This window comes from Camelus bactrianus, chromosome 15 (genome assembly GCF_048773025.1).
Source record: "Camelus bactrianus isolate YW-2024 breed Bactrian camel chromosome 15, ASM4877302v1, whole genome shotgun sequence".
In the NCBI taxonomy this organism is placed as follows: domain Eukaryota; kingdom Metazoa; phylum Chordata; class Mammalia; order Artiodactyla; family Camelidae; genus Camelus; species Camelus bactrianus.
Genome location: NC_133553.1, coordinates 14,881,194 through 15,159,924, shown reverse-complemented (window position 1 = coordinate 15,159,924; position 278,731 = coordinate 14,881,194). Strand labels below are relative to the sequence as shown.

Below are 278,731 nucleotides of genomic sequence, written 5' to 3'. Positions count from 1 at the left end.
CTGCAGTGACCGCTCTGCTCCTCTTGCTCACCTGCCAAGCACCTCCCTCCAATGCTGTCAGGTAACTACTGACGTCACAGCACACCCGACCTACCGGGACCCTGTGAGGGCTCTCCCTGGCCTCGAAGGTGCGCAGGAACTCCTCCTCGTTTCCTCACGATCAAACAAAGTGATGTTCCATCCCACAGACTCCAGCGCAGGGACAGCGGCCCCCGTCACACACACCACGACGGGGCCGTGCTCCTCTGAGCAGCGCTTCATGCTCACAACCCCTCTGGCTGCCTGACAACAGCTCAGCGATTCCCGAGTTTTAGGGCCCTGGCTCTGTACTACGGGACGTCAGGAATGAGCGAAAGGAGAGCGTTCTCACCATCAACATTTACACAGCTACTTCCTATCAGGGAATCTGTCCAGGTCTTCACCCCTCAGTAGATCAGACACTAGGTCCCACTCATTCCTACTTCCTGTCGGCAGCTCCCACACACACAACAGGGGCTCTCAAATGACCGCAAAGGTCTCACTGCTCCACGGGGACAGCAGCTCCAGGGACACCCACTTCCCAAAGCCTTCACCACCTCAGAAAGCAAATGAGGCAGACGGCCCACGGGTCAATCACTGCTGACCACTGACCAAGCCCGACCTCCTGCAGTACTGGGAAGGCACACACGTGGGAACTTGTTCGCTTCTTCCTTCAAAACGTAAACCAGAATGGAACCCAAGCTAGTCTTGGGAGTCAGACTCCAACCCTGTCTAAAATCTTAAGGGGGAGCAGTGGCAGTGCAACCTTAATAATCACACACCACAGCGAAAAACTGAAACACTGTTACAGAGCAGAAGTCAAGGAAAATGAGTCTCAGCATGTAATCTGTGCAGAAGAGAACTACTGAAGGACAATGAATCAGAAGGCAGGAAATCAGACTGGAAAGGGGGGATCACTCTTGCCTCCCAACCAGATCCCAGTGCAGGGGAACGAGGCCTCCAGTGCCCAGACCAGGTCGCCAGGAACCGGAGAGGCCACCCCCGAGAAGCGCGCAGGCACAGGTTCGGGATAGAGGAGAATTCACGGTGTAGATCTGGGAGTGCCTTCGTTTGGTGCAAAGCCAAGGGTCTGCTTTGTACTAACACAGGTTGTCAGCACTGAGGTCACAAAACCACTTTTTAAGTGTCATGATTAACAAAACACTCTTGAATATCCCCTATATTTAGTTTCTTGCCAATTATCCAAAATGGCCGAAAAAAAAAAATCCTAAATTCTTATGCTATTCCAGCTGCCCTTAGAACAAGCTCAGAGTCTGACCGCATCATCCAACCTCCAGTAAACCTGGCACCTGCCTCCCTGTCCCCCCCCCCCCCACGATGTGGTTCAGCAACATCTTCCCACAACACTCATTACTTCCTGTTTTCCAGAAATTTTGGAAACAAGATTGAGTTGTGAAACCAGACTTCAAAGAAACACCAGAAAGCCCAGATAAAAGAGCTAACTTCCAAAAGCTGAGTTCATGCAAGGTAACCCGCAAGTCACAAGACACCTTCCGCCACCATCCGCCCCTGCAGTGGCACTGTCACCCTGAGACAGCAACAGGGAAATCTACACTTTTCAGCCTTAATTCACAGCAAAACTAAAAAGTGCAGACAACACACGCCAGGCCACCTCCACATCTGGAGTCACTGTTCCTGCCCTTTCCCCAAACAACTGGAGGAAAGTCTCATCTTTTCTGACAGCAGTAACCTACCACCACCTGTGTGGGTGCGCGTGCTTCTTACCTCCAGAGTTAACTTTAAAACATCTCACGTTATCACAGAAGAAACCAAAAGTTACTCGCTAAAAATTCCCATGTGAATTGCTTTCCCAAAATATCAGTATTTAACTTCAGACACCTACTGCAACTCTTACTATAAACCCATGCAAATCAACAGATGCTAACGGTACACACGTTCTCGATGCCGATAAAACTCACCTCCTGGGACGCTTTTGCTTATTTTTGGTTCGGCTTTTTCGAGTTGGCTTAGGCAGGATTCTCCTCTGTAAGATAAAAAATTACCATGCAACCCAATTAAAAAAAAGAGGAAGACCTTAAGTTGGCAGACTAGGAACTGTCAAACTCCTTTAAAAGCTGAAAGACTTAGCAGCTGGGTAAATTCAAAGTTCATTAAAGCCAAACCACCCAGACCAAACAAGTTACTGAGAAATCCTCGGAAGTACGTCTTGGTTCCTCAGTAATTCACTCAGAATCCACGGCTTGCATTACAACGAACTGGAAAAAACCCGCTCTTTCACGACTGACTGACCTCCCAGGTATCACACACGTTCCATCTGGCCGCACCCACTGCAGGTACTACCGCGGAACACCATCCCTTCGACTCCTCATCAGCCGGACACTTAATTCCCACACGTCTGCTTGCACGACGGCCACGGAACTTTACGAAACCTGACCATTTCCCCCTTTTCCTACAAACTATTCCTTAGCGTCTCCTCCTCCTGAAACCGGCACCTGACCCAGCGGGGCAGTGCGCCCCCTCCTCCACCCGCCGAGAGCCCCCTGCCACCCAGAGCGGTCTCCCCGCGCGCGGGGAAGGGTCGTTCTCACCGCTCAGTCCCAACTCACGCGCTTTCAACGGAGCCCACAAGGCAGAGATACCTGAGCGATGAACACGACGTGCTTCCCGCTGAACTTCTTCTCCAACTCGCGCACCAGCCGGACCTGGATTTTCTGGAAGGATTTCAGTTGAGGGACCGGGACGAAGATTATGATAGCTTTCCGACCACCGCCAACTTCAATTTCCTGCGGAAAAGCGAGACCCACGCTCATCCTGGTCCACAGCGCTCCTCCTCCCGGCACGTGCGGCAGTGAGCGGCAGTGAGCCGCCGCTCCGCGCGGACACACGCGGGGGCCGGGGGCGCCGGGGAGCGCGCGGAGACAGGCCCCCCCTCCACGGGGGCCGGCTCACCTTGGCCGCCGTGATGTTCAGCTCCCGCAGCTGCGCCTTGAGGTCCGAGTTCATCTCCAGCTCCAGGAGGGCCTGCGGGAGGAGGCGGCGGCGGGTCAGCGCCGGCCGGGCCCGGCTCCCGAACCCGACCCGGACGCGGACCCGGAACCGGACCAGGATCTGGACCCCGGGCACCCCCACCCCCACCCCAGGACACGCGGAGGGACACGCCACCCGGCCGGCCTGCTCTCCTCACCTGGGAGATGCCGGACTCGAATTCGTCTGGCTTCTCGCCATTGGGCTTCACGATCTTCGCGCTGGAGCTGAACATGGCCTCGACCTGGAAGCACAGACGCCGCAGGCTGAGCGGCGCGACCCGGGCCCGCGGCCCCCGCCCACCCACCCGCCCTCCCGCCAGCGCAGCCCGGCCCGGCCCCGGCCCAGCCCTCCCCGCACAAGCCATCGGGGGCCGCTGGCCAGGTAATCGGGCGCATCCCCCATCGCGGACCCCAGACGGGCGGCCCTCACAGCCGGCAGACGGACACGGTAACGGCGGGAAACAAACCTTTGCGGGGCAGGCAGCACTGGCTGCCTCGGCCGACACTTGTGAAAAGGCCGAGGTCTCGCGAGAGCTCGTTAAATCCCGGCGGCAGAGGGGAAGAGGCGGGAATAGCGCAAGAGAAACCGGAAGAACCTCTGAGAAACGGTGGAAGCCTAGAGAGTCCCAGGAAGAGGCTCCGGGGGGCCGGTCCGTCGGTAACGCTGTCCCGTCCTGGGAGCTTCGTCTTCTGTGCCGTTGGCAGGAGTTCCTGTCAGGGCTCCTGGAGCTCCCGCAGGAGCCTGGTGGCCGGGCCGGGTTGTGGGCGGGAGACCTGGGCCCAAGAAAAGCAGTATGAGGCCCCCGGAAGATAGGACGTTTAAGAAAGTCTGACTTAACACGAGCAAGCTCACGCCCCCGCTGAAGCCGAGAAAAGGGATCAGGGACTCGGATTCCAGTTCAGCCTGTGGAGACCCAGCTGAGACAGATGGTCGTGAACGCTCGTCGGAAACCGAGTGCTTGACGAGCAGTGTGGCTTTCAGGCCCCGTAGCTCCCTTATCCATCGCTCGGTGCGGCCCACGACTCTGTGACGTCCGCCGACGCCTGTCGTGGGGCTCAGGCGCGGCCCCCAGAGGAGCCGCCCAAGTGGTGGGGACCCCGGCGCCCTCGCAGGGCTCGCGACCCCTCGGGAGGCCCGGAGAGGCGGGAACCGAGCTGGACGCTGGGCTTGGTGGAGGTGTGGTGAAAAGTTGGGGTGGGGGGACCAAGAATTCAACCAAGAAGCAGCTCCTGGGAAAGTGCGCGCCAGTCGGCTGACACTTGGAACGCGTGTAACAGGACTCCTGGCCTGGAGAGGAGCCGGGAGTATGGCTCAGACAACTCGCGTTGTGTGCCAGCGCTGCACCGGGTGCGAGTTACAAGTGAAGCCCTCTGGGTCCTTGCCCTCCGTGACGAACAATATGACTAAATGTTTAACGGCGAATTGTAGTAACACATAGCAGCAAAATGAGTAAGGGGCAAGGAGGATTCATGCTCTGAGAAGTCAGGGGATTCCTTGGAAGAGATGTGATTAACCTGAGATGTGGAAGAGTCATAGGCACTGATCACCAGGGAGAAGGGCTTCTCAGGCACAGGAAGCAACTCGTGCTGAGGCTTCAAGTTCCTCCTGTGTCAGATTTAACAGTGGTTATGGACATGAGCCAGGCACCTTGAAAAATGCTTAAATCGTTACCTAGGTGATCGCCAAGATTTCCAACCACCTTTACTAAGTTAAGATTGTGTTCATCTTAGATATTTAAAGCTGTATTTCCTTTTCTAATGATTTTTTTTTAAGGCAACTGACTCCTTGGAAAATTGAGTCAACTTGGAACTTACTCAAGAAAGAAAACGTAGCTGCGTGTATAAGCATCTCGGGGCAGTCGCTCTGAAGCCCGGATGGACCAGTTCCATTTCCTTACTCCACCTGCCTTTTCAGCGTGGCATCCGTGTCCGCCAGTCCGCTGAAGAGGCGGAACTCCAGAAGTCCACTCAGTGAAGTTCTTTGTGGCTTCCCGAGCTTTGTGGAAAGGTCTGGGGAGAAGGGACTTCCTCACCTTGTTCCCCATCTCAGGGGCAGAGCATTGTCTTTCATCAGTAAGTGTGATGGTAGCATCAGGGTTTTGTAGATGTTCTTTATCAAGTTGAGGAAGTTTCCCTCTATCCCTGTTTTCCTGAGAGTTTTTACCATAAATGGGATTATGTCAAGTGCAGTTTTTGCATCTGTTACTATAATCCTGTGAGTTTTTCTTGGCATGCCAATATAGTGGTCTGCATTCATTGATTGGCAAAGGACAATAGTTTTGCCCAAAAATCCTCTCTAACTTATGGGACAAACTCAGGTTTTACATATATATTTCTATGTTGTATCCTTATTTTTGTTACAGAAGACATAAAGGTAGAACTCCAAATTCTAAGACTTTGGATAAACATACATTCCTTTAATGCTAATCAAATTGAAACTGCCTAAAGTCACTTAGGAACGTTATAAAATATAATCAGAGTATTTAAAAATAAATAGAATTATTTTTTTAAATGATTGGGAAATGTGTCAGATATTATACTGTTAAACCATCTCCAGAATTTCTAATGGAGAATTTTCCACAGGTTTATATTATTTTTGGCTGTCTGAATCCTGCTAGAACCATTTCATGAAAGACAACAATATTTATACGTAAGTTATAACACAATGTAATTGCAGTACATTGGAATTTCAATCCCATGTTTTGTGCTCGCTTCAGCAGCACATATACTAAAACTGGAGTGATACAGAGAAGATTAGCGTGGCCTCTGCCCAAGGGTGACATGCAAATTCGTGAGGTGTTCCATATTATTTCTTAAATCCCATGTTTCACATCACAATTATACAAATCTTCAACTGTTTAACGAAGAAATCAAAAGGCTTCCCTGAAGTCAAACATGTCATGTACCAAATTCCCATCTACTCATTCTTCATTTGTCATATGGACAAGAAATTCGCCTACCCTATCAGAACAGAGGATGTCAAGGCTGTCAAGCCATCTGCCTCTGCAGCCACCCACAGTGGTGTCCCTGAGAGGACGCAGGATGGAGAAAACAGGATACTGGCCCTAGATAGTTAAGATGCCCATCACAGGAAAGATTTCATTAAGCCCAGGTTCTTGATTCCCATTAATAGAAAAGCACTAAATTCATTAATTTGAGATATCTGGTTTTCTTTAACAGTAATCTTCTGATGTTCTGACTACCTGATTTTTTTTGGCAAGAACTCCTGTATGTCCTGGCTCCTTCCTTACCTCTTCAGAACAGTCTCTCAGAGCGATCTGGGAGCCTGTCTTTCAGGGTTAAGTCCTCAGTATGTCCACCAAATAAAACATAAGTCTCAACTTTTAGGTTGGGCATTTTTTTTTCAATCAATCACTAAAACACAAAATTACATTCTTTAAATTTATGATAAAGTGATGAAGTTTCCAATTACCTGACCTGAAACAAATGGACTGCCAGATATTTCTCCAGCAAAGATGGGTTTATTTGGGATCAACAAAGAATCGCAGTTTGAGGTCTGCAACCCTGGCGAGCCACATGTGAGTCCCCACACGACAAGAGAGGGAGAATGCTTTCATAGAGGGGAGAGGAAGGAGGAAGGGTTCGAGTAAACAGAGCTCATGGCTTTGCACTGGTTGAGTCTCTCCCAGGAACCAGGAGGAGGCCTTCTTCTCCCTGCTGCACTCTGCTCTTGTCCCAGGCTGTGAGATCCCCCCTTCTGGTCCCCCTGCTCTGTTTAACTGACGTTTCTGTTCATTAATTGTTTACATGTCTCCCTTTTGACCGTGAACTTCCTTTGGAAGCATCACTGGCCAAGGCTCAGGTTTTCTCGTTTCAGCAGCTTCCTGTCCTTCAGTGTCAGGAAGGTCCTTTCCTGGGTGCGCTGTCTCACCTCTTTTAAAGTGCTGTTGATAGATATGCACTTATGCCACTTTGTTGTTTTCTTGCTTTTGTAGTTATTCCTAGTTCTTTTTTTCCCTTTTGCCTCTTCCCCTGAGGCCCTGGACAAACCTCCACCCTTGGTCCCTAGTGGGTGTTACAGAGGCTAGTACAAGAGAGTGGGGTCTTGAGCTTTGTAATCTACTTTGGGCTTTATGCCTTGAAGGACTTCTTACTTAGAGGGTATTGATTGATTCTGGGAAGAGGTTTTTGAGGCATCTATTTGAATTTTGATGGCAGGTGTGCTGTGAATTTTGCCAGCATCAGTTGGAGATTTTGCCCGTAAGAAGGGTGGTAACTAGTTCAACAGGGACACATGATCCTAGATTTTCTAGAAACAGCTCTAGAATCATCAGAGATGAAACAAGTAAAAGATGTTGAGGGGTCAGTTAATTCACCTGGCTGGTTACTTTGATAACTTAATGTCAAATCCTAGAATTATTTCCATCTTTGGGAGATGTAAGTTCTGGCATGATACTTCTCTCAGAAGTCTCTCCCAATAAATGGGTGGAGTTGGAGGAACGAAGTTGACAGGATGTGTGTCTCTCAAAGGGTCTAAACAAAAGGGGATAGGTCCAGAGACAGGAACCTCTTGAGGTTCATTAGAGACCCCCCCACCCCACCCCCACACAACTACCCGAACTGCTTCAGCACTCCTAGGAAGGGGCTGTTTATAGTAGTGAGGCTGAGCCCTGAGAGTGTGGGTCTGGTGTCCCTGGCGACTGGAAGAGACTCATCCTCCATCTGGAGCAGGGTTTCTCCAAGCTGCTCAAGAGGGAGGACTGGGAAGAGCCCCACGGTTCCTTGAAGCTCCACCAATGAGAACTGGGAGGATGTCAGAACGACTGGGGGCAGGTGAAGTGCTTGAATGTGTAACCGTTTCCTTCCGAATGATCTGGATCTTTGCAATAACAGCAGGAACGAGGAGGACTCATTTTGTTTAGGAGCCTCCACTTGCTGAGGTTGAAGGTTAAGGACACTGGCGGGCTTCCCTGGAGGTGACTCATCTCCAAGGTGCCAGAGAGCTGGTGTGCTGCATTAGCTAAATCTGAGTGGACATAGTTCCCCTTTCCATCCTGGTGCTTTTTACTAGGAGAGAAAGGTGCCACCGCAGCCCACTGATAAACACAGATAAAAGCTATCTGAGTGGGAATCGATATCTGAAGACCAGAATTTTTTGAAGAAACAATCTGAAGTTGATCCTAATAGTCATGAACAAATTGATCAGATTTTTGTGTGCAAGTCTGATTCTTGTTCCAATCAACAGACTTTGGAAAAGCCCCAGGAACCCGAGCCTGATCTTATAACAGGTTAGTGGGTTGGTCTAATTCTAGAGACCTTCTGGGATTTCCCATTTCGTGTTTCATCCAGTGCTGGGCCTGGCCTTCGCCGACGAGCATATGAACTAGCTGATGTGAGTCAGAGAAACCATGTTGATAAATTTGAATGACTGCATGAAACTCCTCAGCAAATCTGTGAAGGTCTTCAGTTACTTTGGGAAAATCTTTGACTGTGGCTCAAAGTCCAGCCAGGCCAGTGGGTGAGAGGGCTTGGACGTCAAAGTCACTCTTATCCCTCCAAATCACAGCGCCTAGTGTGACTAGTAAAGTGACGGAAGGAGACTTACCGACGAGTCCTTGGGTGTAAAATGAATTTACGGACCTGTCCATGCGGTCAAGAACGAATGGGCTGACTTTAACAGAAGGTTTTTTTCTCTCCCCTCCACTTACAGCCGGCAGGGTTTCTATCATTATTATCTATCAGCCGGCGTCAGAAGCGTGGGGGTGAAATAAATGCGCAAGCCTGTAATGAATGTGAAAATCTCATCATTTAGTTCAAGCAAGGTCACTGGCTACTTCTGGACGGTTTCAATTTCACTCTTCCTACATGACAATACGGCCTTTGGACATCAATGACCTGTCAGGTAGATGGAAGGTAACTGCTTAGATATTAACATTTAAAGTTATAGAGATATTTACACTGTTGATTTTTACTATAAACTGATAATTTGCTCGTCAATATATTCCGTCGAAAGTGACACCATCCCTCCCAGTTAATCTGCACGCACAGGACGAGGAGACCTGGGGTGGCACTGAGGACACACTGGGTCAGACCGCGCTAGGGAAGCACACACAGCCTCAGCTGACATTCACGGCCACCGTGCACAGCATCAATTCCTCCATTTTTCAAAGCTCACAACAGACTTGAAGCCACTCACCAGGTGTCTACAGCTAGAAACGGTGGCTCTGGAACATGAAGTGAACAGATGTGAGCTTCCCAGGTTAGGGGTAGGAGAGCAGGGCAGGACTGGATGCAGGAGGACCCAGCGCCCCAGGAGCTGGACCACACCACGCCTGAAGCAAGATCTCTGCTTCTGATCCAAATGAACATACAGCTGAGTGCACATGTGCTGGAACCAACTGTAAAACCGGGAGGTCTTGGAATTAACATCCATGTGAAATACAATGTTTGTTTTAAAGTGTTCCTAAAACAATAACGCAGCCAGTTATTTTACCAGCAAAATGGGTTTATTTGGGAATAGTAAAGAACTGTGACTCAGGACATGCAATTGATGGGGAACTACAGGCAAGTCCAGGGAATGAAAGAGAGGAACCTTCTTTTATAGAGGAGAGTGGGAACTGGGAGGGACTGCTCTACACTAGGAGCCCACTGGAGGAGATGGAGGGGGTTGAAGTGCACTGACTTCACTGGCTGGGCTGCAGCCCGGCAAGGAGCAATCAGTAACCTGCTTCCTCCTGGAGACGCAGGACAAGTCTCTTCCTGTTGGGTCTGCAATTGTTTTAAGTGAGGTTTCTGTTTATTAATGTTCACAAAAGATTAGTAGTGAAAATAGGAAACTACAGCATTTTTAGATGAACAAGAGGTTTTTTTTTCCTGGAAAGAGTATTTATCACTGACAGTGTCTAGCAATTTTTGGTTGGGTTTTATTACCATTTCTAAATCCTCTACAGGACAGGTGCCCAGGTGCGGACTGCAGCAGCGTGAGGCTCCCACCACGCAGACGTGTCTCACCTGCAGACGGGATGGTGCTAGTGGCACATCATGGGATCGGTTCCAGCTGTGTGTGTACCGTACTCAGCACAGGCTTCCTGGATGTCAGTTCTGATGGTGCAAAAAGTGATTCTGTGGCATCTGGACACCGCTGGGTGCTAGGAAACAAATACGTCATTTCTGAAGCAAGAGACGACTTCAGAGCAGTATCCATCCAAAACAGCACATTTTGGGAAATCCTAGCATGTTTGACAGAAATATGATATAGACTGGCAGGAACTTTTTTCAAAAAATATAATTTGTAGGAAAACTTAAGTTGGAGTTACAAGCACAGGTACTATTTGAATGTATTATTTTACACGTGTTCCTATATTGATTTATAATTTTTTGCTAGGTCAGCGGTTCTTAGGCTTTTTGGCCTCGGGACTCTGCACTTTTAAAAATGATTGAAGATCTTGAATAATTTTTATGTATTTGAGTTATGTCTCTTGCTGTTTACCATATAAAAAATAAAGCAGAAAATTAAAAAAATATACCTAGTAATTCATTAAAATGATAAACCCGTTTCAAGATATGTAAGTAATATATTTTTATTAAAAATAACTATTCTCCCCCCAAAAAAGTGATGAGTAGCATTTTCACATCAAATCTTCAAAATCCAGTGTAATTGGATTAGTCGTGTTTCACATGCTCTGTAGCCACACGTGGCCAGGTCTAGCTGAGCATCTGATGTATTGCTGGCTCTCAGTAATCTATGGAATTTTTGAGTGGACCCCGAGAAACAGCAGATGGTTCTGTTGTCCCTAATGGACAGATCACAATAGACAAGGGCACAGCTATTTCTACTTGAGGATGTTATACACCAGGCAGTAAGCCACCCACTGTGCTTAATTTATTATTTCATCTAATATCTCAATCTAAGAAAAGACTTTCTGTGGCAGGAATTTTCATTCCTATTTTTCAGCTGATGTAATCCAAACAGCTAAGGATCTATCTGAGGGCACACATCCCCTCTGGTAGGTATCTTCTGACTCTGGCCCAGTGCTCAGTACCTTATTGAGAATGGGCCAGTTTTTGCCCAGGGAAGGTAAAGTCACACACTTTAAGCCTGAGATTAAGATAGAAGAGATTTTCAAATATGTAATCAATGAAATGCCAGAAGAAACAGTTTTGTAACTGTAGAAAGCCACATGGATGATTTTCTGAACATGCTCAGAGGATTCCAACCTGTAAGTTGGTAGGGACTGTGAGTTCTCTGTGCTAAAGGACCACAGCCAGGCAATTTACATGGAAAAGCAAGTCCTAAGTAGGTCTGAGCTCAGGATCAGGCTAGCGGGAAGAGGCAGCCGTGAGGCAGCACTTTCCCACGGGCCCAGCCTCTCTCCTGCCCAAGGGAACACTGCGGTCGGCAGCTGCGCCTACCCTGTACCACTGTCTTCGGTTCACACCTGGCTGGATCTCCCACCTGGCTGGTGTCCCAGTTCTTCCAGAGCTTTGAAGTGAAGACTTCTGCTTTTGGCCCACTACCCTGATCAACTCCCACTTCAGCTCCCTAATTTGAAATCAGTTCTTCCAGGAACCACCTGTGTTCATAACTCAACCAGTACCACCGGGAGGACGTGGGCTAGTGATGCTGCTAAGGAAAGCAAGTGTAGAAAGAGAATTTCCAAGGCCTGGCCGGCACCACCTGGAGGCCACAGGACCTCCGAAGGCCATGTGACGGGGGAGTGAATGACCGTAAAAAGAGGGGCTGCAGTCACCCTTAGAGTGGTCACCAGCACATCTCTAGCTTTCACTATACACCTACAGGAGAAGAGAGGCAACCATCAATTATTAATTGATTTATAAAGACTACTTTTTTTCTTACAAAGCTACCTTGAAGTGCAATCAGGAATGAGGAATGGACAGCAGCCAATTTAAATTAGGAAAGTTGAGATTTTAAAAATTGATGTTCGAGTCCACAGGCAGGGCACCCTGACCACACCTTTGCTGTCCCTTCTTGCTGGAACATCCCACTTCCTTCTCTCTGCCTAACTCACCTGCATGAACTCTCCTTTTAACCTTCAAAACCTTCCCCAGGCACTAGTGTGTTCCCTGGCCCTCCAGGCTCCAGTCTCCCTATCCACTGCCTCGCACACACACCTCAAGCAGCTTGTTTTTCGTTGTCCTCCATTGGTTCACATGTCCATTTCAAGGATCCCTTGGTTTTCAGACTGTCTCACTCAATTTTGCATCCCCAGAGCCTGAGTAGCACACAGTAGGTGTTTGATGACGTTTGTTGAACTGAAGACTTAAAGGAAATTAAGAAAGATAGTTTAAAATTAATTTGAAAAGCAAGGCTTGTCATTGGAGAGGACTCTTAAAAGCAGCTGATTTGCTAACAAAGCAAAAGTCAAATATTGGGCAGAATTCTAAGGAATTACCTCTCCAATTAAATTTTCTCCTTGTGTCCCAGTGCGTTAAGTACCGGACAGCCCGCAGGCTACACACCCACGCGGGCGGAGTGGAGAAAAGGGCCCCCCGGCTGAGCGGAGCACCGAGGCAACGGCGACGCAGCGGTCGCACCCCTCCCCTTCCCTCCGGCGGGAGCAGAGCACAGGTGGCCAGGTGGCCAGGTGGCCCTTCCTCCCTCTCTTTCGCTGGTGACCCCAGCGTCCTTCCCGCCACCAAAGCAGTGAGTAAGCCTCCCCAGCTGCGTGGCTGGCAGTCCTGAGTGCACCCGCACCGCGGGGGCGCCCCAGAACCGCGGCGGCGCCCCAGAACCGCGGCGGCCGGCTTCTGGGCCGGGGATACCCCCACCAGCCCGCAGAGACCTCAGACGCTCAACCGAGCGAGGGCCGATCCCCCGAGCGGCTTTTGGGGGCGGGGCGGGGACAGGGCGGGGCCCCAGGCCCACCCAGCCCGCCCCGCCCCGGCCATCACTGGGTACTGCCCAGACCCCACCTCGCGCCCCTCGCCCGCCTCCGGCCTCCTTGGGCCCCGCCTCTGGCCTCCTTGGGTCCCGCCTCTGGCTTCCTTGGGTCCCGCCTCTGGCTTCCTTGGGTCCCGCCCGCTCCAGTCCCGCCAGCCCAGTGCCCACCTTCTCATTGAGGGACCGGAAGTTAATGACCGAGAAAGTCTCGCGGCTCTAGGCCCCGCCCCAGGCCCCGCCCCATGCGTCATCTTCCTGCGCCGCCGCCGGAAGTTTGGCTTGTGTGATGGCGGCGCGCGGCCGGTACCCGAGATGCTCGCCTGCGGCCGGGGGTGAGCGATGACCAGGCTACTGGAGGTGGCGCACAGAGTCGTTTTGGCCGCCGTGCGCTGCAGCGGCCGCGGCTGCCACGGGCTCGCCATGTTCTATGCCGTGAGGAGAGGCCGCAAGGCCGGGGTCTTCCTGAGCTGGTGAGTGAGCCGCGCCTCCCCGAAGGGGGTTGGGGGCGGCCGTGGGCGGCTTTCGCTGCGAGGAGGCGGCTGTCACACCCGCAGCGCGCGGCCCTCGGCCTGGGGCAGGGCGCGCGGGAGCCCCCGGCGTCTGCCCTCAGGTGCCGGCCGGAGGCCTTCACTCCGCCCCGTTTTTGTTTTTGTTGGGAGTATCAGAAACGCCCCTTGTTGTCGGGGGGTGGCCGGAGGCCTCTACTTAACCCTTCTTCCCCTCTGTTGTAATGGAAGAACTTCCAAACGGTTACACGTAGTGGAACTCAATGCCTGATCTGATCTTCCCTCCGTGTTTAAAAAGCGAAATTGTTGTGAGCTAATATTTGTGTCCCTGTAACAACCCTTCGAGGTAGGTGGGGTTATTCTCATTTTCGGGTGTAATTACCGGGAGCAGGAAGGTCACAGGGCTAATAAGTGACAGGTGTAAGATTCGAACCCAGGTGTTTTCATTCACGAACAGGACTCTTCCCGCCTTACAGTATCAAGGTTTATCGTCAGCACATGTGCGTGTATGTGAATGCACTTGTTTCTCCTGCGGCTGTGTTGCTGAGGAAGAGGCAGCTCAGAAGTGGACCTTTCTCTTGCAATGAAATGATTAAACCCCGAAATTGTAGTGTGCTTTTTAGTTTGAGGAAAGCCTTACGGTGCTGGTGTACCGTCTGGCTGGCACATAGCGAGACAAGAGTGAAGGGTTGGACAGGCAAGATAAAACTGCAGAGTAAGGCATGACGTGTTGCCCACAAGGAGCCGAGAGCCCCAGCTTTCTTCACTATATGCCCAACCTAAGAAAACCCCTTAAGAAACAGGATAAGTAACAGAGGGAGGAAGGGAGTAACATTTCGCTTTGTTCCAGGAACGAATGCAGAGCACAGGTGGACAGGTTTCCTGCGGCCAGATTTAAGAAATTCGCCACAGAAGAGGAAGCCTGGGCCTTTGTCAGAGACTCTGCGAGCCCGGATGGCTCAGAAGGTAGTCACGTCATTGTGACATTTTAACCTGTTCAGAGCCTTTCATACCCCAGGTATCACGTGGTCTCTGTAGCTACCCTCTGTGCAGACGGAGAAGGTATTCTGACTGTTCCCACTTTACATACTAGGGAACAGGCTGAAAGCCTAGTGTTTCCTGCTAGTAACAGTGTCAGAGACGGGCCGGGACTCAGGTCTCGTCTTCCTTTCAGTGTTCACACTGCACTTAATTCCATCTGTTAAAAACACTTATTCTTGTTACTGGATTAAATGGGCTCTAGTTCTAAAATGATGAATGTGGTTCTTTTCACACCGTGCTCCTGTGTGGTGTTTCCTTTTTACTTGGGACAGAGTCACACAATTGGAATTTCCTCTATTTTCACACGTTACAGAGTAAGTGTAGTTCACCGAAGTTTAAAGCCTGACATGACGGACATTAGGTAAGCAGAACTGAGGGCGACTGCTTAGAGCATGAAAGTCTACAAATATATTAGAGCCTGCCTTCATTACATTCACTCACAAACTTTTACTACAGTGGGTTAAGACTGACCAGAGGGCATTTTAAATCAGCTTTTTTAAAACAGTCTCTCGAGCCCGCCAAGATGCTCGGGCATTGAGCACTGCTCCTCTGGGGTGTCATAACAATTCTGGACGAAGTAGACTTCGGAGGTGGCGGGGAGGGCAGATCACACTAGGAATCCATCCTGAAAAACACGTTTCTGAAGCAGGGAGACCCTCACTCACTGTGCAGTGCTTCATCCTCCGTCTTCTTAAAGGGGGCTGTGATGTCACAGGTAAATTTTCTGCTTGGACGAGAAACCAGCTTGGGTTAGAAAGCAAGTTTGGACGTATGGCTCTTCCTTAGTTAGGTTCTCAGTACTTCCTTTTCACAGGTTTTCCTTTTAACCAGTTAGTAATTTATTCATACCTCAGTTCTTCCAGGGTATTTGCTTATTAACTACTCTCAATCCTAAGGCAGGGGAGTTCTTTATATCTGTGAATCCATCTTTCTTCAGAGCTGACAGAGACCTTCCCACCGGTGACTTACATGATGTATATAGGCTGAGACTTAACATTGCTCCTGTTTGAGAACCATCCCAAAGCGGCTGTGTTAGCCCCTTTCCCAGTTTTTCTCTTAATCTTACATTTATCCTTATTGGGGGATTACTGAGCTATTTGCTAGTTATTGTGGTTTATATAAGCTGGTTTAGGGTTAATTTACTCAAAGAAAAACCAAAGTTTTGTGAAGGAAAAATTGTGAAAACCGTAGTCTCCTTTTTCTTCAAAGTCTTACCTGTTCTTCAACAATGTCCAGTTCAATTTAACACTCTTATAGCAAATAAAACATTTATGTTAATATTAAAGTTCTACAAAATCATCCTTTGACATGCGCCTGTGCATTTGGGTTCGCTTCTGCAGCATACCCGGTGGAGTGTTCCCAAGGTCAGTGTGAGGAAACACAGCTACGGCCAAGCGGAAGTACCAGCCGTTGCTCTGTGGGTGGTGCCCTCACTCCAGCCTTGCTGGGTGACCTGACATTCCCAGGAGTGTGGGGTGAGGAGCCATGCCAGGCGGGGGTTGCAGCTTGTGCCAGTCTAGCAGGTGCTCAGTAAACGCCAGAGCCCCGTCTCCGTCCTCAGTTTGGGGCTTTAGAGCAAAAGCGATTCTGCAGTGTTGCGCTGAGGCTGTCGTCTTGGGGCACGGTTGCTGCTCCTCCTGTGTCCGTGTGTCCACGTGTCTGCCCCATAAAGTGACAGCACAGGAGAGGCTGTCTTGGATCACCCGGTGCAGGGCCGCCTTTCACAGCGGCTGGCAGGGGCTGAGTCAGTTGGCTGAACTCACAGCAGGTAAAAGGCAGAGCTCAGACAGAGGCTCTGCTTTGACTCCCGGCCTGACCGGTCTGTGTCAGCTGCAGTAATAATAGGAACGAGGGAATGAGAGTCTGCTGCCCCAGGTAACCTGCGGGGGATCAGCCCCCGTGGGGGTTAACCGCAAATGCACCCTGGCTGGGCTGCTGGAGAAAAGCTTCCAACCCAGCTCTTCCTGCAGGGCCCGGCCCTGATGCCTTTTGGTTTCCATTTCCCTTTCTCAGTGTGTCCCGTTATCTGTTCTCAACTTAGATGCAAAATTTTGGTCCTTGTTTTTTCTGGGGAAAGAGCCCCTCAGATTTTCAAACTGTCTGTGATCCTTGAAGAGTTCAGCACCCATGGTGTCTCTACTGTCTCCATTGAAACCAGAGTTCTTTTCCAGCATAAGCTTTGCTCTGGTCTTCACACGGTCCTCATCCATCTTTTCCCAGACGTCGGTGTCTGCGACGGTGGGGACTGTCTGAGTCCTTCCCTCTTTGGAGAGCCTCCTGTAGAGGATGTTTAGGCCTGACTTAGCGAATTGCTGGCTTCTCAGTTACTCTGTTGCGTTCATGGTTTCTGGCTTTTGAGTAGACCCTCTCTTTCACTCTCTTTCAGGGCAGAATAAACACGTTCAGGAATCTCAAGTGAAAGCAGACAAGCGACTCCGTGAGCCCTGGGATGAAGGTGAAGGTGAAAACACAGAGCCATGTGCAAAGCACGTGAAACAGGATGTGGAGCCGCTGCCTTCAGGTCACAGAGACACGTTTTCTTATATGGGTATGTTGTTTCCTTGGATTTTTAAAATTTTTAATATGATCTTACAAATATATTTTTACGTGTAAAAGCTTTTCTCACATTTTTAAGGAGGGGAACTTGCGGTGAAGTTTAACATTCTTACCTTGAAGGGTTATTTAAAAATCTGTGAGGTCACTGTCTTATGATTAATCAAATGGTACAGAATTAACGTCTTGGACATTCATAGAACTGTCATATAGGCTACAAATGAAAACCACTGTAATCTTTGTAAATAGCATTATTTCCTGTGCACAGAGGATTTCAGGTTACTGAGAAAATGCAAAAACGTCGGCTCTTCAAATAAGAAAGGCCCTGGACAGAGCTCCTTTGTCTCACTGGTCAGCAGCAGGCCTTAGCCTGTGACGTGCAGCCTTTGCAGAGCAGAAGCTGCGCTGCCTTGTCCCCAAAGCACGATGGGCGTGAAGTCTCTGCCTCTAACTCCCGGAGTTAGTCGTTTATATTTAGTGACTTAAGTACAGATGTCTTCGTTTTGTTTTTTACGTGTGTGCATAGAAAGTAGGAGTAGGTGGCATTTTTTATATAAGCTGCTACGTTACGAGGGTCCAAGTTTTCCCCGAAAGAAGCCATTTTATAGGGCAAATAACCAGACAGCTGTATCAGAACTTTAATTCGATTTTGCAGTTATGTGAAAAGCAAAACCGAGTGCCCTTGGTCTGATTATTTACCAATAGTAATTAAGGCAAACACTTGTGGGTGCCTGGGAGAGGAGCCCTCTCCAGGGGACCTGGAGTGTCAGAAGCACAGTGGCGCCTAACACAGGGCCGAGCATGTGCTGCTGCTGGGACGGAGTCGGGGACGGGGAAGGCCGTCGTGTTGACAGCATGGCATTCAGTTGAGGGAGGTTTCCTGGCCGGCACCCTGTTCTCATGGCCGCCAGCCCTGCTCTGGGCAGGAACCGCTCCTCCATCCTCTGACACCTCGCCGCCTCTCCCGTGCCTCTGCCTGTTCAGTCTGCCCTCCTCTGACACACACCTCACGGAGCACGGCCTCTGTGTGCGCCACCCCTCTGCCCTTGGACACCTGGCGACCCACGCCCACCCACACCCCCCTGTGGAGAGCGCTTTGCTGGTCAGCGGGGTCCGGTGGCCTGGTGTCCCCCCTCCCCCACCTCGCTCTCTGCAGCGCTGGTGCGCCAGTGAGGCTCTGTGTTTGGGGGGGAGCAGACGGGACCACAGTTCACGAGTGGCAGAAGGACCAAGAGAAAAAGTTAGGCTGACGTCTGCCAGAGGACGTGACCTTCTAGCAGGCTGGTCCTCATCAAGGCACTGTTTGTCTGTAGGGACAGCTCCGGAGTGACCGTGGCCTGCCCTCCCCGTGAGGAGAGGGGACAGCGGTGGTGTTCGCTGACCTCTGGAGCAGGGGATGTAAACAGCAGTGGGTTCCAGGCTTACAGAGTGATTGCCTTCACCTGTGACTTAACACAGACCTGAAATGGCAGTGGATTCCAAGCAAGAAGTGTCTGTTCCCATGTGAGGAACTGGTAACGTTTCCCTACACAGAGAACTGCCACAGTGCTGGGAACGCCCTCTGAGTTTAAGATGCCAGTTCAACCTTCGTAGATGGTGTAGGTGAATTGCAGCCCTCAGTGACGCTGACCCGCCCCCTCTGTTTCCCGCTCACAGGGGACTACGTTGTCGTCTACACTGACGGTTGCTGCTCTAGCAATGGGCGGAGGAGGGCTCGAGCAGGGATCGGTGTTTACTGGGGGCCAGGCCATCCTTTGTAAGTAAACCAAAAAGGCTGCGTTTTTTAAACTTCAAATGGAAAGGTATCATGTTGCAGAACTTGCAGAGGGTTAGGCGGGATCCGCTTATCGTTTGATTACTTGGTAGCAGTGACAGGTGGCAGGAGAGTGGTCCTGGCAAGGACGCACAAGGGGCAGGTCCCCAGACCCGGAGCCCCTCGCACGCCCACACCTCTTGAAGATGAGTGAGCTTAGAGGTGACCCTGGTCTTTGAAAACTTACAGAGGCAAAAGGTTATGCAAAGTGAGGCTATGGATACACCTGGTCCTGGGTGTGGAAGAGCTCCGGCAGTAACTGACAGCCCCCAGTTCCGTGTGGGAGCGGGATCTGACCCCCAGGGGGAGGCGCCCAGGCAGCCCCCGCGTGACGCCAGCACTCAGCACTGACACTGCTGTGTGTTTCTCTTGAGCCTCTGTGTCTGTGAAGTCCTTCCGCCTTCCTTGGGTGTCTCATTTAGCTTCGAAGCTGTGAAGGGTGATGAGCGTGTGTGGCGTGAGTGTCCACAGGTTTAGTGCGTTTCAGGTCCAGAAATTAAACTTAGCTTTTGCCTTCTGGTCCAGAGTTCTTCTGTGAGACCACACTACAGCACTCGTCAACAAAATGTTAGTTTTGCTGGTTTGATTTTTAAAGGCTGTGTTTTTGTATGATGTTCTCGTAATTCAAGTAAAAATATATACAAGCCTATTATCCTTTAAGAAGCTTAAGGAATTATTTTGAGAATCAGCTTTATAATTTTCTTTTCTTTTCTACTGTTTTGAAACCAGAAATGTAGGAATTAGACTTCCTGGGCGACAAACAAATCAAAGAGCCGAAATTCATGTAAGTCATCAGATGTGTTTTTCCACTTAAGGCGTCAGGTTTTCATTCTTTACCGTTGACTAGAACGCATCGATGGACTTCCTGTTCTCTATGTGTAAGGTCCTCAAGTCCAGAAGAAACTTCGTTTGGGGCCAGTAACCATTGTGAAAATAGGAATATTCTAGAAAAATTGTAAAACCTGTTTCACATAGACAGCTGAACGGGAGACTTGTACGTGGAGTCTTACTTCAATATTATCATTACGGTTAGCACAGAAAAAGGAATTTAAATTTTAAAGTCTGGAGTAATTTTGAACGTCAGTCAGGTGTAAAGGTTTCTATAGCGTGACCGTCGATCTGTTTCTTCCAGGCAGCCTGCAAAGCCATCCAGCAGGCAAAGGCTCAGAGCATCAGCAAGCTGGTCCTCTACACGGACAGCATGTTCACCATCAATGGTGAGCGCCCGCGTTTTGCCGCTTCTAGTGTTTTTCCAGTAGATACGAGGGAACAGGTGTTTTCCTACCCGAGAGCAGGGCCCAGATGGTGACGGGGGTGATGCTGGCTCGTCTGGTGTAAAGAAAGTGTGAGGACTCGGCTCCCAGTTCCCCTGCAGTACCGGCCAGGGGGCATGTCTTTGCTGGGTGCCGAATACATGGCGGTAAGGTCGACATGGCCCTGCTCTTGTTGCCCTTCAAATGTAAACATGTGTAACTTAAGCTGCAGGCCCCTCTGGGAAGTGCTGCGTGTGGGACCAGGGGGCGCGGGTGGGGAGCTGGGGCGGCAGAGGCGGTGTCTTCGCGGAGAACAGCAGGTTGAGCCCAGGTGAGAGTAAAGGGAGTGCAAAGCCCAGAAAGCTGTTTGGGACGCGAGTGGGCCAGTGGCCAGGCGGAGTCTTGGGGGGAGAGGCGGCCAGAGCGCTCCAGGTCAGTGACCGTGCACGTGCGCTTCTCCCAGGAATCACCAGCTGGGTTCCAGGCTGGAAGAGGAACGGGTGGAGGACGAGCACCGGGAAGGAGGTGATCAACAAGGAGGACTTCGTGGAGCTGGACAGACTGGCCCAGGACATGGACATTCGCTGGGTGAGTGTTTCCCGAAGTGGTCACGCCTTGTGGCCGTCACGACCTAGAAGATGAAGTAACTAGAGCTCCGTGGTTCCTGGAAGTGGTGGGATGGCTGCAGTTAAAAGAGCGGTTTGTGTGGAGTGGCTGTCGGGGCGTGTGTTGGAGCACCCCGTGACGCCGCCGCTTTGTCAGGTAGTGGTGGGGTGTGCTGAGCGCTCTGCTCTGGGCCCGAGGCCGAGGGGCAGTCTGTGCTGTTCGCGTCCTCGCCAGCCGCACCTCAGCCCTCGCAGTAGTGACCTGTGACAGTCAGTCTCTGGGTTTCTTTGGAAGAAGCCAGAATGTCAGTTTAAACTCATTTATCAAGTATGTTAGAAATATAGTCATGTTATTAGACCTTAGTAACATAACTTTTTTCCCCCAAAATGGAGGTATTTTTTGTATAATAGGTAACTTTTAGTAGATGACTTTTATTAACATTACCGGGGAATACAGAGCAAGTTACACCGCAACCATTTCTCAGCCATCCCTCCCTCCCAGCCCAGGACCTCTGTAATGGGTGGGTGACCTGGCATTTACCCTTGTCTTCCAGCAGCACGAGTGTAAACGGTGTTATATCACATAAGTACATCCCTTCTCCGTAACAGCACGAACATCTGCTCTGCCCGGAGAGCTTGCCGGGCCCCACCCCTCAGTGGGGAAAAGCAGTTTAAACAGTAAAATCCAGTTTGTGGAGATGGACTTTGTCCGCATGTCCGTTGTGTGAGTGCACTGGGGCCGTGGCTCGTGCTGTTGAGGACTGTGCCGAGGAAGTGGGCCCGTGAGGGGCTTCCACGCTGCCGCCTCCGAGTGGTGGCGGGTTTTTACAGTGAGGAAGTAGTCACGTGCTGCTTGTGAACAAAATTAGCAAAAATAAGAGGAAATGTTTTGTCTAACAGATGCACGTTCCTGGCCATTCGGGGTTTATAGGCAATGAAGAGGCCGACAGGTTGGCGAGAGAAGGTGCTAAGCAGCCTGGAGACTGAACAAGGTCGTTTCATTTTCGGGAAAACTCGAGCCAGCACTGTCTTGTCTCCTTCACTTACTGGCGTGAAAAATAAAACTGCAGGATGGACTGTTGCGATCAAGTCTGAAGTCTGGTGGCCACTCCCTGAGCTGCCCCACTGGAGCGGGGACTCCTGGTCTCCGTGGGTCCGTCCGCTCAGCCGCCGCCCTCAGATGGCCCGCACGTGGCCACGGGCTCCGCGGGCTCCGCGGGGCTCTTCCCCACAGGTGCCAGCTCCGCGAGGCCTCGTCCCTCGCGGCCGCGCGCACGCCAGCCCCGGTAGCTGCCGGCCCTCAAGGTGGGCTGTGTGCGCAGCGCGGAACCTCCAGGGTGCGCCCATCACTCCCAAAGCTTTTTCATGCTGCTTTGAAATCCCCCCGACCCCCGTCCCCAGACGGCCTCTGGTCTGCTTTCTGTCACTAGACTAACTTGCATTTTCTAGGATTTAAACAGTCCCGCAGCACGGACCCCGGGTCCGCCTCAGTCACTCGGGACGCCGTGCTGGCTCTGGCCCGTGCTGTGTGCGCGGTAGTCACTCCTGTCGCTCGCCGAGCGGCGTTCCGTCGTGTAGGCAGGCCGGCTTGTGTGGCCGTTCCCTGCTCGTGGACGTTTAGATGGTTTGCAGTTCTGGCTGCCGTACGCAAGCTGCTGTGAGCGTTTGTGTCCTGGTCTCTGTGGACGTTGGCTTTTATTTCCCTTGGGTGAACGCCGGGGAGTGGACTGGCTGGGTCGTGCGGCAGGCCTTACGTTGACGTGAGTAATCATGTGCAAAGAAGAGCTTTCATTAAAATATGCCTCAAATTTAGGATTCTTTGGTGATTTTGGGGAGCCACCAGTGGAAGGAAGGGCCTTGGACAGATACAAATATGATCGAGGGAGCAGGAAAAAGGGCTAGTGAGTCACTTCCCCCCGTTTTACAAAGCTCTGATCTTTAAACCCAGAGGTGCACAAGAACTCAGTGTGTGTTAAGGCCACTGAGCCACCGATGGGACAGAGGCCTTTTCACCTGAGACTCAAATCCATTAACCATAAAAGACAAAGACTAATTTAGTTAAGGCAGCTTTAATTAAAGTTATGAATTAAAAAAAAGACTTTAAAAAGCCACGAGCATAGACAAACAAGGAAAAGAATCTGGAACTCGTATCCCAAGGGCTAGTTTCTGTGGCACACGCAGAACTCCCGGAAGCTGAGGAGACGACTAGCAGAAGACTGGGTCAGCCATAGATCACTCACGGAGCTCGTGGCCCTCGGGCAACGAGAACGTTCGCTTGGGAGAGATGCAGGTTGAAGCTACACTGAGACATTTTTTCTTATTAATATGGTGACATTAGGTTTATTAGCAGAGATCCATCAGTCCCAGAGGGTGTGGCAAACAACAGACTTCTGTGCTGTTTGTGTTGAGCATAGAATGGTGCCACTCGGAGCAGTTGTGGCCTGTCTGTCAAACTGTAAATGCGTCTACTGTTGGTCCACCAGCTGCCCCTTTTTGGAATCTGTCCTGAAGATATATCTGCACACGGACAGATAAAAGACAGTTTGTGGTGTCAGAGAACTGGAAATGACACTGGGGACAGGCTAGGTGGCCATGGGAGAGCCATGGTAGCGTCAGCTGCAGCCTTGAGATGGGGGCAGAGCCCCCCAGCCCTGGCGTAGGGGTGGGGAGAGGACAGCGTGGTCAGGGCTGCCGTGGGCTGCGTCTGTCAGGGGAGGATGCGGACAGGAAGCATGGCAGGCCCGGCGTATCGCCAGGACCCAGTGAGATGGTCGCGGGGGGTGGGGATCCAGGCCAGGACGGGGTGAGATGGTCGGGGTTGGGGGTGGATCTCTGTGTGTCACCTTGACTTGAGCCATGTTGCAATACTCGTAATGCCATGTTCAAAAATCTTAGGTAAAATAATTTCAAGGTTTTTTTTCTTAAGTGAACAGTTTTTTGAGGCATAGTTGAGTCACAACATTGTATAAGTTGCAGGTGCACGACACGGTGACTCACAGGTTTAGAAGGTCGTGCTCCATTTGCAGTTACTACAAACACTGGCCATGCTCCCTGTGCTGTGCAGCGTGTCCTTGCGGCTCACTCATTTTACACACAGTGGTTCATACGTTTTAACCCCCCATCCTACCCCTCCGCCCTTCCCTCCCCACTGGTGCCACCAGTTTGTTCTCTGTGTCTGTGAGTCTGCTGCTTTTTTCTTACATTCACTGGTTTGTTGTAGTTTTTAGACTCCGTGTAGAAGTGACATCATACAGCATTTGTCTTTCTCGGTCTGACTTACCTCACTTAGCATTAACACCCTCCAAGTCCATCCATGCTGCTGCAGGTGGCAGTTTCATTCTTTTTTATGGCTGAGTGATACTCCATTGTGTGCATGTGTGTATCTGTGCACACCGCATTTTCCTCATCCAGTCCCCTGTTGATGGGGTGATGGACATTTAGGTTCCTTCCATGTCTTCGCTCTTGTGAGCAGTGCTGCTGTGAACACTGGGGCACACAGGAGTTCGGAGGCCCGTTTCCACAGAGAGCAGGTAAGGGGAACGGGTGTGCCGACCTGCCCCACCCCCCCGGTGGGAGCCCCGGGGTGCTTGCTCAGCTGAGGGTATTGAATCGCACCCTCTGTGCTCTGAGTGCACATCCGCTGTGGTCAGACACGGGCTTCTCCAGCAGCACGAGGTCCTCTGTCCCCAGGATTCGTGTGACAAGCAGAGTGCCCCTTGCAGGTATGTGACACGCTTTGTCCTAACACTTTAAAACCCAGAGGCCTATGTACCTGGGTTGTAGCTGTTACAGCTGACGATGTTAATGTCCCCGAATTCCTGTGCTGAAGCCCTAAGCCCCAGGGTGGCTGTGTTTGGAGATGGGAGTGTTTCTCCTGCTAAGAGTACTGGTTTTTTGTTTTGTTCTTGTGTGTTTATTAAAGTCTGATGGGCAAGTCCTGTGTTGAGATTGTTGAGTAGCAAAAGGATGAAATGGAAAAAGAGAAATTGGATTCAAAACAAAGAACAGAACGGTGGTCTGGTTCCTCTGCGTCACACCCTGGAGAAGCAGCCTTCTGTATGATGTTTTTAAAAGACTCTGGAAATCTTGGCTCTTTCGGTCACAGCCCCTTGGCCACCCCGTGATCGTGGCTCAGTGTGACGTGTCTTCATGAGGCTTTGCCCTCGGAAGGGCCTGTGCTCAGGGCTCGCCAGCAGTGGTGACTTTGCTGGGCCTCCCCGGGACGATGAGATCACGTCGTGAATGAGGTCACGAATTAGCTGGAGGCTGGGAGCGCGATAGTGTCCTCTTCCTTCTTCACCAGCCCCACCTTGGCATCTGTTCCCGAACCCACGCGGACTAGGGGTTTCTGCAGAGACGGGCCCAGCAGCTGCAATGTAATCAGCCCCGAGACCTGCCGGGGTGTCCTTGAGACCACAGGGATCCCCAGAGGGGCATCGCTGGGCCAGGTGTACGACGTGTGTCCGTGTGTCTGTGTTGCTTTTCAGGGAAGTTACGCGAGTTTACGTTCCTCCAGAACAGTGTTTGCAGGGAGCATCCTCTCTCGTGTTTGTTAAATGTCCCCTCCCCTCCCCTGGAAGTGCTACTCTCCCGCCCTGCCGGACTCCCCGCTCTCACGCACTACAGGAGAGGCTTCTGGTGGGGCTGGAAACCCTGTTTACTGTCGGCCATTTTCAGAGAAGGTGGCATCACACTGATCATTCAGGCTTCGTCAGGATGTTTCAGAAAGGAGCAGACGCGCCGCAGCGGGGTGCTGGCTGACAGTGCTGTGTTCTGACCTGAGTGTGCTAAGATGGCAGGTCTCAGGCATGCCGTCCCTCCCACACACACACTAAAAAACGTAATTGAGATGAAGGATGTGTTAGTTAACTGTGGTAGTCATTTTACAACATATACATACATCAAATCGCAGTGGCCCCAAAGTAGAAACCCATGCGTATAGTCAAGCGATCTTTGACAAAGGAGCAAAGACAACACAGTGAGAGCAGAGTGTCTTCAACAGATGGTGCTGAACACCTGGACCCAGACCTACACCCTGCACAAACGTGAACTCAAAACCGATTGCGGACATAAACGTAAGATGCAAAACTATAAAACTCCCAGAAGATAACAGGAGAAAACCGAGATGACCTCAGGGGTGGTGATGGCTTTTTAGACAGAATACCGGAGGCACGACCTATGAAAGAGTTAACTGATAAACAGGCTTCATTAAGATTTGATTAAAACTACAAAAGACAGAATGAGAAGATAAGCCACAGACCAGGAGAAAATACATGCAAAAAAAAAAAAAAAAAACCACATGATAAAGGACTATTAACCAAAACAGAGAAAGAACTCGTAAGACTCCACGATTAGAAAACACACAACACGATTAAAAATTGGCCAGGCATTCACAAACACCCCTCCAGAGAGGATGCGCGGGTGGCAGGTAAGCACGTGAGAAGGTGCGCCGTGTCGTGTGTCGTCAGGGAAATGCAGGTTCTCACAGAAGTAGGCGCATTCTTACCACACGGTCCGGCAGTTGTGTTCCCTGGTGTTGACCCAAGGGAGGTGGGAGCCTGTGTCCACACAGAAAGCTGCACATGGACATTTATGGTCGCTTTATTTATAATTGGTAACCCTTGGGAGGACCAAGGTGTCCTTCAGTAGGTGAATGAATAGACGAACTGGTACATCATACAATATAAATATTACTTGACACTAAATAAAGAAATGACCTGTCAAGTCATGAAGACAGTGGAGCCCAACATGCATAGGACTGAGTGAAAGGAGCCAGTCTGGAAGGGCTCCGTGCTGTGTGACTCCCACTCTGTGACATTCTGCAAAAGCGAAATGACAGAGACGGCAAAGGATCGTTGGTTTTGGGAGTGGAACAGGCAGAGCCCAGAGGACTTCTACAGCTGTGGAGATACTCTGTGATGTGTTAATGATGAACGCACGGCACCCATCTGTCCAAGCCCACGTGCGACACGGCACCGGAGCGCACCCTCAGGTGCACTGCGGACTTCGGCCGTTCGTGCTGGGTCAGTGCGGGGGCGTCGATCGTAACACGCGCCCCACTCTGGGGGGGGGGTGTAGATGCTGGGGGAGGCGTGGGGGCAGGTGGCAGTGTGTGTGTGTGACGGAGGGTTATGAGAAATCTCTGTACTTTCTTTGCTGGGAACCAAAACTGCTCTAATAAAAGTCTTTTAAAAAATTGTGCACTTTAAATACATACAATTTTACTTTTCAGTTATACCTCGGTAAAGCTGTCAGGGGAGGGGGCTGCAACAAAGGCAAGCAGTGCAGTAGGTGAATGGGGAAAGGGGGAAAGCAGCAGCATTCCCATGGCGTCTTCAAGATGGCCACACGTTTATTCCAGGTTAATCCTTTGATGCGATTATTAAGACTGATTATGTTTATGTGTAGAAAAGCCACTGCCCTTTGTGGCTCCGATGGCGCCCACTGCCTGGCTTCACTCTTGCTGGTTTTGAAAGGCTCCCATTCACTTCCTTGCGTTGTCCAGGCATCTGCTCACAGTGATCATTTTGTTTCTTCTTTCCTGCGCTTACGTCACTCGTCACAGTCTCGTGTCTGCTCGCCTCGCCTGGCACTTCCAGTTTCCCGTTCAGGTGGGAAGCAGCAGGGAGGGGCTGCCTCGGAGCAGAGCATTTTCAATCGCCGCCTCTCACCTGGTAAAGTGTGCCATGCTGTCCCACCCTTGTCTTTGCTTATCCCACCATCCAGAGACGCGGCTGAGTTTATTTCTATAGCTGATTAGATAGGATGCACATATGGTCACGACTCCTGGCCTCTGGCCCCTCCCTCACCTCCACCTTTCTCACCCCTTGGTCTCTGGCCTCCCGCGGTCCCCCCACGGGTCAGCCCCCCTGCTCCTTGTCTTTTCAAATGCTGCTGCTGCTCCCACAGTCCATTCTCACTCCTCCTCGTCCAGGAGGCCCCTTCCCCGTAACCTGGGCCCTGCAGCTAGATGGCTGCCCCCCTTCCCAGTCTGTGTGCCGAGGCACCCCAGCATGCTGCAGGAACTCACAGCGGTGCCCAGGGCAGCTCGCGGTGCGGAGGGGAGCACAGCCGGACTCCTGCCTCGGGCAGCTCACACTGGCCCTCAGACCTCACCCCCTGATGGCCCATCCTCTTTGGAAGGGGCTGTGGGTCCTGCTGTGGGGAGAAGTGTGCGCTGTCAGGACCGCTCTGTGCAGGGTCCAGCGGGCACACGGCCCAGCAGCCCCTGGGTGTGCTGACTAAGGAGCGAGGCGAAAGTTTCTCCGCATTCATGTGTGTTCTCTTCAGGTGGCCGAGCTGCGAGGGCATACGTACTCCTGAAGTTCAGACCTAAGCACCTCACACTGGAAGCGTCAGGCGTTTGTTCTTGCCGGGGGGGGGGGGGCAGGGGGAGGAAAGCATTTACTGAGAGACTAAGGGTGCAGTGAATGGAGAAAGTTCCAGAAGCTCCAGGCTCTCCTGGTGGTTTTCTTACTCATCCAGATAAACCGTTTCCTGCTTGTTTGTCTCTCCGGGTTTAAAAATAGAGTGAAAACAGCAAGCTGGAGTTACCGCGCTCACCAAAGACAGTGGCTTTCCTACGCATACAGACAATCTGTCTCCCTGTCTGGGGGAGAGGTTGCATCTGTGTGTGTGTAACAAGGTGCACCTGTACTTCTCGGGGATTTGGACGGGTCCTGTCACATCCCGGTGCCCCGCAGGCCCTGCCAGCATCTGCCTGGAGGCGGGTGAGGAGGCCGAGGGCCCTGGGTGGGGCCGTCCCAGCACCGCAGCTCGCTGGCTTGAAGATGCTTGTCTTCAGGTTTCAACGTCTCTGAAGTCTGAATGTCTCACAGTCTGGATGTATCTTCAGCTAAGGAGTGGGGCCCCTCAGGGCACGAGGGGCACCTGCACATTTACGGCTGGGGGAGCTCAGATGTGTTGAAATGCGCACCTCAATCCACAGCAGTGTCTTAGGTTTGGGGCGTTGAAGTCCCGCACAGCCCACCTTGACCCGAGTTTGGAGAAGCTTCAAGTGGAAAACAGGTATCACTGCTTCACATCCCCTGGCAGGGATCGTGGTGCTGAGGGGGCTGACGGAGCCCAGGCAGAGGCCAGGTGTCTGTGGGGGCACCGGGGGCCGGGCCCTCGGAACACGGGGAGGAGGTGGGAGACCTCGGCCGCGGTGACTCGGTCAGTGGCAAACAGCACTTCTTAGATACATTGGTCAGGGAATCAGCCCGGGTGCAGAGCTCGTGTGTCGGGATGCTGCTGTGGGCGAACCGTGCCCCCAGTTTGTGTGTTGAAGCACCGGCCCCCAGCACAGAATGGACTTACCTGCAGACAGGCTTTAATGAGGGGGTTGTGTTAAGTGAGGCTGTTTGGGTGGCCCTCGTCCACCCAGGACACCAGACGCACCTGCAGAGGGAAGGCCACTAGAGGACACAGCGACAAGGCTGTCTGTGTTACCAAGTCCCAGCCCCCACTACTCGCCGCCACAGGCCAGTGAGGCAACAGACGCGTTGTCGGGGCAAGGAATAACGACTTTACTCAGAAAGCCAGCAGACCGAGGAGCTGGTGGACTAGTGTCCCAAAGAACTGTCTTCCCCGAGTTAGAATTCAGGCTTCTTTTAGACTAAAAGGGAAGAGAGTGTGGCTGGTTGCTGCGAGCTTCTTGGTGTTGGAGTCCTTTGTTCTCTTCTCTTTTTTTAATGACAGGCAAATGTAGCAGTTGGAGGTTGTTTACCGGCTTTAGCGACATCAGTGTTGGTAAGTTCTGGGGGCCCTCTCCCGCTGGGCCCGCCTGGGCCCTGTGTTCTTGCGGCTCTATCTAGGCCAGGTCATGATGTTCCAACAGGACAAGTGTTAATCTCTGTGCTGCAGCTTTTCAATCTATATGAATGGAGAATTGTTGTCCCCTTAAATGTCCTTGAGAATGCGCCATCCTGTATCCTGCAGGTTACAGGCAATGTTCTCAGCTTGTGGCAAAAGCAACAGACACAAAGGTTAAAGTAAAAGAGACAGACCCAGTGTGGGGTCGGATTTGCTCTTCCCGGTTGTATCTGCAGGGCAGGGAGCGCGGCCTCAGGAAACCAGCCCTGCCACGCCCTGCTCTGGGAGCACTGGCTCCAGGGCTGAGGGGAGAAGGCTCCTTGTTCCGCTGTGGCAGCCGGAGCCGCTAGTGCAGGCACACAGACGAACGTTTGGAAGGTTTCGTTCCGAGATGGAAATGGTGACCACAGGTGATGTGATTAGGGGTAACTCCAGATGAGTCTTTCAAAGTTGTTGACTGAGTTACTGTTTCTAATTTTTCTCAACTAACTTGTATTATGTGTTTAATATAAACGTGTACAAACTAAACATTGAGGAAAAATCACCTGTCAGAATGGCTATCATCAAAAAGAACACAACAAATGCTGGAGAGGGTGTGGACAAAAGGGAACCTCATACGCTGTTGGTAGGAATGTAAATTGATGCAGCCACCATGGAAAATAGTTTGGAGGTTTCTCAAAGAATTAAAATTAGAACTGCCATATGTCCCAGCAGTTCCACCCCTGAGTATATATCCAAAAAAAAACCAAAAACAGTGATCTGAAAAGATACATGTGCCCCAATGTCCATAGCAGCATTATTTGCAATAGCCAGGATACGGAAGCCGCCTGCGTGTCCATGAAGAAGTTGTGCTGTATATACACAGCGGAGTACCACTTGGCCGTGAGAAAAATGCAGTTTCGGCATTTGCAGCAGCATGGATGGACTTGGAGAGCATCACGCTAAATGGAATAGGTGAGACAGAGAAGGGCGCGCGGGCTCTGCTCCCACCCAGTCGTTCCACCCGTGTCTTCCCCCCTCAGGGCATCGAGACCCCACCCTCCCAGGAGCTCAGCTCAGGCCAGAACCCTTGGACAGCCCTGAGCCCCAAGCCTGATCCATCTCCCGTCAGGTCCTGTTGGCCTTCCTGTGAGACAGATGCAGAATCTGGTCTTCCTCACCTCCCCACAGCAGGTCTCCGCCCCAGCCCCCAACCTCTGTGACCTGGAAGGGCACAGTAGCCTCCGACGTGCGCTCTTGCCTCCGTCCTGCCTCGCTCTCTCCTCCTGCGCCCCCTGCTCAGCCACTCCCACCCTTGGGGCCCCAGACCCTTGTCTCGGGCCAGCGCCGTGCCCTTCCCTCTGCCCAGCACGCTCTCCCTCCCCGCCTCTTTCCCACATCTGCTCGAAGGTCATTTTACATCGGGCCTTCCTGGCCACGCCTCGTAAAGGTCAGTCCTGCCCCCTTGCCCGCTCTCTGTCTCCCTCTCTGTCACTGTCTCACACACACGCGTGCACACACACATGCACCAGACGCTCACTGGTCTCCCCCTGTGCCCGTGCCATGTTCCCACTAGCCCTTGCCACCGCCTGACCCCCTGGCTGTTCTTCTCTGTTTCCCCTGTTAGAATTTAAACTGTGAAGGCAGGGATTATTTTTCCTCCCCTGTTTGCTCTCTGTTGGATACCCAGGGTCTGGAACAGCACCTGGCGTAGAGCAGAGGCCCGGTAAATAGTTGTTCAATGAACCTGAAGGGTCTGAGCAGAGCAGAAAACCCGGTGGAGGCTCTCAGCCACAAGTGGGAGATGCGAGGACGGGGACTGAGTGGGGGCGGGGGGCTGGGCCGGCTCTAAGAGGACTAGTTCTCCCCTGACTCCTTCAGGGATGACCTTGGACAGTTGGATCCAGCTGGTGGGTATTGACTGTTTAAGGGCCCAGATGTGCTGAGTCACTGCATACTTGACCAGTGGGAATCTGGCACCTGGGCAAAAGTTTACTTTTCATCAGAGTGAGATTTGCTTTATCTATTATTTATACATTCTTGTGGTTTTTTATTACTAAGAAGATTCCACTCCAGGGCTGACGTAACTGGTTTGGCTGTCTCATGTTTCTGCTTCCTGCCCCACGGATACAGGGGTTCAAATCAAAAACAAACAGATCAGCCTTGAAACTTCCCTGAGTGGATAAAACCACTTTGCTTATAAAAACAAAGCTGAACTTAGCTTATTTTGCAAGACCAGTTTGACCTGGGTCATTTCTTGCTTATGCTGTTGCAAATCACGAGTAAAACTCAAATGGTTTCCCCCAAATTGATACAAGGTAACCACTCACCAATTCCCTGTCCTTTGAGAAAAGTCTAACATGACCGCTCTCTGTGAAGACGCAACCGTCACTGCCGCTGACCTGCATCACCCACTTGGGAGCAGTACACCCGAGTCTGCATCCGCGGTTCGGTCTGAGTGGCCCCAGTGCACAAGCTGGCTTTTTGGTGTGTGCACAATACACTTTTACTAATTGCCATTTTGGTGAATCATTGATTTTACTTGTTATTTCTGAACTTTGACAGTGTTTTCCAAAGAATGTTCTGCAGAACACATATGGAATTAGTGCGTGCCTCCCCGAATGGGAAAAAGCTTCAACTTCTCTTGACAAGCCTCCTCACTTTTCAGAAGGGAGTTACTACAGGCAGCGTTTCCTCAAAGTGTTGACCTCAAAACTCTTCCCTAATCATCTCCCTCAACTCCTGCGACTCGGAACACGATTCGGGAAGTGCTTTATTGGAACACGTTTTGGGAACAGTATGATCCCAAAGGTGATACGTGAAGAATGGGGTAGGTGACCTCCCCCTGGAATAAACACTGGGTTTCTTTCCAGTCTGGAGGCACAAAGTTTGGGGTAATTCACTGAAATGCTGCAAATAAACCTGTATCTCCCCGTCAGGAGAAAAAGAGCCTACGGTCGTGTCGCTGTCTCCCACCTCACTTCAAAGATGTATTAAGACCAAGAGAAACATTTTCCTTTTAATTAGTTTGAACAAAATTTTGCTGACCGTGGCCTCTAGGCAGCTGTTTCTGAATATTGCTTCTTTGTTAAGAAACCCAGAAGCATGCTCACTTTTTCAGTTAAAAAAATTTACACACACACTGGCTTCCTTCTCCATTCAAAATGCCATAACTTGTAAAAATGACCATTGGAACTTTTCACATGTACACAAAAAACAGAATCGTTTCGGGAACGTCCAGCTCTCTGTCCCCTGCTTCTTTCTCTGACAGCTCTCCTTTTCCGTGCGACGTTAGCAAACCTGCCAGGTCTGCTTGCCTCGTGGGGTGGGGGGCGGTCCCCCTGACTTGTTCGGCGGGTCTCACTGTTAACTCTACATTTATTGGTGGATGGACCCTCATGTTTCACAGCAAACTTATTTTTAGCTCTTACTTTTAAGATGCTCCTGAAACAGTGCTCTCCACCCAGCTGTGCCTGTGTGGCTTCCAGCTGCCGTCACCTCCTCCTTTGCTCATTGCGCCCCATCTCCCTGAACATCTTCTGCATTTTCCAGAAAGCCCTCCAGGTTCTTCTATTTAAAAGACATTCACTCAGTTTTGGCCCTAACGGGGAAGGAGTTTAGACCCTGGTGCCCCGTGGAATTGGGTTTGCTGTGGCCTCACGTGGACAGGGTTGGCCGGGAGGGCCTGGGAGCCGGAGGAGGTGAGGACGCCGGAGGGCGCTGAGCTGACAGCCGTTTTGCCCGTCTTTCTTACTCTTTTATTATTTTATTGCAGCGCAGTCAGTCTGCCACGTTGGGTCAATTCCTGGTGTTCAGTGTCATGTTTCAGTCATACGTATACACACATATTCTTTCCATTATTCTCTCTTGATTAGAAACTCAAAGTAGGAGAGCGTGGCGGTTTCGTGTTTGTCGTCAGCGTCTGCTGTGCTGTCTGCCCAGCTTTCCCCTCTCCTGGAGCCACACTCTCTCCCAGCTGACTACGAGGTTCTGACAGGGCTGTGGGGCTCAGGGCTACCACCCCAGGGGCCACAACTGGGCCCTGGGCTCCCACAGAGCCCCGTGGCATGGCTCCATGGCTCTCTGAGCCACCTGGAAGCCTTCGTGAGACTTTCTGAGTCCAGACTCGTTCTGCTCACCGCATGAGAGGCCAATAAATCAGGAGGCGAAGTGTTGGGGAAGGAATAATGACTATTTGGAAAGCCGGCAGACCAAGAACATGGGGGACTAATGTCCTGAAGAACCATCTTCCCCAAGTCATAATTCAGGCTCTTCTTATACTAAAAACGGGAGGGGTGTGGTTGGTTGTTGCAAACTTATTAGTGTCGGAAACCTTTGTTCTTGCAGCCGTCCAGGAGGGTCAGGTCGTGGGGGCCCTGTAAACCTCCAGCAAGACAAATACCCTTCTCTGTTCTGCAACTTAATATGAATGGAAGTTCCTGAGAACGGTCGGTCCTGTAGATTTCAGGCTAAAGGCAACATTCTTTTACAAAAGGTGCAGAACCAGCCTGTCTCAGCGCGGGAAACAGAGCACAGGGTTCGAGTCTAAGGAACAGATCTAATTCAGAGTCAGGTTTTTCTCCTCTATTACAAGACCGGATGTCCAGACACTAAATCAAGAGCTCCTTTCCCCTGAATAACAAGCAGAGTTTCAGAGCTCCTGGTGGCTGTATTTTCTGACTTGTGCACAAAGCTCATTCCAGTGGATGAGAACTAAGCCAAAGCACAGAGAGAAGCGAGTTGGGCCGGAGAGAGAGACAGAGAGAGACAGAGCTTTTAGCTCCTCCGAGCCCCGGTCTGGACGTGCTGGGGTGAGGTGGGTGCTAACCCTCGCCAGTGGCATGAGCTGGTACTTTTCTGTTTTGCTTTATCTGCTTAAGCAGCTTGTTGCATTTCCGTCACCTGAAACCTACAGAGCAGAGCTGAGAGCTATGTTCTCTACGTCTGAAGCACAGTTGACACACAGTGTTGTGTAGTTTTGGTGCAGAGCACAGTGGTTCAGTGGTTTTGCTGATCACGCGCCATTGTAGGTTATGACAACATAGAGGGTGTGACCCTGTGCTGGGCAGTGCGTCCTTGTTGCTCACCTATTTTATGGAGAGCAGTTCGTGTCCGTTACAGAGGGCTGCGTCCTCACAGGGCCGCTAAGTGAGACGGCTTGGGGCACGTGCCAGGACGGTCCCTGCCGTCTCCCGTGCTGAGCGCTGCACGGGCAGCGTGAGGCCAGGGTGGGCTGAGCTGTCCGTGCCTGAGTGTGAGTCCTACCACAGCGCGCGACTCCCAGCAGTGAGCGTGTCCTTCACAAAACAAAGCCCAGTTCCTCGTAAGAATGTCCTGAAGAAGCAGTAAAAATTGTTAATTTTATTAAATCTTGACCCCTGAGTAGATGCCTTTTCAATAACCTCTGAGACGGAGCACGAGGTATGCAGACAGCATCTCTGCTGTTCGTCCAAGTGGACTGGTCGTTCTGAGGGAAAGCTCTTGCCTGATTGAACTGCAAGCCAAACTTGCCACCAAATAAACACTGGTTATTTCAAGCAGGCTGTTGGGCAGACATTCTCCCTCTCTCAAGAAAAGAACTGACAGTATTTATTGCCAATGATACGACTCAAGCTTTCAAAAGAAGATTCAAACCTTGTAAAACTTGTATCTGCCCCGTGGGTGCGACAGCTTTCCCATCCTAGACTTCCCTGATGAGGCCGATGGTGTCGTGCACTGGAACGTGTTAGCATTTAGAAGAGATGCACAGCTCAAGAAGTTAGTATTTTCAAAACGACTGGTAACTGCTGTTACAGAACCATGTGCAGACAATCTATTCAAAGTGCGAGAAGTATGGAATCACTGATACGGTTGTCGGATCCCACGCTGCAACTTTAAGGAACTACCACTTGTCCCATTTGGGTGTAGTGTCAAGGGTGAGTACCTCCAACTATCCAGAAAGCCATTAAAATGCTCCTCCCTTTTTCAGCGACGTATCTGTGTGTGGCTGGAGAGCCTTCATGTGATTCAACCGAAATAATGTATATTGAGAGACTGGATGCAGAAGCAGATAGGAGGGTCCCCTCCCTCTATTTAGCCAGACAATGAAGAGATTTGTAAAAATGTGAAAAATGCCGCTCTTCTCATTTTTTCATTTGTAAAATATGAGTATTTTTCATAAAAATGTTATTAACATGTAATGCTACCATTGTTATGTTTACATGAACTAGTACATAAATGCTTAACTTTTTTTCTCATTTTCAGTTGCTAACATGAATGTTAGTAGGCAGAACTCACGTAAGCAAGAGCCCCAGGGGGTCCCGCACACTTGCAGGTGAAGCAGGGGCTAAAAGCAGCGAGAGGGGGTTACGTTCAAGCAGAGCCGTGTTAGTCCTCGGGGAGGAGGAGCTGGAGGTCCACGACCGTCCACCTCCGTTTCATTAGCTCGTCCCTCTTGTCCTGCTCCAGACACCCGGGAGGGTCCGTGTTGGCAAGTACCTGTCTCGGGTCAGGCTCAGTGAGTGTCAGCCTATTCTTTGATCTCTGGTCTTCAAAACAACTAACTATGAACTTTGGGACCTAATTCTCCCGTTCTGGACAGCCTCTGGTTCCTGGAATCCGGGAAATATCCTTATGTGACCCAAGTGGAATTTTTCTTTCATTCTTATTAAGAGAGATCATGAATGGAAGAGCTCAGCTCATAACAAGCACTCAAGAAATGCCATTCACTATTATTGGGACATACTAATAGTTACTGTTCTCGGGGCTGAACTCTCCCTCGGGACTTTTTTATCCTTTATTTTTTTTGTGTGGGGGGAGGAGGTAATTAGGTTTATTTATTTTTATTTATCTACATTTAATGGAGGTGCTGGGGATTGAACCCAGGACCTTGTGTATGCTAAGCACATGCTCTACCACTGAGCTATGCTCTTCCCCCCATGCCTTTAAACCATTTCCAGCCTCTGGCTGGGCCCTGCAGCATTGAGTAAGGACAGTAAGGAGATGTATTAATGCGGGCACCCTCTGGGGCACAAGCCCTACGTAAGACCCTTGAATGGGGGTCTCTGAGTGTGACCAGTACTTAAATTACATGACGAAAGTGAAAAGGTTTTGCAGATGTAACTAAGGCTCCAAACCCCTCAACGTTGAGTTAATCAAGAGCTTATCTTTGGTGAGCCTGACCTCATCAGGTGAGATCTTCCCAGAAGAAGGAATTCAAAGAGATAAAGAAGCTGCTGGTTTGAGGGCTGGGGTTGTATGTAGCTCAGGGGTAGAGCAGATGCTTAGTGTGCACGAGGTCCTGGGTTCAATCCCCAGTGTCTCTGTTAAAGGGGGGCGGGGAAGCTACTGGTTTAAAGAAGGAAAAGGAATCTACGTCTATGTTGTGGGTCATTTGGCAGCTTCTGGACACTGAGTGGCTCCTGGTCAACGGCAGTTGGTAAATGGGTCTCAGACTCACAGCGCAACTTCTGCCAACAGCCACGTGAGCCTGGAAGAGGCCCCCTGCACAGAGAGCATGCAGCTCCAGCGACACCGCGACTGCAGCCTTGGGAGACCCTGGGCAGAGGCGGTCAGACTCCCCACCAAGTGCAGGTACGAGGAGCAGCCCGAGAGAAACAGAGAACAGAGAGGGCTCTCAGCACCTGCTCTAGGTCGTCGGCCACTGCGGTCGCATGAAAGGAGGACGAGGCTCCCTGTGCTTTGGACAAACCAGCCCCTGAGACAATGGCTAGATGTCCGTCTCAGGAAGGATTTTAATGACCCCGTGTGCTAGCATCTTCCCCTGTGTAGAAAAGCACGAAATCACTAACTTGAGTTATCTGCTTTCTGAATTAGCAGAAATCTTTTTACCAAGATGTATGCTTGGCTGCCCGGATTCTCTAGCCAACAATCATGTACACGCCAGGCTGTTGTCCTCAGTGAGGTCCCCAGACAGAGCTGAGAGTCGCAGCTCTCATGCTGTGTGTTTTTCTTTCCGTTGACATTAGGGTGATAAATTCTGGTCACAAAACATATTCTTGGGCTGCTGCCAGCTATTCGGGAGGAAGCAGCTCAAGTTCAAAAGACCCCCGTTCAAAGGAGGGATCCCGTGGGGCAGCGCTGAGCACGTGGAAGTCACGAGGGCGGTTCCCATCAGACTCTGCCTGCTTGGACCGAGGCTGGCGGCCAGCGCCGGGTTCCCTGACCATTCTTCAGGGCATCCCAATCACCTTGTTTTTCCCAAGTATGCTTTTTATGACATAAAATCGCTTTTTCTCCCTACTCCTGAATAGGAAAAAAAAAAAAAAGACATCTGCTTAAGATCCAGGCGGAGAAACAGTGATACAGGACTGTGCTGTGCAGCAGCAGCCTGGGGGCAACCGGAGGTGCCCTTCCAACTCCAAGATGCAGTGATTCCCCGACTGAGGGAGACCAGCACCGTTGCTTCCTGCGCTGTATTTCGCGGAGATGTCCGTGTGCTTCTGGGCTGACGTAACCTTGAGCGAGTGAGCTGAGCCTCCGGTGCCTCAGTTGTCTCCTCTGGATGGATGATCAGGAGTGCCTCCCTTACAGGGGGCGTGAGGGGTGGATGAGGCAGCTTGTGTCCCGCCTTCACAGCATGATGCAGCATGTAGAGCTGGCACCTGGCACTGTTTTCTAGGGAAAGACAAGAGGCATTAGACTTGGGGGAGGAGGGCGGCCGCTGTCACGCCGTGAAGACTACTCGGAGCGTTCTCGTCACATACCTTCTGTTTTCATTCAGCAAACTTTTTTTTAAATTTAATGTACCAGGTACTGGACATTGTTAGACTAGTAAGACACTCTCTGGCCCCAAGATACAAATAGGCATCAGCAATACAAGTGCATTCATGCTGCAGGCACCACAAATGGGGCTGGCGGTCCTGGGGATAAATCAGCACAAACAAGCGCCAGGAGCTGGGCTTAACGGGGAGGCCTCCTCGGCCGCTCAGGGAGGGTCGGAAAGGACCCCTCTAAGGGAGGGGTATTTAAGCTGAGGATGGAGGGACGCAGGACGGCAGCGCTTGGAGGAAGGATGAGATTAGGAAGGAAGGTGGGAAAACTGCTTGTCAAAGGCCTGGAGGGAAGGAGACCAGGGTGTTCGCAGAGCAGAGAGCAAGCCGGGGGCGGGGGCCCGTCCCGAGCCAGGACAGAGTTAGGAAGGGGGGTTAAACCAGAGAAGTGACATGACCCAGTTTCTGTTTTTATTTATTTATTATTTTTTAATTTTCATTTTTCCAATTTCATTCCTCTTTATTTTTTAAAAATAACTTTGTTGTGGTATAATTTCCGTACAGTAAACTACACGTCTGTCAGATGTACAACCTGACAGATTTTGATAGATGTATACACTCCTGAAACTACCGCCACAATCAAGACAGCTCACATGTCCATCCCTCCCCAAGGGGTGCAGATTTCCAACTCCCAATTTATCCCTTCCCACCTCCTTTACCCCCTGGTAACTGTAAATCTGTTCTCTCTGTCTGTGAGTCTGTTTCTGTTTTGTAAATAAGTTCATTTTTGTCTTTTTTTTTTTAGATTCCACATATGAGTCATATCATATGGTATTTTTCTTTCTCTGTCTGACTTACTTCACTTACTATGATGATCTCCAGGTCCATTCACATTGCTGCAGATAACATTCTTTTATTTTTTATGGCTGAATAGTATTCCATTGTTTAAATATACCACATCTTCTTTATCCAGTCATCTGTCAATGGACATTTAGGTTGTTTTCATGTATTGGCTATTGTAAATAGCGCTGCTGTGAACATTGGGGTGCGTGTATCTTTTCGAATTTTTTTCCCACATATATGCCGAGGAGGGAGATTGCTGGATCATATGGTAAGTTTATTTTTAGTGTTTTAAGGAGCCTCCATACTGTCCTCCATAGTGGCTTCAGCAATTTACATTCCCACCAACAATGTAGGAGGGTTCCTTTTTCTCCACACCCTCTCCAGCATTTATCGTTTGTGGACTTTTTAATGATGGCCATTCTGACTGGTGTGAGATGATACCTCATTGTAGTTTTGATTTGCATGGCTTCTGTTTTTAAATGCATGCTCTGCATAGAATGGATCGCAGTGAGCAAAGGTGGAAGCAGGCTGTCAGTCTCAGTAGTCAGCGCCACCAGGCAAGAAGAGGAGGAGTGGGGACAGAGAGAAGTGAGCGGACTTGTGATGTGTTCTGAAGGTCAAATCCACAGGGTTTGCTGGTAGCTTGGACTCGATGTTGAGGCTGAAGGAGAGGAAACAGGGAAAGCCTAGACTTCCAGATTAGGGCGCTTGGTGGTTGCTGCCGCTGTTCATGGAGTCGGCAAAAGCTGGGGACAAACACGTGTGTATGTTCTGGCCGCGTTAGTTTGGACGTACTTATTAGCTGTGTACGTGGCAATGCCAAGTTAGACACTCAAGCCGGGTTCTTGAGAGGTGCAGGCTGGGGTGTGGATGTGGGAGGCATCAGCATACCATGGACCACAGAAGGACACCTTGTGTGTGTGGATGGAACAGGACAAGGAGAGCCCTGGGACATCATAGTGTTGTGGTCACATTGGGCAGAGCAGGAAGAAGAACTGGGAGGGAGTGAGGGACCAGGGAGGGGGTGGCTGTGATGAAGTTGCTGGTAAGGACAGAAGTGCGGGCTTGGATCTGGCCACACGGGGAGTGGTGAGAACTGCAGCTTTACTGGTGCGGGGTAAGGAGAGCAGGAGGTGCAGAGTGCAGAAGGAAAACCGGAGCGATGTCCAAGGTGGGATCCTGAGGGATTAGCGGTTACCGTCAAGTGAAGGGCTGGAGAGGCGGGCTAACGAGGATGCAGGAGCGGTATCTGCAGTCCCTGGAGCGAGAGAACAGAGCTGCAGTACATGGGCGCTTTCCACACAGGACTCCTCGAGGTTCCAGTCCATCTGTGCTTTGGGTATGTGCTGACCTACAGCAGTCTGCCTTCAGTCCCAGAGGTTTTCTAGTTTCTTGATTCTATTAGAGACTGGGGTGAATGGCTGACATAACCTGATCTTTTCTGATGATTGCTTTGCAGAGATAAAAACCCAGACTTATTGACCAGCTGGATATTTTTCCCCCTTTTCAACTAAACTGATTAGAAATTCAAGGACTGGGAAGGGGAAGCTTGTTTTTATTCTAGGACATAATATTATATGAGGAAGGGAGACAGGATGAAAAGAGGGAAAAGGAGGCAATTTAAAGTTAAAGGGTAGGGGGCAGGGGTATAGCTCAGTGGTAGAGCACATGCTTTGCATGCACGACGTCCTGGCTTCAATCCTCAGTACCTCTATTAAAATAAAAATAAATTAAAAAAACCGAATGACCCCCACCCAAAATTTAGTAAAATAAAAAAACAAAACCAAAGGGTAGTATCACAGACTGTTGATACTGTAAATCCCGGAGGATGGTGAGGAGCACAGTATCCCACCCTGAGTGACGCCTGGGGTCCTCTGTCGTGACTTGATAGGGCTTCAAGCCACAGCTGTGTCCTATAGCGGTGGCATGCGCTTAACAAAAATCATTTTGGGGGGGGGCATTTGCTTTCTTTACTGTAAAACATAAATTGTTTAATCTCAACATAAATTGTGTCCCAAGATTGTTTCTGGATGTTCAGGGGGCTGTAGAGTCAACCGCCGGAGACATCTGCGGCGATTGACTATGGTGAATTTTCCCAAGCCCAGGCACCTGGGAAACAGTGCCGGCCAAGCATCCCCCACCTTGTGTACTGCAAAACGGCCCCTCCCCCGGATGACGCAGGCTGGGGACGGCCTGTTCACAGAGGGCCTTGACAGACACAGACTCCAAATTCCCCCTCTATTGACAGCAACGGGTGGACTGTTTGCCCCACTTTGGCTCAGCTCCGTGTTGTCACCAGGCCTGAGCCGAGTCCGCGGGCAGCCCTCGGGGACACGCGCCGTGCCCCGGAGCCCGCCCGCGGGCAGGGAAGCCCGCAGCGTCCCGGGGCCTCCGAGCGCCGACCCGCCGGCTTTCCCGGCCCTCCCCGCGGGCGCGCGGGTTAAGCCCCCACCACGGCGGGGGGCGTCTCCCAGGCCCCGGCACCGCCCCGGGTCGGCGGGGAAGGGAGGGGAGGGGAGGGGCTGGGGGTGGGGAGGGGAGGGGCCGGGGGTGGGGAGGGGGCGGGGCGGCCCTGGGGGCAGGTCCCGGGTTTCAGGCCCGGGGGTCAGAATCCCGCCAGTGCAGGTCCCAGCGCAGGTCCGGGAGCAGGTCGCGCGCAGCGTCCCCGGCCCGGCCATGGTGCAGGCCTGGTACATGGACGAGTCGGCCGACGACCCGAGGCTGCCCCACCGCGCGGAGCCAAACCGCCCGGTGGGTCTGGAGCAGCTGCGCCGGCTCGGCGTCCTTTACTGGAAGGTACGCGGGGCCCGGCGGTCGCGTGAGGGGAGGTGCCCCGGGCGGGCGGGAGACGCCTCCTCTCAGGTCCTCTGAGCTCCCGCGCACACCTCGTGGGACAGGCCGCGGCGTGCTGCGCATGCTCAGTGGCGGGGCCGGGTTGTTGGCCTCGAGGCGCGCTGCGCATGCTCAGTGGCGGGGCCGGGTTGGCCGCGGGGCTCGCTGCGCATGCTCAGTGGCGGGGCCAGGTTGTTGGCCTCGGGGCGCGCTGCGCATGCTCAGTGGCGGGGCCGGGTTGGCCGCGGGGCTCGCTGCGCATGCTCAGTGGCGGGGCCGGGTGGTTGTCCTCGGGGCGCGCTGCGCATGCTCGGTAGCGGTTGGCCGACTTCGCGTGAGGGCTTGGGAGGGTGTGAGGGGTCAGCACGTGGAGGGTCCGGGACAGGCGGGGCCCTGTCGGGACGGTGGGGTGGGCGTCGTGCGCGGCCGGGCTGAGTTGGCGCCTGGGGCGGGGCGGGGCGGGGCGGGAAGAGGGTCCGGGTCCCCCCGGCTGCGGTGGGCGCCCCTCGCGAGGCCCCGCGGAGCCCAGGGGGCCGCGCGGCCCCCAGAGCAGCGTCATGTCCATCTGAGAGTAAAGTTAAGTGTGCTCTACAGTAAACTCTGGTTTATCTTCAGTCCAGCAATCAGGAGGCTCACATTACTGCACTTCGGGGTCTCGTCCGTCTGAGCTCAAGAGCCAGAACGTATCCGAGGATGAGACAAGATGTTTCAAAAGGCGTCTTTTGCGTTGTTCCATGAGCGCAAACTCGGTTCTCCTCCCTGCGAGCTCTGCCCTGAGCATGAGGCAGAGGGCCGTCAAAGGGCGGCTTTGTTTCCTCTGTGCGTTTTTACTGAGTAGCAGCCGTGGTTGACCAGTGGCGACAGACGAGCGTCTTTGTGGCTCTGCTGTCAGGGACACGCTGGGGCGTAGGGAGCTGTGACACACCCGCAGTGTGAGGTGGATTGTTTTAGTGCAGTGTGTGTCACGTGGAGATGGGCTAATTTTGGGAGTCGTCTTTGTAGGAGTTAATGTATTGTTGACAAGTATTTTGAGGTGCTCTGGAGTTTGCTGCTCAGTAGTTGTAGAATATGCATTTCATTGCAAAATAAGGCAAAATAAGCCAAATTCTTTGCAAGGGTGGGGGACCATGAAGCATCCAGTATTTCTGAAGAGCAGCACATAATCCTGTTTGGTTTAGAATAGAGATTTTTTAAAAAACAGAAAATAGGGACAGAGAAAAGAAGCTGGGGCTAGTGATAGAAGGCCTCTTGTCTCCGCCTGATGAATGTGGGTTTTATTGGTAGGCTCTGAGGGCTTCAGACGTTTTGTCCCAGGGAAATGCTGTAGAGATCAGTTATACTTCCAGGGTGGATTGGCGGTGGAGGATCAGGACGTGGTGGTGGTGGTGGTGGTGGCTGCGGCGGCGGTGCCCTTGGACAGGCTTGAGGTGGTGAGAGCTTCTCCTGGGCCCCGGCAGTGGAACCAGAATTAGAAAACAGAATCCCCCAGGAAGGACTGTTGGAGGGAAGGGAGGTGGGAATTAAACAGAACTGCGTTTTTAAAGCTGTTATGGAGAATGAGAAAACCATTAAAAAGAAATAGGGGAAGGAGGGGCAGAAAGGTTGGTTTAGGACTGACAAAGGACTGGGTAGTAAATCTGGAATGTGATCATACTGGAGATGCAGAGAGAGAATGTTTCTGTGTGTCTGTATTCACGTGACCTCCTTTCTGTTGCTGTTTAAACTCTTTTAGCTGGATGCTGACAAATATGAGAATGACCCAGAACTAGAAAAGATCCGAAAAGAGAGAAACTATTCCTGGATGGACATAATAACCATATGCAAAGACAAGCTGCCAAATTATGAAGAGAAGGTAAGGGAGCTCTGGGTTACTTGGAAAGGGGAGTCGTTATATGTGTTACCAATAAACACAAGCTTTTATTTCTTTATTAATGTCTTCATGTGGGTTTTGTATCAGAGTAATGCTGGCCTCGGAGAATAAACTGAGAAATAGTCCCTCCGTTTCAGTTTGTTTGGCAGAGTTTGTGTAGGATGGTTTTATTTTTCCCTTAAGCGTTTGGCAGATCAGCCCTTGGAGCCGTGTCGGCCTGGAGCTCTGTTTGCTCCTGGAAGGTTTTTAGCTCTGAATTCAGTTTCCTTACTAGCTATGGGACTATCCAGATTAGCTGTGTGGTCTTGAATGAGCTAAGTAGTTTGTGTCTTTCAGGGCATTTGTACATTTCACCTGAGTTGTCAGATTTATTGGCATAAAGTTACTCAGAATATTCCCTTATTATCCTTAAAGTGTCTGTAGAATCTGTAGTGCTGCCCCCTTCATTCCTGATGTTGGTAATTTGTGTCCCCTCTCTCCTCTTCCTGAGTCTGGCTAGAGGTTTATCAGTTTTATTGATCTTCCCAAAGGACTTTTGGTTTTGTTGGTTTTCTGTTTTTCTGTTCTCTGCTTCCTTGTCTTTATTTTCCTTGTCTTTATTTGCCTTTTTCTACTCACTTTGGTTTTAATTTACTCTTCTTTTTCTAATTTCCTAACGTGGGTGCTGAGGTCATTAATGTGAAACCTTCCTTCCTTTTTAATGTAGGTGTTCAGTGCTGTAAATGTTCCCCTGAGTGCTACTTTAGTGGCATCACACAGATTTTGTTTGGTATTTTCATTTTCATTCAGTTTTATTTATTTATTTAGTTTTGTTTTCTTCTTCTGCTGCTGCTCCTCCTCCTCCTCCCCCTCCTCTCCCCCCTCCCCCCCCATGAAGATACTGAGGATTGAACCCAGGACCTCATGCATGCTAAGCATGAACCCTACCGCTGAGCTATACCCTCTTACCCTTCATTCAGTTTAGAACACCTTCAAGTTAATTTCCTTTTTGATTTCTTTGAACTATATGGTTTTCTTGATATGTGTTAGTTTCCAGTTATTTGGGGACTTTTCCAGAGATTTGTCTTTTATTGCTTTCTAATTTAGTTCCACTGCAGTGAGAGAATGTATTTGTAAATATGTTGAGACTTGTTTTATAGGCCAGAATGTAGTCCATCTTGGGGAATGCTCCATGTACGCTTGAGAAGAATGTGTTTTCGGGCTGTTGTCGGTTGAAGTATTCTTGAATGTCGATTATATCTGCTATTCAGTTCAGCTGTATCCTTACTGATTTTCTGCCTGCCGAACTTGTCATTTACTGATGGGTGGTGTTGAAACTCCAACTATAACAGTGGATTTGTCTATTTCTTTTCAAAGTTCTGTTAGGTTTTGCTTTATGTATTTTGAGGCCCTGTTGTTAGATGCATACATGTTCAAGATTGTCATATACTCTTGGAGAGTTGATTCCTTTGTCGTCATATAATATACACCTTCATCCATTATGCTTTCCCTTGTACTGAAGTTGGCTTTGTCTGAAAGTAATATAGCTCCTTAATCTTCCTTTTGATTCGTGTTAACATGGTGCATCTTTCTCCAGATCTTCACTTTTAACCTATTTATGTATTTATATTTAAAGTGGGTTTCCTGTAGATGGCATATAGTTGAGATGTTTTTTGTTTGTTTGTTTTCTATCTGTTCTGATGGTCTCTGTCTTTTAGTTGATGGATTTAGACCATTCACATTAAATTGATTATTGATATGGCTGGATTGTTATCGACCATATTTGTAACTTTTAATTTGTTACATTTTCCTTTATTGTTTAAAAAATCCTCCCCTCTTTTTCTGCCTTGTCTGGTTTTAATTGAGCATTTTATATGATTTTATTTTTTTGTTCTCTTAGCTTACCATTAAAAAATGTTTTTAGTTGTTGCTTTAGAGTTTGCAGGATACATTTACCATATAACTAAGTGTTCACAATCGCTCTATCCTTTATAACATTGCTGTCATTCATTTCACTTACTGATATGTCATAATCACCCAATACACTATTACTATTATTATTTTGAACAGTTATCTAATAGATCAGTTAAGAATTACAAAATGAAAAAATTTAAAAACTCTTATTTCTTTAATTTCCTTCCTTTATGTAGATTTGAGTTTTAGATCTATATCATTTTCCTTTCCATTTGAGAAATTCTTTCAACATTTCTTACTAGGGAGGTGTACTGGTGGTAAAGTCCCTGTTTTTGTCTGTCTGAGAAAGGCTTTATTTCTCCTTCACTTTTAAAGGATAATTTTACCAGGTATACAGTTCTAGGTGGGTTTTTCTTGCCTGCTTGCATGGTTTTGGAGACATCTGAGGTAATTCTTAGTTTTGTTCCTCTATAGGTTAGGTGCTTTTTTCTTTCTGGCTTCTTTCATGATTTTTGTTTTTTCTTTTGTTTTCTGCAATTTTAATATGACAAGCCTAGGAGTAGATTTTTTTGTATTTAGTATACTTAGTGTTTTCTGAGTTTCGTGGACCTGTGGTTTGATGTCTGTCATTAATTTTGGAATGTCCTTGGCCATTATTATTTCAAATGTTTTTTCTGTTCCTTTTCTCATCTTCTATTTTTGGTATTCCAATTATATGTATATGTATGTGTGTGTGTGTCTGTGTGTGTGTATATGTCTGTATGTGTGTGTGTATATATATATATATGTGTATATATATATATATATATACACATATATATATACATATATATGTGTGTGTTACACCTTTTGTAATTATTCCATGGTTCTTGGCCGTTTTCGTTTTTGGATGTTTTCTTGTTTTTTTTCTCTTTGCACTTTAGTTTGGGAATTTTCTTCTGACGTATCTTCAAGTTCACTGATTCTTTCCTCCACTGTGTCCAGTCTACTAATGAGCCCATCAGAAGCATTCTTCATTTCTGTAACAGTGTTTTTAATCTCTAGCATTTTTGTTTTGTTTTATTTTGATTCTTTATCAGAGTTTCTGTCTTTCTGCATACATTACCCAAATGTCCTTGCATGTTATCCGCTTTTCCCATTAGAGCCCTTAGCATTTTAATCACAGTTGTTTTAAATTCCTTTTCTGGTAATTCCAAAATGTTTGTCATATTCCAGTCTGGTTCTCATGATTGCTTTGTCTCTTCAGACTGTATTTTTCCTTAACTTTTAGCTGCCTTATCATTTTTGGTCAAAGCTCGAGTGCTGTCTTTTAAGAACTGAGGTAAACAGACTTCAGTGCAGTGGTCTGCGTTACCTGGGTGTGAGTCATGCTGTGCTCAGTGTTTGCTGTTGCTGTAGGTGCCAGAGGCTTTGAGCACCTTCATTTGTGAAATACTTTTTCTGGGTTCAGAATTCTAGGTTGGCAGTTTTGCTTTTAGTGCTTTAACAGTGCTGCTCCACGTCTCCTCGTGCGTGTTGTTTCTGATGAGAAACGTGCTGTCATTATTAGTTTTGCTCCTCTTACATACTGTGTCCTCTTTTCTCTTGCTGCTTTTGAGAGTTTCTCTTTATCCCTGGTTTTGAGCAATTTCATTAAGATGTACTTGGTGTAGTTTTCTTCACAGTTCTGTGTTGTTGAATGACCTGGGTGTGGGTGTATCGTTTTCAATTGATGAGGAAAATTTTCAGCCATTATCTCCTTAAGTATTTTTTCTGCCCCCTCCCTTTTGTGTATAATTAAGCAAAAATAGTTTAAATGTTCATTAGGCCATTTGAAATTGTCTCATAACGTCCTGATACTCTGTTCATTGTTTCCATTCTCTTTTCTCTGTGTGCTTTGTGTTGTATAGTATCTTGCTAGGTTTTTAAGTTCACTACCCTTTTCTTCTTCTTTTTTTTAAACTAATCTTTTCTTCTGCAACGTCTAATCTGCAATTCATCCCATCCAGTGCTTTCTTCATCTTAAACATTGTAGTTTTCATCTCCAGAAGCTCAGTTTGGGATCTTTTTGTTTTTTAATCTTCAGTGTCTTTATTTTACTTTTTGAGAATATTTAATATAATTATAATAATTGTCTTAAGGGTCCTTTTCTGTGTCAAGTCTGAGTGGTCTTGGTTGATTGACTTATCTTCTCATTAAAGGTCATGTTTTTGTGCTTCCTTGAATGTCTGGTGATCTTTGATTGGATGCCAGACGTTGTGTTTTTGTTCTCTTGGGTGCTGAATATTTTTTTATTGGTATAAATAGTCTTGAGTTTTGTTCTGGGAGGCACATAAGAAACAATTATTGGAAACAACTGGGTCCTTTTGGGTCTTTCTTTTAGATGTGTTATGTAGACCACACTGGCGCTCAGCCTACAGCTAACTGTGCCCCAGGACTGAGGAATGATTCCTCTGTGGACACCACACAAAACCTCATGAATAGTGAGGTTTTCCAGCCTGGCTGGGGGGACGGGCACTATTCCTGGACCTGTGTGAGTGCTGGGCACTGTTACCTCTAATCCTGAAGAATCTGAATGGTCCTTTCTCCAGCCTCAGGTGATTTTCCTGCACACAGGCCTGTACTGAGCAGGGCGATCAAGTGAACATGGAGTGGGAGGGCCTCTGCAGGTGTTTGGGATTTTCTCTGTGAAGCTCTCTGTCTTGCACACTAGCTCCCTTGGTCTCCTCAGGTTCTCCGCTCTGCTGTTCAGCTCGGGGCGCTTGCCTGGGCTTCCCCTCCCTGCAGCACGGCCCGGGAGCTCTCTCAGGGGCAGACTAGAGCAGGTGCAGGGTGTAGTCACCTGCTGGCTGTGTCATGGCTCACGTTCTTCCCTCTCCTGACGTCTGGTGTCTTGCGGATCATGATGTCGTGTCTTCTGTTTGTTGTGATAGTTGGAGGTGGGAGGGGACGTCGAGTTTCTGCTAACCCACCTTCTGTGGACGTGGAAGTCAGGACTTTTTGAAGTTCTTAGTTTTGTGGTGATTCCCAAGTGCTGATTAATAAAGACGCTCACTGACCTGTGGCAAGGTGAGAAACAGACGCAGAAAGGTTTTAGTAAGGCTGAATGTATTCAGGTAACAGGCCTTTGCTTTTGAGATGGTTGTCTTTGCCTTTTCAGCAGCAGGTGACTCCGTCGTGAAAGGACAGTGAGATGGACGCTGTCTCAGAATTTTGCTTTCTTGACGAAACTTGGCAGCTGCGTTGTCCTGACCCTTCCTTTCTCGTCCTGCTGAGCTCAGAGCTGTGAGGCTGCGGCCTCAGGTCACTCGGTTTTAGCCTCTTGAGTGATCGCTTCCTGTGGTCATGCTGGTAAAGCCAGCCCAGACCCAGGTCCTCCTGGCCCCAGGCTCTTCCTGCTGAACCCACCGTGAAGGCTCCCTTGACCCAGACGGTTCCTCCACTAGCTTGGCGTCTTCTGGGTGTGTTCTGAAAAGAACGTCTAAGTCAGTCAGACAGCACGGCCACGTTGAGCTGAGAGTGGAAGTCGTGCGGTAACACCGACGTCGTCTAAAGGTAGAGGTGCTGTCTGGGTCTCATCTCCTTAACTGTGTGGAACTTTCCTTGCCGATCAGAGCGCACGCATTATAATACCTTACAAAATGACGGCGTTTGCCACTGAGGGTTCTAACGAGTCACGAGATTCTCTTGGATTTAAATGGTGGTTCTCAGGGGGGAGGGTGTAGCTCAGTGGTAGAGCGCGCGCTCAGCGCGCATAAGGTCCTGGGTTTGATCCCAGTACCTCCACTAGATAAAAACAAACAAATCTCATCACCTCCCCCACAAAAAGAACGAAAAGAAAAAAAAGGGGTGTGTTTTCACTTGGAATGTAGATTTCCTGTCTTCCCAGCAGCGCTTCGCCTGCATGGAGGGGCTCACGCACTGCTGACGTTAGGGGTTCGTCAGATGGCTTTTACCATCATCACCGCCTGGAACAGTGTCTCTCCCGGAGTAAAACCCTGTTCCTGGTGGAGGCTCATCGCCCTTGTTTTTCTGAAGCAGACTTCCTCATTTTCTGCTCCTCTCGTGTTTGTCCTGGGTTTCCTGGCGGTCAGGCTCGGGTTGGGCATTTTTGGCAGGAATCCTGCACAGATGGTGTCCTGTCTGCCCGGCGCACGCCGCCGGGAGGCACCGGCTGTCCGAGGCCGACGCCGCTGACGGTGAGCTTGTTACGCCGCAGTCCAGCAGGTTCTCTGTTGACCGTCTTCCCTCTGTGACTAGTAAGAGGTTGTGGACAGTTACTTTTCAACGCTGAATATCTGTTTCCTATCAACCTTTGACTCAGTGTTTTCAGTGAATCTTGATGATGCTTGCCTGTGTCAGTTCTCCCTGTCAGGGCTGTGACCACGGTGACCTTCCCGCTGTCACCCTCCGGGGTGGCGTCGGCTTTCTGTCACAGGAGCGCTGTTCTCTCCTGTCGATTTGCATCATTGTGGGATGTGAGCCCTCTCTTCCTTAGGTCTGTGGTCTGTGCTGCCGTGATCCATTTTGACATTCAGATGGTCCCAGGTGTGGCACACGTGGGCCTCTCCGTGGCTCCGGCCCCCCGGACACGTCCCTATCTCTTTAGTGGTCACCTCTGACCTCCCGGATCAGCGTGTTCCAGGCTTGTCTGCTTTCCTGATCTCAGCGAGTATCTTTACTCTTGTTGTAAGTGGTGGTTTTCCAAACACTTACGGATTTTCCAGAAATTTGTAAATATCATACAAGGAAAGCTTTCAAACACTCCTGTGCAGGAAGGAGGCCGAGAAGTGGGGGACTATAACAAGGCAGGTGGAGTAAAAGTTCCATGGTGAGGGTTATGTGGGTGTTCACTGTAAAATTCTTCCAACTTTTCTGCATGTTTCAATACTTTTATTATAAAAAGTCAGGGGGATAAAGACCTGAAAGACGCAAAAGGAGATTTGAGCAAATAGAAAGTGTGTATGGAGATGGTGATGGCCGTCCTCAGGTGCACATGTGGCTTCTGATCCGCCTGTGCAGTCAGTGTGACTGCCGTGTGTGTGTGATCCCGTGATGGTGTGTGATCCGATGATGGTGTGTGATCCCGTGATGGTGTGTGTGCATGTGATCCTGTGATGGTCTGTGATCTGATGATGGTGTGTGATCCTGTGATGGTGTGTACCTGTGATCACGTGACAAACTGTGTGTGATCAGCGTGACTGCCGTGTGTGGTGAGTTAAGAGCAGGCGCCAGCATATCTGTGTGGGAACTTGGCCCTACACATCCAAGCTGTGTGACTTTGGGCTGGTGACTTAGCCTCTCTGAGTCACATTCCCTCGTCTGTCAGATGGGGGAGACAGCCCCTGAGTGGGTGATTACGGATGAAACGCTGGCTGTGTGGCCGGCCCGGGCTGAGTGCTGCTCGCTCAGGACAGGCTTCCCAGCACATTCTGGCCCCTGCCCCCCACACCTAGAGTCAGGCCCCTCGTCTTCCCGGAGCGCCTGTCTGCCCGCGCTGCTCTGGGCTCGGGGCCCGGGGGCCCCGCAGACTCACGCCCCCTCCCCCCCCCGCTCTAGATTAAGATGTTCTACGAGGAGCATTTGCACCTGGATGACGAGATCCGCTACATCCTGGACGGCAGCGGCTACTTCGACGTGCGAGATAAAGAGGACAAATGGGTGCGGATTTCCATGGAGAAGGGCGACATGATCACCCTGCCCGCTGGGATTTACCACCGCTTCACGCTGGACGAGAAGGTGGGGCCCTGCCCTCCATTTTAGGTCTGGTCTGTGCACAGAGGCCAAACGCCCGGTTCTGCTGCTTGAGGACGACCCCTTTGTGGGTGGGGGGCCGGCAGCTGGGCAGGGGCCCGGGGTCGGGGGGAGCAGGGGGCACCCACGTTCGCACACACACCTGGGCACGTGCAGACAGGCCCACGGGAGGCGTGCAGGCCTCGTGGAGTGCATGTGTCTACCTGGCGGTTTGTGCAGGGGTCCAGCTTTGCGAGGGTCCCTGGTTACTGCTCCATTGTCATTTTAGGGCGTTTCAGTTTGGGCCTCAGCAGTCGAGCCCTGTGGTCGTAGGGACCGGTGGCAGGACAGAAGGAAGGGAGTTCCCAGGTTCTCTGCACATGATTTAGACAAATGTGAGACTCAAGTATAATTTTTGAGTAGAAAATAAATGCACTTGGGGGAGGGTATAGCTCAGGGGTAGAGCGTGTGCTGAGCATGCACAAGGCCCTGGGTTCAATCCCCAGTCCTCCATTAAATGAGGGAAAAAAAGTAAATAAACTCAGAATTATGAGAGCATGTGCAAGGAAGAGTGGCCCTCTCAGCCCCGTTCCCTGCCCCCTAGCGTCTCTCCCCGAAAGGAACAACTCTGAGAGCGGTGCCGCACGCGGCCAGGTGAGTGGGAGCCCGTCCTCTCCCCTCTGACACGGCGCTGGCGGCCTTCGTCCCTGGGGCTGCGTCCCCTCCTGCTCCCTGTGCTGTGGGGTCGGGCCAGCCGGTGGGGTCGGGGGAAGCGCTGGCTCCTGTCCCAGCCGTGACCCCAGCTGCCGGACGTTTCTTGATTCAGCCACCGGGTGGGTCCCTGACAACAGGCACCTCTGCTGGTTCTGGTTCTTTGTTGTCGTAAACATGCTGCGATCAGGAGCCTCCCGGGCCTGCCACAGCGCACCGCGTGCGTCACCTGCAGGGCTGGTCCTGGGGGCGCACAGGTGCGCGCATTTCTAGTTGTGATGCCGCTGTCCTCCCTCGTCGGCAGCAGCTCGAGGGCCTGCTGGCTGGGAAGGGGGGCTGCACCCGAGCTTCACAGAGGGAGTGGGGTCCTCCCTGAGCTGGAGCCGCAGACGCTTGGCACCCTGAGCACATGGCAACACGAACTCTCAGGACCAAGTGTGATGGAGCACGGGGATGTCACCTTGATAGCTGGTGTCACCACCGCTGGCTGTGCTTGTGTGTTTTCCAGAACTACGTGAAGGCCATGCGGCTGTTCGTGGGAGACCCGGTGTGGACGCCGTACAACCGGCCCGCTGACCACTTGGAGGCCCGGGGCCAGTACGTGCAGTTCCTGGCGCAGACAGCGTAGCGGGGCCCCCTTGCGAAGGCCCCGGGTGCGACAGCAGCGGCAGATCTCTCACGTCCTCCTCGCTTTTACATTGTAGATTTGGGCGGGTGAGCTGTTATTTGATCAGGTGTGTTTTCCTGGAAGGAGCTGTAGCGCTGATTTGTGCTTGGAAACTGTGGGAATCTGGGCAAATCCATTCACTTTCTCTGGTTCAGGATGAGAGGTCCAGCAGCCCCCGGTCAGCACACGCCTTCACTCTACCCCAGTCTCAGCTCCCCGCACGCGGCCACCTGGCTGCCCCGTCTGGACCTGGTTCTTGGACTGGAAGTAGATGCCAGGCGAGGCTGTGCCCGCCTTGTGAGGGGGTGTGACAGTGGTGATGGGGTGGCCAGAGAGACGCCTTTCTCCCAGACCCCGGGGCAGCAGACTGGGAGCCCTGGGGGCGAGCCGGGGTGCATAGAGCGCAGGCTGTTTCAGAAGGGGAGAGAAAGGCCATGCAGTGCGGGGGCTGGGTGCTCAGGTTGGAGTAAAAGGAGGTCCACACTCCTAGACAGTGTGGGCCGTCACCGGCAGAGGCGGGAGCAAGAGAGGCGCCACGAGACATGGTGGTGGTAGCTTTTATGGGCTGCGGAGCTTCATGTGCTAACACGTGGGAGGACCATTCCAGCCGCCCTGGGGCGGGGGCTGGAGTCCCAGGAGTTGGGCCACGCCCACTCCGACCTTTTGTGGGCAGCCTCAGAGCCGTAGTGGCGCCTGTGGGCGTGTTACTTACTGTGGTGATGTGTCACAGTGGGCGCGTAATGAAGCCCAAGGTCTGCTGGAAGTCGGATCTCCCGCCGTCTTGAGCCCCAAGGCCAGCTGGGGGCTGGCAGCATCTCCCGCCATCCTGGTGTTAAGTCACTGTCACTTCCTGAGTGGCTGTGCCTGTCCCTTCCCTCCTGCCCCATCCCCCTCAGAGGTTTTACTCCCATAATCTGTTGGGGTGCAGAGGGGTGACGGTCGGTCTTCTGAAACTGCTTCTGGGCTGAGCAGGGGCGTGGACCCCGCCTGTCAGGGGTAAAAGTCTCTGGATGCCTAATGGGGGGGGGGCCAGGGCGGGCCGGCCTGCTGCTGGGGCCGAGGGCAGAGTGGGCGGAGCCCGCGCGGGGCCATCGTCCGCTGTGGGGCTGCTGTGCTTGTGCCTCTTTCTTGTTCAAAATAAAGTCGCTGCCTTAATTTTACGCTTGTGACGTGCAGTTACCTTGTATTCTGGTACCTGTGGCTCATTGAAGGCTCTCCATTTAGACCTTTGTGTGATGCATGTAATTAATATACATCTCGTTCACTTGCTCCACGTGAGACTCCTAGTTTAAAGTCCCCATGATCGTCACAATCAGGCCTTTGAGTTTTAACAAGAAAGCTTTTTTTTTTAGTTAATAATTCTGAGATACAGTTGTGCCTAATTTGTTATAGTCATAGAAAACCCCATGGTAATCTCATGGTTTTTTTCTTTAATTTTTTATTAAAGTGTAGTTGATTTACAATGTCAGTTTCAAGTGCACAGCAAAGTGATTCAGTCATACACACACGTGCACATGTATTTTCTTCTCGGATTCTTTCCCGTGATATACCATTACACCTGCTGGGACATCCCCTGAGACTGACTCTCCCTGTTTGTGGACCTCCCGGGGCTTCCCTTCCTCCTCGCGGATAAATGAAAGACGACCCCATTCCACAGTCACCCACAGCTTTGAAACAGCGGCCAGCCGTGTGCGCCCGCGGGGCTGGGTGCTGGCGCAGAGCGGAGGGACCCACCTTCACCTCTGTGAAGTCGCTTTGCCTGTTGCTTTTACTATGTGTGTGTGTGTGTGTGTGAACTGCAGGGCTGCGTGTGCAGGTCACAGACACAGCCTGGGGTGGGAGGGCTCACTGGGGGCTTGGCGGAGAAGCAGGAAAGCCTGTGCAGCCCCCAAGACCGGGCATCGATGTGACAAGAAGCTTGTCGGGGGTCTCCGGCCCCAGGAGCACAGCTGGGAGCAGCGTTCCCACGGCCTGGATTGCCGGCTTGTGGCCTGGGGACAGGGATGCTGACATCAGCCAACAGGACCTTGCCGTCCCCAGGCCTGGCTCAGTCACTCAACAAAAGGGGGGAAGAAAAGAGCCTCAGGGCCAGACGTCGGGGAGGGTACAGTCCTGAAGTCCCGAGCCCCCCGTCTGCTGGGAGGAAAGAACTCGGGGGGAGGAGAGGTTCCCGGGCTCTGTCTGGGGCTCCTGGAGTGACCCTCAGGATCCCGGCCCTCCCACTGCCCGGTGCGACCTTGGGGCTGGTGACAGGCATGCGTTCATGTGCTTCTGGGGCATTTTGGATGGTGGGCTCCCAGCTGACTTCTGTGAAGTGCGTCCTTACACCCAGGTGTCCTCAGCTGGGAAGCACTGCGCGAGTCACGCCGGGGCTTGGTGCCGGGGTCCCCGGGCCGGGCTTGGCTTCGCCTCACTGAGCCGGAGGGGCCTTCCCCTGTGTGCTGCCTGTGAGTGGAGCCTGCGCTCCGACGCCCGGGCTCGGCGCCCTCCCCGGGGGGGCGGTGTTTCCTTGCTGCCTTTTGTCAGCAGCAGCTGACGGCCTCGGGTGGGCGTTCCTCATGACCTGGGGGTCTCTGCCTCCTGAAGACTAAACATCAGGGTCGGCGCACATGGTAGAGGACTTGGGTCTGTCTCCGCGCGGCCCTGAAGCCAGCGAAATGATAGGAAGGACTTTTTAAAAATTAAGTGTAGTGGTTTTGAAAATATACCTACAGATTCTCTGACAAATCCTTACCTCAAAAGGTGGACCCGATTCTCCCTTGTGCATGGTGGTCCCTTGCGGTGACTTGGCTCTCGTGGGGAAGATGTGGCGGAGGGAATGCATGGTTTCCTGCTTGTCCTCTATCCCTCCTGGGGAGGCAGCTGCCACGTAGAGGGCGCCCAGCACCACCGCCTCGCTGGGTGGGAGCAGCTCCTCCCGCCCCAGTCGAGCCTTCCGCTGACGGAGCCCCCGCGACACCTGGGCGGCACTTCACGGGGACCCGGCACCCCTGGCTCAGCACCTCCTGATTCCTGACTCAGAAATTGTAGGCAGTGATAAGTTTATTGCTTCGTTATTGCCTTACAACATTGTTTTAAGTCGCCAGCTTTTGCAGCAATTCTGTTATGCAGGATTGATAATGGATTAAGCCCGCTCCGCCTTCACCTGGGAGGTGCTGTCAGTGGGTCCAAAATTCTGAGAAAGAGAAACAAACAGAATCTGAGTGGAGGAGAACGAGACAGGAACCGACTGCTCGTCCACAGCCAGACGCCAGACACAGCAAGCGAGGCCTGGAGGGTGGTCCCCGGGCGGTGAGAGTGCTGGTCCCTCTGGCTGTGGCGTCTGCGGGGCCCTGCGGCTCCTGGCTCATGTGCAGGAGCCCTTGAGGCCGGAGGGCCTCCCGCTGAGCACGTGGAGGCTGCTGGGCCACGGTGGGGGGTGGGTGGCAGGAGGGCGGACCCCCATCTCAGCTCAGACACTGACCTCATGCTACCCAGGACCGCGAGTCTATACAGCGTTCACCGTGTGATCCCTTCTGTTGTCCTGTTGGGGCTCTTTCCTGCAGCTCTTTGTTGCATGTCAGAAACGCGACGTGAAGGGGCTTCTCCCCCCGGGGACTCAGGCCATGCAGGACCCGTGGGCGTGCATCTGGGTGGTGGGTGGGAATGCCACCCTCTGCCTGCAGGTCGGCTGTATTCTCCACTGCAGATAAGTGGGGAGCTTGGTGTAGACGGTGTTGGGGACTCACCTCCCACATCGCACTACCAGAGCAGGGACTCTGCCCAGCTCTGTCCCCACGCTTCCATGTGTTGGGGGTGTCTGTGACTCCACCTGGGTGGGGAGCTCTGATGAGGCGACAGGGTCACACGGCGCCTTAGTGCAGGGGCAGCCACGGGACACTGTCCCAGGTAGCGTCCCCACATGCTGAAGGGGGACCAGCTTGAGGATTCAGCCCCAGTGTTGTGTCTGGACTGGTGGGACAGAGGGGTCTCCTGCATCCTTGCAGGGAGAGAAACCGCAGCCTTTATCGCTTTGTCAGAGGAGCCCGTCCCCCTCGGTTCTGAGATGCGTCCTCCCCAGCCCCGGGCAGCCTGGGCAGCAGGGGAGACAGTGCAGTTTAGAAGAGGACAGAGACACCTTGGGGTGGGAGTGGATCAGGATCTCATGCCTAATTTGGGGGCTGCAGCTCCGGATGAAAATGGATGTCAGCATGGCTTTGCACCTGGGGTGTTTATCGCAGGGGCACCTGCTGCCCCCGACCTCCATGTAGTCACAGAACTGCCCCTACCCGAAGCGTGGGGACCAGAGCCGGGTACCCCCCGCCCTCTCCCCTCTGGAGCCATCCTGACACGGGGCCGAGCCCTGTGTCTCCGTTGGCTCGGGCTCCCCGTGTGGAACACAGCAGACCCGGATTTCCCAGAGCTCTGGGGGCTGGAAGTCCGAGGTCAGGGTGCGGCATGGCCGGGTTCTGGGGAGGACCTCTTCTTGGCTGTGTCCTCGTGGGTCAGAGGGAGAGCCAGCCCTGGAGCCTGCTTTATGGGGGCACCATCCTGTCCTGGGACCCCTCCCAGAGGCCCCACCTCTTAAGGCCATCGCACTGGGGACCAGGGCTTCATCCCATGGTCTGGCGGGACACAGCCCACAGCTCACCCACAGTGAGCACTGAGGAGCTTCCCTGTGGAAAACAAGTTCAGGACCTGTCTGTGGTGGGGACAGCAGCCTGTGCCTCCCCGAGCGGTGAGCAGCCCGTGGTGGAACCAGGGGCCTTCCCCCGGCCGCTGCGGGAGGGTGCTTCCCACCCCCAACTAGAAACTGACCAGCAGCCGTCCCACCAGCGCTTGGTCAGAGCCCTGGTCCTGTGCCCGAGATGGGGGGGGGAGAGCTGATTGGGAAGATGTCTGAGTGTACGCGGGTGGGTGTGCGTGCAAGGGTGCCCCGGACCGGGGTGCTGGGGACTCCCAGCGTCCACCCTGCCCGCCTGCCTGGGGGGCCCTGAGGCGGGAGGAGCTGGGTGGGGGCTGCAGCTGGCCCTGCTTGGTTGGGAGGACCTTCGGCAGCTCCCTGGGAGCAGGTGATGTGTCTTCTCTGAGTTTCCAGTGTTCTCGGTTTTCGGCCTCTGGAAGTCTTTCTCTTTCAGAGCGTCCGTCCTCTGAAATGCGGTGGTGGCACTGGAAGCCGCTGGGCGGGGGACGCCCAGGCTGGGGGTGGGGGGACGCCCAGGCTGGGGGTCGGGGTGGGCTTGTGCTGCAGCGCAGCGCCTGCGTGCACAGCGACCAGGTCCGGAATGGAGCCTGCTCGTCTAAGGAAAGGTGCCCTCCACCCGGACCCCTCGCCTTTGCCTTCCTTTGTTACTGTATTTTAATACCTTTATTTCCCCCCAAAATCACCTGCCCTGAAACCCAAATAGAATCTCATCTGGTTGATACAGGAGCCTAGAAAAGGACATTCAATCAGATCAATACGATTTGCTTTCACATGTGTTTTTCTTTGGTCTGCACCATCGTTAGTGAATCCCAATGGCCGTCTGGTGGGGCAGGACGTCATTGGTGTCGCTGTGGAAGGACACGGAGGGACACAGGACTCGGACGCCCAGCAGAGACGGGCGGAGGCGCTCCCTGGAGGTCTGTCCTGCGCCGCACCCCCCACCCCCCATCTGTAGAGGTAGTCGGTGGGGGTGGGGTGGGGCGGCGTCTGCTAGGACCCGAAAGCACGAGAGGCTGGTTGTTTCCTGCGATTTAAACAGTCCGCTCTGACCCACACATGGATGCTACCAGCAGGTGTCGTGGGTTGAATACTAATCACCGAAACTGCGCGTCCGCTGGAACCTCGGAACGCGCCCTTATCTGGGAGCGGGCTCTCTGCTGACGTGACTGGATGAGGCTCTCACCGAGACCATCCTGGGTGAGGGCGGGCCCTGAGCCTGAGGTCCGGCGTCCTTCTCAGAGGGAGAGACACCTCTGCGAGGACCCAGGCGGGGGTTGCACTGGGGTTCGGACGTCTGGCCTGAGCGTGAGACAGGAGACCTCGGTGGTTTGCAGCTGCTACAGCGGCTACAGAAAACTAACAGTCTTGTTCCCCATTCTTCAAATGAGAGCCCCGCGGCTCCGAGGGCTCAGTGCCCACCCAGGGCCCCAGGCTGGTTGGGTAAGGTTGGGCCCTGGGCTGGGTGTTGACCTTGTGGTGGGGGTGCGGCTTACGGGGGAGCCGGCACACCTACGGGGGCAGGAGGTGGGCCTGGGCGCTCCCAGGGGCCCTGGGCTGGCATCTGGTGGCTGGCCCGCCTCTCAGCCCTTTCCCCGTGGCCGCCTGGCCTTGTGGTTCTGCTCCAGGGACGTCTCTGTCTCTGCGCCCGTCACTGCCCCCAGGCCCTGCAGCACAGGGACACCTGGGTCACGTCCTAACTAAAGAACCCTTAGTTGAGGCTTCCTGACTGGTGGCCGGTGTCCACTCTGCTGTCCGGCCACACATGGCCACCCTGGGATCGCAGTCACCCTCTGGGTGCCCGAGTGTTGTCTTCTGGCCCGTATCCGCGTGGTCTCCCCAGGGTGTCCTTCGTGGGCAGTCCTGGCGTCTTCCCGGCTGAAGCGAGTCTCCCCTGCTCCCTCTCCCGCCCCGCCCAGAACCCGCCAAACTCCGTGCTCTTCTGGAGTAACTAGGGGAGCTCACTGTGGGGACGGCGCCCACACCCCAGCACGGCCCTGCGTGAGGGTCCCTAACAGTCCGAGGCGCTCCCTGATTGGCAGTAACTGAAAAGGTTGACTCCGTCTTCTGGGAGGGGTCGTGGGTGTGGGGGAACTGGTGTGTGTGTTTATACCTGATTTGCTCATAAATGCCCAGCACGTGAATAGCACACGCGTGAGCCTGTGTGATCTCAGACAGGTGTGGTATCCACATTTTACACACGAGAAGCTGGCCTAAAGCCCAGGAGGTCACTTGGTCACTGGCAAGCAGGGCCAGACAGCATGTGGCCACAGGCTGGGTTTACCTCTTGTCTGGCCTCAGAGCCTCACCTGGGAACAGCTGGCAGGAAGGAGGGGGGGACGGGAGCGGGTACCACTCGACCCTGCGCTGGTGAAGGAGGAAGTGCGGGCCCTCCGTGCCCACCCCCACCTCCCAGAGGGAGGGGGCCCCCTTCCTGGCCCAGTGGGAGCTCGGGGAAGGGAGGGGCCGGCCCCCCTCTGCAGGTGAGGGCGGGAAGGAGGGACTGCCCCACTCTCACAGGGGCCTGCCTGTGAGCGGTGTCCCCCCGCGTCCTCTTCCTTGCTCTCTGCTTCTTTCTCCTGCAGGTGGGACAAGGCTCAGGACCCGTGGGCCTCTGCCCCTGCCTCCCCTCCGGAAGGTTCATCTCCGTGGGTAATCATCCCACAGGGTGGCGGGTGGCCCCTTCACCACTCCACCCGGCCTCTCCAGTCTGTCAGACCCTCGCTGTTTCCATGATTGAATCTTCACATTATGTTCATTTCTGTGCACGTTTGTTACATGTGTTCAGTGCTGCCCAGCAAAAATTTAATGGGAGACACACATGCAATTTAGAATTTTCTAGGAGCCACGATAAAGTTTTAAAAAAGATCTTACTTTGAACGATAGATTTAATCTAACATACGGGTCGCTTTAGCAGGTAATAATGTAAGATTCTCTCAGTACTAGTGAGAGGTTCTTTCACATGTTTTGTGCGGCCTCTGGGGCACCCTGACGCGGGACCCGCCACGCTCTCGTGCCCCGGGTGGGTGGCTGTGGGCGCTGGGCCTCAGTGCACAGCCTGGGGCTGTCCTGGCCCTTGGCGCTGTCCGTGGTCCTTACGCACCGCCTGAGAGTGATGACGGCCTCCGCCTGGAGGGTCGGCTGTGTGGACCGGGTGTGGTGACCGAAGCCCATGAGAGACAGGGTGGTCTGTGCGCCCTGCACTGTCCTCGGCCGGCCGGCCAGCCAGGCCTCGCCCACGGTGTCAGCGCTGCTCCCCACAGCTGGTGAGGCCCCAGGGGGCAAGCTCCCCCGAGAGTCCCTGTGTCCTGATGCAGGACTGGGAGGGACCGTCTCACTTCTGTGGCACAGAAACTTGGCCGGGAGGCCAGCAGAGCCAGTGTTCTAGCCAGCCCGGTGGTGGGAACCGTCCTAAACTCGTCCTCAGTCACTTTGTACTTCCAGAAATTGAGGTAAAACTTAAGGATAACATAAAAACACCACTCTGAAAAGAAGACTAGCCCTGCGGACACGGTGAGTCTCCCAGGACCCCCTTCCTCACTCCGTGGGGACGTCACTCTGATGCGCCCGCGGTCCCGCACCTGTCTTCACCCAGTTCTGCAAACATGCACCTACAAATGTATATTTTCCTGTACCTTTAATATAAATGGCACTTCATTGTATATATAATTCTAACCTTAACTATTCCAGAAGCGTTTACGTATCCCTGCATCACTATGTGCAGCTCATTCGCCTTAATCGCTGTATTTATATATCATTAAATTACAGAGCACGTCACACTTTCACTACGATTTTTAACTCACTTTCTTTTAAAGGCAAAATACTTACCAATTTTGATGATTTCCTTTGGTTATAAAAACAAAATACACACAAAATACACACATACTCATTATGTGGAAAAATCTGAAGTTCAGTCATAGAAGGGAAAATTAAAATGCCCTTTTATGCCCATCTGTCCTGTGACTAGTTAACACTTAATATTACTTTTCAGCCCTTTCTAGTAAAGTTTATTTTTGCAATTACTTATGTAAATACACATTTCTTTTGAGTATTTTTCCATGTCATTAACTTTTTAAACAATACGATTTTAGTATTTTAAATAATATGATCTTAATATTGCATAAACTCCTTTTAGGAATATGTGGCAATTAATGAATGAAACCACTCTCCAATTTTTCAGTATTTTACTATTATAAATAAAATTTTTGACTCAATTGCCAATTTCTTTTCCAGAAATGCCGCATCTCTTTCCTTGCCTACAAGCCAGCTCTGAGCGTGTGTTCTGACGAGGCTCACCCATCTCAGGGACCCGAGAGGCCCTGGGGTGGAGCTGGATGGGCACAACCCGGCCTCCCGCCTGGTGTCTGGCTCAGCCCGATGGGGGTGTGGGGGCCGTGCTCATTCCTCCACTCGCGGACTTCACGGAGGTGGCCCGAGAGACCTGGGGGGACTCACCTGAGCAGGAGGAGGGCTGCATGGTCCCAGCTGAGTTCTGCCCTTTCCGGGCAGGGCGGGCTCCAGCCTCTTGCTGGGGGGTGCTGGCACCTCTTGTCCAGCCCCCACAGTTCTACCTGAACAGAGCTCGTGTCCCCTAACGAAACGCGGAGAACAAGCTGAAATAGCATTTATACAGCAGGTGCCCAGGTTTGAGAAAGCTGAGCCTCGGTGGTTTTCCCTGAACAGGAGAAACATGAGAAAGCAGGTCGGCTTCTGAACAGGCGACAGTTTCGGCCTCAGTGTGTGTAACACCGGTAAGAAAACCTCTACGGGTGCTGCCGAGCACGCCTTCAGAAACAGCCTGTCCGCTCTCGGCTCCGCGCGTTGGGGAGGCGCTGCTCCGGCTTCTGGCATGTTGACAGTCCCCGTGTGTGTTCCCAGGGGCACGAGTGTGGTTTAGCCCTCCGCCCGCCCGGAGAGGGGCCCAGCAGGCGCCACCACGTGTGTCCTTGGTCATTTACTGAAGGCCCCAGAGTGGGGACCCGGCGCCCAGTGGGCTGGGGGTCGGGGGACCGCTTCCAGGCTGTGGAGGATGCGTGGTGAGGTGAGCTGGATATTTAAAGGGCCCTTGCCAGACGTCCTTTAATAGAGTGAAGAAATTGTCAGGTACATTAGATGTTTTAAAAGCAGGAGTGAGTGACCATGTAAATATGAAAGCAGATGACCTGACATTCAGATATGAGAGAACAATGCCCCCACCCCGTTGGGACCACCTCCTGGCCCTGCTGAAACTGAGCAGGGCCCTACTGTCACTGGTGACCTGACATCTGCAGCGGTGTCTTCACCCGCTTGGCTGTGTCATGGTTTACAGGGTTGTTCTCAGGCTCTTGCCGACCAGGGCTGGGCTGGAGAGGATGGAGGACTGGGTGGTCCACCCAACCCCCTCATGGTGCTGTGTGCAGGGTCATGCTCAGTGTCCTTGCTCCTGACCCCTTATGGTTTCCTTGTGTCCTGTTGTTCTGGCTGCAGGCCTCAGCTGCCTAAAAGGCTAAAAGCATTTATCAACCTGATTTTAGATGCACAAGTTTTTCTCTAGAGCTATTTTCCACAGAGTCTCTTCCTGTGCATCCTTTGTTCCAGGCAGAAGAATACTGAGTCCTAAAGCAGGAGGTGAACTTCACACCCTGCAGGAGGAAGGGGACCCCTGCATCTGCAAAAACAAGAACAACTTTGCAACAACTTGTTACCCTGTATGTGATCTCTATGGAAACCAGCTCTGCCCCTTGAACCCTTAAACTTTTACTATAAACCCCCTGCCTTCCCTCCCCACCAGGCTCAGTCTCAGCCCACTGTGACCTCCTCTGCCTGGCAAAGAAATGACGCTGCCTTTCTACTTCATCCAAAACTGTCCTCAAGTCTCAATTCAGTAAGCAGGGTGTGGAGGCCATGTTTCAGAAACACTGCTTGAACCCACTTTCAGTGCTCACCCTGTTTTATGCACAAGGAGACCCTTTGTACTCCTGACTGCCTCAGATGCACCCCCCCACCCTAACCCAGCCCGGCTCCCTGTGATGTGCAATCCCCCCCACCCCCCACCAGGCTGGTCCATGGTGTTGGCACAGGCTGGAGAAGGACCGGGGCAGCAGAAGGGATGCAGTCAGCTGTGTGGTGCGGGAGGAGGGTGGGTGGGGCCTAAGGTATTTCTCCTACAGAACGTCCAGGCACCGAGCGAGAGTGCTGTTTGTGTCCTTGCTCAGTGCTTCTCCGAGGACATTCAGAATTAGTCCACGAAGCAGGCCGGCTTCCTGGCGTAAATAGGAGGGCCCGAAGCGTCCCAGACTTCTCCGTAGGAGATGCCCTCCCCCGTGCTGTGTTCACCCCATGGGCAAACTGCCCGACAGCCGCGGCCTGCTCAAGACGCGCTTGCAGACACGGGTGGGGGAGCTTTTATTGGGTCACACGTTAGCGCCGGTGTCCACGCGCACAGGCTGGAGACCTAGGCCAGCTTGAGGCACTGCGTGTTGAAGCAGTCCCCCTCCTTGCTGGCCACTGCCTCGAGCAGGGCCTGCTTCTTCTGCAGGCTGCGGGACGACTCCAGCTCGTACATGGTGGTCAGGTTGAAGAGCACGCTCTCATGCAGGTAGTGCCGGGGGTCCTGCTGCACCATGGCCTCCAGCTGCCGCAGCGAGGCCTTGAGTCTGCCCAGGTACAGCAGGCACACGGCGGCGTTGTTGTTGGCCTGGAGAAGGGACACACAGCGTTGGGCGGGTGGCACGTACTACGACTGTGGGCCCGGGCCCCAGGTACCACGATGCGGGGCAAGGCACTGGGGGTGGTGCGGGTCCCGGACACCTCCCCGACGCCCCGTGAAGGTGCCAGTGCCGGCAGACCTGGGGAGGGCTGCAGGTGAGCCCACATCGCTCCGTCTTACCACTGCATTTGTTGGTTCGATCCTTAGAATTTCTGTGAAGAATCTGTGAGCTTCTGCAAAGTTATTCTGACCGAGGTGAAGGAAAGCTCTGGAAATGAGTGACAGGTAAAGGATTAACCGGGAAAGTCAGGACGCGGGTGCGCCAGCAACACTGGCGGGGCAGCCCCCGGAACCACCCGCAGAGGGGCGGGCGTGCGCCCGGCCGGGCGGCGCTGTCCAGCCACAGCGGGGCACATCGTGTGATGTGGGCTGCAAGGTACCGCGGGCCTAACTTTCATTAATCTAGACACGGTGACATCACCTAAATCACTTTCTGCTCTTTTCTCCCCCCTCTTTTTTTTAAAGACAACCCAATTTTTATTTTATTTTTGTTTTGTGGTTGGAGGTAATTAGGTTTATTTTTTTTTAATGGAGGTACTGGGCATTGAACCCGGGACCTCGTGCACGCTAGGCAGGCACTCCACCACTGAGCTACCCCTCCCCACCTTCTCTCCTTACTGTGCTGGAGAGAGCGTCATCCCTGCAGGGAGCGCTGGGCTGATGAACGCGAACCCGCACAGGCCTTGCTTTATACGGCTTATTTTACTCATAAAGCCAATCACGGACACAAGACATGGGAGTTACAATGGCAGTTGCACTAGAGAGAAGAACTTAACACAAATTCAGGTTGAAATGGGGGCAATATAAAGAAGTACTATGAAAAATCAGGGGAAAAATTCCTAAAACCAGCTTTTATGACTAAAAGAATCCCACTGCAAGTCTGGGAAGCACACTTCTGGGTCCCCTGACTTGCTCAGCCTTGGCCCGGGGAGACCCAGCACTGCACGCAGAAGGGACCCTCTCCCCAGCAGGCTGTGCCGCACAGAGTTTAAAAATTATGGGAAACTTGAGAAAATATTCAAGTAAAAAGTCATACTTGTTCATTAAAACCATTATTTTACCTTGTAGTCCATCCAGTTTCAAATACAAAATACAAAATACAAATACAAATACGGAAACCTGCTGCCTTTCTGTACACTAACAGTTAACTACCAGAAGGCGTAATGAGCAGTCCCATTTACCATCACATCAAAGGAAAACAACACCTAGGGGTAACCCACCCAAGAAGGAAAGAGACCCGGAAACTGCATCATGTTGAGGAAACTGAGACTTCATACAAACAGACGGGAAGACGCGCCACGTCACGGACTGGAAGAACCGACATTGTTAAAATGCCTGTACCGCCCAAGACAATACACAGACTCAGTGCAGTCCCTGTCGAAACACCAATGACACTTTTCACCGAGCTAGAGCAAAAGTTTTACATTTGTATGGAAACACAAAAGACCCTGAATAGCCAAAACTATTTTCAGAAAAAAAGAACACAGCTGGAGGCCTCACATTTCCTGACTTCAGACTACTACAAAGCTACAGTCATCAAAACAGCATGGCACTGGCACAAACACAGACACGTGGATCAATGGAACAGAGCAGACAGCCCAGAAATTAACCCACATTTATTATGGTCAACTTATCTATGACAAAGGAGGCAAGAATACAATGGAGAAAAGACAGACTCTTCAATAACTGGTGTCAGGAAAACTGGACAGCTACATGCAAAAGAATTAAACTGGACTATTCTCTCACACCATGCACAGAAATAAGTTCAAGGCTTAAATATAAGACCTGAAACCATAAAACTTCTGGAAGAAAACACAGGCAGTGCTCTTTGACATCAGTCTTAGTAATATTTTTTTGGATCTGTCTCCTCAGGCAAAGGAAACAAAAGCAAAAATAAACAGCTGGGACTACAGCAAACTAAAAGGCTTTTGCATGGGGAAGGAAACCACCAACAAAACAAAAGGCGGCCTGCTGGATGGGAGAAGACATTTGCAAACAATCTATGTGATAAAGGATTAATATTCAAAGTACACAAAAAACTACTACAACTCAACATCAAAAAAACCAAACAACCTGATTAAAAATGGGCAGAGGACCTGAATAGACATTTTTACAAGGAAGACACACAGATGTCCCACAGGCACAGGAAAAGATGCTCAACATCACTGATCATCAGAATGCAGATCAAAACCACAATGAGATACCACCTCACACCTGTCAGAAGGGCTGCCATCAGAAAGTCTACAAGTGACAAGTGTTGTCGAGGGTGTGGAGAAAAGGGAGCCCTCCCACACTGCTGGTGGGCATGTAATCTGGTGCAGCCACTATGGAAAACAGTATGAAGATTCCTCAAAAAACTAAAAGCAGAACTACCGTAAGATTCAGCAATCCCCACCCCTGGGTGTTTATCCAAAGAGAACAAAAACACTAATGAGAAAAGACACACGTGAACCTCCAGGCTCACTGCAGCACTACTTACAGCGGCCAAGACACGGAAGCAGCCTGAGTGGCCGTCAACAGGACTGGATGAGGAAGGTGCGAAACAGCAACAGGAACGGACACAGACAACAAATGGGCGGTTTCCAGAGGGGAGGGGCGGGGGGGGCGAGCAACCGGCGAGGGGGATGAAGGTACACACTTCCCGTTACAGAGAACATGGGCCACCGGGACGGGACGCAGTCAGTGACCAGGTGGTGTCCGCACGCTGACAGAGCAGGTCATGACTAGACTCGTGGTGGTGGTCAGTTTCAAAGCTATCGAAACACCAGAATCACTAGGTTGTGTAACAGGAACTAACACAGGACTGCAGGTCGGTTACACTTCAAAACACAAACTCACAGAACAAGAGACCAGATCTGAGGTTACCATGGAGGGGCGGGTGAGGGGGGACTGGGTGAAGGCGGTCAGAAGGTACAGACTTCCAGTCACAAGTAAGTAGGAGGGATGCAGTGCCGAACACGACAGATACAGGCAGCACAGTGCTTGAAACCACACGTGGAACCGGCTGGGAGTGAGTGCTGCTTGATTTGGTGTCTAAGAGATGGACGCTCACTAAACCTGACGTGACGCATGTGAATCAAAGCATCACGCGGTACACCTTGCGCTTACTTAGCGCTCTGAGTCAGTTACAGCGCAACGGAACGGGAAGGAAAGACAAAACGAAGGAGGAAAAAGACATACCTGTTCATTAAAACCATCACTTTACCCTGTAGTCCATCCAATTTCTGTGTCACTTTCTCTACGTCTTGAAAGTACTTTTCAGCCGTTTTTATGTCTCCAATCTGCTGTGACGAAATCATGTCCTTAGTTCAGGTGACAACTGTTAAATCTCATCCATGTATGTAATTCCCTAATATCATGCTAAGATGCTGGAACACAGTTATGAATCAGGCAGGGTAGAACTTTGGTAACCATTTACTAATTGTTACTTAAAAAAAAAAGCCACGGGGGTACCACGGGGTGTCGACACCCACATGTCAGAGGGTGAGCTGTCACCACCTGCCGTGTTAACAAGCCTCAGTTTTTGATTTGTACCCTTTGAAAGGAATCCTGGCTTAGTGACACGTAAAATAAAAATAAAATGAATGACTAAAATAATACATTTGTTTGATCTTTGGTATAATACGGCAGTCCCCTAGTCAATTTTGGGGGTTACCATCAAACCTGCAAATTCCAGTCATATTCTGACGCAGTAACACACAATCCCATTGGACAAGCGAACAGATGACCCCACTCTTATCCCAACGTAAGGAAGCCCCCTGAGCGCCCCTTGTAAGATGAAGCCAGAGTCACTGGGGTCCGGATGGCCGCACCCCACTGCGTGGCCATCACTGCAGAACCACAGCGGGGGGGGGGGAGGTAAGGGGGAATCAGGTCTCTGCCCTCAAACGCGTGAGGCAGGAAATCAATGATTTGAGGCTTATAATGAGAAATGTAGGAAAAATTTAAATCCTGTTTAAACAAACAGCTTCCAGCGAGGGTAAGGGAAGAGACAGGCCCTGTGTCCCTGGCCGGCCTAGGGAACAGCCCTGAGCAGCGGGCCCCGGACCTCAGCACACGGTCACCACGCAGGGCCGTGCCCCCAGCGCCCTCCAGCCCCGGCCCGCGGACTCTCCGTCCCTTCCTTCCAGGAACGCCCGCCGGCCCGGAGACTGAAGCCCCGCGCCCTGGAGCCGAGGGCAGGCGGGGGTCCGGGCTCCTCTCCCAGGGCCCCGAGGGAACCGGGGCCGGTGACACACGTGGCCCTGGCTGCCCGGCTGTGGCGGGGGAGGAACGTCCCCGTCCTCGGCCCCGCCCCGGGAGCCCGGGCGCCAGCGCCAGGCTGCCCACGGCTTACAGGAGGGCAGGGTCGTGGCGCCACCCCGCAGACCCCGCGTCGGGGGAGGAAGCGGACCCGCGCGGGGAGGAGACAGAACAGCGTTCTCCCGCGCGGCCGCCCACCCACGGGGCCGGCTCCGCGCCCGCCGCAGCCCCGACATCTGAGCTCCCAGCGGCGGGCGCACTTTACCCCGGACCCCCGGCCAGGCCCGTTAAACGCTGGCGAGCGTGCTGAGGGTCACCTGCTGCCGGTAAACACGTCTCAAGCCCCCCGTGTCTGCTGGGTGCGGAGCTGGGTGCTGCGCGAGGCTGTCAGCGCACAGCAACCTGTGATGTTCTGCTAGCCCCCCTTCACGCTCCAATTAAAAGATGAGGCTCACAAAGGTGGGCAGTTTCTCAGGGCACACAGCTGACCTGTAGCAGCAGGGGTTCAGAGCCAGGTCCGTCCACCTCCCGGACCACGGGCGGGCCCTCTGCACCCCGTGGCCTCACGGGGCTGGTACAGGACTTGCACTGAAACCATTTTCCAGTGGGAGATAATGGAGAAATCTTAGAATTTCCTTTGCCACGTACTGATTTTCCTGGTCATTGGAAAGTGAGCTTACATTTCCATATTTATTAAAATATAATTAGGGTTTAAAATCCTGATTTTCTAAGAGTTAGAGACAGCTTAAAAAATTAAACAATACGAAAAGGCAATTAGAAGTGAAACAAAATATCTAGGAAGCAAATAAGCCCAAAGTAGTTATTTAAAGAAAACAGCAGATAGTAAGTGGATGGACTAATCAAGAAAAAGCATAAATACACAGAATTATAAATGTAAAAGGAGAAGCAACTACAGGTAGGAAGGAAACTGGAATAATTATGAAAGAAGACAATTTTACAGAACTCTATGCAAATATATGTAAACACATGGACCAAACAGGCGGTTTTCCAGGCCTCTAAATCACCGCCATCGGTCCCAGGAACAGGGAGAAGGCTCCCACGCACGGAATGCGGGCGCCATTAGTCACAACCGTCCGACGAATCCCCGGGGTGTGCCTTAGACCTTTCTGAGGTGAATTATTCAAACCTTCAAGGAACAGATAATTCCAAAGTATCCCAAATACCCCAGAGAACAGAGAAGGAAAGAAATCTGACCTCTTTTTATGAAGACAGAACAGATAGCAAGTGCTTTTGCAAAGAGCTCACACACACACAAACCCAGGCCAATTCCACTCAGAACCACAGCTGCAAAGATCTGGGGACACAGGCCCCTGGAGCAGGACCTACTGCAGGTGCCCGGCCCTGAGTGTTTCTGGCGCAGAGACTGGAACCGCTCCTGCACCCGCTCCCCCTCCCCCTCAGGGAGGGAGCGGAGGGGCCGGCCAGACCTGGCCGGGGAGCAGGCGAGCTCTCTGTCCCTCCCGCGGTGACCTGCAGGGCACGGCTGCCTGGCCCGGGGCCCCTGTGTGGACGCATCATGCTCCTGGCCAACGAGGAAAGACTCAGCCCCATCAACTGCTCCTCTGTCCCGGGTTCTCCACCACGTCAGCCGCCCGGAAGCCACTGTGACGGTGGACGACCGTCTGAAACGAGCTCTAGACGGCACGGTCCCTGTTCTACGGTTTGAGCTACTGGTGAGGAGTGTGGGGAGGGCAGTCTCTCTGTGACAGGGAGCAGGAGGTGTTGACGCCCCCAGGGCCACATGGTGAGGTGACAGCTCACTCAGCGCCTGCTCGATGGATGTCTGCCCCTTCTCCAGCCATCAGTGGCCCCTTGTCATGCTCCCCGTCCCCAGCTCCCAGAGTTATGGTAGAAGCCCGAGACACGGGGGTGAGGGCAGAGCCTGCACATGCAGGGTTGCGTCCTGGGACAGACAGAAGCGAGGACGGGAGCCCATCACTCCCTGTCACCAAGTACCACAGCGACCTGCACCCCGGCACCGGCGCCGTTCTTGGCAAAGTGGGGACCTTCCAGCTTCCTGCGCTGCTGGGACCGCTGGATGCCCTTTGTCCGGTTCACGCGCAGTCAAGTGCTCTTTCCAGCAAAATATCATCAAGTTACTATATTATCAATCAAGCAAAAATAAGATTCCTTATGGTTTTATCAACTTTTCTAACTGGAACCGGACAGTCTCCCAAGTAACACATCAGCGCCTCCCAGATGGGAATCTACGTAAATTCATGTTTCACAATTGGCTTCCTGATCGTGTCAAAGCCAGGAGGGCTTAAAGCTTAGTACGGCCACAGAAACCTGACTTGATGTCTTGTTTCCTGCGTTCTCTCTTAAATCCAGAGTAAGCTCTGAGGCACGAGCAGGGAACCCCCCCACCCCCAGCCCCGCAGTCCGCACCTGAAGGAAGATCCGGCCAATACAGCTCAGCAGCTGGGGCTCCTGCTCCGGGTGGTGCTGGATGACCGAGCGGTAGGCGTCCACCGCCAGCACGTAGTCCTGCAGGGGAGAGGGGCCCCGAGAGCATTTTGGAGTCAGGGAGACCACCCTCAGTTCTGCACATGGACTAGGGCCTGCAGCCCTGCTCGGGAAGCGGGGCTCCCATGCGAGCAGGCGCGAAGCTGGGCCCCATGTGAGGCGCAGGCAGGAGGCATGCAGACCAGGAGGCTGAGTCCGGAGGCTGCCTTCCCTCCCCGGGGCTCCCAGCTCTGCACCGAAGCCTGAGGGGCTCTCTTCCTCCACCTTCTAAGCAGCGATCAGCATCGCACCCAGACTAACTCCTTTCCTGACAAAATGACCAAGTGAACTGGTGAATCCTGTCTTGTCTCTGTCTGCCAAATACTCAGGCCCAATTTATTAACTGCGTGGCTGGCGCGGCCCGCGGGGAGCGGAGGCCCAGCCAGGGGCAGGTGGTGGCCTCGCGGCCTGGTCTGGGTCAGGCAGAGCCCTAGACTTCAGGGGCAGCAGGGACACCGCAGAGCACCTGAGAATCACCCGCGGTGTTTAACACCAACCCTTACTTTCGGGTTAGAGTGAATGAAGGGCAACCTTGCCCGGCTGTCAGTTAGCACCCAAATGTCACGGGGCCCTCGCAGTGCACGCGCCCCGAATCCTGGCCTGCGTCTCACGCGCTCCAATGATGTCTGGGGCTGAGCCGGTCCCCAGAGAGCCGGGGCAGGATGCGGAGGGCACGCAAGGCCACCGCACTGCCCCTCTAGGATGCTCTCCGGCCAGTGTCGCTGCCTCACAGCCTCACGTTTCAGTGCTCTGGGCCGGGAGCCAAGGTTTCTGAAGACAATTTGATGTGGGAAGAACAGGTTTTAAAAAAACCAAGCAAGGATCCCTGATGGAAAGTTATTTAGCTGCTGTTCTGTTAAAACAGGGCTCTCCTGGGAGAGTGCTCTGGGCAGGACCGTGGGCTTGGGGGCCTTGTGGGAAAGCTCCCGGCAGGCAGGAGGGTCCTGGGGGCTGCAGGTGCGGCCCACCAGGCCTGGACAGGAGCCGCCTGGGCGCTGCAGCCACGGGGAGGGCTTCTGCCAGCTGATGAGCACTCAGCGAAACTGCTGATTTACTGGCGGTGAGGAAATATGGCCCGTTTAAGGGAAAATGGCTAAAACGAGCTCTTGGGAGAGTGTCACCCACGTTGCGGCCACGGGGGTGGCTCTGAGGACGGGAGTGAACGGCTGCTCTCAGGGACAGACCTATTTAGCCCAACCTTCGGCATTTTTCTTTCAGCAGCGGCACCTGTTTGGTGGCGGTGACTCTAGGCCTGTGACCAGAAGGGAGCCGGTTTACAGGGCCGCCAGGTCCTCTGAGGATGTGAGCACGGGCAGGGTGGGGCAGGCGCCCAAGGTGGGAGGCCCAGGCACCTGGGTGGCTGCCCACGAGGCGCCCTGAGGCAGCCGAGTCTCAGGAGAGGAAGCAACGTGTCACAGGTGAGGCTGGGGACCCCAGGCTCTCAGGACGTGCACCTCTGTGTGACGGCGTCTGCTGCAGATGCTCGGCTGAAGCGTGTGAATAGATTGCTCATCGATAAAAAGTTACATTAATATTTATCTCACTGTAATAGAAATGTTATTCAAAATAATTAGCCGGATGATTAAATAACTCATTGTTAGCCCAGACACATAATTTAATTAACGGGAGACCCGCGAACGGAGGCCGCACGCGGCTGTGATGCGGGGCCCGCCCACCAGATGGCAGCAGGGGCAGCTGCTCGCTGAGGCCTCACTGCGACCCTTTCACTCCTTGTTTAGCTCATGAGAATGCAAGATTAACCTAAAACTTCACGGTAAACTGCATCTGTGGAAACGCGTCTCTGAAGCACAGCAGCACTGAGCGCCGCGTCCCGACCACGCGGGAGGGGGCGGGGCTGCGGCCTGGTGGAGGCGGAGCTCCTGCCGCGTAACAGGGGAGGCGCTCTCACCCCATCCCTGTCTGTGAACGTGTCCTAAAAACGCACGTGGAAGCCCGCCGGTGGAGCCGGAAACTTCCCTCCCGAGTTCTCCCCATGATTAACGAGACAGCAGCCTGCGAATTCACACTCTGCCCCTGGTTCCTCTGTATGCCAGTGACTTCGAGGGAAGAGGACCAGGGCTCCTGACCCCCACTCTGCTGGCGGGGGGTGGCTGCAAAGGCAGCTGAACTGCGCCTCGTTTCAGGGGAGGCGCCCGGAGCTCAGAGACGGGAAGGGGGTGCGAGGCCAGTCTGCACCTCAGTGTCACAGCTGCACGGGGCGCATGGAAGGGGCCTCGGGACGTACAGCTGCCCTGGACACGGTCCTCGCAGGGCTGCCCCACCAGCCCCCAGGGCACATTTCTCCCCTCGCAAACTGCCTGTTCTGCTGAAACCCAGCTCAAGGGTGACCTTGGCCGGCCCGTGGGAGGCGTCACGACCTGCTCTCTGCAGCAGGAAGGTGTTAACGGCGCGACTCTGGGTGTCTGATAAGTGAGGCCTCAGCTGGAGGCCTGCTGACTCAAGATCCTGCCGTGTGAGTTGGGAGGAGACCCTGCCTGGGGAGGAGCGTAGGCGACAGAGCAGAGGACCGATGGCCCCCGACACAGCCTCGCTCAGCCTCCTGGTCCCTAGCCGTCTGGCAGCACTGAGTGAGCCCCAAGGAGCAGGTCTTGTGGAGAAGCCTGTCCCCAGATGCCAGGACCATCGAGCGTCAGGTCAGGACAGGGAAACCACCTCCTCTAACCGGGGAGAACAGAGACTTCTTTCCTGGGGTGGAATTCTGCTCAGCAACCCCTTGGGTGCGCTTCCTCGGGGTGTGTTCCCGCCATGGGGTCCCGGAGGTCCTACCTTCATGAGCAGCAGACAGTTGGCCATGGAGCACATCACGCGGCCCAGGCGGGACCGCCACAGCTGGATGGAGGCTGTAAGAGAGGACGCGGTGTGTGCGCGCGGGAGCGCCCTGCCTCAGCCCCGACTCAGCCCCTCCGTCCCTGCACCCGGCCTCGGCCAGGGGCTCACTGCTGCTCAGCCCACACCCCTGAGCTGTGCTCCTGGGTCTGGGCAGAGCAAGGGAAACAGGAGGGCGACCGAGCACAGGGTCCAGCCAGGGCCATGTCCCCAGGGTAGCACCCCGAGACGAGGAGCAAATCCTGGGAAGATGAGGGCACCTGCAGCAGGTGGAAGGTGGTGTGAAAGTGGATCAGCAGGAGGTCCACCCAGAACCCCCGCCCCGGCCGCAGGGCTGGTGGATGGTCACCCGCCAGATGTCAGCAGCCGTGCCCCGGTGGCAGACACTGTTGAGTGGAAACAATTCCTACCCTATCTGCTTCCCCAGGCTTCGAGGGCGGAGAGTGGGGGGACGTGGGGAGCAGGGCGGGGCGAGGGCCAGTGCGCGGTCGGGCGGTCAGCCCGCAGTCCGGCTCAGGACCAGGGACGAGCACATCCCAGGCGTGTCTGCACGTGGGACTGGGCGAGCCTGCCCCTCGCTGACCTGCCTGCTTACTGAGACTGACCCTCCTGCTGCTGCCAGCACCCACGGGCCATTTGGGATCACAATCTCCTGCAAACGACGCTCATTCCTGGAGCGCTTAAGAAAAACACGCAAACCTTAACTGCCAGAATTAAGAACGTAACTCACTTTGCCTTTCAGCAATTAAAAATACATTAGCGGCTTATATTCCTCTTACAACATCATTTTTGTGGAAAAAATTCTGAACGATATCTTCTCTTAATGAAGGTACAATGTGGACTCTCAGTGAGCTGCACTTTGCTTAGATTATCTTTGCAGACTTCCGAGTATTAATTCTTCCCTCTTTGCCTTTGTTTATCCGCCGTGAGCTATCGGATTTGCAGGCACTGCTTTCTGAGGTCCCACAGCTACCTGCTCCTCCGCAGTAAGGCCGGGGCCCGAGTGGATGTGATGACCAGGACGTGAACACGTGGCGGGCGGGCGTCTGAGGGCTCCGAGACTCCCCCGTCAGACCCTGCAAGTTACCTGCCCTCAAATTACTGAGAAGGACGTGGTCACCTGGGGTTTCTCAAAGAAAGGGCTTTGTATTCAAAGCACAAACGCAGCCAGAGCTGTTGGTCTCTGAGGGTGACACCCCCCCCAGGAGGCTTCCCCCTCTTCCCTGAGTCAGGGGCACGTCTGGGCACCGCACCTGGGTCCCCGCTGCACCCAGTCTCCCTCGCCAGGCGCCCTGCCACACCTGGGGCTCTGGCCCCTCCCTCTGCCCAGGGGGCTGCCTCTCGGACCCCCTCCCAATCAGCCTCCTCACAGCGCACAGAGGTGGAGACCACCGAGCCCCTGGCCCAGGGAGGTGACACCGTGGGGACAGTTGATGACCAGGCCCCAAAGGCTGCCGTGCAGAGGTGCTGGCCTGAGAATCCAGTGGCAGGTGAGGGGCGCCTCAGGGAGGCAGCAGCTGAGCTGGGGCTCAAAGCGTGGTTGGAAGTCCTTCTCTCGGCTGAGAAGCCTCAGCCAGGAAGCTTGTCTCCCAACAGCCGGCCCGTCCGCCCAGTGCTCTTGAGGACACCCTTGGCACCAAGGCCCCCGGGCTCCGCACGCAGGGCCCACAGGGCTCTCCCTCCAGCTCCTCGCGGGCTCCCTGCTGGCTCCCCGCCCCTGCTCCCTCCTGCCACAGCCTGTGGCTCTGGCGGGGCAGCCCCCCTCCCGGGGAGGACCCCAGCCCGAGGGCCTCCCGGCTCCCGTGGGCGGGCCGGGCCGGGCTTCTCTCCCCGATGGCACCACATCCTTTTCTGGGATTATGCGGTGCGGGCGGGTCTTCTCCACCCGACGGGGCCCCCGGGAGCGGGGCTCAGGTCTAACTTGGCCTTCACGTGTTAACAGCGCCAAGCACGGTGCTTGCTTCCCCAAAGGGACCGAGGAGGCAAGCGCATGAAGGGTGAGGAGTGTGTTACTTAGTGAGACAGAAAAGTGAGAGAGAGAAATCCCCTTGGGGCCGAGTCTCCTGAAGACTCTGGTGACCTGTTAAGGAAGGGGGGCTGGCCCACTGACCTTGTCTGTTCTCCTGAGAGAGGCTGCTGGCGCTCCCGTCCTCGGCTAGGCCCTGCTGCAAGTTCGCGAGGATCTGTGGGAATTTTGAGTGAGAGCAACAAGAATGAATTTACTTCTAGGCTTTTCCATCATAGATTACAGGAGAAGCAGATTGCTCTGTGTGGGAACCAATTTGCCAAGGAATGCTTCCCAGGGGCATCGTAAGCATCGCGGCTCACGACACACAGAGGTGACAGTAAGCGGGGGAGTGGCTCTCTGGCAGGTGGCACGTTGGGTTCACGATGCCCGTAAAGCATCCAGAGACATGGCCGTGGGCGGAGGTGTCCTCTCTGAGAGAAAGGCGTCAGGTGTGTCACCTGGGAGGACGGTCATAACTTCTGAGAAAACACGTCTCCCTCCTCCAGGGCACCACGAGGCGTGGGGCCTTTTTTTAATGTCGCGAATAAATCCGGAGCACCTGTCACTTTACATGGTTTTTACTGTTTGGCTAATAACTTTGGGTTGCTTCCTTTGTGATCTGGTTTCCCTAGAAGGAAAGAATTTGCTCCACTGTCATCTGGGCAGAAGGCGTATTTTCTGGAGGGCAGGGTGAGGAGAAAAAGCGCTGCGAGTGAAGACTGCCCGCTGGGGAGAACAATGAAGACCCGTGGACTGAAACAAGGGTGTGCGGCGCCCTGTGACAAGCGACTGCAGGCCGCATACTTCTGGGAAACCGGCCCTTTGCTGAGCAGGCCGCCCCGCCGGCGAGCACCGCCCCACGCGCGGCCGACGAAGGAGCTGCTCTGGGCTCTCGCCCGCCTCGCCCCGTCCGCAAGGCGGGGGGCTACTTGGGCCTCCTCGGCCGCCAGGGCCAGTGCTTCGCACGAGGTGGACAGTCGGCTGTGGACACGAAGGCCCATCCTCTGGGACCACTTAGGACACACTGGGTTCAAAACTGTAACCACGAGACTAGCTAGTTGGTCTAAACCAGGCCAAATGACACTTTTCAGCTAACCTGTCTTCTGATAAGTAATCGTAAGAACAGAAACTGACCAGGAAGGAGAGTCTTCATGGTGCCGCTGAGGGGACAGGCGCAGAGAGCAGGCACGAGAGGTGCTGAATAAGAAAGGCAAGCGGCCTGGTTCCTCCCAGCCCCGGGGGCCGCACACATTGCAGACGGCCAGCTCACTGGCTTCGAGTCACTGTCCATGGATGGGGGCACGGGGAAGACACAGTTCTCTGATGGCAAAGCGACCACAAAAGAGCCCCAGAGAACGAGAACCATGTGCAGAGGCAGACTACACAACCTGTGAGGGCGGGTTGGGGCCTGGTCTTTGTGCCTCACCTGCAGACTGACCCCATGCACCCTGAGGAGGCCCCCTTAGGGGCCGCGGTCTCTCCAGCCTGGGCTGAATCACGGGACGGGTTGAAGAGAACGGACGAAGGAGGAAAGAGAAGTGATGGAGGAGAAGGAGGGAGAAGTGATGAAGGAGGAGGAGGGAGGAAAAGTGATGGAGGAGGAGGGAGAAGTGATGGAGGAGGGGGGAGAAGTGATGGAGGAGGAGGGAGAAGTGGTGGAGGAGGGGGGGAGAAGTGGTGGAGGAGGGGGGAGAAGTGATGGAGGACGAGGGGGGAGAAGTGGTGGAGGAGGGGGGAGAAGTGATGGAGGAGGGGGGAGAAGTGGTGGAGGAGGGGGGAGAAGTGGTGGAGGAGGGGGGGAGAAGTGGTGGAGGACGAGGGAGAAGTGATGGAGGAGGGGGGAGAAGTGATGGAGGAGGAGGGAGAAGTGGTGGAGGAGGGGGGAGAAGTGGTGGAGGATGAGGGAGAAGTGGTGGAGGAGGGGGGAGAAGTGGTGGAGGATGAGGGAGAAGTGGTGGAGGAGGGGGGGAGAAGTGATGGAGGAGGGGGGAGAAGTGATGGAGGAGGAGGGAGAAGTGGTGGAGGAGGGGGGAGAAGTGATGGAGGAGGGGGGAGAAGTGATGGAGGAGGAGGGAGAAGTGGTGGAGGAGGGGGGAGAAGTGGTGGAGGATGAGGGAGAAGTGGTGGAGGAGGGGGGGAGAAGTGATGGAGGAGGAGGGAGAAGTGGTGGAGGAGGGGGGAGAAGTGATGGAGGAGGGGGGAGAAGTGATGGAGGAGGGGGGAGAAGTGATGGAGGAGGAGGGAGAAGTGGTGGAGGAGGGGGGAGAAGTGGTGGAGGATGAGGGAGAAGTGGTGGAGGAGGGGGGGAGAACTGATGGAGGAGGAGGGAGAAGTGATGGAGGAGGGGGGAGAAGTGGTGGAGGATGAGGGAGAAGTGGTGGAGGAGGGGGGGAGAAGTGGTGGAGGATGAGGGAGAAGTGGTGGAGGAGGGGGGAGAAGTGGTGGAGGAGGAGGGAGAAGTGGTGGAGGAGGGGGGAGAAGTGGTGGAGGAGGGGGGAGAAGTGATGGAGGATGAGGGAGAAGTGGTGGAGGAGGGGGGAGAAGTGGAGGAGGGGGGAGAAGTGGTGGAGGAGGAGGGAGAAGTGGTGGAGGAGGGGGGAGAAGTGATGGAGGAGGAGGGAGAAGTGATGGAGGAGGGGGGAGAAGTGATGGAGGAGGAGGGAGAAGTGGTGGAGGAGGGGGGAGAAGTGGTGGAGGATGAGGGAGAAGTGGTGGAGGAGGGGGGAGAAGTGATGGAGGAGGGGGGGAGAAGTGGTGGAGGACGAGGGGGGAGAAGTGATGGAGGAGGGGGGAGAAGTGATGGAGGAGGAGGGAGTAGTGATGGAGGAGGAGGGAGTAGTGATGGAGGAGGAGGGAGTAGTGATGGAGGAGGGGGGAGAAGTGATGGAGGAGGGGGGAGAAGTGATGGAGGAGGGGGGAGAAGTGATGGAGGAGGAGGGAGTAGTGATGGAGGAGGAGGGAGAAGTGATGGAGGAGGGGGGAGAAGTGATGGAGGAGGAGGGAGAAGTGATGGAGGAGGGGGGAGAAGTGATGGAGGAGGAGGGAGAAGTGATGGAGGAGGGGGGAGAAGTGATGGAGGAGGAGGGAGAAGTGGTGGAGGACGAGGGGGGAGAAGTGATGGAGGAGGGGGGAGAAGTGATGGAGGAGGGGGGAGAAGTGGTGGAGGAGGGGGGAGAAGTGGTGGAGGAGGGGGGGAGAAGTGGTGGAGGACGAGGGGGGAGAAGTGATGGAGGAGGGGGGAGAAGTGGTGGAGGAGGGGGGGAGAAGTGGTGGAGGAGGGGGGAGAAGTGATGGAGGAGGGGGGAGAAGTGATGGAGGAGGAGGGGGGAGAAGTGATGGAGGAGGGGGGAGAAGTGGTGGAGGACGAGGGGGGAGAAGTGATGGAGGAGGGGGGAGAAGTGGTGGAGGATGAGGGAGAAGTGGTGGAGGAGGGGGGCAGAAGTGATGGAGGAGGGGGGCAGAAGTGGTGGAGGAGGGGGGCAGAAGTGGTGGAGGAGGGGGGAGAAGTGATGGAGGAGGAGGGAGTAGTGATGGAGGAGGAGGGAGAAGTGATGGAGGAGGGGGGAGAAGTGATGGAGGAGGGGGGAGAAGTGGTGGAGGAGGGGGGAGAAGTGGTGGAGGACGAGGGGGGAGAAGTGGTGGAGGACGAGGGGGGAGAGTGATGGAGGAGGGGCTCCTCTGAGAGGCAACAGAAGAGATGAGTTCAGGAAAGAAAGAGAAAGTGTTCCCACCTTTCTGGTATCAAGATGCGGACTTTGCAGTCACAGTCACAGTGCGTGATCGACAAGGTTGCTTCCATAAAGCAAAGTGCAGAAACACTCCCAACCCAAAGCCTGAGCCACTCAGACTGCCATGGCCGCATCTCCCTCCCGTCCCTCCTGTCCCTCCACCCCTCCCGTCCCTCCCGTCCCAGTGCAGGTCAGGTGCTGGGAGCAGTCCTGGGTCTGCTTCCCAGAAGGATGAAGGCGTTGCACCCACCCTGCTCATTGTGGAAGATAGTGAGGCCCCGGTGGCAGAGCGACACCACCTGGGCTCTGGGACAGCAGACGCCGCGGCCGCCCCCGAACCTGCGTCTCAGCTCCACCAAGTTCACATGAAGGCCTCGCGGCCAAGCAGGCTGCCCTTTCCCTGGCATGTTCCCCACGACGGGTACATGTTTGGCGCTTGGGGTTCTCATGCCTGGAGCCGCCCGCTGACTGCGGGAGGCCAGGGCCTGGGGCACAGGAACAATACCAGGTTGCCTGCTGGGCACTGGGCGGAGGGAGCCAGGCTCCTACCCCGGCCATCAGGCTGTCCTGCTCAGTGGAATGCTGGGCGGCCACCCGGGGGCAGCAGGCAGTCACGAACTCCAGGGGAAGAAACACATAACTTCTGGATGTGTGCTGTCACTGAGCAAAATGCCAAAAATGGTGTCAGGTGGGTTTTTTTTTGTGATGAAGGCTTTACTGGGGATCAGGCAGAGACCACACCACGGCAACGCTGGTCTGCAGGGCAGTGCTGAATGCGGGGCAGGAGCCCTCTGGGCCACGGGTCTGGCCGGGCTCCTCGGAGCAGACGCCAGCACGAAGGAAGGACAGGCTGGTCGGCTTTAGCGCAGGAGGATTGTGTGGGGCGGGAAGGACGAAACGGGGTGGGAGGGAGACAAGGGCCCATGAGACGCCCCGCAAGCCCAGAGGGAGAGGGACAGGACAGCACATGCTGGTGAGGGAGGCGCAGCTGTCCTCGGGGCCCTGGAGCAGCGGGACGGCACTGCTCCCGCACCCATCTCCGGGCCTCTCGGGGGAGTCCTCAGGAAAATGGGGCCCGGACGGAAGCAGCTGGACTTTGTGCAGGCAGGGATCTTCTCCAGGCCCTGACCGTGGGTGAGGAGCACCCGGGCACTGGGCTCAAGTACACGGCACAGGTCAGGAAACCCACACAGGCGGGCTTGTCCCCTGCAGACCAAGGCCTCTGTCACAGAGGCCATGATGAGAGTGTCACCTTCCCAGGACCTGCGCCAAGTGTCCAGGCTTCAGACTCTCCAGTCAGAGCTGCAGCCGGTGCTGGCGGGTCCCCCCTCGTCTCCCCGCAGACCCGAGCGCCTGAGTGACGGCGCGCAGGGTGAGCCTGTGGGCTCGGCACTGAAGCAGGCGGCTGGGGGCTTCCACGCAGACGCTGGCTTCTGTCACCGTTGGGGGCCCCCACCGGGTCCATCTTGCTCTCACAGTGCAAGTCTGCGTACTCCAGCCCGCGACGTCCCAGGAACCAGGGTCGTGGCCCTGCTGCTGGTTACTGTGCCGACTGGACAGGCTTCAGAGAAGCTGGGCTGTAAGCTCATCTCCGGAGCCGGGGTGAAGGTGGGGCCAGAAGCACAAGTATGTGCTTTTGAGACCAAATCCTGCGAACAGATCAGCGCTGCCCAGGCCGCAGACAGCCGTCCTGGCTCGGCAGCCAGCAGAGCCTCAGAGAGGGCAGTGGGGGGCAAGGAGCAAGCTCGGGGAGGGAGGGGGCGGGCTGAGGGGCCGTGTCTCCAGCCCCAGGAGCACCTTCGCCGACGCAGTCCCACCCCATTCCCCACATCTCGGGCTCTCCTCCCGAGAGGCCCTGAGCCTGAACCCCCCGAGCTGTGCCCCAACTCCAGCCCACAGACGCGCTGAGACGACAGGTCACTGTCACTTTGAGCCACAGAGTTCTGGGCTAGTAAGTTACACAGCAACTGGTCACCAGCACACAGGGACGAACAGTCACCGGGCACTCCCGTGGGAGGCCTCCCGCGAGGGACAGTGCAGCGGGGCGGCGTACTGAGACATGCTGGGGGTTTGGGTTTAATGTGGAAACTCCAAAACGGGCTCCTCAGTGGTGTCCTAGAACGAGCTGCTCTCTGAAGCTCTAAGACTGAGGCAGCAGTGGTTCTGAAAGTGCCCAGATGCTGCTTGGTGGTGAACGAGGAGGAGCCGGGGGAAAGTGGCCTGGGAGATGGTTCCGGAATGTTCTGTCAGCAGACAGGTGTGACCAGAGCTGAGAGGCTGCATCTCAGCACCCCTCCCTGCCCCCGCCCGCGGGTACTGGGCTCGTGTGTGCGGGTTCCGGGAGGGGCAGTCTCCCTGCAGCCACGCAGACGGCCGTCAGCACCCGGACAGCAGGGAGGGCGGGCAAATGACTCGTGGTTGTGTTTTACCCAAGGAAAAACCCGCATCCTCAAATAGCCCATCAGCCTGACTCCGTATACACCAACACCACCTCATCTCAGAAAGGCAACTTGTAACTCATCCATGTTTAAAAAGACCAAACCCAAGTTTCGAGTTCTCTGCAGTTACCCGGGGAGGGGGCAGGGCAAGCGTTCTAACTGGGTAACCTGACACTTTGGTAGGTCACGTACAAACACCTCTGGGTTCCCAGCAAACTTCCGCAGCCCACAAGAACATCCCACAGACACCTGCTCCAGGAGTCCCAGAAGTTTGAGGACCCTGGTGCACATGCATGACCTACTTTAAACTCTGGGTTCTGATTCGTATGCGGGGTGCAGCCCCAAACCTGCACTTCGGATGAGCTCCAGGCCACACCAGCATGGGTGGTCTGGGGACCTTGGTTTGCAGGGAAGTTCCAGAGGAAGGAGGCTTGTACCAGTCCCTCTGTCAACCTGTCTCGGGTCGTGGGTGGTGCATGAAACATCCTGTGTACGGACCGGACCCCTGGAGGCTGGCCCTAACTCAGGGATCCACACAGTCCAGACTGATGCGGGATGTGTAGAGGGCTGAGCTTTCTCTGGACCGTCCTGGGACTTTCCCATCCCTACCACAGTCTCCTGGGGGAGAAAACAGGCTTTCCAAGGTGAAGACGCTTCTCGGAGCTGCTCCGAGCCACTGAAGGAACAGTAAACACTCAGGGACCAGGCACTGCGCCAGGTGGCTGATCTAACCCGCCAGGCAGCCCAGGGGCGGCGGAGATGCTCCTCCTCCACGGGGGCGGAAGGGCGCTCGAGGCCTCCGCGGGCCGGTGACTCTGCTGGAGGAGTCAGGGTCGCACCTGGAAACAGCCGTCCCTCCATCTGCCTGACTCCAGAGCCCCTCCAGCCACAGCCTGTGGCTGTGCCTGGCAGGGCTTCACACCTTGAAGCAATGCGTTCTTCCTTCCAGGCAGGTCACGGAGGGAGAACACACAATGCCGAGTGCAGCGTCCAGACCTCACTCCCCAGGGCCCGCTCGCTGCTGGGCTACCACGTGGGTGTCGGGTGGGACGTCTGCCAACCTGTGAGGCCTGTGGGTCACTTTGGAGCATCAGATTTCACGCAGGGTTGGGGCTGCTGAGGGCTGTGGTTGATGTGCCCAAGTCCTTGTTCTGGGACTCACACTGATACAAGCTGGAGTCCCCAGAGGTGCGAATTTCCACCTGAGCTGAGTCAAGATACAGATCTCGCAAACCTGACCACAGGGGCGCTCTGGAAATCTCTGCTCGTGACCAGGAGTGCGTCAAGGACACGGGGCAGCGGGAGCCATGCTCAGCCTCTCCATTTCCTCTCCGCTTGCCAATCACTCCCGTCTTGTCTGATGAAGCCACAATCAGCCTGTGCTCTGCCGGAGCAGCCGGGAAGCAGGGCAAGGGAACGTGTGGGTCAGGGGAGGCGGATGTGGTCAGCACGTGGATGGCCAGCCCAGCCCGCTGGCAGGGAGAGGGCCGACAATGCCTGTTCTCTCTGCCATTTTTAACTTCGTTTACCAGTGAAACAGCGTAACTGAGCACGTCCACTTGCTGGACATCCTTTTTAGAAAAGGTCCTCAGCCTTCCTAGAAGCGCACCAGCCGCCGCTGCCTGGTTAGCGGCCTCCCACCGAGACCAGCGCAAACCAGCGTCCCGTCCAGAGTGCACGTGGATGTGTCTGCCCCTCTGGCTCCTTTGGCACAAGGGTCCCTGAAAAGGCACTTCTTTACCTGGTACTCTTGGCTGGGCTAAGCTGGTGGGGGGTGGAGGCTGCAGAAATCAAATTTAGGGCAGGACAGCACTGAACTTAGAGCCACACGGGGCACCTCCCCATCCGTGACGACCCAACCTCAGGCTGACGCAGCTTCACTATTTATGCAAATGGGTTTTTACAAACGTGTTCACCTGGCTCTTTCCCGACCGGTCTGCAAAGCTCCCCTGGGACCCAGAGGTGGACGAGCCCGCGGAGAAGAGGGTGGCCAGGGACAGAGGCAGAGGCACTGCCACCTCGATGTGACAGCCATCGTTTCCTAAGGCACGGCAGCGCGGCAAACGTACTTTACATCGAGGTACATTTTACTCTTCACGGATACAACAGAGTTGAACCAAACATTCACACTTTCACTGCGTGGTTCTTACTTGTCACCCCCTCCTTCGAAGACAGCAGAGAAGGCCGGCGCCCAGGGCCACTTCGTGAAGGTCACGAGTGATGTCCCCACGTGAAAATCCACGACAATGCCCTCAGCTGGCTGAACGCAGACTAACCGCCTGTTGGCGAACCTTCCCCAAAAGGAAAAGCCCGGCTTCTTCCGAGCAAATGACAGATGGCGCCTCCCTGAAGCGGCTGCGCTGGGGCGGGAGAGGCGGTCTCACCTCCGCCGGAAGGCCAGGGCCTCAGAAGGCGGGCTGCCCGCCGCCCGGAGGAGGAGACTCCAAGCCCCACCTTCCTCGCTCCATCACTTAACGGAAGAACCTGACCTGCTGCTGCTGCGGCTCGACGCTTCTACATGACTGTTACTCCACAGCCAAGGAGGATCCAGGAAGCACTTGTGAACCTTACCTGCCCCGGAGTCAGAATCACTAACGACAGCTGTCATGATACAGTGTAATTTGCTTTGATTCTGGAACATCTTAGACCATCATCTCTTTAAATGCTGCTCCAGTGCCTCTGTCAGACACGAAGCAGGTGCTCAAGACTTTGCAGGGGGGTCTGGCGCATTTAAGGACTCCCAGCGGCGGCGTGGGTGTGCAAATGTGTGTGATTTCTACACAGGAGAAGTGTTCCTGCTTCTCATTTACTACTGATACAGCAAAGGAGGATTCAGGCCTCAAGCTCTGCCAAATCCACCCACTGCCCCCCGGAATAATGTCAGCAAGAACAGTGAACAGCACGGCCACAGTAAACCGGGTCACCCTGCCCTCCTGGAGTAGGGGGCGGTGATGCTGGTCGCGGGGGTGGGATGGGCACACAGCAGCACCATGTGCTTCCTGTGCGGATGGGAGAGAAACGGGGTGTCCCCCACCAAGCGGGGAGGGACGGAGCAGAGGTTACCTTGCTGCAGACGGCCTTCACCCTGTGCAGTCTGTCCAGCGACTCCTGAGGGTTCCCCAGGTACTGCTGAAGCTCCGCGTGCAGGATCCGCATCGAGAAGGGGACCATGGAGCCTGGAGGTAAAGTCAGACAGAGTTAGGCTGTTTGCTGTGACCAAGCACGCTCTCAGACTCGGATTTCTTCCGCAGGCCCAGGACCTTTCTGTGGTGTGGGGACAGTCTGACCTCCCGCCACCTGCTTGTCCTGTGTGCTGGGCGGGTGGCATCCTCTCAACCTTTCTGGTCATCTGCCCAGCAGGACAGGGGACTGGGATGCGGCCAGGCTGCTGGGAGGCCGGGTGTGTGAACAGATGAGGTGGACACGCAGAGAGCACAGGCGCCCTGGATCCTCTGCCCACGGGCCATGGTCTCAACTCTCCCACGAGGCGCGGTCGTAGGAAGTTTGCCTCGCATTTCTGTCTCACTTTCCAGGTAGGTGGGACCTGGAGCCGGGACCCTCTCTGTACCTGCTTCCCTTGACCCCTCCTTCCCCCGTGAGCCGGTCTTTCTCGCTTCCACTGCCCCATCGTTGGGACACAGCTGGGTGATGTCTGCGCCCCCGCAGGAGCACGGTGCCCACTCCCGGGCTGTCAAACATCCATCAACCAAACTACCTCCGCCCTCAGTGCTGCCTTTATGTCAAAACCCAGCCCGAGCAGGCCCTAGAAGACTGGTTATTTACAGGGTAATTCAGCGCTGCTCCTGGGGCCCCGTGGCAGGAGGGGGCTCATGGCGGCTGGGCACGCGCCCGCGCACACGGGAACCCGCAGGGATCATGTTGTGCAAGTAAGATTCATATGAAATCATTACAGCTCAAATCAGTTAAGCTAACATGCAGACCTGAATTTAGCACCAGAGGAGCCGCGTCCATCTGTGCATCTGTTAAACAATACACTGAAGGTGACCAAGATGTGTCCACGCTGGGGAAGCGCATCCCTGCATCCCGCCTGTGAGATGGGAGAGAGGGGGCCTCCACTCGGGCTCTGACGATAGGACCGGAACTCAAAACTGGACACCTCCCCTCCTTCACCAGCCTGTTCTAAGGAGGAACTGGGAAGGCCGACGTTTACTGAAGGGTGAGCAACGTGAGAAGCAGTAGGATGAACTAAGCAGTCTTCTCAGATTGAGGAAAACATGCTGAAAGGAGAGATGCTAAGAGTTCAGGACAGAGGAGAGTAAACTGGAAATCCATCCACAGTGGAAGAGGTTAACTCTGAGAGGAGAATCTACTTTCTCATGGAAACAAGACAGTTGAGACATGCTGAACAATTAATTCTGAGCCACCATGCGTGGCTGCGTGTTGACAGGAAGTTTTGAATTTAGTTTGAGAACTGGAAATGTGAGTTTGACGACTGGGAGCGGAGGGCAGAAAGCACCGAAGACCCAGAGACACATCCCGTCACCGACACAGGCGGGCGGGAGCGGAGGGGACAGCGCTGACTAGGGCGTCCATCTCGTCAACGTGATCTGACACGGGAACCCGCAGGGGTCAAGTTGTGACGTAAGATTCATATGAAATCATTACAGTTCAAATCACTTAAGCTAACACGCAGACCTGAATTTAGCACCAGAGGAGCCGCGTCCATCTGTGCATCTGTTAAACAACACACTGAAGGTGACCAAGATGTGTCCCGCGCCCCAGCCGGCCCAGCCGCGCAGAGGGCCGTGGCTGCCTGCTGGAGAGGGCACCTCGACTCCAAGCTCTGTGCCTAACATGCCATTCCCAGCACCACTCCTTTCCAACGAGAGAGAGAACGCCAAGGTCCAGACTACAGAGACGGCGCTGGGGTTCTGGTGCCCTCACCGCTGTCAGGGCTGGAAGGAACCCCATCGGGAGGACACACGGTAGCTCTGTCCGAAGGGGACGTTTCGTCTTTTTTGAAGATAAAAATCAATGAACACGTACAACTTAAACAGTGAACCCAACTGCGCACTATGAACATTTGTTAAAAATAAGGTATTAACACTGATATCAAGTGTAACGAACGCACAAGAGAGCACGTCGTCCGTAAAAAGCACAGGGGGTGGTCCTGTAGTATCACCCACAACGTAAGCCCTGCAACACCCTCTGAACACACGCCGGCCAGGAGGAGACGCCGCCTGACTGGTGTGACAACTGCAATATCAGGAACAATCTGATTAATCAGGGGAGGGGACAGCTTGCTGTCAGAGCGCCTGCTTAGCACGCACAAGGCCCTGGGTTCGATCCCCAGTACCTCCATTAAAAGATAAATACGTAAGTAAACCTAATTACTGCCTCCCCACAAATAAAAAATTAAAAAAACCAATTTGATTAAAAGCAAACTAAAGAGGTTATGACGGCAAATGAGGAACAGCTCTCAAAAGAGGAACCATGGGAAGGGTTTTGAAAAGGGATTTTGAAGCCTAGACAGGAACAGTAATTCTGAAGTTGTCAACATTACAGACAAACTAGAACAAAAACACTTCATTTTGGGAAAAAGTTGGCGTCCGTGACCCTCTTGCTTTCCCCGCAGGGAGGTGGCGTGGCGACAGGTGTCCAGAGAGGGCTGGACGCTCCCCTGGCTGTGTGGGGAGGTACAGGGGTACGTCTTCAGGGACAAAGATGACTTGGGCGGGGACCGTGGGGAGACGCTCGTGAACCGACTGCGTCCCTGTCCTGTCCCCGTCACAAGGTACAGCAGTAGGTAGGGGAGGAGCTGCGTGGGCCCAGGGAAGTGGCCTGTGACGGCACCGTGGACGGGAGGCCCAGGTGGCCTGAGCTCGGCGCAGGGTCTGTCGGCTGCTTCACAGAGTCTCCTTGAAGGACACGCCTCCCGGAGCGACGGCCACGCCCAGGGCTGGTGCTCAGCAGCAGCGAGCGTCTGGAAGCTGGCCGGCAGGCGTCTGCACTGTTCCAGCCCGCCCGGCACAGCCCAAGGACCGAGGTGGGGTGAGTCCGCACCATTATTTCTGAGACACCAGGATGTGGACGCGAGAAGAAGACATTCCTAAAATGGGATCGTATGCCAACAAAAAGGTCATGTTGGTTACTTCTTAGGGGCAGAAACAATGCTTCCCAGAATGGGAGAAGATGTGTGCAAGGTCCATAAATGAAGGGCTAAAACTTAAACATGTAAAGAACAACAGCAAATCAGTAACAAAAAATAACCCAATAGGAACATGGGCAAAGGTTATGAAGGAGTGAGTTCCTCAAAGGGAACACACGGGACATTTAGCTCAAGAAGCTATAACGAGGTAGAATTTCAGCCCCACCGGGAAGAAGGCCGACAACACCTACGGATCCACAAGCAGGGAGACAAGCCCTTCAATCCACTGGTGCTCGGGGTGTAAGTACAACTGCTCTGGAAAGTCATCTGACCATTTCTCGCGAGACTGAAAATACAAAGGCCACACACGCCGGTGACGCCTCTCTTAGTGACACCTCAGGGAAGTGCAGGGACACGTGGGAAGAGAGGTGAAATGAGACAGGCAAGCGCTTACGGTTCTCCCCGCGGCGTGTGTGGTGTGTGCTGCGTGCGCCAGGCGGAAACGGGACAAGCGGGTCTGGAAACGCAAGTCACGTGCAGCTGCTCCGGGAGGGGTGGAAGTGGGGCGCCTGGAAGGCTGAATTGGTGATGCTTGGGCATGTCACAGAAAGGTCTGAAGTAAATATGAAAAAATGCTAGTATTTGTTAATTATCTGAGCACTTAACTCTTTTTTGGCATTTAAAAATTTTTAATTTTTGTTGAGTAAGAAGCAGATTCAACCCGGAGGCATCGCAAAGTAGGATTTCTCAAAGGGGCAGCAGTGGACGGGGTGAGAGTGACGCGAGGTCCGCGTGTGCAGCCGCACGGCCCCGAGCAGCCTGCGCGCACGCCTGGCTCCGGAGGCCACGCGGCGTGGACGGCCCGCTGGGACCTGTCGGACTTCCAGGCGGGGCTTCTGTTCCTGCAGCAGCGGCTTCAGGCAGGAGGGGCGCCCTCAGGCCGCGCTCAGCCCCTCTGCCAGGCAGGGAGGGTACGTGATGTCAGGCTGCCACCGCGGCTCCGCGGCCATTCGCTGCTTGGACGTCCCCTACCGGCGCCTGTGCTGTGACGACCACAGGGGCTCGGTGGCCGAGTGTCACTCTAACCTGTCACACCCGCTGTGTCCCGTCGGGGCGCAGGGGACCTCACGGCAAGGAGGAGATGTGAGCTGCCTGCTCACAGCCCCAACCATGGCCGCTGAGCACCGCAGCGGCGCTGGGGACGAGCTCTTCTCCCACTGCAGGTGGCCTGAGCGGATGCCTGGTTCCAGCGGCTCCTCACCCGCCCTCCGGGGCCCTGAGCTGCGGGACGCGAGTGCAGCAAAGAAGGGAAGACGCGGTGGACGGCGTGCAGGATGGGGGACAGAGCCAGGCGACGAGCAAGGAAGGAGTTAAAGGAAACCAGCGCAAACCACGCAGGACTCAGCGCGGGGCCTCTGGGCCTGGGTCTGTTCAGTGACCACTGCTGTCAATCTTTCTCGGGAAAGAAGTGAGAATTCCAAACAACCGACTGAAAGATAGTCTGAGTGTGTGGAAACACACTCTCCATCCTTTGCAGAGGCTGAGACTGGCTCCATGAAATTGCTAGAAATGTCGGGGAAACACGTAAGACCACAGCACTCTTCCTGTCTTGGATGAAAATTAAATTTTTTCATGATTTTTACTCATGATTCATTACTTCTTATGAATACTCTGAATGGGTAAAAGTTATGTCCAGTATTCAAATAAAGTGTATTAAAGCTCATTCATAAAAGTTATTTGTTTGTCTGTATCATTACAGCTTCCCCTTTAAAGCACATTTTAACGACTTGCTCTGCTTACGTACTGCAAGCTGAAGTGAAGGAATCAGACCGTTCATTTGTGCTTGTTACACCACAAAACGAGAAGAAAAGTTAGTAAACATTCAGCACAATATCATGGATGAGTGTTAACACACTTTAGCTAAAATACATGCTTTACGTCTGTTTCGTAATTTAAATTAGCTGCTTAATGATGCGCAGGTCCTGTCTTCTCTTTACCCCATCCCAACGCAGTCTAGCTTCAGGCGGAACCAGAAGTGAGCGTTCCAGCCTGCACATCCCCAGGAAGCAGCCCTGACGGCTGGAGGAGGAGGACAGCTCCACACCTGGACCCCAGGACCGCGCTCCTCATCTCACAGGAGGCTCGGCTTCATCTCCACCAAACCCCTGCCTGTGAGGCGTGAGCAGGGCTGCACGTCCCCCGGACTCCATCCGCCGCCCTGCCCTGGACCCGGTGATGCTCTGAGCACAGGGGCTGGAGGTCAGAGAGCAGCTGGAGCTTTCACTGGCCGCCACGGAAACACTGCTTTTAGGTCTCGTAATCATTCTTAGACAAAGTGCGGCAAATTCAGAAGCCACTGATGTGTGAACAGTCATTTTGAATACACAGTTCACGTGGCCCTCAAAAGGAAAAGAAATGCGCGCGTTCTCATGTGGCTGTGTGCTTTAGGGCGCTGTAGTTCAGGGCCACTGAGTGATGGGCCTGTGTGCTCCAAGTTCAGAGCTCTTGACAGCAGCAGACGAAACACCCACCGACCCCCGCTGCCAGTCCCCAGACCAGCAGCGGGTCTGGCCCTGCGCCCGTGAGCACGACCAGGTATGGGGCAGGCTGGTGGGGGAGCCGGTGGCCACGGTCAAGCAGGGTGGGAGAAATACGTTTTCCTCTGCTGAGGGGAAACACAGCCGCCCCTTCAACAAGTGTGAGAACAGTCACCTCTTGATTCCCGCAGCTGTTGGGCCTCAATGATTAAACACAAACCTCCCAAACCTCCGCAGTCAACATGCTCTAACCTCTGCACTGAACGCCTTCCCGGCAGAACCACCGAGAAGGGGCAGCAAGGCTCCTCCTCGCTTGGGTGGAGGTCGTCTGCTCACGGCCACCCATGGAGGGGTGGCCCTCACATGGCCAGAGGTGCAGCTGCAGAGGCACTCCGCTGAGCCACCAGCGGGAGGAGCGTGCCCCGAACAGCCTGCAGACACTGTCCCCTCCACATGCGCCCGGGAGGACGTGGGACTTTCTCGTGGAGAAGGGGGCCTCCTGGCACCGGGTGGGGGCGGACAACATCCGGGAGAGGAAGGAAAGGTGACTGCCTGACCCGCAGGGACACCGCAGACTCCGGGAGCCCTCCCACCCTTCTTGCGCCCGGCCGGGCAGCACCACTGGCTCCCCAGGGGCTCCCGGCTTTGGCCAGTTCTCCCCGGGACCCTGCAGCCCCTCCCTGACTCTGTCTACACAGCACGGCTGCTTCGCTCCACGCAGTCAAGCCACCCAGGCCACACAAGCCTACTGATTTGACTTTTTGAAACTTCTACAGCAATTACTGTCTTTACTATTATATTTAAAAATTTCTTTACTTTTGGTGGGGGAGGTGGTTAGGCTTATTTATTTGATGGAGGCGCTGGGGACTGAACCCCGGACCTCGTGTGTGCTGAGCATGCGCTCTACCACTGAGCTGCACCCTCCCCCGTTACCAGTACCATTAATCAGGACCTCGCGCTTTCTTGTGCTGTTACTGTATTTTCTCCCTCCATCAGGCTCTGCACTTCCTGGCTGCCAGGACCATTCTTTGTCACTCCCCTGCCCCGTCTGACAGACGCTGACCGGCAATCTTACAAAAGACGGCAGGAACCTACAGGGCGTCACTCGTGAGTTAAGAGCAGGACAAGAAAACGGCCACCGTGGTAACTACTGCGCCAGCCACTGTGCTGAGCAGCTGGCGCACAGGACCATGGCAATCCTCACGGCACCCCGGGAAGAAGCCCGGCCACCGGCCCTTCTGCACTGATGGAGACACTGGGGCAGGGACGCTGAGTCACTAGCCCAAGGGCACGCAGCAGCCACTGGAGGAGCCGGATTTAACAGGGCGTCTGGTGACAGAGCCCGGCCTCCAGGGACCAGGTTTGTGCTGCTCTCAGCAGAAGTGCTTCCAGAACTACTTCGCGTTAGTGCAGACTTTCGACGGGTGTCGGACGTATTTATAAGGGTCTCTACCAAGACACGCTCATTCTGCCTCAGGGCTGCTCCAGGAGGCTGTCGCCCCCTCCCTCCCCAGCTCTTACTTCCTGCTGCTCTCCGACAGCCACCCCACGCTGCAGCCCAGCGGTTCTGAATGACGGCTACGACCCTTCTGCAACCAGATTTTCAAGTAAGTCACACAGCTCAGAACAGAGCCTGGGAGGAAACGGCACCGAGTAAGTCCTGCTGCGTGAACGCTTCTGTCTCATTTCCACGTGTGTTCTGTACAACATTACCTTTGACTCTGGAGCACAGTCACGAAGTCTGAACGTCTACGCCTGGTCCTTACACCACACTTAGCGCTGACACAGCACGTGCATGAGAAGTGGCTGAAAACGGACAGACCAGTGTGCTCAGCAGACAGAGGGAGGTCACTCTGCGTGGACGCAGGACGAGGACGTCAGGGCTGCGTCCTCGACGACCAGGACTGCGTGAATGAGAGCCAGCAAAGCAAAGCAAAGCAAAGCACAGGAGGGGCCCCACCTTACCCCTTCGCCCAGGGTACACGTGAGGGTAGTACTCATAGTAGAGATCTGGCTGGTCGAGGTTCCCAAAGGGCTCAAACTCCATTTCAGCATTCTGGAAAAGGCCCAGCTTCACCAGCAGCGCCAGCCTCACAAACCAGAGCTGAAAGCACAAAACAGAACTGAAACAGCAGGTCATCTGTGCATGTCCAGTCAGAGCCGGCTGCCCTCTGTCCCCGTGGTGTCAGAGCTTGGCCCTAACGTGGGAGTCCCCTCAGGTTCTGGAGAATCTGGCGGCCTGCATGGCCCTGCGGGGGTCCCCACACAGTGGGAAGCAGAGTCGGAGCACCCCGCGGGGAAGGGGGTTTAAGGACTCTGCAGCAGCTCCTTCTCACTGGAGGTGCCCTGCCCTTCGCAGCCCCCGCTCTGCACCCGGCAGTTTCTAGGAATGATGGCCCACCCGCGTCCCCAGGTGATGGTCAAGCAGAGGAGAGTTCGGGCGGTACCTGCAGCGAGTCGGCCGTGTGGCTGGTGGGCAGCCCGCTCTTGCCGTAGCCCTGGCCGTGGGCGGTGAGGAGACGCCCGCACAGGTCCACCGCTGCTCTCCAGTTCCGGCAGCTCTACAAGACACGGGGACACGGGGACAAGTGACCGCCTGCCGTGGGTGATGGTGTGGCTGCACAAGGCGAGGCAGAGAGGGCGCCGGGCAGAGACCCGGCTCCCGTGACACGGCTGACGGAACCAGGGAGGGCTCCTGTCGGAAAGCTCCCTCCGCTGCGCCCCCATCCACGACTGCTTTCCTTCTCAGCAAGTGGCCCGGCCTTGTGAGCTGTATCACTTCACAGCCAAGTGCCTGGCCTTCTGCTACGTGCGGGATGTGGGTGTCTGCGTCTGTCAGATCTGCATGTGGCTATAAAATGAGTGGTTTTGTAGGTTGATCTCCGATAGCCAAAAAAAGAAAAAAAAAAGAGCAAATGCCACTGTTAGCCTAAAAAATGAGGAAAAACAATTTTTAAAAAAGAAACAGGTGACAGCAGACAAGGGCCATGAAAGCAAGTCACTGGCACGGTGCTGGCAGGCGGGCTGCTACGCCCTCTCTGGGAAGTAACTGAGCGCGCTGCGCCAGGCTCAGAACTGCCCCCACCCTGACCCAGTGCCCTCCTCCGAGGGTTTCTCAGAAAAAAACAGCCCAAGGGGGCTGGTCCAGGACTTGCAGAACCGCAAGCCCACAGTCAGCTCTGCAATCTGTGGTTCTGCGTCTGCAAGTTCAACCAGCAGCGGGTCCCAGAGGGCTGTATCCACCCTCGCGCACTGGACCCCGTCGTCCAAGCCCGTCTGCTTACAGCTCAACTACAATGGGAGATTCTGTGGGTATTTGCACACAAATGCGTGTACGTATCCACATCAGAGACACATTCCACACACACACTCAAATGTTAACAGACAGTGGTCACGCAAACCATTTCTCTTCAGTGTTTCTGAAGTAAGAACACTGTCTACAAAATGAGGAGACAGAGTCTGTGATCAAAGGGCAGGCCGCACACCTAGCGGAACAGCACCCTGCAGGCGGGACCTTCACGTCTGGTCTGGACGTGGATGGTGTGCTCACCCACCTCTGCCCGACGCGAGGACCCTGACTGTCGCCTGATACGCACGGACCAAATTAGCGTCTGTTGAACCAGTACATCGTTTTTGTACCAAGTACAGATGTGTCCCAAGTACCAAGTATGGCACAAATCAACGAGAAAGAGGGTTTCTCCTGGGGAGGTGGGGGCCCCCAACACTGTACCTCCCTTGTGAGCCCCACCTGTGAGCTCCCTGACAGACCTCAAAGGTGGAAAGGATGCGTGCGAGCAAAAATATATTAATGAGAAAATGTGAGCATGAATAGTTACATGTTTTTGAAACAAGTAAGAAATGTTTATTACACAGTAAAGACTCCTGTCTTATTTTGTATCCACTGTATACAGATACCTACCACCAATAAAACATTTAAATGTGTAATAAAATTATTTGCCAGTACTATGCAAATATGAAGTGCCCCATAAATGATTAAAAATAGTAAAGGTATCATATAAAAAGACCAGCTCTTGCTATGATTTTTATACTAAATTGTGTTTTCTGTATTTCAAACTAGATCACTATTAAAAATGAAGCAAAAACCTACCATCTTTTTCATTTTTTTAAGTAAACGTAGTCTTTAAACAAGTGACTCCTCCCCTAACTGGAAGTAGAGAGCAGGACCGTTTCTGCTCCCATGATGTTTTCTTGCAGCAGAATCCCCCGGCGACTGAGGGTGGCGGGCCCTCTGTATCCACGGGGCTCACAGCTGAGGGTTCAACCAACCCCAGATGGACAATACCCAGGGAAAAAATTCCAGAAGCTGCCAAAAAGCGTAACTTGAATTTGCTGCACACTCGCAAAGATGTCCTTAGCACTTAGATTGTACTGGGTACTGTGCGTGATCTAGAGATGCTTTAAGGTGCACGGGAGGATGTGGGGGCTACATGCAACACTACGCCGTTCCACCCAGAAGCCCTGAGTATCTCGGATTTTGAATCCGCGGGGGTCCTGGAACCAGCCCTGACAGACACTGGGGTTGACTGCTACAGCAGGTTTACTTGGATAACTGCCTCTCTGGACCACACGTGCCATTATTAGGCGGTGCCATTTTCCGATTAATATCGAATGCCGTGCAGTCATTTCTAAACACACTGACACTACCCTGGCAGCAAGCTCCCAGGAGTCAGACGGACCTACTTCCTCAGGACAGTTACCAACAAACAGCACGTGTAGGGAGTCTAGGCCCCCCGCCCACCCTCGTGGGCTATCTGAGGACTCACTCTGTTCCCCGCTGGCCACTGCAGCTCAGGACCAGCGGGGGCTGGCACAGCGCCTCCAACCTCTAAGTTAGATCTGGATCACCTTCTGGTCTGAGAGAAGAAACAGGGAGAAGAGGAATTTCTCTGCCTCCCCTCCACACGGGAAGTGGGAGAGTCGGGGGCTGGGCAGGGAGGGTGCAGGGACCAATGGGCAGAATGTCCAGGGCTGGCACCTGGTGAGCCTGCTCAAGGTGGATTTTGCTGCCCCAAATAGTTCCAGGTGTCCAGGGCCCTCCTGACTGCAGAGGTGTGGCCGAGGGGCTGCCCGCCCCTCTCAGGTGAGGATCAAGTGGGCCAATAGAGGCAGCCTCTGCGCCTCGCCACCCTGCTCAGCGCTGTTCTGGACGTTCACCCACACTGATGGACGCGGCTCTTGGGCACGTGTTTAAACTGCTTCGGATGTTAGGGTTTTTAATAAAATTTGTGGCTAATACAAATAAGGCAGCACAAACATTCTTAAACACATCTTTATGCACACGTACAAGAGTTTTATTGAGCACGTGATTAAAAGTGGAATTGTGGTGGGGAGGGCATAGCTCAGCGGTAGAGCATGTGCTTAGCATGCACGAGGTCCTGGGTTCAATCCCCAGCACCTCCATTAAAAGTAACAATAATAAATAAATGAACCTAAGTACCTCCCTTCCAATGAATAAACATATAAATAAATAAAATTTTTTTAAAAGGTAGAATTGTCAGGTGGAAGGCAGCACCAGTGTTTATTTTACTGGCTGTTGCTAAGCGGCTCTGCGAGGCAGCCGCGGGGGGTCAGGCACCCCCACGGCACGGGCTGGGACCCGCGCGGCCCTTGCTGGCACTGCTGTTGCCGAGGTGACGGGGGACGCAGGGCGGTCTTGTCTCGCTGGACTCCTGCGATCCCAGGGAGGCTGGGTGCTCATCCCGCGCTTACTGGCTCCCCGGCCCCCGGGAACTGCCTCCTCATCATTTCCGCCTGTTTTCCTGCTGGGATACTTCTGTTTCTTGTTAACTAGAGGAAGATCTTAATTTCAAAACCTCATGTTTTTAATGCTCTTTGTGGTGTTTTTGTTACATACAAGTTTAAAATTTCAAAGTAGTCAAGTTTATTGAATTTTCCTGAAGGCTTAGTTTTTGTATCTTGTTTAAGAAAATGCTTCTCACTTCTCTAGCCTGAGTCACTGAGAGTCTCTTCTATTTTCTGAACTTAAACAACAAACTTCGCTTTAACTCACTTGGAATGTACTTCTGTGTTTACAGGTAGCAGTCTTCTTTATTTTTCCCACTTGAACGTGCAGGGAGTTCCGCGCCCCTCGTCCCTCCATTCATTCCGCTCTCTCCCCAACAATCGCAGCACTGCTCCCCCGACACGTGTGCATCCAGGCTCGGCTCTGTCCCACCAGCTCCCCTGCGGCTCGACCCCGGCTGGGCCCGGAGAGGCTGGGCCCGCCCTCGCCTCCGCCCTGCTGCTGTGGAGGGAAGGGGTTCCTGCTTCAGCTTCACGCCTTTCCAGCTTTTGTCCCTGTGTGAGCTTCCAATGAGAAAGCACAGTGGACACCCCTTTGTCACACGCATCAAGCGTGCATGTGTGTGCGTGTGCACACACGCGTGTGCCGGGTGCGGGGTGCCGGGGATCACTTCTGCTGACTCCAGACAGCCTGGTCTCCTGCTCTTCAGACTTGCCCGAGAGGTGGCGCAGAGCCGGCAGGGCCAGGGCCCCTGTTGACGGGAAAACTCAGAGGGGGGACTGGGCTGCCTGCGCCCCGCTCCCGTGTCCCCGCAGCTCTGGGCGGCCCCAGCGGTGAGCCAGGCGGCAGGTCTGCGGGGGGCGGGGGGGTGCGGGAGCGCTAATGCCCGGCACTCCCCGCCCTTCAAGACAGTGCCCTCCGCCCTCCACCTGCGAGAGCCGGGCCGGGACGCCGCGCTGCCGCTGCTTGACTGTAATACGGGTTTTCCCGGAGTTCCACGCCACTCTGGTCTCACTGCTTTCCACCTCTAGTTCCCCTTCCTGGGGGTCCTCCTCTATTTTCCATGTTAAATATCAGAAAGGTTTGTTGAAAGAATTATTTTTAAAATTAAAATTAAATATACCAGGTTAATCTTTAAGTTCTGTGCAGAAAGTCCTATGAAAATCTCAATTACTGTGTATGACCTGTAGAGCCCGAGAATGAAGTTTTTCTGACCGGAGAAAAGACCTGACTTCAAATAAATATGACTTTTTTTTAAACTAGGAAATAAGATACACGCTCTATTTGAAGAACTAAACATAGGCATTCCACAGCTTCTGGAAGACGAGAAAAATAGACCAATAAAAATCACTCAAGTAGCTAACAGTATGTGTGTAACTTTTCCTCACCTATGACTCAAAGGAAATCGTTAACACTACATATGACACCACTGGAGCGATTAAAATGTCCTTCTCCACAGGCTGTGACATTCATTTCCCTGGAAATTACGGTCTTCAAGCACTCTGGCAGTACTTAGGAAATACACTGAGAAACTCTTTCCCAGTCTTAAAGATGAGAGCAAGTATTTTAGGGCATAATTAAAATACCAGGGCAAGGCAATGGTCTTTGTATAAACACACTTCCCACCTTAACTAGGTCCCCCTGCCAGGGCTGGTAACACAATCTCTACTGGCCTCAAGTATTCCCAATGTATGAAAAAATCAAACCACTGTATGTACTTACTAACAATAATAATCAAATTAATAACAATCAAAGGAGGTGCAGAGGTCACCTGAGAAGAGACTAGTTACACTGAGCGCGTGTGGCTCCTCGTGGTTTCTTTAAACTCATCACCACAGAGTCACACTTCGAAAGCCGCCTGCCACTCGTGATGCTGTACTGAGAACGGCAGCTTCTCGAGCCAAGTGACGGCAGCGACAGCGGCACTCCCACGACGGCCACAGGTGCACCTCCCCGTGTCGCTCGGCCGTGGACACGGCTACCCCCCGAGACCTGTGACTTCACTGACGAGCGATGCTGCACACGGATGCTCTAGGGTTAGCTGTTCTCTCTCCCTTTTATAAACACACTCGCCCACCCCCTTCCTTCGCAGAGACTTCCCCCTGCAGAGGCGACTCCAGGGCCCCTTTAGGGCAAGAGCCTCAAAGGGGCACCGCTGCACATTCACGAAAAACTAAACTTTAACTGGCTTCAACGTGTAAAACGTCAGCTACCCACCTAAACAAGTGTTTCTTATTGACCTTTTTGAGGACATGTGCTTCTGTAACATAATAAAAGACGCCAATAAAAAAGGCAGCTGTGGGGCACACGAGCTCCAGGAGTGCGCAGGCCCCCAGGAGCACCCGGCCATCCCGCGGCAACAGGCCCGCAGCTCAGTTCCCTACTCCTGCTTCAGGACAGCGCCTCCGCCTGGGAGTTCGCACTCACTCCTGTAAATGAGTAGGGCAGGGCTCTGTGTGTACTGCAGGTGAATCCACTCATTCAGCAACAAACCTTCTACACCAAGTGGAAAAGAGTATTTTAAAACATACATAAAATTATGCAACTCTAGTTATTTTGATGAAGCACATTAGTGAAAGTACACACTGCTTCAAGTAAGGTGATTGTCTGAAATAATGCTTTTTAACCCAGACTTAAAAATACACAGCATATTAACACGATGCCCTTTGCTGCACAGCACTGGTGCCCAATCCAAGAGTCTATTTATGTTCAAGGACTTAGGACGAGATACTCAAAGTAATGAACTCCAGGGAAAATATTATGAAGGGAGGCAGGACTTCTCAGAAGACAACATGAAAATCAAATACGTTGTTACTTACAATGAGCTGCTTCAGCCCGACCAGGGACTGTTCTACCGAGTTGGCACTGAGGACCTGTCTCTTTGCTGCAGCTTTTTCACCCAGGAAGCGAAGCATTAAGTCTTTAACTGCATCTCCCTTGAAAGAATATAAGAAAAATACGTCAAGACAATAAAATGCGAATTAAACTCAGCTAACCAGAACCCATCACTGACCAAAGTTCCTTTCTTCTCCATTGGTGTGTGGACGTGCAAACGTGGTTATAGTGCAGAAAACTTCACTTAACCAGACGTTTGAGAATTAACCAGACGTTAGTGTCATGACCTTTAATGAAGTGCGTGTGTTAGAATGGCTCTTTCCTTCAGGGAGGAGGCAGCAAATCGCCGCCGCCTGCACCAGGCTTCCAAAGAGGCACAGCAAGCCCGGAGGGGCCCCACCCCGAGCATGAGGTGACACCGGGGACAAGGGGGTGGCGGTCCCCGGAAGAAGCAGCATGCATGGCCGGCCCAGGGCCCTCTGCCTACCTCCCGTCAGCCCGCCAGCTGGCTTGGGCCTCCGGGAGCCCCGGGGGTAAAGCAGTTACTGGAGGCGAGGTCGCCTGCCTCCCAGCGCTGCACTCACTCCTGAGCAGGTGCTGCACATCCCTGCGGCCAGGCCCTCCGCCCAAAGGATTGGGACCATGTTAGACCCGCTGAGTGAGACAGGGCTGAGTGAGTGTGTGGAGAGGGGCAGAAGGGTAAGGCTGGGCCAGAGGGACCATCAAGGGACCAGGAGGAACCCGGGCAGGAGCCTCGGACAGACGCCCAGGAGCTCAGCAAGGGTCCTTGTGGCTTAAGACGGAAGGTGGAGCCTGCCCCCCAGAGCTGGGAGCCAGCCAGTCCCCTGGCCCAGCGCAGGGTCCCCAGATGGAAGCAAGCAGAGAAAGCTAAGAAAACCGTGGAGACCCGTGGGCCACGGTGCTGCTTGGGGGCTGAGCCCTGGGCTGAGCTCAGCACGGGGAACAGGCCCCACGGCCCAAGCCCACCACTGTCAGGCCCACCCACTGAGAGGGGTCGTGGGGCACGGGGCCCCAAAGCTGAGTGGTCCAGGCCCAGGACAGACAGCCATGATGGGAGGAGGTCTGAAGCACCCTCTCCCTTTAGGATGCACAGCCGGGAAAGCCGCCGAGTAGTCACTGGAGTGTGAGCTGGCCTGGCCTTCCCTGACCTGCCCTCGAGGTCCTGCGGGTGGCAGGCCCAGCCACTGCATCCAGCTGCTGACAGAGGCCCCGGATCTCCCTGCTTAGCCGCCCGAGAAACAGAACTAGGCCAACCTGGGGAGGTGGGCAAGGAGGCCCGGATCTCCTATCCCTGAGCGAAGGCCTCTTTTCAGCACGGGCAGCGCAGCGGACACTGATTCTGCGGGGAACGCAGGTGCGCATGGTGACAGAGGACGTCCCCTGCAGACGCTGTGACCAGCCAGGGCCTTCCTGCTGGTCCCTCCTCGGGAAGAACGAAGGAGCAGCAGTCTGCCCATAGGCAGGGCCACCTGACTCCTCCTCGCCATCTGCGGGGTGACACGTAAACACCACCACCACGGGGACATGCGAGCGGGAGGCGCACGGCCGCCACGGCAGGGGAGGGAAGGCGATAGCCTGCGGTCACGCTCTCGCACTGGTCTGGCCCTGGGCGCCAAGCCTGGTGCTCAGAGGCCAAGCCACACCTCCTACACGAGGGCAAAGATCTAGGAGCTGCAGTTCGATTATCTTTTGCTTTCAGAGAGTAAGGTGAACTACTGCAAGTGCCAGGACCCCAGCAGGGCTCACTGAGCGAGGAGGGAGAATGAAAGGGCAGGAGGAAGCGGGCTCGGGCAGGAGGAAGCGGGCTCGGCCACGCGGCCCCACGAAGCTCGGCACGAGTGCAGCTCCTACCAGACAAAGAGCCTCACTGGGGCCAGAGGCGCCGCGACCAGGAAAGGGCAGAGCACATCTCAGTGCTGCGGGGCGTGCCCCGTCTAAGCCCTCGGTCCCTGCGACGCTCTCAGTTAATGAGACTGCACCGCAAAGATCCCCTGCCCCTTAAAGTCCCTGTTAGCTAGCACTGGAGTCGGCACAGGGGCTCCTGAGACAGGAGCACGCGCAGGTCTGACAAGCGCCTCGCCCCTGAAGCCCAGGGACGGCACGAGGCGTCCTAGCAAGGCCCGGCTCTCGCCGCGTCTCTCTGCGGGAGGCGGTTCTGACGCGGGGCCACGCGTCTCTGATGCAGGTCCCCCGCGGCTCCTGGAACGGGGGTGGGGGGAAGCCTCCTCCCAGGATGTTCTGAGAGCTGTGCTGTGGCCCCTGGCAAGGGAACCACCTGGAACCCAGGATCCCTTCAAACTGGCGGACCTCAGGGTTTGCTCCAGGGGAACGTGGGAGACAGCACGTGACCGATCAGGGCCCAGAGGCTGGCGCGGGGAGGACGCCCGCTCCCCGTCAGGTGCTTATGGAAGAGAGAGCAGCTGGATCTCAGCCGGCAGAGGCCGGGGGGCTGCCCCCTCCTGCAGCGCGGGGGCGGCTCTAGCAGAGCCTGCAAGCGTTTAATGGCCGAAGACAAAGCAGAGCCCAGAGCAGCTGACTCAGAGCACGGGCTTTCCATTGGGTCAGGGAGGCCCAGCAACAGGCGTGTCACGGGCACGGTGCCGAGACAGCAGCGGGCACCTGCCCCGGGCCTCGCCGAGCGGCGCCTCGGTTCCCTCGGGGACATGCGGCTGTGCGTCCTGGGGCGCTCGGTCTGCTTCCTCCTGGGGGGTGAAACCACCTGAGCCGACAGCATCCGAGCAAACAAAACAAAACAAACCCCAAGCTCGAGGTCGCGGGGAAACTGGAGCCTGCATACGTCAGATGGAACGTAAAACGGCGCAGCCCTTTCGGAAGACAGCTTGGATGCTCCTCAAGACGTTAAACACAGACTTACCACACAATCCAGCAATCAGCAGACCTGCACAGTCCAAGCCCGCGTTGTTCAAGGTCAAGTGCATCTGACAGTAGAAAGGAATGGCGCGCCAACGCACGCCGCAACTCGGAGGGCTCTTGAACGTGTGATGCCCAGAGAAGGAAGCCAGTCCTGAGAGACCACGACTGTGGGACTCACTCGCGTGAAACGCCCAGAGAAGGAGGATCCCCAGAGACAAGCAGATTCGTGGTTGCCTGGAGCTGGGGTGCAGTGCGGGGATGGATACTGAATGCAAAAAGGTTTGGGTTCCTTTTGGGTGATGAAAATGTTCTAAAAATTGTGATGATTGTGCAACTCTGTCAAAAATGCTAAATACCACTGAACTGTAAATTAAATGTGTGAATTGTATGGCATGTGAACTATATCTTAATTAAGCTGCAAAAAACAAAACAAATCTAAACCCCTCTTCACATGAAGCCCTCAGGAAACCAGGGCCGACGGGAACGTGCAACAGGTTAAGCCGCCCCCGGGACTGCGGCAACACGGCCTGGCCGGGCCTCTGCAGCCCCTCCCGGTCTCACTCACACGTCTCAACTCGGTCATGCATTCCTCGCGTCAGGGACCCAGGAAAGGGCAGGGAGGCCCACGCGTGAGCAGTACCTCTGCTTCTGCCCACCACAGAGCAGCTGACTGTGCTTACTCACCAACGCAAACACCTAGAACACTGGGGAAAAAAGGTGAGACAGTTTTTCAGACGCAGAAAAGGACGGTGACCTGAGAGGAGGGAGGATGAGTTGGGCTCTTGCACCCAAAGGCCCTTTTTGAGCTCATGCGACTTAGTAACAAAGAAAAGACTAACAACCCAACCCAAAAGCGGGCAGAAGGCCTAAACAAGCAGTTCTCCAATGAAACATACAGATGGCTGATAGCTGCATGAAAAAATGCTCAATATCGATAGTTATCAGAGAAATGCAAATCAAAACTACAATGAGGTATCACCTCACACCAGTCAGAACGGCCATCATTCAAAAGTCCACAAACGACAAATGCTGGAGAGGCTGTGGAGAAAGGGGAACCCTCCTACACTGCTGGTGGGAATGCAGTTTGGTGCAGCCACTGTGGAAAACAGTATGGAGATTCCTCAAAAGACTAGGAATAGACTTACCATATGACCCAGGAATCCCAGTCCTGGTCATATATCTGGAGGAAACTCTAATTTGAAAATTGAAAAGACACCTGCACCCCAATGTTCATAGCAGCACTATTTACAATAGCCAAGACATGGAAGCAACCTAAATGTCCATCAACAGATGACTGGATGAAGAAGTTGTGATATATTTATACAGTGGAATACTACTCAGCCATAAAAAGGATAAAACAATGCCATTTGCTACAACATGGATGGACCTGGAGATCCTCACTCTAAGTGAAGTAAGCCAGAAAGAGAAAGAAAAATACCATATGAGATCATTCATATGTGGAACCTGAAAAAAAAAAGACACTAATGAATTTATCTACAAAGCAGAAACAGACTCACAGACATAGAAAATGAACTTATAGCTATGGGGAGGAAAGGGGTGGGAAGGGATAAACTAGGAGCTCGAGATTTGCAAATATTAACTACTATATATGAAACAGATAAAAAAACCAAATTTCTTCAGTATAGCACAGGGAACTATAAGATATATTCAATATCTTACAGTAACCTATAATGAAAAAGAATATGAAAACGAATATATGTATGTATGTGTCACCAGAAATTGACACATTGTAACTGACCATACTTCAATTAAAAATTTTTTTTAAAAAGGGCACTTTTTGGACCACAGTGCAGGAGTGTGTGAACTTGCTGAGTGGGAACTGGCTGGGAGCTGGAGAAGGTGAGGTGCCTAGAATTTGTAGGTCAGAGCACTAGACAGGAGGGAGCCATGCAAAGGATGGGCCTGGACACCTGCGTGGGAGTCCTTGAGTCTCCTGTTGAGTAGTGAGCGGTGTGTGCTCAGGGTGGAAGCTCTGGGGGGAGATGGGAGGAATGACGGGTGGGGCGGTGAGCTCACAGGGGCTGGGAGATGTCGAGCCTAGGACAAGCACTAGGAGCGCTCTCGGACACCGAGGCTCTCAGTACAGCCGGCAGAAGGGTCACCCAAGAGTAAAAGCTACTCTTAGCTCACCCTGAAAAGCTGAACAACAAACCTGAAAAGGATCAGATAAATCTGCCTACAACATGCCTGCCAGAACAAAGTATAAGTCTTTTTGACAGAAGGTGACAAAATATAGACATGCAACAATAAGAAATCCACAATATCCAGCCTCTAATCAAAAATAACTAGACGTGAAAAAGCAGCCACACGTGACCTGTAACCAAGAGACAGATCCAAATACAAACAGACCCTGAAACTGCAGATGGAATTTTCAGAAGAAAACCGTAAGACAGCTATTATAAGTGTGCTCAAAGATCTACAGTAAAACTTGAACACAATGGAGAGAGAAAAATATATAAAGAAGAACCAAATGGAAATTCTAGAGACAAAAAAACATGAAAAATTTACTGACTAGTACCAACTGCAAACTACAAAGTGCAGAAGGAAAGATAAGTGAACTTAAGGACACAACAGATTTCTCAACTTAAGTACAAACAGAAAAAAGATTAAAAAACAAACACACTAGAAACGAGACCCCTTTGGCACATCGACTAGTACGTGAAAGGAGAGGAGAGAAAGTGAAAACCAGAAAGGCTAAGCGAGCAACTAATGATCAAAAATGTTTCAAAACTGATGAAAATGATAAATTCACAGAGCCAGCAGGGTCAACGAATCCTAAAAGAGACAAACACAGAAGAAAACCACAAGAAGGCACGTTAGAGTCAAACTGCAGAAAACCAGGGATGAGACCCTAAAAGCAGGCAGAGGGGAACGTAGGCCAGGCACAGAGGCGCAAAGCTAGGACTGCCACAGACATCACCTGAGCGACGACACCGAGCAGGGGAGGATGCAAGGGCGTCTTCAAGGTGCTGGCAGGACAAAGCTGCGCCAGCCGGGGAGCCCACGTGTGGTGAACAGACCGCATTTCCAGCAGAAGGAACCTCTAACAAGGAAGAGGAAGTAACTTTCTCAGACTCAAAGCTGAGAGAACCTGTAGCTAGCAGACCCGCGGTGACTGGTACGTCTTCGGCCATCTGTGGGTTTCCAGCACGAGGACTTAGATCAGCCCAGGATGGGGGCTTTCACAGACCGTGTGGCCTTCCCTGACGGGATTCCTGCCAAATCCAAACTGCAGGAAAGGTGAGGGGAGGAGAGAATTGGGGAACGGGGTCAGACGGGGTGGTGGAATGGCCCAGCCTCAAAGTCTACAGGTGGGGTTTCTAGATCCACCGGTACCGGACAGGGCGCGCTGAGGCCCCAGTCCCCTCATCACCTGGACCAGCGAGATGCTGCTGCCTCTGTCTGTTTCCTTCTCTCCCCTCGCCCACCATCCTTCCTTCCCTCTTTCTCTTTTCAGTGAACAAGCTTCATACATATATTCTCCAACTTCCATTCTTTACTGGTTCTGAAAATTTCTGAACTATCGTTTCCCCACAAACTTTTCCATTTACTTCTTTAAGAACACAGACCATCTAAAACTCTAATTAGTTAAAAATGCCAACGTTCCCCTGCTGATGCCACCGGGTGGCCGCAGCGTTACACGCTCATCGTCACCGTCCCTAACTTAACCCAGAGACTGTGTAAGAGAAACGTCACAGAGAAACAACTTCATGCTTTTTACTTTTCAAATTTTATCCCATAGGAAGGCATTTTTAACTAGGTACCCACAAAGGAGCAACGTGGGAACATTTCAATGAAAGTGTTTCAGAAAGCTGACTTTGAACAACATTGTGACAGTAACGGTGGCACAGTGAGAAACCTGTTAACAGGTAAATCCAGCAAATGGCTGTCTGATATCCTAAAAGCCTGGTGCACATGGAGAGTCAAGAGATGTGTTCCACCAAACTTAAGTCCTCTGCGGATAAACACAGCACTTCCAAGGTCTACCACACAGGTTTTCTTTTCTATCCTGGGAACGAAAGGTCCCTTGAAGGATAATACACAACTGAAGAGACACAAGTGAAGAAACATCCAGCTCGCTTGCTGTACGAGAAAGTCAAGGTATTTGGGAGGCTACTCTTAACCCATATTCCAGTTTACTGGGTTTCCAGAACAGCCGCTGTCAGCTGCATGAGGAACGGAAGGCACTGCCTTAGGACCCAGAGGAAGCGAAAAGGAAAGGCACCGTCTCCTGGTTGTGCTCACACTCAACGGGCCCCGGCTGACTCCGGGATCCCTCCTTACTTTCACCTGGAACTGGGGAGGTGAGAAAGGATGCTTTAATGCCGCAGAAGGGCTAGCCCAGAGCCCACGCTTTTCACAGGAAGTTTTAAACTAGCAAGGCCGGCTGGCACCTGTGTCTCTCAATGCGTGAACCACCGCCTCCCGGGTTTCACTGTGCGACACCGCCCAGCCACTGCGGGACACACAGCACTCCTGCCCCGTCCACTGGTGTCCTGTGCTCAGCCCAGCCTTTCGGGAACTAAAGTGAAACACCTCTACACATTTCCAAAGGCACCGTAGGACCCCGGGGCCCCAACACTCCGTCAGGAGCTGCTGGGCCAGACGCACTGACGTTAAAGGAGCTTAAGAGCAGAGTTCAGACCCCACGAGGGAGGAAGGGAAGAAACGGAAGCAGAGCACTAAGGCCACCTCCTCGGGGAGCAGGGGTGGGGACAGGGCTGGGGTGGGGGCACGGGTGAGGACTCAGTGAAAATCCTAGCCATCAAATATCCCCTGCAATCAGAGCCCATAACTGGGGTTCACTGAAAGACCCTGCAAAAGTAAAACTGACGCTCGGTGTACTCTGGGTAAAAGGTAGCGAGGGTGCCGAGGGCAGTGCCTGGTGAACAGCAAGCCTGCAGGGAAGACGGTTAGAGGGGACACGGCCAAAGGGACCGGCATGTGAAACACCCAGAACCTACAGGCTCACACCTGAGTTACCGGGAACGGTGACCTGGCCCCTCTGCCCAGCAGCCACCCTCCTGTCCACAGATTTCAGCCCCCGGACCAGCCCTTCCCTGTGCTGGGCTTTCGGACCTGGCCCTGTGTGCGGGGATGGGAACTCCTTCCCCGGAGGGGACGGCAGGGCCTCCCTCAGTTTCTGGAGGAGAGACAAACGCAGGACACGAGGCCAGCACATGGCGTCCCAGAAACTGCTGATCCCAACCGTAATCTGGGTGGGATGAGCCACGTCTGATGTGCAGATGAGCCGGCCTCCCATGGATGCATACGGGTACCTAGAGAAATCCGTGTCACACTGTGCATGCTACGTGCTGGCTTATATCCGGTTTTTAACAGTGAAACAATAAAACGAACAGTAAATGTAATAATAAAAACGAACCTCATTAAATACTTTCCTATAACGTCACTTTTACTCCCCATGTAACCATCCCCCTGCAAAGGTGAGCTGCCAAACGTACGCAACCAGCCTCCTGACGGTGGACTTTCAGACGGTTTCAGACTCTCTGCAACTATGAGCCTCACTCTGACGGGCGTCCCCAACGCTGCTATTTGTGCATCAGTGAGATTATTTCCTTACAAATAATTCCTAAGGGCGGGCTTTCTGGGTCAAAGGGCACGCACCTTTGGATGTGCATTTTACAACTTCACTTAAGAAAGTTTGTACCAAATTATGGTCCCACCAGGGCTGCCTGAGACAGGCTAGTTTCCCACACCCTAACAAACATAAAATAAGCACAAACGAATTAGACAATAGAAAGTGAAATTAATTTTACATTTTTGATCACTGGTAAGATTGAACTTTTTAATGTTGATATTTACTATATATAACATTTATATATTTTAGCAATTATTTTGAAGGGCCATTCATTTTTTTTAACTGAATCTGTAAGAACTTTTCTACATCAAGCATATTACATGTAATGGAAATATATTTTTCCATATCTACAAAAAAAGGGATGAGAGATTTATCATTCACTGGAGCTCAAATGGTGCAAATAAACCGGCCACACGAAGTTCAGAGCTCCCTCAGAGAGCTGTGAGGTGACTGCCTTGCTGGTACGTATTCCTAAGCTCTAGTACCTTGCATGGGTTGCCTCAGAGAAACCACAGAGCTCCGAATTACCTGGTGACACCATTACATACATTCTCACGTCAGAATCTTAGGAATTGCTGAAAAATAAGGGGTTTTCGATCCTTGAAAGGTTTTACACATATACACATACAGCACAGATACAGATGGAAAGGAGCGGGCTGCGGACACGGGCTCACCCACTCACCGGGAAGGGTCCCACCAGCCCACACCTGCTCTGAGTCCCTCCGCAATCACCTGGATGTTGTCAAACTTGAGGCCTGGCATGGTGAGGTCCTCCTTGTCCACGAACACCGTGCTGTACTGCTGGGTTGCCACCGAAATCAGGACCTTCCTGGTCGCCTCCCCGGGAAGCCAGGCGTCGTTTCTGCGGTCCATCTCGCTCATGCTCAGGGCGGTGGCAAAGGGGTCCTCGCTCCCTGCAAACACAGCCTGGATCTGCGAAAACGGTTTTGGAGACTGGGGAATTTCTAGAGAAGCCGAGGAAATGCCAGACTCTGATCTTTCCATCCCTGGGGAGTAGGAAGCAGAGCCCGGGGAGTTTTCTGCCCCCGGAGTGGCAGCGAGTGAAGACAAGTTTTCCGGAACCGAAGAGCCGGCGTTGGGATTACTGACGGAGATGAACGTGGACGTTGTGAAGGAGTCAAAGAAGTCAGAGGCCAAGGAGTTAGCGCCGGCCGTATCTCCAAAAAACTTACTCAGGCTGGGGCTTGGCTGGACCACCTGTGGAGGGGTCCTGGGCGCTGCCTCGCTCGCGCCGCTGAAACTAGGAGATTTCACCATCTGGGACTCGAAGCCATCGCGCAGGGACGGGGGCTGGGAGCCGGCGGGCTGCGGCTGGCTGAAGATGGTGCACACGGGCACGGGCTCGTCCCTGGGGGGGGGCTGCCGGGGGCACACACCCGACGCCGCACCCCCCGGGGGCGCCTCTCCTGCCCCCGGGCCCGAGGCCCCCACACCTCCGTTCTCCAAAGTGGGCAGGTCTTCCGCTTCTTCTTGCTCTGGGTCTTCCTTCAGCGACGCTCTGCTATCGGGGGTCACGTCCGAGACGTCTCTGGGCGTGTCCTCTCCATCGCTTCCAACGTCATCACTTGGAGTGTCCAGTGCTCCCTTGTCTATGACGTCCTCCAGCGTGGGGCCTGCGGTCCCTCCGGCGGGCTCCATGACGTCCTGCAAACAGCCCGGGTCCCCCGCATCGTCCTCACTGTTGCTGGGAGAGTCGGAGATGAGGACGCTCTCCATCAAGTGCTCATTCAGCTTGTCCCCGAAGTGGCTAGAGTCTTCTGACACGGGCTCGTTCTCTTCAGACCCAAACTCATCTCCACCGAGGTCAATGGTCTCCTCGTGGTACAGGAGCTGCCCCTGCCCCGCCCCAGGCACCTGCGGAGGGGCGCTCTCGGCTGGCCCCTGGGCTGGACTGCTCCGCTCCGGGGTGCTCGGGTCGGCACCCTCAGCGTTCTCCATGGTCTCCTGAAACAAAGACAAGCAGCCGTCAGTCTCCTCAGCTTTCCATCTCAGCTACTGTTAAGCTGGTTTTATCTTATTAACATTGTTTTTTATTTATAAAAATGAAATCATGTCATTATAACGGTGCAACGTGTCATTATTTGTTCAAATCCACAGACTGCACGACACCAAGACTGCACCCTGGTGTAAGCTATGGACTCTGGGTGATGACGTGCCAATGCAGGCTCACCAGCTGCAACACGGGGGGGAAGTGGCCAGCGGGGGAGACTGCACCATGTGAGGGCAAGGGCGTCACGGGAAACCTCTGTACCCTCTGCTCCATTTTGCAGTGAATCTGAAACTGCTCTAAAAAATAAAAGTCTATAAAAAATGTTTATCAGTGTACCGGCTATATATTCAATGGTTGAAAATTCGATAGCCTCCATTTCTCCAGCCGTTTATTTGTTTTTTGGTAAAAGACACATCGCACATCTATCATCTTCGTCATTTTCAAATGTACAGTTCAGCGGCATTAATTACGTTCACTTTGTTGTGAAACCATCATCTCCATCCATCTCCAGAACTCTTCTCAACCTGCAAAACTGGAACTCTGCACCCAGCAAACACTAACTCCCAATTTCCTCCCCTTCCCAGCACCTGGCAACCACCGTTCTGTGTCCACCTCTCTGAATCTGGCTACTCCAGGGACCTCATGTACGTGGAATCACAGGGTGCTTGTTCTTTGGGGCTCGGGTTATTTCGCTTAGCATGCCCTCGAGGCTCACCCACGTCACAGCATGTCAGAATCTCCTCGTTCATAAGGCTGAGAAATACCCCATTGTGTGTACGTACACATTTGTTTATCAGTTTATCTGTTGATGGTCACAGGTTACTTCCATCTTTTGGCCGCTATGAATATGGCTGATAAGAACATGGGTGTACAAGTATCTCTTCGAGACCCTGCTCTCAGCTCTTTTGGGCAGACACCCAGGAGTGGGATTGCTGGATCATTCATATGGCAGTTCTGTTTTCAATTTTGTGAAGAACCACCCAAACTATTTTCCATTGGTTGTACCATTTCCCATTCCAAGAGGGTACAGGGGTTCCAATTTCTCCACATCCTTTCCAGCACCACTAATTTTCTGTCTTTTTGATAGTAGCCATCCCGATGGGTGTGAGGTCTCAGCCTTTCAAACCCTACTTACTCCTAAAGACACAGCTGCAGTCCGCACTCCGCCTGAAGCCTTCCCGAGACACTGCAGCCTACAATTGCCCTTCCATCCTCCTGAGCTCGTAACGCTGTTTGCTTAGCTCCGGGAATTTGAGACAATGAGACGGCATGAGCAAGAGAAACAGCAAGGACAAGCCAAGCTCCCTGCGGCTGAAGCTGAGGCACCAAAATGGGAGGGCGTTTGCAGCGCTTGCTACGTCCTGACGCTGGGCTAACTGCTCTTCCTACCCGACCCTCCGACAGCCCCGTGGAACGGCTGCTGCCACGTGCTTCACGGTGCAGCGAGGAGCCTGCGGCTCAGACAGGAGTGACGCCTGCCCCCGACCACACCGCAGGTGAGCTGAGAAACCAGGACCAGTCGAAGCTGAAATGCTGGGTCGACGCTGGCGGGTGGAGGCCACAGAGTGAAACAAGGACTTTGAACCCTAAAGCAGTATTTGTTCCTTTCCGTGAGGAGCTTCCAGGAGCAAAAGTTGCGTGCATAGTTCTCCTCGTAGTGAACAAACTCAAGTAAGGAGACAAGGACTATGATGCAAGATGTGTGTTTTTCCAGAAAAAAACACTAGTGACTTTCAGCTGATCTCTGGGTAGGATTCCTTTTCTTCTCTCTGTCAACACTTTCATCAGTCTTCCAAATTCGCTGTCCTTCCCTTTTACAGCTGGACCACTCTGAGATCCAAAAGCAAGATTATTTTAGAGTCAAAGTTACATATTCTGGAGAAGTTTCTCATCCAGCATAGTCAGTTACTAATCTCCCCATTTATTACATGTTCACTTAGTAACTATTAGCTATAAACAAGTCAAAATGACCAAGAAAAGGAGCAAAAGCCCCTGACCCTGTAACGTTTCCCAGGGAGCGCGGACTGGTGGCTGCTCAGGGACATGAGTGCATGCGCCCCCACGAGGAAGGCTATTCCCTGGTCCTCCCCAAGCAGGACACGGAGGCTGAGCACGAAGACCGTGGAAACGCAACACCTTGGTTTAACCTCCACAACCACCGGACGAGAGACAGGTATCAGCCGCCCTAACACACAGACAGGGACACCGAGAACCAGGGGAGAGACGGGACTCGTCTGCACTCACTGTTAGAAGGCGACACAGCCAGGAACGAGCCTGGCCCCTCCACATGAGCCCCTGAGGACGGAGGTATTCCCAGTGCTCGGCACCCAGGCTGCTGGACTGAGCCCATCTCAGAATGAAAACAGCTCAGATCGTAATGCCAGCTCCTCCGTGACTACATTAGTGGACACTTGTGGAATAACGCAGGATGTAAGAAAAGGTACAATGCGTACAATTACAGGAAAAGGTAAAGAACATCAGAACTCACAAAATCACACAGAAGCTTTTCTTTCCATGTAGGGAAACTTGAGACAATTCTACTCGTGAGCAGAAATCGCCGCCAGTCAAGGTTAACTTGGGTGTATTACAAGACACAGAGAGACAGAGTAAAACAGGGGTACTTGGGAAAGACTGCCCACAGGTGACCCTGAACTGCTTTCCACCAGACGATGCAGTAAGAGAAGGCTTGTCACTGTCAAGACCCACTCACTACGGGGACTGGACCACGACCACAGGAACTGCTTCAGCAGTAAGTAAAGAAACCCAGAATAAATCTATGATTCTAAACAATCTGACCTGTGAAATGGACAAAGATTTTCAGAAGGGACAGTTGCTGGGGAATGTTAGGGAAACGTTACTTGCTGGCAAGGGGAACGACCCTTTCTGAAGAACAGGTAGGCAAAGAATAAAACACTCGGACAAGCAATTCTGTCTTTACCAACTCACCCAAAATATGTTTTTAAAGAAATCACTTCTGAAAGGAAGAAAGCCGACCAAAAAGGAAGTCTTTCAAGTCAATGCTTAAGTTTGTAACTATGTTTTCATTCTCTTCAGTAACCTTGTTACTAATCCAGTCTCATTTAGAAAATCAGCTTCCGTTTCCTAGGGACACTGTTAACACAGATGTTGCCCAACCCAGAGTAAAAATTAAACTGTTTACCTTAGTTTCTCAATAGAAACTACACATTTCTTAAAAACCACTGGCAAAGTAGGAGGGCCACAGAGACTCAGATGTAAGGCAGCACAGCCCTGCTCTCAAGGGGCCAAGCCCGGAGATGACCGAGAGGAAACTGAGCAACTGTGGCCTCCACGCCCCGGGAGGCGTCAGATGGGAAGGGACAGAGGTGGAAACGCATCTTGGGTTTCTTGCTTCTTTCATTAGAAACCTCAGAAGGTTCTTGCTGGCCTCCCTGACTCTTCTAAAGGTACATTTTCTACAAACAATTCTTACTAATTATTGAGTGGCTACAAAACAATGTTTGAAACCTGTAGCTAAGACAATACACCCTAATACCCACTTCCCTCTCCTTCCAGAGCTAATATTCTGAGATTTGTCGTACACATTTTTCTTTAATTTTCCGCATTTATTTCCTCAAACAATGTGTTACTGACTTTTTTCAGTTTTTGACTTAATTTGCCCTCCCCACTTTGAGCCTTGAGGTTCATCCTGGGAAGTGGCGTGGGGCTGTGACTCACTCGTCTGTGCTGCTGATGCTCTGCTGTGTGACGGTGTCACAACCTCACTCTTCTGTTGACGGATGTTTGAGGTGTCAGGTTTTTGAATCTAGTGCTGCTATGAATACTCTTGTACACGCCTCCCTCTGTATGTCTGTGCAATGGATCACAGAGAATCCATCCCTTTATCAGATAACACCAAACTCTTCCCTAACTGCTTGTACCAATCCACACACTTAGTAGTGGTACGTAAATATTCTTGTTCAACATATTCACTACACTTGACATTGTTAGACTTAGATTTTTTTTTTTTATGGAAGGACTAAGGACTGAAGCCAGGACCTTGTGTGTGCTAAGCATGCACTCTACCACTGAACTCTACCCTTCTCCTGATATTTTTAGACTTAATATCAAGAATATATTAAAATTCTTTCAGATCAATAGGACAGTAAATGATCCAACAGAAAAATATTTGAAACAAAGATCCAGAGTGAAAGAGACCCACATTTCACAAACACATGTCCAGTGACTTCCTCAGCCATACAAATTGATTTTTCTAGGATGATTCCACTTTATACCCATGGTTTCTGTAAAATTAAGCACCTCTTTTCACTCTCACGAGTCCTGGTTGAGACAAAAGGGGTCCCCTTATCTATGTGTCATAGAGGAAGTTCTACACATGGGCACCATAAGCACTGACTGTGAATGTTACAAACAGCAAATCCAAACAAAATACTGCCCCCTTTCCAAAGTCCCCAAAATAAAAATCTGGAACAACCACTGCCCAAACACAGCATAATAAATGAAGAAATGGTAGTATATTAAAATGGAATATTATACAGCAGTGAAAACGAACAAGCCATCCCATATTGAAGGCATCAATGTCTAAATCCCACAAACCTAATTTGGCAGAAGGAATGGGGAGAAATATAAACAGTCTGATTTTCTACACAAATTTCAAAACATGTCAATTAAACTATATACTATTTTAGGAATACAAAAACAAAACCACGGTGATGATACTACCCAGTTCAGTTGGGGAGGGGGTGGAGGTGATGGCAAGGGAAGGTCTGACTGGGGAGGGACATGGGGCGTCCAAGCCATTGGCAATGCTGACGGTAGAACACTGGGTCGGGGTCACACTTGACCATCATGTCTTCCATGTGTATTACATCCAAGCTTTATATTTCATAATCTCAAAATGGAAAAGCATGTGTATCCGTCCTTGATTTCTGTGTGATATAAAATCTTTGCTTCTTCTACTATTGGCTTAATAAAAATTATTAATAGACATGATATAATGGACATGATTTTAAGCTTATTATGTCAGCATCAAAATGCTTGCAAAGAAATCCGACTTTCTCTTTGTCCAGTTGAGTGCTTTGCACAATGAGCTTAACTAGCCTTAAAACATCTTTTAAGTACTAACTTTAAGTGGCTTAAATTCACTAAGAACAATGAAAACTGTTGCTGTTCCAGCTCCCTTTCTGGACATAAGACTCCGGAATTACAAATCTTCGACCTGTTTCCATGAAAGAACTATGCATGTAGTAGGGATTTAAGCATATATTTAGAAAAGCCCTCATGTAAAGAACACCCAGAACAGATCAAGCATTTTACATGTTTTCTCACTTAATCCTCAGGATCAACTTATTAAGTATCAGCTTGATCACACAGCAGAGAAAACCAAGTGACTTGCCCAAAGTCACAGCACCAGTACTTATGTGACAGGTGTTCCTGCTTCGGCTCTCCTTGTAAGGTTGCCGGGATTCATTCTGATTCAGAGCTGCGGATGAGGCAGAAAGAGCAGTGAACACAGCTCTGAATAACTGTCGGAGTCCTGGCTTCACTACTCAGTAAAGTGACCTTTAAAAATGATTAGTCTCGGCTTAGTCCTGGCTTCCCCATCTGTAAACTGGGATAATGAGGATTAAACAGCAGCTGATGCACAAGGAGGTTTTAAACTGTGATGAGCTGCACATACACAAACACAGCCATTACAGCCTTCATGATGACGCAGAGTGGTAACACTGCCTCCGACCAGGGACCATCCTGTTAGAAGTCACAGGATGTCAGGGTTGGATGAGTAGTGTGAGGGCTGTATCATCCTACCTGCAGTCCTCTATCCCTTCTCCCAACCCACCCATCACACAGAGGGCCTAACGCACTGCCTGCCACCCACTGCACTCTTCTAAACTTGTAAAAAGAAACAAGGAGTAAAGCATTTACATCCAAAAGATACGGTGTCTTCCAGTAGCCATAAAAAGCTATGAACTGCAGGTCCAAGGAAGTGTGTCACTGGGGTTAAACTCTTGTGGTAGAGGGTGAGAAAAACAGGCACAGAGCACATCTTTGAGCCTGATGCTTATTTTTAAGTAAGAAATGTTTCCAGTCTTCACAGTGTCTATGCTCTATCAATCACTTCCGTCCTGGATGTTACTCTGGAACGGATTAGCCAACACTGACATGCTTTTACACAAACCATCGCATTTTGCCCTAACAATACTGAGTCTGGTCCGGTGGGTTACGGTGAACTTCTAGCTACAGAGGAGTAAACTAAGAGAAATAAGTCACTGAGCGCCACAGCTGGGACCTGGGCCGCAGACCCCTCCTGAGCTGTCCGTGCCCAGCACCGGGGGCCGCCCCCGAGAAGGGCACACACGGAAGGCCTTGCTGCAGACCCGGCAGGACACGGGCGCGGGGCTTGGCCAGGCCTGCCAGGAGGCGGTGCGGCAGGAGGGAGAGAGGAGACCCCGGGGAGGAGACCCCTGGGAGGAGACTCCCAGGAGAAGACCCCGTGAGGAGGATCCGGGCAGGAGACCCCCAGGAGCAGACCCCCCCTAGGAGAAGAACCCTGGGAGGAGGATCTGGGGAGGAGACCGCCCCCAGGAGGAGACCCCTGGGAGGAGGATCCGGGGAGGAGGACTTCGGGCGGAAGACCTGGGGAGGAGACCCCTAAGCGACTGGGCCTGAGGGCCGGCAAGGCTGCAGTTAGGGACGGCACGACCCCCTCCCTACAGCCCGGGCCCTGTCCTCACCTGCCACCGCCCCCCTGGGGTGGGGAAAGGGTCACTTGCGGCTGTGACCAGGGTCCGGGGAGAAGATGGAGAAAGCCGGGAAGGAAAGACTCGAATCCGCGCTTCCGGCGGCTTCTGCGCTTGCGCGCGCCTGCTCCCGCGCATGCCCAATGCAGGAGCCGGCCTCCCAGCGCGTTTCCGGTTCGCGCCGCAGCGGGCGGGGCCTGGGTCCGGAGGCGGGGCATGGGAGGAGCTAGCCTACCCCATTCCTGGGAATGCGGAGGGAAATTGTTCTGACACACAGGGATAGACAAACCTGTGGCAGAGGGGCAGCTGGAAGGGAGATGGTTACTCTCTTTTTACTCCTGGCCAAAGCACCCTGGAAATACTTATTTTCAGGGATTTGTCTTTGCGCCTTTCTGTATTTTCACCTTTTCCTGCCATGCATCTGTAGTACTTGCGTAATAACAACGGTAAAAATGGTAATGATACCGATAGTAGGTGGATTTAATCCAGCAGTATCAAGGTCCTGCGTTCTCTTAGCGCTGCTACTTCATCTTAGGCAAACGGAGCCGGCTAGTAGGATGCCCGTGTCTGTGCTTTTGCTTCCTTGATTTCTACCGTAACCACACAGATCTCCTGTTTGTCCGACGGATGCTCATCCAGCCTAAGTGCCAAGCACAGCGCTAGGCGCTGGGGTACCAATGAGCCAAACAAGACCTAACATTTCTCTCCTTTTTTTAAAAAAATGATTTAAGATACTTTATTTCTGACAAATAAAAGTATGTATTTACGTGTACAATGTGACGTTTTGATATATGTATACATTGTGAAATGATGGCATAATGGGACTAATGAACTTAACAATCACCTCATGTATTTCCCATTTTCTGCGTTTGTGGTAAGAACATTTGCAATCTCCTTGTGGCAAACTTGAAGTATAGGATACATTATTAATTATGTCTCCAGAACCTGTTTATCTTGAGTTTGTACTATTTGACAAACATCTCCCCAGGCCCTGATAAGCATCATTCTACTCTCTGTTACAAAGAGTTCAACTTTCTTTTTTACATTCCATATGTAGGTGGAATCATGCTGTATCTCCCTTTCTTATTTCACTTAGCAGTGTCCTCTAGGTTCATCCACGTTGTCACAAGTGACAGGACTTAAGGGCTGAATAACATACCATTGTGGTTGAGTTGCATTTCCCTGATGACCAGTGGTATCCAGCATCTTTTCACATACCTGTTCCAGGCCTAGTTATTTGTCACAAAGATTAAGGGAAGAGAAAAAAGTTAATGGTCACACAGATGATGGAGAGGTGCAGGGTCCTGGAAACCTACGGAACCCGAGTCAGTGAGGGAGGGTCAGTCGTGGCATTTTGGGATTCCACGTGATGTCATTCCTGTCTGCCAAGGGCACTGCCTAACGTCAAGGCAGGCACTTTGGCAGTATTGCCTGTGAGGGGAAACTCTCAGCATGACAGTCCTTCGAGGCCCAGGGACCCCAGGGTCTTCCCACCAGCCTCCCTTTGGAGGCAAACGCTGCCAAACAGCGCCAGTGGTTCGGCGCCAGGCATCACGCATCACCCTGGCATCGGCAGGGGATCCTTTTGTCATTGCACACACTGCGCTGGGCGCCTGCGGACACGCAGCAGCCTGGCCCTTGACCTTAGGGGTCTGGGCCGGGCCAACCTGCGTCTGACAGACCAGGAACATACCCTAGCTCCCAATTTACTACTTTCGTGCCCGCAACTGTCACTTAAGTTTGCAGTGGCGCCGGGAGAGTGCTAATGCTATCCAACCACGGTGTCACAGCCGCAGGCGAGCGAGGCTTCCGGGGGCGATGGAGCAGGGAGGCCTCCCAGCCACGGGCTTCCCGCCCCGTCCCGGCGGGTCCTGGCCAGGTCCTCCTCTCCCGGGCCTACTCCCCGGGACCTGCGCACCTGAGAGCCCGGATGGGAGCCAAGTGGGCATGCGCACGAGCCCGGCGCTGCCGCGATTGGTCGCCGGCTGGGAGCGCGTTGATGACGTATCAGGAAAACACAGGAAGTGACCCTACGGGAGCCGGGCTGGTCACAACGAGTTCTGGTTCGGCGCCGCCTGGGCGGGAGGGAATGAATGGGCGCTGAGCTGGGGGCGAGCCGGTTCTGGAGACCTTCCTCAGGTCTGCGGGCCGCCGCAGCATGGAGGACGACGCGCCGGTGATCTACGGCCTGGAGTTCCAGGTGGGTCTCAGGAGGGCTCCGCGGCGGCCGGAGCGGCGCCCCTGTGTGGCCTGGGGCAGTAGGCCGTGGTCCTGCCGGACGGGCCAGGGGCCTGCGTGACGCGGGGCGGGGTGGGGGCGCCGCGGTTCTGCCCGCCGCCCCCGGGCCTGGAGCCCCGCGCCGCCTCCCGCAGCCCGGCCGCTCCCTGTGGCCTGACTCTCACTACGCAGCCGGCCTGTTTACTTGTGCACCTTTCCTCCGCCGTCGGGCTTCCTGGAGCCAGGCGCTGCCTGTTTTTTGTTTTAATTTTGACACAACATTAAATCTACATTAAGAGTTGCAAAGATACACGGAAAGTTGTGTACCCTTCACCCAGTTTCCCTGAGTGTTGTCATCTTCCAGGGCCAGTGCACACTGACCAAAACTTTGGAGTTAGCATTGGTACAGTCTGGTTAACCGAACCAGACTCTTCGGATTTCACCTGTTTTCCCACCACTGTCCGTCCTGTTTCCTTCTCGTCCTGTGTTCTCCAGTGCTTTTAACCGTGACCATGGCAGGGAAGGTGCACAGCGAGTGACGGTGACATGAGTGGACCCTGTAGTGTAAGCAGTGGAGTAAGGATGCAGGGAAAGCAAGAGAGCCTGTGTGGCTGAAGGAGAGGGAGAGTGGGGTAAGGGATGAGCTCCAAGGGCAGGTAGGTCGCATTGAGTGGGACCTGTTACAGCCCTATACTGGCTTCCGTCTTTCCAAGTGGCTTCAGAGGACCTGTTATATATGCTTGAGGCACTGAGGGACAGTTACAGAGAAATAAAAACAGTTCATCGCCACATGAAGTGCCTGTTACATAATTGTGTGCGGCAGATGTGTCTTAACAATATGCATGATTTCTGCTTTCAAGAAGCTTACAGTGGGAGAAGCAGCAGTGTTAGTTACTGAAAGCCTGTATGCCACTGCAGCTCCCGAGGTTTCAATCCCAGCTCCAGCACTTACTCTGTGACCTTGGGTCTCAATTTCCTTGTGAATAAAATGGGAAAATGAGCCGCTACCCACTGTGGCTGTTGTGAAATTAAATGAGTTAATACATTTAATTCAGGCACCTAGAACAGACCCTAGCACCTAAGAAGCATTCAATAAATGTTGTTCTGGTTATTGTGAGGCAAAGTTCTTACACATAAACTCCATACAAGGCGGTATCTAAGTGTCCTAGGAGCCATGAACTACTGTGGGGTTTGACCGCTGGCTCTGTCCCATAGGACTGGTGCCTTAACTTCCAGTTGTTGAGAACATACCTGTGTTTCAGGCACTCTGCCTAACAGTGCACAGATATTTTGTTTAATTCTCACAGCAGTCATATAGGGAGGTGTTATTTTTCCTATGGTAAGAGGCTGCCTCACTGGCAAATGATAGAGATTCTAACCTAGGCAGGCTTTAAACCCAAACCGACTTCAAAGCCTCTTTTCTTTTTTTTTTTTAATTGAGTTATAGTCAGTTTGCAATATTGTGTCAACTTCTGGTGTACAGCAGTTTTTCAGTCATACATGAATATACATATATATTCATTTTCATATTCTTTTTCACCATAAGCTACTACAAGATCTTGACTATATTTCCCTGTGCTGTACAGTATAAACTTGTTTATCTATTCTATATATACTTGTCAGTATCTATAAAGCTTGAACTCCTAGTCTGTCCCTCCCTATCCCCCTCCCCCCGGCAACCACAAGTTTGTATTCTATGTCTCTGAGTCTGTTTCTGTTTTATATTTAAGTTCATTTGTCTTCTGTTTTTTTTGTTTTTTTTTTTGGTTTGTTTGTTTTAAGCCTCTTAACCACAAAGTTACACTGCTGTCTCCTTAACAAGGTGCACGTGGGGGTGTGCACACAGGGCGCGTGGGGGAGATAGAAGCTTCCCTGACCTTGTGCATCTTCCTCTGTTGCTACTTCATAACTTTTTGATCTCCTTAAGAAATCTCCTAAATAACCTGGAGGTTTTGATCTTCAGTGTCGGATCTTTAAGGAAACAAAATGTCGTTCCCTGGCATTCTGACAGATCAGTGGAGTGGATCCTTACCTTCGACATCAAATATTTTATCTGAATTTCTTCTTTGTCTTAAAAGAAGTAACTGATTTTTGCACTTATTTACTTTGGACAGCTCTGTGGGCCGTGACTTTCTTGAATCTGAAGCACCATTACTGCAGTAAACACAAAAGAGCTAGAAGTTATAGTGGAGGTTTGGTTGTCAGTGATGTTAAAATCACTTTGGAGAACAGTTTACGTAGAAGATAAGGATCTAATTATTGAAGGTGGTGAGGCTCGGAGGCTGAGATGAGGTACGTTGTGCAAACAAGAGACACATTCCTGTTTCCTGAGCACATTCCTGTTTTTGCAACATTTTGAATTGTGTTCACAATTTTAGTTCTTCTCCCTTTTGTATATTTAAAAATTTTAAATCAAGTAATTCTTATGAGTCGTTTAAGAAGTTAGTTGCTGTGAATGCAAGCAGTATTTCTCTCAATAATAGTAAAAAATAAATAACCGCCTTTCCTAATAACATCAAGTCAATGTTTGCCAGGTTGCGTGCTCCATGTTTTTACATATTTCGTTTCATTTTACTTCCACGGTGCCCTCTGAGGTAGGTTTTGTTATCTCCCTTTTACAAATAAAAAGTCTGAAACTAAAAAAAGAAGTTAATTGCTGAAAATCTGATTAAAATCAGCAGGCCCTAAACACTCCCTTTGCATCTTATCTGATACCCTGGGACAACCACTTTCAATGTTTTACAGCGATTTCTTCTAGTCTTTACTTGGCTGCTTTTATATCTTGGATATGATCTGGTGACGGGGCCCATGTCGCGTGAGGGTTTTGGCTTTTTCTACGCTCTCTTGCCTTCCCTCAGACTCCCAGTGTAGTTAAGTGCAATCTGTTGCCAAATCCATATCCAGGGTTCTGGTTTTTCTAGTTACGTACTATTGTCGACTGCTGATTCGAGTAGTGTTCTGTGACTAGTGCAGCCAGCTTTTCAGGATGTTTGCTCAGAAACAATCTGAATGTAAAGTTCAGTGTCTCACCTTATTTCTGTGCGCATGGCCTGTATTGCCTGGTTAATGCTGTGTGCCCGCCAGCGCTGGTTTCTCTTCCTGGAGTTTCCACTTCCTTGTCTTGTATCCTTTCGAGCCGGGTGCCTAAGTTCTTGTGTTTCTATTACCGCAGCCTGGGCGGGCGAGGGTGTGCTGTTCCTGTCACACTTACTTCGCAAGGCGATGTCTGAAAATCCCCACTAGTTAGACGAGTAATACTGTCAATCCTGGGCAAGTCCCAGGACCCTTTCTCTTACAGGAAGGGCAATTATGTTACAGGACTTACAGTCCCAGGGATCAAATAGGAAACGCTGCTTCCAAACCAGTGCACGAAGAGCCTGCACCTGAGCTGACAGGCTTGAGCACAAAGCCACACTGCAGCCTCCTTTACAGATTCGCTGCGCCTTCACGTACTGCACACGCTGTCCGTTAGGGTGTCTGTCTTTGTGTCCCTCCAGCAGCGGCTCTGTTTTCCGTCTCCGCCACTGGGTCAGCTCCAGGTCAGTCGTCCGGGTTGCCTTACTTTATCTCCTCCGGTCTTGGAAGGGCTCGTTGCTCCGCTGAGTCTCGTGTGCATCCCCTGTGCAGTCACAGGTTCTGGCCCTCCTGTGGTGGCGTCTGCCCTATGTTTTCATCTTCTGAGGTCTTTTCCTGCTGTTCTGGCCTCCCGTCCCTCCCGGTGGTTCTGTTGCTGGGCTCCGGCTGCCTCCCTAGGTCACAGTCCCGTGACGTGCCTTCCTGAGCCGCTTGCAGCCCGATCTGTGTGCGTGTACCTGGGTGGGGGTGCCCAGGCCCACGCCAGGCTGCCAGGAGCTCCTGCGGCACAGAGTTTTGTTGAGTAAATTCTTGAGCTGTGACTTACCCCAAGACGGAGGAGTTTGGCAGAGCCCAGCTGGCCACAGTGCAGCCTCCCCGGAGCCCCAGGCTGCTTCCTGGGGAGATGCCCACTGGTGCCCCAACCTTGCTCGCATTCTTGTTGAAGCGTGTGTGGGAGCACTCGTTCCTGCTGCCTGCTCTCCCCACCCGCTCAGCATCTTCTCTGGGTCCTACCCTCTCCGCTTGGAGGCTTTCTTCTCAGGGTGCTTCTGGGTTAGAGATGTTCCCAAGTTTCAGTGAATATGGAGTTTGTGTTTCTGCTTTTCATTCTCCTTCCTGCTTTTGTATGATTTCCTTGAGTTTGAGAAGAGACGTGAATCCTTTAGCCCACTGTCTGAAAACCTGGGGTCCCGATTTGGCTCTGTGAGGTGGCGAGTGGAGGAGGAGCTGGAATATAGGGACTTGTGTCAGGAAAGCTGGTTGAGAGTGTTACCGAGTCCAAGCTTGGACTGTTTGTGGCGCCACAGGCCAGCTAATTGAAGGATGAGTTGTCGGGGCAAGGAATAGCGACTCCGTTTGGAAAGCCAGCAGACCAAAAAGATGGTGGGCTAATGTCCCAAAGAACCATCTTGCCTGAGTTAGAATTCATGCTGCTTTTATACTAAAGGGAGAGGGAGTAAAGGCGAACGTTTCCTGCTTGCGCTCAGCCTCCAGAGGGAGGCGTTAATTTCGTCCTTCCTGTGGTCATTCCCAGGTGGGTCTGGTCAGGAAGTTTCCTGTGAGCTAAACACAGGTATTTTAGCTTAACGCTCATCACCTGGGAGGCAGGGTTCCCAGAGTTGGGCCATTATGTATAATGTAAGCTTATAGGCAACATCCCTTTACTGACTAACTTGTAGTCAAAGCAATAGAATACAAAAGTTAAAGAAACAGATCCATATGGGGTCAGGTTTGTTCTTTCCTATCACAGTAGGTCATAAAAATAGGATTTCAGCGAGAAATGGTGTGGGTGACGGTGGGGATGGAGAGGAGGGCGAAGGGCCGGGCCACGTGGGCACTGAGTGTGATCGGTCAGGAGAGGGGGGCCAGGGCACTGAGTGAACTTGGGGAGCAGGTCTGGGGGCACTGGGCTCAGTGTGGCTGAGGGACAGAGATGCCCGGGGGCCCTGTCATGGAGCTGGCGAGCGGGGCATGGATTGACATTTGGAAGCCACCCACCACCGAGTGACCACAGTGATACCCATGGGGAAGAGGGGAGAGTCAGGAAGGAGAAGGGGGTCAGGGAGGACGGCAGGGGCGGGGGTGATGGGACACAAAGGGCTCCTTATCGGGGGTCTGGGAGCTCGAGCACGGGCTGTGGGCCGGCTGTGGGTGTGACGCCGTGACCCTGGGGCTGTGGGGAAGCCAGTGCCGTGGGAGAACCGCTTTCTGTGCCTGAGCCAGTGTGAAGTCTGGCGGCGAAGGGGAGGGGAAATCATAGGTGATCATGGATGTCCAGCCTCTGGGCCGGCAGAGGCCTGGTGTTAACTACCACAATTATCTGTGAGTGACTACGGCCAGGAAAGGTTTTCTGATTTTAAGGACCCACGTGACTAGATAATTCCGTATAATCTCTTCTCAAGATCCTAACCCAATCACACCCTAATCACAGCCCCTTTGCCGTGTACATTAGCACATGCATGGGGCTTGGGGCAAGGATGTGCACATGGCGGGGGGGCTTCTGCTTCCCGCAGGCGTCAGAGCGTGGGCTGCGGGGACCTGCATGGTCACAGCCGTGGCGGCTCTGAGGGAGCCGGCTCTGAGCGCGTGAGCCCGAGGAGCTGGTCCCAGTGCAGCTGTGTCTGACTCTGTACACCCTCAGGCCTGGCCTGTGACCACGGCCTGGTCTTGGCTGGCCCCTCCTCCGGGGTGGGTCCCGCACGTTGTGCACTGAGCCCCCAAGCCTGTCAGAAGGCCTGCTCGGCGTCACCGCTTGGCCACGCTTTCCAGACTGACACGCGCCTCTGGGTGAAAATGGCCCGGGGTCAGGCCTCTCTCTCTGTGCTTCCCGCCTTCCCGGGATCTTGCTTTTCCCAACTGTGGCAGCTCCCTGTAGCCCTGAAACAGACTCAGGGTTCTTGGCTCTGCGGGGACTTGGCGTACACCACCCGCTCTGTCATCACCGGGAGCCACTTTCTGCTCTGTTGTTGAGGACTCATTTGTTCAACCAATCTGGGACCTTTGGAAATAAATACTGGTTTTGTTAAAAGCACAGTGTACATCGTCATTGCTTAGTTCTTGTGCCCTCTTACTGCCATTTCCAGACACAGCTCTGAAGTGGGATTGTCAGGTCATTGAGTGGACGGGAGCTGAGGGCCGCTCGTGCACGTTCCGAGCGCCTTGCGGATGCCTGGCGCCAGCTGCTCCTCCGGCGGCAGCAGAGGAGGGGAGTGCCTTTTCAGTCTGTCTGTTAAATCTGACTTCATACATGTGTGTGCCTTTTCCTTCCCCCCGCAGGCACGTGCTCTGACACCTCAAACTGCAGAGACAGATGCCATCCGGTTTTTGGTTGGGACGCAGTCTCTAAAATATGATAATCAGGTAACTATTTCTGACAAATGTATACATGTTCAGCACTAAGCCTGTTCTTAGTTTTATAACCATTTTGTTCTTGATTTTTCAAGCAACGTTTGAGAAAATTAATGCCACACACGCGAAATAAAACTTTCACTGGGATTTACATATCCAACTGTACGTAATGATTAAATTAAATAGTTTAATCTTATTCTGTGTAACATTACTGCTGCGGGTTTGTGGTTACATAGGATTTACTGTGCAAGTGACTGGAGAGCAATTGGGCTATGTGGTCAGCATCGCCCCTTCGACCCCGGCCAGGGGGTGGCCGCTTTGATTGCTCACAGCACTCTATCTAGCTGGGCCTGTGTGAGGCCATGGCCCACCTCAGCGTAGCACTGCAAGCTGTCACTGCTGGTCATCCACAGAGAGTACCAGTGTGGCCCATGTGCTGATCCGGCCACCACGGTGGAACGGATGTTAGGTACCCACACGATTGAGGTTCAGGCCACGGCTGGACACAGACATGCGCCCTTGTGCGAATGGATTAACCTCGCTGGCCTTCATTTTCCTCCTGGCTGACAGATAGGTGGAGCCATGTACCGGTGCTGGGGGCGCTGTGAAGGTGCACCTGCCTTTGATCCTGGGAAATGCACAGGAGGTCGTGTCGCGTGGTGTAGGCCCCCGGCCAGTTACCACGGCCGCTTGCGGGGAAATGGCGTTAAACTCGCTGCCTGAGAATACTCGGTGCCGGGGAGGGCGTGGTGACGTCCTCACTCTCCCGAGTTGATGAGGGGGTGTGTATTAGCGTTGTCTTTTTGACAACTAATTTGATGATGTGTATACCTAAAGCTTCACAAGTAAGTGCTCAAATTATTTAACCTGCAGTTCTTACACCCAAAACATAGAAAAAGCTTTCTATACAAGGCATATTATTGTAATGGTACGTGTGATGGCGAAAAAATTAGAAGCAATCACATTGTGCAAACATTTGGATGATATGAAATTCCCATTTATAATGGCAGACTCATATGGTCCAGCCTGGTTGAACCTGGTCACTCACAAGCGTCCCAGCCTGAAAATTCTTAGTTGACTCAGTGAGATGTGAAGACCGCATGTGCTGTGTCATCGCTGAGAAGAGAGTGGATTATACTGCAGTGTGTACAAACAGCGACTCATTGCATTGTGCTCCTGAAACTAACACCGCATTGTGTCAATCATACCTCCACTAAAGCAGTAGATAAAGGACAGAATGAATCTCTGCGTAGAATAAAGACTGGGAAGAAACAGGTCCAAAGGGCTCCAAGTTCGAGCTGTGGTCGTCTTCAGGGGATGCGGGTGTTTGTGACAGAAGTCCTTTCTTTGTGATTCCCAGTTTTCTGAACGTGGATGGATGTGCTGTCACTTTTCTCCTGGAAAACATCAGATGGGAGTGAGCGGCTGTCTCACAGGGAAAGAGGAGACCCAGGGAGGCTCCATGAGTCCGGGGGACGCTGCCTGAGGGGAGGGGGAGGAAGACTCGCCAAATGACGGACAGGGAGCTGGTGCTGGAGGCCCAGCTCCTTCCTCTGGCGCAGCCCCCTGCCCGCTGAGCGGGTGGGCGGGTGTCAGTCAGCCCAGAGCTTTTGTCCAGGGCTGGGCCAGGCAGACCTTGTGAGGGGCAGGTGCTACTCCTCCACCTGGCCCTGCCCGCAGGCCCTAACTGCCTCTTTCTCGGCCACTTCCTTTTCAGTTCCTCTCAATTCCGAGGCTGCACCATTGCCCTTTTTTGGTAGAACATTCTTGAGAATAAGGAAGAAATTATTGTTATTACTTAATAAGGGACGCTTATAAGATTTTCCTAGAAAATATTAAAAGCTAAGAGAAACTCATGGGTTAAAACCAAGATGAGGCGATGTAAGGCATTAATTAATAAGGGACTCTGTACCTGGTTTTCTCAGCCAAAACTCTCCTGCATGGCTCTGACACTGAGAGAGGATCAGCCCCACGTGGCGGGAAGTGCTCTGCTCTTCCTGAAATCCTTTGTGGCGTGAGATCAGCCCAGGCTGGGCCCAGGCTGCAGGGGCCCCTGGGTTGTGGCCCTGCCATGGGAGCCGTGATCGTCCGGGGGGTGAGATCGGCCTCCTCCGACAGGCGTCGTTCACGGCTCCGCGTGCCGTGGAGCGGGCGTCGTTTCTGCGAACGGTCCTGGCTTCTAGGACACGGTCCTCGGACCTCAGACCTCGGACCTGGGGAGAGGGACGTTTCCATTGTAAGTGAGAGGCTTTGGGCCTCCTTCATTCCCGGTCTTAGCAACGCGACTGCCCAGTGGTAAGGTCTGGGAGAGCAGAGTAGTTGACTTTAACAGGGACAGATTCGCAGCTGTTTGGAAGCCCTTCCTGTGTCCTCCGCAGTGCAGCGGCCCCGAGTGCTCCGCGCGGGCCTGCTGCGTGCCCTGTCGCCCCGCTGCTCTCCCACTGCGCACTCAGGCCTGCAGCCTCCGGCTCTGGGGACGTCTGCTGGCCACAGCTGAATTAAAGGGGGGAAGACGAGGCTTCTAACTTCCCGTCTCCACACTTGAGCTGCAGTGTCTTTTGTCTGTGAGTGCCGGTGCGGGGGACAGGAGATGCTGGCATCGTGCTGGTTTCCGGGGAAGATGCGAGTGTGGCCAGGACCCACGTCCTTCCATTCATCCATTCTTTCATTCCCTCAGCAGGACTTGCTTAGTGCAGTGACCGGGCTCCGAGTCCTGCCACTGTCCTGTGCGGGGCACACAGAGGCACATTCGCGCTCGAGCTGAGCTTCCGATGACACGGGGATCCAGGGGGCGGTAACTGCAGCGACACTTAGGAGAGGGGCGGGAGGGGGCGCCCATCTCCTGCCGCGGGCTCCGGAGCCCGCATCATGGAGAGGCACGGCCGCCTGAGCAAGGCCGCGGGCTCTGGTGAGCTCGTCACTTGCAGGGAGTGGGGGCCCTGTGCTTTCAGGGAACTTTGGCGCCTTCCCTGGGAGGAAGCTGGGGTGAGGGGAGGCTGAGAGGAGCAGGCGGGCCGGACCGTGTGGGGACACGTTTGCTGGAGACACACGTGGCACACCTGTCCCTTTGCACGCGGGACACGCGCGTTTCCCCTCATACACGACACGTGGCCTCTCACATGCGATGCGCCTGGGTCCCTGCATATGTGCGTGACACGCTTCCACACGTGACGCACGTGCTTCCTCCCACATGCGACAGGAACATCTCAGGTGATGCCTGCGCCCAAGAGAGGGGCCCTGGGGAAGGGCTGAGCACAGCACTGGTGGGTCCTGCGTCTCCAAGAGGACAGGTGTAGTGTCCCTCTGCTTTCCAACAGTGTTCTTAAAAGATGACTGCCAAGTGTGCCTTAAGGTGACGAAGACCATCTCACTAACGTCCCGCCTCCTTGCCCCATCCCATCCCCACTCAGAGCCCTGGGCTTCTTTGTCAATTCCCCCTGTGTCCTGTCCCCGTCCACAGTGTTTGTTGTGTGTCCCTGTCTGCAGTGTCGTCTGTGTGTCCCCGTCTGCAGTGTCGTGTGTGTGTTCTGTCTGCAGTGTCGTCTGTGTGTCCCCGTCTGCAGTGTCATGTGTGTGTCCCCATCTGCAGTGTCGTGTCCCCATCTGCAATGCCACAAGAGATAAAGAGAACCACAGTGACAGTGGGTCCTGGTCCGGGAGCCCCCAGAGGACTGAGGGCCCAAAAGGTACCCAGGCAGGTGAGGCCCTTCTTGGGGTTGGGGTTCCCACACCTGTGTCCTGGAAAGAGCAGGTGCTGTTGGCCCCATTCCCAAACAGAGGGAGTCGCCTTCAGCAGTCACCTGGTTTCCAAGGCGACCCTGTGGAAGAAACATCTACTCTGCTCTCCACCTCCTCCCCTGGCATAAACATGTCCTTTAATTATAAAGCATGTGCTCTGCTTGTGTGTGTGCATGTGTGTGTCCTAGGGACTTGCTGTGCATGTGGGACTCCCACAGGCCAACGCCCCTGCCCGCAGCACCTGCCACACCATGGGAGCTGTGACAGTGGCATCGCGTGACCGCCAGCCTGGCCTCCCCCCACCGCCTCTGTCTGAGAGCAGGAGCTCGGCCCTTCCTGGGGCCTAGGGGCTGGCTGCTCGGACGTCTGGCCCCTGGCTTGGCCTCAGGCCGTCAGCTCCTTCCAGGCAACTATTCGTTCCCCAGAAAGTGCCCGGCACCTGAATCACGACTACTTAATTCAGCTCTGCTATTTTTCTGAGTTTAGGGGCTGTCGTGGTGGCTAGCCTTTCTTTGTCTGGCAGACTGCTTTCTTTTCTGTGCCTTGAATTCTGCCCCGGGCCCGCTGTGCTGGGAGCAGGACGAGTCTTTCCTGTCTCCGGGCCCTCCTCCGGGAGGAGGGCGGGTGTTCCTCCCATCGTGGGGAAGCTCAGGGAGAGAAGCCAGGAGCCCCTGGGACCCGGGCCCGGGCTGCAGGGCTCTGCTTGCTCCTGTGCTGTGCCTTCCCCGAGGATTTTCTCTGCTTCCCCCGCGTCTTGGGTAGACGGGGTGGGTGCCAGGGGGACAGAGAGGCCCGCCCTCTCTGCACAGCCAGTGAGGAGGCGGTGCCCCTGGAGGCGGGGGCCGCACGCTGGCGCTTTCTCAGGCGGCTGTGTGCCTTTGTGGTTTGCTTACTTGTCCGTAAGTGTGTTAGTGCCATTGTTCTGTGTGTGCGCTTCGGCCGAGGGTGGTTCTGTCCAGGCGCCCCTCTAACGTCACCGGCCTCTGGTGCCGTGTCTGCTTGTTTTCGCCCTGTAGCTGTGTTTCTCCGAGTTGCTGCCCCTCCTGTCCAGTCCTGGTGTGTCTTGTGGGTGTTCTGAGGACAGAGCCGCGGGCCCAGGGCCCTCTTGCTGCCTGGCTCGGAGCCGGTTGTCATCGGATGGATGCATTTTAAGGAAAGTCACGAAAATTGCAGTAATTAGGCCTGTTTGGCAAATGCACACAGTTTTCACATGGAAGTCCTCTGATGCCCCGTGGTGTTTTTGGTGTCCTGTTATACATCCTCAGACAAATGAACCAGGTTTCTTTCTGGTGTAGTTTTTCCTCCGTCTGGAGAAGTTACATTGCAGGATGGCGTAGCTCGGGTAGAGCGTGTGCTAAGCATGCACGGGGTCCTGGGTTCAATCCCCAGCACCTCCATGAAAGAAAAAAAAAAAGAATTAAAAGAGAAAACCCAAGAAGTTATGTTATCCAAGAACCCTTGGCCTGGGCATCCAGTAAATTCCATCCGAGTCATTGGTCTAGGTGTCGGGGAGAATCGGCTCAGACCCCTGGTGGCGTGGCCCGTGGGGGTTGTGAGGGGTAGGTCCCCGAAGCTGCCCTGGAGCCCCGGCGGCCCAGATGGGTTTGCACTGTGCCGTGGGAGTTGCGGAGGGTCCGTCTTTGCTTCTGACTGAACACGCTGGGCCGGTGAATGGGGGTGTCTATGGGCCTTTCCTGGCTGTGCCTGGAGCCCTGGTGTGTGTGCCTGAGGGCCTGGGGCGTCCAGGGCCCCTTCCGCCCGTCTTCCCTCCCCTCTCACTTCAGGGACTGCTCACCCCATGTTGTCTGAGGCTCTGGCCTCCCCTGCTGATTACGCCCCAGTGACCCATTCAGGTCCCAACTTCCTCCAGCCCCTGACCATCTTGTCACTCGCTGTGGGGTGAACGCTTGTGTTCCCCCCAAACTTGCGTGTTGGGACCTAACCCCAGGTGATGGTGTTAGAAGGTGGGGCCTTTGGGAGGTGCTGGGGCCCTGAGGGTGGAACCTCATGTGGGGTTAGTGCCTCATATAAGGGACCCACAGAGCCCGTTACCCTCCCCATGTGGGGCCACAGTGGGAAGATGCACGTCCGTGGTCCAGGAAGAGGGTCCTTACCAAAATCCGGCCACGTGGGCACCCTGGTCTTGGATTTCCTGCTTACAGACGGAGACATGCCCTTGCTGGGCCCCGGGAGGTCGTGGAGCGTGGGGTCGTTTTCTCCTGGACTCCAAGCCTACTTTGGGCGTCACAGATGGGACTGTTAGCACACTGGGGCTTATTTGCTCCAGGAAAGAGTGTTAATAGGGATGGGTAAATGGCAGTCACGCTGTGGGCATCGTAAGCATTGGGAAATGTGTAGCATATTTGATAACTCTCGTTACTTTGGCTTTAGCTGGAGGATCAGTGTGTGTTTCCATTAGATCAAAGAGATCTTAGAAACGCAGTTCCCTCAGTTCACCTTCAGAGGTAACACTGAAGCAAGAGCCCAGAAGGAGTCAGTGACCGCCCGGGGCAACACAGCCGGGAAGTGGCCAGTCCTCCCTGGAACCCAGCTCTCGGATTCCGCTCATCACTCAGCACATCCTGCCGAGGCAGACGCACGGCAGAGGAAACGGGCTTCACAGGACTGCTGCCGTGAACCGGGAGCAGAGCAAACTGGGGATGTGAGACCGAAGGCGGGGCTTGCGGCCAGGCGTCCCCACCTGCCGTCCAGGCACACCTGGGCAGCTTTCTCTGAGCCCTGATTCTCCAGGATGGGGGAGACTTGGTCAAGCTCATCTTCACAGGCTTCCTAGTAAGTTTTATAACTGCAGCTCCTAAATTTTTATAGCGTGTCATCTATGCCCTCAGCCCTGCACTGGCAAATCCAACTTTAAAATTTTGATAATGTCAAAATACATGAGTTTGAGCCTCATCATGAGCCGTTAGAAGCATTTTCAGAACTCGCAACGGTGTGAAGAGTTGAAAGCAGCCTTTGCACGCGCCCAGGTGAGCGCGCGTCTTCCCGCCCCCCAAGTGGACGCGGGCTGCGCTGCCTGTCGCGCCCCACTCTCTCCTGCCCTCACCGTGATCGCAGTGTTTTCTCCATTATGTCGCTCGTTTCAGGAGCTGGCCTGGAACCGCATACATTTATGCAGCAAGGACGTTTCTTTGTGCTGTGTGTGAGCCAGGGGCAGCGTGGGCCCTGTGAGGAGACAGTTAAGTACAGTCTCTTCTTTCGGAATCAGGAACTGTCCCATCTTCCGCTGACCGGCTGCAGTGCAGAGCCTGGCCTTGCAGGGAGTGGGCCCCCCAGGCTGGCGTGGGGCCCCCTGTGCACCCCGATGGTGTGGGATTCATAGCATGTGCTCTGGAATCCTGTTTCCAACGGAACAGACCTCCAACTCTGTAACTCGGTCTCTTCGCCGTGATCGTGGCTGATAATGAAGTGTTACACGGGGCTCTTTTAAGGATGAGAGGAAGCCGTGTGCGTGGAGTTGCCCGGTGCCTGTTGCATTTTGCGTATTAGCCGTCATTCCTTTGATCTCTGTTTGTTTGCAGTGGTGACGTCTCGCCATGCTTTCTGAACGTGCCTAGCTTGAATCATCTCACCACGGTGTATTCCTTGGACCTGTCTGTGAGCCTGTGTAAATGAGGACTGTGGAAAAGTCTCAGGGCTCTCAAGCTTAATGAAGAAGGTTGAGGACTGTTATCAGTGTCAGATTAGGAGAGATGGTCTTGGCAGGATCTTGACCCCCAGCCCCCAAACCCCGCCCCTGGCCGTCTGGGTAGGGGCCGATGTCAGTGTGCCTGAGAGTGTAAGAAGTGAACACAAGGGAAGGCCTGTTTGGTTCAGGTACCAGAGCCTGGTTGGACAGCAGTGCTTCGTGTCTTCATGACAAAGAAGGGCTTTCTGATGAGGCTGTGGGAACCCGTCCCCGGGCGGGAGCAGGGCTCTGGAGGAGTGCTGGGCGGCAGAGAGGAGGTCAGATGTCAGGCCCAAAGGCTGGCCCTCCAGCCAGGAGTCAGAGCCCGTGTGCAGGGAGGACTGGGGAGGATGGCGCCCTCACCTGGCACCCCCTGATGTGGCTCACCTGGTCCTCAGAGCCCGCCCACGAGGACTTCTGAGCCGGAGCTCGAGTGCTCCCCCGTGTGGTGGTCCTGGTGCTGCTGGGCGTCGCAGAGGGAGGGATTTGGGGAAAGGACAAATGGTACATTTAAGTGCATCCTTTTGTAAGTGTCACTGAATTTTCTGGTAAGTAGGAAATACCAGATGCTTAAGAAAATAATTTCCTGTTCCCTCAACAACATAAAAGTTTTTCCTGATTTGTATATTGCTTTTTAGTCTGTGTTCACATGTGACTTTTATAATTTAGAAGTTGTCCACCAGGAACATTTCCAAACCCACTGTGAAAATTGCATTGGGCCATGAGTGTGGGGAGAAGCTGACTGAAAACAGTTTTATGGATAAAAACATTAGTAAGGGTTTTAATCTCCCCACTCTGCCCAAGAGAAGGGAGGGGGCTGGCGGTGGGGCTGCACCACGTGGGATGCGCACGGCCCCCAGGGATCCCAGGAGCTCTCGGGACACTGAGGCTCAGGATGTAGGCGGCAGTGGCGGGATTTGAATTCTACGCTGAGTCCAAAGCGACCCCTCAGGGGCTGGGCTATTTTCACATGAGGACCCGCACAGGAGGACGCGACAGCCACCTTCGCACCCACAGAATGGAGTGTCATGGAAACGGCCTCAAAGTAGCATTAATGTTTGTTCTGATTGCAAAGTTGTGCATATTAATCATGAAACCATGTCAAACATAAAGAGAAGCCACCGAGAAGTAAAGAAAAAGCAGCTGTAACCGCCCCCGCCCAGCTCACTCCCTGGCTCTCCCGGGCAGGCCGGCCTGCCTGTAACCCGCGAGGGCGTGCAGCTCACCTGCTGGTCGGTGCCCTGGAAGCGTCTGCGGTGGCCCTTCCCGCGCACCGGGCCGTGTTTGCGAGACACTGAATGGCTTCACGGTTCCACGTTACAGTCAGACGCCACGGTCTGTTTGAACAGTCTCCTGTTGCCGGACGCTCAGGTGGCTTCTAACTTGCATTACGATAATCAGCGCCACAGTCAACATTCTTGGATACAAATCTTTGTGCACATCCACGATGGTTTTCTTAGTACACATTTAGGTTTTGAACGTTTAATCTGTGTGTTTCCCGGTGACTTGGGTATGTATGAGAAGTTGTGAACATCATTTTCGTCCCTCTGGAAGTTACCCAGAAAAGTGCGGTGGCAGCTCGCCGTGACTCTTCGCGTGGAGGCCGAATGTCTCGCCGCCATGATTGATGCTGTGTAAGTGCTGATGGTTGCTGGCCTCGTTTTGGAGACGAGGTTTGAGATGTGCTGACGTGCAGCCCCTTCACCTCTTCCCCACCTTGGTTGCTCCCGATGTGATTTGAGTTCTGTCCACTGGGGACAGGGTGGGCGGGGTGGGGCCAGGCCTGGCCTCATCAGGCAGCCCGGTTCTCCCCCGACAGCCGGTCTGGGCGTCCTTGGCTGCTTTGCATGGTCCTGGCCAACTCTGGCCCTGCCCCAGCCATGGCCCAGCCAAGCCAGTCGGGGACAGAGTTTTTGGTGTGTCATTTCTTCAGCAGTGGATGTGGCTGGGGGTGGTGTTCTGTAGTTTGCAATCTTTTTTCAAGTCTTTTTTTGGGGGTTGGGGCAGGTAATGAGGTTTATTTACTTATGTTTTAACAGAGGTGCTGGGGACTGAACCCGGACCTCGTGCCTGCTAGGCACGTGCTCTGCCTGTGAGCCACACCCCCCACACCTTACAAGCTTAATGCTATATAGGGTTTCGTACCCGTCTTTTGAGAGGAGTAGAGTCAGATGAGCTTAAAGAAGGTATCCTGTCTGTGTAGGAAGAACAGAAGTTGACTGGAGAGCTGAAAAGTGCATCCGAGGCTTCTGGGTCGTCCCGTGATCCACGGAGGCCCGGGGAGAGGGTGCGACTCTGACCTGCCCCTTCCTTGTGTTTGCAGATCCACATCATAGACTTTGACGACGAGAATAACATTATCAGCAAAAACGTGCTCCTCCACCAGGTGGGCGAAATCTGGCACATCAGCGCCAGCCCGGCCGACAGAGGCGTGCTGGCCACCTGCTACAACAGGAGTGAGTACCCGGGGCCCGGGCGCCGCCGGGGGTGGGGGGCCAGCCCGGGCTGGTCTGGCACTGCCGGCCGGCAGCGGCACGGGAGCGCTGAGTGTGCTGTTGGGGTGCGCGCTGCGTTCACCGGGAAGCGGGCCACCATGGTACACAGAGTGACAATACGCGGTGAAGCCGCAGCCCCGGCACCGGAGCTGGAATCACAGCTGCTCCGGGAGCACCGAACCTGGGGCAGGGGGTGATGCCGGAGGCCACCATTGATGGCCTGAGGCCTCCCGGGGGACGTGGCGGCCCTGTGGTGACTAGCTGCGCCCTCGGGGGGTGGCTGCCTTGCCTGTCGGTGCGCGTGGTAGCAGCGTGGAGGTAACGGCCTGTGACTGTCGGGCTTCCTGGCACACGCGTGCTGTGTGTCCTGACAGCCTCCCCCTGCCTCCTGCTGCCTGCACTCCGGTCCTGGGACCTCTGAACGTGGTGTCCATCCAGAGCCTGTGGCCCTGAACTGGCCACACCCCCGCTCTGATTCTCCTTCCTCTGTCGTTGTCAGTGTTCACATCCTGGCTTTAGGGGAAAAACTCAGTCTTTTTCTGTTAAATAAGCCAGAATAAGATCTCTGTGTGTGTTTTGCTGTGTAGTTTCTGAAATGCTTCCCTCGCTGACCCCCCGCGGGGTAGTGCCCGTAGTTTCTAGACACTTCGTTGTGACAGGTTCTGTGTCCTCCTCCCTTTCGCCCTCGAGCTTCAGGGCCGTCTCACAGGGTAGCAGCGTGGTTACCAGGAAGCCCGTGTCTGGGACCCTGTGCTCAGACTCTGCTTTCATAGAATTCTGCATTTTCTTTCCACTTTAACTTCACCCCCACCCACCTTTAACACACCTTTTCTTTGGAGAAAAATAATTGTCTCCTGAAAGGTCTTTTCCTCTCTGTGTTCTTCACCTCTCAGCCTCTGAGCACGCCATTGCCCTTGCGGAGAGCAGCCCCCGTGGGCCCCCCCCTTCTCTCCCGCGTCGGGGTCGGAGCTGTTTGTTTCTCCTTTGTTGCCTTGTCTCCGGTGAACTCGGCTACCACCCAGAGGCTACGGTGGCTGGTGGTCCCACCGTCAGTCTTCCTGGAGCATGTTTGGGAGGGTAACCTACTTTTGTATTTTTGTATAAACAGCTATTTTTTTCCAACAACTAAGAATACATGTTGATTTCCCACATAGGTGGGAACGGTCCTCTCCTAAAGCTGTGGCTGTGTCCCCCTTCACGTGTAATCCTGGACTCTTCTCTGTGGGCCTTACTGGGAGGAAGGAGACAGGAACCACAGCAATGTGGCTTCTACACGGTGTCTAGAAACAGCCTGCTCTGGAGTAATCTTGGAATTGATACGTGTTATAAATAACAGGGTTTAACTTACATCCGTTATGGCAACATGCAAACTAGTAGACGTCTGCACCATGATAAGCGCAGGGGCCGCACACCCACCCACCCAGCCTTGTAAATAACCGGGGAACTGGAGTGGCTCCCCGCTCATGTGTGTACGTACAGGTGGGCAGCTCCCTCCCACGCTGTGCGGGCTCCTGCCCCGGAGGGGGCGTTAGGCCTGGCACAGGCTGGCCTTTCCTCTTCGCACCGAACAGAGCGAGATGGGGTGGAGACGACAGTGTTTCGTCTTTTATTTTAACACTTAGAGTCTCACGTTTGTGGCTTTCAAAAGTAGAGTGGACGGACCTCTCTTCACTGGAATAGCTGTGTACTAGCCACGGTGTCGGCCAAGGGTGGTGTCCCCAGGGCGGGGCCAGGTGGGCCTGCGGTGGCGCTTGAGCTGCGTGTGCCGCGTGTGCTCCACGAGGTGCGTGTGCTCCATGAGCTGCGTGTGCCGTGTGTGCCGCGTGTGCTGCATGTGCCGCATGTGCCGCGTGTGCTCTGTGAGCCGCGTGTGCTCCGTGAGTCGTGTGAGCCACGTGAGCCGCGTGAGCCTGAGGTGCGTATTTGTCAAGTCCTCTTTGGTTTGGGTTCAGTGGAAGTACTTCACTGGGGGCACTTTGCCTGGTGGGAGATAGGAAACCAGTCACATAAAATACTGATCAGAGAGGTCTGTTGGTTGTGATTTTGGGGATCAAGTTATTGTTTTTGTTTCAATACTGATGCCTTTAGGGTGTGGATATGATTAACTTCATTGGCCAGAAAGTGTGCATTTTGTTGCCACCTGCTCCGGTGAACAGTCCCCTCTGATCAGTGTAAGGCGGCCTAGGAAGAAGAAACACCCCCCCAACGCCCACCCCAGCGTGCTTGTCCCTTGCCGTCCTGCCCAAGAGGAAGCAGAGTTTCTGGATGGCCTGGCCCGAGGGGTGCGGGGGTGTGGTGTGGTCCATTGGAGGTCCTGGCCTGGGCGACGAGGCCTGGGTGGAGGCCGGCGCGGCAGCGTGGACAGGGATGTGGGCCAGGAGGTCCCCCGCAGAGGACTTGGGTCAAGGCCCCCACCCCAGGGCTCGTGGCGGATCCTCGGACCAGTCGCGTGTTGACGGCTCCCAGCGCCGTCACCGTCACCCTGTCTACATACAAGAAATGTGGTGATGCTGGCGACAGTGCCATCCACCGTTTGATGCTCATGTGCCCAGTGCTTTAGGTGAGTGTCCAGTTTTTCGTTCATTAAGATCGTTTTCAGCTTACTGAGATGTAATTGATGTGTAACACTGTGTTGGTTTCAGATGTGTATTTCATGAAGCGGTCACCACAGTCAGTTAACATCCATCTCCTCCTGCAGTTAAACATTTTTCTTGTGATGGAAACTCTCTCAGCGACTTTCAAATACACGAGAGGTATTGTTAACGACAGTCGCTGTGCTGTGCACCGCATCCCGGGACCCACTTACCTTATAGCTGGAGGTTTGGATCTCTTGACCCCCTTCACCCAGTCCTCCCCCGACCCGTGCCTCTGGCCACCACCGTCCTGTTCTCTGTGTCTGGGGGCTCGTCCTCTTCAGACCCCCTGTAAGTGAGGCCACACGGGACCTGTCTTTCTCCGTCTGACTCATTTCACTTCGCACAGCTCGCTCAAGGTCCATCCTTGTCGCTCGTGGCAGGATGCCCTCCCTCTCTGGCTGGGCAACAACCGCCATGTGTGTACACGTGTACACCAGCCCTTCTCACCCACTCACCATTGGCGGCACCGGGGCTGCTTCCACGCCTTGGCCGTTGGGAGTCGTGCTGCTGTGAGGCGGGGGTGTTGCAGTTTAATCCTGCTGTTAATGCACGTTCAGGGCTTCTGTGGAGTTCCAGAATGCAGGGCGAGGTTTTAATTTTAATTAGCTTCTTTTTTTTGGAAGCTGAATCCTGGATTGTTTCTTACGCTCCCGACCAACCTTTCTGGGTCCCATCTGTAGCATTTCTCTGTCCTCACTGACTTTCTGTAGCACCTCCAAATTTAGTATCATCTGGAAATTTAATTAATGTGCTGTTTACTGCTCCTTCCAGATCACTAATGAAGATGTTAAATAAGACCTGGTCCCCTGGGCTCCCCGCTGGACACCTCCTCACAGCTTAATACCCTGTCATTTATCAGTGCACTTTGTTTATGGTCCTTTCTCCAGGTTTCAGGCCACCGGGGGGTGCTTGACACAGCCCAATTTGAATTAATTTTCCCAGTCAGACTAAAAAACACTGTGCAGACCCTCCCTCAGCCCCAGATGTGCCGTCTGCTGTGATCTTCCGCGGCCTGGTGCCTCTGTGCCCTTGGCCCTTGGCGTCTCCCAAGCCCAGCCCTCCTTGGAGACGCAGGGAGGGGCCTGGACCCGTGCCGTGCGAGGCACCTGGCGCCATCTTAGGCTGTTCTGGTCCCCGTGACAAACACCGTGGATGGCAGCGTGAACAGTAGAAGTGTGTCCCTCATAGCTCCGGGGCTCCAGCCAGAGCCAGGAGTCACAGGGCCAGTTCCTTCCAGGCCTCTCTCCGTGGCTTCTCCCAGGTCCTCATGTGGTCGTCCCTGTGTGCCGGTGTGTCCTGAGGACACTGGTCCTCCTGAATCAGGGCCCCACCCTGATGGCCTCGGCTGCCTTAATCACCTCTGTAGAGGCACTGTCTGCCGGCACGGTCCCACTCTGAGGTGCTGGGTTAGGGCTTAAGCGTGTGACTCTGGGGGACAGAGCTGTGGATTCTTTGAGCCTTTGTTTATGTGAGAGGTTTGGGGTGGGGGTTCCTTTTTTCATTGAAGTACAGTCAATTTACAATGTTGTTAGTTTCTGGTGTACAGCATAGAGGCTCGTTTATATGCATATATATTCCTTTTCACATGTTTTTCATTATAGGTTATTATAAGGTTTTGAATATAGTTCCCTGTGCTGTACAGTAGGACCTTGTTGTTTTTTGGTTTTATACACAGTAGTTAGTATCTGCTAATCCCGAACTCCCAATTTATCCCTTCCCACCCCTTCCCCTGGTAACCATAGTTTGTTTTCTAGGTCTGTGGGTCTGTTTCTGTTTTATAAATAAGTTCGTTTGTGTCTTTTTTTTTTTTTTAGATTCCACATGTAAGTGATACCATATGATACTTTTCTTCTTCTGATTTACTACACTTAATATGATAATCTGTAGGTCCATCCATGTTGCTGCAAACGGCATTATTTTATTCTTTTTTATGGCTGAATAGTGTTCCATTGTGTGTATGTGTGTGTGTGTGTGTGTGTGTGTGTATCACAACTTCTTTATCCAGTCCTCTGTTGATGAACATTTAGGTTGCTTCTGTGTCTTGGCTAATGTAAACAGTGCTGCTATGAACACTGGGGTGCATGTACCTTTTCAAATTAGAGTTTTCTCTTTTTCTGGATATATGCCCAGGAGTGAGTGGGATGGCTGGATTATATGATGTCTATTTTCAGTTTTTTTAAGAAATTTCCATACTGTTTTCCATAACGGCTACACCAAACTACATTCCCACCAGCAGTGCAGGAGGGCTGGGGGTTCTGTCTTGTTTAGGTTTCTGGCCTCCCTCACTCTGTGTGCCGCACAGCAGGCCCTCTGCCGGCGCATGATTTGCCTTTGTGTTTTTGACTAGAGGTGAGACCTTGACATTCTGCGATCTATTAATAAGGCATCTTCTCCGGGTTGCTCACGGTTGAGGCTATTTGGGACATGGTTGGGAGGGGTCGTGGCCAGGGAGGGTGTGGCCTTGAGGGACTGACGGGGGTGTGGCCAGGGAGGTGTGGCCTTGAGGGACTGATAGGCGCGTGGCTGCGGATGGAGGCGGCCTAACCTCTGCATGTGAGGGTTCCCTGCTCTCTGGCCTGCTCTGCTGGAGGAGCTGGCAGGTGGAGGGCTCCAGGATGAACACATAACGCAGGAGGGGGCAGTGGGGGCCAGTGCAGCGCGGGGCTGGGCGTGGTGCGGGCGTCTGTGGACAGCTGGGCCGGGGCGGTGACTACCCGCCTTTGCACCAGGTCCCAGGACAAGCAGGACTTCCCGGATGGAGGGCATTTAAGGCTGAGGCTGGGCATGGGGAGCAGCCACTGAAGGGCTGGGGGAGTGTTGGGTCCAGATCTGCATTTTCACAAGACCCTGGGAGGAGGGGGCCATGACACTGAGGGCCCCGGCGGCCCTGCTCCTCCTCCTCTGTCAGGGTCAGTCAGTCACGGTGGTCCTGTGACTCGCCAGACATAAAACTGTGAAAATAGTCTTTAAAAAAAGGTGTAAGTACTCTGAAAATGAGAAAAACCTTCTCATTATGCTGGTGAAATTTCAGGAAGACCAAAAGAGGCCCTTTAAAAACAAAGAGAAGCAGTAAAGGTGAAGCCCGGATGGAGAGTACAGGCAGGAGGCCGCCAGGGTTGGCGAGGCTTCCAGCAGCCTTCTGGTGATTGGCGGCTGGCGCCCCTCGGCCCGCGCCGGGGAGGGTGGGTGAATGGCAGCCGTGTCACGCGGCGGAGTCAATCTCGCGCCCCCGCACTCGGGAGAGCATCCCCCATTAGGACTGGGATGAATTTTTCAGCAGAGGAAGGTGAAGTGTCAGGAAGACTGTAGATCACGCCGGCGCGGGGGCCTCGGGGAATCAGAGCGCTGCAGAAGGGCTGACAGGGCAGCGTGGAGAAATATGGGGCGTGTTCCCTGCGCTCCGCTGAGAGAGCCGCGGGCGGGCCAGGGCCCATCGACCTTCGGCCATCGACCAGGCCTGCAGCTTGGGCCGGGCCAGGCTGTTGCTCTGACCGCGTGTGTGTGGGGGTGGGGTGGGGGTAATTGGTGGTCGGTGTGGGAGGCAGCCTGAGGGGTCCCATGGCGCTGGGTGAGGGTGAAGGTCAGGTGCACGCGAGGACCTTGCCCCTCCCTCCGCTCCCCCCAGGAGCCCAGCTTGGGCCTTCAGTTCTCACCTTGACCCTGACAGTTTGACTCCTACAAGGAATTTTTCTAGAACACGGATGCAGGACCTCACCTCTGCTTCTCAGAGGCTGGCAGCGCTTCCCTGGGAGCCGAGTGCCCAGCCCACCTCTCTCCCCTCGACCTGGAGCAGCTGGGGCCCTCTGTGAGCCTCCCTGGTGTCTGTGAAGCTGGGCGTGCCTGTGGGGTCTGGGGGCCGGGTGAAGGGCCCCGAGTCCCAGGTCTTCTGGGAGCTGCCCCCTGCCTGCCCTCCTTCCCCGGCCTCCCGCTGCACCTCACCCGCCTTCCCGGGGCGGTGGGGGGGCTCCTCTCACACCCCTTCCCTTGTGCTTTCCTGATTCTCTGGCTGATTTTCATGCTAATAATCTCTCTGCCTCAAGCATTCTTCCTCCAAATCTCTGCCTGTCACAATCTGTGTCACCTCAGGCCAGCTCGTCCTCCGCAGCTCCTCTCCTCCCCCCTCCCCGCCCTGTACCAGACTCTGTGTGGGCATGGGCCGCGGTGGGGCCCCCGTGGGTGGGGCCCTCACGCGGGCTTTGGCCCCGGTGACTCTGTGAATGAGACGCCGTCCCCCAGGGTCCCCACGGGCAAGGAGGTAACACGTCCACCTTCTTACCCGTTTGTGGTGAAGCTAAGATCAGCATGTACATCAGAGGTGGGGTTGCCGGAGAAAACACAGGACACCCTGTCGAACTGGAACTTGAGATGCACAAGGGGCAGTTCTTAGGGTTCGAGCATCCTGTGCAGAACACTTCTGCTTTCCAGTCCGGAGGCCCAGGTGCGAGGGCTGGCCTGCCCCAGACACTGATCCGCCCACAGTGCCTGCCTGCTGGACTGTCGGGCAGGCACAGCAGCCCAACCGCCCAGGGCTTCCTGAAGCCCAGGGGCAGCGGAGATTTAGCTGAAATAGCCAGGGCAGTTCTGCCCACACAGGTCCCAGCACAGGAGGGCTGGGCACCCCCCACCCCCGCCCTGGAAAGCTGCGCCTCAGTCCACACTTAGTGCGAGCCTCTTACCGCCTGTCACTCTGCCGTGGGTGGTCAGCCAGCCTGTCCCCCAGTCCCGGGGCAGGGGGACCCTGCCTCCCCGCACACAGGGCAGGCTGGCGGACGGCCCCTGTCTCGGCTGGAGACTGCGGAGCCCTTTTGGACGGGGCTCCCCGGGCACCCACTTTGGCAGGGCTCTTCGGGGACTGTGATGTCTAGGTTTTATTTCATTTTTGTTTTACCTAAAAACATGCTGCTGTGAAAGTGATCATGTGCCTGTTTAAGAATTCTAGCTGCATACAAGGTTGTAGTGAGAACTGTCTCCCTCCAGCCCTAACCCCTGAGCCCTTGGCTCCCGCATCAGGGGCAGCCACTCTCACCCCAGGGATTTCAGTAAATCACAGTGACAGATGAGAATTTATCGGAAAGGTAGCAAGGCTGGGGGTGTGGCAGTGCTGAGGAGAGGGCCCGGAACAGGGCATGAGGGTGTGCACGTTATTTTAAAATAAGCATGCTTTTTTATTCCTTCTGAAAATGGTTATGCAAGTGAACGAAACGTCCTTGGTTCCAGAGTGAAACCACCCTTATTCTACTGGCGATTTAAGGAGGGGGGTGCGCGCTGGGTGTCAGTATGTAGCAGAAACAGACCCCACAAGACTCCGCATCTTCCCGATAGCCCCCGGGCTGTGGTGAGACAGGGCAGGGGGTTGGGCAGGGGAGGCTGGAGGTGGGAGACTCGAGGTGCGGGGGCATCCCATGGCCCTCAGGGCTCTTCCACCGTCTGTCCTGAAAACTCAACCTGTCACCATCATTAGGAAGCTTTCCTTGGAGTGTTGAGGCAAGTGTCCTGGTAAGGAGTCATCCTGGGAATGGATGCAAGTCCCTAATCGGGCCAGCCTGGAGCTGCTGTCGGGGGCGCCCTGGAGGGTCGGCTGTCAGTTCATCCCCAGCGGGTCCTTTCGGGAGGTGGGGGGGAGAAGGTGGGGAGAGGGGCCGCCAGGAAGGTCCCCGCTGGGCTCCGTGGGTCCTGCCTGGCCCTCAGCCTGTCCAGGCCCTCATCCCTCTGCTCCTTCCACACGTGTTTCCTAGGCCCCCAGTTTTAAACCCACTTCTGGCCGTTAAGGACGTGAAGGGGGACTGGCGTAGATCTGGCCTTTGAGGGGATTAGTCAGTGAAGGAGAGGACTCGGCCCACCGGCCGGAATGTGGGGAGAAGGTGGTGGACGAGAGTTTGATGGGTGGGGGCTCCCCTGGGGGTGACCCGCGGGTCCTTCTCCCTCATGTCAGGGCCTGTGGCGGAGTCAGGGTCCTGGAGGCTGGACCTCCCGGGGGACCCTGCGTGGCGGGCTGGGCGGACCGAGGGATGCTCTGCCCCTACCTCATCTGTTACCTCGGGTGTCTGGCCCACTGCAGGTCTTGTGCCTTGGGGATCCCCAGTTCTCTGAGCGGCGCTTCCTGCCCCCAACGTGAGGCTGCTGTGCGGCTGTGCCCGCCGGGTCCGGCTCCCCCCTGTGGTGTCAGCACTAGATCCTGGGGTCCCACACCCTCACCCGGGGCTTCCCCTGTAAACTGGGGAGAAAGCTGCAGATTTAAAGTGTGTTAAAAATAGGCACTGAAGAAGGTGAGCACGCACCGGGTGGCAGAAGTCTGCGTTGGGGAGGCTCGTGGGAAGCTGGAGGTGGGATTTGACAGCACGTCGGGGGTCCTTCAAGGGCCCGTAACCCGGCCCTGCAGATGAACTGCACCCTGGACATGAGCCGCCACCCTCTGCGGGGACATGGCCTGACTAGCAGCTCCTCTTCCTCAGACCAGCTTTGCACCACAACAACTTAAATGTTGGTACCACCTTAGCCTCTGTCACACGGTACGTGGTTGCCTGGAGGGCCTGGCGGGGGGGACCTGCTCACCTGGCTGTGGGTCAGAGCACACCTGGGCCGCAGGGCAGACGGGAGGACACTGAGGTGGCCCAGCTCGTTTCTCGGAGGGGTGGTCGATCAGCTCTGAGAGAACCCAGGAGGGACCTGGAACTTGTCTTCAGGTTCAGAAGAGGGAGTGGGTGTGTCTTGAGGCCCTCTCGGGTCAGCCGGTGGAAGCTGTGGGGCGAGGAGTCACAGCTGGACCTGAGACCACGTGGACCACCCTGAGGAAGCCGCGTGTCTGTCCCTGGAGGTGTCCCGTGGACACTCATAAGGACTCACACCCATGCTGCAGGGCGACCGGACCTCGTGGACCCTCAGTTCCTGTCCAGCCCTGCGTTTCTGCAAGTTCCATGTGATGCCAGCCTCCAGATGTGGCGGAGGTGAGGGCTTTGGGACGCGTGTCTGCCCTGTCCTGAGTCTTGGTGTCTCTGAGTTGAGTGAGTGAAAGAAAGAAAGAGGGGACACTTAGGGAGCGTCAGGTTTCCAGGTTTCAGTTACTTGACTGCCCCCTGTGTGAACAAGACCAAGGCCTCAGCCTCCTGGGGTTGTTGTTTATCGTCACCACCTCCCCAGCAAAACAAAGTGGTGTGTGTCATTAATTTCTAAAAATCTTTTTTTAAATGCCAAGACAGTTCGTTTCCAGATCCCCAAACTGTTGAAAGTGTGCTGAGTTGGCCACATTCAGTGACTCACGGCCCTGGTGACTGACCTGTGTCAGGATTGCCAAGTCGCTTCCATACGAAATTTGTGGCACTGAAGATTTAGGGTCTGTGCATGAATTTTCCATTTGGTTTTGAAAGGAGAATCAATAAAGAATCTGGGTTTATCATCTTATTTATAACAGACTCCTTGACTGTTACACAGGACCTGACCCTGGATGGAATGGCCCAGGATAAGATCTTTACAGGTTTCCAAACTCTTTATAAATTTTCTGTAAAAATCTATATAAATTAAAGATCCCAGATTATTTGTCCAAAGAATCAGTGAACTGTGTGTTAGGAAGTTACTAAAAGATACAGAATTAGTAATTGGTGTGTTTTGGGAAGTTGTGTATTGGTTTTTGAAAATCAGATCAGTCTGTGAGTACGTAACACAAGACCAAGGAGAATAAAACCCTTTGTTTCTCCTGGTCCGTCAGCGATTAAAGCACAGAAGACAGACGGCCTCCCCCGGGCACAGGCGGCCACCGCGCGTCTGCCCGGGGCCGCGCGGATCCGAAAGCGCTCCTTGGGCTATTTCCGCTGATGCTTCTGGCAGTCTCCTGAGTGTGGGCGTCTTCATAGACCCTGTGTCACAAACTGGATAGCAGAGGTTCAGAGGAACTCATTTGCTCAGGGTCTTGTAGATAACGTAACAGGGACAACTTTCTAAGAGAAATCTGTTTCCCCTTTGCCTCCAGTGATTATTTCCCCTAATGTGTGGAAAACTAGGCTGCTTTGTTTATTTGAAAAAAAAATCTGATGCCTTTCATCGCAGGCAAAAAACAAATGATGCTTTGTGGGGAAAGAATCATAAAAAAATTTAGTAGTGTCCCAAAGTTTAATAGATGAAAATAAATTCTAATTATTTATATACTTACGAGAGTTATAGCCAAGTGCAAGTGTACCCTACAATTTTTTTGTGTTCTGTGTAATATTGTGCAAACTTACCCAAAGTTCAGATTAATTTTTTTATTTTTAAATTACCAAGGCCCTTAAACCCCTTTGAGGGCTTGCTGGTGTTTCTCTTCTTTCTCACAAAAGCGTCCAAAGGGGGAGGTTTCTACAGTGCCCTCAACACCCTGTTTGGCAGCTGTGTGCGGCCTTCAGGCTCTGGGGAGAGGACGCAGCAGACGCCTGTTTGCTCCATGGGGTGACTCTCCAGCGACCCCTGAGCCACGGCTGTGACCTTAGCTCTGAACTGGCAGCGGACTCCTAAGACCTAAGCGGCTCGTCGCCTCTGCTCCCTGCCAGAATGTGGTGGCCCGCTGGTGGCCACCTGCCCTCTGTGGACACAGTTACTCGTGCACGCAGGGTGGGGGCTGGGAGCTGTGCTGAGACAGAGTGTGCTGGAGCTCCCGACTGCCCAGTGCGGCCACACGTCTTAAGTCCGGGTCAAGGGAGCAAACTGCCAAAGGCATGTGTGTGGGCGGGTGCTCTTACCCACGTGGTGGTGTCTTTCCTGCTCTTCTCCCGGTTTGCTTCCACCATCTCCGCCCCGCTCCCCTCCTGTGACACAGTGGTGTGGGTGTCACTAGCAGAGAAAGGTGTGAACCAGCACGCCTACGCCTCTCCCCGCCGGGAGGGGTCCGTCCGGGCCCGGGAGGCGCTGGCCGTGGGGAAGCCCCCTCCTGCCTGTCTCCCTTGGGATACCTCGCACTTCTGGAGGTAGGCTGTTTGAAGGCAGTGTGGAGTTGGGTTGTATGTGTGTGCCTGTTTTTTTGATTCATTCTACTGATGTCTGTCTTTTAATTGATGTGTTTAGGCCATTTACAGTTTTTAAAAATTTTTATCGAAGTGTGGTTGATTTACAACGCTAGTTTCAGGTGTACAGCAAAGTGATTCAATTCTACATGCATACATATATATTTTAATTCCAAATTATTTTGCGTTATGTATTATTATAAGAAACTGAATATAGTTCCCTGTGCTACACAGTGTAGACCATTTACACTGAAATGATTAGTGTGTTGGAGCTGAAGCAGGCTGTTTTATTACCTGCTTTTTGTTTCTTCTCTTTGTTTCTTGTTGCTCTGTCTCTTTCTTGCCTCCCTGTGGTTACTTGAACATTCTGTAAAATTCCATCTTGATTTATTTATGGTGTTTCCGAGCGTACTGCTTTGTATCATTTTCCTGGTGTTTGCTCCAGATACACTCCACGTCCGTAACTTACCGAGCCTGCTCTGAGGGGTGGCCAGAACCCTCCCATGTACGTCCTTTCCCTCCCCACTTCTTTTTTCTTGTATGTATATGTATTTTTATTGAAGTCTAGTCAGTTTATAGTGGTGTGTCAGCTTCTGGTGCGCAGCACAGTGCTCCAGTCATGCATGAACACGCGTATGTTCGTTTTCACGTTCTTTTCCACCACAAGTCACTACAAGATGCTGAATACGGCCCCTGCGCTGTGCGGTGTGAGCCTGTCGCCCTCCTCACTTTTAAAATATAGTTAAGTTTTTCTCTACATACGATGACATGAGGTGTGTTGTTTTCTATATGTGTATATATTTTTGTTTTGTTTTTGTTTTTCTTATTTTTGCTTAAAAAATAAAAATTTACCTCCTCACGTGGCCTGTCTTTGCAACGTGGCGGTTTTCCCCTCAACCGTCAGATGTGATTTAAGGACCGTAAGGAGGAAGCCCACTGTACTCTGATTTCTGCCCATCTCCTGTTCTCCTTTCCTTTCTGAAGTTCCAGGCCTCCTTCTTTCTCTTCTCTTCTTTCTGTTTGGAACCCGTTCTCTCCCATTTTTTAAGGGCAGGTCTGCTGGTGGCAAATTCTCGTAGTTTTCCTTCTGAGGATGTCTTTCCCTTCGTTCCTCAAAGGTATTTTCACTAAATAAAGAATTCACAATTGGCAGCTCATCTCTTTCAGTATTTGAAAAGCATGGAGCCCCGCCTGTCTGGCCTCGGGGTTTGGGGCAGGAAATGGGCCGTCACTGGAGCTGGTGGCCCTGTAGGTCCCGCCTCGTTTCTGCCACTGCATCACTGTTGTCTTTCGTTTCCCCAGTCTACTGATGATGCATCCAGAATGGAGTTCTTTGGGGTCATTCTGTTTGGGGTTTTCTTGGCTTCTTGAATCTGCGGTTGTGTCTTTCACCAAATTTGGGAAGTTTCCAGCCACGGTTTCGTCTAATAGTTTTTCAGCCCCACTCTCCTCTTGTCCTGAGACATCACTGACATGACTTCGCTTATTTGCCGCAGTCCTGCGAGTTCCCGAGACTCTGTTCATTTTCTTATTTCTTTTTACTTACTTACTCTTTTTGAAAGGAAGACATTTATTTCTTTTTTGTTATTTTATCTTTTGGGGTGGGGAGGGTAATTAGGTTTATTTATTATTATTATTTTTTTAATGGAGATACTGGGGATTGAACCCAAGACCTCGTGCATGCCAAGCATGCGCTTTACCACTGAGCTATATCCTCCCCTTCATTTTATTTTTTAGTTTGTTTCTCTCAGGTGTTCCAGTTGGGTATTTTCTGTTGTTCTGTTTTCAAATTCATTGGTTCTTTCTTCTATAATACTCATTCTGCTATTGAACCCATTCCCTGAGTTTTAATTCAGGTGATTTTAGTTTTCGTTATGTGATTCCCATTTGATTTCTTTTTGTATCTTTTTTTTTTTTTTTGTATCTTCTACATCTTTTTTTCTTCTTTAGTTTCAGGAGTGTTTGTAGTTGCCCCCTGAAGCATTTGTGTGACGGCTGCTTTAGACCCTGACAGACGATCCCAGCGTCGATCTGTCTTGGTGTCGGCAGCTACTGACTGTCTGTTTCCCTGCAAATGATGATTTCATGGTTCCTGGGAAGGTCTGGATCCGATTTAGCGACACGCCCCCTGCTCGGGCTCAGTGAGTAGACCTTGGCCTGCTTCCATGGGCTGTGGCTCTGTGACAGTTAGTGTTGGGCCCTCACAGTGACGCTCTGGTGTCCCTGGGGCTCCTGCTAACCGCCACGGGGGGGGGGGGGCTGTTCTGGTGTGGAGGTGCTGATCGCACTTCCCACCCCGTGCCCAGGGCGGCCTGTGTGGCTGCCCAGGGGTGTGTGTGGGGGGGTCACCTGCCTTCAGCCCTTTGTGCCTCTGAGTGGTGCTGCCCCCTGCTCTGGGGGGCTGGGGCCGGGGCCGCAGTGGGGCTGGGAGACGGCCTCTGGGGCTTGGATGCCTGGCATTGTGTTCCTCGCCTCCTGTTTCTGGTGTCAAGGGATAAGGAAGTCCAACCCCCAAACTTACAAATCCTGAAAACAAATGCAGGAAACATAGAGGGTCCTCCTTCTTTCTAACTGAGGTGATTTCAAAAGGGAAGCCCAATTTTTAATGACAAAAAGAGTATGTGATGTCACCAGGAGTTAGTTGCCTTGGGACAAGTTAAGGAACGTTAGTGGAGCTCTGCGTGGAGCATTGACCGGGGGACTGGGGAGGCTCCTGCCAGAACGGGGCCTCTGTGTGGTTTCCACCTCTGCCTTGGACGCCTAGCCTCGGCCACGGTCCTCGTCACGACTGATGCGCCCTCTCGTCCCGTGTGTCCTAGAATGGTCTCTCCTTTTAGTCAGTGGAGTCGGCTTTGGTGGGTGGTCACTGAAGTCTGGGGGTTATACACCATGTTGGGCCCTAGAAGGCCCCGCACCAGGGGTCCTGACGTAACGTCGTGGTGATGGTGACCCCGTGTGCCTCTGAGTGGTGCTGACCCCTTTCTCGAGCAGAGGTGGCTCATCTCCAGAGACGACCCCGGGTCCACAGGTGAGGACATGGACCCAGCCCATTCCCATCCTGGCTCCCCCTACCCCCACAGAGCTCACGCCTGGTCCTATGGGCCTGCCACCTGTCTGTGCGCCTCTCACTGCGCTTGTGTCTGGAGGAGACCCACCCTGCTTGGAGCTCATAGTTGGGCGGGGAGGACACATTCTACCTGGTATCCCCACAGCCGTGTTGCCCCGGGAGGCATCCTGGTGGTCAGAGATGACCCAGGGCCTCAGGGCCGGTGCTAGCTCCCCTGGCGGGGGGGGGGGGGTGTTTGTGGGGTCCTCTTCCCCTTGCCAGCAGGGCCAGCACATCCTGGGGCTTCAGCCCGGTGTCCATCGCTAGTGATGTGAGAAGCGGCCTGCCCACCTGAGTGAGCCCCCCACAGAGCGGATGGAGGGACCCAGACACATGGGGGACACGGAGCATACGTGCCATGGCTCTGAACGCAAACAGCAGCTGGGAGCATCCTTATCACAGAACCAGTCTGCAGACACCGTCAAGACAGTAAGGTCCCACGTGTATCGGCATCTTTGGATACCATCACCCCTTCGAATTAATGTCATCTCCCAGAACCTGGGTAGGCCTGATGGCTGATCCAGGGGAAGGAAGCAGACGCCAGCTGACGTTAGCAGGCCTGGGCTCTGTCCCACATGCCAGCCATCAGAACCACGGTGATGTCCAGTCCTGACCAGTGATTTCCAGGCCTTCTCTCCTGAAACCCCAAAACCCACTTTTCATGTTTGTGAAAATATGTATGGGATGGCTAAGACCCAGCCCCTGATCTGGTTGGAAGGGCGGGCCATGTGGCCTCTTTCACCACGTAGCCTCTCCTGCTGACGGCATCTGCTCGAGGACAAGGGGAAGGGCCTGGAAATAGGAAACCGAGTCACTGCAGCTGACTCAACATTGCACACAGCTGTGCCTGGCACGTAGTAGGTGGCACGTAGTAGGAAAATTGTTTGTTAAATGCAGTAAATGTGCAGGGGGATGAAGTTTGCCCTGGGTCTTCTTCAAAACAGAACAAACAGAGCTTTTTCATGGTCTCAGCAGCAATCACAACCAGCAGGGTCAGCTGCCTGGGTTGTCAGTAAAGTTTTATTGGGTGGGGGTGAGGGTGCAGAGGTGGGGGCTGGTTGGGGGTCGGTGCAGAGGAGGGGGCTGGGTGGGGATGAGGGTGCAGAGGTGAGGGCTGGGTGGGTGCAGGGTGTGCAGAGGAAAAGGTCACAGAGCACATCATGGTCTCAGCCAAACCCAGGCCAGCGCGGTCAGCTGAGCTGGTTGAAAGCAACCACATGGTTGTAATGGTCCGTCTTGTGGTTGGCACTAGACTCAGGAAAACAGTCACTATTACACAGTAGAATTCATTTTTATTCATGCTTTAAAAAATATTTACTAAATGTTTATTGCACGAAATTACTTGTTTATCGATTGTTCTAAGTGGAAGTGTGAATGTCGCTTGCGTTTGGGGTCCCAACAAAGGCTTGTTAAAGCTGGTATTTGTTCAAGCGTTTGGAGTCTGTGATGTTCCAATAGCCACTGTTTCATCTGATTAAATTCAGAGAAGACGCATCTTACTGGGCAGTCTGTGGTTTCTGCTAACTTCACACCACATCACAGGAGCCCTGAGACATCAGAACGATGAGTCCTGGGAGAAGCCACGCTTGCCTGTAATAAAGTTGAAGGTGACCTGACCACCCCTTAAAATAACAGCTAACTTCTTATCGCGTGGGCGGGTCTTCCCTGGAGCCTCTGAGGAGGCCTGCCCGCTGGCGGGAGACTCCTGCTCTCACACCTGCGAGGACTGTGCTCCTGGCAGCCCAGGAGGGAGGCAGCGAGCGTCTGGGGTGTGGGAGGGTCCGCAGAAGTCGTGGGGCTGAGGTGCACGTGGTAACCAGTCCCGCAGGTGCCCGTGGGCCAGGCTGCTCTTCTTGGGGCCCACATGGGTGTCCGGATGGCAGGGCCCCCGGGAGGTGGCGCTGGCCTTGCCGCGAGGTGACGAGCAGGAGACGTCTGTCACGAGCCAGCCCCCCTACTGGGCTCTGCATAGGCTGCAGGGTGACTTTATCCCCGTCAGGCTCCTTCGAAGGCCGTCCTAGGGCTGTCCCGGGGAGGAAGCCCTGGCCCAGGTCGTGATGCCCTTTACCGGGTGTCTGCAGGTGGCCTGGGAACTCCTGAGGCGATGGGGGCTGGTGGCCAGGCTCTGGGTACACCAGAATGTTCTGGGCTACAGCCACTCAGCAGATCACGCCATCAGTCTGTAGATTCCTGATGTGAAAGATTGTTCTGTGCTGGAATGAAAGGAAACAAAAGAAGGCCGGATGGCAGGGACTCAGGGAAACTCACATGGTCGGAGAAGAGGACATTTTTTATTTGCCTGGAAGCCTGCATTTGAGCTGAAAGGTTTTTATGTAACTGGTTTAGAATGGCTTATCTTGTTTAATGTGAAAATGGCTCTAGCTTCCCCCCCCCCATTAATGGCTATTTTTTTCTAGATCAAGCCACTACGGTTTATTATTTAGTTCTAGTTTTTTTCGCAAAACATCTCCCCTCCCATCTCTGCCTCAAATTTTATTATACTTGGTAAGAGTTGAATCCTTGTCTTAACCCCCTGGGGCTGCTCTAACTCAGTCCTACAGACTGAGCGGGTTATAAACAGCAGACCTTTATTTCCCACAGTCCTGGAGGCTGGATGTCCGAGGTCAAGGCACTTTCGGCGTCGGTGAGCACCTGCCTCCCCGTTCAGAGAGACTCCTCAGATGGTGAGGGGCCAGGGAGCTCTTTCCAAAGGACACCCACCCCATCACGAGGCTCCGCTCATGCCCTGATCCCCTCCTGACACCATCCCTTGGGGGGTTAGGACTTCATCGTGTGGATTTGGGGGGGACACAAACGTTTAGTCTACAGCAACGCATTATAAAGCAATAGGCACTATTTTAACCCCTCCCCTACTACTGTCATCATCTTGGCAAAAGTTGCCATGACGCGGCTGAGGGCTGTTCTGGAGATGGTTACTGTTCATCACAGGAGCCTGAGGGTGTCGGAGGAAGCGTGGAGGGTGGGATCAGACGGACCCGGGTTTGAGCCCCAGCCCTTCACGAGGCTCTGTGACCCTGGGGAGTCACTGTCTGTAGAGGAGGCATGACAGCAGCAGCTACTTGTCAGGATCGTCGTGGTGACTAGAGGGGTTGGCGGTGGGTTCACACAGGAGGCCCGCTGCGGAGAAGAGCCCGGCCCCTTTCATCACGGGCGCGGGGGCGTGAGCAGTAGCTAGATCACAGATGACAGCCATTCACTTAGGTGACAGGTCCTCAGCCGGGCGCATGTCAGGGTCACCTGAGCCCCCTGTGCAGGTCTCGGTCCCCGACCTCACCCGGAGCCAGGGTGTCCTGCCGCAGGCCAGCATCAGGAGTTTAAGCCGTCCCTGAGGGGGCTTGGCAGGTAGCCAGCACTGAACCTGTCGACCCGAGAGCTCGTTCAGAGAGCAGGACCCCGCGTTGTCCCGTGGGAGCCCGGGCGGGGCCCCTGGGGAGGTCTCCAGACAAGGGCACAGACAGCTCTGGAGTTGGCGGGGGCCATCTGAACCTGACCGTGCCCCTCACTGGCAGCACGCCCTTGGCTGTGGGTGGGTGGTCGCGCCAAGCACCCCCCGTGGTAACAGCCAATCATACTGTCTCCACAAAAGTGCGGAAGTGGTTGCTGTTGAAGAACTTGGGTTTGCTGTTTGTGAAATGATAATAATACCGCAATACAAAAAGACACTCCCCGGCTGATCTGTTGTATGGATCACACATGACACTGTGTTGAGGGGCCTGCTGCCCACCCAGTCCCCACGCCCCCCACGTGTCACCCCATGCACATTGGAAGTACGCTGTCTACCGGATACGCATTCATGCTGGTTATTTTTAAAGCTATTGTCTTAACGGAGATATGTATTTACATAAAACTATTTTTAAAATATGTCTTGTTTTGGTAATATTATTTTGATCTACATTGTAATGCATTTAGCAAGTGGCCCTCTTTCCTAGATCCCTTTTGAAAGCACATAGGTTATAAATGATAAATATTCAGTGCCGAGCAGAACCTGATACAGAGAAGGCATTCAGGTATGTAATGAACTGTGTGCCGTTCACAGAAGCCAGCATCCCATTTTGCCTTGATGTGAATCCTAATTACTAAAAAATTGAATTCTTGACCTCCAAGTGTCTGTGCAGTCGTGCTGGGCGTGACTGTGGTTCCTCTCAGAGCGGTCTCCCCTCCCCGAGCCACCTCCACTGCCGGGGCGCTGGCGCTCAGGCTGGTGGGGGCCGTGCCCCTCAGTGCGGAGACCGGGTTTTAGGGCCACCAAGAGTCCTCATCGGTGCCGAGCAGGGGGATCTCGGGATCTTGAGCCAAAGCCGGAGTTCAAGCCTGTTTTACCTCCTGATCAGAGAGCAGAGGGCTGGCTCCGGTCTGTGGGGAGCTTCACCAGCCCCGGCCCCTCCCTCGCTCTCTGGCCTGGCCTGGAGCACCAGCAGATGGATGGGCTTTCTCTGGGTCCGCCTTGCTTGTTAGTGCAGGCAGGAACAGGGGCACGTCTAACCTGCTGACACACGTGGCCCAGGGGCCATTAGCCTGGTCAGTTACAGAAGGACCCCGGGTGGTCTGACCCTTGTCCACCAGGCTGCCTCCGGTCACTGACTGGGACGTCTGCTCTGTGTCCTACGCGTCCTGCTGCTGCGTTTTGTCCTCTTTCCATCCCCTTCCCTGTGTCCCGTGTCACCCCCGCCCTCATCACTCTCCTCCTCGGAAAGCCCTGGGGCGCCTTAAATTCAGAGCACAGGTCCGGAGCAAGAGCTGCTGTAAAGCCCGAGTTGGAACCTGCAGGAGACGCTCCTGCAGGGGCGTCACCGAGGTGGTTGCAGGGGCTGAGTCCGAGGGGAGGAGACGTTCCCCTCGCTGTGTTCTCGGCTCCCGGGAGCTTCTGGCTGCAGATCGCAGCCCTCCTGCCCAATTGCACACCACGCGTTAGTGGCAAAGCAGCATCTTCAATATACGGGTCATCATTTTGGGTCCTTCTGTGTTTAGAAAGGGTTTTGCATCTCTTACAGTCTTTGGACTGTTTTGCACGACGTGTCCCAAGTACCACTGGGCTCTGCCCTGGGGTGTTTACGCGGAGTGTCTGCACCCGCCCGCACTGTTCCAGGCCTGCGCGTGCAGAAGACGCCACACGTGAGGGTCAGGGTAGTTGCTCGCAGAGAAGAGTGTTATGAGGAGGAACTGAAGCAAGTGGAAGGCAGGAACACTGAGAGGGCAGGGAAGGTGTGATGAGGAGGTGGTTTGCGCTCCTGCTGGAGCGGGGGGGTCAGTGCGTGTGCACTGTGCAGAGGTCCGGGAGAATTCCACTCCAGCAGGGGCTGCTGCGGGCCTGGCCCCGGCGGTGTTAGCGTGGTCGGCTGTGGACGGCAGGGAGGCCAGGCTGGTGGTGCCCGTGATTGGAGAGCAGCTGGGCTGGTGTGTGAGGCGGGAGGTTGGCGGGGCCTGGGTCCCAGAGAGCCCGCAGCCCTGGCTCTAAGGACGGTGGAAAATGTGGCCAAGGATGGGGAGAGACCGTTCAACCATCCATCTGCTTCATGGCTATTTATTTAGTTACTTCTTGGTGAGGCACTGAGCGTCCAGGGCTTAAGGGAGCACAGACCCCTGCATCCTGTCCCCTCGGGGATGGGGACGGGGCCCAGGCCAGCAGTGATCAGTGCTGTGGGGCCAGGGAGCCAGCGGTGCATGTGGGGGGGCAGAGCAGAGGGCAGAGCACGGAGGCCGAGGGAGAACTCGGGGGCCGTCCTGCGAGAGCTGGTAGTGGCCCTTGCGGTACCGGCTGGAGGTTCTGGATGTGTGTGACATCTGGTGTGACAAGAGCCCTTGCCTTGGAGAAGTGACCTCGGTGCTGTTCATGGGGTTGGGACGCCAGGGAGGCTCGGGCGGCCCTTGCCTTGGGTCAGGGATCTGGCCCTGGGCATGCAGCCCCCACCTGCAGGGTGTGGGGAGCCTGACCAGTGAGGACGGCTGATGCCCGTGTCCCGCCCCCAAGGGCTGGCGCCAGGCTGAGTGAAGCGAGGACTCGGGGCCGCTTTTGGGACTCGCCAGCTTCCCGGTCCTCCACCCCCTCCCCCAGTTCCTGAGTCTCTGGGTCACGTCACCCCCCACTCTCTGCACAGAGGGAAAGGACATTCTCAGGCTGGCATCCTTTGTTTTAAAACTCTGTCCAGGGAGATGACCCAGAGAGAAGACGGGAGTGCCAGTGGGGTGGCTGGGGACGGAGCAGAGCTGTGGGCACCGTGAGGCCAGGATAAAGGCAGAATTTCCCGTCTGCCTCACCCCAGCCTGTGGGGAGACACTAACAGAGCAGTTCTCTTTTAGGAGGAAAGCGAAACGGGCAATTCAAACTCCAGAAAGCTGAGCAGTGCATGAAAACCATAGGGCTGGAAGACTGCCTTTAATCAGGGGAGATGGTGGGTGTGGAGGCTCCCGGGAAAGCGCCTGCGGCCACAGCAGAGTGGCTGCCGTCCTGCGCAGGGACGTGGTGGCCTAGAAGGGATGTCCAGGCTGCAAGGAGGGTGGGGCTGTGCCGACACCATGCTCTGAATTTTGGCGAGAGCCCCTCCACGCGTCCTGTGGAGGGTGGCCAACTGAAGGACACGGACCCTTGTTGGAGAAGCCCCGCTTCTGGTTACTCTCCGCACGTGCAGGGCCCTGCGCTACGCGTTTGGAGTGAGATGTGTCTGGTTTTGGAGGCTGAGCTCCCGAGGTGGGCGTGTGCCTCTGCCTTCCTGTAGCGTTTGACCCTGTTTTCAGTGGATGCTTTTCTCTGAGATGCTGAAGGGTCGGTGTCGTCCACTGAGATCTGCACATCTGGACTCGAGCCAAGTGCCTGCCACGCCCACACTGGCTGGCAGGTCCAGGAGTGACACCCGAGGAGCCCGAGGGAGGGATGGAGGGGCTGGGGAGGGGCGGGGGTGGGGGAGGTGGGCCCTGCTGCCCGGCAGCGACCCCAGTCAGCATCTGCTCTTCCCCGGACCACGGCGATGACCATGGCGAGGACCGCGGCGACGGGCTTTGTAAGCGGAAGTGCCTTCTGTGGTTGTGTTGGTGTTCCTGTGTCATTAATGACTGATTTGCGTGATACTGCCCTTCCAACTCCCGAGCAGACCGACGGCGGAAGACCTGTTTTCAGCTGTAGCATTTGGCGTTCACAGTCACGTGCTTGTCTACCCCACGGTAACGTTCAAAGGGGTTGGATAACTGATGAAAATCTCTGAAACGCTGCACATCCAGCCTGAACGCCTTGTTGGGGGATGAGAGGGCTCTGTGTGCTAGAGGCCCTCCACGTCCCTCAGTAGAAGTAGAAGTGGTTGCACGGGAAGTGAGGAGTCGGGGTCAGGAGTGGCCCGCTCCTCCCGCCAGCTGCTTCCACCCCGGCACCGGCTCCCGAGAGCCTCTAGCCCCGTCAGAAGTGATGCAAGGAGAGCCCCCGCTCGTTAGCCCGGGGAAGCACGTGGCCGAGCCGTCTGGGAGTCAGCGCAGTCCTGCTCTTAGGCCTCACAGCCGCGTGCCGGGGGTTTCATAGGAATGATTCCTGGGGAAAAGGAGAGTAAGTCTCAGGAGTAGCCGTGAGGATGCAGGGAACGTGGTGGATGGAGCATCAAGGAAGGGCCGGGTGAGACAGGCGGGTGAGCAGAGCCCGGGAAGAGACCCACGTCCCAGCTCCGGTCCCCGCGGGAAGGGCCTCCCTGGGTTTCTTTTCCTCTTAGGAAACCAGAGAACCTGGCTGATGTCGGGCACCCAGTGAGTGAGGGGGTGGATCTCACGCTGGATGGGTACCAGGCACGTGTCCATCCGTCTGTCCATCTTCCCAGCAAACGCCATTAAACGCCATTATGTGTGTGCTGAATGCTGGGCAAGTCTCTGGATGTTGGGAAGGCAGGTGTTTTCTGGCCCCTGCCCTCATGGAATCAGGTCCATGTTCCTCTCCTCGGCTCAGCGCCAAGGCTGTCGAGCCTGGTGTGAGGACCTTGGTTTTGGAGTTGGGTCTGAGGCTGCTCTGCTCCTCCCTGCCGACCTGTCCTTGGACGTGTCCTTGGGTTGGCTGCCTCTCCCTGAGCTGTGGTTTCCTGTCTGCACGTGAGGTGGAGGGCCCCGGGCAGATGGATGCGGTGATACCCAGGGGACACCAGAGCCTGTGCCCTGCGAGGTGCCCAGCGGGGCACAAGGGAATGCAGGGCACCCCTGCCCCCCATCCCCAGAGCACACTGCTCTCTGTGCACTGATGGAAATGCTTCCCACGGCACTGAGAGGAAAACACAAGACATCTCAGAGAACACGGCACTGCAGAGGGCCCGCCCACACTTCAGTGGCCGTTCCGGTCAGTGGTGTGGCGCCGCCAGCTGGCTTGGTCCCCAGGCCGTCAGAGCGCACGTCTGCTGGGAGCCAGCGCCGCAGCCTCAACCAGGACTGTCTGTAGGCTCTGAGGGCAGACTGTTGGCAGATGGCTTTCAAGGTTAAACACGAGGGAAGGCACGAGAGGCCCGAACAGGGGCCACGGTTTAGGGGAGGCTTGGCTATGCACAGGCCTGTGCGCAGGGAGGGGAGAAGGCGATGCTCCACCAGTCAGCTGCTAGGGCTTCGAGTGTTCCAGACAAAAGGTGGAGGGACTGACAGCCCCACTCTGCCTGGCCACGTCCAGGGCTGTGTGAGCTGCGGGGTGGTTGCAGGGCAGGCCTGGCCCGCCACCCTACAAGTGCCATGTGGAGTGGGGGGGGTCTCCCCAGCTCGGGCACAGAGGACAGGCCAGCGGGCCGTGGGGACACTGCTCACACCCGTCCGGCTGGGGGGCGGCGGACCGTGTGTTTGTGGGGGTTCGTCCTCACTTAGTTGAGTCAGCTGGGATCTCATAGATGCTGCACTTACGAGCTCTCACTGGCTCTTTTTTGTGGTGTTGAATGTAAAATTCCCATTTTCCAGCGCTTCTGGTATTTGAATTTGGCCTTTCCGTCTGAACCTCACTCAACTTAACCAGTACGAGAAAGGGGCCTGCACTGTCCCGTGGAATCTGTGGTTTCAGTCTCTCATTTCTGTGAAAAGTACATGTCATTTGTATTTTGTCTCTTTTTCTGACTCATCTGTGGGAATTTAGGAATTTGAAATAATCACAATTACTTTTGAAAAGAGAAGAAAATTCAAATAATTTATTTTAGAATCAGGTTTCAGCACAGGGTTTTAGTTTGAGGTGATTGGACGGGTAGAAATGAGCTCTATTCAACAGGGAATGTTACAACTTAGTGACTTAAGGTGCATTTTGAATTGGCCATCTGAGAGCTTCTGCGGGACCCTTGGTGGGAGGCCGAGGTCTCTGCACACAGCAGACACTCACACGCCGCGTCTGAGGACCGTGGCTTTGGAGCAGCTGAGTAAATCCTGACCCTGTCCTCGTGTTTTCATCTTGTCACTGGAACTGCTCCCTTCCATTTGCCTTTTCTCATCATTTTGTTTTGTTCTGCTTTTCCTTCTAACAAGAAAGATATAAACGTTCCTGGTGACGGGGTGGAGCTGCCCTTCCCCACCCTCCTCCCTCCTCCAGGTCCGGTGAGGGATGCCAGCAGCCGGGGCAAACCCACTGCAAACCCAGGGCACTTTTGGGCAAATAGAGAGATCGAGTTTCCATGTTTCTAAGTTGAGTGGAGTTTTGCGTTAATGAGCGCAGCCCGCTGCTGGCGCGGCCGCAGGAGGAAGTGCAGGAGTGAGCCTCGCCCGCAGATGGGAGGAGCTGGTAGACCAGGTCGCTGTGCGGGGCGCTGCATGTGGACACCACCCGGCCCCTGGCCCGGCCCCGTCTTAGGAGGTGTGAACAGGTGTGCACACCACCCCGAGCAGGAGAGAAGTGACAGGAGGTGCGGAACCAGGAGGAAGGGCCAAGGAGAGGGCGGGGCCGCCGTGCAGGCAGCTCTCAGAAGGGACCCAGGGCTGCAGTGACCGGGACCGTGGAGCGAGTTCCTGCGGGCTGAGCAGGGCGCCCGTATCCTCGCACTGGCCCTGGTCACGGAGCTGTGCCTGCGCATCCCGCTGAGCGCAGGCTCATTCCTGGAGCCACGCTGGTGGGGCTGGGGCTTTCGTGGGAATAGACCTGAGCGCCCCTCCTTCTGCAGAAGGGCTTGCTCACTAGTATTAAAACCAGGTGGGATACTTGCTCATTTATTCAACAGACATGCTCTGAGTTCTCACCACCCACGAGGCACGCGGGGCAGTGAGTCCTCCACGGCCCTACCTCCCTGGGCTCAGATTCTGCCCTCTGAATGCCCGTCTGTCTGTCCACGGCCCCCGCTGCTACCCAACCGCGAGGAGCAGCGCAGGAGGGAGAAGGGCACCTGCAGTTGGGAGGCCGGGGTCCGGCTCTGGGTGAGCCGGCGGGGCGGGTGTGGGGATGTCTGACCATGAGGTCTGGTTGCCTTGTCCTCAGACCTGGGGATAAAGGCACAAAACCATATGGGGGAGGATGCGTGCTGAGGGGCTCAACGGGTGACTTCCCTGTGGGGACTCAGGGCAGGTTTCCCCCAGACTTGGTCCTACTGGTTGCACGGATCAGGGATGCTCCAGGGCCTGCCCAGATCTCTTCTCTCTCTTCTCCACCGCCAGCCACCCCACCTGCCTGGTGTGCTCTAGGGCACTTCCCCTCTGTGCCCACCTGTCTCAAGCCACAGCCAGCCACCCCCTAACCCTGGCCACTGCAGTCGGGAGCCATTTCCACAGATGGCATCTCCCCTGCCCCCACCCTCCGGCTTCTGGTGCTGGGGGGTGAGAAGCCTCTTTCTCCTTTGTTCCTGCCTGCAGGCTGCTTCCTGCCCACAGGCCCCAGGAGGCCTGGTTCACGCAGGACGCTCTGTGGACCACTGAAAGGGCCCTGACTCTGTGGGAGGGCATTTTGGGCACCTCCCTTGGGCTCACGGGCAGACACGAGAGTTACACCTGGTCAGGTGGGTGCTCAGTGGAGCCGCACCCCGCCTCATTCATCCTGCTCAGCCTGTGTCAGACTCAGAGACAGCTGAAATCTCTAAGAATAGCCTCAGATTCCGACTTGCAGTGCCCTGCGGACACCTCCTCCCCTCCAGCTGAATCAGATTATGTCCCCAGCTGGGCACCGCTAGCCCTTTAGCTGAGCCGACCGGAGCGGCTATTCAGGCTTACAAAGGCCCTAATCTCCTTTGAGTCCCCTAAGCTGGGACTCATAATCCCTGCAGCCCTCCACACACCGTGTGGGGACAGTTGGCAGCCTCAAGGATGCATTTTCCATTCATTTGCCCGATTATCTTTTTATCTCATTAAGTGCCTTTGGCTCACGTGTTACATGGAAAAGCTAGACTGGCTTTTCAAATAAGCCTTCAAGACACAAATCGGTATTTTCCCTTTCAGAGCGATGGGCCCTCCCAGAGCCAGGAGACTTCATTTTGTTTCTAACTGTGGGGCTAGTGAACCGCGTGATTCAGGGGAGGGTGGCTCATTTCCTCAATTGTAGAATGGGGGCGTGGTGCAGGGGTTCCCTCAGCTGGGATGACCTTGGGTCTGAATCTGCTGAGTGAAGCAGCTTGGCTTGTACAGACGCCAGCCTGCCCTCTGGGGGCTCCAGTCACTGTAGTCCTAATTCAGCACGGGACCGTCTTTAGGCGAGCTTTGAAAGCAGAGATAAAAAAGAATGCCTTACTGGTTATTACAGCATTTTCCTTCTAAAGATCGGGTTTTCCTTCCTAAAAGCACCTTGGTTTCTTTGATAACTGGTGGATGTGTGTTGAATGCTCTACCGATATTCCTGCAGATATGGAAATCCTCAGAGTTCCAGAGCCAATTTGCATGTCTCGATGGGTACACCTCCAGCGTTTCTCATCTAGCACTGTTTACCTTCAATTTCATCTGCTTCTGAGGATTTGGAGAGTTTCTGATAATGCGTACCATATTTCTTGGATCTAAAGCACACTCGTGATTCAGCAAATTTTGCAGCTTTGCACATTTCGAGGGTGGAGTGGGGGTGATGTTGACAGGTGCATCTTATGGGCACCGAAGTCTAACTTTCTGATCCTCCTTGGGATAATTTCTAGTGTTTACATGTTTCAGTAAGGGACTTCGCACTTACCTTGTACCCATCAAATTTTCAGAGTAAGTTCTGGAAAGAAAAATTTATAATCTTTCAGAAAATCCAGATTTTCTATATGCTAGAAATTCTCTTAAGCCTTGTACTTCTTACGAATTTTTAGAAAAATGTATTGGTTCAGCACATTTTGCGAAAGTCTTGTTGCTGACCTGGGTCTTGGGCTGTTTCAGGCTTTACTGGGGCTCATGCTGCAGCGCCGGGGGAGAACAAGAAGCAGGTGCCCTTAGGTCCTTAAATGAGGTGCGGGTGGGGCGCATGGGTGGGTCGGGTGGAGGGAGGCTTGGGCGGGGTCTGCTCACCCCCTTGGTGGTACTGTGTGCCGGGATTGTGCACAGAACCTGCTTTTGCTCCCGGCCCCTCGGAAGTAGCAGTTGGTTTGTGGCCTTTTTGAATCTTACTGTTCATAGTTGCCCTGACTGACTGCACATGTGTGCAGTTATTTTTGGCCCCTTATGGTTTCCTTGAGTTCTGTTGCTTGAGATGTCTGTCCAGGTACAAGCCCTTGGGTAGAGGGTGCAGGTCCAGCCTGTCCCAGTATCTAGTGGTTTTCTTTTTGTCTTATGTGAGCCCATCCATTACGTGTCCCGATCCCACCTGCCCCGTGGGAACTCCCGTGGGAACTCCCGTGGGACTCTTCACCCTGTGGCATGCCCCCAGCCGTGCCCTGGCCCCCTTGTTCAGATCTAAGATGAGCCCAGTGGAGGAAGGTTTGCATGTTATCACATCCACAGTGTCCACACACTGGGTTTCCCTGGTGGTAGGCTGTGAAAGTTATGGAGGCCGTGCCCCCTCCTGGCGTACACAGGAGCCAGCCGTGTGTCACAGGACCACATGGAGGTGTGTGCACATGGGCTTCAAGTGTGGAATGAAGGCTGTCCTCTCCAGCTGTGCACCTCGTGGATTCACGGGCATTACCATTACTTCCTGACTCATGTCCCAGCCTGTTTTCTGATTTGTCCATCTTTCGTGCTGATGCTGGGCCATCCATCCTGAAGTGTGGTGCTCTCAGCCCTCCTTTTGTGTTGATTTGAGTTCTTTTTCCTGCCAGGCACTTGTGTCCTGACTCAGAACCACCAGCCTCTGCCCATTATCTGGAGCAGACCCTCCATACTTCTTGTCTGGTCCTCAGAGGGCTTCATACCTCACTTCTCTCAGCTTTAAGTCACCTTGCTGTAGCCCAGATTGAGCCGTTGGCCATTCTCCGTCTTCCGAGTCCCCTGGGTCCTTAATCCTACTTTTGAACACCTTTGCATTTCTTTCCGTGTGCCCAAACCTTCCTCGGGGCTTAGGTTAAACAGCTGCATTCCCGGCACTCTTTCCCTGTAACCCTGTCCCGGAGCGAAGGGCCTCTTTCCTTTCACACTTCCCCTGGATCTCTCTCAAAGCTATCGCCACTCTTGACCTTGTGTTATTTAACCATTGGACTAGGTTTTGCATCCTTGTGGGCAACATCTGTGTCTGACTCAGCTTCATACCTTATTGTCTTTCAGTCTTTCTCTGGGACTCCTGTGCTTCTGACCAGCCAGCCAGGCCATTGTCCTCTGGCCTCGAGTGTGTGTGCTTCTCCTGCCCACGGAGAGGGTGTGTTTGGACTGTATCATGATAGCAAATGGGGCAAAACCATCCATAGTTTCCTCTCCAGAGAGACACAGACAATTCCCTGGCCCTCTCTTCCCTGGGGTAGGAAAGGTTGGGTCTGGAGGGCAGCGTCCACAGGTCCTGGACTTGAGGTTGAGGAAACAGCTCTGAAAAAGACCCACGTCCAACAGCATAGCCGTGAGTGGGGCACCCCCTTTGCTGGGCTCCTGGTGGCCCATGGTCATCTGCCAGACTTTCTGCAGAGGCCAGAGAGGGGATTAGACAGGGCCCAGTCCTTCACTTCCTTGGTCCTCAAAGTAGGGGCACGTCTCCACCGCCGTCTTTGCCAATACTTAGTGGTGTTGATCTTCACGTTAAACTTGATCTGTCCTGGCAGCTATGTCATGTGTCTCATTTTGGTTTTATTTTGTGTTTCCTCAATTACTGTCAGTGTTGAGCGTCTTTTCTGGTGCTCATTGACCATTCATATGTTTTCTTCTGTGAAATGTCTGATTCAGTCTTTTGCGCATTTAAAAAAATTGGGTTATTTTTCCTATTACTGAGTTGTAAGAATTCTTTATATATTCTGGATACAAGCCCTTTCTAGACATGTATTCTGAGTATTTTCTCCAGGTTTCTCCAATTTTTTAAACAGTCGCTAAGAGCAGAAGTCTTAAAGTTTGATGATGTTCAACGTCTGCTGGTGAATGGAAGTTCTTAATTTTAATTTGGTCTGTCGCCAGTCTTTTCCTTCGTGATTGATTAGTGGTTTTTCTGCCCTGATTAATAAACCTCTGCTTATTCCAAGGTTGTAAGGATATTCTACTATGTATTCTAGAGAAGATTTTTATTATTTCATCTTTCCTATTTTGACTTATCTGGACTTAGTTTTGGGGTGTGTTGTGAGGTAGAAATGCAATTCACTTTTTCATATGGATGTACAATGGATCCAGCTTCTTTTATTGAAAAGACCATCGTTTGTCCACTCCAAAAATGGCATTATGTTGTAAACTAGGTGTCCATCTTTGTAAGGTCCGTTTCTGGATCCATAGTCTTTCTCTGGGCTATTTATCTGTGTATCAACAGGAAACTGATACCAGATTGTAAAGCATCCAGTTTGTTCTTCTGGATCACTGTATTGGCTGTCTGGGCAGTTCATATTTGTATGTAAGTTTTAGGACTTCAGAGGTAGGTTTTTGATTTCTATCAAAAAACAAACAAAAAACCCCCAGAAAAACCGCTAGAACTTTGGAGCTCACGGACTGCAGTCGGGAAGCTTCCATCCATGAGCATGGCTCGCCCCTCCATCCACTGGGCCTCTGCTGCCTCTCAGCTGTGTTCTTCACTTCCCTATCTGTAGTTTGAGATGTTACTGGATGTTTCATTCTTTAATTTGATCATTGATTCTTCTTCAACTTTTGTTTGCTGAACTTTTGTTGCTAATCTATAGATGTCAGTTGATTTTTATGTGTCGCCTTTATGTTTAGCAATTTTGCTGAAGTTCCTGTTTTATTTCTGGTATCTGTATGTGTACCTGTAGATCCTCTTAAGTTTTCTGCACAGGTAAGCGTGAGCAAGTAATAGTATTTTTATCCTTTTCCTATTCTTATACCTTAACTTTTTTTCTGGCCGTAGTAAGTAGTTAGGACTCCTAGTAGACTAGACTGTTCACTAGAGGTGGCATCACACAGCATTCTCATCTCGTTCCTCTTTCCAAGGGGAAAGCATTTACTATGTCACCCCCAGCTGTTATGTTTGCTGGGTGGGCAGACAGCACAGGAAGAGTTACTTTCCTGACACTTGAACAAAATTCTCCAAAGAAGGGCTTGTTCAGCGGGGGACCTGCCGCTAGGCCTGCCTCTGTACCGCAGCTGTTTTCGCTGTCCAGTACCTTGTGTCATTCTGTGTAGCTTGCTCTTGATGCAGTGCAGCCACGGCGTAGTTCTCACATTATTAGTTCCCTCACTTTGCAGATTAGACGTGTCTTTTTGTGTCATTTGGGAGGATTCAGATAGCCGGTGCCTCCGCTGGGTGAATGTTTCGGGCGTTCACTTTGCAGCTGAGGGTTGCCAACTCTCCCTTCATGAGTTACCCTCCTGTTTTCAGGAGTCCACTGCCAATCTCATGGGCTCTACAGAGAGAGTGCAGGGCTGGAAATCTCAGGGAAAATTAATTTCTCGTGTAGACAGAAACCGTCCCAGTCAGAAGTGGGACATTTTTGAAAGTACCGTAAGGCCTTTTGTTTTTTTCCTTATTTCATGTGTGGGAATCACTACTCATGGGTGTTCTTTTTCTACAATTCTTCTATGTTTTTCTCTTGATACCAAGTGATGATTTAATGTTGAAGCCTGTCCATTGTTTCATCATCGCTTATTAAAGACCGCCTTTAAAAGGAGAAGGCGTTTGGCATGTATGCTGTTTAGAACTAAACGGGAAGCAGATTTTGAAGGGACTTATACTGGGGAATGTATGATTCAGTGTTTGTCACCTAATGTTAAATCTGTTCCTTCTTGTTTCCTTTGTCTTTTTGTCTTGTTTTCAGTCTTATTGAAAGATTATCTGGAGGGCAGAGCCCAAGACCTGGGCACGTTCCCTGAGAAGAGGTGACCCGTCTCTCTTGTCTGTGCTTAGTCTCTCCATCCACAAAGCGGCTTTTCAAGGGGTTCCACAGATGCATCTTCTAAATCAGGGGTGTCAGGCCTGAGGGGGTGCTGGGCAGCCACCGGCCGGAGCCTGCAAGGACGCCCTCGTTTGTGGGCGATGCTGTGCCCAAGTGGCTGGCGGGGCAGCGGAGGATGTCACAGTGGGGTCCCCGGCTGCTCTCCGCCAGGGCTGAGCCTGCGGTGCCCCGGGCCCCGCTCAGTAGATGGGGCTGGGAGCACCACAGACACCGTCTAGTGCGTACGTGTTGGGGGAGCACACGCAGGGCACTGGTCCCTGTGCAAGGTTCTCTCACAGAGGTCGGAGGGAAGAGCTGTCTCATGTCCATCTTAGCACCCAGCTGCCCCACAGTGATTATATCTGTAGGGCCTCCACCCCCATTACACTCCCTGTTTTGAAGAACTTTTGAAGAAGAACAGGAGATTGATTTTGAGGAAATTAAATTTTCTTGTGAAACAGGATGATGTTCTGGAACAGGGGAGCAGGGGCGGGGCGCTGCCTGCCTGGTCAGCGCGGGGCAGGGGTCTGGGCGGGGCGCTGATGGCTGGGCAGGGGGGTCCCCACGCCCTGCTGACCTGTCGCTTGTTGCTCAGCTGCAGACAGCAAGGTGCTGACGTGCGCTGCGGTGTGGAGGATGCCCGCAGAGCTGGAGCCCGGCGGCCACGAGTCCCCCGAGGACGCAGCGAGCCCCGCACACGCCCTGGAGCTGCTCTGCCACCTGGACCACGCGGCCCGCGGCAGCACTGCCTGGTAGGTTCAGCCCTGCACCTGGCAGGCCTGGAGGTCAGGCCCACGCCGCAGAGGCCTCTCTGGTCTGCGAAGAAGGTGACACCCACTGCCTGCTTCTGTCTTTTTAGTGCCAGTTGTTCTCCTGATTAGACACGTGGGTGGAAGCCCCACTGCACACGTACTGAGAGAGGCTGCATCCAGTCCCCGGTCTTCTGAAGTCAGGTTTTTTTGGCACCTGCCCGGGGGGGGCTGGCAGTCAGGTACTGTGCAGCCTTATGGTGCCTTTACCTCAGAAATACACTTTTACTTAGCAACCCTGTGCGTAAGGTAACTGATTTGTGGCTTCAGGCTCAAGGCTTATGGTTTCTTCCTCTGTGGACATAGCGTGGAGGCCCCACATGCCCCTCTCCGTAGCTTCGGCCCACATTCATTTCCCCCAAGTGTCCTGTCCTTTGCCGTCTCAGAACGGAGAGATGCCACCACCATCCCTCAGTGCCCCCGGCTGCCCCGCTGTGGTGGCAGGAGTGCTGTGCCCCAGGGCGGCCCTCGGACCCTCCGCAGGACACTCGCAGCCCCTCTCCGGGCGCTGGGCCTCGGCCCACTCACAGAGCCGTGCTTCCTAGAAGGGGCCGGCTACGGTGTCTGCGCTGCAGTCATCGTGCTTTACTAACTCCGGAGCACCCCCGCGTGCGTATGTGTGCATGAGAGCCAATTAAGCCAACTTAATCCAGATGTTATTAAACACCTGCTGCACATGCTGCCAGGCTCCAGGGACCCAGGGTGATGGGTCGGGGACAGGCCTCAAGGACTCACATCTCTCGGGGAGACCATGGTGTGAACAGCAAAGCGAGACCCCGGGCCGGCAGGGTCAGCCCTGGAGTCGTGATGAGCTGGGTGCTATGGGCCCTCCGGGGAGAAAGTCATTAATTTTGACTAGAGGAATTGGTGGTGACACTTGGAGCTGGGACCAATCCCAGTCCCCAGCGTCACCCACGTCTGGAGGCAGGGGGGTTGCAGAGCTGCGGGCCCTGTGGCCAGGGGCCCTGGGAGGCCTTTGTCTGTCTGCGGGGTCTCTTCTCCCCAAGGCATCTCACCGTCCGCAGAGAAGGAGGGGTGCAGGGGGTGTACTGCCCCCCTGGGGAGCTGCCTCAGCTGCCACCGCACAGAGCTGTTCAGAGCCCATGTCTCAGATGACAGCCCTGTTTTCCTAGCAAACATTTGCACGTGTGTGTGTGTGTGAGTGAGAGCGTGTGCATGTATGCGTGCATGTGTGTGCATGCCTGTGTGAGTGTGGGAGCTTGTGCACGTGTGTGTGCCCATGTGTGCGTCTATGTGTGTCTGTCCCAGGAGCTGCGCCGGCACCGGGGGAGTGGCTGAGACACAGCACAGGCCTGCAGTCACTGTGGGAGGTCCATGCCTTTGAGGGGTGCAGCAAGGGGGTGTGCTCGGAGGAAGGAACTTTCCCATGTGGGGCGTGGACAAGGAGCTGAGGGAGAGACTGTCTGTCTGCCTCCCACCCCGCAGCTGGGTCCACACTCCCCATCACAAGTGCTGTCGAGCCACAGGCCAAGCCCGTCCACCAGTGTCGTCGGGGAGTGAATCCGCATTGCACACTTGTGCTCTCACACCTGCGAAAGGGACACTTGTGGACATTTCAGCACATCTTCCTCAGGTTCACCGGGATGCTGGTATTCCGAAGCTACCTCATTGTTCAGAGTATTTCTTGAATTCTTTCTTGTTATGTGTGTCCAGCCTTTTCCCTGCAGTGCAGGTGCAGGAGCAGCACTGGGGACCCTTGTGCCCCCGCCCGCTCCCCAGCGGGTACCCGGCCTGGCTGCCAGTCAGGGTCCTCACCAGGAACGAGGTGAGGGGACGGCCCACGTGTCCCATGTGTGCTCAGTCATGACGCCTTTTTATGTCTACCGCCCTCTCCCCGCGCCCCGTGCTTCGTCCTGGCAGTGTCGGGTCTGTGCCTCCCTCTCCCCATAACAGGTCACTTCCAGCGTGTTCTGCACATTGCCCTTGTCGTCCCGCCCTGGAGGCTTGGCCTGGCGTCGCTCCTTCCTGCTTGTTCTGCATCAGACTCCTGGTCGCTGGGCCGCTGTCCGTGTAGGCGCTTGGCTGTGGACGCACGCCTGGCCCCGGCACTGGGCTGCTGTGAGTGAAGGTCCCCTGAGCCTCAGCACGCCGGTGCCCCTGGCTCTGCGTCTACTCTCTCCTGGCCGAGGCCGCGAGCTGCCGGCCGGGTGGGGCACGTCTTGTTTTGCGGAAGTGGCCGCACTCTGCTCCGGAGCAGCTGCCGATGACCCCCCTGCCAGCCGTGCCCGAGGGTCCAGTCGCCGCATCCTCACTGGCATTTGGGTTGTCGTGTGTGTTCTTTTATGCGTCGTCAGTGGTGTCGAAGTCTCATTAGTAGACAGGGAGTTCGAGTTCGGGAAATTTAAGTCCGGTGAACACGTGGATGTGAAGGGTGCTGTTTGTGGTCAAGTGGGAGACAACGGTGGTTTTTCTTTGCTTGCTTGCTTTCCTTTTTGGTGTATTATTTGGGCAGAGAGCAGTTCCATGAGAGGAGCCCCCAGCCGTCCTGACTGCTGGCTGCTGCTGGGGGTGGGGGGCATCCAGGGTGCCACATGGTGCCCAGCGCACGAGCTGTTGCTGCCCCGATGGGCAGGGGTGAGCTGTGGGGCTCCTGTCCTTGGGCCACTTGGCCTCCCTCACTCTGGGGCAGCACAGGGCGTGGTGTGCACGGCCCCACATCTGCACCTCAGCAAGCAGGGTCAGGCAGTGTCCAGGGTCTCCTGTGCTCACCTGCCCTGAGGTGGCCAGACGAGCACTGGAAAGTCACCGTTTCTCTAGATTAGCTCTCCGTTCCGGAAAAGGAGGTGATGTTTCATAGCTGTGCTGATGGCTCCGTGGCAGGGTCCCTGTGGAAATGTACCTTCCAGGTCTGTAAATAAGGCTGTGAAGGGGTTGGGGTAACATGCCCCTCAGACCCCCCCCCAGACTGATTCCCCGGTTCTACACTGTGGGGATGCAGGTCCTGATCTGACCTGGGTTGGGGGCGGGGGGTGCCTCTGACCCGCAGCATGCAGCTCCTCTCGGCTCAGTGTCCCTCTTCAGAGAGGCCCTTTTTTTGATTGCAAAGGAGAAGTATTTTATCTAATTAATCAATTAATTTTCATTGAAGTATAGTTGCTGTACAGAATTACGTTACAGGTGTGCAGCACAGTGATTCACGGTTCTTAAAGGCTGTGCTCCGTTTATAGTTGTTATAAAATATTGGCTGGATTCCCTGTGTTGGGAGAGGTCTTTCTTAACCATTCTATCCGAAACGACCACTGCTCCGCCCCCACTCACGTCTCTCTGTCATTTTGCCCAGTTTCATCTTTCGTGGTAGCAGTTGCCACCACCTGACACCCACCGTCTGAGTTTGTGCTCCCATGTGTTTCTCTGTAGATGGCGCTTCCCCAGGCAGGGGCTGTCCAGGGGCACCCTCAGCACCACGGACAGTGCCTGGCGCACTCTGGTACCCGGCGTTTGCGGAAAGGAGGGAGCTGGAGCCATGGTAACGATGTTGATGTTGAGTTGTGGCTGTGAACCGGGCCTGAGGGTTTGCCGCAGCCCCGTGTCCATTTCCCACAGTGACCCTGTGCAGTTGGGACCGCTGCAGGTCAGCTGACTGGGCCAGAGAGAGGCGGAGGCAGCATCCACGGTCACTCAGTCCTCAGTGGAGCAACTGGATTTACAGCCGGGCAGCCTGACCTCAGGACCCTACACGTCACCCCAGAGTCGCGTCCCTGCTGAATGAGGGGCGGGGCCGTTTGGTCTGCAGGCTGATTCCGGAGTGGAGTTAGCTGCAGGGAACAGAAGCACGTCTTCAGCGGAGTAGGCTTTGCAGATCTTCCCACATATCCCTGCTAGTCCTTCCTGGATGGTTGGCGGGAGGGGCCCTGCTGCAGGGGCTCCTCATTTCCTGCGTGTTACAGTCACCGTCTTTTCTAATGTGCTTTCTCCTTGCCCTCTTGGTTTGCTCCTGTGGTCACTGTGGATGGTTGTGTAAGAAACTGAGGGCCTGGGGTCGGTGGCCCAGGGCTCTGCCTGAGGATCTGTAGCTATTCATGCCATCCCTGCATGGGCCCCGCTCCCTCGTGCAAAACACGTTGACTGGGGTGGAGGGTGTCTCTGACGCTCTTCTGGCTCTAAGTTCAGCAGGCGCAGTGGGCTCGCTGTCACACGTCCTCAGTGCCGCATGCTTCTTCTCTAATAGTAGCTCAGGACCCTCCTTCCAGTCCACCTCTCACACTGAGGTCGGGGTGCCCGCTGCTCTGCCACGGCCATGGCCATGCCATCCACGTGAGGTCCTCCTGGGGTGAAGTCAGTTCAGCTGGTGGCTGGCTGCCTGCAGGGGTTGGGTTGAACCAGTGGGGACACTTTTACCAAATTGTGGTATTTTAGCTGTTTTCAGTGTATCTCATCCTGTCATCCTCCAGGTGATGTGTGAGCTGCCTAAAGCCTTTTGTAACAGGATGGAATCAAGATTAGTAATCTGGATAAGTGGAATTAATAAAATTCTTCCTCATTATGTTAAGGACACTGAGGTCAGAGTTCACCCCAGTGTCACATGTGTAGCGGACACTCACTTTTGGGGGGTGGACAGGAGGGGCTCTCCACAGTTCCCTTCTGTGTGCTGCGGGTCATCCTTCTCTGGAGTCAGGCTCTCCTCGGGTCAGTGACTGGTGGGTGTGCGTTTACCAGCATACGCAGTGTCTGCACCGATGGTGAGCTGCGCCGTGGGAGTGGGGGCTGCAGACCCCCCGAATTCTCTAGGGCCTCCTGGCACCACACCCCCATCTCTGTTCACTGCAGTGCATTCTGGAGCCCCGGTGAGGGGCAGGTTTTCGGGAACGCAGCAGGTAAGAGCAGGCGGGAGGTAGCTGTCCTCCACGCCGGCTCACGGAGAGGTTGGGCGAGTCTCAGCGGTGCATCTGTCGTAATCGGCCGAGGGCTGATCAGCCACAACAGCGTGATTTCACAGCTCTCCACCTCCTTTTGGTGGTGAAGAGGCTCTCCAGCGTGGAGGAGTGACGCACCGTGGCCGTAGATTAATGCTCCCTGCTGGAGAGTGGAAGCAAAGTCAATTCATGGGAACAGCGCGCCGGTTCCCAGGTGGTGGCTCAGGAGCAGTCACACAGACTGCGGTGTTTCCTGGATGGGACGTCTCCTTAAAGGAGAAGTGACTAAAATCAGAGACCAGCAGCTATGGGGGATGGAAGTGAAATTACCGACACTCAGCCACAGGCTCCTCCACACACTTTCCCCACCCGGGGCGTGGCGGGGCGCAAGGAGTCAGCGCAGCGGGCACCCGGGTGTTGCTCTCATGTCGCTGCAGATGCCCTTGGCACTTGGACGCAGTGACCACCGACTTTTGCTTTCTGAGTGAACTTTGGGGGAAAGGTACCTCTTCAGTGTTGATGGAGGTAAATGTCGCTCTGAAATGCCAGGCTGAGAGTCGCTGGGAATCCCGGAAGTGGGTGCACACATTACCAGTATTGCTAGAAAAAGGAAAAAGGCATAAGCATTGGTGTTGGGCTTGGAGAAGAAGCACAAGAAAAGAGACTTGTGTGGGTCCCCCAGATGCTTGAGGTGGTTTGGCCAGAGAAAGAATGTGCCTCATCTCTGATTTTGTGTTTCCTCTTTTTAGTTCGGTGTGACAGAACCGTGTGAGCTGGCTCAGGTGAATGTTACGAAGAGTAAATTCAAAGTTACCCTTAGTATCTTACAGAAGTTGTCTTAGAGGTTAAGTCAAAAAAGAAGTTTGAAATTTGTAAAGATCCTGTGGTATGACTCTCCTGTCAGTGACGGCGGAAAATCCGCTGTGAGTGCGACAGTGTCCTCACTGAGTGTTTGTCAGATTTTACAAGATCCACGTTCGTGCTTTCTGGCTTCACCTGACCTAGATGCACTGAGGCGTGCGATTTTTAAACGGGAGCCCGGAAGTTGCTTCCCTGGTTACTGGTTCATTACTGAAGACGCCCGCTAGCTTTAAAAGAAGCCGGAATGATGCCCAAATCCCTAATTTTGTGTAGGAAAAGGACAGTCTGTGGTATCACAGGACAGCGTAAAGATGTCTTCCTCATTCACTTTGGTTAAAGTCTCTGTTGTCAAACGAGGTGGCTGTCTGAGCCGCCCTTGTCCCTCGTGAGGGTAACTAACTACGACAGGGGTGGTGAGGAGGAAATAGCAAGACGCAGCGTGTAGGTACAGCTTGTCCGGGAGGAGCCAGACTGCGGAATCTGAACACACGGTACAAAGGGTGTAAGTATTTACAGTGCAGGATAAATTCGTATCCTTTCTGAGATTCCAGTTTAAGTTTCCATTAGACAGCAGGGTTCGAAGTGTCTCAGTTGGTCCCCTCAGGAACCCAGAGGGTCTTCCCCAGAACGTGCTGGGCAGACACGCACCACTGTGCCCAGGGGAGAGTTCACAAGGGTGCCTTTTTTGAAGTTCTGTTTGTGATTATTTACACTTGAGGTTTAAATAATTTTAATCATTAAAAATTTAAATCTGAAGGGCCATTGACTCGGCCGTGAGAGTTTTCAACTATCGTTGGTTTTTCTTCTACTGTTTGAAAAATAGGGTGTGGGAGGGGGAGGGGGAGGGGAGCCCAGCCTGCTGATCGGAATTCGGACGGTGCTCTTTCTTTCAGAGCGGGTTGGGCTTCCAGGCTAGCTCTGAACTTGCTCGTCAGACACAGGAGCAGAAGCCTTGAACTTCTTGGACTGGCCACTGACCGCGTGGCACCCACCCCCTCTGCACCGTCTTGGGGAGTCTGCAGTGAGCACCCAGCAGGCAGGCCTGTGAGCTCGGGGCTTCGGGGCGCGGGAGTCAATCATCTCAGTGTCGTGGGCCTGGCTCTCTCTGGGGCGGGAGGACCAGCCAGGAGCCTCCCCAGGAGCACGGTGCGGTGGTGTCCGCCGGCTCCCATGTCCACCCGATGTTGTGGTAGATCCTGGGCCTCGGACGTGCCCCTCCCGAGGGAGGCTTTTGAGGAGGCAGGTCTCCAGCCCACACACTTCCCAGCGCTGAGCTGTGAGTGCGAGTGCACGATCTTGTTGAGACACGTGCGTGGCTGGTGGAGATGGAGTAAACGCAGACTTCCAATAACTAAGTTACCAGCGCCCAGAGTTACACGCGTGTCCGTCAGAAAGGGGTCCCAGGTGGTGCCTACGGGAGGTCCTGTCACTTCAGGTATCTCTGTGTGTCTTGGCCACCAGGAAACCTCACATCCTCGGATCTGATCACAGTGTGCTTCTCGACTTAATGGTGCGCCTCTTAGAGCGCGCTTTTTTCACGCTTGTAGCAGTTGTGGAAAGCCGTCTCGAGTTCTGCTGTGAATTTTTGAGCAGGAAGAAATTAACCAGATTGCCAAATCTGTGTGTTTTAAGAGAGAGAGGTATAAACTGGGGAAATAATTTCTTAGGTTCTTTTTGTAAAGAATTTCAAAATTTGACTGATAATCTCTGACTTCATCGCTGATGGTTTAATAGGTAAGTTTCTTAAGGTTTTCCCTTTTTCAGTGAAGTAATAAATGTGGCGAGTTTTGGAATGCCATCCAATAGGTGGTCTCAGCCCAGCACCCCTCGTGTGCTGAGGCTTGGTTTCCGCAGAGAGGGGTGGTTTCCGTCTTTAGGAGTTAGCACGGCCCGAGGGCAGACTGCCTGGCCCCCCACCTCCCTCCCGCGGGGACTGCAGGGAATGGGAGGATACGCAAATGATGGGAATTTAAGTTAGTCGTATATTGAGGTGGTTTTAGGAGTTTCTCAGTGTCCCTTGAGCGTCCTCACCGCAGGTGCCAAGATCCAGAGTCTGAGCCGTTTGTTCTGGAATCCCTTACCTGAAGATTCCTGCTGGCGTGGTCCTTGTGAACTGCCTCAAAGAAGTTCAAGTTTTCTGCTTGGGTTTATTCACAGAAGCAGGCCTTCTCTGTGTTTTTCTTTCAGTGACTGTGAGGGGGGCAACGTGCGTGTACGTGAGGTCTGTGCTGCCTTGGTCCCAACTTGTGAGCGCAGTTCCACGTCCGCTCACACTCACTGTCGAGCGTGATGAAGCAGAACCGTGGACGATGTTCACACGCAGAGAAGTAAACTTCCTAGTTCGGAGCAGCAAGGGCGGCAGGAACTCTGGGTTCTTCCTCACATTTGTGGCCCTGGGCTTGTGGTGACGGTCCACGAGGCGAGAGGGCTTCCCCCTTCGTCGCACTCTGCATCCTCTGCCGGTCCCAGCACTGAGACCGGAGGGGTCGCTGCCTGTGAACAAGCTGCACGTGTTTTCGGACGTGCCGCCCGGGGTGGACAACAGACAAGCCTCCCTCAGCAGTCGGGCCGCGTGACGCGCAGCATCTCGTCTGCAGGCAGTTCGGCGCCTGAGGGGCTCTTGCCGTCAGCGAAGCCGCGGTGCTGGTGTGGACTGTCCAGGCTGCCCCCCCCCCCCCCGCCGGGAAGGTCGGAGGGCCTTGATTTGTGAAGCGTCCCGTGGACGGAAGTTGTGGGACAAGAGGCCGGTGTGTGACAGGAGCGAGGCGAGGGGCACGAAGAGCGGGAAGCCCGGGGTGAGGCAAGGGCCGCGTGCATTTCCTCTCAGGACCCCCCCTCCCCTTCCCGGACGTTTATCTCCACTGAGGATCGCGGCGCTGCAGGCCGCGGTCGTGACTACTCTCAGAACACACAGCCACTGAGACTTCTTCTGGGAACTCAGCAGTTGGGCAGCTGGTCTCATAGACCGGTCTCCCCGCGACACCACCGTGCACCCCGCTGCCCGGGCCCCAGGCTTTCGGGCTTGGTCACCTGGGGCCGGCGCCTGTGTGGGTCCCGGCCGCAGGCTGTCAGAATTGCGGAGGAAGGCCTCCTCACAACCCCAGTGTTTTCTGTTTTCCTGTGTCTTTGCAGTGGCAACCGTGTGTCATTCACTGTGACCTTCAGAGGTGGCAGGAGACTGTTCCCCTGATAAAGCATCCCTTAAAACTGTCACCAGTGAGCACGTGAAGCCAGGATTTCTCCTGAAGCAAATCAGCATTGCCTCTTGTGTTCTTTAATCTCTTTGTTTTCTTCTTTTTGAATTACATATATATTTTCCTTCTCCAATATAAAAAGTTAGTTCTATAAACATTTGAAATTCATTTGATTGTTTCCTCTGACAATGTGGCTGTGAAACACAAGCCTTGTCCCAGGGAGACGCGGCCACACAGAGGCAAACGGAACCGTGCTGGGGGTGATGAGGGGGACTGCAAGCCATCACGCCTTCACTTCCACTCCCGGGGCAGAGCTGGACCGGGGGACCCCTGTCTGTAAGTCAGGGGTGGGAAGGGGCCCTGCCCGGGCTGCGTCCGGAGGGAGAATATTCTCTGAAGCAGGCGGCCTCCTCCCGACGCCCTCCTGCTGTTGGATTTGGCTCTAGAATGAGCGTGCGAGCAGTTTGGGGTCTGCAGCTTGGGCTGATGCCTGTGTAGGTGTGTGCGCGTGCACCCCCTGAGCAGAAGGAAACGAGAGGACTCGGAGCCAGTTCTCGGGGATGCCTGATGTTGGCTGGAGCCCCCTGGTCCACATCATCGATGCTCCGAACGCGCCTTGTGTGCATGCTCCTGACTCTAGGTGCCCCAGGATATCCGGCCCCCCATGTGTCCATGGATCTGACCCTCTGTAGATGCTCTGGAACATACCAGGCCTGCCATACACATGTGCACCTGACCCCTGAGTGTCTGGCATTGTTCAGGGAGGTGGGGGGGGGCGCAGGGAAGGCATTTCTCAGCTGGGGTGGAGCCCCCTGGGCAGAGTGTCCTGGCAGCAGTGGACCTGGGGGTGTGCGTGGTGGGTGGGGCGTGTGCGGGCTTGGCCTCTGAGCCCTTCTGTGACGCTATCCGACTGTCCACTATGAAATGCCTTTAACCCACGGTGTCCCCACCTGCGATGTCTCACACGGGAGGTTGCTAGGATCAGCTTTTATCTGTGGGAGGATGTAATGCAGGTTCACGGGCACTGTATTTCCTCATGAAGCTAACTCAGTTTTGCTGTTTGAATTTCTGATTTAAAACTTAGCCGCCTGAAACCTTAAGCGCGGCACTTTTGAATAACTTGAGTTTTCCTGATCACTGAGGTTCATCAAAGTTAAAACATCAAGGCTTTAAAAGAACCCGTATTAGATGGAAAATTTTCTAAAACCGATTTTGACCTTTACCGTTTTTAAGGCGCACTCACTCCGCTCCGCCGCGGGGCTCGCTGGCCACGGTCAGGACCGTCCTCGCGCCGGCGGGTGCGCTGTTCCGGCTCGGCCACGCCAAGGGCCCGGGGGCCCGGGTCTCCCCCCGCCCCCCCGATGGCTGTCGTGTCATCGCCTTGACGGCTTGCCCTGGTACCCCGCCCCTCCTCACCAGCGCCCCGGCCCTCACAGCCACGGTCCCCTTCTCCCGAGGACCCGGAGGCCGGCTGGGCAGTGAGTCGGGGCCGTGGGCGGGCGGCAGTAGGAGGGGTCTTGCCGGCGTGGAGCCTAATGCTTTTCCTTCTTGCTCTCGTTTCAGGGTTGCTGGCTGTCCCCCAAACCCTAGTGTGCTAATGGTTAACTAAATGCACTTTAAAGTGGTCTCATTTTTTGGAATGTGGTGTCTCCACTCTTACTGGAATTCTTTTCTCTTACCTGGAATTCATGAGCAAGTATGAATTCAGTGCCGTGGGCCCTGAATATTGCTGGTCACTGGAGAATGGAATAGGTTTTTAATAAACGGGGTCTTCTCTCCAGGAGCCTTTCATCTGGCTGCGGAACCAAAGTCAGATGCTCACGGCCCAGAGGTGGTGTCCAAGGCTGGTGTGTCGCTAACGACGGCCTTTGGGGAGGACAGGGAGGGCCTGCACGTGGGGGGGGGGCGGCCAGTATCTGGCATTGCACCGGCTAATTCTTACGCTGTGACGTCAGTGCCCTGGGCATCTCTGGCTTTCTGGGACTTCCGCTGAAAATCCCTCGTCTGTGTGACGGCTCTCAGGTTGTCATTGTGCTGACAGTGCTGGGGAGTTCCTCCTCGTCCTGGCTCTTCTGTGTGTGTGCGCGTGTGTGTATGTGCATCTGTCTCTGTGTGACTGTGTGCGTGTCTGTCTGTGTGACTGTGTGTGTGTCTGTGTGACTGTGTGTGCGTGTGTGTCTGTGTGACTGTGTGTGTGCGTGTGCGCACTAGGGGGCAGGAGTTACAAGTGAGAGCTGGTGAGGAGCCTGTAGATGGATCTGAATTTCCTGTCCCTGTTGTAGGGTGTTAGGAGCTGCATTTGCTGTTCTCCCGAGTTCATGTGTTGAAACCCTCGTCTCCAGTGTGTTGGCCTTTGTGGGGCCTTTGGGAGGCGACGCGGTCCGGAGGGTGGAGCTCTCTCTCAGATGGTTAGTGCCCTCAGGAGAGAGACTCGGAGCTTCCCCTCTGCTCTCTCTGCTGTGAGGACAGGGAGAAGGCGACTGTCTGCAGGGCAGGCCGTGTGGAGGGTCCTCACCAGAGTCCCACCACGCTGGCACCCTGGTCTCCGACTTCTAGCCTCCAGAGTGTGAGAGATCAGCCTCTGGGGGTTAAGTCCCCATTCTGAGGTGTTCTGTCTCAGCGGCCCGAGGGGCCGAGACAGGACGTGTCCAGCACAGACAAGTGCCTACCCTCCGCCAGGACGGGGCTGCGGTGCCCTGCACCCTCTTCCCTGTTTTGCATTTTCCTTGGCATCCATTCTCGGCTGTCTGAACTCTACATAAGTGTCCCTGTGTGAACAGGCTGCCAAGAGAATTTCAGTCATCTTGCTCCAGAAAAGTGTCTTCAGATCAGAACTGCCAGTGTCTTCACCAAATAGGCACAACAGATTTTAGAAGCAGGTTTCTTGGCGTCTCTTCTGGCCACGTGGTGTTTCAATTCTGCTTACTGGATATTGTGCATTGTTCACTGTTATTAGAAGAGCTCTTGGGCTGACAGAGGAGTCATGTACCTGTGGTCACAGAGCTATGAACTCTGTGTGTCTTAAACTATGAATGAGAAAGAAATTGTGGTCCTGAATTACACTGACGTTGTGATAAAAGTAGTAACGGCTCACTGACTGTCTTGCAAGATGGTGTCGGGGAGGTGCGCTCCGTCAGTCAGCGTTGTGTTCTGTTTGGGAAGGAAACAGCGAGGGTCTTTGTTGGCATCTTCAGTTCCTCAGGTGTCAGGGGACGCGGAGTGGGACTCTCCTGTTTATGAGCACTCGGGAGTTGCAGCCGGGAAGGCAGAAATTCCTACTTGTGATCAAACTGAGAAAGTCTTGCCCCCTTTGTCCTTTACCACGGTGGTGTGTTGTGTGTCTTTAGTTAGTTGTTCGAATGTGCTTGCACCGTTAGGATGGTTTTGGCTGCAGGTAACAGGAAACTGGCTCGCGCTACTGAGACATTGGACAGTGCTTGGCAGCTCAGGCAGGGCACGCAGAGCTGATGGGCACCTCAGGGCTGATGCCCCCTCTCCGCCGCTCTCAGCTCTGCCTCCCAGGAGATGCTGCGAGAGACCCGGGCCTCCTTTCCCCAGTCACGCCGTCTGTCTATGTCCCTCAGACCCAGCCCCTATCGGGCCCCTTCACATCTCTGGCCAGAGTCAGTCAGCTGTCCCTTCCCCAGGGGCCGGGAGACCCTGTCTGCAGTGTCTTGTCAGCTCGGGTGTCATAATGAAAGCCCACAGCTGGGGCTTAAGCAGCAGAAATGCTGACTTCTTACAGCTCTGGAGGCTGGATGTCTGAGATCAGGGTGCTGGGAAGAGCTCTCTTCCTGACTTACAGATGCCACCTCGCACTGTGCGTTCACATGGCAGGGAAGGTGGGTATAGAAATATAGAGACAGATCACAGGTAGAGAGACAGAGATCACAGCGAGAGAGACAGAGATCACAGGGAGAGAGACAGAGATCACAGGGAGAGACAGAGACTGATATGCACGACTGGGGACCTAGAGCTCGGAGAGTCTGGTGTCTGGCCGTGTGTGGGCACTGATCCCACCACGCGGCCCGCCCTCCGGCCCTCGTGGAGCCATAATCGCTTCCCAGACCCCCCCACCCCCCATGCACACACCAGGTGACTGAGAGGAGGGCTGGGTGCCTGTCCCCAGCAGGGCGTTAGCGCCGCGCAGCGTCAGGGAGAGCGCCACTGCCACCCGGGTGGTGACGAGGCCGGAGGGGCCCTGCTGGCCGGGGGAGGGTGTGTGTGAAAGCCCCAGCCTGGAGGGTGGGGTGCGGGCACCCGCCTAACGAGCTCTCCTTTCTCCTCCCGCAGCGTCGTATGGGAGCCGGCAGGGGCCGGGGGGAGAGTCATCTCGCTGGCCGACAACCACGTCCTGCTCTGGGATCTGCAGGAGAGCGGCAGCCGGGCGGCGGTGAGTGACAGGCCGCCAGCTCGGCCTCGTGCGCTGTCCCTTGGGCTTCGGCTGGTCACCGAGTACACGGCCTGATTCATGCAGGTTTAGGATTTTGGCATTGATTGCGGGCTAATTAATGAACGCACTGAATCATCAGTCAGAGAACTGAGTGATTGTCTCTTTCAGGCAAAAGCTGTTTGGGATTTAGGCCTCAAGGCTGTGCACAAATACGACACAGAATCTGGAAGTTGACAAAACTACCCCCTTTGGCCATTAATTTATCCAAAAGAGTTAGTGAGATAGCCAAAAGTATATGCTTCTGTGTCAAGGGTTATGTCTTTTTTTTTTTAAATTGAAGCACAGTCAGTTTACAATGCTGTGTCCATCCCTGGTGTACAGCACCGTGTTTCAGTCATACATAATACACATGCTCGTTTTCATATTGTTTTCCCTTACAGGCTATTACAAGGTGCTGAATGTCGTCCCTTGTGCTGTGCAGTATAAACTTGTTGTTTATCTGTTTTATATACAGCAGTTAGTATCTGCAAATCGCAGACTCCCAGCTTATCCCTTCCCACCCTCTCCTCCCTGGCAGCCATAGGTGTGTCTTCTATGTCTATGAGTCTGTTTCTGCTTTGTAAATGAGTTCATTTGTGGGTTTTTGTTTGTTTGTGTTTTAGATTCCACATGTGAGTTTGATATCATTTGGTATTTGTTTTTCTCTGCCTGACTTACTTCACTTAGTATGATCATCCCTGGGTCCATCTGTGTTGCCGCAAATGGCAATATTTTATTTTTAATGGCTGAGTGGTATCCCACGGTGTATATATACCACAACTTCTTTATCCAGTCACCTGTTGATGGACATTTAGGCCATCTCCATGTCTTGGCTATTGTAAACAATGCTGCTATGAACATTGGGGTGCAGGTGTCATCCTGAAGTAGGGTTCCTTCTGGATATATGCCCAGGAGCGGGATTCCTGGGTCATACGGTAAGTCTATTCCTAGTCTTTTGAAGAATCTCCACACTATTTTCCACAGTGGCTGCACCAAACTGCATTCCCACCAGCAGTGTTGGAGGGTTCCCTTTTTTCCACACCCTCTCCAGCATTTATCATTTGTGGATTTTTGAATGATGGCCATTCTGTCAAGTATATGTCTTTTTAATGAATGGATTTTCAATATCTCTTTGGTTAAGATCACCTTTTAGGTAGGAGCAGTTGTCAAATGCAGATTTCCTGGTGTTGACTAGCTCGTGGAAGTACGTTGACTGTGACGTGGGGACCTTTCCCCTTGCCCCTCCCCTCCTTCACTCACTGGCAGGCAAGGTCCTGAGGTTTAGCCATCAGACATGTCAGCTGTTCTGTACATGTGGTCCCTGGGTCACTGACCCGCACGGAGGCTGTCTCCTGTCCTGCCCTGTCAGTCACCTTCGGAGCCCCGTCCCCAAGGTTGGAGAGTAGCTCTGTCTGCAGGTCCCCGACCAGAAGGTGACGCCCCTCTTGATGGGCCTTTTCATCTCCAGGCCTGTTTAATGCTTGGCACCAACTTTCGTGGGAACCAGTTTGGCTTTCAGACATTCATCACTTTAAATACTTTGTCTTTCCTGGAATAAATATCCTACCAATTGGTATATATTTTTTCATATCTGATTCCTTAACATTTCTGCTCATAAAATGAGTTTGTTTACATGCATTCGTAATTTCATTGCATTTGAATGTCAGAGCGACAACTTTAGAGAGAAAATCAAGAAATTTGAAATGATAAAGCTTGTAATGCCACGCACCCCTCGGGGCCAGACTGTGGCACGTGGTCGGGAGGGGCTGGGGGTGTCTGTGGCTTGGGCTTCGTTGGGGTATGTGAATCTCGCCTCTGTCCGTGTGTGCCTGGGGCGCCTTTAGCTCTTCTCCCCCGTGGCACCTGCAGCGCTGACAACCCCTTCGTCGCCCTCTGGTCAAGGAGATGCGTGAGTAATGGTTTATCATTATCAGCATGTGGCAGAGAATTCGGGCTTTCAAAGTCTGAAGTGACCTGTCAGGGTCTTAAAGCTGCATGGTCAGAAGGGTGTCTCACAGGCCTCAGTGTGGAGTTGAGTTGGCCTGTTTTCCTAGCACATTAATAATATTTCAGAAAAAAGATCACTATTTTTATTAAAATCCTAAAAAGTAGGACACAGCTCTGTATCCTGGAGTAGAATGCAGATTTCACCTGAACTTTCAGGCTGAAGCAGAAAACTGGAAGGAAACTGAGTGCCTCGGATTGTCCCTGCAGCCCCTGCAGGTCTGGGCTGGACACTTGTACAGCACCCCCCTCCCAGGGGACCTGCTGGGGCATCTGGCCGGAGTCCAGGGGGCCCTCTCCTGCCCCCTCCCTCAGGAGGTGTTCCTGGAAACTGCGCACTGAAGACAGAGGGAACAGCGCTTTCCTGTACAGTGCCAGGCCTCGCAGCAGGCGTGGGGCGGGCGGCTCGGCCCTGGTCCAGAGGGTGCTTGGAGCCTCTGAGCACCTGCTGCCCCACCCGGCAGGCAACCCCGGGAGGAAACGGCGGCTCCGACTGCATTAGGATTCAGCAGGCGCTTGGTGCCCCGACTCCGCCGTCCCGTCCTGTAATCAGACTGTGAGGGCGTCTTCAGACCCTCAGTCATCTCAAAATGATTTTACGGTAGGGTGATTAATCTGTAACTTATTTTCTGCAGAGACCAATTTGGTTTTCTCTCCCCCTTTTTATCTGCTGTCAGCAGTTCTGTCGATACCTCTCTGTGGTTCTGGCCGCCGTGTCTCACACCCTCCCTTCCTATCGATTTCGGCCGTCTTCACGCCCGGCTCCACGATTTTTTTTTTTTATTGTTTGAGGATATTGCCTTCTGTGGTGAATCTAATCTTATGCTCACTGCATCATTACCTTTTGCAATTAAATTGGAGGCTCTTTGCCATTTATAATCATTAGCAGAGCCCAAGGGAGGCCTGTTGGGGGAGCTCCGTGGGGTCCCGGACCCCAGTGAAGGCAGAGCAGGGCCTCCCCATTTGGGTGTGCACTCGCGCATCTCTGGGTCCTGGCAGCTTTCGCTGGCTGCAGAAATAAGCAGCTTCCCTCGAGGTGCGGGGGCGGCAGAGCCAACGGAAGATGGGAGAGGTGGCCGTGGGAACTGACTGCCCCCGCTGCTGCCTGTCCGTGCAGGAGCCCCTGGAAGATGAAGCTGGTGTCACCTGCTTGGGCACAGGGCCTGAGGGTGTTTACCCAGGGAGCATTTGTTTGGAGGAAGCCGTGGGTGTTGGTCAGGGTTTCTGATCCCAGCTTTAGAAGGAACCACGGAGGAACGGGGACACATTGGCGGATGGAACTGGCAGTGACTGGAGATCATTAAATGCCGCATGTTGCCCACTGTGCCTGGGAGCACAGGGCCTGTCTGCTGTGTGGGGACACGCAGGCAGGGGTGAGCCCTGGGGACCAGCGGCCCAGCTCCCCACTTCCCTGCGCTGGGACTCCTCCTTCCCTTGGCCTCCTCATCTCCAGGGAGATTTTGTCCTGTGAGGGTGGATTTGATTTTAGGAAACAGTCCAAAGTTCTTTGGAGCAAAATCTAGTAAATTAGATAGTTAACCAAGCTTTATAATGTAAAGCTGGTTAGTGGAAAACATGTTAAAACTCTGAAAACTGGTTTTCTTGTGAGACTCCTAAAGAGGCATTCTGGAATATTTCGAGCAGTGTCTGCATTGTTACCACAATAATACCCCTAAACCCACGGCGCAGAGACAGCAGGCGTCTGAATTCACGTTTCAGGGTATTTGTTTTTAAAAAAGAAGCCGTGATCTCTAAGAAAACATGGAGTATAGTAACTTACTAGGTTCCATATCTTGATATCATAGCATAATAACTGCTCATGCCTTTTGGTTTTCTAAATATTGGGGACAACTAGTACTTTTAAATTTTCCAGGTGGATCTTGGAAAAAACCTATTAGATGCAAAGTGGACTGAGGGGAGGTGTTTAGCAAGCGAGTATTTCCTGAGCTCTCAAAAGGCTTCTTTCTACGAGAAAGAGGAAGCGTGCATTTAAAAGCTGTGTGTGTGTGAGAGAGAAAGCAGGTGCTAACCCGGCAGGGCTGCGTGCTTGCCATCAGCGTCGGGTCTGGATCCCTGCGGGGCCCCGGGCTGTCCAGCCTGTGACTGAGCAGAGACGCAGCCTCCGCTCTTTGGTAGTTTCCGTCAGTTACAGTGTATGGATGGTGCCTCTAGTTTACACTTTTAGGTTTCCCTGGAATCGGCTGGGGCAGGCATGGGCCAGAGGCTAAGGGGCCGTGGGGGATCAGGGTCATGGGCACACGGAGGAGACGCTGAAGGCTGAGTCCGGTCCCACCCGCAGTGTGACCTTGGGCAAGGTGCTTGGCCCGTCCACGCCTCAGTGCCCACATCTGTAAAGGAGGACACTCTAACAGTGACATTACATGAAGACAGCTTCCCCTGTGGTGCCTGGTGCGTGGCAGGTGGTCGGCACGTGCCTGATGGATGGTGATGCATGGATAGACGGGTGAAGGGATGGATGATGGATGGATGGATGGTTAGAAAGATGCGTAGAAGGATGGACATGTGGACAGATGGAGCAGCTGGAATACATGATCTCTAAAAGCGGATTATGAACGAGGGTCGGATCCTAGTGTAAAGGCAGGAGGTACAAAGGGGAGAAACTGAGGCACTGAAGAGCGATCTGTGTTTGCTTGATAATTAGGTTACTCTCCCTGCAGTCGGCAAGTGATGATCACGGCTCACACAGGAAGGGCGCAGTGAGCTGATTGCTGCAGGGCTTCCGGTGCTCCAAGCCTTCATTATTCTTCATAAAAGATTTCCTCCCTCTCCAACGAAGCAGCTGTAATGAGATCTCTCCCCCGTGCATTACTGGTGTCTCATTGCTGTGACGGAAATACTGCTGCATTCTCATCCATCTTGGTCAGAAGCCTTGCGTCTGCCCTCACCGCCTTTCCTGTTCCAGTCTGGAGCGAAGGTCAAGCCCGCAGCTGTGGAGGTCTCCACAGGGAGAGGCTAGGCTTCAGTGCAGCCAAGGGGAAAAACCCTTTTAATTCTGCTCTTCCTACAAATAGAGTCCTGTTTGAAATAAACTAAAAATAATTTGCAGATGACCTCAAGTTCCTCACCAATGCTGGCACCTAATGCCTCGTGGCATTTTCTAAACACAGGCGGACTCAGGTTTCTAGGAGACAGCTCTCAGAACCACCCTGCGTCATCTCTGTGAATCCTGGAACACTTCTCGGGGGCAGAGTCCTTGACGGGATGTGGGAGCCCGCCAGCTGTGCTGGGTCTGTGGGTCGGTGTGGGTCGTTGTGGGCCGCCTGCCACCATGACCCTGACTTCATGGGGCGGGGGTGACCAGACCCTTCCTTCCACATCCTGAAGGCAGTGATGGGCCTTGAGAGGGCCTGCTGAGTCCCACCACCACTGTGTCAGTTCTGACGGACCCACCTGTGCCCCAGAAGACAGCACATCCTGTCCCTTCCGCCCTTGTCCCTGAAGGTGGAGCAGAGCACCAGGCATTGTCTTGGGTTTTTAGGAGTGTTTACTCCTCATAGCCTTAGGGGGCAGATCTTCTTTATCTTATCAGTGAGACACAGGAGAGAAAGCCAGACTGCAAAGAGGGGAAGGGGCCTGTCAGGTGGCTCGTGGGGAAGCAGGGCGAGGCCCCAGCCCCTGTTCAAAGGTGGGGCTGGGATTCCGGCTTGGGAGAGGCCAGGGGCATTCCCACACCTGTAGGAAGCCTCAAAGGGACATCACGGGCGTGTCAGTTTGGCTGCAGGACACAGGAAGTGACTTACAGAGTGAGGAGGTTTTATTATCTGAGGTAATGAGAAATGTGGCAAGAGAGCCATTCGGGGGTTGGTTAACTCAGTGACTCTGCAGCATGGAGGACCCAGCAACTCTGCATGCTCCGCTCTGCCATGTCCACATGTCATTGCTATCTCCCTTCATGACAGCAAGGTGACTGCAGTGGTTCCAGCCATCACATCCAGGTTCCCACATCAGCACAGAGAGAGCAGATTTCTTCCCTGCGTCTCCCTTGCTTTGTAAGGAAAGCCTTTCCTAGAAGTCCTTCTGTCCCCTTTCCAGGCATGACCATATGTCCAGGCCTAAACCAGTCATTGGCGAGGGGATCACGTCTGTCAGGCTTCACTCTGGGTGGCCTCTCAGTCCCTTGGGCGGGAAGGGCTTCTGGTGCAGAGCATGGGGCTATGCAGGGTCTGAGGGGGACCCGGGGCTTAGGCGGTGGTTGCGGCTGCTGTGCAAGCAGACCTCTGTGTCCCGGCAGCTCAGGCCCGGGCACGCAGGAGGACTAGCCTGTGTGGATGCTTCACATCCCTTACGCTTGTCCCCCTCGGGGGTGAGTCTGAGGGTCAGCCTGGTCTTTGGTGGGGTGCCAAGCTCGCGTTCTGTGAGTGGCCGTGAGGGTGCTGGTCCAGAGTGGGGAGAGGTGGGGACAGAGTGAGGCGGGGGAAGGTGTGTGAGCCCCCAGGGTCACCCTCTCTGCTGAGCTGGTTCAGGCCCAGTTCTACCCAGGGGTCCGAGTGTCCTCCAGTCCTGGCAGGAGTGCCCAGGCCTGGCCGCCAGGAAGCCCACTTTCTGTCCCGCGGCCACGCTGCCCATCCTGACATTTCATCTGGCCTCTGCCTCTTCTGCCACCGTGGCTCTGGCCTCGCCTGGGTTCCAGGCGGCACATGTCCCCTCCCGGCATCCTCCACGGGCAGGGCGCTGCTGGCCCCCTGCCCCGTGGGCTCTCCGTGGCCACCGGGAGCTCCCAGCGGACGTGTCTGCCTGGTGCAGGCCCTGCCCCCCGCGGCTGTGCTCGGTTCCTGGGGGGGGGCTCCTTCTCCAGATGTGCTCCCCGTGTTCCAGTTCCACCTCTGCCCTCGCCCCCGCCCCCTGACCCAGGCACGCCCGGGGCCTTTGCCTTTCTTCCCACTTTGTGTGCGCGTGGTCACCTGTCTCCTTCTGTCACCGCCGTGCCTGGCAGTGTCCCCCACAGCTAGGAACATAACATGTACTTCCCACCAGGGACAGAAATAACCCTTTGACTTTGTGTGGTCAGAGGCTAGTCAGTGGCACTTGGTCTGTGTAATGGCAGGGCAGGCGCGCTAACTGGGGTCTTACAAAGCAGGGGCCCCGCTCTCCCAGGGAGACGTGCTCTGTCTTCCTGCCGCCTGGTGGGGTGGAGAGGGCGGGGTGGGCGGCGTGGGCAGGGGCTAGCCCACTGGAGCTGGGCGGGGGCACCCGGAGGGCTCCCCATCGCCCAGGGAGGCGCATGGTACCAGCCTCGGCATCCCGCCGGGGAGCCTGGTCCGCATGTCTCCTCAGAGATGGCGACGTTCTCCTGACTCTGCGGCGCGGGGCGCTGCTGTCCTCTGCGCAGCGCTCACCTGCACAGACACCCTGCCATCCTCCCTCTCACTGGCTCCAGGCCTTTGGTCCTCCTGGGAGGGACACATGCAGTCAGCCAGGAGCTCGGCCGGGCCGTGAGGTGCTGACATGAGGCCTGGCACCTACGAGATGTGCAGAGTCACTCAGGTGGGAACATGGATTTTTTTGAGAGAAAAATTTTCTGGGCCAAGTGGAGACACGAAACTGTCCAGAGAAGAGGTGAAATGCTTCTGTGGGGCTGGTCAGTGTGTCCTGGCTGGGTGGCCTCTGCTGCAGTGGTCACTAGAATAAATGGGGCTCATGCTCGGAAGTCGTGTCTAAAAATGTCCCCGCCATCATCCTTCTTAGCTGGGCCAGCCTCCCTGGAGAGGGAGCCCATGTTTTCCCCACGTTTCCAATCGAAGCCCTGTGCACTGACTGCCGGTTCCCTGGGACCACCTGGCCCATCAGTCTGGAGTCTGGGCGCCTGCCTTGCCCTCGCTCTGCGGGGCCCCAAAGAAGCACTGCAGTGGGGCCTCCAGACACTCCCGCCCTGGTGACTCCCTCGGGCCTCTGTCTAGAGCTGGCCCCCAGACCCCTCTCGGAGGGTCTGCAGAGCGAGGCTGGGGTTTAGGGTGACGTGGAGTGAGTGATGGTGGCCTGTGTGACCTTGGGCCACAGATGCAGCCCGGAGCTCTCCAACCTTCAAAAGTCACCATGTGGATAGATATCCAGCCTCCAAATGGAAGCAATGACGTAGCCAGTGTGATTTTGTGCAGACCCCAGGTGGCAGGTGGGAGGGCAGGGAGGGCAGTGTGGAGACGAGGCCGGGGCCCTGTGCCAGGGGCCCGAGGTCTCCATCACTACCTGCCGAGGTCTGGTCAACCCCGAGTTCAGGGCTCAGGGTGCTCGGGCACGGGGGAGGGCATGCCCGAGCGGCTGTCTGTCTGGGCTGCGGCTGTGTATGTACCCTCCTCCAGCTGGAGTGACCGTGCGGCCCTGCCCGCCCCGCCTGTGTCTTTGGGGGAAGCCAGGGTTCGAGGTTTTCCACATGTGAGCAGATTATTGCTAATCACACACTTGAAAGTCTCGTTTGATAGAGGGAATATTAATATGCTTTCTATTTTTTGCTGCGTTCAGTTTTATAGGTTTTTCCAAATAAGTTTCAAACATTCTTGCCTTTTAAGGGAAGGAAACAGTCAGAGCTTCCTAATTATTTTCAATAATTATTTCAATGACACCCTGTGCTGGAGGACATCCTCTGAAATTTCCTGAATAGAATTCAAATTACTTTTCTTTTCTTCTTCCTTTGAAACCATTGCCAAATTCGCAGCTGGCCAGTTCAGCATCCCTGGAAGGGAAGGGACAGCTGAAATTCACGACGGGACGGTGGAGCCCGCATCACAACTGCACGCAGGTGGCCACGGCGAATGACACAGCCGTCCGAGGGTGGGACACGCGGACCATGAGGTCAGTGCCAGGCCCAACCAGGACACGCCCGACGCCTCCCACCTTCCTGCCTCCCCTTGGTCTACAAGGGCGCGGTTCTGAGTCTGACGTATCTGGGGCCACGTGGCCCGTCTGTGCAGGTCTTATCTCTGGCAAGTCATGCACTTTGTCTTATTTCTGCTCCCCAGCTGGACCCAGCTATGGGTCCGTCCCCCCTCCCTGGGGTCTCATTCCTCTGGGAGCACCGCCCCCCCAACCCCGGCAGCCCTCTGCAGTGGGAGTCAAGGTCAGGCCAGCCTGGCAGCTCAGGACTGAGATGTGACCTTGGTCTCTCGCGCCCTGTGGCTAGTGACCGCCAGATGAGGGCTGCCGTCCCTGTTAAGCATGTGGCGCTGTCTTTGGCCACCTCTCTGCCTTCCAGACACACGCCGTGGGGTAATCATAGTCTGTCACTTAAGCCATTATACACAACAGCCAGCACTCCTAATGGGACACGTAAGAGCAGGTTTTCTCTGCCAGGTATGGCGTTGACAAGCAACGGGGTGGCGGTGTGCACAGTGTTGTCATGGCAACAGGGGCCAGCAATCTTTTTTAAGATACAGCTTATCCCCTCAGCACACCGTAATTTATCACTAAGCTGCAAAGAGGGATGTCGTGAAATAACTCGTGTTACCTTCCAGGGCGGGGATCGCGCTAAATCTCGGCCTGCAGCCCTTTGAGAACGCAGGGGTGATCGGTAGCTGGCGCGTGTGCGGGTTTGTTCAGCAGCGTGTCGGAAGCTGAAAGCCCCGGGCTTAGACCCGAGGAGTGTCTGGGCTGCGTCCATTCCTCCAGGGCTGCGGCCACCTTGTCCTGTTTTCATCGTCCTTTGAAGGATGTGAAGATTTCAATGTCTGGCCAAGGACCTTGAAGACTGATGGCACAGACCCCAAAACCCAGGGGCCCAACGGGGCTCTTGCCCACCTCCCCGGGGTGATGGGCGCAGCCTGGCTCTCCTCAGCACGCTCAGGTCTCCACGTGGCTGGATGCTGTCCAGGCCGCTCCTGAGCTGCGTGCTCGTGTGTTCAGACTGCTGCCCCAGAGCCCGCGGCCAACCCCCGTCATGCTCCCTGCACGTGCGACTGGCCCCCAGCCCCCAGGACCTTGCCAGGCTTGATTTTATTTATTTCTCTGTTTCACTTGGAAGAGTTCTAGTTTTGGGTATATTATTTTAGGAAAAAATATTAGGATATTGGAAAAGTGCAGGGTATAAAAACCGGTTCAAGATTTCAAAGTGGTTTTGGGTCAGAAAAGCCAGCGTGGGAGGAAAGATGAAAAGGACTGAGGGCATCTGCTGAGAGAGTGGGGAGCGGGGCCTCGGGGTGGGCGTGGGAGGTGAGCTGCTGCCTTCGTCCACCGTCCCCTCGGGGCCACGAGGAGTGGAGATGCAGTGACGGCGGGAGAGGTGAAGTCACACGCGAGGGGGTACATGGAGGGCCCGAGCAGACGGGGCGTCACACGGGGCCGGACCATGGCCCCACCCAGTGGGGGCCCTCATCCCGTCCTGCCTGGGATGCAGGCCTTTTGTCCCAAGCCCCTGTCCCACCTCAGGATGCCCTGCTCCTCTGGTTTGGGTTGGTGACGTCAGAAGGGGCCATCGTACCAGGCGGAATGTTCTGACTTCACGCCCTGTGAGGAGCAGCCTGGAGGGGTGGGTGTGGGGCTTCAGCTAGGTCTGTGCGTGCGTGTGTGCCCGTGTGCCTTTGTGCTTGTGTGCGTGCGCCCCAGTGCACACCTGTGTGGGTGTACACATGCATGCACGCATGCACGCAGATGGGTGTGCACAGCACACCCTGAACAGCCGTGTGCCCCCTGCCCCTCCCGTGTTGCCCTGGACCGCGGAGCAGGTGCCTCCAGGCTTGGCGCCCAGGGTGATGTGAGTGTTGAGGGCCTGGCCTCGCTGTAGCAGCGCTGTCTCCTTCAGTGTTCCGTAGTTTTTCCAGCTTTTCCTTCCTTTTCTGTCTGTCTCCCACCACCAGCACCACTGTATTCCGCTTTCCACACCCTCCTCTTCCCTTCTCTCATCTCACGGCTCCTCCCACACAGGGTCAGGTGGCCTGTCTGAAAGTCCGCCTGCCTCTCTGTGGCACTGCTTCCTTCTGTTCACTCTCACCTTCAAGGCACCAGCTCACACCTTTGGGAGCCGCAATCCAGACTCCTTTCTGCAGCCCCCCCCTCTGAGGGGGTGTCGAGGGGGCGCCAGACCCCTGGTACCTGCAGCCTCGTCAAGCTGGAGCCCCCAGCCTGGCGCCTACACTCGGGCACAGGCGGGGGGCTGGTGCTGGACGGGGTCCGGGCAACAGGTGCGGGGCAGTCGGTGGCTGTTCCTGGCCTGCTTCTCACCTGCGCCCCTCCTGCTGCAGCCAGATCTACTGCATCGAGAACGCGCATGGCCAGCTGGTGCGGGACCTGGACTTCAACCCCAATAAGCAGTACTACCTGGCCAGCTGCGGGGACGACTGCAGGGTGAAATTCTGGGACACCCGCAACGTCTCCGAGCCCGTGAAGATGCTGGAGGAGCACTCCCACTGGTGCGGGCTCCTCGTGGGCTGGCGGGCGGCAGGGGGGAGAATGCAGTTTATTTTGTGTAATTGCCTTACCGCTGGGAAAGGCCCAAACCAGCTCAGTTTGTGCGGCTGTGAATCATTTAATCAACCCAGTTTTATTTTTCCTAAAGAAACACTAACTCCAAACTGGAATGTTTGTGATTTGGAAATGTAGGAAAAGAAGAAAAATATTAGATTTTGTTTCCTCTTAAAATAGTGCCGGTTCAAATATGCAAAAATCACCATGCCCAGATGTTCACGTGGTATTGTTTGCCGCGCAGGGAGGCTGGAAACCGCCCAGGTGCCCATCAGTAGGGATTGGCTGTCAGCGCGGCGACGTCCACGCACGGGGGTGGAGTGGGGGGATGGTGCTGCTGGCAGAGCGACGACTGCTATGTTCACGGACACGGAGAGTGTCCAGGAGCTGTCCTTCTCTGCAGAACATTCTTCTCCTGTTTATACCATCAGCTGGGTCATTTTTGCTACGTAGGTGACAGAGACCCAGTAGAAGAGTACGCAGTGGGGGTGGTTTCATTTAGATGAAGCATGAGCGCGTGCACGCTTGTGTGTGTGTGTGTGTGTGTGTGTGTGCTGGTGTGTGTACATCTGTGTGCACCCATGCTTGTTTGTGCGTGCTTGTGTATGTTCACTTGTCTGTGTGCTTCTGTGTGTGTGTATGTGTTGCATGTGTGTGCTTGTGTCCATGCTGGTGTACGTGTGTGTGCTTGTGTTTGCTTGTATATGTGTGCATTTGTGTGTGTGTACTTTTGTGTGCATATGTGTGTGCTTGTGCGGGCGTGTGCATGCTTGTGTGTGTGTGCACGTGCGTGCGTGCTTGCATGTGTGTTTAAAAACCAGAATGTTCGCGGACAGCTGGGACAAATCCCGTAGCGGCTGCCATCCAAGGAAAAGCTCCCGCCCCCGGCCCCGGGCCCGCAGCACGTGGCCCGGCAGGCGGCCCAGCTCCCCGAGCCCGGGCCTGTGGGTCAGAAGGACGCTGGGCCTAGTGGCCCGACCCAGAGAACAGCCCTGCGCCTGAGGCGGCTGCTGTGGGAAGCTGCCCTGGGCTTGGCTTAGTGTCACAGGTTTTCCCTAACCCGCATTTGCTTCGTGGGCAGTTTCCACGTACAGAAGTGTGGAATACTGAGCAGTAAGCCTCCCTCCCCCAGGGCACCTGCTGCCGTTTGGCCTCATCTCTGTTAGCTGAGACTTAAAATGTTTTAGGGACATGCACGAGCCTGTCCCCGCTGGACACGGGCCGGTGTTGGACCGCGCGGTCGGGACCCCGGCCTCGCCGTCCAGCAGGGCTGCTGGCGCTAGTTCCCTCTCCCGCCCCAGGGTGTGGAGCGTCCGCTACAACCACTCGCACGACCAGCTGGTCCTCACGGGCAGCAGTGACAGCAGGGTCGTCCTCTCCAACATGGTGTCCATCTCCTCCGAGCCCTTCGGCCAACTGGCGGACGACGACGACCTGAGTGACCAGGAGGAGCGCCGGCCAGAGGAGAAGTAAGAGCTCCCGGGCAGGGGCAGGGCGGCGCTGCCTCATCTTCTCAGGGGCCACCCGTGTCCGCGTGGCAGGAGGGACGTGGGTCAGCGGGCTCGCACCCGAGACGCAGGGCTGGAGCGGGGCTGGGCCAGCAGCGTCGGCTGGCATGGTCTCTGAAGTGCGTGTCCGTGCGACATCTGTCCACTTCTGAAACGGCACCCGGGGGCCGTGAAGACCTGCCTGGCCTCTGACCCTCGATGTGACAGGTGCCACCCCGTGACCCCCATGCCCTGCAGCAGCAGCTGCTGAGGGCGCCCTCCTCGCATCCTGGGTCTGGGTGTGGACCGTCTGCCCCACAGGCCGAACCCGGTCCATGCCCCTCCTGTCCCCGTCTTGTCCCCCAGTCACCCGACAGCGCAGGGAACCAAAACTGCCTGTTCTCACAGCCGCACCCTCTTGCTGTATTTTCCAAAAACTTTCCTACGCGCTGTTTTCCAGTCCTAATTGCACCTGCTCAGGGGCTCTCACTTCAAATTCAGGCTCGTGCCCCCGAGACACGGGGGTCCCGGGCTTCGGGGCTTACGAGGTGCACTCCTGGCCAGTGCAGAGCAGGCCGCCCTGGCCCCGGGGCTCTGGCTGGGCTCCCGGCTGGGGCCGAGCAGGGCAGCGCAGGGGCCCATGTCCCTGTCGGCAGTGCGGGGGTGACGGGGCACCTCTCGTTTCTCGGGTTGACGCATGTTCGTGGTTGGGCTGCGTCCTCCATGGTGAATGCGCGGGACTCAGACGCTCCGTCAGGGGAGGAGGTTGCGGAGTAAGACCCCGCTGAGCTGAGCAGTGTGAGCCCGGAGGAGGCGCAGGAGGGGCTTGTCGTCTGTTCCGAGACTCTTCACGCGGTCCCGTTGTCTGAGTCCTCCTCTGCCTCCCCGAGCTTAGCCTGAAATTCCTGCGTGAGGACCCGGTTTGGGGCCTTCCGCACGGTGACAGTCTACCCCCCTCTCTTGACACAGTTCTTTTTCTGCTCAGACACTTGGAAACGAGCTATTGAGACACAGTGGCAGTGGTTTCAGTCCAGCGACCTGGCGCGTGTGGCCAGCTGCACTGTGCGCGTGGCCAAGCAGGGGCCGCATCCCGTCTGTACTGGGGACGGAGCTGGTGGCCCCTTCGTCAGCCCCGTGTGACTCAGGCATCCTGCCTCCACGCAGGGCTTCAGAGAAGCTCGTTAGGAAGGAAGGAACGGGTGGCTGGCAGCGTGCCGGGCGGTGGCACCGGCACATGGTGCCTGCACAGCTTCCTGCTGCTCCGGTGGTTTGTTCATAAATTCAGGAGACTGGGCTTCTGCAAGAGGACTTGCTTGAGGTGTTGGCACCAGAGCCCCACTGGCCATTGGCAGGTCGTCTTCCCGGGAGGGCCAGGCCATGGGCTGCATGTGGGTGGGCGCTCAGAGCTGAAGGCCAGCCAGGCCCGTGGGTGGCACGTCTCAGGGAGAAGATCACCTTCCTGGAAGAGCCCAAGTGTGCCGAGAGCACCCTGAGCAGAGCTGTCTGTGAAATGGGAAGGAACGTGCCTAGGAGGTCCCTGCCGGGCTGAGCAGTGGCCCTGCTCACAGAAAGCCTGTGGTCTCTGGGCAGCCCAGGCAGGTGAGGCCAGGTGTCTAGGGAGGGGCCCCAAGACTCCTGTTTGAAGGGGGTGATGGGGAAAGTCACAGCCCAGGCCGGGACCTGCTGGCCCTTCCCACCGGCTCGCGGGGCATCCTTGCCCTGGCCAGCTCTGCACCCGTTCCTGGGCGGGGCTTCTCGTGTCCCCCGGGGCTGCACCAGCCAGCCCCCAGGTCCACCTGCCAGACATCATGGGAGCGTCGGGCTGCTCCCCACTCAACCCCGTGAACATTCCAGACACTGTCCTGGCCCCCAGACGGCCCGCTCCAGAGCCCAGGAGCCAGGTGTGTCAGGCAGCCCAGGTCTCTCCAGGGTCCCCGAGGGCCCTCGGCCGGGATGGCTCGAGCTCCTGCAGGGGCGGCTCCTGGGACCCGTCCCGTCTCGCAGGTGCGAAGACCAGGCCCCGGCCACCCCAGAGCAGGATGCCCGCCTGGCTCACGTGTCTCTGGTGCCTTGCAGGAGCCAGGAGCCCCCGCAGGACAGCGTCATCACCACATACGAGGAGCACGAGGACAGCGTGTACGCCGTGGACTGGTCCTCAGCCGACCCCTGGCTGTTCGCCTCCCTGAGCTACGACGGGCGGCTGGTCATCAACAGGGTGCCCCGGGCCCTGAAATACCACATCCTGCTCTGACCGCACGCGCCCCCCCCCCCCCCCCCCGGCGGGAGAGCCCGCCTCGCCTCCCTTGGACGGTGCGGGTGCTTGTAAACAGTGAGGGGGCTCCTGCCTGCTGCCAGCGGCACCCGGAGTCTCCCCTCACTGAGGACAGAGATGCCCCAACCCGAGCGGGGACCCGACCCCGCGCTGCGTGGCCTGGTGCCCCCCCGGCCACCGCTGGCTCGCCGCCCGCTTTCTGTTCTCTGAGGACGTTGCGAGCCTCACTTTAGTTTGTTTCTGCACCGTTGGCCGGTCTCCCAAGAATAAACATGAATGAAGCGAGCAGGCCGTGCTGCCTGGGCCCCGGCTCGTCCTCTCTGGAGCTCTGCCCCTGGTGTGGCCTCATCGCCTGGGGCCTGTTCATACCCTCCGTCCAGGCCCAGAAGAAGGCAGAGGGGCCTCCCACGCTGCGTCCCGGCGCTGACCAGCCTGAGCTCAGACTGTGGCCTGGGGGAGTCCTGACACTGTTTGTGACCAGGGGTCCCCTGCGCCGTTCCCCACAGGGTCTCACTGATGGCATCCTTGTCACCCCGACGTCACGCACATGCTCCGGGGCCACCCCCAGCTTACCTGTTGAAACCCCGAATTGCCGGGTCAGCCCCACCCCCAGGTGACCCCAAAACTCTGAGCCCAGGACCCTTGCCGGCTCCTCCTCCTGTGAGTCCAGGGTGTGTTCTGGCCGCGGCCTCCCGGGCGTCCCACCTGTTCTGAGAGGGAAAGACTGTCCCCAGGCGGCTGTCAGGCTTGGGCCTTGTTCACGACAGGCTTCAATCTAAAAATGGACTCGTTCTAAGTGTGGAAGCCGGCTGGCCCCACCCTGTCTGTGCGGTGTTTCCTGACTCTGCTGTGAGCCCGGAGGGGCACGTCTGGGTTTTGTTTCTTCTCTTTTGGGTGAGAGTTTGTAGGGCAGGTGGGGGCTGTGGGGGTGGGCGGACAGGGGTCCTGTTCCAGGTGCGACCTGCCCGTGAGGAATGGGCAGCCGCTCTGAGGAAGCCCCCCCCACCCCAGTTCGTGTCACTTGGGAGAAGACTGTTAACAGGAGTTAGTTGAGGCCTCCTGTGTGGCAGGCGCTGGGAGAGCTGCAGGTGCCGCGGGGAATGAGGCAAAGATCTGCGCTTACGTGGGGTCTGCCACCCTGCCGGCCACCCTGCCGGCCAGGGGCTTGTGGTCTGTTGTCTGAACACAGGCTGGATGCCCGGTCAAGTGCAGAACAGGGCTGCGGGGAGCCGTGGGGAGCAGGAGCGGGGGCCTCGCAGGGCAGCGATGTGGTGCAGACACCCAGGTTTGGGGGTGGGGCTCACCATGTGGGCGCACCGCGGGAGGGCCCAGCAAGGGGACGGTGTGCGCAGGCCCTGAGGTGGGGTGGCCCGGCCCGGCCAGGACGCAGCAGGCTGGTGGGACCGCAGGGCTTGGCCCTGAGGACCTGCCCTTCCTGTGATGAAGCCGCTGAGCGGGGCTGGGGCCGGGACAGGGGCTGGGGCCGGGGCAGGGGGCTGGAAATCACGGTGGATGCCTGGTGCCTCTGCTTTTGCTCTGTGTGTTTCTGTGTGAAGTCGGTGAATTTTAACACATGTACCAAGTCACATAACCACCAGCGCAGTCTACAGGCAGAGCAGCTGTTCATGACCCAAAACTGCCTCTGCTGCCCTGGGGGCCTCCGCCTCCCCCAGCCGCAGCCCCGGGAGCCCTCAGTCCGTCTGTCTTTCTGAGGGTGTCCTACAAATGACTCGGGTGGTGCCTGATTCTCTGAGACTGGCTTTCACTCAGCGCAGCACCTGTCAGCTCTCCAGGCTGCTGTGTGTATGGTCTTTGTTCCTTTGTATTGTACGCTGTTGGAGTCCTCTGGGCACACCGACCACGGTTTGCTTATCTGTCCACCGTAAAAGGCCAGTGTGTTGTTTCCAGTTTTGGGTGATTATGAACAGAGCTGCTGTAAATCTTCGTGTGTCGGTATTTGTGTAAACAGAAATGTTCATTTTCTAGGGCAGAGGTTGGCCTCCTATACCTGTGGGCCACGTGCCAAATCCCTGCCACCATCACCAAGGCACGCAGAGGGCGCCCTTTGTGTTTGCTTAGTTAACTGCGCTGAACTTCCCAGAGTGGCTCCCTGACTCCTCTCACACGACTCCCTCCCCACGGCACCTGCCCTTGGGAGTGAATGCTAATGGTGCAGTGTGCTCTCGTGCTCCCGCTCGCGCTCTCTCTCTCTCTCTCTCTCTCTCTCTCTCCCCCTCTCCCCCTCTCCCCCTCTCCCTCTCTCCCTCTCTCCCCCTCTCCCTCTCTCCCTCTCTCCCACTCTCCCTCTCTCTCTCTCTCTCTTTCTCTCTTTCTCTTTCTCTCTCCCTCCCTCTCCCAACCCCTCTCTCGCACTGAAGTGTGTCCCCACCATGGGGGCCCGAAACCTGTTCTCTATTCACTGCTGTCCCTTAGCACATGGTTCAGGGCCTGGTGCACGGGTACTCCAAGGCTGATGGGTGGATGGGTGGACAGAGGGATGGGGGGATGTGGGGATGGAGGGTTGAGTGGAGTGATGGGGAGGGATGGGGGATGGGGAGGGATGGGGGAGGAATGGGAGATGGGGAGGGGTGGGGGATGGGGAGAGATGGAGGGATGGGTGGAAGGATGGGTGGATAGGTCACTCTGGCTCCCCAGGCTGAGAATGGAGACAGGAGAGAAGATACTACGTGTAACACGCGTGTGACCACAGCGTGATCACATGCCTGGAGGTGGGGGCCAGGCACCCTGGGGGCCCTGAACAGAAGCAGGGAGGAGGCAGGAAGAGTCTCGGTTCCCCTGGAACTGCACGCCCTGAAGGATGAGGACGGGTGGGGGGAGGGCCCTGCAGGTGGGAGGCCCTTGAGGGAGTCTCATCACAGACTGATTTGGGCTGCGTTGGGGCCACAAGGTGGCCACCTGCCCCGGGGGAAGGAGGGGCGTGAGGCTCTCCTGCTGGCAGCTTTACAGTTGGAGGCTCCTTCTAGCTGCAATTCTTAGATGGCGAGGAGGGTGGAATGACCGTTTTGCAGGTTTCAAAAGAAACCAAAAACTTCCCCTGGCTCTCGCTGCACTTGGGACACGCTCCATCCTGAGCCCGTGTGCCCAGAACTCAGCGTGACCCCCCGCCCCAGGTCAGCAGGAGGAAGGGCCGAGGGGACAGCTGGTGCTGGAGCAGCGGGCAGCGGGAAGCCGAGCTCGCATGATCTGGACGTCGCTACCAGGAGGGAAGGATTTCCGGGAGGGGGTCAGCAGACTCACGGCCCCTGGCTCATGTGCGGCTGTAAACTGAGGGCCTTCACCGGGCTCCACGGAGAGCGACCGCGGGAGCTTACTGGGCTCTTCACTCTCCCCACAGGGACAGGCCCCAGTGAGCTGGGTGACCGTCCTGTCCTCTGAGGCCCCGGCATCGTCTCTGAGGGCAGGCCCGGACGGCGAAGGCCCCCCAGGAGAAGGCACAGCCTGGGCAGAGCAGACCCAGGATCAGAGTGCCGGGTGCCCGTGGTGGGTGTCAGGTGGGATGCGTGCCCTGACCACTCGTGGTTCAGAAGCTCTGTCTCACCGCCCTGTGAACCAGCGAGGACGGATGGGAGAGAACGCAGCAGGAGGCACTGAGAAAGCCTGGACTGCTCGCAGGATGCAGGAGTCGTCTTGGAAACATGACCCACGGGCAGGGGTGGGGGTGATGGGGGAGCGACAGTGCCTCCGGGCTTCATGCGCAATTTCTCCTGTAACTCAGGGGCCTGAGGAGTCTTCCCCAGGCTGAGCTGGAGGAGACAAGAATCTTTATTTGTGGCTGTTGTGGCCTGAGGGGGAAATTGGTCATCCCGTTTCAGGCACAGTGAGTTTGAGATGCTGGGTGCGGCCTGTGGGGTGGGGGCAAGGATGGCCAGTGGGCAGTGGACTGGGAGTCGGGCGCAGAGGGAGGGCCAGGAGACCCCGCACTCTCACCAGCACCCAGGTGGCCGGGGGCCACCCTTCCCTGGTGCCTCAGCCCCGTTGGCAGCTGTGACAGGACACCACACCCCGCAGACACGTCTCACAGCCCTGGGGGCCAGACAATCAAGGTTGGGGTGCTGGTGTGGTCCGGGTCTGATGAGGACCAGCTTCCAGGCCTACAGATGGCCCCTCCTCGTGTTGCGTCCTCATTGGGGGAAAGAGGGGGCATCTCGCTCTCTGGGCTCCCTTTGATCAGGGCACTGATCCCCACGAGGCTCCGCCCTCCTGACCCCACCGCCTCCCAAAGGCCCCTTCTGGGGGGCTCGGGCTTCAACACATGAATCTGGGGGACACAGTTCATCCACGGCATCCAGGACAGGGTACCCCATTCTCCTTGATGGAGGCCGGAATGGAGGCCAGAACCGGCGTCAGCAGCCCAGGTGTGTCTTAGGAGAGCCCTGTCTCCTTGTCTGGGAAGTGACATCTCGGCCCCGCACAGCTCACAGGGAGGACTCACAAGAGGGAGCACCTGGAGCGGGTGCAGGCTCCCAGCCCGTGCAGGGGGAGGCTCTGTCCCCCAAGCGCCCAGTTCCCAGGTTCCTAGGTGGGGCCCTCGGGCAGGTGGGGACTGGCTCTCCAACACCACCTGACACTCAGGCCTGGGTGGGGCGCCGTCACCCGAGAGGCCTCTGGGGACAAGGTCTGCTCGGCCGCCCCGCTGGACTGCTTGGGCTTAGGGCTTCTTCCTGGGAGAGAGGCCTGAAGTCTCGTGCAGGTGGACAGGGCATCTGTCCACGTCTCTCTGGATCCAGGCAGCACACGAGGCCACGTGGAGGCATCACTGGGCCTCTGGGTCCTGAGACGGAGGGAAGCGGGGAGGACGGTGGGGTGAGGCAGGCCCCCCCCCCACGGCTGAGCTGGCCCTCCCTGCACATCATGCACGCACACGTGACTGAGGACCAGGTCCCACCAGGAAGTGGCCTCTGCTGGTCCCTCACACGCTGGCAGCTCCTCCTCGCCGACCCTGGTGAGAGACGTGCCCGGACTCCCCTAGGCTGGGGTGGGCGTCTGTGACCCAGGCTGTTGGAATGGTGGGTTCTGGGCCCTCCTGGGTCTGTCCCTCCCGACACGGTGCAGTCATTTGTAAATGTCAGCAGAGGGTGTCAGGACCCCCGGCGAATCCCAGGGAAGGAGGGCCTGGCTTTGCGGCTGATGGATGTTTAATTTGGAAACGTCAGGCCACTTTGAGGCTTGTGGCCACCAGCTGTTGCTGAAGGTGTTCAGAGCCAGTTACCTGGGGAAGGCGGGAGGCAGTGGGGGACTTGGGCAGAGTCGCCCCACCTCCTGCCCCTCGTGAGTGGGGGCCTGCAGCCGAGTCCCCCCAGTTCTGGGCACTCGGGGCATCGGGGAGAGGCGGGCTGGGGATGCTGGAGGTCAGCATGCGGGCTGTGAACCTGTGTGCCTGTGAACAGGGCACGTGCTCTTTTAAAAAACCTGGTGTGAATTGAGCCTGGAGGCTCTGGGAGCCGTGGCATCTTGGACACGACCCTTAGTCTCTGAGCTTCAGTTTCTTCCTCTATAAATTATAATAATGGGTAACGGACATGTCCGGTCACCCCAGGCTCAGAACAAAGCAACCCCAACCCTAGTGGTGGAAGCAGCAGCCAGCTGACCCTGCTGGGGTAACCTCGGGGCAGGACTGGGGCAGGGGACGGCTGGCCCCGTCCCGGCTGGGCTCCGCTGCGCTGTCTGCTGGGCACCCATGTGGCCCCTCGTGTGTGCCTGGCTTCTCTCCTGGGTCCTTGGGGCTTTAGGAGGGGTTGCCCAGCCTGGACGTCGCAGGGACCCGTCTGTCGCAGTGCCTTGGCTGGAGGTGTAACAGGCCCACCCGGTTTAGGGTGGGCTGGGTGCCTGACCGTCTTCGAGGCTCTCCGGTGACCAGGGCCTCCAGACCCCCTGGGTGCTGCCCGGGGATGGCGTGTGTGGTCAGTGACTAACTCTTGCAGCAGCAGCTCTCCTGGTGAAGCTGGCCCATTTTTAGCTGCATATCCCACTGTGGACGAGGTTTCCACATGAGGAGGGCAGCACGGGGTCAGCCCTGCCTAAGCCCAGGGGCCACATCCTTTCTATTTCGGGGGCTCGACCCCTGGTGGCAAGCTGGTGCTTGGGACAAGCATCCCCGGGAGCCTGGGGCCTCCTGGGTGCTGGGTGTGCCCACAGCAGTGTCTTCCTTAAGGCCTCTTGAAGCATCTGGGCGAGTCTGAGGGGCAGTCCCCGCCCCCAGCTCCCCGGGACCCTGCTTTGGAAGCAGACGTGGCTCTGGGAACAGGGCCCACTCCTGCCGGGACGTCACAAGGCCCTACACCGGGCCAACGCAGTGGCTGCATGAGGAGAGGCATCGGGACCCGGGGGCCTGCAGGCGGGGTGAGCCTGGGGTCTGGGGGCACCGACCGCCCCACTCCTCCCATCCATGGGGCCCACAAATGGGCCTCACCCTCCAACCTGGCGTCTTCAGACCCCGTGCCGTGGGCAGGGCCCCCCAGGAACTGTGTCCTTAATGGAGGGAGACTCGCTGCGGCCTTGCCGCCAACATGGGAGGGCAAGTGAGGGCAGCCAGGGGCCTGTGAGCCCCGCCACTCCCTGGGCGGAAACCAAGGCTGGACCCTTTTAACTCTTGGACAAGGTTTTGTGGGCGTGTCTGGCTTTTTAAAAAGTTAATAGACATTCCAAAAAAGTTTACTAACTAAAAATTTAAAGCTTTTAAGGCAGTTTTGGGTTCACAGAAAAACTGAACAGAAAGTAGACAGTTCTCATACCTGCTCCCCAAATCTCCCCATTATTGACACCTCCCCTAGTGGGCTCCCCTCTCATTTCCAACCTCAGCAGACGTGCCCAGGTGCTCACGGAGGCACTCGGGTCATCGAGACTCTTCCCCCACGCCCCGGGGACTGCACAGTCCCGCACTGCCCCGTCTCCGTCACCTCTGCGCACCCTCCGCTGACCCTCTTCTGTCCTGATCTGAGCGCTCTTGCCGACCTGCAGGTCTGACCTCGTGACACCGCCATAAACTCTGCAGGTGATCGAGCCCCTTTCCAAGGCAGGCACTGGTGGTGGTGGGGGGATGTTGGGGCGGGGAGGGGCGGGCACTGGGTGGTCCCAGGGTAGGGGCGGGGTGGGGGCGCAGGGCCCGCTGCACCATCAGATGTGGGAGCGTCTGGCCTCGTGCGCCCAGGGCCCGCCACATCCCCAGGAGGCCCTGCTGGGTGTGCCCGGCCCCAGGGGCCTTTTAGCTGATTTCCTTCTTTGGCCTTGTATTTTAGGCCCAGTAAAAACCGGTGCTCATCTTCATCCCCAGTAACAGGCGGCAGGCCGACGGGAGTGGGGAGCTCACTGGAGCTGCTCCCGCTCAGCCACTGGTTTTTTCTAAACCGTCGAGGCTGGTGGCCCATCCACTCTGTGATGTCGCTGTGATGGGTTTAGATGTAGACATGATTTTTTTACAGTGTGAGAAAGAAAAATAGAACTGAATAGATGATAATGATGAATCGTCCGACTTTTGTGCCTAAAACTGCTTCCAGGCAGGATCTGTTGCACAATAATTCATGCCCTGCTGTGTCTTCCTGCTCAGTAAGTGTGTGGGAAATGGGTATGTGAGAACTGCCTTTCCCTTGTCATCTGGTGCCGTTTAAACGGTGCCTGCATGGTGGCGGCGGGGAGAGCGGCCCTGGCGGACGGAGCCGTCGGGCGCCCCCCAGGACCGGTCACAGGCCCCAGCACCAGAGGCCAGAGATGAGCAGCCGCCTCGGCACAAACTTCTCCCGCCAGCGGTGGGGGGGTCCTGGGAGGACCTGCAGCCTCCTTCCCTGTTCTCAGAATCTCAGCACCCGTCAGACTTGGTCAGAGTCGACCCCGTGTCTTGGGTGAACACGGCCACGCCCACTGGCTCGACTGCTGCCACCTCAGCCCAGTGCTGTGCGAGGTCCTGGGTCGGGCTCGGGGCACTGGAAGCACCCCTTCTCCGAGGTCCCCGTGGTCCTCGTTCCTGGAACCAGTCCCTGCACCCTTGCCTCGGGGCCTGCTCCCTCCCTCCCCGGTGGGGGCCCGGGGGCCCTGGCACAGTGCCTGGCCTGGTGCGCACGCGGGCACTGAGTGGGCACCACGTGGTGCGTGAACAAGGCAGCCGAGGGTCCGCCAGCACAGGGGCGCGTGGTCCCCGACGTCCCCAGACCCAGAGGGGTGGACGAGTGCACGGCCAGCATGCAGTGGCTTTGCCATTGTGAGGTCACCAGGTAGCCAGTGGCCCTCCGTCCGGGCCACTTCCTGGCCGGGCGACATGGGTGGGGTCCCTCCTTCCCTCCGGCCTCCAGGCACAACACGGGGAAGCCGATCTGTGACCTCACGGCTCTGCCAGCTCTGACACTGGGTCCGGGATCACGGCCGGACACTCCCCGCCCTGCCCTCCGAGTGTCAGAGTTAACGCTGGTGCTGGTCACGGCGTGGCCAGCTGCCCCCGCGGCCGCGCTCTCAGGCCACAGGGCAGTCTCCGGCGCTGACCTGACCGAGGACTCTGAATCGTCCCTGGGCAGTGGCGGCCACACAGCTGCCCCACAGGGCCCTCCTGAAGCCAGGCCTTTGGACAGATGCATGTTTATGTCGGAGGAGCAGCTGGCCACGGGGGGACACTCATCTTGTTTGGTGTGTGTGTGTGTGCGCGCGCATGTGTGTGTTTGTTTTGCTTTGGTGGGGAAGGTAATTAAGTTTATTTATCTGTTTTTTGATGGAGGTACCAGGGATTGAACCCAGAACCTCATGCATGCTAAGCACGTGGTCTACCACTGAGCTACACCCTCCCTCTCCGATTTTGTTTGATTTTAATCAGCCAGATGGAGAGCTGCAGAGCCGTCCCGGCACATCCGAGGGCAGAGGACAGTCATGCCCGTGGGTCCCTGACGCTGCTTGTGGACAGAGAGGCCGGGCCCACACCCGCCTGCCCATGCAGCTCACCTAGGCCAGGCCAGGCCCCAGCAATGACCTCGGAGCACGTCGCATGCCTGCGGGGGCGTGGGCCTTGCTGCCTCTGTCACCTTTACTCCTCGCCCCCAGCAGCCTGTGGCAGGGATGGGGTCATGGGATCTGCAGTCAGGGGGCCTGGGTTGGGATCACAGCCCCATTACTAACTGGGGCACTAGGGCGATCCCTTGTTCTGGGCAATAGTTTGCTCATCTGTAAAAAGAGAACCACGCCCTCATCCTGAAGGTGCAGGTTAAATTGTTTGATGACCACAAGGTCCCGGCACGAGCAGGTGTCCCATGAACTGTCAGTTCCCTTCCTGTTTCCACAAGAACTGGGGCCAGCATCTCTCTGGGCTCCGGCTGCCGACCGGGCGTTAGCCTCCAGCTTCTCCTTGGCGGCGTCCGCTCCGAGCACGGCGACCACAGGCAGACGCAGACGCAGACCCGCCCGCCAGCCGACCAGCTCCTCATGCGGAGCAGCATTGGTGAGAGCGGCGACCTCGTCTGCTCCTGATCTCGGGGGAGGCTTTCAGTCTCTCCCTGGGGAGCCTGGTGCTGCTGGGGGCCTGTCATGTGTGGCCTTTATCACGTTGAATTTTGCACCTAATCTGCTGAGTTTTATCATGAAAAGACGTTGAATTTTGTCAAGTGCTTTTTCTGTATCTGTGGAGGTGCTCACAGCTTTTTATCTTTCATTCTGTTAACGCGCATCACAGTTGCTGGCTTGTGTATGTCGAACCACCCTTGCACCCCGGGGGTAAATGCCACTAGATTATGCTGCAGCGTCCTTTGAATGTGTTGCGGAATTTGACTTGTTAATGTTTTGTTGAGAATTTTTGCATCTATATTCACCAGGGACATTGGTCGAAGGTTTCCTGTTCTTGCAGTGCCCGTATCTGTCTGTGCTGTCCGGGGGATGCTGGCCTGGTAAGGCGAGTTTGGACGTGTTCTCTCCTCTTCAACTTTTTGGAAGCGTGTAGAAAGCTCGGTGTTAATTCTTTTTTAAGTGTTTGGTAGGATTCACCGGTGAAGCCATCCTGCCTTTCTTTGCTGGAGGGTTTTGATTAGATTCAGTTTCCTTATTCATCATTGGTCTGCTCAGATTTCCTGTTTCTTCTTGGTAGGTTGTATGTTTCTAGGAACTTACCCATTCCTTCCAGGTTACCCAGTTTGCTGGTGTTTAACTGTCAATAGGGATCTCTTTCGATCCTTTGCATTTTGGTGGCATCAGCTGTAACGTCTCCTTTTCGTTTCTTGTTTTGTTTATTGTAAAGCCGTCTCTCTTTTCTTCTTGGGGAGTCTGGCTAAAGGTTTGTCAATTTTGTTGAACTTTTCAAAGAACAGCTTAGTCTTATCGACCTTTCCTAGAGTTTTTCTGGTTTCTGTTGCATTTATTTCTGCTCTGATCTTTATTATTTCCTCTCCTCCTAACTTGGAGCTTGGGTTGTTCTTCTAGTTCCTTGAGGAGCAAAGTTAGGTTGTGTGTGTCAGCTCTTTGTTTTTTCTCAGTGTAATTATTTTATCTTTTTCTTTGAACTGTCTGTACCTAGCACAGGGCTGGGGGCACAGGCCTCTAATAAATGCTGTTACTGAGTGAGTAGATTTAGTTCCAAAAATGATCTGCACCTTATACGAAACTATAAAAATGTTAAGAGAATACTGTTAAATGGTGGAATGACAACAACTAGGCTTATTTTTTTATTTTTATTTTCTTTAAAAAAAATTTTATTGAAGAATAGCCTGTTTACAATGTCATCAGTTTCTGGTGTACAGCATCATGGTTCAGTCCAGGCTTACTCTCAAAGCGTGGTCTGTAGCAGGTGTTCGGGGCCGAGCACGAGATCTGTCACCCAGCTCAGGGCAGAGCAGTGTTCGGGCCGGTCCCCCTGCAGTGGTACACCGGCCTGCAGGCGCTGCGCTGAGGGCTGGGGACATAAAGACAGTAAGGCACCGCCCTGCCTCGGAAGAGCTCACAGACTGGGTGTTCACACAACACAGTGGGGGTTAGGGGGGCGTCAGTCCAGGGCGTTCACATCCAGGGTACAGAATCTGCACGCGGGCCCGTATCCCTGCAGCCACGGTCCTCGCGGGGACGTGCGAGGAGGCGGAGGCCAGCTGCCTCGGGCTATTACCTGCCACACCAGGAGGGCTCCCGGGCTGGTGCTCAGAGCACCTGTGCCGGGTGAGGCAGCTAAGACTCACTGCTGTGCAAGCGCCCCAGAGCAGTGGGGCTGGTGGGCATCTACGCCCCCAACGTCAGCACAGACCCCGCACCAGGGGGATCGTGTGGCCTCCGGGGGACGGAGCCTCTCGGGTGCCCGCCCCGCAGAGATTTCTCACCACCGCGGGCCGAGCCTGCCATCCTGCTGAGGGATGAATCCGTGTGACCTTCGTGCGTCCTTGTTTAGAGACTGTTAACGTGCGCGCCTTTTAAAATATTCAGTATGTGGGGTGACATTAAACTGAGGAAGGATTAGGGTGAGTTCCTGCTTTGTTGCAGTTCCAGTGGGTTGGGGTCGTCTTATTGAGGGAGGGGACTGAAAGTGCTTAAAAACCCTGCAGGACGAAGGGCATGTTGTGGCTTGACCAATGATGTGTTGCAGCGTCGGAGGGGACCTGTCCCGGGTGCCACGAAGCCGTCCTTCTGTTGGGACCCGGGCGGGAGCTGGGCCGATGAGGGTTCCTCCTGAAGATGGCGGCGCACTCCCGGTGCCCCAGAGGCCCGGGTGAGAGGGTGTGGCTGGCGCCTGAGGCATCAGGGCCTCGTCCAGGTGCTGCTGGGCCCCCCTTTCTGTCCAGCTCCCAGAACCTTTCCTCCATCAGACTGTGTCCCAGCCAGTGGCCAGAGTGCCCGACGGACCGGCCTCTAAAGTGCAGATGCTCCATTTCCTAGCCGTCCGCACCCGGCCAGGTCCTTGCCTTCATCCTCACACTCTTCCTCACGCATCAGATGCAGCCAGAGCAGAAGGATGCGGCTCCCCGGCCCCGGCCCCGCCCCAGAGGAGGAAGGGGCTGGATCAGGAGAGAGGCGTCGTGGCCGGTTTCCTCACCACGCAGCGGTCCGAGAGGCTGCGTCACCGCCTCGGGAGGGCAGCACGTGCCCTGCCCACTAGCTGTGGGACTCGGATCCGCCGCTTCCTGCCGGCGCACGGCTCACCTCGGTTTCTCCATCCGTGGTGGGAGAGTGGTACCCACTTCCGTGACAGCGCTCCCTGGCTCCGGTTGTAGTTTATGAGGAGATAGCAGCCCGGCCAGGTGCTGAGCCTCAGGAGTGGCGGCCGCCTCATAGGCTGTCTCCACGATAGCACTGTCCCCGGGACGCACGCTCTGCTCCGTTCACCAGTGCGGGGAGGAGCCCTGTGCGGGGAGCAGCCACCAGGAGCTTTGTATGTGGTATGCTGGAAAACCCTCCCCGATCGGGGTACCGGCTCCCCTGTCACAGGAGCAGAATTCCTTTCCAGGTGGAAACGACCGGGACCCCCCACCGCTGATCCCCCCTGTGGAGGGTAGCTTTGGTTCGTATGTTGTGGCGACACACACTGGCCTGTACACTGCGTGTGAGAGCTGCCCGGCTGGTCTGCAGGCGCTGTTGGACGGCCTCCCCCCTGCAGCTGCCCCAGGGACACCTGCTGCTTCTCCTGACGGCCGGTTCACTTTCCACCCTTGTCTTGGCCTCAGGCCTTCACCCAGGGGGTTGTGGGTGCGTGCGGGAGTCCCTTCCCTGCCACCTGCGTTTACCCATGGTCCGCAGCCCAGCAGCCCTGGCCCCTGTGTGGGGAGAGTGGGGTGCACAGGTTCCCGCTCGGGGGGACCCGGAACCCAGAGCCATGGAGCCAGGGACAAAGGCAGACAGCTAGCCTGTCGCCACCCTCGGTGCTGCTCAGCGTCTCTGCCGCGCGGACCCAGGCCTCACAGACACGGGGGCACGGGGTTAGGCTTGGGGAGGTGGGGGGTGCGGGAGGCAGTACCAGAGCCCTCGTCCTCAGGGCCCACAGTCTAGTGACCAAGACTCCCTCCTTGACCGAACTGCGCAGGCTCCCCTGAGCTTTTCCACTGGGGCTCGACTCCTGGGCTTCTGTATCCATCTCCGCATCGTCCAGTTTTAGCAAGCGTCCTGCTAAGCTGGTTTAGCTGGAGCTCCCCATCTGCACTCTAATCAGGTCCCCCCCAGGTGACAGTCCCCTGTCTGCCTTCAGCAAGACTGCCGCTGGGTCAGTTCAGCCAAACTCCCCCCGACCCCTCAGTGTTTCCTCCGAGTAGCTTTCCGTCCGCCGACCCCACCTGCTCCTCGGCTGGGAACTCCCCTTTGCTTCTGCGGTACTTGGGGTTGAGCCTGGTTCTGCACATATGCCTTTTTCTCCTATTTTCTCCCGAATAAAGTCTGTTTTTGTCTCTATGACTACGGCCCAGCTCTGGTTTTTCGTTGACACCAGATGAGACGGACAGACGGGTGAACGTGCCACCTAATCCCAGGCAGAATTAGAACAGAGGTAAAACATCGAAGGTTTCAAACGAGGTGAAAGATCGGCGAAGAGGCAGATGCCGCCGCGTGAGGCGGCCTGGGGCAGGTGCGGGGCGACGAACACCTAAGGCTGTGCCCGGCCACTGGGCGGCACCGCGAGGTGCGGGGTGTGGGGGCGGTGGCAGGCGGGCGGGCGGGCGGGTTGAGGTGTATCCGCTGGGCCGAGGGAGTGGGCGGGGCTGCGTGTGTGCACGCCCTGCTGGGATGTGAATTTGAGAAGCCTCCCCGAGGGTTGCCTGGAAGACGGACTAGCCAGGGGCTGCTGTCATAATGGTGGGTAAAGTTGCGTCTACATAGATAGATTTGTAGTCAGAGAGGAAGGGACGCGTCCGTCCTGGGATGGAGCGGAAGGTGAGGTGAGGGGTGATGCGCGAGGTCCCAGGGTGACTCTGAAAGACGCATCCAACCAACCCCGGGACCTTCTCTCCCACGAAGATGCTCGCCCCGGCTGCCCTTGTGCTTACAAAGGTGCGGCAGAATTCCATCTCCGTTAGTCAGAATCTCCTCCCAGCCCGGCTCCCTCCATCTGGGTAACGTCGATAATTGATGCTGGTGACTGTGGCCAAGACTCGGAAGAAGCAAATAAATTAGTTTCAATGAAATGTCAGCGTTACCCATGTTCACCTGCTGATTTATTGAAATCGGGGATTCACCCAAGGCCACTACGTTAACTCTTTTGAGATTATGCAGTCAACCAAGCCACCTCAGTCAGCAGAGAGTTTACTAACTCACTTTTAAAATTAGAACCACAAAGCCAATCCCCTGCCTGATGTGAACAATTCTCATACATGAATCAGTAAGTCTCTCCTCCTCATCTCTTCCGTAAGGAAGACAGAGAAATCTAATTTCTCTCTCTCTCCTTCTGTGGGTAAACTTTCTTTTTCTTGTTATAAAATGAAGAGAATTCCAACTTGCAGCCTTGGAACAGGCTGGAGAACAGAACCTCTGTATTCGGAGCAAACTCCCGAGATTAGAGGGCGAGGCCGGCCGGCCTCATGCCGAAAATGCAGCGGCGGTCCTCTTAAACCGCCAGCGACAATAAATCAGGCTCTCGTGCGTTCAAGGACATTTGGACAGGTGTTGGGCGGGGTGGAGGGGTCTGCTCCAGCGAAGCGCTCAGTCCGCTGCGCCTGCTGCCCGTCCTGAGCACGGGGGCTGGTCCCCCGCTTCCTTGAAGTTTGTCGCGTCTGACCTTCAGGCCTTGCCCGTGGCGGTGACCCGCACTGTTCTCTGGCCGTCTGACGGGGGTGGGGATACGGGAGCTGCCTGTTTTGAAATAACATGAACACTTTCCAGACTAAGACCCAGTCTGTGAGAGCTGAACTGAGGGAAAGACACATTTACGAGGACTGACAGTATTTTCCTTCTAGTGTGAGGCCATTTGGGCTGCTACTGGCTTGTTTGTTCGTTTGTTTGCTTGCTTTTAAAATTCTTTTTAACAGTTTCTTCCACAGAGCAACAGTTTAAAAAAATCTAATTTAGTCATTATTTTCCTTTTATGGATCATGCTTTTGGTGTCATGTCTAAAACCTGATTGCCTAACCCGTACTCTGAAAGGTCTTCTCCCCGTTTGCATTTAAAATCCTTACAAGCCTCCGTGTTCATTCGGGCCTGTGCCCCGTCTGGGTTAACGTCCACGTACTAGATAAGGGCCGACGAGCCTCGTTCTGCCGCATCACAGTTACCAAGCACCTCTCGCTGCAGAGATGCTCCTTTGCGTTGCTTTTGCGACTTGGTTGAAAGTCACGTCATGATATTTGTGTGGGGCCGCTGGGCTGTGTCCTGTTCCACCGGCCTGTGTGTCTGCCCCTTACTAGCACCTCACGTGCCAAACTCACTTACTAGCTCTAGGATCTTTTTTTAAAAAAATACTTGGGATTTTCCAGGTGGACAGTCATGTTCCGTGTGAAACAGACAGTTTGATGTCTTCGCTTCCACTCTGCACGCCCTTTATTTCTGTATCTTGTCTTGTGCGGAGGGGACATGCTCGCTCTGTTCCTGACCTCAGCCTTGGACCGGTGAGTGGGACTTTGCAGAAGCCCCGTAGCTGATGGAGGAAGCTCCCTTCTAGTCCTATGAATCTGAGAGGTTTTTTTTTTGTTTTGTTTTGCATTTTTAAATTGAAGTAGAGTCAGTTTACAGCGTTATGTTAATTCCTGGTGCACAGCACCGTGTTTCAGTCAGACATGCACATGCATACATTCCTTTTCATATTCTTTTTCCTGAGTTAGTCTTTCGTCACGAGTGGATGTTGAGCTTTGCTGAGTCCTTTTCCTGTGCCGAGAGACGTGCTCCTACAGGTTTTCTTCGTGGTCTGTTCACGCGGTGAATCACTTGGATTGATTTTCAAAGGCTGACCAGCCTAACTTTCTAGCTTCTTGGTTGTGATCTGTTATCTTTTAAAAATATGGCTGGTTTCGTTGGCTAGTATTTGGTTGCGGATTTTGCATCTATGTCCCTGAGGGATGTCGGTCTGCTGTTTGCTTCACTGCAATGTCTTGGCCTGTGTCGGCCCCGGAGCAGCACCAGCCTCATGAAATGCTCGCTCTCCTCTTTTCAGGAAGCAGGTGTGTGAAAGGCGTCCATCTCCTCCCTTCAATGTTCGGTGGAATCTTCCAGGGGATCTTGACTCGGAGTCTCCTTGTCAGAGGCTGAACCTGTCCCACGGCTTCCTGAGGCTGGGCCTTTTTCCCCCTCACTCTTCCTCTCAGTTCTTGAGACAGAGTAGTTGATTCACCTCTGTCTTCAAGTTCTCTGACTCTTTTTTGTTGTCTGCATTCTTCTACTGAAGCATCCTTGCGATTTTTAAATTTTACTTCTAACATTTTATTTTGCAGCTCTAAAATGCCCGTTGGGTTTTTTTCCATAGTTTCTCCTTCTCTGCTGAGACGTCTGTTTTTCCCTCTGTTTTAAGAGCGTTCACCTTGATTCCATAGAGCATGGTCATAACTGCCGCTCTGAAGTCTCAGGATTCAAACATCTGGGCCATCTCACGGTTGACATGGGTTGAAGATCTTCACCCTTGAGAATCGGTCAGGTTTTCCTGGATTAGTATGGTGAGCAATTCTGGGCTATATTCTGGGTATGCTGGATGGCGTGTTGTGAAGTGCTGAGCTCTGTTTAAATCGGTGGCCCTCGAGGAGGGGGGCTGCCCCCAGGGGACGTTTGGTGATGTCTGGAGACAGCTGTGGTTGTCCTGACTGTGGAGTGTTGGGTGGGGAGAAGTCAGGGAGGCTGCTAAACGTCCTCCAAGGCATGAACAGCCCCCCCCCCCCAAAAGAGTTATTCAGTCTGAGATACCAACAGTGCAGAGGTTGAGAAACTCGTGCTTAAGTCTTGTGGAGAACATTGGGTTCAGACCACAAGTTCTCTCTCACCATCTGCGGGAAGCGACCTCAGTGTGGGCTCGGCCTCAAAGCCCCGCTGTGTCCCCGTGGACATGCTCCATGTGAGCAGCTGGAAGTGCCAGGGACTCGTGCCATGGCCCACACAGAATCAGCACGCCGCCGTCTGAGCCCTCTCCCCTCAGGGTGCCCCGGGGTCTCGGTGTCCGAGTCCTTTGGCTACAAAGTTCTAGTTCCTCTGTGTCTTAGACTCACACCCCCCCGCCCCCCCAACTCCATGCACCATAGTGCAGTTTCACAGAATTGGGGTGGTTTCCAGGGCAACATGGCAAGAGAGAAAAACAGAGAAAAAATTGGGACTCCCCCAAATCCTCTGGGACACAGGGGCCCATTTTCCCAATTCCCCACAGAGGGGTGGGTTTTCCTGGCATTTTAGGAGCATCTACCAAGGCTGCGGCCGGACTTCACGGTTGGAGCCGGCCTTGGAGTGGGGCCAGGAGAGAAAGAAGAGGGAGGGGACCCCTGGTGCTCCCCCAGCCCTCCCTGCCCCCCAGAGCCCCTTTCCCTGTCCTCTGGCCGAAAGCGGCTCTCCCTCAGCCCCCCGTCCTGCTCACTGGGCGTCCCGAGACACAGGCTGCACTTAGCACGAAGCGGAGACAAGGGAGGAGACGAGCGAGAGGCCCCGCACCGTGCTGGCCGCGCCAGCCCGACCCCTCCCAGCCCGCCTGCTGGGGCCACTCCAGGCTGTGGGCAGGGAGGCGCGGCCTCGGTGGCCCTGCTCCGTCTTGGCCGGCGCCAGAGGCGACTCGCCTTTTCCAAGAAGGAGAAAGGGAAGGAAGAAGGTGCGTCTGGGGGCGAGCAGATCCTCCTGAGAAGCAGGTGGACCGCGGTTTCTTTTCTCGGGATTTTCTCGGGACGCTGAAGTGCCGGGCTGGTCGGCATGGGTTTTTCCGCATTTCCTTCTTCTCCTTCGATTTCTTCCCGAAGAAGGCGGATGATGCTGGCAGCATGGCTGCGGAGACCGGACGGCGGATGGGCTGTCCCGGCTCGGGACACTGGGGCTCGCGCTCGCGCTCGCGCACGCCCGCACCTCAGCGCCTCTCATGGTTGGTTGTGGTCACGTCGCCGGGGCCCGAGGCACATGTGGCCCTGCGTGCGTGCCTCCCAGCCCGGCCTGGACCCCCGCGCCGGCCCTTCCGCCGGCGGGCTGCCCTGGCCGCTGGCTGAGCGTGGACGGTCAGCGAGGCCTCTGCGGCCGCTGTGGGGCGATGCACTGGGGGAGCCCCGAGTCCCTGGGTGGAGAGGACGTGCCACCACAGCTGCCTGGCCTTCGTCCGCCTGCGCCGTGAGCGGCCAGCGGGTGTCACTGGGCTGAGACGCTGGCCTGTCTGTTACAAAGCAGCCACTGTCCCCCCCCAGGTGCAGTCTTAACGGCCACTGGAGCCTCTCCCTGGACTGAGCCCCAAGGAAAATGCCGGACTTCTGATGAGTGACTTTCCCTCTCTGGTCTCAGTTTAACCCCTACCCAGTGGGGTAGATTATAATTTAATCTGACCCAATAGGATTACTTTTTTCCTCTCACAGCAATGCTGAGAGAGAAATCGAGGCAGTCACTGGAAGATTTTGAAACTTTTGGAGGGAAGAGTCCATAAAGACAAGGTGTTATTATTATATACTTTTGAGCATCACTCCAAGTACACAGAGAAAAGTGGTTAATCACCCCTTAACTTTGACAGGACGTGAGGTCTGCAGGTAACGACACAGCGTAGGGCTCTGCCGACCGGCAGCCCCCTCCCCCCGATGACCGTGGTGTCCTTGAACAGCATGGTCCCCGGGCATTGTGCCTGGACAGCCGTCGGGGGCCAGCGAGGAGCCTGAGAAGGGACTCTGCTTGGGGGAGCTCGCTCTGGCGACAGGACTTCCTGGCACAGTGTTCCAGGAAACAGCACACACGGCCTGTCCCTGCCGCTTGGTAGATGTGGTTTAATTAAGCAAGGAGGGCGCCGTGGGGGAGTGCGCGCTGCCCACGATTTGATTTGTGGGATGGTTAAAATGTTTGGAAGCTCCTTTAAGAAACCAGGTGGTGGAAGTGGAGGGAGGCGCGCACCTGCGTGGTTACAGCAGCAGCCCCGGCGCACACTCCTGGGAACCGGCTGCCTCTGCCCCCGTGATGGGAGGAGAGGGGCCAAGCTGCCGCCGCCCTCGCCCTCACCCTGGGGGGTGGCCCTCCTCCCAGTGGCCGCCGGGTCCCTGGGGAGTTCGTGTGTCCGTCTCCAGGCCCAGCCTACCACTGGGTCAGAGTCTCTGGGGATAAGACAAAGAAATCTGGGTTTCCCTCTCTTTTATTATTATTTTTTTAAAAACGTTTTGTGTGCGATGAGAACTCGTAGGTGTTACTCTGTTTCTTTGGCTGGTGGTGGTGTAGTTAGGCTCGTTTATTTGATTTATTTATTTCTTAGTGGAGGTGCCGGGGATTGAACCGGGACCTTGGGCATGCTAGGCACGCGCTCTGCCCCTGGGCTGTGCCCTCCCCGCCCTTTTATTATTTTTAACTGTTTATTTTGATATAGTTGTAGATTCATTGATTGTAAGAAGTGACGTGGAGAGAACCCACATACTCTTTACCCAGTTTCCCCCAGTAACAGCATCTTGGCACAGCCACATGCCTGGGGTACCGGCATGGATGTGAACCCGCAGTCTTGTTCCCATCTCCCTGGTTTCATCTGTGCGCATCCCAGCTTGCGTGTACCTGGTGCCATGTGCGCCCACCCCCACCGCCCAGGCATGGGATGTTTCCGTCACCATCCCCAGCACCCAGAGCACCAGGGACGCAGTGAAGTCTCCCGAAGTCTTTGCTGAGTGAACTGTTCAGCGCCCGCTGGTGAGGACTGTGGCTCCCGGCCGAGTCAGAGCCGTAGGGAGCGCCTGTCAAAGTGTGCGAGACCCGGGAGAAATCAAACCAGGCCACACAGTGTGAAAGCGTGTGGTGAGCAGGGTGTGACCATGGGGGTGTCCTGTGCAAGGTGAAGCAGGGGTAGGCAGGGCTGACATCGATTTGTTGAATTTTAAAAATCTTCAAAGCGTCCTCAGGTGCCCAATCCCCACGTGGAGCCTCGGCTGCTCTTGCTGAAGTGCGGGGCCACCGGCTGACGTGGTCTCCTGGTCCTGGGGAGACGTACTGGGGACTCTAGGATTCAGTCTCCAGTTACCACACACCGGGAAGAGGGGCACGTGTGAGAGTTTTGTTCAGTCACACGGGCCTTACGCTGGTTTGCGCCGAACAACTTGAACTTGGGCCCTGCAGAGACAGAGACCGAGCACAGACCTCCGCGTCCTAGGCGCGCTCAGAGCGCTTTCACGGCAGGGGCTCCGTGTCTTCTGTGACTGGCTGGGCGCCGGGTGCCGCAGCAGCACGGTGGTGGGACAGCAGCCTGGCGGCTGCGTGGTGGCAGCATGGTGTTTGGACACAGCTCCGATGTGCTCAGAAGGCCCTGACTCTGGAGCCGAGCAGACGGCGCAGGCCCTACTCGCCCCTCTCACCCCGGGCTCGGCATTTTGTGCGTCAGTGTCCTTTTTGTGCGTTTTTAACGATGCTCCTTTTCCCCGAGGAGTCTGGGATGAGGGAATTTATGAAAATGCCAGCACAGTGCTCGGTGTACAGTTGGGACAGTTCAGCAAATTTCTGCCTCTCCTCTGACAGAAATCAGAAGTTACAGCCCAAATACGGAACGGCTGGTCCCAAGTGGAGCCAGAGGTCGTGGTTGTCAGCGCAGCTGCCGACGGACGGCGTTCCGGCGCTGCCCGAGATACAGGAATTTCACATGCAGCTGGGATGGTGGTGAGGGTGGCTGATATTTCTTCTGCCTCAATGAGGAAAAGGAACTGAAACTTCTAAGGGAAAAACTCTGAAATAAGTGCACGCCCCAGATGCATTTCAGTAGAAACCAGGGTTGGTCCTGAAGCCTTGGCAACATGTGAAAAGGGAAAATCCCCTCGAGTCTGGCACCAGGAGCCGCAGCCTCTGATTGGGGGACGTCTGACCCGCAGGCAGTCCTGGCTCCACGGCTCCGAAGCTCATGCCGTCCAGGGAGGCAGGCCTGTGGGCAGAGCCGGCACAGTGGGGGCCAGAGGGTCTCCCTCACATCTGTGTGGGCGGGAGGGACCCCGAGACGGGGTAGAAGTGACGCCTGCAGCATCCGGCCTGGCCTGGCCGTGGGGGTGCCCGCGCGGGGTCCTCTGGGCAGTGCCGCGGGCTGATGTGGGGTGACGGGGAGTCACGCGGCCAGGGTGGCTGCGCCCAGCCTGGGTCCCGGTGGTGGCTGCTCCGTGGCTGGAGTCCTCTCAGGACGCAGGAGACAATGGCCGTGTTTGTGCCGCTTCCCATTTTGGGGTTCGTCTGTGACGGTGATTAGCTATGCTAACGAATTCAGGTTCATTGGCTTTCAGCTTTTTAGACTCTGTAGACAAAGCACAGGAGACTTAATTATGAGTAAAAAATAGAATGTGGGTGTTACCAGCCTTAGCAGGTGAAGCGTCGCTGTCAACACTGGAGGCAGTGAGGGAGCGGAGAGGAGGTGACAGTGGGACACCCGTCTTAGGGAGACCCATGAGTGCCCTGAGATCCCCGCCGGGAGGCGCAGTGGAAACGCAGCAGGAAGTGTAGGTGCAGCCGCGTTGGGAGGGGCAGCAGCAGTCAGGAGCCTTGTCCTTGTCCATCCCAGGAGGGGCAGCAACACCACCTGAAGGCGATCGAGACGGGGCTTTAACCTCATTGGAAGGTGTGGAGCTGAGCAGAGGACTGGACCAGAGCCAGGGCCGCGGGCGCCTCCCGGGAGCAGGCTGGGTGGGGAGGGGGTTGGGGGCCTGGTGCCCGCTCCCGCCCTCCGGCCCCCTCCCTCCCTCCACCCTCCTCTCTCAGCAGCCTTCCTGTACTATTTTCTATGTTAAACATGTACAAATTAAAATGTTAAATATTTAAAGTTTTGCTAAGTAAACCTTAGAAATTAGGTTACTCAAGAGAACAAGAGAGTTTTGTTTGTTTTGAGTCCCTGGGAGCTCTCAGCTCTGAGCACCTCGCACACCCTCCTTGTCTGCTCGTCACAGCGGGTCCCCTCCTGACTGGTCTAGGGCGTTCCTGGTGTGGGAAGTGGTGAGCAGGGATTCTCAGCAGGAGAGCTGAATCAGTAACAGTCATGTTTAAAGATCCCGTCCAGAAAATCCAAGATGAAACAGCCTCACTGGGTCCCCTGGAGAAAGACAACGCAGAATCACTCTACTGGGACAACCTGACATTTGAGTGCGAAGCGGCTCTCGGAGGGGGTCCGGGATGCCTGCGGTCCCTGGGACGTCGGTGGCCGGGCCTGTTTGGAAGCCAGGCAATGTCCCCAAGCCATGCTGCAGCTTGGTTTCCGCCAGCTGCTCGGGCCGTCTGCACCTATAGGCACTGAGGGTCCCGTTGCGCACGCCCCTGGGGTCCTGTTGCAGAGAAGCCTCCGTGGGCACGGGGATCCCCGGCAGAAGTCCCTGGGGAGACCATGTTGGCAATGGGTGACGCCCTAAGGACCAGACACGAGCCAGGGTGCCCACCTCAGCCCAAACACTGGGCGCCTCTCCCTCTGACCCCTGCCCCAGTGGGTCTCCTGGGGAAATTGTTTCCTGGCAGAGGCAGAGGGGGCCCCATCCGGCCCCTCCCAACGTGCCTCTGGGCGGCAGTGGCTCTGCACCGCCGTCCCCCCTTTCCTTGACTGACTCACCAGCTCGAGGAGGGAAGCCAGCCTCTCGGGGACAGACTGGTGGGAGTGACACTGGAAATGTGGGCGGGCGCCGTGGGCTGCGCCTGTACAAGGCCTCAGGCTGGAGCCTGCCTCCCACGTGGTGCTGTCTGGAGTGGGGGCTTCGGGCAGCGATGGGGCCGTGAGAGCAGACCTCAGGATTGGATCAGTGTCCTCATGTCAGGGGCCCAGAGAGCGCCCGCCCAGTCCTCCCCGTCCTGCCGGTGAGGACACAGCGAGGGGACGCCGTCCGCGACCCAGGAGGCAGGCCCTCAGCAGGCTCTGAGTCGGTCAGGCCGTGGTCTCGGTCTCCCTGCCCCAGAACTGGTGGATGGACGTGAGCTGTTTCAGCCGCAGGGTGTGGTGCATCCTGGGAGCGGCTTTTATAACCCTTCAAGGCAGGAGTGTCAGCACTTATTCCAGTTTAGAAAAAATTACATCATCTTTAGGATGAGCCATGAAGTTCCTTTCACAGCTAACCTTTTACTCAATAAGCATTGCTGTGCTCATAGATACCCTTGTGCACCTGTGACCCTATGCGCCAAGGCAGATGTTTTCTGGGGGCGATGGCACGTGCACCCTGCCTCTGCTCCCCGGGAAGAGCCCAGGCCTCAGGCACGCCCACCTGCAGCCCGGGCCAGCCATCTGCCTCCCCAGTTGGCACCAGGTCTCCTCTCCCATCCCCTCCAGGCCACCTGCTCCTGCCACCCCCCACCTCCCCCAGGGCTGGCTCGAGCACCCGGTTCTCACAGCGGTTTCTCCAGCCGTGGGGCATCATGTCCTCTGCAGGACGATGACAGTCCTCACAGCATGAGACTCCAGCCTCCTGTGAGACAGGCATCTCTCCGCACACATGTGCCGTGGGCGCAGCCTCTGGGGCCGGTGCCCACACACAGGAGCTGCAGCCCTGCCCTGCTGTCCCTCTCTGCACCCCCCTCCCCACCCCGGGCTCCTTGGCCTGGCCGTGCAAGTCCTTCCCAGCCAGCTGACGTTCGCCGTGGGGTGACGTGGCGGTGGAGGGTCCCCTCGGAGCCCTCTGGTGGCTGGACAGGGCCTGGAGGGGTGTGGCTAAGCTAGCAGCCTGCCAGAGCAGGCCAAGGCCACACCAAGGCACGGAGCCCTAAGCCTAGACATGCCTGCTTGCTGCGGGTCCCTGTCACTCAGGATAGAACGTGGCCTTCGGGGCAGCGAGGAAGGGCTCCAGGACTGAACTCAACAGAGAAGTCTTCAGAGGAGAGGTGATAGCCAAGATCGTCACCTGCAGAACAGGCTGGAGTCCCCAGGGACATGCTGCCTGGAAGGACTGTGGACCCCTGAGCAGTGGTCCTCAGCCTCTGCGGGCTGACCCATCTGGGAGAGACGGGAGGGGCTGTTGGCACCGAGTCAGACGAGATTTGAGGAAGAAAAGGAGTTTTCAGGAGGCTGGAAATGTAAGTGTGTGTTTGTGATTTTAACTGAGAAAACTCAGGGTAGGGACATGCAAGGAGCTGCTGTGGGCGGAGAGGAAAATCATTACAGGACGCATTTTCATAAAGCCTTTCTCCTCCTGTTTCAGCCGGCAGCCCGTGGCCTGGCCCCGAGCTCAGAAAAGCGCACAGAGGCTGTGTTTGAAGGTTACTTGCCTGTGGTTTTAATGGAATAGAAGAACATGTATTTAGTCTTTAAAAATTGAAGAGGCAGGAAGGAGTCTGGGAGAGTGCTCTGGTTAGGTGAGGCGGTTGGGGGCTAGACGGACGCGGGGCCAGCGCGGCGGGCACGCTCCTCTCAGAGGTGCCGTGCTGGCCACGGGGGCTCTGGCCTTCACCAGACCTCGCGGTCCGCGGACGCTGACTGTCCCCGTGCCCCTGAGCAGAGGGCGGAACCCTCAGTCCCTCTGACCGTGGGTCCTCTGGGCCTTCCCCGACCTGCGCAGTCCCCCAGCCCTCCCGGCTGGGCCTCGGACTCACCACTGGCTCCAGGCCTGCCCCTCCCCGCCAGGGCACAGGTGCTGTCAACCCAGGCCTCTGTGCTGTTCGAGTCGGCCCCCTGGTGACATTGTGTGTCCCGGGCCACATGCAGGGCTCAGGCCCGGCGCCAAGGCTGGCGGTGGTCAGGCTCTGTGAGACCGAGGTCCCCAGGAGCGAGGCTGGGGGCAGCTCAGCCTCCCAGTGGGCCTGGGTGGGCTCGGGGCTCTCCCTGCCCATCACTGAGAAGGGAGGCCTTGAAGGTGAAACTGCACACGGACCTCAGGGCTCTCCAACTAGCAACACGCTGGTGAAGAAATCCTGGGTTAGGGCTTCCGGGCATTTCATGTTGTTTTCTCTTAAGAAGCTAGTTTACAATCATCTAAAAAGTGCTCTGCCATCTGCCCGCTGGGGCGGGGGCTGTTTGGTGCAGGTTCCAACTCCTTCCGTGATCTGTCTCCCGGGAATTCACCTGCCCACCCCCCACCGGGAGGCACAAATTCCTCGATGCCATGTCAGCATCTCTTCCTGAGCACCAGGGGAGCTCCCGGGAGACCAGGCTCCCAGCCGCTCACATTTGACCTTGACTGCAGCGTCATGACCTTGAGCCGCATAATTAACCTTCCGTTTCCTCATCTGTAAAATGGGGTGGTGATAACCACAACCTCGGCTGCTTCGAGGTGTGACTCGAGTCCTCGGTAAGCCCTGATGCCACGGCTGACGGCGGCGACTCCTCCGTGAATACCTGTCTTTCCTGTTGCTCTTGCTCACGTGGTCGGTCTGCCGTTGCTGCCGAGGGGCTCCGGGATCTAAATCCCACAGCGCTGGCCTCGTCCGAGGAAATTCGTCCTGCAGGAGATGAAGGGGAAGGAAGAAAGCTGCTGAGCCCACGTCCCCTGGCGTTTTCATGGGCGGATCCATGAGGACCCAGACCTCACCACCTCCCTCGTCTGGACCGGAGGTGTGATTTGGGCTATAACTTTTGTCCTTTCCCTCACAAAGGATGCATTTCACATGACAGCCAAAAAGGAAGGAAAGGAAACAGTCAGTGAAGAAGGGAGATGTTGGACGCTGAGGGCCTGTGGACCTCAGCATTTCCCTGAGAGCCCCTCACGCTCGTCCGGAACGCGCGGGTCTCTGGCTGTGGGTTCTGTCTCTGTGCTGCGGTGCCGATGGCGGGGGTGGGGGGCGTGGCAGTCAGAGGGGGGTGCACGGAGCTTTGCCGTCTTCCTGAAAAGTAACATCGGCCCATTTGTCCTTGCTCCCCTGCGACTCAGCCCTGGGCGGTTATTAACCTGCTCTTTTCTCTGTATATTTGCCTTTTTTTTTTTTTTTGACATTTTGTATGAATGAAATCCCACAATGTGTCTTCTTCTGTGTCTGGCTTCATGTCACACACCGTTTTCAGGTTCACCCCTGTAGCTGTGGCCATGTTTATGTCCAAAAGAACAATGTGCAGACCTTAATTTGAAAATAGTTTTTTGCTGAAAAGTGCTAACTACTGAGTCTTCGGTGACTCCTAATCCTTTTGCACTAGTCACGCAAAGGGGCCTGTAGCCGTGCGGGCGGGCCAGCCGCCCGGGTGCACCGAGGATGCGAGTTTTATTGTTCTCTCCAGACGAGGTGGGGCCGGTGGGGCTGGGGGGCAGGCACCTCTGAGGGAACTGGAGTCATTCCAGGGTCAAACAGCCGTGTATGTGTGTGTGTGCGCGTGTGCATGCTTGTGTATGTATATATATGTACGTGTGTTTTATGTGTCGTGTGTGTATGTGTCTACGGGTGTGTGTATGTTTGCATGCGTGTTTGTATGTATGTGTTTGTGTGTGCATGTGTGTATGTGTGTCTATACACGTTTGTGTGTGTATGTGTGTGGGGTGTGTGTGTGTGTGTGTGTGTGTGTGTGTGTGTGTGAAGTCTGTACCGACTGCACGGACAGGGCAAGGCTCAAAGAGGCAAGTGTGTGCTTTCATCTGACTGTTTTCTCTCCATTTCCCACGCCACCGTCTTGACAAATCCCCGGGGTGTCCGGCTCCGGCTGGGCCCACACGTTGGCTGTCTGACGGGAGCAGGCACAGGTGCCGGCCCTGTTGTCCTGGAGGCCCAGACAGGCAGAGCCGCAGCCGGGGCCCTTCTCCCCGGCTCCGCGGGCCTGGCCGCCCGGGGCGGCGGACCCTCCGTGCGGCGGCCCTGCCCTGTCCCCAGCCAGTTTCCTGAGCTGGATTTTCCCACGTGTTGGAAACATCTCACGAGGAAGGGCAGAGAGGAAGGGGGTGAGTTGCGTTTTCTTCCGAGAGAACGAGCTTCCCGAATCCTCTGTCGGGCAGTCAGGCTGGTGCGGGAACTGGCTGTGCACGGGGCCCTGCTGGCAGTCGCGCCCTGCAGCCCCGAGTCCGACCTCCTCACAGACGCCTTCATTCCAGCTACTGACTCTCTAATGGCATCTGATGATGGTGATGATGATGTGAGAGAGTGCTGCTCGGAGTTTCAGGGCCATTGACCCGTGTTAGGGGGTCACATGGGCCCCGCCAGCGCACACCCGGCACCTGAGAGTCACTGCGGCTTCTGCCCGGCCCCCAGGGCCCTCCCGCCACCAGGACTTGTCCTTCCAGCTCTGCCCCTCACTCCTCGTCCGGTCTCCTGCCTCCAGGCCTGTGTCCCTGCTCTTTGTGTCCCCGAAACACGTTTCTCACCCTCCTCATCAGGCCAGATCCTACCTGTACTCTCAAGACATGTCTCAAATGTCATTTCAAATGTCAAATAACAGAGTGATCTTTAAAAAGTATAAATCAGATCATGTCATTCTCGCACTTAAAACCATTAATGGTTCTGATTGTACTTTCAGCCCAACCCAGGGTGCCCTGCACCCAGCCCCCCGCCCCCCAGCTCCTGCCCACTGCGTCCAGGCCCCAAGCCCAGCTCGGCCTGCCCTGGGCTGGGGCTCTGGCTGTCCCTTCTCTGCCTTCCCCAGTTCTCCACATGGCCAGCTCTGTCCCCAACAGTCCAGTCTGAGTTTAAATATCACAGAATCTCCATGAGACGTTCCCTGACCCCCTACTGGGAGGCAGTCCCTGTCAAGGCAGAACAGTGGACCCAAAGATGCCCCCACCCCCGTCCCAAGGAAGCCCCTCCCCAGTCCCAAGGCAGCCCCACCCTAGTCTCTGGGCTGTGAAGGCGCTAAGAGCCGCAGGAGCTTTGCAGAGGGATGATGTTTACGGACAGTGAGCCAGTGGTGCCCAGTGGGGCCACCCGTGTTCTTGGAAGTGGGAGGAGGCAGGCGGGTGAGTCTGAGATGCTGGGTGATGGATTCAACAGCGTTTCTGGCTTTGAGGCTGGAGAAGGGGCCGCGAGCCATGGGCTGCAGGTGGCCTCTGGATCAGGAAGTGGCCTCACAGGGAACGGGTCCTCCCCAAGCCGCCGGAGGAGAGCGCAGCCCGCCCACACTGGGGGTTCAGTCCGATTTTCCCCCAACTGTGAGACAAAGATTTTGTGGTTTAAGCAGCTACCTTTGTGGTGTCGACTGAAATAAAATCACACAGTGAGAGTTGTGGGCTGAGTTTTATTTGGGGCAAAATGAGGACTAGAGCCCGGGAGACGGCCTCCCAGAGCTCTGAGGGGCTGCTCCGAGAGGCGGGGTCTCAGTGTTGCACACGACTTCGGTGACGCGGGGCGTGCGGTCAGGCACACGTGCAGGCAGAGGCTGCTGCTGGTCCCGGGGAACAGTGTCACCGTTAGTGATGTCGGTGCTTTTCTAGAAATGAGGAGACGCAAGAACTGGGCTCATAAACTCTTCTCCTGAAAATATCTAACTATCCGAAGCCAGTTTTCCCAGAGCACAGAGCGCCTCATCCCTGCTCTGCCCTGAACCCATCTCAGGGGCGTTGGAGGTCAGCGGCCGCAGCGGCGGTGATTTAATCCAAGCAGAGGTGGACGGCAAGTGCCAAGTGTCAGTTGGCGGCGGCCACCTGCCACGGCAGAGATGGGGAACCAATACCGCCCCTCCCGCCCCCTAATCCCACCCGTCCCCTCGCTGTTTTCTCCATGGCTCAATGTCTCCTGAGAAAAGGCGATCGTTCCCGTTGCTGCGTCTGTGTTCCAGCCCCCACACCCCCCCCCAGCCAAAGGCAGGCCTGGCCCCCCGCCTGGGGCCCGCACGGCAGACACGTGCTGAGTGGGACGGCAGTGAGGGCCTTTTTCTTTTCTTTTCGCCTTTTTTTGGCTTTTTTCTAATTTCATAATATTTTATTTTTGTAATAAAACTGATTCATTAACATACAAATACGTGTGATTTGTTAAATCTCCTTATGACATCCTGAATAAATTTACAAATGGAAAAACTTTTTTTTTTGTCGAAAACTTCATCTCAATTTTTGGTTCAGAAATGCAGTCACCACGCCCTGCTCAGTGAGCAGGGGCTGCTCTGTGAGCTGCTTTAAGGAGGGAGGGAGTAGGGGAGGGTCCAGGCGCTGCAGACCGGGGAGACGCTAGGATATGGTCCCCACCCCCCCCACCCCCTCAGGCTCACAGGTCAGCCTCCCGCCTTGCTGGGCTACCCACACCCCATTTCAGCCTCCTCTCCCGCTCTGGCCTCTGAACGGCTTCCTTTGGCCGCTGCTGGTGGGGCTGATGGAGGATCCCGTCCTGGGCTGGGGCTCAGGCTGGTGACCTCAGCTCCTTCCAGTCTCTGTCTGTCTGTCTGTCTCCTCCCTGGGCCGGGAGCTGCAGGCCCCAAGGGCACGGGTGGGCATCTTTGAGGCAGTTTGTGCTGGGGAAGGCCCCGTGGCCGCAGGAGCGGTGGCGGGGTGGGGGCTGGTGCAGGGCAGCCCTTCCCACCCATCACCTGGCCAGCATGTCCCTGCTCCCCATGCGTCCGCCTGGCCAGCGGCCCCGTTCTCAGTCCGTGTGAGGCTCCTGGGGAATAATTTCAGGGATACAGTGGTGTCTGGCAGCTGGATGGTCTCCACGGGATTTAAACAGCAGACGGCTTGGAATTTAGGAGCCGAGGCCAGGCTGCCGCATGGAATAGCGTGTTATTTCTTCCTGGGAAATGCTTCCTGTCAGGCAAACACCAGCAAATCAAAAACCAATTCTGCGGAGGGATGATTTTTGCCTTCCGAAAGATGAGATCACGAAAGCTAAGAAAGACTGCACTCGGTGGAGAAAACCCAAACACCCTTGTTCTGTGGAAATGTGTATATTTCCTGTGTGTTCCGCACCCGTGCAAGTGCCCGTGCGAGGCCGTGATTACGGGCGCCGGGCAGGTGTCAGGCCCAACGTGTCCATTTTGTCACTGGTGACTTCGCGTCTGCTAAACGCTCCAGGAGGGGCAGCAGCTACCCGTGCGTCCCGCTAAGGCGCTGGTGCAGCCGGCATCCCCACGGCACCCGACTCCCGCAGGAAGGCGTGTGAACACGTCTTTATGGCTGTACACCTGGGGGGGGGCCAGGTGAGGTGGGGGGGATGCTGCGCCCTGCCCGGGGTGTGCGGTTGCAGGTGTGGCTGGACCTGGCCGAGGGAGGCCACGTGCCCTCAGCCGTCCCCGCAACACCCAGAGCCCCGGCCGCCGCTGTCCCAGCGCAGCCCCGCCTGGCTTCCCGGCCACCTCCAGGCGTCTTTGCAGTCAAGGAGTCAACCTTTGTTTGCTATAAATCACATCCCAGACAGCAGCCCAAGGACATGGGCCCTATTTCCTCTCCTCGGCTGATAACAACAGACAATTGATTTCCTGTCCAAAGCTGGGTACTCCAGCGAAATTAAAAGAGTCATATCTCAACGGAAAATAATATTGTAATCTCCCTCCACCCGTCTCGGGCGTGAATCAAGCGTTTTACGTTCCTGGTCGTCCTGACGCCTGAAGCAGCTTTTCATTTCCTCTCCGCCTGTTCATACCCCACTGCTCCTGTCAGTCAGGTTGTGATCTTCACAACCCCTGTGTGTGACCCGCACAGCCTCCCTGCCTGACCGCACAGCCTCCCTCTCTGACCCTCTCAACCTCCATCTCTGACCTGCACAGCCTCCCTGCCTGACCGCACAGCCTCCCTCTCTGACCCGCACAGCCTCCCTCTCTGACCTGCACAGCCTCCCTCTCTGACCTGCACAGCCTCCCTCTCTGACCCTCTCAACCTCCATCTCTGACCTGCACAGCCTCCCTGCCTGACTGCACAGCCTCCCTCTCTGACCCGCACAGCCTCCCTCTCTGACCTGCACAGCCTCCCTCTCTGACCTGCACAGCCTCCCTCTCTGACCCTCTCAACCTCCCTCTCTGACCCGCACAGCCTCCCTCTCTGACCCGCACGGCCTCCCTCTCTGACCCTCTCAACCTCTGTCTCTGACCCGCACAGCCTCTTTATTAAGAAGAGATAGTTTAGCAATGTGGGTGGGCATTGGCCCATTTTACAGATGAAGGGTTTTGATAAATGCACACAATTTGGCCAGGCTGAGATCTTTAGATTGCGGGTGGAAGAGACAAGAGGGCACCTCAGTCCTCTTGTCCAAATCCTCCGACAGTGGGACACACATCTGTCCTCCCCCCACCCCCGCTGGCTGCTAGAACTTCGGCCTGGCCTCTCTGCTACCTTGGGAGCAGTGATCGGCCTGGCTGGTCCCAGGCCCCTGTGGTCCTTGCTGAGTGAGTGGCGTGAATGACGGATCCACCACCATCCTCGCTGCCTCGGCACCGACATCACTGTCACTGTCACCAGACCAGAGGGTCCAGACGAGGAGGTGGGAAGAGCCGTGTGTGGATGGGGGTCTGACCAGTCAGAGCAGGGGTGCGGGTGGGGAGAAGGCGGGGTACCTGGGGGCCCCTTCCCGCCGTCACCCATGGCCCAGGGCTCTGGCCCCTCCCGGGCCCGTGAACAGACAGGCCTTTACTCGCTGGCAGAGCTTTTGCTTCCTGACCTGAAAAACGGGGCTGATGGCACGTTTCCCCGCGGGAGAGCCGTGGATAGGCGGTGTCTGTGAGCCTGTCTGCCTCGTCAGCATCTGTTACGTCTCGTGTCAAGTCTCCAATCACAAAACAAGCCATTTTGGGGATGGGCCGCACAAGCTGCTGCCCGGGAGGGGGCGGGGTGGGGAGAAGTGAAGGAGCGGGTCGGGTGGGGGGAGCAGGCACCAGGAACGAACGACCCACTTCCCTTTCTCGCCTCGGGTCGCCTGCTGGCGTCCTTGTTAATGGCACGGCTCCTGACTGCTCGGGCATCTCCGTGGTGCAGGGTGGCAGCTCCCGGGGTGAATGAGGCAGCAGCGGGCCGGCTGGCCGGTGTGGCCAGCTCACCGGGGAGGCGGCTCCCCGCTGTGCCGCTTCTCCTGGTCGCGGTCTTCTAAGGCCGGCGGTGCCAGGGCGTTGGTGCCACGTCCTTCCCCCAGGCGACGGCAGCGGGCCGCCCGCACCGCCGTGAGCCTGCCGCCCGCCCCGCGCTGACTGGCGCGGGCCCCGGCTCTCCCGCCGTGAAGCCGCTGAGGACACGCGTTCTTTGGGTTCCTGTGCTGGTGTCCATCGTAGTCACGTGTTCACGGGGCTTCTGTGGCTCTAACAAGGAGATGCTTTTCCTTAGGAAATGGTTTTGAATGTAAAAGAAAAGGATGACACATACTGGAGAGATTTCAGGTTTCTGGTTTTGTTTTCCGAAGGTTCCTGTAGACTAAAGGCTGAGAGTAGAGGAATTCCTTTCTTTCATTTCTTTAGAGAGAAGAATTTCATTTTGGGAGAGGGGAGGTAAGTAGGTTTATTAATTTATTTTTGATGGAGGGACTGGGGGCTGAACCCAGGGCCTTGCACGTGCTAAGTGCGTGCGCCACCGCTGAGCGATGCCCCGCCCCCCAGAATCCCTAATCTTAGGCCAGAAATGATTTCCCCAACCTGTTTATTTGCGCTCTGAGTGGTGGTGATGCTGGGTCACGTCACACGTGCCCACATGGAAACTGGCCCCTCTCGGCGTGCTGAGGGCTTCTGACTGCAGGAACAGCTGCCTCTCCCAATTTTCCAGTTTGGCATTTTAAAAAAATTTCACCTTTCTTCTTTTTTTTAATTAAAAAAGTTTTAAAGTTGACGTGTAGTTGATTTACAGTTTTGTGTTAGTTTCTGGTGTATGGCCCAGTGACTCACTTACGCATGCACACATACCTTTTCATGTTCTTTTTCATTACAGACTGTGACAAGATATTGAATGTAGTTCCCTGTGCTCCAGTTTGGCATTCACCATCCTACATACCCCCTCCTCAGATTAGAAACATTTCACTCCCCAAGATCATGTGTTGATCCGCACTTACTACCAGCACTTAACGGTTATAGGTTGTGACTTCACTCTGGGCCCCTGGGTGGGTGTGTGGTGTGAGTGTGTGGGGGCCGTTCACGGCCCCCAGGTAACTACCTTACTCGCGCCATGTATTTATTTCACATGGCACATTTGTCTGTGGAGCCTCCTAGGAGCCAGCTCCTCTGTTAGGGCTATGTGCACGGGCCCCTTTGACCCGCACAGCGGACCCCGTGTGGGTGCTGTCTCTGACGCTTTGCTGACAGAGGACTTGAGGAGTCGCGTGGGGTGCTCGGGGCCACGGCAGGACCCACCAGCGCCAGGCAGCAGGCTGGCTCTGGACCACGGCGGCCGCCCCTCACGTCCAGACGCCAGTGTCCCGTGTGCTCTCTGCTCAGACACACCTGGCGTGTTTCTGGGTGTCTGCGTCCTGGCGCCTCAGCGTAGGGGGTCCCACGTGCCTCCAGGTCATGGTCCTTCAGGCTTCCTTTCCTTCCCTCCCTCCAGGTGCCGTTATGATCCACTCTCGTAACAGCTCCACAGGAATTCTGACGGAGTTGCTGCAGATTCACAGATGAGTTTGGCGAGAACACATGGCTGTAACGTTGTCCTTCTGATCTGGAGTGGACAGCGCTTGCCCGCCGGTCCAGTCCCCTCCCGGGCTGCGCGGCCGGGCCTGTGGCACTAATCCCGTGAGCCCGACGTGTCTTTTGTGAGCTTAATTTCCAGATGGTCAATTTTTCTATTGTAAATAGGGTTCTTTTTCCATTGTTGCCCTAACTGTGCAGGGTGACATATAGGAAAACAATTGCTTTTTTATGTTCATATTAATGGAGTTAAAAAAATTGGTGTAGTTTTAGCTTTTTCTTTCAGGTAGACAATCATGTTATCTTTGAGTAACGTCAGTTTCGCCTCTTCCTTACCAATAGAAGGGGGCACAATTACATACATATGTCTTTTCAACTTTTTAAAATCAGTTTTCACCTTTCTCATCCTGCTGTGCGGCTGGGAGGACGCTGGCCGCAGCCACCCGCCTTGTCTTCCCCGTGGTTTCCGTGGCATGCTGCCGTGGACGGACTGCGGGGTGCTGGCGATCAGCTTCGTGGTTTGAGCAGGTATTCTTCATCGTGTGCAGGAGCATCCCCTTCCTTAGCTTATTGAGAAGCTTTAGCCAGTGTTCTCCACCAGGTCGTGACACGATTGTGGGCTTTTCTCCACTGGTTTCTGTCTGTGCTGAGCAGATGGCTCTGCGTTCGGCTCAGCCCTTGCCTGGTTTCTGTGTTTGTACCGGATGTACGGCGCTTACCGCACCGCTGACACACTTCCTGTGTGATGGTCGGTCCGTGCTCATAAGGACACCCGCCTTTAGTTTCCTTCTCGGCCTGTTCTTACTTGTGTCCCTGGGCTGTGCTGGCTCTGGGGCATGAAGTATCGGGAAGTGTGCCCTCTTTCTGTGTTCCCTGGAAACGCTGATCCGGCACAGGAAGGATCTGTTCCACGACGGTCTGGAGACCCCGCCTGTGACGCGTCTGGGGCTGGTACCCTGCGAGAAGCGGCTCCTGAGCAGCATGTCCAGTTTCACACGCAGCTTTTTGCGTATGGATTCAGTTGCGGCGCCTCATTTTCCCAGGCAAGACAAAGGCAGACTGCCTAAATGCCAGCGTTAGGAAAGAGGCCCATTTACGCGCCTTCCTCATGTAAGTCGCCGGGACTGGTACGTTTATGCTTCACCCTCTCCTGTTTCCTGTGTGTGTGCCCCTTACCTTGTCACTGGACTGCTATTTTTTTACATTAAGTGTTGTCACTTTCAAGAATTACATGACAGGTGCACCTAATTTAGAACAATGATCCAGCTTCTTTGATGACATGGCTTGAGTGTCCTTTGCCAACGTCTGAGGGACCTTCCCTTTACGTCTCTGCTGACGGCCTGGAATGGCTGCCTGAGGAGGGGCCCGTGGGCCTTCGTCCTGAAAGCTTAGCTGGGTATGGAATTTTGCAGTTATCAGCCTTCCTTTCACTCTTGTCTCTGCTTCACTTTTTTCTAGTATTTACTGTCGTGGGAGGAAAATTGAGGCCAGGCTGATACTTATTTGTAAAAAGAAACCTATTTTTTAATTGGATTTCTGACGGCAGCTTTATCCACAAAATTCAAATATTTCTCCAGGTTTTGACATGGGTCTCAGGGTCCACGGTAACTGGCACATGGAATGTCTATTAAGTGTCCAGATTTGTTTGTCTGTTTCAAGGACATTTTCTTCTAATACAGCCGCCTCTGTGAAGAGGGTGGGAGGGCGTGTGAAAGGGCCCCCCCGCCCAGGTGAATGCTGGTCCTGGTGTCTGTGAGAGCCCTGCCCTGGACATGCGTCCTCCCTCCCGCACCCGGCCTCTCACCTCCCTGTGTGACGCTCCCGAGCTCACCCGGGCTCTGGTCTGTTCCTTGGTCCCAGGTGCTGCCCCCAAGTAGAAGGCCTGCGTCTTCCGTGTGCCTGGACAGTTCCGTCAGCCCTCTGGTTTCACCCCCGGCGATGCCACGTCCACGGGCGGCTCTGCAGGTGGGAAGGAGTGGCTTCCAGGTTGGACAGACACTCCTCTGATTAACTGCCCACATTCCAACCCAGGCGCCCCTGCAGCTCGCCGTGTGGGCTGGTCCCGCAGCCGCCCTGGGGGGCGAAGGGCTGCTCCCTTCAGTGCCGTTTCCCTCAGGGGTGGTTGGTCTGCACGGGCTCACCTACCAGGGCCATCCCTCCTGCTCTCTGGCCCCCGGAAAGCTGACCGTCACCTGGCCCCTCCAGCACCCGGCTCCACATCTTAGCTCGAGTGTGCATGCAGGTACCTCGCGGAGTTCTTACCATGCAGGAGAATTTGGGGAGTGGAGAGGAGAATGCACATGCCAGTTTGACCATTTTGAAAAAAGAACTTGGGGATACTGGGAGGGACAGGGAGAAGGAAAGAGGCACTGGGAGAATAGGGAGTTGCTTGGACCATGATGTCAGCACAGTGAGTCACGCCCTTTGGGGGCAGGATGTCAGAGGACCCCGCAGGGAGGGAAAAGGGTCAAAGGCAGATTCAACGCCCTCTCCTGGACCCAACGAGCTGCTGCTCTTGGTTAACCTGGTTTCTTGTTTCTTTACTACCCCTTCCCCAATTCCACATCAGGAGGATTTCTGCCTCTGCTTAACGGTGAAATACACGACTGGCTCCCAGCCACCCTGGGCCCTCACAGCTTCCTCTGAAAATAGGGGAGCTAAATTAGTTAATTATTGTTTTGCAATTGACATGCTATTCAGGCTTGTGATTTATAACTTAATTGTGTGGCTGTAGGTAACTTCCAGTTTTTAACTGGATCCATTTGAATAAACGTAGTGTTCCATCTCAGGATTAGCCAAAGGAGGATTAAAAAGTAAGCTGGAGAGTTTAGTAGCTCTGTAACAATAGTGTAAAATGTGGAATAATGAACTGCAAATGTGTCTAATTGCATAAATAATGCATTTGTGTAATTGTCAAGTAAGGGGGGTGCTAATGAATCGATTATTTTTAATTGTGGGACGCCTGGTTGTTTCAGAAATATAATTGATTGTAATCAAGAATCAATTAAATGTTGATAGTAATTATGTTTATCAAGCTTAAATACATGACATCATTACACCATAACTGCTTCAGGAAGAAGAAACTAGAATGAGGTTATTATACGTGAAGGAGGAATGGCTCATATTTATGCCAGCATCTCGGCAGCGTAGGCCTGCACGGTAATGAGGTAGAAAAGGGAAGCTCTTCAAGGCTTATCAGTCAAGACTGACGGAGGCCGACTCCTCCAGCGGTGAGCACATCACGTCCCGAAGCTGGGCGGGCCGCTGCCTGCGGGGGTGTCTGGATCAGACTTCGGAGATGAGAACCGCAGGTGCTCTGAAGGTGTGGGCATGGCCAGGCTCGCCCCACGTGGGCCCTGGTGAGCAGTGTCCTGTGACCCCAGGGTCACTGGGCTCGTTGAAGTGGGCGGCGTCTGTCTTGGGTGTGCTGTTCTGCCCGCTGACTTGTGACACTCGGTCCTGCTGAGTTCTCACCAGAGGCCCAAACATCATGGAAAAGCGTTACCGGGTGAGGAGGTGTTGAACTTAATGTCTGTTCACTGTAAGCCTGAGCCCCGAGCTCCTCTCCGTCTGGGATCGCGTCTCATTCGTGCTTGTTTCCTCATGCCTGCCATGTCGTCGGTACTTGGCAAATGTGAAATGAGCAGTATCAGAAGTGTCACGATTCACTGGGTGATTAGGACGTGGCTTCCAGGTGGCTACTTCTGTCCTCCACCCACCAGTTGTTGACTTACCCACTCTTCCCCTCATTCATCCTGCAAGTACGTGCTGAGCACCTGCTGTGTGCCAGGAACTGTCCCAGAGTTTTCGGATCTATTGTTTGACAGGGTGAGACAGTCCTTACCCTCAGGAGCTTACAGTACACAAGGGAATTTGAACGAGTCACTGCAGTAGGATGGCAGGAGCTCGCTGGGACGCAGGGGGGCCTGTCCTGTCCCAGTTTGCACAGATAGCGAGTGGTGGAGCCCGGCGGGGTGACTGCTGACCCGTCTCTTCAGCTGGTTGCTGAGAACCCTTCACCAGGTGGTGCTGTCAGGGGCCCGGCTGAACCAGAGCTGTCTATCTGGAAACACATGGCCTTCGGCTCCTGGAAATTTTCTTGTGTTATTTCTTTGGCCATTTCCTTCTCTCTGCTCTTTCTGTCTCTCTCCTGGGCGCCTTCTTTTTCTGATGTTGGATCTCCTGGACGGTTACTAAAATTTCATTCCGATTTCCACCTTCTTTGTTTTATCCCACCTTATAATCCAAATTTATTATTGTGGTTTCCATGTTTGTTATTCTGCTTTTTAATTTCCAAGTATTTTCTTTTTCTCTGAATTTTTTTTCGTAGCATAGTAGTCTTGTTTAACACAATGATTTTCTGTCCTTTTCTTTCTGAGCAAATTAATGATTGTTTCTTTTGAAATTTTTCTTAAATTCCCACTTCTATTTTATCCCAATTCCCACCCCCACGGGGTTTTACTGGGATATAATTGGTGTACAGCACTGAGTATGTTTAGGTTGAAGAGCATAATACGTTGACTTATATGAGATGCAGTGATTCCCACAGTAAGTTTAGTGAACATGAGTCGTCTGTCTCGTCCTCTCACGTGGATTCTCAGGTGCTTTCTCTATATATGCCCTTGTGACGGTGACGTAGGCTTTGCCCTCTGTTATTATTTTCTGAGTTGAGTTTTTGTTTGCTTGTTCTGAGTTTGTCTGTTTTAGAAGTTTCCATCAAATATCTGGTGATATTTAGCTATTACTCATATTTGTGAATGGCTCACTAAAACCTGATAGGAGCTTTGTGTGCATGGTGGGTCTTGGTGGGTGGGGGGCTTTGCTCTAGGATGTCAGGTGTCAGCATGCTCCATGGGTCTCAGCATCCTTCCTGGGTGTGAGCATCCTCCCTGGGTGTCTTCATCCTCCCTGGGTGTCTTCATCCTCCCTGGGAGTGAGCATCCTCCCTGGGTGTCAGCATCCTCCCTGGGTGTGAGCATCCTCCCTGGGTGTGAGCATCCTCCGTGGGTATCAGCATCCTCCCTGGGTGTCTTCATCCTCCCTGGGTGTCAGCATCCTCCCTGGGTGTCAGCATCCTCCGTGGGTATCAGCATCCTCCCTGGGTGTCTTCATCCTCCCTGGGTGTCAGCATCCTCCCTGGGTGTCAGCATCCTCCGTGGGTGTCAGCATCCTCCGTGGGTGTCAGCATCCTCCCTGGGTGTCAGCATCCTCCGTGGGTGTCAGCATCCTCCGTGGGTGTCAGCATCCTCCCTGGGTGTCAGCATCCTCCGTGGGTGTCAGCATCCTCCGTGGGTGTCAGCATCCTCCCTGGGTGTCAGCATCCTCCGTGGGTGTCAGCATCCTCCCTGGGTGTCAGCATCCTCCGTGGGTGTGAGCATCCTCCCTGGGTGTCAGCATCCTCCCTGGGTGTCTTCATCCTCCCTGGGTGTCAGCATCCTCCGTGGGTGTCAGCATCCTCCCTGGGTGTCAGCATCCTCCGTGGGTGTCAGCATCCTCCGTGGGTGTCAGCATCCTCCCTGGGTGTCAGCATCCTCCGTGGGTGTCAGCATCCTCCCTGGGTGTCAGCATCCTCCGTGGGTGTCAGCATCCTCCTTGGGTGTCAGCATCCTCCCTGGGTGTCAGCATCCTCCGTGGGTGTCAGCATCCTCCCTGGGTGTCAGCATCCTCCCTGGGTGTCTTCATCCTCCCTGGGTGTCAGCATCCTCCGTGGGTGTCAGCATCTCCCTGGGTGTCAGCATCCTCCGTGGGTGTCAGCATCCTCCCTGGGTGTCAGCATCCTACGTGGGTGTCAGCATCCTACGTGGGTGTCAGCATCCTCCCTGGGTGTCAGCATCCGTATCTGCAAAACAAGGCACTTGCTCTGCAGAGACCAAGGATCCTTTCCCCCCAGCTCTAAGGACACATGACCATATGAAGAGGGTGGTTGGATGGTTGGGCGGGCTTGGTCTCATGCCCTGTCGAAGCTCCTTGTAGAAAACCTCAGGATCCTGAGCCTCAGGGTCTCAGAGCTGCCGCCCCCTGAGTAGTTCAGGGATCCAAGCGTCGTTTTTTTTTTTTTGGGTGGACTTTATCCCACCCCAGAGGGCAAACCCATTCTCGTCTATCCTCTCCCTGTTAGGCTGTAGGGTCTGCTTGCGGGCTTCTCCCACCCGTCCTGCCGGCCTTCTCCCACCCTGGGGGCCCCTGGGATCAGGATCCTGGCCTCGCCCCTGGTGTAGGGCCACCTCAAGGCCTGGCTCCCTGAGGGAAGGGCAGTGTTTCTGAAGTAATCGGATCCTGAAAACGTGGTGACTTGGCATCTCCTAAGGTGGTCCAGGGACCAGCAGGGGGCGAGTGCTGCTTAGAAATCCTGATTCTTTGGCCTTGCCTCCAAGCAAGCGACTAAGGGTCTTAGCCACGTGAGGTCTGCATCTTGAATTTTATTAATATTCACTGATTTTTTAAATTGAAGTAACTGGTTTATTACATTATGTAAGTTTTATGTGTTCGTTATATTTCTATCTTTGGACACACCATCGTGTGCTCACCACCAAAAGCTTAGTTTCCATCCGTCACTGTACACCTGACCGTTCACTCATTTCTCCTTCCCCCATCCTCCCTCTCTGTTCCCTGTATCTCTGTGTTTGTTTTTGTTTGTTCATTTATTTTGTTTTTTGTGTGTTTGTTTTTTATCTTCCACATGTCAGTGAAATCATATGGTATTTATCCTCCTCTGTCTGACTTGTTCACTTAGCATAACACACCCTAGGTCTGTGTTGTTATAAATGGCAAGATTTCATTCTTTTTTATGGCTGAGTAATACTCTATACATATATACACCACATCTTCCTTCTCCATTCATCCATTGATAGGCACCAAGATTGTCTCCCTGTCTTGGCTGTTGTAAATCGTGCTGCATGAACACAGGGCTGCATGCATCTTTCCAAATTATTATGTTTGTTTTCTTTGGAAAAAATACCCAGGAGCAGAATTGCTGGATCACATGGTAGTTATTTTCTTAATTTTTTCAGAGGCTTCCATACTGTTTTCCACAGCAACTGCAACAGTTACATTCCCACAGACAGCACACCAGGGTCCCCTTTCCCCATGTCCTCGCCAACACTTGTTATTTGAGACCAGGTTGGGGAGCTGGTGAAGCGGCTCCCAGGCTGACCCACACCCGGCTCTTTGCCTGTCTGCTGAGAAATGGTCCCTGTGGCCCCAAGCACCAAGCACAGGGTCGATACAAAGTCCATCATGGAGTGAGAGGACCGGAGGACACTCACACGTCTGTGCACGCACACGCACATGAACACATTCCCAGCTGGGTGTGGAGGACAGCATGTCAGAGGGCAGTGGCTGGTAGAAGCTGGGCTGTCCTGAAGGAAAAGGAGTTCTGGGGGAGTCAATGCTCAGGGCAGGGGAGCAACAGGTATGATGCTCTGGGCTCTGGAGGTAACATGTGACCACACAGGATGGGGGTGGGAGGGAAGGCAGGGGCCGTGCGGGGCTCTGCTGACCCCTGGGAGCCCAGGTCTGTCACATGACATTAGGGAAGGGGTGGCCAGTGTCTTGGGGGCCTGGAGACGGGCCTGCAGGATGGACAGAGAGGAGGCGAGTGTTCGTGCTGGTGTGGGTGTGAAGGGGCTGGACTCTGAGCCCGGGGGAGAGGCGTGAGCCCCCTGCCTGCCTGGTGCCCTGGGTAAGAGACACGCAGCCGGGCCACGGCCAGGAGGCCGCACGGTCGCAGGACACGCCGAGAAGGCCCTGCTGCACCTCTGGCAGTGCGTCCCATTGGAGGTGGGCGATAGCATCCACTGAGCCGCCAGGGAAGGGCCCGAGCTCTGGGAGGGGCGGCAGGAGGGGCCGCGGGCGTGGCGTTTGGGACAGAACCCGAGGTTTCAGGAGCAGCAGGCAGGCCGCGGCCCGGCCGGGAGGGGGCGCTCGCCGGCGCCTGTGGGCAGAGCGCGGCCTTTCCTCCCGGCGCGGCCGCCACTGCCTCCCGCCGAGCCGGGATGAGCCCGCGGCTCTGACCCAGTGAGAGGCGGCGGGCGCGGGCTGTTGAAGACCACGCTGAGGTCCTGCAAGGCCGGACGTCACTCCCCCACCCGCCCCGCGCTGGATGATTCTGGGAAGCGAGACGTCCTGAATACTGCGTGGAAACCCGTTTTTACAGGAGTAGGAAAAATGAAACACACCCTGTGAGGCTCCCCGGAGAGCACAGGCACGTGTAAACACAGTGCCTGTGACTAGTGAAGAGGCCGGCGTCCGGACGCTGCGGCCGCGGAGGTGCTGCGGGGCGGCCCGCCCCGGCTCCCAGCTGGGGCGGGGGGCCGAGGGAACCGGGAGGGTGCAGAGACCCCGAGCAGCGAGCAGGTCAGTCCCGAGGACGCGGAGGACGTTGGGGCCGGTGGGGCCGAGGTGGGGGTCGCCGGCTCCGTGGTGTCCGCCCTCCGGACCCCTCATGGTCTGGCGGGGGCTCACCTGGCGGGGGGCTTCTCTGGACAGTCGTGGGGGCCCGCGCAGCGCGGGACTGGTGCTCCCCACTGGGTGGGCAGAGCAGGCAGATGGCGCGGCCCTGCGGCCCCTGGACGGCGCTGGGCGGGCGGGGTCTCCCCGCCCCTCACCCTCTGCTTCCCTGGCCTCCCCTCTGCTCTTCCTTTGTCCGAGGTCCTCCCCTCCCTCCTTTCATTCTCTATTTATGTTCTGGTCTTTTTCTTTTCCCTCTTTCTTTCCTTAAAGCAAGACACGTTTAAACAAGCGGAGGACTCTCTCAAGTTCCAGCCCTCCGTCGCCTGGTCCCCCGGGTCCCCCGGTTGCCCCCTCGCGGCGCCTCTGCTGCCCGCCCCTCGCCCCGGCCCTCGGGGGGTGCAGAGTGGGGGACGGCGTGGCCACGGGGAACGTGGGCGTCCCGCGACTGCAGGAGAAGGGCTTTCGTTTTCCTTTCCTTGCTCTGTCGACACTTCCAGCCCCTGCTGACTGTCGGATGTGCCGATTTGGACGAGGCACGTGTGCCAGCTGGAATGGGCAGCCAGGGTTCTCAGACTCGTCGCTTGTTTGGGTCACCTCTGAGGGGACGCGGGACGGCTGCTCTGTGGCCAGACATTCTGAAGAGGGTCCTTAATTTCCCCGGGGAGATGCCTGCGCTGACCCTCAGCGCACCTGCCAGTAAAGGCGCCCGACTCCTGTTTCGGCGAGCGGCTCGGAACCTGCACCCGGCCTCCTCAGAGGGTGTGGTCTCGTGCTCAGGGCGGCGGCCGGGTCCAGTGTGGACCGAACAGGATAAGGCAGCAGCGTCGGGGGAGGGTCGGGGGTGGCCCGAGGAGCCGGCTGCCTGCTGACCGACAGCGCCTCCTGGCGTTCTGCACAATGAACCCCCTGTATCACCTTAAGAAGTGAGCCCCCTCCCCAGGATTCTGCCGGTCACCTTTAAACACTTGCTGATTGAGAAAAAGGCATAAATAAAGCAACCAAGCCTGTGCTTTCAGGTTTAGAATGAATCGTGTTTTATAAAACACAGCCGCCTCCACACGCACGTGAAGACAGTCTGCCCTTCCGTGTGCGGCCGTTTCCTGGAGTCACACGGGTGAGTGGGCCCTCGGGTAACTCCGAGGTCCCCCGACCTCTGTAGGTTGGAATCTGCTGCCCCAGGAGCCTTGAAAGGTCTCCTCAGATGCAGCTAGACCAGTGAGGGCTTGCGTGTAGACGGCACTTTATCTCTCCTCCGGTTCCTGCGAGAAGCTTCCCTGCCGAGCTGTAGTGTGCGGTGATGTCACTGGCCTGGCCCTCGGCCTGGCTGAAACTTCCCATTTGGCAAGAACACCGGAGTCCAAAGGAGCACAGTGATCCCACTAGGCTGAGGAGGCGGAGGTAGGCGCTGTGGGCTGAGAGCAGAGCGGAGGTACCAGAGGGCAAGCCGCGCTAGGCGACCTTTGGGCCCAGAATGGACACTGATCAGTACCTTGTAAACACCCTGGTGTGCCTCCAACAGGACGAAGGCGTGGAAACTGTTCCCTAGAGCTGGGGCCAGCCTACAGCTTCCCTGAAAGCTCCGATGAGGTTTGCAGGGCACAGTGTTTGGAGGTTGAGTACTACCCCCAAAGGTTAAGTTAGAAGTTGGACAAAAATAAAAATGAAAACAAAGACAAAAACAACATAAACAGGGCTGCACAAGTTCAAGGTGATTATCCAGTAGTTGAGCTGCCTAACAGAATAAATACAAACACTCTTCAGAAGAAGATAACAAAACACAGAGTCTATAAAATGTATCTCCATAGTGGCCCCAGGGAGCAGGGAAATGTGGTCCCTAGCCAAGGGCAAAACCAGCTAAAAGAAGCAGACTCAAGATAGCCAAACGTTGGATTTATCTGATAAAGCAGTTATTATAAGTATGTTTTAAAATCCAGAGAAAATATGTTTAAAGAATTAAAGAAAAATTTGATCTCAGGGAATCTCAGCAGAGAAGTGAGGTTAGAGAAAAACTAAATGGAAACTCTAGAACCGAGGAGTATAACAACTGGCAGGGAAAGTGTAACGTGTGGGGTTCACGTCAAATAGAAGAGAGAAGTCTGTAACCTTGAAGACAAATCACTGGAATTTATCCAGTTTGAAGATGAGGGCGAAAGCAATTGGAAAATGAACAGTCTCACGTGCAGTAAGAGTCTCATAAAGAGAAGAAAGTGAAAACATTGCAGAAAAAACATTTGAAGAAATAATAGCTGAAAAACTTCACATTAGAGATTCAGAAAGCTCATCTAACCCGAAGCAGGATAAACACAGAGAAAAACCACAGCAAAGCACGTCACAGTCAAATTGCTGAAAACCAGAGATAAAGAGAAAAATCTCAAAGGCAGCCTGAAAAACAAAAAACAAACAAAAAGATGTAGGGGGAGGACAATAATAAAAATGATGACCATCTTCTCATCTAATATGAAGAAGCCCCAGAAAACCGCAGAAGAACACCTTTAAGTGCTGAAAGGGAAGTAAAAGCCATCTCTCCTGAATCTTCCATAGCGTGAAACAGCTTTCAAAAATGTGAGCAAAGTAAAGACATTTTACAGAGAGCCGCCAAGCAGAGGGGATTTGCCAGCAGCAGACCTGCGCTGCAGAAAGTGTAGAAGGAGATTTCTCAGATGGAAGAGAATGAAAATGTGAATTTACAGGCATTTACAGAAGTGAGAACACGAGAACTGGAGAATAAGTAGGTAAATGTAAACTTTCTCTTCTTGAAATTTCCTTGGAAGACAACTGACTATTTAAAAACAAAAGTCATCACATTTTAAGGTGGAGTTCACAGAGTGTATGGAAGTAAAAGACATGAAAGGGCGGGAGGAGAGGGCGGGTTTATGGGGCTGTGCTACTGTAGGTGAGGGGAAGCTGTGAGATTTGAAATGGGAGATGGACAATGTCAGATGTGAAGTGAGAAGCGTGAAATGTTACAGTAGTGACTCTGAATAAACTTTGATAATTTAACGGTCTCTTTTGTTTAGAGCAACAGCTAAAAATAATTTAAAAGAAAAAAAAAGAAGTTAATATGCTAATAAAGGCTGTAACACTAAATCCTGAAAAACATTTGATTCACACAAAAGAAGGCAGGGAAGAAGCAGCACAGGGACAAAGAAATAGAGGGGACACATTTAAACCAGCCATACAAGGGACTGCATTAAATTTAACTGCACTTAATCTTCTAGTTAAAGGGCAAAGATTGTCAGGTGGAATAAAAAAAGCCATCTCCAATTATGTGCTGCTTGGAAAGATGCACTTTAAAGTTGAAGATGCAGCTAGATTGATGTAAAAAAAATAAGACAAAAGTAAAAGTGAGCAGACAGGAAGCAGAAGAGAAGTGTCATAGCTGTATTAGTATCAGACAAAGCTGACTTTAGGACAGAGAGGAGAGCATGTGGCGAGAAGAATGGGCAGTGCATCTGGGAGACATAGCAATCCGAAACATGCATGCGCTGGATCACAAAGCTCCAAAGTCCACGATGCACACAGTGGCAATACTACCGGGAAAGCTCTGGACCCGATGTTTTATTAGTTGATTATATCAAATGCTTAAGAAAAATAAAATCTTGCACAAGCTCTTTGAGAAAGCGGGCTGAAAACTTTGCAGCACATTTTGTGAGGCTACTATTAATCTGATATCAATACTAGTTAAAGAAAATCTAAGAGAGCACAGACCTGTATTCCCATGAAAATAAGTGAAAAATCCTTATCAAAAATGTTTTCAAATCAAATGTAGTATTAAGCAAACAGGATGCCACATCATTATTAAGCAGCGTCTCTCTGGAATGTGAGTTTGGCTCAACACTGGGTTCCTTGCTGGTGGAGGAAGACCCTAACCAATAATCTCTCCTGAAATTGAGTAGAATTTCTGGACAAAATTAATAAAATAATTACATGAAAAGTGAGCAAACCAGGCAGTTTTTGGGGAGGAGTCAAACTTGGAAGAAGGGTTTTGCAGAGGGTGAGTTACAAAGGCAGCTGCAACTGTGGCCGGGCTCACAATGATTATCCTTGGAGGATAACCTTGCTTTTGAGTGACCATGTGCAAGCCACTGTGTGGACGTGGCCGACACTGATGCTGCACCATCCTGGGGCTCTGGCACCTTGTCCCAGGCGGCGTTTCCTGTCCTCTGCACCCTGTGTCTGTGTTCTTTTGTTTACCTGCTTTTTCATTAATGAGGCTCTCTATTTTTTAGTTCTTATGTGTCTTTCCATTCCACAAGACCTGGTAATTTTGCTGGTTGGAGAAATCACAACATCAGAGGCAGCGTTGCATTGTTTCTAGAACTGGTGCTGTTCAGTCACATCCAGACGTCTGCCCACCCCCGTTCTTGGTATGTGGCCTGTTTTCCTTTCTGGAAGCGTTTAAGATCTTTCATTTATTTCAGTCTTTAATATTTCATGCAGCGTGGTGTGTGTCCCCCTCAGTCACTGGGCGCACAGTGGGCCTTTCGGTGCAGGGAACATTTCTTGTGTTATTTCTTTGGTCACGTCTCCTTCCATCCATACTGTTTCTGATGTTTTTAATAGTTGGATGTTGGACATCCTGTGTTGATCTGTGAAATCTTTGTTTTCTTTGTTCTTTTTCATTTCTAGCAGATTTCTTTTACTTTATTTTCCAATTTTTACTTTGAATTTTTTCAAAAAATTTTTGTTCATTTGTTTTTAATGGAGGTACTGGGAATTGAACGCAGGACCTCTCCCACTGAGCTGTACCCTACATCCATCCTTTGAATTTTTAATTTCACCTATCACAATTTTAATCTTAAAGAGCGCTCTCTTTTTCTTATTCTCTCATATGCCTAGTTCCTTTTTTTTTTTTTTTAAACAATTCAATAGCTCTCTGGCCTGAGTGTATTTCTTACACATAATTTTTCCCCATTTCTTTTACTGTCTGTTTCCGCCAGATCCCTTTCCTCCTTTGTTTCTCGTCTCTGTTTCCTCTTCAGTTGTCTGTCCACGTTTAACCGTGAAGAGCTAAGTGGGTTGGAAGCTGTGCGTGTGGCAGGAGTTTGTCAGCCAGCTGATTTCCGCATCGGAAGGCGGGGCAGTGACAGATGTCAGCGCCGGGGGCCCTTCCCTCGCTCAGCGACGCCCAGCAGACTCCTGTCGGGGCTTAACCCTGCTGCTGCAGCTTTTCTGCTGGGGTGGGGTGGGGGGGGAGGGGCACAGATGGATGTGGGGGAGCAGCCGGGGGTCCACCCTTTCCCCATGAAGTTTTAATTCACCCCTTTTCTCTTTAATCACACGTGCCTCACCCCACTTCTAACTGTCCCCGGTGCCCCCAGCCCGGGCCCTGTGCTGTTAGACTTCTCCGGTGACGGAGCCTCTGGTGTCTTGCTCCTGGGGGGTGGTCGGGAGAGAGGCGTTACGTGGCTGTGAGTGTGGCCATCCGCCTGCCTGTCTCTGGGTCTCAACCCCCCACCCCGTTTCTGATCTCACTCCTCATCCCTGTGGCCCCCACTCTAGCTCCCTGATGGGACCTGCCCCCGAGGCCTGACCTTCCTGTGGCTCTTGTCCCGGTCCCTGTCGCTGTCCTGGTCCTGGTTCTGGTCCCTGTCCTGGTCCTGGTTCTGGTCCCTGTCCTGGTCCTGGTCCCTGTCCTTGTCCTGGTCCCTGTCCCTGTCCCAGTCCCAGTCCCTGTCCTTGTCCTGGTCCCTGTCCCAGTGCATGTCCTGGTCTGTGTCCCTGTTCTGGTCCCTGTCTCTGTCCTGGTCTCTGTCACTCTCCCTGTCCCTTTCCTGGTCCCTGTCCCTGTCCTGGTCCTGGTCCTGGTCCCTGTCCTGGTCCCCTCTGCAGGAGCAGCCATGTGCGGCATTGACGAGCCACGGCCCCTCCTCCATCCGCTCTGTTTCCCCGTAATCCGCCGACGGGCTTGCACGCCTTTACCGTTGAGATCCCACTTGCCCTGCTCTTGCCTGTTCATCCCCGTTTAGCTCCTTCATGGCTACTCTGTGGGGTCTCTGGGAATGGGAGACTCGTGTGGCCAGCCTGTCCTGGTCACGATGCTTCTCACTGACGTTTGGCTTGTGTCATGCTGTCGTGTTCTAGGGCTTCCTGGGAAGCCCCTGGAGGCCCCTCCGGAGGAGGCAGGGAGCAAGTGGGTGCTGCGGTCCTCAGTCAGCCTCCTGTTCTTCCCTTGCCCTTGTCCCGCCCCACCCTAGCAGGTGCCCAGTTCCTCAAGAGTTAAATCCCAGGGGTCACCTTCCACCCTCAGCTGGCAGGTGGGGCCACAGGGATGGGAGAGTCCTGACTTTGGCCAGTGTGTCTGCACCCTCAGCGCTGAGACCATCTGGGCCAGCTGGACGCCGGCATCTGCTGTCCCAGGACCTTATGCAGATTCAGAGAGAGAGGTGCCCAACACAGGCGACTCTCAGCCACTTCTGGCTTCAGCTCATCCTGTGGACCAGAGGGAGCAAGGTGCCTGTGTGCTACGTGGAGGGGAGAGGGTCTCGAGGGGCTGCCCCTCCCAAATTCCTTCTAGATGTGAGCCCCTCCAAAGCAGAAGCTGTGTCGTTTCTTTTTGCATTAGTTTCTGCCTCTTCTTAGGAGGGTGGTGAGTGTGTGCGGAATTAGCCAAGCCACGGGGAAGGGGCTCTCTCTCCCCAGGGAGTCTGGCCTTCCTTCCACCTGGGCCAGGTGGTCACCGAGAATCAGCCCACAGAGGGGTGGGATGGGGGCTCACCGTGGTGAGGGCCAGGGAGATGAGGGAGACCCCCGAGCAGGGCTGGAGAGCCTGTGCCCTGAGGTGCAGAGGACCATGGTCTCCCCTCCCTGGGGCCCGAGGGCTGCATGGGTATCTTCTCAGTGGCCCAGCCAAGTTATCTCCCGCAACTTCTCAATTTGTTATAGAATTGCTATGGGAATGAGATTCCTTGAGGTGAAAAATGATGTTTATTCACCATGAAGGTTAAGAAAAACAGCCCTTGAAAGGGAATGAGCTTTTGTTGGAGGATTTTTTTTTCTTTAATGAACAGGATTATGTTTATACAATTGTGCATTTTGCGTGCACATTTTTCATAAAAGAAGGAGGACTTTTCAAAGTAAAATAAAATCCTTTAATTAGAAGGCATTTGAAAAAGCAGAATAGGAAGTAATATCGCGCTTCAGCTCTGCCTGTATCTCCTTGGAGGACCTGGTGACACGTGCACGGAATGCTGGGTTTTCTACTGAAAGTAGCCTTGTTGTCTAGGAGCTGCGGGGCATGTGGCTTTGAAAGAGTGCGGCCGTCAGGAGGCCCGGGTCAGGACAGACTCAGACATCTGTGCGCCCGAGCTGTCCAAGCCAGCGGGTCGCCAGGCGGGACCCAGCGTTTCTACCGGGACCCGTGGTCAGCACGGTGGTCCCTGGCTGCACGCAGGGGATGTTTGGGATGATGATCAGGAGAACCCACCGCCCAGAGAAGGGGGCCAGGCCGAGGAATGATGCAGCCCTGCTGATGGGTGGGGTGGGCCTGGGGGCAAGTGAAGCCCCCACGGGGGCAGTCACTCGCCAGGTCAGTGGTTCTCAACCAGGGGCGATTTTGTCCCTTGGTGGCATCTGCAGACGTTTTTGGTCGTCATGGCTGCAGAGGGTGCTGCTGGCATCAGGTGGGTACAGGCCAGGGATGCGCCTAAGCGTCCTGCAGGGCGAGGGGCAGCCTTGCACAGGGAATCATTGCGTCTAAACTGCCGCCAAGGCCGTTGTCGGGAAAACCCAGGAAAGCCCAGAAACCCCCAAGTGCGGTCCAGTGTCTGTGCTAGGAGCTTTTGGTTGATGAAGAAAGCACGGTGCACCTGCCCGGGGCTGACCTGGGAACACCTGAGGGCTGGGCGCGCGCCTCCCTCGCGCCGCTGGCCTGGCAGCCCGCCGGGGCCGCGTGCGCACGGAGGGGTGGCCGTCGGCAGGACCCCCGCGTGGCAGGCACCTCCCGCCTCGGCGTGCCTTTCTCGGCAGCCCGCGGGCAGCGCAGACCGGGCGTGCAGCCGGATCAGGGAGAGGCCGGCCTCCCCGCCCACCGTCCTCGATGGAGGCTGGATTGCTGGACAGACGGCCTCACCCCAGCCCACCTCTGCGTGAGCCAGCCTTCAGCTCCCGTTGCTCACCTCCCACTCCTCGTTCTTGTTTTAAAGGTGGGAAATAGGAAAATACCCCGGGAAAGGGTGTAATGGAAACTCCTATTAACCTTTCGTCCCGTTGGGTGAACGAGGCTATTGATCCCAGGCCGTATTGATCGTTGGCTGAAACCAAGAAGGTTTCCGTATTGATCATTGGCTGAAAGGCCCTAAAGGTTGGACAGAAAATTGCTGGTGAGTGCGGGGCAGGCTCGGCTGAGAAGAGTTGGGGGGAGACCTTGAGGGTCCAGGGAGGAGTGAGGACTGGGGGCAGGGGCAGCTGACAGCAGGCGTGAGGGCCACATGGCCCCTCGTGTTTGGGGTGATTCTGGGCCCCTGCAGGGCAGGGGGAACCGCAGGAGCTTCCCAGGGTGGGCTGAGTATAACTGGAGTGTGTGCGTGGTCCTCACTCCTGGGTCTCGGCCTGGCAGAGACAGGCGCTCTCCATCACCGTGACGTCACTGATGACGCCCGGGGAGCAGCAGGCGTGGCCTGGGGCTGGACCAGAAACCTCTCAGGGTCCATCTTCCCCTGGAAGTCCATCATTCTAGAAAACCGAGAATTCCAGATGGGCATCGAAGATTCTTGACTCTATTGCTAGTGACCTTCGCGTGTTTTCCGGACCTAAGCTCTCTGCACAACTCCCACTGCTGTTCCTCGCATCCAGGCCGCCGCTGTCTCTTGTCTGGACACGGCCCTGGCCCCAGGTGGCCCCCAGGGGTGCTCCACTCGCACCCTTTCCCAGGCTGCTCCACAGAGCATTCGGTGCAGAGCTCCTTCTCCCAGGCTGCTCTCCAGCAGGGAGGGGCCTTTCTTTCACATGTCCTCCTCTTCTCCCAAGTCTTGCTTTTCCGGATGATGGGGGATCCGAGAGCAAAATGGCAGGAAGTTGTGTCGCGTGGCTGAGGCTGCTCTGTGGTCTGTGGTCAGTGTCCTTGGTCATTGCTGGAGTCGGGGAGGCATCAGGGCTGCTCCAGCCACACTCACATCGTCAGGACTTCCAGGACAGGAGCGGACCCCTCAGGACATGCAGGGACAGCCGTCTTGTCTGGGACCTCTCCACCGTGCTTTGTGCTGCTGGCCTGGCTGGGGTTCAGCCAGCATCCAGGAGGGAGAGAAGAGCCAGTCACCCCTCCTGCAGGTGTCCCCAGTCCCCCCAAAATTGTGTTTCCAAAGCAATTTTGAAAAGCAAGAACAAGAGGAAGGAGTTGCTCTTTCTGTACAGCTGTAGTCATCAAGACAGTGTGTATTGGCAGAGGAGCAGACACAGATCAATAAAACGGACTAGAGAAGTCAGAAATAGACCCAGAAACATGCACAACTAATTTTTTTTTACTTTTGAGGTCAAATTCACGTAACAGAAATTGTTATCATTTTAAAGTGGACCATTCAATGGCATTAGGTACATTGAAAATGCAATATCCACCTCCATCTGTTTCCAAAACATTTCATCACCCCAACATAAACTTTTACCTCTTCCCCCTGGCCCCTGGCAGCCATCAGTTTGCTTTCTGGCTCCATGGATTTACCTGTTCTAGATATTTTATGTAAATGGAATCATGCAGTGTGTGGCCTTTATGTCTGACTTCCTACACAGCACAGCGTTTTTGAGGTTCACACATTGTAGCATATGTCAGAACTTTATTCCTTTTCAGAGCTAAATAATGTTCCACTGTAGGGATGTACCACAGTCTGTTTATTCCTTCATCTACTGTTTGACATTTCGATTGTTCCCACCCTTTGACTATTGTGAGTAGTGCTGCTATAAACATTCTTGGCGAAGTTTTTGTTTGAATACTTGTTTTTAATTCTTTTGTGTATGTACGTTGGAGTTGAATTGCTTGGTCATATGAAAATACTGTGTTTTACTTTTTGTGGAACAGTTTGGCATCATTTACAACCAGCAATGTGTGAACGTTCCAACTTATTCAACTCCTTGCCGATAATGATTTTCCATATTTTTGATTACAGCCGTCTTTGTGGGTGTGCGGTGGTGTCCCGCTGTGGTTTGGATGCTGAGCGTGTCTTCATGTGTGCCCTTTGTGTGTACGCTGGTAATGCTTGATGGCGTCTCATTCGTCTCTTAGGCACTGTTGCTTTTCTTTCATTTGTTTTTCTTTCTCTTCCTCAGACTGGATCCTGTCCACTAACCTGTCTTCAAGTTTGCTGCGTCTTTCTTCCGCCTGTACATATGTGCACATTGGTTATTGTACTTTTTACCATTAGAATTTCTGTTTGATTCCTTTTTACAATTTATATATTTTTATTGATTGTCTCGATTTGATAAGACATCACTTTTCTGGTTTCCTTTAATTCTTTGCCCGTGGTTTTATTTAGCTCTTTTAACTCATTGCAGACAGTTGACTTACAGTCTTTGTCCAGTAACTGATGCCCTGTAGGGAAACTTTTCTGTTAATTTCCAATTTTCCTGTGAATGGCTATACTTTCTTGTTTCTTTGCAAAATATTCTTGCTTTTTTTGTTTTTGAAAACTGGAAGTTTAGTATATTATATGATGGCAGCTTTGGAAATGACACCCCCACCCCCACCAGGGTTTATTGCTGCTCTTCTTTGGACTGTTTGATTCAGTGACTTTGCCTAAATATTTTTTGTGAAGCCTGTATTCTTTGTCACGCGTGGTCACGGAAGTCTGTGTTCCATTGTGTTAGCGGTCTGTGAGTAATTTGGCGGAGACTTTTGTTCTCAAATGCCTGGAGCCAAAAACACGCCAACCAAACCCCTCCCGGGCTCTGCGGGGGGCTCGCGTCGGAGCGCCCCCCGGCGTTCAGTGAGGGCGCTTGCGGCTGTGCCGGAGCCTCGCTCCTCTCCTCACAGAGCCTGGGTGCCAGGCCGGGGCGGCAGCTTAGGGTCCGCTCCGGTTTTTATGAGCACGTGTCTAGCCCTGTCTGTTTGCGGGCTTCTGGTTTCCCCGGTTTACGCAGGAGCTTTTCACAGCCCCTACTGCCCGGACCGTCTCCTGCCCCAGCCTCTTCCTTCCGGGAAGGAAGGTGTGTCTGCTGCTTTCATGGCATTCCTCCCTTGCTGCAGGCAGCTGCAGAAAGGAGGTGTTACATGTGCCTTTAAATACTCAGACAAATATCCCCAGGGAGCTGGGTTGCCCCAGGAGAGGCCCCAGGCAGCGGAACAAAGGTGAGCCCGTGAGTCAGTCCTCAGGGAGCCACCGGGAAGGTGAAATGCCCCAGCTCCCTGAGAGCGAGGCCCTCGCTGACACCAGCTGGTGCGCCAGCAATACGGCTGCTGCCTGCCCGGCCCTGCTGAGCTGGGGGGGAGATGGAAGCAGGTGAGGTGAAACATCACAACACTCTCTTACGGAAAGTCAGCAACTTTATTAAGAAGGACGTTTCTCCTGGGTGTTGTAAGGTTTTGATTAGATTCCAGAATTCCAAACTAGTCAACCTGCCTGGTTTTGCCAGTTTAATCATCGCTTTAGTGGAGGGGTGGGGTTTGGGATTTCTCTCTGCTGCCGTTTTCGGTGGCAACTGGTTTTTGACAAAGGTGCAGAAGCAGCTCAGTGCAGGGAGGACAGCCGGACATCTGTGTGCAAAGAAAAAAAGGAAATCTGACCAAAACCTCCTACAGTGCAAAAGTTAACACAAAATGGACCACTGTCTTAAATGTAAGACTATTACATTTTTAGACAAAACTAGAAAACTTCCGGACCCAAGGCTAGGTGAAGAGTTTTTAGATGACACCAAAAGCATGAACCATAAAGGAAAAAAGGATAAACTAGACTTTGTCAAAATTAAACATTTTCCTTTTAGGAAAATGAAAGTGACAGACAGGAAGAAAATATTTGCAAACCACACATCTGAAAAGGACTTGCATCTGGAGTGTAGACGCAGCAGTTTAAAAAGCCACCACCACCACCGCCACCACCACCAGTCCACCTAGAAAAAGTGGGCAAGAGCCAGGAGCAGACATTTCACCAAAGAGGCTAAACGGACAGCAAACAAGTTCACGAGAAGAAGTCCAGCCCCATCAGCCATCGAGGAACGCGAGTGAGCCCACGGTGAGGTTCACTGCACGCCTGTCACAACGTGCGAAATAAAAAGCTGACAGCGCCGACGCCGGCCAGGGGTCCCGCCATCCTGCTGGGAATGTAAATGCGGCGGCCGCTCCGGGAAGCAGTTCCGGTAAAAAGCTAAATGCGCCACTGACTACCGTAGATCCGACCAAATTCCAATGGTTCTTTCCCGAAGAAAACTTTTCCTTATTTTAAAAATATTTCAACAAAAAAAGGTAACTTACAGCACGCTCCATGCCTCGCTTGTCTTTTTTCTTACACTGAACGTCCTGACGGCTTTCCCACCCTGGCAGTCCTGCCTCCCTCCCTTCTAGCGACGGCCGACGTCCCCGTCCGTGCGGACATGGCTTGTTTCTCTATCCTCTGTGGACACTGCAGTTGTCTTAGTGTTTTGCTGTCTCAGAGGAAGTTGCCGTGACTGTCCTTCTTTTCCCACGCATAATTTGGGGAACATTTCTGAGGACACGCTGAGGATAACAGCTAGCAATGGATAGTCAGGCCAAAGGACGTGCAGATCCAATTCTTTTCATTTTAATTTTCCTTTAATTTTTTAAAGGAAAAGTAAATCATGCTCAAAGCTAAAAAACCCAATTTGATAGTCAAAGAGTAGAAAGTAAATCCCCTTCCTTTACAGGCCCCAGCCCCTCTCTCCTCCCAAAGAAGTCGTTTTTATTTCTGTTTCCACACCTTAAAGTTCCTGATAACGTGGTCACGTGCCTAACACGTTGACCTGGATAAATGATTCTTGTTTGTTTAGATATGTGGAGTTTATGAGTGTAAAAAAAAAATGAGCAAGAAAAATACCCAAACGGAGGGTTTTCATCCCCAATCTGGCTCCTGCAGAATTACCTGGGGATCTGACAAAAGTGAGTTGAAACAACCCTCTGCTTCTCGCGCCTGAACTGCCTGCCCCCAGTCCCAGGAGTCTCAGGGACCTGCGCCCGAAGGAGGTCCAGACTGAGTCCTCAGCCCTCAATTTCACAGGCCAGTGTGCTGGGGCCGAACAGCCTCGTGGCTCTGGGGAAGGCCCTGGCCATCCAGGGGCGTGCGGGCATGCGCAGGAGCCTCGCTAGCGTGATGGTCTGGGGTCCGGGCCAGTGCAGGAGCGACACCTTGCAGCAAGAAAGGATTTCCGATAGCCTGACCCAGAGGAGGTATTTGGGAGAACTATGGACAGCATGTCGACTGGAAATCATTTACTTGGAGAAGTCCTGCCTTATTCACAGCTCCTCCTCTCTGGGTGGGGGTCTTGGGGGAGGAGGGGGCAGGTCGGGAGAGAAAGGGAGACAGGGTCCTGGAGCTGCCAGCTGTAAAAGGCCGGGACAGGAGACCAATGTGAAGAGGTTTCCAGAAGAACGGCTCTACCAGAGTTCTGGGCCCTGTAAGGGTGTGTTCCTGCCCCCTCCCCCCAACTGCCAGTCCGCGAGCCTCTGCTGGGGGCCTGGCCTTCCCTGGGCAAACTCTGGGCTCCGTCAGGGCACCTGGGGAGAGGGGGCTCCATCTAACTTGGGAGACCCGCTGCCGGAGGCCTGGGCTGTGCCGAGAGCACACAGAGGTCGGGGGGTTAACCGAGGGTGTCCGGGCAGCCTGAGTTTGCCCCCTCCCAGGACATCGGGTCCCCAGGACCAGGGGCTAGTCTCGCTCCAGTCCCAGCTGGGGAGGGCGGCTTGTGCCCTGAGCGGAGACCACTGCTTGTTTGGAGATAAGTGCATGGTCCTTTCGGAAAAGCAGGGAGAGGAAAACCTCCAGGCGGGGGAGGGGGGAGGGGTGTTGGCCCCAAGGAGCCCTGAGGCCACCGGGGGCACAGTTCTGTTTCTCCTCCTCTCCCTCCTGTGGCTCTGGGCAAAGTGGGGCTCCTCGGAGTGCTCAGCCTTGGCCAGGGCCCAGCCTGCGCAGACGAGGAGGGGGCCCTGAGTGCGGGAGGCTGGGAAGGACTGATTGCTGGGGTCGGGGGACAGCATGCAGGGCACGCCACCGGCAGCCCTCCCCACCCCGGCCAGCGTGCTCGGGGTCCCTGGCCTATCTCTGCAAGCCTCTCCCGTCCTGAACAACGGGTATTTCTTCTGCGGGCTCCAGGAAATAGCCTTTGTTCCTCCCGGCCCTGGAAAAGTGGCCTTAATCCAAAGTGATTACCTTGCCGCCCGCTCAGATTTATTCTTCGGTGATGGCCTGTCCTCGCGGCCGGGAGCTGGGGCTCGCATTACCGGCCTGTCACAGAGGGCCATCTGTCTTTGCACTGCCGGGCAGGCAGTGACATCCAGGGCTTTTTGTCCTCTGCAGCCTTTGTGAGTGAGCAAGTGACACTGGCCTCGGTGCTTCATTTCCACCCGCAGTTACAGGGCAAGGGGATTGGCAGAGGAGCCCGGGCGGGAGGAAGTCGCTCTCCACGGAGGGCTCGGGGGCCCACATCTGTCTTCTCTTCTGGCCACAGGAGTGGCCCTGCGCCCGGGGCCACCCGAGATGCACCTGCTTGGTCTGAACAAGGACACACATGGCCTCCTCTGCGCTCTGCCCTGAATCCATTGTCATTCTTGGCTGACAAAGGACGTGCCCCGGCCGGCCGTTCTCTGCCGTGTGGGGCTCTGGCGTGGCCGGGAGGGGGGTCCTCCCCTCCCGAGAGCCTCGCTCCGGCCGCGTGTCCCGTACGGGATCTGGGGGACTCTCTCCCCTCCTGTCTCCTTTGTCTGCATGGGACGGTGATGCTGCTTTAAAGCTGGTCTGCGAGGCTTTAGGTCTTGCTTCTCTGTCCCGGGTGTTGGCCCCCTGCCCCACCGATGCCCCCATTCTTCCTGGCCGCCCCATCATTTCCCCTCTGTTGGCATTTATTTCAGGCTGAAGACAGGAAATGAAATGACTCCATTTCACTGGGACGAGGCGTTGATTGGAAGGCCTGTGTAGCCACCCCGAAACGTCCCACCTGTTTTGAGTAGTGGGATGAATGTCCCTGGTCTTTGTGCCTCTATTCGACACAAGGCTTTTGTTGTTTTGCACTCTATGAAAAATAACATTTCAGATTAACTGCAGTGTGGCTGTGACTCAGCTTTTAATTGCTTGAAATTAGGACATGATTTGCATAGGACGTGATTTGCCAGTTATCTGTGCTGAACGAGGGGCCCCTCCTGGCTATGTCGGGGGAAGGAGCAGGGCTGCCCACGACCACGGTGAGGAGCATCCCCAGGCCACTGCGATTCAGCTCCACGCTGTGTTCCATCCTTCTGCGGAGGGCAAGCAAGCTGCTCAGTCTAGAAATTCCCTTCCCAGAAGGAGGCGGCACGATGCAGACTTGATCCAGGAGAAGCTGGGAGCTGCCCCCGCCCCTTCCAGCCCCAGGGCAGCCACGGAGCTGACCTGCCCTGTGCGGTGGACCATGAGCGCCTTCCCGGGGCAAGAGGAGAGCCGCTATTTAGATCTCACAGTCATGGACTCTGGATGCTGATTTCCTCAGCCACGTTCTCCTCCCTCTTCTCACTCATGAAATGAGGGAAGGAATTGAGTTCTGGCCACCAGGTGAATGAACGGAAACTCTAGAGTGTGATTCACACCGCATGCCGCGGGCTGGGTCCACATCTGTCTGGCTCCCAGTCTAATTCTTAACCGACAACGGCTTGCAGTCTCCCCAGGTTCGTCGACTAAAGGGCTGTTCCCAGAAACTCCACTCCCGGGACGTCTGGGTCTGAGCAGATGGCCTTCAGGAACCACTGTCCAGACCGGGCTGTTCTGGGGGCCAGTAGAGACAGTGCCTCCGTCTTACAGACACAGGTGACGAGAGGGTACCCTGGGACGTTGGTTACCCCTCGGGGAAAGTGCTCCAAGGAGCAGAGGCTTCTGGAAAACATCACTGGCCGGTTCACCAACCCCAGCAATGCTGGGGGCGTCTGTCAGGTACCAGGTGCTACTGGAGGTCCTGGAGCCGCAGCATGGAAGGGGCTGGGTCCCCGCCTTCCTGGAGCCTGCAAGCCAGGGCACGGAGCCGCCGAGAAACACCTCCGTGTGTAAGTGAGTGGGACCTGGGTGTCAGCCCTCGTTTGTGTTCAGCATCCTGGGTGAGCCTGAGGGGCCGCCTGGTGGAGACCGTAGCTGACCCGCAGGCGGGAGGGTCTGGGCCCTGGGTTTCTGGTGCCCGTGAGCCTGGGAGCCGTGCCAAAGGGCGCGGTGACCCCACGTAGCCCTCGGCCCCTCCTGTACTTCCCGTCTCCAGGGCATCGCTGTGTCCCCTCCCGGCCCCCCAGCCCGTCCTCCTCGCTCCTTTCCCTGCACCCAGTCTCTCGCCTGGCCCACCCGCGTCCCTGGGCCTCACGGTCCCCGCAGCCCAGCCCTGCCTCCTCCTGGCTCTGGGCGTCTCACCTGCGTCCTGGCCAGGACTCCCCTCGCTTCTCGGGGCTGTTGGTGGAGCAGTTCCCCTGTTGGGTGGGGCTCCTTGGGGCTTGGCCCACGTCCCATCTGTCCTTCCCGGGCACAGGAGCCCCGGGCACTGATGGTCACCATGCTGCTTCCAGTGGTTCCAGATGGTGCCAGTGCTCACTCCTGCTGCGCTTAGCGGCATGGTCTCGTTGGTCGCCCCTTCCTGACCACTGTGAGCCCCCGGTAGGGGGTCATCTTGCGGGTCTTGTAGGGGAGCTCTCAATGTCTCACGGTCAGCTCCTGCAGGGTGCCTCCCCGTCTCCCCATCCACGGCCCCTGCAGGGTCCCTGCGGAAGCTCGGGGCTAGCTCAGGAGATGCCCCGCGCAGACGCCTCACGGTCCCCACTCCCGAAAGGAGAAAGCGCAGAATCCTTCACCAGGCTCGCCAGGCCCCCCCTCCTCCTGTGACCTGCCCTCCTCCTGCAGGGTGTCCTGAAGCCTCTGCCTCCCGGGCCCCTGTGCTCCTCGCTGACCCGTCCGGCCGGGACTGAACGCCAGTAGTAATAGCAGCAGAACTGCAGGCGTTTATGTGGCGCCGACTGTGTGCGGAGGCTTATGCCAGCCTGCTTCCCACGCGCGCCCTCCGGCTGCTCTGGCAGGCTCACAGTCCGGTTTTTCTCGTCTGGCAGACAAAGAACCTCAAGCTTAGAGAGTTCATATTTCAAAGGAGGGTGGCCCGACCCCTCCCCCGGGCCATCGCGGTGGTGCCTTACACTCACCCCGCTGCTCAGAACCCACGGCGGTAAGCCCCCTGCAGCGGGAAAGCGGGTCCCACAGCCCCGCACCCTGTCCTGTATGCATGGAGCCAAGGGGTGAAGAGCTAATTCAAGTGTGGGTTGTCTTCATGGTTGGTGGTGCCGGGCCACCGACAGTGCCAAGCGGGCCGTGCAGGGCCCGGGAGGGCAAGCACACAGGCCGCGGTGCGGACGGCACGCCCCGGGCCGTGGGCCAGGCTGGTGGCAGCAGCCCTGGACTGTGGACTTGATGGACGCAGGGAGGAAGCACGGACACCAGTCCTCCGTGCTCGGGGGGGGGGGGGGCTCCAAGTACTGTCCCGTGGCTGTGGTTTCGTCTCCTGCATTCTGTGCCTCCGCCCCTCTGATGACAGAGCGCCTGGGCCTCTGGCCTCTCCTGTGGGTGAGACCCGAGTGTTAACGAGAAGCATCAAAGGTCCAGACGCTTCGTTTTGTTGAGGGTTTGCTTTCTGCCCCTGCAGAGTGGATGACGTCTGTGTGGTCCAGGAAGGAATCAGTTCCCTTGTGGTTTGACAGGCGTCGCAGCTGGAAGTGCCTTGCCACCGGCCCCTACCCGCTGAGGGGCGTCCCCGCCACCTAGGACAGAGGGCTTTGTCCCTGTGCCGTGGCGCTCTGTGAGGGACGTGGTAATTCAGACTTCTTTTGCATAGAATGATCTGTTATTTGCATTGATTAGATTTTGCTTTTCTTTGAGAAAATGTTCACTGTCATCCACCACTCCTGAGTGAAGCAATAATTAGAAACACAAAATAAAGCCGGCCCCTCCGGCGGTGTTTCTGTGCCCCCGGGATTCGGGATCGGTTCCTCAGCGGTCTGGCTCTGCTGCGGGGTGCGGCGTGCGGCTGTCGGGAGCTCATCAAAGGCCTTCGGTCAACACGCTCCGTTCCAGCTCCAGGCCCCTGGGTGCGACGCGGTGGCCAGCGCAGGAGGCGTGAGAGGCGTGGGGGCGCCTGCCAGCCCTGAAGCCTCCCTGGAGGATTAAATTCTATCACACTTGAACTGTAGTTACCGTCATCAAATAATAATGCCTTCCATCAACTTTTATGTTTCGGTGTTTCAAACCCTTCTGTTTCAAGAAGGTCGTAGAATTTCTTAATAAAGAAAGACCCGAGGGTATGTGTGAGTGGAACCCCCAGGTTACCAGCAATACTTTAAAAGCTGTAACTTTTCGGGAAAGACTAAAAATCATGAGGACTTCACAGCATGACTTCCCCGCTCTCTTTATTTCTAAATGCTTCCAGGGGATGTCTCGTGGTCAGTACGAATCTCTTATTTCTTTATATTTGTTTAACTCCAAAAAGGAAGCAAGGTGGCTTACAGTGTCAGGTCACATGTGAAGTAGTGACCAGTGTAATAAGTGAATAATAGTGAATAGTACGTTAATAATCACAAGAATGAGGAGTAAAAATACCCTTCAGGGTTTGAGGAAGATGCTAAAATTGGATGCTTAATTTGCTCTCAACTCTGCAACGGCCAAAGGAGAAGGAAAGAAGGAGAGAAATGCGATGAAAGGGAAAGGACGAGAGGCTGAATGGCCTGGAAGAGGAGAGTGAGGGAGAGGGGGAGGGGGAGACGCCGAGACGCGGGCGTCCCGCTGCCCGACCCATGTGGTTTCACGGAGGGAACAGGTGCTGTGGGACGCTCATTCCAGGAGCACGGCTCTTAAATGACGGATACGGGTTAGTATCGGAGAGGATGCCGTCAACCACGGCTGAAGTCAGCGGGGTTTGGTGAACGGGCTGGACCAGAGGGCGAGAGAGACGGAGGCCAAATCCGCATTTCGACTTGGTTTGTACGGACGCGGGTCCTCGTGCCCTCCGCCTGCCCCGCGGCCCTGACGTGAGCCTGGGTGGCTCGGCCTTCCCCGGGCCCTCACCCCGCTTCTGTCCCCGCCTCCTGTCCTGGGTCTTTCCTTCCCTGGTTCCCGTTGCGTGTCCGATGACAGGTGGCCTCGCTGGTCCGCTGTTTGGTTTGATACCTGCAGTGAGGAGCCTTAGCTCAGCTCTGTGTCGGGCACAAGGCCACGGGCTTTATACCCGCGATTGTAGTTAACCTCACAGTGGAGGCTTGTGCAAGGTGGGGAGACTGGGCTCACGTGTCTGAAGAGAGCTCTGGGAACAGTGTGACTGAGGGTTTAGAAGAGGGAACTCTCAAGGTGAGGAACGGCGCTGCTGCTCCCACGTCTTTCCCAGCAGGTTGCACCGAAATCGAGAGGCTTTGGTGTCAGTGGAGATCAGGTCCTCCCGCCCCATCCATTTGGAAGATGCGGAGGCTCGGGGGTCCCGGGGACGTCCAGAGGGGCTCCCCCTGCTGGTGACAGTGCAGTCGGACGCAGACCGACATCTCAAGTTAAAAAATTTAGCTCTTTTCCACGTATGGGCAGACGCAAGAGTCTGGGCTCATTGACATCGCTCCTCTGATCCGCGCCCGAGCTGTCTGGGGCCAGTGTCTGCGCTTTCCCGTCTGAGTCCCCTCCAGGGGCGCCGCTGGGCGGCTGCAATGTGATGACTTGATGGCAGCAACATCCTTTGTTTACTGATGCGGCCGGCAGTGCTTTTCACCCACAGAACCGTTCGTTTCTTCTTCATTGGCCGTGGCCGATTCAGGTCTGTGTCTGCGGTTTCCCAGGGAGAACGTGCTGCTGCGTCTGCAACGCCCGGCCCGTGGCCCCGGGGTCACCTGGCTGCTGTGGGTCAGGGCTGGGTCTCCCCTGGCGGCTGCCCTTCGGGGGCTGCACCAGCTGTGCTCAGGTGGGCTTCCGGCCTCAGCTGCTGATGGCGTCACCAGGTCAGGCCCTGGTTCTCTGTCGTATCCCAGCGGGGCTGAGTCTCCCAAAAGCAACACCTGAAGCACAACGTTTCCCAAAACAGAATGTCGACAAACAGTGGTTTGTATGAGGGTTCGCTTAGCCCTTGAAGGTAGAGAAATAGAGATATAAACCATTTTTTAAAAAGTCTAATTTCTGACCTGGCAGTTCCCCTTTAAATACTTTATGATTTTTTAAAATTGCTTTCAATGTCCCCAAGAAAAATGACCCCTACAGTGACAAACGGCTGGTTTGTCTTGGGACCCAATTGTGCTGATAGTTAACTAATGAGAGTCTGGGTTGCTCTCAGAAAGCCTTGGGAAAAGGCACTTTTCTCTAAAGCAGTTATCCTTTCCTTTCCCGCCTTGCATCACCAGCGTGGCCTCTACAGGACATCATATCCTCCTCTGTCATTTCTTCACCCGGTTCTTTTCTGGGATTTGAATATCGCCGGCCCGTTTGCCCACAGAGAGCGGACACACCCCAGGAAACAGGCAGGTGGAGCCCAGGGGCACAGGAACCCGGGTGGGGTAAGGGTCCCCTCCCTGGAGGGCTTCTTTAGGAAAAGAGAAAGCCGCTTTGCAGAGGATTTCCAACCTTCTTTAAACTGACTTCACGCCGCATCTGGTTTGTCCTCCGTGACGAGGGCCCCGGACGTGGGCCGTGTCTCACACGCGCAGACTGCCTGTCCTCTTCCTTGCCCGCCTCTCACCTTTGTTGCAGGAAAATGGTCACGAGTGGAGGGCCATGTCCCAGGTCTCGGGCGAGTCCCCGGGATGCACCCCGCCAAGTGAGGGTCCTTGGTTTCGCGTGGGAGAGAATGCAAGAGTGAGCCACAGTTGAGCACAAGTAGATTTATTCGGGGAGATACACACTCCATAGACAGTGTGGTCCATCTCAGAAGGGAGAGTGGCCTTGGGGTGCAGGGGTGGGTAGTTCCTATGGGCTGGGCAATTTTGTATGCTAACAAGGGGGAGGATTTTTCCAACTATTTTGGGGAAAGGGCGAGGATTTCCAGGACCTGGGCCACCACTCACTTTTTGGCCTTTTACGGTCAGCCTTGGAGCTGACCTGGGGAGTGGCATTTACCATGCTGATAAATTGTAACGACTGTATAATGGGCTCAAGACTGACTGGAAGTCAAATCTTCTGCCATCTCGGGCCTGGTTGGTTCTGATCAGTTCACGTCCTGTCCTCAATGGCAGTGCCAGTCTTTTAACGGGTGTGCCCTGCCCCCTCCCTCCTGTCTCGCTTTCCTGGGCAGAGTTCATACTTTATTTTCTTTCCTAAAAGGAAAAACAGAAAGAATGTCCCCCAACACAGGTGGTGAGAAAGAACACAGGGACAGAAGCCCTGGGTCCAACTGAAGCCTTTCAGCCACCGGCTCTCCTTCTTGCCCATTGAAATATTTTAGCAAATCCGTGTCCGGTCAGTGGAGCTCCCTGGAGAGCAGGCTTGTGGTTATTTGTGTTGTTGCTTCTCTCTGTGTTACCCGCCCCGCCCCCCCCCCCCATACACGCTGTAAACAAAGAACAGAGAGGGCTCTCAGCAGCCGGCTCTGCGAGGACTAAGCAAGTCGTCGGCCGCTGAAGTCGCCGGCCAACAGGCGCCCTGAGAGGAGCTTAGCACGAAGACAGGACGAGGCTCTCTGCTGTGGACAAGCAGGTTGAATGTCCGTCTCAGGAAGGGTTTTAAGAAATTCTCTGCAGGGGAGGTAATTAGGTTTATTTACTTACTCCTTCTTACTGGAGGTGCTGGGGAGTGAACCCGGGACCTTGCGCGTGCTAGGCACGGGCTCTGCCGCCGAGCTGCGCCCTCCTCCCAGGAACAATTTTAACGCTCCCGTATTCTTGCATCGTCCCCCGTGTGGAAAGGCACTGAATCGTCAGCTTGAGAGGTCTGCTCTCTGGGACGGGCAGTGGCGTTGCGCCGAGATGCGCACCGCTGCATGTCGTCCCGAGCCCACGACCGGACGCGACAGGCCTTCTCCCTGTGCCTCTCGGGAGATGCCCTCAGAGCCACTGAGCGGGTGTCTCCCGGGCTCTAGTTCCCAGCAAGGCCCTGACTGGACTTGAAGTCACAGCTCTCGTGTTGTGCGTTTTCCTTTAAACAGCACCTCCTCCGCCAGCACACAGGACCCCCTCCCTCCGAGGGCAAGGAGGGTGAAGAGGCCCTGGAGCCGGCGAGCTGGTCTGGGGAGCTGTGGACGCTGCCCCCTGGTCTCCACCCTCCCACCTGTGGCAGCAGGAGTGGGTGGAGAGGGTCTAGGCTGCCTGGCTGCCACCATTGTCCCCTCCACCTCGAGGCTAAGAAGTCACTCCCTCTCTCTGTTCTCGCCTCCACTGCCAAGCCTACGTGGGGCAAATAGCGGAGACTTGAGCATCTTGAGAATTATTCACGAGTGGGATGGTCTCCGTTTCCCCGCTGCCCTACTGTGTGTCCTCCCCACTCAGCTCCTTGCTGGGGGCAGCCTGGAAGGGCTGGACCGTCTGGCACACCTTGACCTCTAGGGGACGGGGTGCCCAGCAAGGGGAGGCTGGCAGTCAGGTGTCATCCCAGCTCCTTCCCAGCCAGGGGGCCATGGAGGGCGGCAGCTCTCACTGACAACAGCCCCCTCCCCTTGCCCCCAGGGCTTAGAGACCACTGTCACCAGCCCCAGCTGCTTCCTCATCCTACTTTGTTTCCTTTAAGCCCATCTACGCCGTTACGGATAGTGCCTTTGATAATCTCCTTTGAATCGCCCCTTTGGGATGTGCACTCCCCACTGGGATCCCGGCCAGCGTAATTAGCAACGTTCCAGGTAGTGTTCGCCGTTCTTCAGAAGATGCCTATTCTTACTCCTTTGAGAGAGAGATTTAGGAGGTCAGTGAGGAAATAGTGTTCTCTCCTGGGTGGCCAGATTCACCAGGTGATGTAGCCATTCCCTTCTGGGCTTGAAGCACTAAATTCTCTGGTCCTGGGAGCTGCTCCGTCTCATCCTGAGCAGGTGGCCGGGACTGACTGTCGGGGATGTAAGAAGTGAGGCAGCAAAGGGGCTGATGGGCCAGAGTGGATCGGAAACCCCAATGCATGTGCTTCCGTGGGCCATCCGCATGCACCGCCCACCGAGTCCACTGCACTGTTCCTAACTGACCAAGCCTGCCGTCCTCTCTGGGCTGGGCGCCTCCAGCAGGGAGAGTTGAGTGTAACTCCTCTGTGCCCTCCAATGACTATTGAGGAACCTGGCTCTGGATTTGCACCTAGGAAATGTTTGCAGGTTGAATGTCCAAGAGTCTAGGAGATGCCAACACCGAATTTCACTTCTTGCAGGGCAGACCCCACAAAGGAATGTTCAGATGCTGCTGGAGCCACAGAGACACAGGTTTTAATTGACTAGGGGTACTCTGCTGGATTCAGAAAGAAAACTGTACTTTCCCTCTCTGAAAGCAGTTTTCCAGTATAAATGGCAGTGGAAGTAACAAAGTAAAATACTAGTCACTGCCTTTAAACGTTCCATAGAAACTAAACCGTTAAAACCTGGAGGTTGCCAAAAATGTGAAGTTCTTCCAAGTGCGTCGTATTTGTCAAGCCATGTGTTGAGATGTGAACACGCTGCCTGTTACATTAAAGGAAAACAACTGTGTGAAATGAGCATGAAAGTTCTCCTATTGTTTGTGATCATGAGTAATGTGATTTATATTTTCATTTCAGATACCTCAAATCCATATATGATTATCACAAACAATAATTCACCACGTTCCAAATCAAAAAGCCTGTCATTTCCTATTTTGCAAGCCCCACATCTTCAATTTGGGATTGCTGTGTGAACGGCTCTGCTGAGATGAAATTTTAAGTTTTAATATCTTTTTCATTGGATGAAATGAGGACATTTTTGAATCCTTTGCCCATTAATTAGTGGCATTTCACTCCTGTTGAGAAAAGCCAGGTGTACACATACATTTTCATTTAGAAAACTCATGCCAATATTGTAAGAACTGAAGTTAGGATAAACAGAATTTAGAAAAGTGAAGGGAAGAAGTAAGGGAGTTAGGGTGGGAAAAAAACCACATGATGACATCATCATCATTACCGTCATGGTCACTACCCTTATCATCACCGTCACCACCATCACCATTATCACCACCACCACCATCATCACTATCATCATCACCATCAACATCATCACCACCACCATGATCATCATCACCACCACCACATTACCACCATCATCATCACCTCCACCACCATCATCATGACCTGGTAATGATAATACTCAGCGTTCACTGACCCCTTACTCTGTGGCAGGCACTGTTAGGTGTCTTTCATGTGTTGTATCTGTTTTGCTCTAACCTCTTGAGGCAGGTAGATTCTTGTCCCTGTTTTACAGATGAGGGATGGGAAGTATAAACAGGGAAATCGCATAAACTGGCCAAAGTCTGTCACCTAGCAAGTGGTGGAGCCGGGGTTCAGACGCAGCAGCGTTGTGCCCGCAGTGGCTCAGCTGCGCCAGCGCGTGCAGTGTGAGTGCGCACGTGCTGGGCCTCCCTTGTATAACCGCACAGCAGGCGGGCCGGCCGGGTGTGAACAGCACAGCAAGTAACCAGGACGGCTTAGGAGCATCTACTGTGTAACTTCCCTTCTTTGAACAATGTTGTTCTGCTCAGACACTGGCTTGGCCACTGCCTTAGCTGATTTTCAGTGGGGCTGAGCATCTGGATGTCCACAGATGCACAGGTGCTGTGAGCTTCTGCTGGCAGGGACTTTCCTCTGGACCCCGGCCATGGCTGTACGCATGTGCCAGGTTAGCTGGCTGGAGGAATGTGAGGGGTGGGCAGAGGAAGGCTAAGTCCTCTGGGCGGAGCTGTCCCAGACCAGACAGGGGCAGGCGGGATCTCAGGAGCATGGGCTTTGCAGCCCAGAACCGCAGAGCTGCCCGGCAGACGTGTGGACCGTGCACGGTGACGGATGGAGGTTGTTTAGAGCCCTGAGTCTGGGGTGGTTTGCCCACAGATCTAGCACTGTCATGGCGGTGGATGACCAGTACAACAGATAACTGGTGTTGAGCCCTTACAACAAAGGCGGGGCGCCCCCTGCTGCAGGAGAGTTGTGGGGGTTTGTGGGCATGAGCACCTGCAGGGGGCCTCTGAGCCTCTGCCGCCCCTCTGCCCTGGGCTGCCTTCCCACCCTGGGAAAACCTCCTTCCTCTTTCTCCTCACCCTGCAGCCTCTTCAGCCCGATGCCCAACGTTTATTATCTGTCCAGACATTTGTTAGGTTTTCAGCAAGGGCATGAACGGCAGGCACAGAGAGGCTGGGAGAGACGGTGTGGTGGGGAAGGCGCTCCCTGCAGGAGGATGCACTGCACCGTTCTTCCCTGTGGGGGGTGCGCCGTTCTCCCCTGCGCAGGGCTGACGTTAGCTGCAGCCCGGGTTTCCTGGGGTGCTGTGGTGCTCAGGTGCGGTGGAATACCTAACGGGAGAGATGTCACCAGACAGCCCTCCACTCGAGCTGCTGAAGAGCAGGCAGAACACCTTGGGGTTTGGCTGTCTGTTCAGCCCCTCCAGCCTGGGACTCCTCGCAGCACCTGGGCTCCCCAGGTGTCCTCCTTCCTGGCTCCTCCCAGCACCTGGGCTCCCCAGAGGCCCACCCTGCCTGGACCCTGCCCAGACTGGCTCTTCCCATAGACCTCAGGGAGCGGAAGGGGTGAGGCGGACGTGGACCAACACTGTGGCTCCATCGGTCTCACCTGTGATCCTCAGAGAGACAGCCTCAGCGATCCTGTTTCCTCCTACGAGCACAGGGCGCTCTCACCGTCTCTCGGTGGTAACGAGGAACTGAGTCAGATAAAGCAGCGCCCTCCTCATCCCGCACCCGCCTCACGGTCGGCACTCAGCAGTGGGAGTTACCACTGTTGTTTTACTAAGAAAAATGCAAAGGAAGACGTCCTCGAGTGTGACTGGTTTGCCCGTGTTTTGGGGGTTTCCCCTCTGCTGCCCTCTGTCAAAGGCTCACAGTGCCCCCATCACAGCAGTCTGAGCTGCATGCTGCAGGGGCCCCATGGAAGCGGACACGCAGGGTGTAATGACCAGGACAGGGGCCAAGCTGGTGAGGGGCGCAGAGGCCGGAACCCAGCCCCGCCCCAGCTTGGGCTGAGGCCGCTCTGCGGACCGGGGTCCTGGCCGAGCGTCTCAGGACTCCGCCTCCCTCTGCCCGCTTTGCCCCTGCTTTTGTCCATCACCGTTTTCTTGGTTGTAAATTCCTGGCATGTGAGACTCCGTCAGTTACAGAATCAATTACACCGGCTGACAGAGGGAAGAGGCAGGGCGATTCCTGCCGAAACGACCTTTATGTGAAGACGGGATGTTTACCTTGAAAAATGGAGGCTATTCTGAAATCCTCCTGTTAAACCATCAGAACCCTCCCTCGGGACATCCTCACTATTTCATCCCCCAGGACATGGTCACCCTGTTGGTCCTTGCTGGTTTCTGGGGCCCCGTGAGGGATGGTTTGACCCCAGCTGCGCGTCTTCCTGGCGCTGGCGTCCCGCAGGACACAGATCTTCCTGACAGGCTCAGGCGTGTGGTTTATTTGCAGCATGGAGCATCCGCCGAGTTATCCGTCTCACCTGAGTTCAGAGAAACCCGGGAGTCCGAGGACGGTGGGCTTCAGGCCCAGCTCACCCCTGGCCCTCCCCACCGGGCCCACCTCTGCAGGGCTTCAGTCTGGAACGGCTTCTCCACGTGGCTTGAGATGGCTACCGGCTGCCCAGCCTCCCTCAGGGACAAGAAGCAGCCTTGCACGTCAGTTCTGGCCGAAGTCGAAGGAGGCTCTGCTTGGCCTGGTCTGGGTCACACGCCAGGGGAGACCAACAGCCGTGGGGGGTGGGGGCTGGAGGCCGGGGCAGGTCAGGGGAGCCGCTCCTGGACAAGGGGCTGTTGTTGTAGCAAAGGGGACCGTCTTTGTCAAACAAGCGGTTTAGGAAGAGAAGCGTGTGGGGAGCGGGCGCGGTTACGCGTCTCGGGCACCCGCGAGGCCCTGTGCGATCTTGTGAGCAGACCCCAATCTGATTTAGAGTAGAGGATTTTCACGCCCACGCATCTTCAGAAGGTTTAATGACAACAATCAGGCGATCCGTGGGTGCCCATCAAGTCCCTGGCCCTCTGTGTGAGCCGCTTAATTGGTCAGAGCAAGAAGTTCCACCCCTAAGAGTTGTGTGAGTAACAGTGACACAGCTGAAGCGGCTGCGCAACGTGACTCGGGATGTAACCGTTGCTGTGTTCTGCTGGCGCCACGGAGCTGTGTGGGGAAGGCAGGGGGCGGGCCACGCAGCCTCGGGGTCCTCGGAGAAGGTGCGCTCTGAGCCGGACGTGGGCGGCGCGGGGCTGGCCCAGGGCGGTGAGCCCCACCGCGGGGCGGCCCCAGCCTCTGCGTCCTGCCCCTCCCCGGACAGTGAGTGGTTCTCTCGGCGAGGCCGGAGCCACGCGCTGACTGGGGTTTGGCTTTGTCCCGGAAGGCGGTGCTTGGCACGTCTCTCGTTTTGTCCCCCGTGTAGCTCAGTAGGGATTCCCTCACTACCCAGGCTGCCTCCATGAGCACCTCTTACGGAGAGAGTAGGTGTCAGGGAAAGGGGTCCTGTCTGCTGGGTGGGGGTGAAGGTGTCCTACTGGTCGGGCTCGGAGAAATACGCCCTTTGTATTTAGCACCTTGGGGCGAAGCAGCCTGACCCCTTCCTCGGTGTGTTGTGTCACTCCCCTGGGCCGTGGTTCGGGCTGGTTCCTCTTAGCAGGGAACCTGACTCGATAGCCCGGAACTGTGTGTGTGCAGAGAGAGCCTGCCCGCAGAAGGTGTGCACTCCAGCAGGAACCGGCTACTGACGGTTACCAGGGGATCGTGACCAGCTGACAGACCGGGGAACATGTTCAAAGGTCACTTGAAGACATTCTGTCAGTTTTGAAGTAGCCAAGTCTCCTTTTGGTGCCCCTCCTGGAGGAGGGGGAGCATGTGTGGGAGCAAAGATCCTGGGGACAGAGGGCACCGATGGGTCACAGGTGCCAACCAGGCGATCCAGGCAATCCTGGCACCGGGTCCAGTTCTGATGCTGACTGTGAGATGTGGGCTGGTTCCGAAACATCTGGGCCTCGAAATTCCTCATCTCAAAAATAAGGGATTGTAGCAGACCCTTCTCCCCTGCAAGTCTGTGTTTTCATGGTCTGAGCCCCAGCTGAGGGGCTCAATTCCACTAACTACGTGTGTGACGTTTCCTTCAGGGTTGGAGCACAAGTCCCTTTGGCAGTTCTTTGCGTGAAGCATGTGACACTGATTACCTGCATTCTTTTCCTGTTAGTGATGACGAAAGGCGGTCTGTGCCCCCGAGAGGGGGCCTCCGGGCGTGGGCACCGGCCTCTCCGTGGCCCACGCCCGCATCCGCCGCTCCAGGACCCAGTGTCCTCCTCCGCACACCAGCCCGGGGGTCCCACGACCCTGCCGCTGCTGTCCGCCGTCCCTGTGCCTGCTCGGCCCCTTCATCCTCCCACGTCCCTCAGCTGCCACCTTCCTTCTGCCCCACTGGAGTGCGTGGGGCCTCCCCGTTATCCCTGGGGGAGTGCAAAATGCACGTGTGTTTCTTCTCAAAGAGAAAGTGAGTGAGGATCAGCCTGCGTTTGGGTGCACATGCGGTGCCATGGAAGTCTGCTCATATTTAAATGCAGGTGAAAAAGGCAGGTAATGAGTTGTATGTGTGCTGTGAGCCCATCCTGGCAGAAACATGCCTGTCTGAACACATTTGCAGGAGGAAAGTCTGGAAAGAGAGACGCCAGGGCAGGGGGTCTGGGGCTGCTTGCTTGACTGGACTTTCTGTGACTGGTCTGTATTTTCTACCTTTTCTATAATGGTAACATCTTATTCGGGAAAAATCTGGGGTGCTGGAGTTCTTGGTTCATTTTGCAGCTCTGTCCCTCGGAGGCTACGGGGGCGTCATGAGGAGCCATAAACCCGGGTGGTGTCAGGAGGAGGGGCAGGTCCTCATCACCCACTGGTTTCCATTTCCTTGGGATGTCCAGCTTCTTCCAGAACCTTCCCGAGTGGTGCTGAGCCCCCCTGGGCAGCCTTTCCTGGCCTCCTCCCCATCCCCGCTGGCTCCTGGACCAGGGCCCCCGCAGAGTGCGGCTCCCTCCCTCTCCACCTCGAGTAGCGAGCGAGCACATCCCCAGAGGCGGGCTCCCTCTGCCCTCGCCTCAGACTTTCTTCCCAAAAGGCACCTCCTCCTTCCTGAATTCTGACAAAGCACGAAGTAAAAGGGGGCAGATAAGTCAACTGAATCAGACTGCAGTCCATCGAAGGCCCCTTGGACGTGAAGAGCACCCTGTTCTCCCTCGGACTCCTCCCCAGGCTGCCCAGGCCCCTCACCGGGGCCCCCTCGACCCTCCCGCCTTCCCCAGCCCTGGCCAGAAGCCTGCACACAGCAGGTGCTCAACAAACCCTGAAAGACTCTGGGAGCAACTGTGGAGGTGATTTCATTTTATTTTATGTGTTGTTTTCCTCTTTCTAATTTTATGTTATGGAAAATGTCACATATACTGAAGAAGAGAGAGCATTTCAGCAAACGCCCTGCTGCCCCCCTCGCCCCCACCCGGCGTCCACGTCGGGAAGCTCTGTCCCTCCACCTACAGCTTGTTTTTCTTCTGCGAGAATATTTGGAAGTCAATCCCAGATATACCCTTTCTCCTGTAAGGGCTTCAAGTGTACCCCTAAAAGATAGGGGTGTTCTTCCAAGCACGACCACGTCACGGCACCTCCCTGGCCGACCTCTGGAGATAATTCGATGTCATTTCATATCAAAAGACATGGAAGCTTGAAAAAGAGGCCTGCGGGGGGACGGGCCAGTCGTGAGGAACGAGAGTTTGGGTCAGGCCGTGTAGCAAGGCCCTCGCTCACTGCTCTGCCACTGGGTGACTTTGGTTAAACTCCTGAGTTTCCGGGCTTCGGTACCTGATTGTTCAGTGAGATTAGTAACCTGGCACTCGTCTGATGGCAGAGGAATGAGGCGGGTGTTTTATTTAAACCACATTGGGGGCTCAGATTGTTTGATGTTCAAGGGTCACCAGCAGGAGCAGGCGTTGGGGTAGGTCCTGGGAAATCTTGGTTCTGTCTGATCCCTGGGCGCTTGTGACAGCCCGGGCTGGGGCTCTGGGGCAGAACCGGGGCAGGGTTAGAGGGACAGTCCTCTGTTGCCCCCCAGGGAAGGGGCTCTCACAGTCATGGGAGCCCTTGAGAGGAAGGTCCGCGGCCTTTTGCGATTTATTCCTGTGTCTGCCAGCCCATCGCTATGGCAACAGGACAGGGAGCAAACAAGTTCGTGGTCCACGCACGTCTGGCGTCCCGAGCAGCAGGCGGCACCTCTGCCGTGTCTGTGTTGCACCTGCTCCTTGAGGGATGCTGACGCAGTCTTCGTCTTTCCCTTTGAACAGTGTTACTGGCATAAAACAAGACAAACCAGGGCTCCGTGGGGATGGTTCCGGGGACCAGAAGGTGCCTGGCCTGTCTCGAAGCTGCAGAACCCAGTCTGGTGTTGCCAGGGCCCTAGCCACGGTACCACTGGCCCTGAGGCCCCCTCCTGTTCTGGGACTGGCTGTCCACCCCCAGGTCTCAGGACCAGCCTCAGGCTCATGTTGGATGCGTTCGCAATGAGCAGACTGAAGCCTCATCAGACGAGCCACAGGCACTGCCTGGTAAGAGTGCCAGCGCTTGGGTGTGAGTGAAGTAAGTGCTTCAGCACACCTGCGCGGCACACCTGCGTGGCACACCTGCGTGGCACACCTGCACTGCGCACCTGTACTGCACACCTGCACGGCACACCTGCACTGCACACCTGCGTGGCACACCTGCACGGCACACCTGCATGGCACATCTGCGCGGCACACCTGTACTGCACACCTGTACTGCACACCTGCACTGCACACCCCTCTGTGGCAGATTCTCTGCTAGGACCTGGGGCTCGGGCATCAGGGATAGTCCTGTCCTGAGTGGCCATGGTGCAGGGAAAGAGGTAGGAAGGGATGCTCTGAAGGTGAGCGAGGCCCCGGGAGGGTGTGGAGGGAGGGCGTCTGCCCGGGGGAGGTTGGGCGGCTCTGCAGGGAGACGCCCTGGGGTGCAAGTGGGAGGCCCAGGTGGGAGGCAGAGTGTGAGGCCCTTCCGGCGGAAGCAGTAGGGGTGGTACTGATAATCCTGAAGATGACAGGATGCTAATATTTATTACCGCCCCCCACCCCGGACGTCCGTCTCATGTACCCGCCACAGTCTACACCAACGAGGGCCCCAAACAGAGCACTTATCCCCACCGCAGGGCTGAGGGCGGAGCCGGACTGGCTTCCAGCCCGCGAGTGCAGGAGGAGGAGCTGACCTCGCCTCTGTGCACACACAGACCACAGCACGCACAGACTACACCATACACACACACCACACACACACACAGACCACAACACACACACACATGACCACACCACACACAAACCACAGCACACAGGGACTACACACACACACACACACACACACACAGAGACCACAACACACACACACACATGACCACACCACACACAGACCACAGGACACAGGGACTACACACACACACACACAGCACGCCATATACAGAGACCACACACACAGACCCCTCCCCTTGTGCACACACCGCACATTTAATTCACGTATTTGTTCAGCGGACACTTGTCAAGCGTCCACCGTGAAGTACCGAGTGCCACCTTTTTGCGGCACTGTTCTGCGCGCGGGGACGCAGCAGTGGGAAAAAATCTGAAGTCCCTGCCTCTGGCACCTCCATTCTAGTTGATAGTCTCGCTTACTCACCCTGCGTGGCAAGCACCGGCTTTGAGGGGTTTCTGGGACTCGCACAGGGGAGAAGGGGCATGTGCCAGGCAGCCTGGGCGCCGTGTCCCCAGCACTTCGGAGCTGGCATGGAGGAGCAGCCCCGCGTGTCTGCCTGGGGCCTGTGCTCCTCGCCGACTTGGCGGCCAGCCAGGGCTGGGGACGGCTGCTTCCTGTCCCAGGGGCTCGCCCGCGTGCCAGTGATGGCCCTCCATCTCCTGGTGCACATCTCACAGGTCCTGCGCGACTGGCGGACAGCTGGGTCCCCGAGAAGCTTCAATACATCCTGTTCAAGGTTCTGCCGCGTGGGTGAAGGGAACCCAGCTGAGTCCAGATTCACCCCTCATGACAGGTCTCGTCCACTCTGGCCTTGGCCAGTCCTCCCAGCATTCTGGGCCAGGAAAATCTGCTTAACCCTCCTGTCCCCCACCAGAGCTGGATGACATCAGAACTGGTTAGTCAACCTGCTACGCCCTCGCCAGACATGGGAGGGAGGGGTGCTGGCCAGGGCCCCCGGCACCTGCCGCCCTCCTCACCTGGCTGTCACAGCGCCGCCCCCACCTCTGGGGAGGGTCTGCCGGCCCTGAGCATCTCTCTGTGTGCTCCCTGGCCATCTGTGTCTCTTCTTTGGAGAAAAATTTATTCGAAACCTTTGTCCATCTCTTTTAATTGGGTTATTGGAGCTTTGCTTTTGAGCTGTAGGAGCTCTTCATAGATTCTGGAGAGCAGGTCCTTACTAGACACACGAGCTGCAAGTACGCCCCCCTCCTGCGCTCTGGGCAGCACTCTCCATGGTGCCCCTGGGGCACCGCAGGGCTAACCTGCCGGTGTCCGATTTGTCCAGTCTCCCTCTTGTTGCCTGTGCTTTGTTCAAATCCATGACCTTGGATTCGAGCAAAGGGCGAGCAGTCATTTCTCCAAAGAAGACGTGCAGATGGCCAAGGACAATGAAAAGGTGCTCCTGCCCCTGGCCATCAGGGAAATGCAAATCCAAGCCACAGTGAGATGCACCTCACACCTGTCAGAACGGCCGTCACCAAAAAGACAGTGAGCGCCGGCGAGGCCGTGGAGAAAGGGGAGTCCTGGTGCACTGCTGGTGGGAGACAGTGCGGGGCGTCCTCGAGAAATTAAAAATGGCACCCCCAAATGACCCGACAGTCCACTCCTGGGTATTTACCTGAAGGAAATAAAGCCAGTATCTCAAAGAGCTATGTGCTACTCAGCCTTAAAAAAGGAAGGAAATCTTGTCACTCGCTACAACATGGATGAAACCAGAGGGCGTTACGCTACGTGAAATGAGCCAGGCCCCCAAAGACAGTCGCTGCATGGCGTCACTTACACGTGGGATCTGAAAGGAAGGGGATTCGTGGGAACAGAAAAGCAGAGCAGTGGTTGCCAGGGGCTGGGGTGGTGGGGAGGTAAGGAGGGGCAGCAGCTGAGGAGCTCAGAGGTCTAATGTACAGCACGGTGACCGCAGTAGACCACACTGTACGGGATAAATGCAATCTGCTAGCAGAGTGGACCCTGAACGCTCACCCCCCAACCAAAGAGAAGGGACACACGCGGGGCAGCGGATACACGAGTGAACTCAGTGGTGGGGATCTTTCACGGTGCATGTGGACATCACATCGTCACACTGTGCGCTCCAAATATCTTCCAGATTAACTTGTCAATCACGCTTCAGCAAAGCTGGCAAAGACCACCCCCCCGAGGGGGGAGGGTAGCTCAGTGGCAGAACGTGTGCTGAACACGCACGAGGTCCTGGGTTCAATCCCCAGCGCTTCCATCAAATAAATAAATCAATAAGCCTAATTACCTCCCCGCTCCCCCCAAAAAGAGGCTTAAAAATGCCTCACCAAATTATTCCCTGTACTTTCTTGAGTTCTGTTTTACGATCTGGCAGCAAATATACATTAAAAAAAAAAGCCAAAGGCAACAGATGGGAGTCTACTTTTGCTTCGAAATCGCTAACAACCAGAGACCCTTAGAGCCGGGGGCCTGCAAACACCTTTCCCTTCCTCCACACTTGATGGTGCTGGCGGTTTCGGCGCCGGCAGGAGGGCGTGGCCGGGGGTGTCTGGGCCTGGGAGCCAGGCACAGAGAGAGCGAGACTCTTTTGGTTGCTGTGCTGACTGACTGCGACGCGCGGGACCGTTGCTCTTGCGCACGGGGGCTCCGCGCGGGTGGAGGCCGCAGCCTGGAGCCCGAGGCCCGAGTCAGCCTCACTCTGTGCAGGAGCCGGCCTGCGCCTTCCCGGGCCGACGGGTGCTGCGGGCGTCTCCCGGGGGCTTCGTCTGCTCCTGGGGGCCCGGTTAAGACAGGACACTGGAGACATTTGCAGACTGGACTCGGGGACGGCTCGGTCTGGTGAGCCCGCCACACGGGCGTGGGTTCACGAGCCAGACCCCCTCCAGGCCTACCTTTGTTCTGACCACTGGGCGTCTCCGCTGAAGAGTCTTTAGAAAGTGTCTGGGTGAAGTAAGAACACAGCTAATTCCTTAGATTTTTTTAAAATCCTCACATTGTTACAACTTAAGAAATACAATCTTCCCTTTGGAAAATCTCTCTCAGCCACAGGAAGACTCGCCCCTTGTCGGAGGGGCCCTGCTCTTTGCTCACAGCTCGGGCGTGCTCAGCCTGTCCCGGAGGCCCGGGGCTGGCGGGGAGCCGCACTGCTCGCCCGCTCTGCGGGACGAGGGCGCAGACGGTCCCTCGGGGAGGCCCCCGGGGAGGGCCGCAGGGAAGGAAGCGCGGCAGGTGCGAACGGGGGGACTGCCGGGATTTCCTCAGGTTCACGCTCGTTGTCATAACGTGCTCGTTTCCCCTGGAGTCCATGGGGCTCGGCCTCTGCTGCAGGGAACAAGCTCCCCTCCCGGGGGTTTAGGACGGGCACCCTGTCGTGCTTGTCTTTGGGGAGGAATCGGTCATCCCAGCAGGCCCTGGGATGCCCTGGCTCTTCCGTGTTGATCAGGAGCCGCCGCACTCTTTCTCCCCGGCTTGCAGGGCCACGAGGGGCCACGTGGTGGGGTCGGGGCCCCACACGCGCCCCACGCTCCTGCTGTTTACGGGCTGTGTGGCCTTCGTGGTTCCTGAACTCTACGGAGCTCTACTCTATGGCTCATCCTGCTGCCCCGTGGGTCCTGTGTGAGGGTGAGTAAGGTGCCTGCTCGAGACCTGGGCTCCAGATGGCAGCACCCTGGCCCAGCCGTGGGCCGTGGGAGGAGAGTGGGGGTGCCCGGCTCTCTGCCGGCTCCCGGCGGGACCCAGCGCCCACCGCCACCGTCTGCTTTGCAGATCATTGCAGCACCCGTGTCATTCCTGCTTCCCTGCTCATTTGGTTCCACACGAAGCACCGGGGCACCCAGGTCACCCAGGTCACCCCTCAGCTGGGTGCCTGGCCCCCAGGGCCTCAGCGCCTCCCCAATCTCACCTCCCGTCACCTCCCAACAAGGAGAGGAGAGAGTCTCTGTGTCGGCAGGAGTAACTGACTTGGTTCCCGAGGCACAAAGGTCGCCACCCCACGAAGGGATGGAGGAATAACACGCCCGGGCCGGGGGGACACACTGGCCATCTCCCTGCCCCGTGATCGCCGTGAGTCAGCAGTTGTGCCGCCGAGTCCGTGAAGGCCGGCAGCCGGGCTCAGCCCCCCGGGCAGAATCTGGGGGAGAATCTGCAGGCAGGGCTGGCTTCTCCTGGGCGCCGGCTGTTCCCTGACGGCAGGCGGTGATCACGGGGGGACTTCAAGTTTCAGGGGCTATTTTCTGGCTCCTGCTTCTCAGTCTGTGTCCATTGGCATTTCCAGGTTTCTGGCTCCTTCAGCTCTAAGTCTGGGACATTGGAGGCAAAATGAAGACCCCGGGAACTCTCCACAGTGTTGACATCCTGGTCCTGAGGGCCCTGGCGGGTCTGCCCTCCTCTCCTCACCTTTCAGAGCCTCCTTTGGTTTGTTTTGTTCTTAACGTCCAGGGCTTTTGTTTTGTTTTTTACTTAATGGGCAGAAAGGGGAAAGGCTCCCCCTTCTGTCTTCCTGGCCGCAGGAGCTGGACTGGTAACTCTGACTCTGCGCCAGGCTCTGCAGAAGCCCGTCTGGTTCCCTCAGCTCAGCTCTCCTCGGAGCAGGTGCTCCGCGCTCCCTCCAGCGATGAGGAGAGAGCCCAGCTGTGGGTTTAGCTCGCTCAAGGTCGCAGCGGTGGTCTGTGGTCAGAGCTGGGCCACAAACGCGGGCTGGCCCCCAGGTGGAACCTCTGCCAGGTTGGCAACGGCGCTCTGGCAGCGGGATGCAGAGCACTTCCTGGGGGGAAGGTACCTGGCAGCAGAAACATGAATTAGGACACGATGACAATTGTCCCAGGACGAAGGTAAGTTCTGAACCAGCGAGTGGGGTTTGAGATGCGTGTTTCGTCTCTATTGCAAAATACTGATCTCAGACCCCACTTACTGGTGGGCTTGTGTGTGTCTAAAATTCAAAGCTTTTTCTCAGTATACCTCCCCCTCCTCTCCCCTCCCCGTTGGTGTGGGGTTTCCTGTGCGCTTCCTGGTCCTGCTGGGGGCCAGGCTCGCACCCCTGTCCACCCTGCAGACCGAGGAGCTGTGCCTCAGAGCCGCTGGGAGCTGAGGTTGTTTATGCAGATTTTGTTTAATTTTGGTCTTTCCAGTGACTGCTGTGGGGCTTTAGTTCTCTGCCAAGGGCAGGAGAGAGACGCCTCTACTGCTTAGATGCAGGCGTTTGGGATAAGATGTGAGCAAACATCACTGCGTAACAAGTGAGCCCTTCCCAGCCCTCATCTCCCCATCTGGGGTGGGTCTGTGCGCCCACTGTGAGTCAAACTTGAGTCTCTTCTTTAATTCCACAGCTTTATTTAGCTTTTGAAGAACTCTCTGCAGACACACCACACTATTCTAGTCTGTGTTTCCTTCCTTTGTGATGATTCTGTGGTGGAGGAGAAACACTCAGCTGTGATGAGGCATCTGCCGGCGAGGACACTTATGAATTCTTCTCCGGATGCAGTAAGCGTCTTTCCAGACCACACACGTGAAGCTGATGGCCAGGAAAAGGACCCGATCGTCAGTAAAATAACACGTGTAATTCAACTTATTAATGTGTTAAAGCTGAAAAGGGTGTTTAAGGTATTGAAGGATCCTGACGAAAGTACATGTCGGTTCTGGGGCAGAGCAACGGGAGATCATGGGGTCTAGACCAGAGATGGGGGGAGTGGGCCTGTGGGACCCACGCGGAGGAAGCCCCGGTCTGTCTACAGGCACCCCCGACCCCCTGACAGCCTCGATGCCCATCCCGTGACCATCTGACCCTCCTCAGGCCTGGCACTCCCACATTGTCCCAAGTTTCCCAAATCCTCCGGCCGAGCGGAGGTTCTCCCGCGGAAGGAGACCAGCCCCTGTGCTCACATGGGGGCTGGGCCTCTTGGAGGGGGTCCCTCCACCCCCCTCCACTCTCCTCCCTTTGCTCTTGCCCCCCAGGAAATCATTTTTCTTCCTGATCCCTGGATCCCACCCCCTCCCTCTGCTGCACAATTGTTGATGGGATTGGAAAGGCCCCAGATAAGTGACCTTTTCCGTCACCATCACTCAGCAAGGGTCCGCGCCATGGCCAAGGCGTCCTAAAACCCGAGGTTCACTCGTGCTCTGACTTGAGGTGGCGTGGCCACTGGGCAGGGCTGGCCCGGTGATACCAACAAAAACATCAGAGCTGTCTAGTGGCAAAAGGTACAAGCGACTCTGTGCTCTGAGCGACCGGCGGTCAGCATTCCCCCGCAGAGCGTCTCCCGCCTCAACACCCGCCTTGCCCCTCAGCCCTCTCCTCCTTCCTCCGACGATGATCCCCTGCATCGTCTGTCTTTCCTCACCTCCCCTCTCCTTTCCCGTGGCCTGAAAATTCGCCAGGTTTACCCCAATGGGGAGACACAACCCAGCTCCTCTGGGAAGGTGACAGTCCTCTGTCCTTCTCAACCTGCTGTTTCTTAAACGCTGTTTTGCTCCAGCAGCTCCCCACCCCCCCGCCTCCCGTGGACTCCGGAACCGCTCGCAGGGCAGCTCCCGCCCCCCCCCCCGCCACCTGCTGTCCCTGCGCTTGCCGCAGGCTCAGGGAGGGCGGCCAGAGCTGGCCTGCGTCCCCTCCACGCACGTTTCATGGGGTCCAGACAACCCCTGCCGTGGGTTTCCTTGAGCCGCGTAGGAAGTGGTTCTGGGCATCTTATCCCGCGTACCCAAGCACGTGGCAGAGTCATCCGGAGCTAAAACCCACCCCTAGACGGGTCCATTCCTGTCGGAGCTGGGACCCCCCCATCCCCATGGGGGCTTCAGCCTGTCCTGCTTTCTCCTTACTGCCCCCGCCCCGCCGACTCGTTTGAGCCTTGTCTGGTCTGAGCAGGGGCTGGGGAGGCCAGGGTGGGGAGGGGAGACGGTGTGAGTCTTCTGGGCTTGTTTCCTTCCTGGCGGGTAAACCTTGAGTGGGGAGACGAAATCGGGAATTTGGGGCACACGCTGTGGGGGCGTGAGGCTTCATCCCAGGATGGAAGGAGGCCTGCCGAGGCTTGGGAGATGAGAAGAGAGAAGCAGGTGGGGGGGGGGTTGGGTCCCCAGAGGGAGCGGGAGGAGACGCTGCGTCGGGTCCCAGGCAGCACCCCCGGAGAGCGCAGCTAGCCGCCGGGGACCAGGGCGATTCCCATCCTTCTTGTTCCCATTCGGGTCCCAGAAGCTGCAGACAGGACCGCCTGGAGTTGTCCCGGCTGTGGTGGGGACGCCCAGAGGAGGTCTGCGAGCACCGGCCGCGCAGGGCCAAATAGCCACCGCGACCCGATGCACAGAACTTGCATGTGCAGCTTAAAGAATAAACTGAGCCCACCAGGAACTTAAGGGACGGGATGTTACCCGGACTGTGAAGGACTCGGGGTATTGGGCCCCCCCTCCCCCACGAGGACAGGCGACCCACCTTCCATGTTTTGCGTCACACAGTTCCTGCCTTGCCTTCGAGGGACAACAGTCTTCAAACTTTCAGTTGCTTAGTCTTGCTGAATTTGATCTGTAAATAAAATGAGCAATTCTGAATGAGTCCAGCACAAACACGCCGTCCCCACTGACCGCTTTGTCACTGAGACTGACGTGTGCTGTTGTGCAGAGCTGTGTCTGATTGTTTTGGGGGTCAGGTTGGTCCTGGGGAACCCCGCTGTGTGTGTGCAGAGGTGGCTGGGGTTTCACAGGGAGGACTGGGGAGCAGGGAGGGGGTGAGTGGGGGCCCGGGAGAGTCAGGAAGTGGAAGTTACAGAAGTCCGGAAGGAGAGGCGGTCCCCGTGGAAACCGCACGGGTTTGCTAAGTGGCTCATTGAGGTTGGGCCCCGGTCCCCCGCAGAGGCTGGGACTCTGGGCCCGTCCTCAGTGTCCGCTGGAACACAGTTACTTCTTCCGGTCGCCTTGGGTTTTCACACACAGCACAGGGGCCTAGGCTCACGTCTGGGACGTGGCCTTGAGTTGTTAGAACTGCGCTAGCATTTGTCCAGGTCTCAGAGGCCCGGGTTGAGGCCTAGTGGAGAAGCTGGCTCAGAGAGTTGGGCTAGGGTTGGGTCAAGGGAGAGTCTTTGTCAACACACACACATATATTTATATTTATATCTTTTATGGTTTTCAGTAAGGCTGTGTAATTTGCTTTATAATGGCCTTGAAGTGTTTTTAAATCACATTTCTTGCTGGAGATCTTTTTTCTTTTTGCTGTTTAAATAGCATCTTTTCATTTCCTACTTTTTGAAAAATTAAAGCCCAGAGGAAGGTCAGTGGTGTAGCCAGTGAGCACCCAGGGGCCTGCACCCAGGGGCCTGCACCCAGGGCCATGTCCCTGAGTGTCCAGTCACGTCACTCCCTCTCCTTCCCCACTTCTGTCGTCTGTCTCTCTCTACACACACACATATATATACGCACATACATACACACACACAACACACACATATATAAACACATACATATACACACATAGAAACACACACATATATACACACATACACACATACATATACACACGTATATACACACATATACACATAGAAATACATACATACACACACATACACACATATATACACACACATATATAAACACGTATATACACATATGCACATACACACATACACATACATACATATACACACACGCATATACACACATACATATACACACATATACACACGTATATACACACACATATACATATAGAAATACACACATACACACGCATACACACATACACATATATACACACACATATAAACACGTATATACACACATACGCACATACACACATGTATATACACACATATACACAAACATACACACACGCATATACACACATACATATACACACGTATATACACACATATACACATAGAAATACACACATACACATATATACACACATATATAAACACGTATATACACATACACACATACGCACATATACAAACATATACACATGTATATACACACATATACACACACATATATACACACACGCATATACATACACACATTTTGCAGGCATCGTGCCCCTCCAGCTGCATCAGCTAAGAACACCCTGATTATCTCACTTGGGAAATTTACCACTTTGCTGTCCTCCAATATGTAATCCATGTCACATGTTGCTGACCGTCCAATCATATTAGTTGTCGCCTCTCCCACTCTGGCCTGATTTAGGAGCTGATCAGGGCCTGCACTGTGGGCCGAGCTGTTTCTGAGACGGCCAAGCTGCCGGCTGGACAGCGGACCTGCGGGGACAGGTGAGCATGTGGGTGATGTGTGTCTCTGTCCCCCACGCTGGGGGCACCTGCCGTCAGCTTGTCTCCTTCACAGGTGTGACGCCGCCCACCCAGTTCAGGTGCTCTTTGCCAGAGTTCTCCATCATAAAGGTGTCTTTGCCCCTTGTAGATAACAAGAAATTCTGGGGCTGATTCTCTGAGACTCAGTGGAATCCTGTGCCCCGTGGTTTTAGCGCCCACTGCTGCGTCGTGTTTGGACGATGACTGTGCAGGAGGCAAAGCGTGATCTGTTCTGCCGTCTCTTTCTTAGGTATCAGTCAGCGTTCTCCTATCTGGAAGTCCTTCCCCATCTTAAGTAATTTTAGTATCAGAATAGATTAATGAATTCTTTTTACTTCAAAGAATTACAATCTGTTCTGTCATCGTTCATTTTGCTGTTCAGATAATTCCAAACTCAGCCAATGGGACCCCCTGCGAGCTGGCCTCTGGGTCGTTTCTGCGTCCCAGTCAGCGTGTGGGAAATAAGTGGTGTCTTTAGACCTGCACTTTCTGTTGCTTGTTGCTTGTGTAACTGATTTTGCTGCGCTGGTCTTGCATTTAGCAACCTTGCTGAAGTCTTCAGCAAGCTCTAAAGTGGTCTCTGGAAATTATTTTGATTTTATATATTGATAACCGTACCCCTATGCATAATGACAGTTGAATTTCCCTCTTTCCAATTATCTTTTTATTTCTTTTGTTACCGAGCTGGCTGGAACCCCCTAAGCCAGGATGATTCTGTAAAGAAAACCATTTGCAAGCACTACAGTCGCCTTTCTAACCCTGAAGTTCCAGCG

The 278,731-nt window shown here is 54.8% G+C and overlaps 5 protein-coding genes, 5 long non-coding RNA genes and 1 other non-coding gene across 20 annotated transcripts in view; 7 read left to right on the top strand and 4 right to left on the bottom strand.

Annotated features, from left to right (window-relative positions):
• RPS7 (ribosomal protein S7) overlaps positions 1–3,562 on the bottom strand; it is a 4,743-nt gene extending 1,181 nt beyond the window's left edge. The window contains exons 1-5 of the mRNA XM_074341611.1: positions 3,494–3,562; positions 3,185–3,268; positions 2,950–3,021; positions 2,640–2,783; positions 1,959–2,023 (exon numbers count right to left, since the gene is read on the bottom strand). Coding sequence (XP_074197712.1) covers positions 1,959–2,023; positions 2,640–2,783; positions 2,950–3,021; positions 3,185–3,259 — 356 coding nt within the window. The 5' untranslated portion in view covers positions 3,260–3,268; positions 3,494–3,562. The remainder of the gene's footprint in view (positions 1–1,958; positions 2,024–2,639; positions 2,784–2,949; positions 3,022–3,184; positions 3,269–3,493) is intronic.
• Positions 3,563–3,628: 66 nt separating this feature from the next.
• On the top strand, positions 3,629–6,373 carry LOC141573448 (uncharacterized). Its single transcript, XR_012499163.1, has 2 exons — positions 3,629–5,099; positions 5,610–6,373. It is a non-coding gene; the product is annotated as an uncharacterized LOC141573448 (long non-coding RNA).
• On the top strand, positions 5,731–5,837 carry LOC123617405 (U6 spliceosomal RNA). Its single transcript, XR_006725530.1, has one exon. It is a non-coding gene; the product is annotated as a U6 spliceosomal RNA (small nuclear RNA).
• A 2,401-nt stretch (positions 6,374–8,774) lies between the features above and the next one.
• On the bottom strand, positions 8,775–9,320 carry LOC141573449 (uncharacterized). Its single transcript, XR_012499164.1, has 2 exons — positions 9,184–9,320; positions 8,775–8,882 (listed from the first exon to the last, which is right to left on the bottom strand). It is a non-coding gene; the product is annotated as an uncharacterized LOC141573449 (long non-coding RNA).
• Positions 9,321–9,529: 209 nt separating this feature from the next.
• On the bottom strand, positions 9,530–13,057 carry LOC105070519 (uncharacterized). 3 transcript variants are annotated; one of them, XR_012499162.1, is made up of 4 exons: positions 12,921–13,057; positions 12,120–12,267; positions 9,918–10,135; positions 9,530–9,755 (listed from the first exon to the last, which is right to left on the bottom strand). It is a non-coding gene; the product is annotated as an uncharacterized LOC105070519 (long non-coding RNA). The 3 variants fall into 3 exon arrangements; XR_012499161.1 differs by having other exon boundaries at positions 9,999–10,135; XR_012499160.1 differs by lacking the exon at positions 9,530–9,755 and having other exon boundaries at positions 9,891–10,135.
• Positions 13,058–13,143: 86 nt separating this feature from the next.
• Positions 13,144–22,471, top strand: RNASEH1 (ribonuclease H1). Its single transcript, XM_074341612.1, has 8 exons — positions 13,144–13,358; positions 14,245–14,360; positions 16,822–16,983; positions 18,645–18,744; positions 19,531–19,585; positions 19,934–20,018; positions 20,518–20,642; positions 21,560–22,471. Exons 1-8 carry the CDS (start codon positions 13,228–13,230, stop codon positions 21,644–21,646), a joined length of 861 nt encoding a protein of 286 aa, XP_074197713.1. The 5' UTR covers positions 13,144–13,227; the 3' UTR covers positions 21,647–22,471.
• Positions 22,472–41,562: 19,091 nt separating this feature from the next.
• On the top strand, positions 41,563–53,851 carry ADI1 (acireductone dioxygenase 1). 4 transcript variants are annotated; one of them, XM_074341607.1, is made up of 4 exons: positions 41,563–41,802; positions 43,571–43,690; positions 51,140–51,319; positions 52,533–53,851. In XM_074341607.1, the coding sequence occupies exons 1-4, from the start codon at positions 41,683–41,685 to the stop codon at positions 52,650–52,652; spliced, it is 540 nt and encodes a 179-aa protein (XP_074197708.1). In that variant the 5' UTR covers positions 41,563–41,682; the 3' UTR covers positions 52,653–53,851. The 4 variants fall into 4 exon arrangements, with proteins under 4 accessions (XP_074197708.1, XP_074197710.1, XP_074197709.1 ...); XM_074341609.1 differs by lacking the exon at positions 41,563–41,802 and adding an exon at positions 42,041–42,151; XM_074341608.1 differs by lacking the exon at positions 41,563–41,802 and adding an exon at positions 42,041–42,172.
• A 9,886-nt stretch (positions 53,852–63,737) lies between these two features.
• On the bottom strand, positions 63,738–117,579 carry TRAPPC12 (trafficking protein particle complex subunit 12). Of its 3 annotated transcripts, none has more exons than XM_074341606.1 (12): positions 117,559–117,579; positions 108,402–109,634; positions 99,139–99,255; positions 93,003–93,116; positions 92,521–92,659; positions 84,973–85,085; positions 75,846–75,918; positions 73,676–73,749; positions 70,772–70,870; positions 67,301–67,401; positions 64,241–64,328; positions 63,738–64,048 (listed from the first exon to the last, which is right to left on the bottom strand). In XM_074341606.1, the coding sequence occupies exons 1-12, from the start codon at positions 117,559–117,561 to the stop codon at positions 63,806–63,808; spliced, it is 2,397 nt and encodes a 798-aa protein (XP_074197707.1). In that variant the 5' UTR covers positions 117,562–117,579; the 3' UTR covers positions 63,738–63,805. The 3 variants fall into 3 exon arrangements, 2 of the variants coding, with proteins under 2 accessions (XP_074197707.1, XP_010955241.3); XM_010956939.3 differs by lacking the exon at positions 117,559–117,579 and adding an exon at positions 116,394–116,552; XR_012499159.1 differs by lacking the exons at positions 63,738–64,048; positions 117,559–117,579 and adding exons at positions 74,709–74,811; positions 116,394–116,552.
• On the top strand, positions 64,266–66,173 carry LOC141573450 (uncharacterized). The gene is made up of 2 exons (XR_012499165.1): positions 64,266–64,345; positions 65,189–66,173. It is a non-coding gene; the product is annotated as an uncharacterized LOC141573450 (long non-coding RNA).
• Positions 117,580–118,415: 836 nt separating the features above from the next.
• On the top strand, positions 118,416–195,622 carry EIPR1 (EARP complex and GARP complex interacting protein 1). 3 transcript variants are annotated; one of them, XM_074341603.1, is made up of 9 exons: positions 118,416–118,599; positions 124,968–125,051; positions 134,786–134,918; positions 166,592–166,748; positions 180,028–180,127; positions 188,841–188,977; positions 191,359–191,526; positions 192,880–193,047; positions 195,142–195,622. In XM_074341603.1, exons 1-9 carry the CDS (start codon positions 118,558–118,560, stop codon positions 195,314–195,316), a joined length of 1,164 nt encoding a protein of 387 aa, XP_074197704.1. In that variant the 5' UTR covers positions 118,416–118,557; the 3' UTR covers positions 195,317–195,622. The 3 variants fall into 3 exon arrangements, with proteins under 3 accessions (XP_074197704.1, XP_074197705.1, XP_074197706.1); XM_074341604.1 differs by lacking the exon at positions 191,359–191,526; XM_074341605.1 differs by lacking the exons at positions 118,416–118,599; positions 124,968–125,051; positions 134,786–134,918 and adding an exon at positions 148,950–150,094.
• Positions 180,134–185,241, top strand: LOC141573447 (uncharacterized). Its single transcript, XR_012499158.1, has 2 exons — positions 180,134–182,771; positions 184,833–185,241. It is a non-coding gene; the product is annotated as an uncharacterized LOC141573447 (long non-coding RNA).
• Positions 195,623–278,731: the final 83,109 nt, after the last annotated feature.

Coding starts and splice junctions, on each gene's coding strand:
- RNASEH1 (XM_074341612.1), top strand. CDS start 13,228: ATGACCAGGCTACTGGAGGTGGCGCACAGAGTCGTTTTGGCCGCCGTG. Junction 16,984..18,644: donor AGACACGTTTTCTTATATGG/GTATGTTGTTTC, acceptor TCCCGCTCACAG/GGGACTACGTTGTCGTCTAC. Junction 20,643..21,559: donor AGGACATGGACATTCGCTGG/GTGAGTGTTTCC, acceptor TTTGTCTAACAG/ATGCACGTTCCTGGCCATTC.
- ADI1 (XM_074341610.1), top strand. CDS start 43,104: ATGTGGGTTTTATTGGTAGGCTCTGAGGGCTTCAGACGTTTTGTCCCA. Junction 43,269..43,570: donor CCTTGGACAGGCTTGAGGTG/GTGAGAGCTTCT, acceptor AAACTCTTTTAG/CTGGATGCTGACAAATATGA. Junction 51,320..52,532: donor GCTTCACGCTGGACGAGAAG/GTGGGGCCCTGC, acceptor TGTGTTTTCCAG/AACTACGTGAAGGCCATGCG.
- TRAPPC12 (XM_010956939.3), bottom strand. CDS start 116,537: ATGCGCGGGAGCAGGCGCGCGCAAGCGCAGAAGCCGCCGGAAGCGCGG. Junction 85,086..92,520: donor CGTGTACCCTGGGCGAAGGG/GTAAGGTGGGGC, acceptor CTTTACCTCCAG/GCTCCATGGTCCCCTTCTCG. Junction 73,750..75,845: donor CTCTCAGGAGAACAGACAAG/GTCAGTGGGCCA, acceptor CCTCTCTTACAG/CCTCCATCCAGCTGTGGCGG.
- EIPR1 (XM_074341603.1), top strand. CDS start 118,558: ATGGAGGACGACGCGCCGGTGATCTACGGCCTGGAGTTCCAG. Junction 118,600..124,967: donor TCTACGGCCTGGAGTTCCAG/GTGGGTCTCAGG, acceptor TTCCCCCCGCAG/GCACGTGCTCTGACACCTCA. Junction 188,978..191,358: donor TGGGACACGCGGACCATGAG/GTCAGTGCCAGG, acceptor CTCCTGCTGCAG/CCAGATCTACTGCATCGAGA.